Consider the following 278,456-nt stretch of genomic DNA (forward strand, 5'->3'; position numbering starts at 1 on the left):
ATAGGCAAAAAGGGGCAATTTTCGCGGGGAGCATTGAGATCAACACGGTCAAGGTGAAGGATTAGGTTAAGCGATGTTGATTATCTGGCGAGTGGTTTGGTTAGTTTTAGCTCTTCTAAGTTGTTTGATCTAATGGACTTGATTATTGTTTAAACGATATGCTTCATCTCTCTTTTATGAGGTTCACTTATTTGATAAAATATTACAACAATTTGTAATTTCTGTCTTATTTCTAGTTTGCTTTTTAGATTGCATTTACCTTCCACATTATAACTTCAATTATAATTGTGAAACTATAACACTGCTACTATAACTATATCAAATCCTATCTCGTATTATAAAAGTGAGATATTTTGTTACGTTTTAGCATATTTTGTGGCAACAAAAACGTTAATAAAAATCAAAACAAAAAGCACAAGGACATTCGAATCCTTAAGAAATTGCCGTTCATTCTTCTATCAAAACGACCGCAAGACACAAAACCATCCAGTGCGAAGTGACTGGCCGGTAGGTACCGGAACACCAGCCGGTGTATTATTTTTCATTTCCAGCCAATGTTGTTTTTGGCGTAGCCTTGCCTTTCCCGCGTCGGGTGGGGGGATGAAACCCTCCATCCTCCTAAAAGTCCCGCATGTTTTTGTTCGATCATCATCCTCCCTCGCAGGATGTGAAACGCATCCCAGGCAGGTCTCGTACCATCCTGTGTGCGTGTATGTGTTTTAAAGGAAGCACAGGAGTGAGCATACGTTAAAAGAGCGCGCCATTTTTCCCGCCAACACATGCGCAAAACGGGTATGTTTTTAGTACATCCTGATGGTTGTGGACAGAGGGGACACATGAAGTGGGTGCAGCCGGGCATAGACGGTACCGGATCACGTTTTCGTTTCAGTTGAAGGGAATTCAGCTGAAGGTAGGTTCCCCGAAGAACGGAACCACCATTCTCCGGTTGGCTGTCCGTTAGGCAAAGAGACGAAACTAAAATATTTGTTCTACATGTCGAAGGGAAAAAATAACATTTCGATATTTTTTTAGCGACCTCACTGTATCCCAATCACGTCACCACGATGTGCCGCTCGCATCCGCACGAGTTCCTCAATCGAAGCGAACATTTTTGTCCACACTGCTACACCGGGAACAACCTCGACACAGAATATTGCATCTCACTCTCCTCTCCATCTGGCGTCCACCATGCTGTATCGTACATAAAGGCGACGAGACAAAAAAGGGGATAAAGTATACCGCTCGGGGATCTCGAACTGGTCAAAGTGGGGGATAGGTTTTATCCGGACGGGCTTTTCTCTTTCTGCCCCAACCTCCGAATGAAGCCGGCTGAGTTTGTTTTTCTTCCATTTCTGTGTCGAGAAGAATGATGTTTTTGTTGTTTTTTCGCTCTGTTCCCGAGGGGAGGTTTTCACTTTTCCTCAATGGAAAGACGGCGACTCTGTACGTGATGTGTGATGCAGGACGATATATTTTTATTGCGTTTTTTTTTTATTTAGCGATGTACTTATTACGCAAAGGTAAAAAATAAAACCAAACCTACATGTGGTAGCATCCCTATGGTTTCTATTTCATCAACTCCTATCTCATCCTTATTGCTACTGCTCCCATTTGTGATTACTTTCAATGTTACGTTTCCGAACAACAACTATAGCACATATTTCAATAGATCAAATCTACAATTCCTCTTTTTAGGATGTGCATTCGTTATAAACTTACTACAAACACATTTTCATCATAAGTTTAAAGAATTATGATTCAAAATTCGACAACAACCGTTGATATTCGAAAACTGCAGTAAAACGCTTGAAAATTAGTTCAAATACACTTCAATCTCCAGGTGAAGCTTGCTTCAAAGGACCCGTTGTGCGCAAACATTCTAAATTTACTTCCTTCGGTTCGTTCAACTTCAAAGTTCAACCCTAATTCCAACTCTGAACTTTGTATTGTATACGCATTTTTATCAACAACGTCGATGCATCGGTGTGCGTGTGCGCCGTTTTCAATACGAGAAATGTCAAAAAAGGGTGTTCTTGTTTTGGAAAAAGGGACTGCACAGACAGAACTAGTGAAAAATTGAGATTCCTCTGTGCAGCCAGCCCGTGTGCGTAGTGGGGAAAATGATTGCATAAAAAAACCCATCCCGACAATAAGTCTCTGACGACCGTGGTCGGGTTTGTTAGCGGATTACGTTGGGGTTGTTCCCGTTTTTCATTCTTAATTCAATATCTCATCGGTGGGTCTACGAATAGCAATCTCGTGATGTCGTTTTCCTTCAATCCTTTAGCTCCCGGGCTGCATCCGATGCGTAAGTACAAGAGGGGTTTCAGTCACAAAATGTGATTTTCACTTTTCATTTACGTTTCATTTTGTTTGTTAGATCCACTTCTATCGGGTGGAGGCGGTTTTCTTACAGCTCAACAATTAGGAGCACCACCCACACCTGCCAATGCTGCTCTTATAGCTGGCATAAACAATAAACCTCTTGAGTTTAAAATGAAACCGGTCCAAAATGGTTCGGGTGCAGCCCCGATGGAGCTGGAGACGGTAAACGAACACGAAACGATCAAGGACAATGGAAATCCCTTGGTGGCGATGGAAAAAGCTCGCGAGGAAAGCATTAATAAGAAGATGCTAGAAGAGCTGCACAAGCAGCACCAAAATCAGTTGCAGCATGCTAACGGTGGTGAATTAGTTTTCAACCAACTACTACAGCAACACCAGTCCCCACACCACGGATTTATGATGATGCCGGGTGTCATGAACATGGTGGACGGTTCATCCCTTATAAGCATGCAACCATTTCCGATGATGGCACCAAGTGCGGAACTATCCGGTGCATTAAATGGAACCGCCAACACTGTCCCATCTGTTACCGCAAATGCCTCTGGTGCTTCTGCTACCGGTTCCACCATCGTGGAGAAACCTGCATCCGCCAAGGAAATAATCTACTGCAAAAGCTGCACCCTATTTCCACCCAACCCGAACGCACCAACACCGAAAACAATCGAACGTCCCCCCGGGTGTCGGACGGTGTTTGTCGGAGGACTTCCGACCGGCATGACTGAAGAGGTAATGAGAGAAATTTTCGAACGGTGTGGCGAAATTACCACGCTACGATTATCGAAGAAAAACTTTTGCCATATTCGGTACGTGTACGAGGCGTCCGTCGATTCCGCCATCTATCTGTCTGGCTATCGGGTGAAGATTGGCAGCAACTTCAACTACGGTGGTGGTGGCACAGAAGCAAAAGAACCACCCATCTTCGGGGTACTGCACGTAGACTACGCACAGGCCCGTGACGATCAGTACGAGTACGAGTGTAAGCAGCGAAAGTTGCAGCGCGAAAAGCGACACCGAGAGCGGCTGGAGGAGGATCGCTTTCGGTCACTTTCGCCACAACCCGTCGTGCACTACACGGAGCACGAAGCCGGTTCGGTGGCGGAACGGTTAAAGAACGACGAAACGTTCGCGAAAGCCGTACAGACGCTTGTGACCTGGCTAGAGCGGGGTGACTGCAGCAAAAAGAATGCGAACAACTTCTACTCGATGATCCAGAGCACCAACTCGCACGTACGACGGTTGTTGAACGAGAAAAGCGTGTGCGACGAGGAGCTCAAGCGGGCCCGGGAACAGTACCGGCGGCAAACAAAGGGAATGCTAGCACAGTGTAAGTACGCTGCATGGATAAAGCCATTCACTTGTACCAATGATTTTAGTCCTTTTTGTTGTGTCCAAGTGCCACCTACTAAGACCGCACATTCAATTCCGGGCATGTTGTGACCCGGACAAGTACTGCTGCTATTATGTTAGTCTACCTTTGTTATTATTACTACTTACTACTGCTGCTACTACTATAGACATTTTACATCTTTGGTTGCGTTTCGTGTGAATTGTATTGTTGTGTAGCTCAAAAACATTCATACCGTAAGTTTAAGGTGTGAAGAAGCGATTATATAGCTAGGACAAGGCAAAATGTGAATGTTTACAAGTATATCATGCTCTACAATATCTGGATCCAGAAAACATTGTTCTTCAGTACTTCGAGGAGATATTCATTCAAGCTTATAACCTTTCGGAAGATCTTATAGCGGGATGTTGCCTTGTTTTTGTCTTCAATATTAATCTCTCATGTGTCAGATTCTCACATTTTCCTATTGTACTCGTCTTTCTCGAAGTCTTATTACTTTCTCAATGTAAATCCTCCCTTACTCTCCCCGATTGTTCCCTTCCCCACTGTTGAAAGTTTCGGAACAAATTTATTCACACTACACACTCAAAATATCATCGATCACATGCACGCGACCTTCGTAGTGTTTTTCGTAGTCCTTCCATTCGATCGGATTGCTTCTAGTCAGAGGAAATCGTGCAATCAAGAAAATGTATTAAGAAATACCACCCAGTGCGTCACTACTACTGCGATTTCGAAGGTACTGTATGTTCGCTTATCAATTCCTCCTGGACTATTAGAACGCCATTTGCCCCCCATTAGGTGTCCACGAATGGGAAAGAACGTCGTCGATCATCGAATCGCGATCGGTTAGGCGTAACGCATCATTTGGTAACGCTCTAGCATACGCAACAGCTCATTTTCCTCGACCATTCACTAGAAATGTTAATTCTTTCCCCCGTTTTCCAAACTGCTTTAAATGTACCAATCACAAACATCTCTCGGGCGAACCTACCAATCCGTTACACACATGTAAACGTAAAACATCTCGTTCTCGTTCGAAACCAAAGGTATGTAATGCTCGGCAAACCCTACTCCAAAGGATGTACAGTAAAAAGGCTCGAAAGATGGTCAGTTTTGGTGATATATCGTCTGTTTGTGTTGACTCGGCTCGGTTTGGTTATGTATGTACATTGACTATTTTGAGCCAGGATCCATTTTTTCCACCCAAACCTTTTGGAAGTACGATCTTATGTTATATGCTTTCTACTAAAATATCTCACAAAACGTGTGTACAGCATTCCTCGTCTAGCTGGAAGTTTGGGATTTTGTTATAGTGACGATAAATTTTCGACGCCTGTTTCCTTCATCTGTTGTTGTCCTTTCGAAACTTTTCAATGTCAATATTTAGCGATAAATAGTAATAGTTTTATGGTGTTTTCTTTTTTTTTTGTTTTTTTTGTATGGGCTAGTATCTATTATTTTTAGTTATAGTTTTACAGGCTAAAATTACGCGTTAACACATAACTTTTAGAAACTTAACATTTCCTCTTGCTTCGAAAATTTTCATCCTGGGATATTAAATGATTCATTCATTCATCTTCAATTTGGAAAGCCGTTATAAGATCCTGCGTTATAAACTTAAATTCTATATCTGAATAAGATCAGTTTAAGGCTTCTTAAACAGAGAAATCATTTAAAATATTGGAAGCAAGAGTTTATGTAAAGTGTTCTAGAAGCGATCTGTTTGGCGGGAAAGTTCCATTTACACTCGGATCTTTTGGGTTCTATTCACTATTTCCTCTTTATATCATAGCACTCGTCCGCAAATCTCAAAACTTTTCCTTGTAATTTTATTAGGGTTTTTGAAATTATTTCTGTTTTAACTCTATCGCAGTACGGTTTGAATCTGTTGGCCGGTAGTTACATGTAAATAGGATAGGATTTCTTTGGTGTACCCTTTACTTGACTGTGCTTCTTCCATATCATACTTATGCTCTTACTTCACGTACTGCTCGTAATTTATTAAATCATGAATAAAAAAAAACATCAATTATAACAAAGACACGCACCGCGGCGAATGTACATCACAAAGCTGAATTTTACTTACCAAATTCTCCATTTCACACCCGTATTTCGCCACCAAAGCCCACTGCGATGCGTTTGATTTGGTGTTGTATGTAGTGTATGTACGCGCGTGCTGCTAAACAAAATGTCACCATATCCCAACGATAGATGGCGCAATGGTGCACTCATCCCCTACCGTAACTACAGGGCTAGCAACCTATGTATGTGCATTGGTGGTCTGAAACAAAATGCATAACCCGAATCGACTTTGTTCGCCCCATCGCCAACGAAACTACTCTGTTGTTTACCTTTTCTTACCTTTAAATCTCTGTATACCTTTCTGCCACAAGACAAAAATATCTCTATCATTGTTATTACTATTATTATTTTCCACTTCACTTCGATTCAGTCAGTCAGATTGAAAAAGTTTTCAATGCGGCCAGTCACAAGAAGGTTTGGGATCATTTTACTAAAGCCCAAAGAAAAAACATCGATGCGTGGAAGAAGCAGTCACTGGTATGTATTGAACGCTAGTATTTCGTTTCACTGGGTTTCTTCTTTCCTTTGCTCTCTAGAGTATCCATACTTTTTAGTTTTTTTTTTGTTTTCTCTCTCGTTCATTCTAATGTGTTGTTGCGTTTTACTAATGTTTCGTTTGAAGACTTTGTACATATAATAAGCACATTAATATTTTGTATTGGTAATTTCTTTTGTTTCTAGTGTTTGCTCGTGTGTTACTAACGCTTTATACTTTGGGTTTGTCATATGTGTCCATTGTTTTGCATGTGTACTTTCGTCGTGACATACATTAGCTTTCATGAAATGTGCAATGTTACCCTTTTGATTTAAATCCCATTTCTTTCACATTTCAACTGAATGCTTCTGAGGAGTAAATTTGATCTGGTTGAGAGATTTTTGTAGAATTTTGTTGTTTATTCGTATGTTATGTTACGTTTGTTAAACTTAGTTATTGTGTCCATCATTAAATAGCTGTGAGTGATTGACTTGAGTCTCTGTATTGTAGAAACACGGTGAACATTTATTTCAAAATACTCCCGCTTTACCAAGAAAGTAGAAGTAGAATAGAATTTCTTTTACGGTAGACAAATACTATGCAACCGCCTGATAACATGTAGTCATGTGTGTGTGTGCGTGCGTGTTGTATCCAATATGTTGCAGAATTTGATCAAAATCATTCTAGTGCGTGCAACGTGAGTACCTTGTGCTGTGAATGTTTTGTATAGTTTGTTTGGTCATTCTACCACCGTGGCTATTTGATCAAATTCTGTCCCATGCATATCCTATAAGTCTTCGAAATGTATGGAACATCCTTCGCACCTACGGGAGTGCACAGAAATGCAAAAGTAAGATAAGTTGTTATACCAGATTTACTGAGACAACAACAAGTAAACAGATGGTAAACGATAACAGAATACTGTAGTAATACACACCATAGAAACTAAACTTCAACCATAGAGTGTGTGTTTATGGCAAGTGCTCGAAAGGAATTGGAGAGAATTGTACGCAGCAAAGTCATTGAAATTCACGTACATAAGCTTTCCATTCCAGCAGAGATTACTGCGAAGGTAAGTGCAGGCAATTCAAAGCTACACAATGAACCGGAACATTTATTCTCCCTATTTCTTAGAAGACGACACAATCAAGAGAAACTTAATAATATTTGCAAAATCAAGAATCTTTCCGTGCGCTCCGCTGATACTGTTTTTTTTCTTCAAACAAAATATGTCTATATAGGTTTTGTGTTCCGTATCCCTTTTTCGCATCATGTTATGCATACGAAATTGCGAGAATTTTCCTTTAGATTACCAAAACACAATACAAAAGAGTGGTGGATCCGAAGGGTCGATAGGAAAGCAAAACGATGCAAAAATGTCCTCGTTTCATCTGCATTGCAGTAAATGATACGAATTTTTAACCATTTTCTTTGTTGCCTATCAGTATGAAAAGTATACAAAAAAGTAAAGAAACAATATGCAGCATTGACCAGTATAATTTACAGCTAATCTAATTTATACCATTATTCTCTCTACTACTTCCTGTAAAATGCTTCTTCTCGTACCTTGGAACCGTGCGGTAACGTTTTGATGCGACATCACGAACACCGAAACAGGACATAAAGTGTGTTCAGCTGGATGATTACCCCGATGAGGATGGGATGGATATGTCCGACGACGACCATTCGGTTTCATCGTTACCATGCAAAAAGTCTCGCTGGGAGCAAGATCATAAAGTAAGCTAAAGATGTCGATATACATTTATTTATTGCACACACTGTACCTATGCTTTATCGGCAGGATCATGCTGTCGACACGGAACGCGGCACTTCCGATACGATCGACCCTCAGGCAACGCACGACAGCGAGCTAAAGATGAAAATTCTGCACATTGAGGTGCTGCAGGAAACGATCCGCAACCTGCAGACCCAGCTGCTGGAAAATAAAGCGAAAGAAACGGAAAGGCAATCCCGCATATGCGAGCTAGAGGACGAGCTAAAGGATGCAAACGTGAAGCAGCTGCTTCTAAAAACGAAAATTGCCACCACGAAGGCGGCTGCGTCCTGTGCTGCGAGCATTTCGTCATCGGGCAAGGGTGGAGACTCGGAGAGTGAAGAGTGTGTCACAGTCAGTGTTGCACCGGATACGGGCCCGTCTTTGAACGCGACTAATCCGGCCGTCGAAATGGTGTGCAAAGCAACGGCCACAACTGGAACTGGTTGTGAGATGGTGGTTGGTGAACCGGCGTCCATCGCACCGAACGAGCGGGAAGCCAAAATACTTGCCTTTGCCTCAACGTTTCTTATGATCAACCCGCTCGGTGTGCCATTGGAACAGATCTGGGCGTACGTCGGCCAGTATGTGCATGAAATGAAACCAAAGGAACTGGAAGAAACCTTCGCTCGGTATCGGGAGCTTTTCGAACGGTGCAACTTACCGGTTAGTAGTAACGATCAGTTGGGCGCGGTACAGAAACCCAGCCCAGGGATCAAGTCTAGTCCTTGTTATAGATTTATTGCCCACAAATCACCCGTCAAGTAAGTCATTCAGAAGAGTCACCCGAAGAACACTCATAATGATCGCTTTTAAAGCTCACCGATAATCGGTTTATGTTTTAACTAGATATTGTGTCGTATATTAAACCACTGTATTGCAAACAATAACTTCACTTAGTGAGGCGCAATTATGTCGACCTTCAAGGCCCCACGATACTTACGATGAATGGTTTTAAGTTCGAGTGTATTTGCTTTTAAGAAAGGATAACTCCTCTTTACGTACCTCATGTGCTTCTAACTTTGGCTCATTTCCCTTACACTAATCCAATGCTTTTCACCACAAATGGTAATGATGGGTGAAGTAGAATGAAGGTGCCATTTAGTCCCATGTTTATACTCACCAATATCAATGCTCGCTTACTACCGTTTTAATCGTACTACCAATGCTAAGCAGCTTAAAGCATTATGCAGTGTATATCCATTAGGTCCATTTTATATATCATCACACTTACAATGTCTTCCTCGTTCGAGAGCATACTTCGCACAGCATCGGGTCCGAACTAGTCCGATGGAAGAAGTGATAAAGTTTTTTGTTTGAGTTACTGGTTCTGTCTCACAAAATAAGAGATGAAAACTTTTTGAAAAACAAAAAACCTTTCAAGCGAACAATCGTACCAGTACCGATGTGAAAAGCGTATCGATACATAATACTCGGTTTCAATTGAATTTAGAAGAGAGCGGAAAAATGTACCCTTTCGCAGACGTGTATAAGTTTTCATAACTAGTGTTATTTCTAATGGTTAGATAAAAGTATACAGAGGACAACACTCAAAGAAAAACCATCCTAAATCAAGAATAGCAAAATGATAAGGATAGCATAACGTTTGGTCCTTTTTTTTAATAGCTGTGTATGTTTGTGATGTGCAATGCAAAGAATTGCATCCTGTTGTTTGTTTCTCGTGTCATTCGTGTTCGTTTAACGGTCATACTCGTTTTGTGCACTTTTCAATTAAGAATATTTATTAGCATAGTGTTGTAGAAAAAATTTAATTCTAAATTGTCCCGGCTATTTCTGTGGAGCGTCCCAAGAAAGGCAACACTTTTACCCTCATAAAACAACTGTTCTCGTAACGTATGTACAATGGCAAACATACGTAAAACTTTAGCGGTAATTCCTTGTGTGTAAGGTTCGAAAAGCAAACCCAATACTCATTTCAATCTACTACCGCAGGCTGTAAGCGTGCAGAAAAAGGCGTTGCGTTATCATTATGTCTATTATATATCCCAGTATATTCCCAGTGCTAAATTGTAACCCGTTAAAAAAAACATTGTGCACACCGTTTAATGTACAGACGGGAATGGAACAATGGAACACTTCATAACCTTGGTAGTGAATGTTTGTGAAAGCATCATTTTAAAACTAGTCCTCTTTATTGTCAATTAACGTGTTATACACTAAAAGGAAAAATCGAAACAAGCTTCGTTCGCCTAGGGACAGCTGCATCTGATGAGTGAGAATATCTATATTATTGAAACAGAAAACAAACAAACCAAAACAACAATAATTCGACGTTCGATGAATGATGTACTGATAGAGGTTGCATACTCCGATGACTGCAAGCACGTTTTTTAAAGGGTTGTCTTTTGGTAGATTCACAAAGTACTTTCTAATACTAGCTAATTGAAATGTAAACAATAGGGGCGCTAAAGAAGCGCGGTGCTATGCACCGACCGTTTAAAGCACCCGGAGCGTGAAGGAGAACATATTAAGCATTAAGGTTATGTAGTATCCTGGCAGCTCAACACATCCGTGTATGCGTTCCATTGAAATGCTCTCAATATTGTCTAAGCAAACACACATAGTCCTACCATAACTAGTCTCGGCGTAGCGCCCTTCCTGTTTTGTATCTCGATTATTCAAGAAGTTACTTAAAAGAAGCCATATTATACTGGATATATACCATTAACTCTTTTACACTATTGATCTATTGAATTACCGTTGCAAACAACACATTTATAATACGAAAGGAACGAAAAAAAAAAGCAATCTTATCGTTAACCCTCACTTCTTCAACCGCTGGGCTATAGTTCCCACGCATTCGATTGTTTACTCCTGCTCATATCGAACGGTAGTCGTTTGTATTTTCTTCCCGTTCAGTTGTGTTGTTTGGCGTGAAAAGCAAATGTTCAAATTTTCGTACAATAAAACAATAACAAAAACTCGATACGAGACCGGTTAGCGCTTTTCCTTTTTCGCTTTCTTGTCCTTGGCGAGCAGCGTGACGCCCGTGTCCCGCATCCGGATACCCTTGAGCGTGTTCTTCAGACTCTTGCGGCCGTGAATTTTTGTCCAGAACTGATGCATCGCGTCTGCCACCAGATCCTTTTCCTCCTCCTCAATCGAGTTCGCGTTGTCCATGCGCAGCTGGCGCCTCATACGTTCCCGCTCGAGTTCCTTCTCCTTCAGCTTGATCTCCTTGATCTTAGCCTCGAGCAACCGCTGGCGACGCATCTCACGCTCCAACATTCCGGACAGTGCCGGTTTGTCGTTGGCCGAACTGAACGTCAGGTTGTCGGAGATCTCCGTCAGATAGATGGCCCCGTTGTCCGTCCCGTTCGCGATCAGCTTACCCGCCTTGTGGACCCGCACAGACCAGAGCGGTGCGTCGGACAACTTCAGACGCAGTACCGGCCCATCCAACCGATGTATCACATCCCATGCATCCATCACGCCGTCCATCCGGCAGATAAACACCAACGAGCAACGGGTCGGGCTCCATATACCGCACGTCAACTGAACCGCGTACTCCTTCGTCCACACGATCGGGTTATCCTTACAATCTTCCGTCCAGATCTTCGTCTGCCAGTCACCGACACTGATGTAGTTCTTGATGAACAGTGGATTTCGTTCCACCGAGTAGATCGGTCCCGTATGTGCGTAGATCTTCGACTGTATCTTGTCAGCCGGCGTTTTATACTTGCGGCTGCAGCTGTAAATCATGCCATTCTCCGTCCCGACCGTGTACTTGTTCGGCATGGTCGGTTCAAACTCCACCGCGCACACACCGAAGCAGTGACGCGGGTCCTCCTCCCGACCCTTCGCTTCCTTCGGCGCTAGATTGAGAAAGTCGTACGGTTCGGCAAGATTGCGCAAGTCCCACCACAGGATACGCCCATCGGTCGAACCGGAAAGGAACTCGTTCGTTGTCTTTGAGCTCGTCCAAAGCACACGCGTCACCACGTCGTTGTGGCTCGCCTCACGCTGGGTCGTCTCCACTGGGGTCCCGGAAGCTCGTATATCCCAGATTGCCACCTGTCCGGAAAACAATCCACCGGCCATCTGGGTAGGATCCTTAAAGTTATACTCCAAACAGCGCGTCTGATAGGGCGGGTACAGCTTCTGCAGTGGACTGTTTGGATGCTCTACGGGACACAGTTTTGGGTAAGTTGCCTGTTGTTATTCTAAAGTACCTTCAAACTCCCCTTACCAATATCCCAGATGTAACAATCGGTAATGGCTCCACGGCGCTGTCCAATGTTACAGTGTGCCGAAGCGAAATGGTTTCCTTCATCCGACCAGCAAATGTACGTGCAGGAGCGCTTCTCTTCCAGATAGTCCTTGTACACGTGTACCGTTTTCGACGTAAACTGTTCGATCAGCTCGTGCTGCTCAATGTCCTCAAAATAGTTCTGGTAGATGTTGCAGGCATTGTTCTGCATAATTGCATGATCCATCGTCTGTGATCGTACAAATGAGAACGTTCGAATGAGCATTCAGTAACAATGATTTCTAAAACTTTGGTCCTAAAAGATCTAAATTAGAGAAGATCATGGAAATGATAAGAGTCGCTAATATTCCCAAACACAAAAACCCTCACTTAGCTGACGTCAAAAGCATGATCGTCCGGTGTCTTTCGCGTAACGTTGGTGATGTGTGCGATAATATGCTCATTTTTGAAATGTTCTTCGTGAAGAAAACTTCACAAAGAAATGACCACATGTCGGGTGAGTTCCATTTTTTCCCCAAAGACTTTCTTTTTCCAAAGTTCTTGCACATTTCTTTGATTGACAACTGATTTCAACTTTGTCCAGGCAACTGTTCAACACGATAATGTTGCCGTTACCCAATTTCAAGGGAACGTTCAGTTCACAGAGCATACAAGCCCTATAAAAATAGGTTTGGCACGGTTTTTGGCATGCTATCGATTTCCTGCCTTCAGAATATCATCCTTTTTCGACACTCTTCACTTTCGGCGACGGGTGGCAAAAAGGTAAAGCCTTGTTCACGAAATAAAGCGCCTCACTCAACGCAAAAGCTTTAACTTCCCCGATGGCGTATCTGTTTTAGGTGTCGACGTTTTAAAAATCGCGTGCCGGCCACAGACAGCCACCATTCTCTGAAAGCAAAAGCTTGTGATGGGTTACAGAAGCGCAACGGCATAAGAAAAAAAAACCTGAAACATCCGGACCAAGCCTGCTGCAATCAAGGTTTGCAACGAAAGAAACAAGCGGTTTTGAATGAACCGTACCCTGGTGAGACCTCGCAACTGCTGTACGTAAGCTTCGCTTTTCTCCTGCTTCCGGCGATATCGGGTCATCAGCTCCTCGTCACGGAAGCAGTCAATATCTTTGGGCCAACCGCCCTCCACATGCGTAATGCCGGTGTGCACCAACCGATTGTGTACCGTCCACACGGGCGTGTTCAGTATCCACCTCGTGCTCTGAGTGCCACGGTCAACTGGATTCTGTATCTCGTACTGCTTAGCCAGTGTCTTGTTACCGACCAGGGTTGCTTGCACTTCGTTCTCCTCCTGGAAGTTGGCCGATTGCCGGATATCCTTCCGGTCGCACATCACCATGTACCGGGTCCAGTTCTGATCCATCTGGCTGGTACTGACGTTGGTGTCCACCTTCATGTTGATGTTTTGCCTTTACTCTTCACACGACAGTTACAAAACAGATGCAAGTGCAACAGGTACTAGGTTAGATGCCTGTGCGGTTATGCGTATTGGCAAGATAAACGTTCACTTCTAATAGCAATGGGAGCGCAAGATACACACGTGCGCGTTGAAAACCACGTGCTCCGTTATTTGAACTCTCGCACTACAACGGAAACACGACCGTTACCGAACGGTTCCCGGTTCTGTCTGCTGTACCCTCGGCGGTCTCCAATCGTGGATACACTTTTTGGCGCCAAGCGTTTCCATCGTGCATGTTTGATCGATTGAGCCGTTGGTGTACGGTGCACGCCAGTAGTGACGACCGGAAGAAACGCAGCTGATATGCAACCGGTGCCCAAATTTATAATAATACCAAGGCCAGACGAAGGATTTAGTTCACGGAACATTTGATTAGTTTTTTTTGTGGGGTTTTTAGATAGTAGAGAGAACATTTATTTATGCCGGAATCGGCCGTACAGCATAAGTATTCTCCAAAGATGACGGAAACGCTTGACTCAAATGCTATTACTATGGAAACAGGGTTATGGCGTACGCGTAGTAACCGTTTGCGTGCCCTTAACGACAGGCTAACTTTCTCAATCGCAGTAAACAACCTTGACAGCTGTGGAAAATTCGTGCCTTCATCTAGACGAAAAGGCTGCAAGGCCTGAGAAATTCTGTACAGATAAATATCGTTCAATTCCAGCTGAGTCGTCTGTAAAATTATCTTCAATACATCAACCTCACCTTCCAGAAGACGAAATATTTGTCGTCCTCATCGTTACCCTCCCAAGGAAAGTGTTCTTAAAGTACCGAAATGGATATACAGTATGTCTACCAGAAGGAGCGTCGTGAGTTTGGTAAACAGTGTCTGTTTTCCGACAAGAATAAGGTGGAATTTTCCGAACCGGCCAACCATGAGCTGTTCCGGGAGTACATTCTGCGTGATCCCGTATCGATTGGTACGCAGTACAGCCGCCAAATGGCTATCAGCGAGGCAAACACGGAGAGCGCGGAGTACGAGCATCACGGTATCCTGCACTCGGAAGGTGGGTGGCCGAAGGATGTGAACTACCTCGACCCGGAGCAAACCGTCCGATACAGACGGAAGGTGGAGAAGGATGAAAACTACATCAGCCAACTGATGGCGCTGACCAAACCGATGGAGCACTGCATCTTCCAGAATAATGCGGTCAACATCTACGAGAAGTACTTCGACGATCTTGACCCCGCTCCACTGATCGAGCGTAGCAGCTCGCGTACGCTGAACGTCTACCGTGATCCGAGCATCTACAAGCAACCTGTAACGCATCTGTCCTGGTCACCTGACGGTGGCACCAAGATTGCCGTATCACACTGTAACATGAACTTTGGCGAGGTGCTCGGTAAGGCGGTCTGCTCGTACATTTGGGAGGTTGAGAATCCGAATGCTCCGTTGCTCCGCTTTAAACCCATCAGCTCGATGATCTGTCTCGAGTACAACCAGAAGGACCCGACGACACTGGTTTGCGGCATGTACAATGGGCAAGTAGCGGCCTGGGACACACGGAACGAGCAAGAGCCGGTCATGATCAGTGAGCGGGAGCATTCACACCGTGCCCCGGTCAATTCGGCCCTGTGGATTAACTCGAAAAGTGGTACCGAGTTTTTTTCCGGTTCGTCCGACAGCCAGGTGATGTGGTGGGATACACGTAAGCTTTCGCAACCGATCGATAAGCTGCTGATGGATCCGATTAAGGCGGACGAGCAGGATCTGTCGCGTTCGTACGGTGTTAGCTGTCTCGAGTACGAAACTTCCATACCGACGCGCTTCATGTGTGGCACAGAGCAGGGCATGCTGTTTTCCTGCAATCGCAAGGGGAAATCGCCCCAGGAGAAGATTGTGTTCCGGGTAAGCGTTTCCGGTAGGACTTTGTTCAGTTACTGTCTTTCATTCAGCTGTAATTTTCCGTTCCATTCCAGATGCAATGCCACACAGGACCAATCTACGCGTTGACCCGCAATCCGGCGTTCGTGAAGAACTTCCTTACCATCGGTGATTGGATCGCGCGAATTTGGTCGGAGGACTGCCGGGAAAGTTCAATCGTCTGGACGAAGAATCACGACGTAATGCTCACGGATGGCGCCTGGAGTCCTACGCGCTACTCGCTGTTCTTCGTTAGCCGCGTGGACGGTGTGCTAGATGCGTGGGACCTTCTGCAGCAGCACAGCGAACCGACGCTTAGCATCAAGGTGTGCGACGAAAGCCTAAAGTGTCTGAGGGCACACGAATCGGGCCGGTTGGTCGGTACGGGTAGTGTGAAGGGTGCTACGTTTCTGATTGAAATGTCCGAAAACATGACATCGATACGGAACGATAAGCCACTGCTAACGGCGGTAAGTAAACTAGCCTTTTGATAGTATTTTTTCGTTAATATCGTACGACTTCGTTCCCCTCCCGGTCACAGATGCTTGAGCGTGAAAACCGTCGCGAAAAGATACTGGAGGCGAAGTCACGCGAGATGAAGCTAAAGGTCCGTACCTTGAACCGCCAGGACGAGCATACGGAGGACAAACCAAAACTATTCCAGTGTCGATGTAAGATGTCTCTAATGTCGCCTTGGGTATCTTTCTACAAGACCAACCCTTGTTTTCGTATTTTCAGCCGCTTGCGAAGCTGCCGAGCAGGAATACCTGCAGATGCTGGAAAAGGAACGGAAATCGCGCCATCCAGAAGAGTACGAAGAAGGTAACATTGTTTTTTAGCGACCTCTTTCAATTCCGTTTGTACAAAGTTCCGATTCTTCAAAATCTGCTTCAATTTTAGAGTATGATCCAAAGAAAGTTCGGAAGCCCTACAAACCGGAGAACTACGAGTCGGACGGTGAACACGAGTAGGAAACATAAAACAGTAGAGACGAAACGGGCGTTGCCGTTTTACTGAAGTGAAAAACATTTCTATAGGATGGATCAAATCCATGTTTATTTTGTACAGCTTTTAACACCGCCCAATACCCAAATTTCCAACATTTTACTCAATCATCTTTCTTCTTCCCGTATTGGACGCAACAAATCGACAAATCTCAAGTAATCAATACTATCAACGTATGTAGAAACACAACTAAAGAAAGAGCCTATCTCTCAATCAGCTTCTAGGTGTTTATTGCACTAAGGTTAATGGTGAGCTTCAAGTCTATTCAAGGTTAACGCGGATAGGACTAAACGATAGTACGATAACTTCCGGAAAACCACGACTCAGTATACCTTTAACTTTTCTTCCACTTCGGCCGGATCGGCAATGGTACAATCAACGATAGAAAACAGATTCTGAAATCGTACCGCCGAACGTCTCTTTACTACCAGCCGAACAGCACATCGATCCAGCAGAAACTTCCACTTGAGCAGCGTTTTCTGTTCGACACTTTGGCGCTTAAATGTAGCCACATCACAGTTCAGTACGGATTCAGCCACCCGGCTAACCATCCGACAACCGGTCAACGTTCCAGTGTGGTCCGTAATGTCGACGGTAATGTCGAAAAACGATTCTCGAGCAGCACCTGATGTATGCCCTGGACAGTCGTATTTGGGACAAGCTATATCCTGTCCGCGTATAAGCGTGCGGCAGAGCACACAACGTTCGCTTACGATCCGGGAAGGGCCGTCCAGATCGAGTCGAGTTATCATGGCGTAGCAGAGGACGGTAAATTGATCCTGCTCCTGAACGCAGTCACCTTCCGTCCGATCGTGTATCTGTTGCACGGTCATAACCGTGTTAATGGTGGAAGCTAAAACAATAAAACCGATATGTCAGCGTACAGTGGACTGTTCATGCAACAAATTACTGAGTACTCAACGATCAACAGCACCAGATGATAGCGAGCAGACAACATCAATGTCCTGCTTAGGAATGGTCTGCGCATGATTCAGTAGATTGTTCAACTGTGGCAGACTGGGATCCTGCGTGATGATCGTCTTCCTGTCCACCGCCAGGCAGATGGTTTTGTAGTAATCACTAAACTCCACCCTAGCGTCCACTATGAGTAGTACTGTCTGCAGAGGTGTCCACCGCTCGGACCATCTTATGTAGCTATCGGACCAGAACTTCATCAGCACACCGGAATGACTACAGTCCATCAGTACTACCTCGCGGAACGATTTAATCTGGTTAGTTCGCGCCACTCGAATATCCCTTTTCGCACGTAACGCCCGTACAACCACGAGCACGTTGAACGTTTCTCCATTGCATCCGGAACCGCCTGCTACTATGTCTGCCAGCGGTATAGTGGTCCCGGGCTGCACTAGCGGCACCTTAAGCAGAGCTTTAAATCGTTGCAGCTCCTGCGTGCCCTCGTGGCGTGTTATTTGTGCAACCTGCGTCTGATCGTTTATCGTCAGGCAGTACGGTGATGTGACGGTCGGTGAGTACTGTTCTGATCTTCTAAACATTGTGGAAGAAACCTGCGGCCGATTCACATTAACCACATCTCCAACCTCAAACGAGTTATCGTAGTGTGTGATTGTATCTGATTTTCCCCAAACGGTGCAGTTGATCGTGTCACGTTCAGAATCGCGAAGCGTTAGCGTTATTACACCACGTGCCGTTCCGATGCTGGTATCGTTCGATTCAGCCTCGAAGTTACCACGGCTCTTTGCGTGGCTGCTGAAAAAACGTGGTTCGCTCTTAGCTATCACCCCAGCGACCAGGATAAAGAGACGCGTCTCATCGTTGATTTGCGCGATTGTTTTAACGGTCGAAATTTCGGACGACGTCATCTCGTTTGCTGAACCAAACCGGTACTGTGGCTATGTATCGGAACTAGCTTTGCAAATGTTAATAGCTTGCTTTGATGGATAGTAAAATACGAAAATGTATAGAGTGTGTCAATGTCCATCACAACCTAGACACAATTCCCATATCTCTTTGTAGAAAACAAAGCACACATGGATAGTATTTTTAACGGACGAATTTAATCTCCATACAGTGATGGATAAAATTAGTGTACACTTGGGAAGATGCACTCTTCCAACAATTGGTAACCAAAGAAATTATATGTTTAAATGCTTTTTACCGATTTGTCTCAACCGTATTTCCAGATCGAACATGAGTTTATCGTAAATTATCTATGAAACTACAGTGCAGAAATTTGCATGTCCCAAAAACAGATGTTTTGTGGATTTCAAAATTGCCTGCTAGCCGGACGGTACAGCATGAGGACATTTTTAATCATCGCCTCGAAAAAAAACATCGCAAGCTGGTGATATTGCTGTCAAAATGCACAGTGACAGCAGTTTGTTTTGGTTTGATTTCGCATGCCTGAACAGCGCCATTGCTTGTGTGTCGAAAGTCACGTAATCCACTTTTGGGATGCATTTTTTACCTTCGACTCGTCTGGCTAGGCGGTGCATTGGAGTGAGTGAGTCAGAGCTCAAATGCAATCACCTGCGAAGGGTAAACAATCCCCCTCCCTGGAGTCGCCTTTCATCGCACAACGTCACCTCTGCTGCAGACACATTAGCTTTTTTTCAACGTGGTAGCATCATTTGAACGTGAGCATCTGAACAGACAATCTGCTGTGTGCGGTGTGTTGACCCCGTTGACCCTGTGACTTCTAAAGGAGGAGAGTAAAAATTTGAGGATTGGCCAAAGGGCTATTAAGGAACGTGTGAAGTAAAGCACAGTGTATAGTGAATCGGGGTGTTGCTGATGTTACCATGGCAGCAGTACAAGTGGAATCGCAGCTCCCATTAGCGAACGACACGAAGATCGTAAAGGCAAAACCAGTCCGCAAGGTTTTTAAGGGCGCATCGCGTGTTATCAATAAAATACCCGCCACCTTGCTAAACGATGCTGAACTTAACGAGGCCATCGCGGCCCTTCCCACGAACTACAATTTCGAGGTGCACAAAACCATCTGGCGTGTGCGGGAAACAAAGGCCAAACGTGTTGCACTGCAGATGCCAGAGGGTCTGCTGATGTTCTCGCTCGTGATCAGCGACATCATCGAACGCTTCACCGAAGCGGACACCGTCATCATGGGGGACGTCACGTACGGGGCCTGCTGTGTTGATGATTTTACCGCAAAAGCCCTAGGGGCGGATCTGCTCGTGCACTACGGGCACAGTTGTCTCATTCCGATTGATCAGACAACGGGCATCAAGGTGCTGTACGTATTCGTGGACATCAAGATCGACACACTGCACTTTGTTGAGAGCGTCAAGCTGAACTTCCCCCGCGAACGTAAGCTTGCCTTCGTCAGTACGATCCAGTTCGTGGCCACGCTGCACGCATCCGCTAAGGAGCTACGAGAGGAAGGATACGATGTACTAATACCGCAATCGAAACCACTCAGTCCGGGTGAAATTTTGGGCTGTACCGCACCACGACTGGCCAATGGGGTCGATCCGGATGGAACATCGCGCACCCTTATATACCTTGGCGATGGACGCTTCCATTTGGAGGCCGCCATGATCGCAAACCCGGCACTCGAAGCGTACAAGTACGATCCGTATGAGAAAAAGTTCACCCGAGAGCTGTACGACCACGAAACGATGCGTCGCAACCGGAAGCAAGCGATCGATAACGCTCGCGATGCACAGCGTTTCGGACTCATATTGGGGACACTAGGACGGCAAGGTTCAACGAAGGTGCTAGAACATCTTGAGGGTCGCCTGAAGCACCACGGGCGTGAAGCAATAATCATACTGCTGTCGGAGATCTTCCCCACGAAGCTTGCCCGCATGGAACACATCGATGCATTTGTTCAGGTAACGTATACGTCGTACTAGGTTAACCATCCATATCTTTGCGATGCCTATCGAACTTGAGATGGCAGATTTCAGTGCGAAAGATGTACGTGCTTCGATAGGCTTAGTAGCAAAGGTATTGAACATACGATCTGTCTCGGCAATTTAGATGGAAAGCTTTCGATTACTTATGATTTTTACACTCACAGAAGTGCTGATTCAATTCTTTGTTTTAATGTAACAAACTCTTAATTATTTGTTTTGTTATTTTCAGGTTGCCTGCCCCCGACTTTCCATCGACTGGGGTACTGCCTTCCCAAAACCGTTACTTACCCCCTACGAACTTTCCGTTGTGCTGGGAGACGCCGAATGGAACATACCGGAGTGTACTGCAGCAAGTGAAGAGAAACCGAAACCCGTACCCAACCTAGAGGTTGCCTATCCGATGGACTTCTATGCTAATGCGAGTCTCGGCCAGTGGACACCCAACTTCAAAAAGCTTGATATCTGCGAAAACTCAAACGGTGGATGCTGTGGTCGATGCAAGGAGGAAAAGGACAAGGTAGACGCGAAGGAAACATCCGCACGGATCGCTGCACAAGAGGAATAGTTCGATGGATTTAGGCTGCTTGTGCACGTGTTAAAACATTAATATGCACTAGGTAAACGAAAACTGCCACCTTCAAAATATTACGAAACAAATGTATCGTATACTCGCGTAGTTTGTAAGAATGTGTAAATATATGACTTACCATATTTAACGAATTTGTGTAACGATTGTAGCATGGATTGAGATGCGTTGCGGTTCAAATGAATTGTACGGATTAAGAATATCTGTTTTTAAAAAAGAAAAGCCATGTTTTGTTCACATAATAATGCTGAATATCTGCGATGGCTTCCAACATAAAGGAAACATGTAGGTTACAAGCCACATAATGTACGGCTACAACCACGCATTCCCGAGAAAATTATGAGCTAATTTTCCCCAATCCAGACCTAATTGTGCACTTTAGAAACCACCTGAAACACCGTGTTTTGTAATGTTCTTGTACAAAACATTGTGTACGATTTATTAAACATTATCATTTTTGTCGAACGTCACAATAAATGACCAGTTGGAATGGGTGCACAATCCCACAGTGCTCGTCGTACGCATTCCAATCAATTCATTTTTGGTGAACAGACGTACGTGTAATTACGCACCGCGCTCAAATTAACAATTATCACAATTATCCAAGTTTTTTATGTTAATAGTGAAGTGAAGCACTCGACATGGGTAAAAAGAAGCAGCAGAAAATAAGTAAGTGTATACCGCTAGTGGTTGTTCTAGAATGTAAAGAGCTGGAAAAATAAAGTGATTTGCGTTGCTTATATGGTGCATCGGGAAAGATTGCATCATCCCCATTTCGTACAATCCCATGTTCTGGATTGTACGAAAAGCGCAATGCATAAATCGTTTTTTACTGTTTTTTATTTTATTATTTCATCATAAACCTTTTTCTGATCTACTTATATGTACAATTGTTTGAAAAAGGATGAATTTTGTATTCAGTGCAAATTTCAGGCAGTGAAATGCATATGCTGCTTCAAAACTGGCAACAGTGCGCTTGCATGAGTCATGGTTACGCTTTTTCTTCCATTTCTGCATGTAAGATCGCATATAGCTACGTACGGATAGAGCTATTTTCAAAGGGGCTTAAAGCGAATACTATGTTTACTTCTGAAGCGATATGTGACTGTCTAGAATTTTGTACGACCTTGTGAATAAACTTCGGAAACTCATTACAAATGTACTGGTATGAAAAATATTGACTGCAAGAGAAATTTTCGAAATGGTTTTTCAAGCAGCCCTCAACTCATCAAACTTATCACAATACGTTGGCAATCTCCTGTAATTAAATACATTGTTATGGTGCACTGTTTATTATTTATATATCAAGATGTATAACCCAAAACAAAAACATCTTTTCCTCTGCATAGTACTTGGAGCCATCGGTCAGCCACAGGAACAATCGGCGGCTCAAAATGAGCAGCAGCAACAACCGCATAGCTCGCAACAGCAGCAAAGAGCTCAACAAGTAGCTCAGCAGCAACATCCGCAAGGTTCACAACAACAGCAAGGACCTCAGCAACATCCGCAAGGTTCACAGCAGCATCAAGCAGCTCACCAACATCCGCAAGGTTCGCAACAACAGCAAGGACCTCAGCAACGTCAGCAAGGTGCGAAGCAACAAAAAGGGCCACGGCAGCAGCAACATCCGCAAGGTTCGCAACAACAGCAAGGACCTCAGCAACATCCGCAAGGTTCACAGCAGCAAAAAGAACCTCAGCAACATCCGCAAGGTTCGCAACAACAGCAAGGACCTCAGCAACATCAGCAAGGTGCGAAGCAACAAAAAGGGCCACGGCAGCAGCAACATCCGCAAGGTTCGCAACAACAGCAAGGACCTCAGCAACATCCGCAAGGTTCACAGCAGCAAAAAGAACCTCAGCAACATCCGCAAGGTTCGCAACAACAGCAAGGACCTCAGCAACATCAGCAAGGTGCGAAGCAAAAAAAATGGCCACAGCAGCAGCAACATCCGCAAGGTTCACAGCAGCAAACAGGACCTCAGCATCATCCGCAAGGTTCACAGCAGCAAAAAGAACCTCAGCAACATCCGCAAGGTTCGCAACAACAGCAAGGACCTCAGCAACATCAGCAAGGTGCGAAGCAACAAAAATGGCCACAACAGCAGCAACATCCGCAAGGTTCACAGCAGCAAACAGGACCTCAGCATCATCCGCAAGGTTCACAGCAGCAAAAAGAACCTCAGCAACATCCGCAAGGTTCGCAACAACAGCAAGGACCTCAGCAACATCAGCAAGGTGCGAAGCAACAAAAATGGCCACAGCAGCAGCAACATCCGCAAGGTTCACAGCAGCAAACAGGACCTCAGCAACATCCGCAGGGTGCTAAGCCACAAAAACAAAAACATCAAGATCCTCAAAGTCGCCAAGCGCAAGAAAATGTTTGGTCGCAGCAGACAAAACATCCAGCACCAACTGTACCAGAACAGACCCAGTTCCAAAAATCAGACGATAAAAAACCTTCTATTGCTGGTGGTAGTGCGCCCCACCGTGACGCATCTGTCTCCTCTTTGAAATCCAGCGGTTCCGGTGATGGAACCCTTCAGCCCATCGAGGAAAACTTGACCCAAATGCGCATCTCGAAAGAAAAGATTCGCCGAACAGACTTGCGACCGGTATTGGTGCGCAGAGGAGCACAAGGTACTCGCGGTAAAAAGGTTACGGTAGAGGCCAATTTCTTCCGGCTGCTGCTCGACAAGCTGAAGGGTGTGGCGTACCACTATGATGTGGCGATCGAACCAGATCGGCCGAAAAAGTTCCTCCGTGCGGTGTTCGCCCAGTTCTGTCGAGAAAACTATCCCGGCGTATTGATGGCGTATGACGGACAGAAGAGTGCCTACACGACCCGCAAGATAACCGAGAAGAAGGCCAAGCTAATGTACCAACCGGACGATGGTGGCAGAGCGAAAGAGTACACCGTGCAGGTGAAGGAGGCCGCCCAGCTCGATCTGGCTGTGCTTAAAACGTAAGGCAGATTCGTTTGGTTTCGATTTTGAATATGAATGAATAATCGATTTTCTTTTCTTTCGTTCCCTACCACAGGTATATGAATTCCAATGATGCCTCGTTTGCCAAACCGATGAGCGCTATCCAGTGTCTGGATGTGGTGTTGCGTTGCGCCTATGAGACAAATCCCAACTTTGTAAGGGTAAGTGAAAAAAATGCATTAAGGATAATAATATCAAGGCACATATATGTTAATCAGTATCCATTAACTGTAAAATAAAAGAATCATAGAAAAAAACAAGTGCGATATTTACCTCCAGTTAGAGTGTCAGTGGCACTTATTGAATTTAATCCCAAACCCTATGGTCATTGAACGCTCATGAACGTTAATTGCTCTTAATTTCTTGCGCAGTTCAAAAGATGTGTGTACATGGTTCCACGCAACAGCATCGACATCGGTAAGGGGCATGAGCTTTGGTACGGTCTGTTCCAGTCGGCCGTGCTCGGTTCACGGCCATACATCAACTTGGACGTATCGCACAAAGCGTTCCCGTGCGCGGCCCCTGTGCTGAAAGTGATCCGCGACTTTAACCGTGGCAACCTGGATCAACTCAGCGGGTGGGTGGTGAACGATCTGCAATCCTTCCTGAAGGGTATGGATGTGATCTACAAAAATCCAACGGGCGTTACGAAACGTATGCGATGCAATGGATTGCGGGATCCTGCCAACCAGCAGATGTTCAAAATGGATGACGGAACGCGTCTCTCGGTGGCGGACTATTTCCTCAAACATCTGAAATACCGGCTGAATTATCCAAATCTTCCCGTCCTCCATGTGGGTAGTACCGTGCGTTCGATTTACGTACCGGCTGAGCTTTGCGATATACCAGGTGGACAGGCGTTGACGAAAAACCACCCGGAGGAATGTACGCGCGATATCATTCGGTACGCCGCAACCAACACGCAGACACGGAAGCAAAAGATTGTTGATCTTGCAACACAGATTCAGTACAACAAATGTCCGACATTGGTGGATTTTGGCATCGCAGTCGGCAACGAGTTTGAGAAGGTACCGGCCCGCATAATCGATGCCCCACCGATCGAGTACGCGAGAAACGAAAAGATCGCTCCGCGGTCTGGTGTCTGGCGGGCTGAGGGTAAGAACTTCCTGCAACCCAGCACGGAACTGAGCCGCAAGCCGCTGCGATGGCGTGTACTGAATCTCGATGGGTATACAAATGAGACCACGGTGAAGAAGTTTGGAGAAATGTTACAACAGCAGGCCATGCGGTGCAACGTACAGATGGAACCGTTCGATATGGGCAGTACGTACGTGTTGGTGCGCAACCCCAACAATGCTCTCCGTGACATCGGTACACTGCTAGAAGGCATCAAGAAGGATAATCCTACGATCACGATTGTAATACTACCGAGCCGTGGCGATGCGTACGCAAAGGTTAAACAGAAGGCAGAGCTAGCCAGCGAGCGTATCGGGTTGCTGACGCAGTGCATTAAGAGTATGACGGTAGCAAAGAAGGGTAACGACATGAGCACCCTCAACAACATAATGCTAAAGGTAAGCTACTAGTTCGCGACCTAATGGTGGTTCATGTATATTTTATGCATGCTATGTATTCCGTTTTGCTTTCCAGATAAACGCCAAAACGAATGGTGCAAATCACTGCGTTTCGCAGGTCGCCGTACCGCCGTTGGGGCGCGGAAAAGTTATGTACATCGGTGCGGACGTCACACATCCACTCAGCGACGATGTACCGAGTGTGGTTGGTGTGACAGCCCTGTACGATTTGATCGGTTTCCGGTACAATTGCAGCGTACGGCTGCAGGGTGCGCGTGATGAAATGATACGCGATCTGGAGAACATCGTACACCGGCAGCTGCTGCTGTACCAGCAGTACAATGGTGACCTGCCGGAGCGTATCATGTACTACCGCGACGGTGTGTCGGATGGGCAGTTTTCGGAAATTCTCACCATCGAATTACAGGCACTGCATGCGGCTATATCGCGCGCCAAACCCGGCTACAAACCTGCGGTGACATTCATTGTTGTGCAGAAGCGCCATCACACACGATTCTTCCCGCACGGTAACTGTCCGTCGGATGGCAAGAACTGCAATGTACCGCCCGGTACAGTCGTGGACAGCGAGATCACCTTGCCAGATCGGTACGAATTCTATCTCGTAAGCCACGCGGCTGTACAGGGCGTTGCCAAACCGACCAAGTACGTTGTGCTGTACGATGATTCAAATTGCTCTCCGGACCACCTGCAAGCGTTGACATACAATCTGTGTCATCTGTTTGCGCGTTGTAACCGGTCCGTTTCCTATCCTGCACCAACCTATTATGCCCATCTGGCGGCTTATCGGGGTCGAGTGTACATTAAGGAGTAAGTATACTTGCCAGGTGGGATTGTACTGAGCGTTGATTAATCTATTTTTATTCTTTTCAGTCGTCGTATCAATATGAACGATCTGGAAAAAGCTTATCGGGACATTCAAATTATTTCCTCCGTCACCGACAACAATCCCATGTTCTTCGTTTAAGACGATGTCTCACTACTGATTTAAATTTAATGCTATATTATAATTGATATACAGCAGCTCCTCGCTTTACGCTAATGTAAGGGACCGAACGCTTTAGCGTATATCGAATTACCTTAGAAAAATCGTTTATACTTCATGTGGAAGAGAAATGACATGTATAAGGGGTCACAGAAAATGTCGCAATAAAATTGCGTGGAGCTAAGAGGAATTCGCATGTTAATCATAATTTTGATAAAAATAACAAGTAAACTTTCCATTTGTTCTATTTTTTCATTGTGTATCCAAGATTCTAAAACTGCCGTTTGCAGAATTCCTTTGATTATCTTTTAGCTGTCATTTTTCCAAAACATCGGGTATTGCGAAATCACGTAGAGCGAGTATGGCGTAAAGCGGGGAGCTGCTGTAATTATAGGAATTTACATATATGTTTTTCATTTAGAATTTTCACTCCGTTAACACAATAGCGCATTTCATTACACTCTGTATTGTTTCCGTAATGGGCAAAATGATGTTGTGATAAAAGTGATTTTATATTAAACTTCATATGTTACTATATATAACCGTATAAACAGATCAGCAAAAAAAAAACAAAAAAATGTGTAAAAAAAACAAGTTGATCATTGATTAATTATATTGTTAGGCTTCGCTTCGCCTACGGAGCGTGTCTAATGCAGAAAACGAAAGGTATGGTTGTCTTGTCATTTGCGATTATCAGATATCCGAAGGACTCAGTAAGAATTACGGATCTTTTTGGTGGGTAAATAATTAAACGGCTCTGCAAAATGTCTGGGCGGAAAGAACCGCCAGAACCGCTAAGCGCAAAAAGCTCAATTTTGAATGTGTAATGTGGAGAAAAGTATTGGGTCCCTTAATACGACATATAAACGATGTTTTAGAGGAAAATCATGCGAAAGCGGAAGAGTTGTATGCACCCTGGAAGGGAATTACAGGGTTTCACAGTGGATATGATACTCCGAGCACAACACAATGAATTGCGCGAACGAATATGCCAATTCCGCAGAGCGTTTTACTTAGGCGGGCGGGTCCAAGAGTTCGACCCGCCACTGGTTGTTATGTATATAATACAAGGCAATACCATTTCGGGTGTAACATAGGCTGCACTAAGGAAGCAAACATTAATCATTTTTCATTCATTTTAATAATTGTAAAATAAGACGTTAAATGTTGGAACCCCTAACGGTTAATTACATGTGTGTGCAGATATTAAAAGCAATACCGTTAAATATTAAGCTGAACTAAACAAACAACTGAAGTAACAACGAAAGCTTAGGTGAATACACATGGTATTATTTACTTCGTCAATCTTTTACATTGAATCGTTGGAGCATATGTAGGACACAGCGGTGTATGTTTTGATGTTTCTCATATAAAAATATCCTGCTAAAAGTGTGACCCCGTTTTTCTTCCTAGATATCTTAAGCGTAAATCATACCAGTGTACTTGGTTAAATAACCGTTTCGTTTGTAAAAGTTCTCGGCCCATTCACCAGTGAATATTTCGACGAGCCACACTCCTTCTTCACATTCATCTGCGCACCGGATTTGCCGAACAGTTCCTTGAAGGTTTCACGAAACTGGCGCGACATACCGCAATAGATGGCAAAATTAATCGGATAGCTCACTATCAGGAAAAAGTTGGCGAACAATATAAATAGATTTGCTACGTAGTAATCTAGAAACTCGAACAGCAGCGATGAAATAATATGCAGTGCCGTGATAACGCCCAATGGTATTTCTACCACCAGGAACACGGTCACCACGACGATTAACATCAGCGTGGTGCAGTTTGAGTCGCGCACACGTTTGCTTTCACGCTTTTTGTTATCCTTGAACAGACGTTCCCTTTTCTGTTGCGCTTGCTTCATCGCCCGAAACAGTAACACGTTGAGTGCGACCAGACTGGCGCAGGGTATCAGGTGCACGAATAGTATTCGGAAGGAAAAGTAAAAAGTATAGTAAAAGTCTTCGCTGGTGTATTCGTGTATCCATTGGGCCGTTTCGACGTGACACACGTTCGCTGGCTGTCCATTCCACTCTATCGTTACGAGGGTATATGACCTGGAATAGGAAAACCATGATTTCAGCTTCAGTCTCAACAGTTAGTAGATAGGTACAAAGAGTCGACACTTAGTAGATGCAGAGAGAGAGAGAATGAGAGATGGAAACGAAGCAGCTAAATAGTGGATGATCTAACGGATACAGAGATGCAAAAACACTATACACTTTAAAGAAAACAGTACATACTTATCAAAAAATCTACTGCTTTGATGTAACAATGCGGCAACACATATGTACGCGATGCATTTCTTCACTTTGGCAATGGTACACCAAGTTCGGGCTGCAGGTGCATGACAAACGTAAATGTATCTGTAGCAAAAGAGAATGTTTTGGCGGGCAAAACGTTACCATTTGGTACATTGTTTCTGTGTATTAAGCGGACTTTTGCGAAAGTTACCTTTGTACCGCCAACGCTAATGTAAGCCATACCGATGCTGTGTGACACATGGCGGGAAGGATCTGTAACCATTTAGCAAAAAGAAAACAATACAGTTAGTGCCCAGTTCTTTTTTTTATGCAAATTATGGCGCCCTCTACGGTCAAACAGTCGAAGCTGTCACATTCGAATTCGACCGTTAAATATATTCAACAATCACGTTAGCATGGTTAATAGAGTAAGCAGGTCGAACAATGCACAAAGTATCCGGCATCTCTTTTCATCCGTTCAATCGGTACAGTGTGTAACATTGAATTAAACCAGTATTTTGAACATTGGATGATGGACCTGAACTTTGGGTTTTACATTATAAACATGATTAATCGAGAATGACTAGAATGGCGTAGATCGGATATGGATCCCTCGTTGTTGGATTGGATCTCCTTATATCAGTATGGACGAGAAGAGAAGTGAGACTTCCTTCTGCTACATGCCACGTACCACATCAATCACCTTCTTGCTTTTATGAAACTCAATTAAAATTGTCTTAAGCAAGCTCAACGAGCAGTGACTTTAGGTCAGCATGCTTATGAGCTAGCTTTCCAAAAGCTCGCGGAGTTAATGCTTATATTTTTTGGCGTAATAAACTCCACAATTTTGGATTACGATAAGATTCTCCTTATTACGAGTAATATTTAACACGTTATTTATTAATTTTCGTTGATGCAATCATGCTTATCTGGGGGATAGCAATATATTGCAGAAAATCGAGACCACGCGTCCGGTCGTACTATGAGTATCGTGTAAGCACATTTTATGGCCATATTGGTACTGCAAAATTATCCCGCTGAAAGCAACCATCGCATCGTAGATAAGGGAGTTCCAGCTGAAGTACACCCACTTTTCCATCCGATCAATAAATAATAGTCAGCTGCAATAAAAGAAAAACCCCATTCAACCTGCAGTAGGAAGTTCATTGCAACATAAACACCTCATTAAGCGTGTGATCCTGCTGCCTGCCAACCTTATGCTGGTTATGGCCGGTATAAATTCGCTAGTTTAAAACTATCTTCCACGGGTGCTCGGGTTACAAATGTTGTGTTATGAAGGGCTACAATTTAGACTGCATAAGTACGTACCTCATTCAGCGCATTCCACACATAACAGGCCAGTACGGGCGAGAGTGGTTTGTAGTGATTCCCGAACGTGTACATGTACATTAATCCCGGGGCGGGGAAAAGCAGCGTAAACATGTCGCACACAGCCATCGCTGCAAAACAAGGATCAAAAGGATCGTTTTGAGAACGGTTGTCGGCCTGTCGGGTAAAGTATTTTCTTAGCAAGTTTATCAAGATACGAAATTGGATTGTTGTTTAAATTTACATAGATAAACCCCCGGCCGCCGCCAATCAACGACAACTCATGGTTGATAAATCTTGTCCGAATAGATTTTTTGCAAATTCTGTTGTCCTTTTTTTTTTGGGCCACGCGAATGAGTCGACCGCCATTACAGCGGATATCGCATTAATGCGAATGGGGGAGAATTTTAAAAGCAATCCAGATAATGGAAGGCGGAAGTTTCACGACACAATCTGAGGAAAACCAAAAACAAAGCTTGTCAACTTTTTCGTTTAGCGGATGTGTCCCCGGCATCGTTCATCGTCCGGTTTCACCGTTCGTTCGGTCGTCCAGTCCGGTTGAAATGTGTGCCACCTTCAAGGATAATGGTTACCCTTGGTCAGCTAGTTGGACTTACCCATGAGTATAAAATTCGTCGGCGAAGCCATGGTGCGCTTCTTGAGGATGATGATAATCAACGAATTTGCGGCTAGCGTGACGAGCAACAGCACCGGGATGCAGTATCCGTACAGCGGCAGGCTGTAGTTAAGGATGGTTTCACACGACACATTCAAGTACGAGGTGTTGCCCTCGAACGCGGCACAATTGTAGTAACTGTACGCAGTGTCGTTGCCGTACTCATTCACCTGGGTGTCGTAGACCGAACTGGCGTTGCTCGGTGCGGCATCATAGGTGGAGGTGGTGATGGTGGTGGTGGTCGCTTGCAAGCGCAGAGTTTCGTTGAAATAGTAATAATCCCGAACCACATCCTGGGTGTTTAGTGGAATGATCGAAGGTCGCCCATTGCCAGGCTCGATCATGCTCGACACGTACTGATCATCGCGCATTAGCTGTAACGAACTGTGATCAGATAGTTTATCCATGGCCGTTTGGCGAGCAGTCTGTAAATAGGGAAAGCAAAACATCGTATTCAGTTTGATCGCGCACTTGTTACATTTACAGTACGGAGCCATCCGTTGACCGGTCGGCGGTCCGATTCTACCATGCGCGTGTGAAATGGTAATTAAATTTATAAATAGCGATTTGATGGATCATCATCCGGGGGGTGACGTGTAATTTATTTGGGGGACCACTCACCCACCCAACACCCAGATTGCTCCTTTTTCCAGCCGCCATGCATCTCCTGCACGATAGCATTAAAGTTCGACAAATGTCATGATGATAGCGAAATCCTTATCTTTTTTTTTTACAAAACGGCCACAATTTGCTTCCCGTTTTTTCGCGCATGTTCACCGGTAATTGCTTACATGAATCAATTATAAGCTCAAATTTAAACCACACACACACACGCACACCGGAGATGTCTTCCCCGCGGGGGAGGCATCGTTGAACAAGCATCTCCAAGCAAGGCAAGGAAGATTACCAATTATGTTCTTAAGCGGGTAGACGGCAGGACAGGAGCTGTCTCTTTAAGCACATCTCTGTTTGCTGTGCGGTGTCCTAATGCAACAAGTACATAAAGGGTACGAGCATCTTCCAACGTGAACCCGCGACACGATAGAGATCTGCTATTGCTACCAGCACTTCAACATTCCCTTGAAGTTATTCAAAAAGTTGTGCACTTTAGTTGCGTTAATGCCCTCATGTACCTGATTTCCATTAATGTTCACTGCATCTCCAACTCGTAGCATTAAGTCGCGGAGACAGTCTTTAATAAACGCTGCAGCTTATGTTGATTGGCGTTGATTTAGGCAGTGGGAAACATTTGTACCAACAAGCATATGGCTTCGTTCACGGTTTCGTTTGCTAATAGTTCTGAACCATTTTTCCCCCTGCTAATCAACTAACCAGGTGAGTGTGCACTATCGTATGCAGGTACGCATTCATTTCTCTTGCAGCACACATTCGGACATTCGGACGCTTTGATGCAACTGTGCAAATGTTCAACTACTTCTCGTTGGAGGCGGGGGCGGCGCTGGGTGGGGGGAGCACTTGTTGGACACTGGACAATTAAGAATTGCGGTAGTAGCACAGTGCACAACGCACTTTCGAATTCCGAGCTTTTGTACTGACAGAAAAAAAACCAGACCAGATCACAATTTAATATGCACCATCGTTGCATCCCTTGGGACTCAGAGGGTATGTTAAGAAGGAAGGGGTTCCCGTTGAACAACGTGTTGGTCAAACCGTTAGCACTCGAACACTGTCACCAGCGTACTGAGGATACGATTTGTCTCGGTTTCGGTTCCACGAGTACCGAGAGCATCGGTCGTTCCCTATCGGTTCGAAGCAGGACCGTTTTCGGCGTGTTCTTTCTCTAGCATGCACACAACTGGCCCCACTGGCCCCGGCATCGGGGTGGAGGGGGTGGATGGGGGTTTCAGTTCGATTGTTGGAGCGCAGATGCGCAGATGAGTGCCAATTTCACGCAGCGATGCTAGTCGAGAGCGCGTTGTGGGAACTCACTACATGGGACAACTTACACCAGGGAACTGCAATGGACCCATCCACCCCCACCATGGAGCGTACGGAAACAAAAACATACACTACAGAATCGCTTCCATCGCTAGCAAAACAGTGCTCGGGCAGCCCGAACGAAGAACAAGAGTTTAAAGGGATCTGTTAATGATTGAATATCAGACATGCTCAACTGTCCGGCTTTGAAAACCCCGAAGCTTTGTTCTTACAACAAAAAAAAAACGGAAACGGGAACCGACCACTACAGGCGACAGCACAAACCCACGCTTGGTGAGCGTTATCATTCGCCCAACTTTCTGGCATTATGTATCCTTGCGGTTTGTGGGGAACCACCGCCAAGTAATCCGATGCTAATCTGCCAAAGCTCACGCTGACCATGGCGTCATTTCTGTATACATATTAGCCACAATATGTACATCGCCCGCCCTCGGTGTCATTGCGTCCCGGCTCGTAAACAATTTGGGATGGAAATAAATTTCCATCCCACGGTTATGAATATCTCAGACGACGCGGGGCTGGACCGGTGGCTGACGGTTTGTTTCCTTCCCGCGGGGCACGCAAGATGCCAAACTTGCGCAAGGCGACGCACGGGACGCGAGATTGGAATATCGAAATAGTAAATGATTCGGGACTGTTAACTGCCCAATTTTGTGAAGCAATAAGATTACATCAAATTATGATAGATGATGCCGATAGACACATGCCCGGCGCAAAGGGCGACGAGCAACAATATGCCCGCGTGCCGCGTGCTGATTTCAGTATCGGATAACTATAGGCGCTGGGTGGCGTGCGTATATATTAAATCATTTATTGCCGCTATCGGGCTGGCTGTGGGTCACTATCGAGCGATTATGAGCTATACTTCTTTGATTAGTAAATGATGGTCCATCGTGGAGTGTAGTTATTGCGCCAAAAACCGCACAGTAAAACATATTTTGCGTACAATTCGGAGCTATAGTTCAGTGAAACTTAATGAAAGAGATCTCAAATTTTTATACCTAATGTTTGTTGTACATATCGGGCGATTGCTCCACAAGCATGGCCAGACAATGTGCTCGTACAGCAAGCATGGCACCACCGTATAGCGAAAGCGTGTCTCTCTCTCTCGATAAGCGTCCTTCTGTCGTCGATACGCTTTGGACTGGCGCCGTATCATTTATCCTTGCATGCGACATGATGAAATTTTTATGATAGGGTCATTGCATAATATTTCAAATTGGATGTCCCCCTGCACGCACTTCGGGTATCATTGCGCTCAACTATGTTGATGCTGGACAATGATTAGGGCGTAATGTAAATTAATATTTCTTATCCAAAGCGTCCCATCTATCCATTTTGCAATGCGATATTCAAGCCCAGCAAAGGATGTTATTTATACAAACAAAAAACATTATTCCATTAGTGATGTTTGGTACAATTCGAAATACTACGGTTGTGCAGTTGTGTACGTGCTCCTCCGACTCAGTTCCATTTCGGTGCTGTCCTGTGCCGGGTTCGTGCCCGTACATCCAAGGCCAAACAGAAGTGGAATAGGTATTGTAAGATAAATGGGGTAGCTGAACCAGTACAGGACGCTACCAGACACTACACGTAACTGTTAAGAGTACCTCTAGAGGCATCCGGAGCGCTTTAGCGAAGGAGTTTAGCCATTCATCCTACCTCAAGTACTGGCGGTAAGCTACAGGACATCACCGGACAACCGGGAAACTACAAGACGCTGAAATAAATTATAAAAAAGGCACACAACCAAGTGATAGATCTTCTTTGTCCTTTATCGGCCTTATGTTTTTGAGAAAGCGGCACAACTTTGTTGAACATCTAGCTGTTTATAAATAAGGTGATCTACTTGTTGGCTCGTCTGACGGAACAATTAACAATTTTACAATACGAACAAATCGAATTGTTTTATAAAGTCTTTACTGCAGCCTTTGGGGTTTCTTTTTTGTACAATTCACCAGAACATTACTACTACAATTATCTTGAAGTTTTCGTTTTATTTTCACGAAGTTTAGCGCTTATAAAGTTACGCTACGCACTGTAATCGATGAACGTATGGAAAGACATGGGATGGTTGGAACATCAGTAAATCTGCTGTTTATTCTCTCGTTCGCTGTGTGATACTAATAGTAAATAGTAGACGAGCTACTGTCACGATACCTGATAACATCCGAGACAGGAACAGGTATATGCAATGACTACGTGTATATAGCTAGTAACAGAAATTAATAAACAGATAATTTTTTTTAAGAAACCGAAGGAGATTTCATTGCAAAGACATCCACAATGTTAGTAATCTTCTGTGGATGTTCTTTGGATTTTATGAACAGAAGGCCGTTGGAGCATTCATAACAAATTCAAACCAAAATGGCTGGAAAGTTTGTAACGCATGTAAGGAAAAATGCACTAACGGATATATGCTATTTATAGTATAAATTATTTTTGAAGAAATTATAAATATATGTACAATTAACTCCGTTCATCATTTAATCAATACTACTCATTTCCTCATATCATATAAAGATAATATGTTTCATTAAGTTAGATACCATTAATTTCCGTTTGAATAGGATACTTCAAACAATTTGGCACTGATATAACGGATGAATTAAATTAATTTTTAAACTCAAAACAATACCTCCAAGTGGAGCTTATTGCCTATGTTTATAAATTTTAAATACCAACACAAATTATCAAAAAAATACGCTCATTCTTTAGGGGAAACTTATAAAACGATTGGTTTCGTCAAATGTCACACGATTTGGCCAACCCTCGCGGTCACACAAACAAAGCTCCGCAGTTTGAATGTGCTTCAACCCTTGAAGCTCACGGATCGAAGAAGGCGAATCGGGTGTTGGGAGTGGGGGCTAGCAAACAGTGCTGCTTTGCTGATCGCGAACGATCGGGCGCGAATTTGTGCGCACCCAAGGCTTTCTGGTGATGAAGCTACACTCGCACCGCTTAGTAATCGTTGATCGATGGAACTGGGACAACGCAACGCTGTTTTGAAAACAAATCATTCGCTTCATTTACGCGACAAACGATGGAACGCTGGGGCTGGTGCCGTGTCTCGTTTTGTGCATTGTTGCTGAGATGGAGTCGTGCTTGCGCGGCGTAAGCGTGCGTGTGCTGTAGAGTGGCTGTTGAAACGTGGTTGGCCTTGAGTCGGCGGCGACGTGCGCCCGCGCGTTCGATTTTTTTTTTGTACCGCGTTCTCGAAAGCTTTCACGTCATACCCGCCGCCAGATGATCGTGCTGTTAGTGTGATATTCATCAATTAAATTGATGTTTTAGCTTTAATCATTCCAAAGATGAAACCAACAGTTTGCATGAAGTTGAACTTCCGAGTCGTCTAGAAGACGTCCAACATTGCTGCCGAAGAAACCGCATCGCACTGTGGGTTGTGGGTAACGTTGTGCCGCGAAATTGTTGATAAGATAACGAAGATTTCTGGGCCGGTATGGGCATAAAAAAGCAGCTACCTATTAGCTATGGGACCGTACAAGCAGCAACAAATGGCAAGGTGATACCGAGAGATATGAGGTGCACGCGTTATCTACGGTGATACGATGTTACGATCGAACTTGGTGGTGCCGCGGACGTAAAATACGACATTACTCCCAGCGGCCTAACGCTGGCCACATGTAAGTAGTGCAACACCTGTGCTCCCATTTTACCGCCCAAAACGATTGCGACTCCCGTGTGCCAAACAAAAGTGAAACCGAGCTGTATCAAGTGAGGCCGAAACGCTTAGGTGGTGAGTTTGAAGGAAGTAAATTGAAAAAGTTTTCCGATATGATTCATGGCCCGAAAGTGTGGTACGCCGCTAGTTACTGATTGCCAACGCCACCAACCGACACCCATCTCGGTGTGCTTGTAATTATCTTGATTTGGGCGTGCCGTTGTATGTTTTCATCTCTATCGCAGTGATAACGCAGTGCCAAAACCAGTGACAATGAGGCTTTACCGGGAACGGAAATGTTTTTCCCACTTAGCGTCGATAATTGCGGCAGCCGCCGTACTGCAAGCGCTTACTTTCGGTGTAGTATGTGCAGATGATGCCAACAATGCGGTAAGTAGGAGAGATCCTTTCGATTCCTTTGCACTTTTGGTCCCTTTTGGTCCAACAGCGCGATTTATTTGAAATCCTCTTATTCTTGTGAAATATTCGCTATGTTAGATTAGTGACACATGCTTACACCACAACGTAAAACCGCTTATCGCAAAGTAAATTAGCCCAGTGTAGTTCATATTGATACGGCGCAAAAAAGAATCGATATCACACCCCGATGGTGTATGCACACCGCCTCTTAAGGCTGCAGAGATACTACTCACAACCACTAGTTGTATCGAAGCTTTCAGCGGCTTGTTAAAAGTTCGCAGCTTAATGCAGGCGCAAGCAAGTAGTCACCATTCGGTTCGTTATCGGATCGACGAACACTTACGAATCCCGCTGATGAAATCCCTTATCGGAAAGATAACGAAATCGACGGGCAGATTTCGATTTGAGAGCTTAGGTGAATTTACGTTTCTGGGAATGGGTTTTTTTTAAGCGAGCGCAAAAATTCAACCACATGCTGTAATAAACTTAACAAACATACGATTCATCGGTCTTTTTTCAAGAATTTGACCAACAAAGATCCCTTCCGTTGTTCTGTTGTTCGGGCAGATAGCCCGTGTTTTTTGGTTTACGTTCGACGTGGTAAATAATGGATGATGTTAATCGTCAGAATAGTTATACGGAACATAAGCGTAATTGTGTGACCGTTGCAGCAATTATTACTTCTAGCTAATTTTAAGGTGTGAGTCAATGGATCGCGTGGAATGATTCAGCCAACAGTTGATTCAGAGCACACTCAAGGTACTCAGTGGGTTGATATTGAATTTATGGTCTGATTGGAATAATGCGCTAAAGGTTGACAATCAAGAAGGCCAGGAAAAAAAAAACAAAAACTTCATTTCCTCTTCCGTCGTGAGGTAATTTTCTTTCCACTCGAGAATGCAATCCACGCACGTGAGTAAGCGATCCTGATTCAGTAGTGTATCCAGCGTTGGTAGGGAATAGCTTTAGGGTTAACAAAAGTTAACTACAGTAGAACGTCGATTGCACGTGCAATAATTGAAGGGGAAATTGACAGGTTAACAATTCAAAAATTAATTGTTTATTAACAGAACATTTTCCAATGAGTTTAGAAAGACGACCTCTTTATGGGAAGCACTCATGTTACTCCAGGGCTAACTGGTTAAACGGTTAAAAATTCAAAACTATTCTACTAGCTGTCATTTTTGTTCACTCACGGATAATCCGCCCGCCGGTTAATCAGGTCCTGGGTAATCGACGTTCTAGTGTAATCATATATAAGCAGTACTTAATGAAAGCAAAGAAACTCTCCTATTAGACACGTATGCACGTATTATTTATATAATGTTGTTGTCCAATTACCCTCATTCTATCCCTTTTCTCGAATTTCCGCCCATATTACAGACGACAGTAGACAGCACTGTGAAAAATGTGTCGACAACTACAACTACGACTACGGTAGCTCCCATCATTGATACATTCAAACTATGCGAGAACTGCAACTGCAACAAAGATACTGGCCTGTTTGATTGCAGCAGCAAAAACATTGGCCCAAAATCGTTCACCCAAGAGGGCTGGGCATCGTTGAACGCGAGCGGCTTGAACACCAAAACGGTGCTGCTTGTGTCGGCCGGCTTGAAGGAGGTAACAGCGTTCCCGCCGATGAATGTTACCGTGCTGGATCTGAGCCACAACGAGATAGCGACGATTGAAATATCGTGCTTTAAAAATCTAACGCAGCTGGAGGTCCTCGATCTGTCCCACAATCGGCTCAAAACTAAGGACCTTATTCCGGAAATTTTCATTGGACATTATTCGCCGAGCATATATGAACCGTTGAAGCAGCTGCGTGTTTTGCGCCTCGGCGCTAATGAGTTGCACTCGCTGAATCAGGACCTGTTCCAGCATTTGCCAGCGCTGGAAGAGCTCAGCCTGGAGCTGAACGCGTTCAAGGTTATCGATCAGCAGTCGGAAACTGCTATCGCTAGTGTTGATCGTCTTGTCAGCCTGGATCTCAGCTATATGGAGCTGGAGGAGATTCCAAAGTATCTCTTCCACACACCGACAGGGCTGCAGTATCTCAACCTGACCGGCAATCTGTTGAAAACCATTCCGCCAGCGTTGTCCTACGCTAAGGGCCTTAAGTGGCTCAGTTTAGACGAGAATCCAATCGACTCGATTGTGTTGGGCAGGTAAGAACACCACCAACTTCACCGTCCATAATCCGCAAGCTAACGCATGTTTCTTCTCCGTTATTTTCCAGCGAGTTCCCGACCTTAAAGAAGCTTACGTTCCTCAGCCTGTCGTACATGACCGAGCTGAAGGTGATTGGGCGCAGTGCTTTCAGTGGGTTGGAATCGTTGGAGGAGATACACATTACGAATAATCCACACCTGAGCTATCTGCACGGGCACGCGTTCGTGCGCAACGACACGGATAACCCGGAACGGTTCGATTGGCCACCGGTCAAGCGCTTTTATCTGCACAACAATAACATATCCTACCTCGACGCGCAGCTGCTAGTACAGTGGGACGCCATGGAGGTGATCGACATTCGCGTTAATCCGTGGGCTTGCGATTGTTCTAACCGGTGGGTACTGCTCTCACTGCTGCCCATCATCGAACGAACCACACCAGCGATCCTCAACAACATCGAGTGAGTTCACAGTCGCGGTTGCGCTGCGTAAGCTATAAGCTGCCTTGTCACTACGAACTTCCAATCCTTTCTTTGCTTCACAGCTGCAACAGTCCAGCACAGATGGCCGGTTTGTCGATGGTGGATCTATCGCACAAAAACACGCACATGCGATGTGCGGACACTAACGGTAACAATCCGTCCAACGACGGAGCCCTGTTGATGGGACTGCTGATCGGTGTACTGCTGGCGATTCCCTTCACTGCAGCAGTGTGGTGCGTGTACAAACGGGGCTGCTTTGGGCTGTTCGGACGCGGTAACTCGGCCGCCTATTCACGTGCATTCTACAGCCGCACCACACTCAACGAGGAGTTCTAGTGCGGACGAACCAGGGGAGAGAGGAAAGAGACGGAACATACTGCGCCATAACACTTTTTGTATTTGTATCCATGTACTTCTTCCGTATTGTTACTTACCGCCGTACTGTAATTAAAACACTGCTGCCAGCAGTGTTGTGTCATGAGCTTCCGAGCAAGCAGAACTGTTCAGCTCACCGAAGTGAGCAGGTGTGAGCAGGTGCTCGCTTGCTCACTTCGGTGAGCTAGGCCCAGTAGCTCATGACAAAACACTAGTCGCCGTATAAAATACTAGCATCGAGTGAGTGTGTTGAGTAGTGTTAGCGAATATTAGCATTACCTCCTCGGGGTCCGAACTTATGAAGGTGAAACGTTGTGAAAATGTACATTAGGGAAACCATCGGTTGTGGATTAGGGATGTATACTCATCCATACGCATTGAACAGTACTTAGTAGTAATATGTTTCTTTTACACATCACAATAAACAAAATAAGTTACCCACGTTTGTTTGTTTCTTGTGTTTGTTTGTTTTTTTTTTTCAAGTCCTTTCTGCGTTCCCCCATTTAGGGGTGAAGTTGGTTTTATTGTACATTTTTTATAATTCGAGAAGCAGTTTTCCCTTCTCTATGTAACAAAAAACGCCTATCCTACCTTAACATAGTGTTTTATGCTTTCAAATTCTCCAATTGATCCTCTATGTACATCATTAGTTTGCCTTGCTAATTAACTTAACTACACGAGCTTACCTAAGACTTGCATATAAACGGTTGCGAGAACGTGTCCGTGTCCCGTTTGGAAACTGGTACGCTTTTTTTCTTCTATTATTACATCTTTCCAAGCCACGCGACTGCTGTGGGCCGCGTGTCAGCAAGTATGTGCGTTAGTATCTAGGTGCGTATGTGAATGCTGGAAGTCATTTTAAATGGTATTGTATTTTTGTTTCCTCTTCTCTTTCACGTGTTTTGCTTTCAAAAACTGTCGGGCTGATGATCCTTCAATATGTTTAATCCTGCATTTACTGGTTGCTGTCTATGTTCACCTAATCCTAGTAATATACTCCATATGCTCCTAGTGCGAGTAATATACTCAATTATTTCCTTCCTGATCAAGGGGATTTTTTTTTTCTTTTGTTGCTGCTTCCGCTTTCGCACACGCACTCAGGTGGTGGCCTTACATGCATACACACACACACATGGGAGGACGACACGGTGTAAAATAAGGAAAACAAAATAATTCGTCGAGATATACTTATTTCTAAACCCCGCGCCTGGCTGCAACACACATGGCGGACGAACGATTTTTGGCTTCTCTCAAAATAATAAATTATAAAACTGGCTAACCGTGCGCGCTATTACATTTACATCCTTTTGGTTTTTCCTGTAGTTTCCAGCATGCCTGCTCCATAAAACGGAAAGACGGAAGGAATTCTCGAGGTGTGTGTTTGGGAGCAATTTCACAGGGCAACGCGAAAAGTTGCAAAAAAAAACTGATCGACGAAACAGGGAACTGGGCGAACAGTTTCCTTCCTGTTTTTCAATTTTCCTCTTGCACCTTCACTAACATACCCGTGCACACACACACACACCCACACCCACACACTTGCTTATTCATTCCAGCCTAATTTCGACTACTTTACGGGCTAAAAACAACCCACCCACCTCCAGCACACAAAGGAAATATAGGATCAAGGGTCTCTTGGAACTCAAGAATGCGGTCTTAAAAATGGCGAAGAAAAGCTTTACAGCAGTAAAAAAAAATAATAATGGTAGTACGCGGTGGCACTATTGTTTGTTTAGCTTTCGTTTAGCTAAGGAACTGTGTTTTGTTGATATACTTTCATTCGTTTATGATTTACATTAGGATGCGCCGTCTGCCACCTCGTTTCCTTCGTTTCGTTTTTTTTTCTCCCTGCAACACCCAGTTGTTATACGGTTTTTGGGGTTATTTTATCCATTCCATGCAAAATAAGTTAAAGCAAGTTACGCGCGGCTCATGAATTCCTTGCTTTAGTGACTCAGGTGACTAAAACTAATACCAGAGAGTTGATTCGTACATTAGTGTCATGTGAGGCCGGTGCAGCCTATGACAACAGGACCTGTGTTTACGTCTACATTTTGCTTGTTCTTGATGTCTCTTCTAGATTGGCTTTTTAGCGTGCTTAGTTAGCTAAGTTAGCTTACTAAAAGTGGTGTATAAATAAACAATGTACTAAGCCCTTCCCCCCCCCCCCCCCCCCCCCCTTCTCTCCCACCTTCTGTCCATCCCTTACACCGTCCCTCTTCGTTCATCATTCGAACTCACTTTGCCCGTTATACTTCTATGTAGAAACTATCATTCAAATCAATTGAATCAACTGAAACTTATTACGAAGGAACTTCATTTTGAAAAATGCATCAATTCAACGTGTCAATTTGTACCATCGGAACCATCATTTTAGAGCATTCAGAAGATGAAAATAATGGTCACCACTACTGTTCAATTCTTTCTTTCTTTCTTCCTGTTGCCCCCGATCATCGTATCAGTCCAATAGTTCTCAGCTGTTCTCTGCTGCTACTCGTTTTACATCAAACCCATCCCCTATTGCTGGATGGTCTGAATTTTCGAATCTTTGAAATACATCACTACGGAGCCTCAAATTTCCACTGTTGACATTGATCTTTTACATTTTGCAAATTTTACCATCAGATACACCTATTTACATTTCTCATCGGCCATCGTAAGCATTATTATCTTACCTATGTGTATGCTCTGTTTTGTAAAGTGTGTGTGTGTTTCGTTTAATATAACTTAAACCATAACCTATATCTTACATTTTAACCTTACACGCATTACCATCGTCCGGAACCGTGTGCCTACAGCGGTACATTACTGCTGTCCAAATGTTGTGTTTTGTATATAATATAATATTCTTTGATACTTAAGCAATAAATATGCGCTAGTTTTGTAGTTGTTATATGAACTTGGCTGTAAGTATATTTCTTCATGTATGCGAAAAAATCAGGTAATCAAGACTCACGAATATAACTAAAGATTGTCTATTATAGTTGGCGTATTGATGTATGTGTGAGTGTGTGTCTGTGTGTGTATGTGTGTCTGTGCACTGTCTGATTGAATTGTAAGGTGATGATTTCAAAACGTGGATTGGAGAGGGAGAAAGTATGTAAATAAAACTTTAGACACATGTTGCCAAGGGTTGGAACAGTTGGAACAAAATTGAAACTTCGTTAAAATCTCATTTGCGATCATTCAAATGTTTCCCTTTGTCTATTACGTCTGTGCAACCACGAATAATAACTATATCTATGCGTACCAACTAAAAAATTAAATCTATCATTCTAAATAGCTGCTCTTTAGTACATTTTGCAAAAAGATTTCGAAACTATTTTAAGTGGAAAATAAATTCACCGTGTTATCTATTGTTTAAGATAAGACAAAAACAAAAGATTGAGAGTTTGCAAAAGCGGATGGGTGAATAAAAACAAAAAAAAGGAAAAAAGAGTTTTACAACCATCGTTTATTGATGGCAAGCGACAATCCAATCCCTTTCTATCTGAAATTGGCTGCAATTTCCAAAGTACTAGTTCAAAACATTCATAGGAACCGCGATGTGTGGTATATCAAGGAATCCAAGGTTGACCTGCACGGAGTTTCCGGATTGATGGGGAAACAAGGGGTAACAAGGGGGAACAAGAACACAACAAAAAGCGTATGGTGATTTGGAATTACCCACTGGCCCACTGCGCGAATGCGTGGATCGTGTCTGTACCGACACATTCTACGAAGAGGCGTTTGCGCGTAAGTTGTCAATGGTTTCGAAGTTGGCATTTGCGTTACCATTGGGGTATAAGGACACGGGACGCATCGACTTGACGCATTGAGCACAGAATACTTATCCGGGTTATAGTCGATAACTAAGTGTACGCCAACGCGGGACAATATTCACGAAGGAACGATGGTTTTTTTTTCAAAGGGAGGTAATCTCCCACCCCTAATGTGGCGGTACAGAAGAATCACTAAGGTTTACCCTGGGAAAGATGGGATGATAAGGGTAGTAGATGTAAAAACTAAGGAGGGACAGTATCGAAGAGCGATTATGCGTATATGTGTCTTGCCTGGGGCAATCTAAAGGGAAAAATCAGGAAATGGGTTGTTTCACGGGGGGCGGTATGTTGATAGGTTAAGGGTTATTCTAACGACAGAGAGGTCAACTCTTGGAAACCCCGTTTTTAAACGAACTATGGATTAAGAAGCGAATGGTGAATTGGAATTAAATAAAGGAGTCTATGTTGAACTATCACCGAGGAAAGTCTAACTAACACATTTTATCGGCTCTTGGCATACACGGTTGGTTATTAGGTGGTATTGGTATTTGTTTCCTTCGACGCAACTACTAACGGCTTTTGTTTCTGTTCTTCTCTTCGCCCGCATTCAATACCGCATGACTTCATCTATAGGGTTTAATTTGGCTATGAGACAATTGCTTCACATCGTTATCGTAATGACTGCATTCCAGCCGAGTGATGTGTGATGCTTCCCTTCTACGCTTAAACTATACAGCTTGATACATGTGGGGCGTGAGATGACATCACTAATGAACACCGACACGAGCTTCCAAACAAATCGTGTATCTGTACCACAACCTCCGTAGTAGGCAATTTTAGAAAGGCGCGAACTTAACGGTCCCACTGCCACCCGTGATGCTCTTTCGAAAGCGCTCACCAGCATCCATCGGAACACCGTTGCGCTATTGTCTAATCCATTGTTAACCGGTGATACTTGTTTGCAAAGCGTTATTTGTTTGACTGCTACAAAACATTTGTTGGCACCATTTCATGCCATTTAGTCGGAAGAAACGGCTGCATTGATGCAAATGCATTTTCCATTACGCATACCTACCATCATCTATACATTCGGTTTTCGCGCTCGATCTTTATCGTTCTAGGATGGTTAGCATATGAACATATTGATTTGTAGACCACGTGGACGCTGTTGTAAATATGATCAAAAACAAAACAAAACAAAAGCTTTAGAATGTTGTTCGAAAACACAAATCAGATTCAACAAACATACAACTTACCCGAGCAATTAGCCACTTGGAGACTTTGCTCACCGTTGTGGCGAGTGCGGCGACCGAATATCAGGCTTGGGTCCATTAGTCTGCATTAGCCGACTGTCCGTTTCTTCGATTGAATAATGATCATCGTCATCGTCTTCGAATCCGTCGTCGTTCGCCCGTAATGGTTCTGTCACATCGTCCAATAATGCTAAAAAATTAAATGACTAAATGAAATAATCGTTGTGAAAATTCACGTACCACCAACACCTTACCATGTCCAGGCTGGAGGGAATTATCAATGGCATCTTGAGAGTAAAAGAAGGATACCACCTTGAAATGATCATTCGCATCCGGAAGCAGCATTTTGATAATTTCGATAAAGGAAGGCCGTGCGGATGCCCGGTGTTGCCAACAAATTCTCATCAGCTCATAGAGCTTATCCGGACAGTTCTCAGGGCGTTCCATCACGCCACCATCTATGACGTATCGCAATACTTGATCATTGGTTAATCCCTGTTGAGAGAGCAAAATGACGGAAACAATTGGCTTGGTTGTTACAGAGTGATCAATGTATATTGTTGTCATACCTGGTACGGCTGAGAAGCAAGTGTCGCCATCTCCCACAGCACAACGCCATAGCTGAAAACGTCGCTGCAACTCGAGAACATGCCATCTTTCAGACTCTCTGGAGCCATCCATCGCACTGGTAGAAATCCCTTCGTACCTTTTCTATAATAGTCAGTTTCGTATATGTCTCGGGTCATACCGAAATCACCTATTTTTACTGTCAGATCCTCGGCCACCATACAGTTCCGGGCAGCCAAATCACGATGGACGAATTTTTTGGCCGATAGGTACGCCATACCGTCCGCAATTTCTATGGCCATTTGATAAATTTCCTTCAGTGTTGGAGGCTGCGGTGACGATTCCTCACCATTTTCATAGTCCGGTCGATGGCGTCGGAGGTAGCTCTTTAGATCACCGTTTGCCATCAGCTCCATGATCACGAGGGTCGGCTGTCCAACCGACACAACACCATAGAGCCGAACAACGTGATGCGTATGGAATTCCTTCATAATCGTTGCCTCTATTAGAAAACTGTCACGCTCTCGCTCGGTGGCATTCTCCGTGACGGTCTTTATAGCGCACGGTACGTTCGTATCGTTCTCTAGCTTCGTCATGATACCCTTGTACACCATACCGAACGAACCTTGGCCGAGTTCTTCCAACTGGATTATGTGTTCACGCGGTACTTCCCATTCGTCTACCTTATAGGTAACTCCAGCATAGTCAGGATTAACCTGCGCAAAGAGTCGCATGTTCGACATTTGCTTATATTTGTTAATCGCGCAGAAGATTGCAACTGCTATCACCGTTGCAGCCAACGCTACTACTATTGCAACAGTTATCCACATGCCTACGCTGGGCGAGTCTGAATCGCGCTTTTCCAGGGACAGATATTTAGGTGGAGAATACGGCCCATTGCCAGCGGTTGTTGTGGCCATAATACGTACGCTATAGTTGCCTGCGTCTAGCTTCGTCAGCAGTGCATATCCGCTCGAATTGAATACCGCCATCGTAACGCAGCGCACGGTGGGCTGCACTGAATCCAGATCCGTTCGATGATACTTAATCGAGTACGATACCACTACTCCGTTGGGTTTTGAAGGACCCTGCCACCGAACACGGATCACCCGCTGCGTGTGATTAGACTGATCGTCCAGTTCAATCGATTCGATCGGTATGTCATCCGCGTCTTGTTTAGTCGGTGTACGATACATAGACATCACTTGTGAGCCACAAGGGTCTGCCAAATCTTTCACCAAAACTCCGGGCAGCTTCGGAGCTGGTTCTCGGCAAGCATGCACGCTGAAGGAGTAAAGCGCAAAATGTTTGAAATAAGACAGGGGGAACCTTATGCGTGTTAGATTGGTTGTTTCCCCGATGGTGCGATAGTACTCTTCGTTGGGTTCTTGTTCGGTCACATAATTTGAAGCTATCTTCGGTGCGTTCTCTGTATGCGCTGGAAAAATGATCGAGCTGTTAACTGCCGCAAAATTTCCTCCGGGGCCACTGTTTTCTCGACGTTTTCTCCCAGCTTTTTCGTTTCTGTAAACGCGACAAAAGTATGTTGTTATATGTTTCACATCATTTGCCACGAAAAAAAAACAAACACTCACTTGATGTAAACGTAATTATGCAACCAGTCTTCGAACCCTATGGCCATTTCCACCTCGTTTATATCTATTTTCAGACCGCCATCTGAATCCGATATGCCCGATGCTGAACAGAATGCTGCACACTCTTCCTTCGAGCATTGGTTTTGCGTTTCTTTAGCCGGGGAAATCGTTGTAGCGATTGATGTACTTTCTACCGGAATGTTTGGCTTTGAATCGGGTTTTTCTATTTCTTGAGAAATGAAAAGTAAAAACAATATTAAGATCGGCATGTGTAGCACATTGTACTGTACTACTGTACAGTAGAAACGTACCATCGTGACAGTAATTCCGTTGATTGATCATGTCATTTTTCTCGTCGTTTAAAGTGACGCCAATTTTGTAGGATGACAATTTACCCAACATTTTGAGCGGCTCTAGCCATGTGACAACCTAATATTGAGCATAAACATACAGTTTCAGTAATCGTTTTCTTTAAAGGAATGAAGTTTCGTTACTAGTTTACTTACCAACGTATCATTCTCTATGTAGATGTGCAGGTCTCGTATGATCCTTGGAGTGCCTGGTGACGTTTGAAAGTATGTAATATCAGTTTGTCCCCCTAAGTTCTCCGAAGACAATGTGTACGTTTTAACATAATATGCGTACTGCGTAAAAGCAGTAAGCCGTGTAAGAATGTGAGTACCGTACTCCCTTTCCTGCATGTTAGGTACGTCGTCGACACGCCAGCCTTGAGAGTTGCAGGCATCGCGCCCATCGTAAAACGTCACATTTCCGTGCGGTGCTTCAATGTAGTACACGACGTACCCGAGCAGTTGCCGCATGTCCGGCAGATCTTTAAACGCATCCCACTGTATAATGACTGTGTCCGTCGTAATTTTGACCGGTCTTGTGCCAAGCTTCTTAATTTCACAAGCCACACGCACACCGTTCGTTTTGTTCAACTGTTCCTCATTTTCAATGCTCACACCATCCCCGAAATGGCTTTTCAGCGAAGTAATTTTCTTAACGCATAGCATTGGATTGTCATTGAAACGAACATTACCATGTTTGATAGTAACATTTTGATTCCATAGCTCCTGCAGGTTCTGGTTGTCGATCACACTCAACGATAAGCTGCAAGGTAAGGCGAACGGGAATTAGTTATCTACTGATTTCCTCATTATACGGCCGTATCGCCGTTAGCCCTGTGAACTTACTTTGCATTTAGCACGGTGCCATGGATAATTTTCAGGTTTCGAAAGAATCCTAACGACATCAGGGCGTACGAGCGAACAATGAGGAGATAGCCGTAGATTTCCTCGATCGAGTAAAGCACTTTTTCCAGTTCGCGAACAACATTTTCTAAAGTTGAAACAAAAAGGAAGAAAGAAAGTGTTGGTATGATCATTCGGCCCCTCACTAGTTATTCTTCAGCTACAAATCGTACGAAAGTTTCACTTACCTCCACCAAGTTGCCGCAACCGAATAGAAAGCGATCCTTGTATGATCATGCACCCGCGCAGTGGTTGCATTTGCGAGATGCTCTCAATTACCATTCCCTTGCATTCAGTGCGACATGAACCCTTACATGGAACGCAGGTCGGCCGTTGCGTACCTGGGACGGTCGCCAAGGTGTGCCCTACGGGACAACCGAGCCGACATTCACCCTGAGCAGGCACATACGGATAATCACCGGTAATATCTGATTCCCGTTGAAGTGGCTTATACAATTTGTAACATTCGTCCTCCGTCAAGCACCGACTTTCGCTAAACAGGAACATATTATCGGGACATTTGTCTACGCAGTGGGTGCGATTGTTTTGAATGTAATAGTACTTCCGGCATACCATGCAGTGCATTTTGTTTTCACTGCTGCACTGGCCAAGACAGTATGTACTACAGCATTCACCTGTTTTTGTGCACGACTTCGGACAACTTGCAGGACATTCTAGGAGGAAAGGAAATAATTATATAAATCAATCGATTGTGCTTTGCTGCTATAAGGACACGACCAGAACATACTTTGTTGGCAGTGATTGGTTGACCAGCAGAGATGGCTTGGTTTTTCGTTGTGTGTCAGCCGATTTACCTCGCGCGTCGGACACTGTATCGTGTGCGTCATTCCACTCGGAAGAGCAACGGTAACATTGCTTGGACAGGTAGTACATTCATTTGCATCTTGATTGGCCTAAAAGTAGAAAAGGATGTGTTTTTTTTTATAAAATACGCAAAACAAAAAAAAAGTACGTTTAAAAAACGTACTTAATCGGTAATCGGTAGTATCGGTAATACCTGTCCTAACCTAAAGTGTACCATAGAGGTCGAGTTTGAAACATTTGGTTCGCAATGTAAAACTCCGATATGATAGGGATGATATGAGTCATGCGTTAAAACATCTGAAACTTTCTTTTTGCATTAATTCTTCACCCATTGAATGAACTGTCCAGAAACGCTAATAGACTGGTTTTACTTTTAGCCGAAGTTGTTTCACATTCCAGAGCACGACCAGACACTTTCTATCCCTAATATCTCTCTAATGCTTTTCCCTATCTCTTTCGTTCTTTCTGTTTCCTTTTCGTTTCTTTCCCTTTCGACGCTTCTCGCTCGCTCCCTTTTGCTATGCTGTTCGTAATCTTGTTCGTGTGTTGAATTTTACGCGTCTCCTCTAGTCTTTACTCTTGAGAGAATATTCACTTTTGCTCAAGTCTATTTCATTTTACTACATAATTTCTGCTCTGTGACGCACATGGCAATGAAGAGCCCAGACTAACGGATGAATGAATTCCAACTGTTGCGCTCGTTTCCAACATTCCTTTCCCACGTGCCCATTTGAAAGTTTTCTTTATGATTTGTTTCGCTTGCTTTGCTTATCATTACTTTGATTTGGATGCAATTCATTATCTTTTCTACACTAAACAGTTTTTTTTTTACTTTCAACTTCATAATTTTCTGTTCGTGTTTAATTTCCATGTTCATACTATAAGTCCTTGAACAATTCTATTGCAGTCTACCTACAATACAATGTTGTACCTACACAAAACGTCGCTTATGGATAAAACAAACGCTTTTCTTAGATTTCAATTTCGGCATTTCACACAACACCATTCATCTGACGATTGGTGAGCAACCTTGTGACCGTATCACCATACCAAACGATGCCGTAGTGTGACGATTACTGTTTTTCCCTCTGTCACTGATGCCCATCAATACATACTCGACGCGCATACCGCTTACATCACGGCGCAAACAAATGATTGATTGTTGGCAGCGGAATGAGCCGAATACCAATTACCAACAACAGAAAACCGCGTGACTTCATACGACACGAACCTAGTAATGATCACGGCATGGCACATCCCAAACAACACACTGTCCACATTGCAATCGTACCGTACATTGATGGTGCACGTTTAACAGCATCGTTTGCGAACATTATATATTGGATGATGAGGTTTTTCGCTACTTTATTTAATCGTTAGAACCATTAACAGGTCAATTTCAACACCCGAAAGAGAATAAAATTTACGATGAATGTTACAAATTATCGAAATAGTTCTACCATCAAATTCGGAACGAAGATAAACAAAAGTTGGGAGACCTTTTACATGTTGATCTTGATTTTTTTGCTCGAAACTACAGACTCTGTTCATCGCAAATAAACTGATTTTTCTGATTACTCTGAGCAGGGCATAGGTATCAACAATATCTGTTTTATTATTTCCGTGGGAAATGCATTAAACATCACCTAATTGAATTTTGCTACTAACCTTTATCCAGCTCTCTCCCTCTGGCGCTATCGCCTTCCAATCAATTGTATCTGCATGGCATAAGTTAGGATTTTTCTCAATACGTACACCACCTCGTTGAATGTCGATCAGCGAAGTGAGGCCCAACTCCTAAAACGATGAGGATAAACATATTTACAATTACAAAATTAGTTAAAACACCTCTAATCAGCAGTGTACAATGTACGTAAGATCTAATGTCTTGGGGTAAGTTCTTCAATGAGTGGCTGCAATGATCTCAAGGGCTATAAGGCTGAGCCGTGCCAGATGCCAGATCACTACTTACATTGATTTGCATTAATTCGTAAACTACCAGCGCATAGTTGTTGGCAAGTTCGCTTCCTCGGATGACGGTCAGATTGGGAAATAGCTGGCCCAAAGTTTGCAGCCCATTAACGCGAAACAATAGCAGATATCCGGTGATTTCCGTCAGCGTTGGGAAGGTGTAATTGTCGTAGCTGTCGTTGGTATACTTGTCAATCAGCATAATCTGCACGAAGCCCTCCACCACTCGACAGTCACGTAATCGTTCCAAATGTTGTGGTGAATTGCGCACATCGACGCTCGAACATACTGCAGAGAGAGGGCGAAAGAAAGAGAGAGTGAAATGCCCGAATTTTTCGTGTATGATAAAAATGTTTACAAATACTGCAAAATTGATAACAAACCCAATTCCGTGATCAAACGGACATACAGATAATTGCCAATCAGGCCTATCGATCTAAGTACGAAAGTGTGTTTGTTTGTTATGTGGTGCGCTTCCCGCAATAGACCTACCTTTTCCAGGACTCGTTATGATGGCATCCTCGCTCGGTGCCGATGAGCCCGTCCGTTGTGTTACCTGCGTAGAATCCACTCCTTGGGCGGCCACAACGATTATGCTTATGGTGATAATGTAGAAGAACAAGAGCGCCTTTCCGATGGATGACATTCTTTTCCAGCGCCATCGCTTCCACAGGCTGGTTCGACTGTGTCGTCTAACGCCCCACAGGTACTCGTTCGCAAAGCATTGCACAATGCTCCATCGACTATTAGTTTCTACGTAGCAACTCTGCCTATCCTTATGACTATGCTTAACGCTATTGTTAACCCTATCACTATTGCTCGGGCTGTCACCGGCACCGGTCGTGCTAACAGCAGCCGCATTTAGGCAGCTATGATGCGAAATAGTGTATCTCTGCATGGGAAGATAACACGAGCAAAGCAACCTCAGCGATAGCCACCGATACTTTAGCTCACACTTCAAAAAGCTCCAAAGAATATTACTTCCCAAGTCACATCTCTCGTAGAGTTCCTCTGTGGCACCGTACGTGCCCATCAGTTCCCCATCGCTCATCATGGTCGATCCCGTAAATTCTGCTACTCCGCTAGGTATATAGTGACTAATTATTCCATCGCTGCCGTGTTTCATATGTGTGTGAAACGCATGTCGTACTTCCCTGCCAGCTGCTGCCCTTCGGCTTCATGAAGGATGTTGCCCCTTGCGGTAAACTACAGTCACTGCCACTGGATGGCTTCACACTTTTACACCGTTTCACTGCTGCCCGTGTTGCATCCAACACCGGCGGTATGACATTTCGACGTTGCGTTCGCTTTCTCGTACGTACAGTCGGTTCAGCACGGAACGTAACGGATTGACACATTTTCTAACATTTGCACTTGGAACACACTCCCGGACAGTGTCCTGGTACGATTCATGCAAAAAAAAGGTTATTCTTTCATATGTTGCTACCAACCAGTAGTAATTATGCTGTTTTTCACTGGTTCACTTTTTCATGGAAACAAATTCCGGTCATTTCATCGTGCCTTTCCGATATCTTCTGTGCACGGATATGCACTCACTGTTGGACTATTTGTTTTTCACGCACACTATCACCAGCAATGTCTGTCCGGAAACGGAAATTGCACGATACCGAGGATGCAAAAACGTTCCGGATGATGAAGAATCCAAAAAACCAACCTTCCACAGCTTAGGAAACTGATGGAACTCGGTGAAATCTACAATAGAAAAGAAAAGAAACACAAAAAGGTTCGATTAATAACAGACACAGAACATACATTTAGAGCAACTAAATTGTACCACTTTTCAAGAACAAATAATGTTAAGAGATCGTGGATGTAATAATATTAAAGCGCTATGCACACTTAGTATCATAATGTACATAACAAGGTCGATCTTCTTACTATTTCTAAGCCCTCGTCGATATGTAGTGTAATACATTTCTTTACGATATTAGACATATCAACGAAGTACAGCCAAACAAGGGCCATTACATGTCGGGTCGGGGGATAACAGCTGGTTATTCGTTACATATTTGTTTCATTTCGCCGTAAGAAGGTAAAATAGACACTTCTCTGCATCATTACTCATACTGCAATACGAATGGCATATACATGTACGCAATAAACACATTCAGCCGGTTGGGGCAGATGATAACCGTCCAAGAAGGCACACGCGCGCCTGTGTCATACTAAAATACTACGTCGTCTGGCAGCCCGATACAATCTTCTGCATGCGACACAAATCCCACAAAAGGTTGACAATTGATACATGCAAGAATAGTTACAATTTTCTCATCCGGTTTGCGCTGGGTGGGAAACGGCCACTCTCAAATACTCGTCGGATAAATACGCGACGCCACTTTTTCTCTCTCTCTCTCTCTCTCACCGTCGAATGAGGGAAAACCCGACGACGACGGTCAAAGCGGATCGATAAGCGCGTCGTAGTAGTAGCGTAGTCGCTTACGGTACTTTTCCGCACCCTTCACCGCGGTGTGGTTTTGTTGCTCATCATCAAAACAACCCTTCGTCCGTCTGTTATTGTCGTGGTGCGGCGAGTAGCAGCATCGTGCACTGCGCGCTGCAGCTGCTATCGATCGAAATGTGTATCTCAGCGCTCAGGAATGCATGCGTGGGCACACACACACACTCACACACTGTGCTGCGCTGGAGCAAAATGCAATTGTTGACCTCATTTTGCAGTGAAAACTGGCAATCGAACCGCTTTTCGTCACAAACCGAAAGGATTCGGATTTTCCTAATTGCTTCACACTATTCATTCAATAAAAGCAAAGCATCGATCGTGACTAGCTAAACTATGGACGAGGTTTCCATTAATTAAATTATCACTTGTAGTTGAACACATAAACCGTATTATGTATTCTTCCGTTAATTAATGAAGAATACATCGGAACGAATACAATACGAAGCAAGACATTTGTTCCATAAATTTAACTACATAATTAAATGTTGTTCATTTCGTTTCGTGCAACTAGAAAAACCGCAGATAACGCCATTATTTCTTCCTTCCCTTTGCCACCATTTACTGTTTGCTTTTCTTCGACCATCCGTGGCGGTTTCGAGATAGTTGAACGGAAAAATTCTAATGCCCTCCCCGCTTTCCACCTTCCCCTCAGAGGTATCGTAAATGCGTGCTGCGGTGGAAAAAAAATGGGACCATTATTTCCACACCTCAGTGCACAATATTGCTACAATTTGATTAACACCAGTATGAAACAACACCGAAGAATACCCTTTCGCTGTTCATCCTCAAGCGTGGTTTTAGTCTTGAAATAGTTGTGCTTACTTGTTAAACGCGATGCCCGCTTAACGGTGTTTGGCCTGCTGCAGAGGAATGTCGAGTCTAGCACACCGTACACATATCGAGCCCATCCTACAGCTCTCGCAGCGCCCAACTCATTTTACTACTACTACCTCCCATGTCTCTTCCGTTGGGTTTGAGTCTTGGAGAGGTGTATTAGTAAGTAAAACTACAAATCTACACTAAAATCCCGGCGTTATGCCAGCATCGTGACGGATAGGTTGGGACGAGATACATAACATCACGAACGCTAAATCATCGATCACGAGATCGGTGGAACGACATGAATATTTATCATCTTATTTTTCTTGTGCCAGAAACCAATGCCAAGCCAAAGGCATGGATTCACTCTAATGCTGACAAAAACACCAAAAGAAAAATGCAAACAGTAGGTTTTTTAAAAAAATCTCGCAGTATCTGTGCGACGACCGCACTATCCATTACGCCGACTATGTCATCAGAATAACACCGGACAGCCAATGAATGGGGAAAAGGGTCCCCATTCATCCGGTGACAGTTAATGAACGCGTCAAGTTTTCAGGACCATGACACACTGTACACTTGAGTTTCAATTTGTTCTATTCGTTCCAAATTTGTATATGACACGGAACAGACTGATTAAGAGTGGAGCGATAATGTTAGAATTTGCATTAAAAAAAAATACATCCATGTCAATTAGACAGTTTATACAACAGCAGCGCAACGAAAAGTCTCGTCGGAATAAAACAAATATAAAACATCAGCAGAGCGGACTAAAGCGGACGAAGGTGAAGTGGCACAGTCGGTCTGCGGCTGCATGCATCGCAGACAGATATGTGACCTGTTTAGATCACCATCAAGGGTTTGGGCGACCATCGGCGCATTTCACGCAAAAACAAAAAGAACACGCAACGTCTCGACGACGTGTGCTCTTGCGCGCTTAAACAACGGAGAGACGCGGTGGGTGGGTCGTTTTCCCCGTACAGAATTACGGGTCTGGGACTGACAGTCCTGTAAAATTTGCAGTAAACATAAACAAATACTTCACATTCCAGGGAGTAGCTGTTCTCTTTTACTATCTGCCTCTCTATCTCGCACGCTTTCGCTCACTCTCTCTCTCTCACACCCCCCGTTCTGTTTCTCACACCCCTCCGTACTGCCGGGAGAGTGAGCAGGAGCGCGAGCTGCACGCATGAACGCGAAACAAATACATATGCTTGCTGTCTGTCGCTCCTTTTCTACTGGGTCTGGCTTCTCATCCCTGCATCAGCACCGCAGCGAAGTCGGCTCAATTTACGCAGCGGTTGCATTTTCTGTCCCGGCACGTTTTGTTTTTCTATTTTTGCCGGGTATCGCTCACTTTGTTTGTACAAACTGCAGTTCGTGTTTTTTTTTTTGTACCGACAGCAGCGATAATGCATTCCTTCATTTTTCGTTGTAGTGCTCTTTTAAATTTCCTCCTTACGGGCCCGTGCTGTTGGTGGTGTGTGTGTGGCGAGACTTTATTATGCTACGGGTTTTCCACCCATTGATCCCGTGCTTTTAGGTTTTATTTTGCGGCCACCTGATGAAAAAATCCAAACCATACACAACCCCATCGGGGCTGGTTTGTTGTTTCGATTTGCAAATTATTTTCTATGAATTACACCAATTCATGTGAATTTAATTTAGAATTTACAAAAATTGTCTGTAATTAAAATCAAATCGCACCAATCCTCGGGGTCCAACGGGGCACATCAACTCCAATGGTCGGAAAAACTAACTCCAGCTCTACTGGGTTAAATAAATCAATGGGTGTACGTTTCATTTAAATCACATTAATTTCTAAGAGCAGTATAGTTTTAGGAACTTTTTTTAGGAAAAACTCCATAAGACCGCGTTACCATACGATTAAGTAATTCTTGTTGAAGGATGAAAATAAGAAATAATCTTCGACGCAACTACTCCAAACTCTGCTCAAGATCACCTCGAATGAACTTTCGTCGAATGAACTTCATGATAACAATGGTCGAATACCACGGTCACGTGCTGAGACGTGCGGTACAGCTACACTCGCAAGGATGTGGATCGAATCTCGTCTATGGCGACCATCCGGGTGCATCCAGGACTTGAGAACCTAAATCTGGTTTAGTAATTATAAGAGCATTTCCATCGTAAAGTATTGCACCAGCGAGCCCACACCGGTCTAATGGCAATAAATGTAGTTTATACATTTCAATATAATGTAAAGAAGCGTAAACGCGGACAGGATCAACAACCCGCCATAGCAGCTATGATTTATGTGCTTTAAAGCAAACTGTGTACCGCTTTTGTTCAGCGGGACGAGGAAGAAAAAGGGCCAATTGTGGCTGATACCTTTAACAAACTCGTCTACAAACGTACCGTACGGCACAGACACAGCACACGCACACGGCCCACTCGCGTATCCCTCCCCTATCCACCGGAACACGGCATCCGAATTCTTTCCTAGCACAAAAATGCTATGTTTACGTGCGTATACATATATATATGTATATGTGTGTGTGTGTAAATGTTTCAGCGCGAGGGGAAGAATCGAATCAGCGTAGGGGTAGGGGAGAGAAGAACTAAAAGGGCAAAAAAGGTCTGTGTGGCGCACACGCTATACACTGGGCGCGGAATGGATGTGGCGTTCATTCCGTCCGTTCGTTCGCTGCGAGAAACGAAACTCTGAGCCGGCGTCAATCGACCGTACACACCGGTGTCAACGACCTCGCACTGTACACACGGCCACACACACACACACATACATATACACACGGCTCCTTGTCCATACGCTCTTCTTCGTGCAGCAGGGAACGCACCGAACGGCACGAAACCCTGGGCGGGTTACAATTCCAATAACAGCGCGAGAGCGTTTATGCTGCTACTGAGCGAGCAGCAAACGCGGTGCGCGAGAACAAAACACCCCCCCGGAGAGCGCAACAAATGCATGAAACAACGTTGTGAAAGTAAGCCAGCATTACATTTCGGAAGATGTTCGGCATTGCGCTTCGACTGCCGAAAGGCATCGCACCTCGCAGTTTTGTTGCGATTGTTTCACTAAAAACATTTGTCGAATTTGGTTTGCGAACAGGACCCGGAATGGTACCCACTGTTCCAAATCAGGGTAGGCGACGACGAAAATTCACTCCTAATTACGCTCCCACACTGCACCCTCATCAAGGGGTATTGTTTGTGCGAAACTTCCTTTGCGCTGTTTGCATTTCGATGCAATATTTTTCGCTCACCACCCATCGGGTTTCTCTTTCACTCCATTCCCGCTGTCTCGCTTTAAATGTTAGTTTACCCCTGCGCAACCCGCATCACAGCGCATCGGCATAAAACTTACCTCAATAATAATTCGATTTTCAATTGGAACACGCACATTCGGCGGCTGCTGCTGCTACTGTATCGTGTGCCACTGATATTTCTATTTTTGTTTCACCACGGGATAGTAAACGAGCGTGATCGGAATCAAATGCACTGGCCAGCCCCGGCGTCAGGGCGCGCCGCCTTTCGACGAATTAATTGACGGCTTGTTTATCCACTTGAAACCCGAAAACCCTTCTGGCAATGGTGTGCCGCAACCTTGTGTCTCACATGGGCACTACAGTGATAAAGGCTTCCACAAAAGCAGCGGTGTTGTCATCAATTTCCGAACGCATCCACACCACGCACACTCTTCTTTCCACCGGTCGTCGGTCTTACAGTGTGGGTAACAAAAATGACACTGCACGTGGTACAACTGCCAAAAAAAAAAAACACTGTAACGATTTTTTCAAACACACTGTAGAACAATATTCACACCTTATTCATTTTTAGCAGTATCCATTAATAAAAAAAAACACCACCCGCACCGTGCACTCGTGCAATTGTTATTCACTATATTTCTTATGATTCACACTCCGGCATCACTATTCACTTTAACACGGTATTATGGTTTATGTTTTGTCTCCTCCATATGAACTGATTTCACTGTTTCGTTCGCAAACTTTTAACTTCATTCTGAAAATAAAATCATAGTAATATCGCATAAGTTAACTGTCGTACATCCAAGCTATTCAAAACTTGGAAAATGTGTGTGTGTGTGTGTTTTAATATTAATATTTTAATATATTGGATTACGTTTACAAAAGCTATAAGCCTTCAAACTGTCTGGCTGCCCGGGTTAACAGGGTTAAGTGTAAAGTTGGCATGATTCGATGTAGTGCCATGTGGTCATTTTGAAGATGAAAACTGTTTGTATAATACGAAGAGTTTTTAAGTAGCATTTCATTCCGTTCATTCACTCAAACTACAAAAGTTCATTTCGAGACGATTGGGCCATGACACAATGCACCTTCCGACAATTACAATAGCCAATCCTTCTGGATCCTCCAGAGCATCCAGGTCCTTCCGCCAATTACATACGCCGCTGAGTAAGCAATAAATTGTTAACTTCAATAAATTTATAGCTCAATAATGGCCTTTCCTAGCACTTTCATTATTGTTTTTTTTAACAAAATCCCCACAGGTGTCACAGAGCTGAGCACCTTCTGGTCGTTCAATATCAGGCCAAACTGTCTTCTATAATTCGACCTTACTGAACAGCTAAAAAAACACGAGTTCCAACAAACAAATGCATTAAAGGTTATTGTTTAATATAACATCTCGTTAACGGGCGTACACGTGATGAAAAAGACACATTATTTGAAATGAACAGGAGCAATTGAAACCCAACCGAACAGTGTGTACTGGCCCCCGATCGCTTCCTGCGCTCATTAGCCGTCAATGGACGAATGGGTTTGCTCTATTCTTCCCTTCGACGCACCATTCATACTAATCAAGCAGCTACATCAATAGTGAAAGGAGTTTCCAGTGTTGGAGAGTTGCGCTAAATCGACGTTAAAATGCTTGATGCTTTTAACAGCTAATTCCTCACAACGACACACCATATCAGAACATCTACACTTTGCCCTGTGCCATAACGCCACGATATTGCACGGAATGGACATTGCCGATTGTGTTGTATTGCGCGAATGTTCGTCATGCGCGGTAATAATTGGCGTTGATAATTGATAATTCCCAACGCAAAAAAACAATATGCCACGCATAGCTCCAGTGTCATATCCTTCTACTACCCTGAACCCAGCGGGTGTTAGGAATTTCCGTCGGGCGCTAGTGTGTGGCCCAAACCGACTCCTGCCTGCATGTGCAATCTTTATTACACAATGATACGATTATTATCGCTAAGACTGCGGCGCCAGGCGCCTGTGCGCGAGGTTGTTTTGCTGTTTAGCTTCATGTGGACTATGACGTCATTGTATGTGTTCCCATAATTTAACGTACATCTCCCTCCTGCCACCCTCCATTGTGAGCCAGGGCTCCAATTTGTACGTCCAACAAACAACAGGAAAAGAATGCGGGAGATTGGTGTAGTGGATGTGTGTTGAGCTGAATGAAGAAATAGAAAACATTGATAAATAAAGAGGGACAGAGAGAAAGAGGGAGAGAGCGAGCGAGCGAGAGAGAGAGAGGCAATTTAGGTCGATGTAGACAAGCAAAAAAAGAAAGCACACAGCGACATGACTCTGTCCGGTACTACAAAAATACTCTCATTGTCGGACAAATATCATCTGGCATTTCCTGTAAACTCACAACGATCACCCTGGGCGCCATTTCAATGTCCAATCCCGCACAACATTTCCAACGGTACACGTCATGCTACAACGATTAGCGTGCGTGTCTGTATGCCCGTGTTGCTGTATTACCATTCGAGACACATACCACCAAAACTCTGCCAACCTCCTCTCCTTGCCACCGGCACCCGGTTGTTTTTTTTTTTCAAGCAGCTCCACCCGGAACCAGCCAGTCAGTGCCGCCAGTCGCTGCTTCTGCGTCACGCTAAAGTCAGAAGATTGCGCCACGGTCAACAAAACACCATACGTCACCTGCACGTCAAGCCGCCTGTGCTGCTTGCGCAAAAGCAACAACAGCAACAAACAAACAACACTTCATATATTTGAACGAAGGAATTGCGAAAACATGATTAGCAGAAGAAGACAGCATGGAAGTTGGATCTCGGGCTCCTTCCGCACCCTATACCAACGGCCAACCGTGTCCGTTGGTGCGATTTAGCCACTGTCACGCATCATATTATCACACATCGGCAAACCACCATCAACCAATGCAATGCATTATCAACCCACCCCATCCCATCCCCCATCCCCGACTCCCGACCTAGATATGTTGCGATAGTTGCTCCCTGGTCCGGTTCCACATTGCGGAAACATCCACTGCTCCTTCTGGTCTCCCCGGTCCGTTACGTTCTTTTTTTTTCGGTGCGGTGGTTTCAGTTGCGTAAACCCTCTCTTTCCCCCTTCCCATTACCCTTCTTCCCCTACCTTCCCTATTAGAGCGCGGCATCAAAAATATAACAACGGCACCCTTTTGTAACACTTCCGGTTAAGGTGGCGCAAGCGCCATTCTTGATCGAGAGCTGACACACTACGATCCGCTATCATAACGCAACCCCGCCACATGACATAAGAATGATCATGCGTAGTGCCGCAGGCCGCAGGGTCGAGCTTACGGGCGGCTGAGCTTCAGGGCTTTACGGAGCTTTACCGCCACCGCTCCGCCCTTCCGGACTGGTGACAAAGTGATATCAAAACAATGCTTTATCTATACTCGTATGACGGTAACACACACCTACGTTAGCGATCACACGGATGTCCACGGAGTGGTCACTATTCTGCCGTTAAAGAAAAGGCAAATTACAAAGCACACTCTCGCCACACAACAAAAAACGCCAATGGCCTACTCCACTATCTTCACCTTGCCAGCAACCCTTACCATAAGGGTTGCTTTTCTCGCTGTGTTCGCTCTTATCGGTATGGGAGCCTATTTTACCAACACAAAATAAAACAACAACAGCAATACCGACATCTAATGCTTGCTTCGGGCGGTCGGGAAAAACGGTTACATTGGCTTCGATTTACACAGCGGGCGGGCCAGCTGATAAGAAAATTGAGTCCCAAGTATGTCGGTGCGCGGTTTTTCAGTTTTGCTTCCAATCATACCACACAGCACGACGAATGTTGTGACCGATTGTTTTGCGAGACGCTACAAACGGGGACCGATTAATCATGCCGTGAGTGTGTAAAATGGTTTGCTGAAATTGCCCCGTTGCGAGCAGAACAGGATCAATGGACGATGTTCGTTAGAGAATTTATCGCAAATATCAAACATTATTTTAATGTGAAAATTGAAGACAAACAGCAATATGGCCGCAGATCAATTTTATTCAGGTGAGGGGTATGTATTATTAATTGGACACCGACAGAGATCTTAATGGTAGTTACAAACATTTAGGTTTGTGATAACGAACGTAGTACAAACTCAACTGATGTTGAATGGCTTTGCATCTCGTCGGCTATGCCTCGACACTATGGGATTAGATCCTCTGGTTGAGAATAATCCCTAAAACATTCCTACCCTTCGCATCAGAGCGCCATTTAGGTAGGTAGGCGATTTACCATTAACTGTTTGTGCTTATTATCGTTCGTTATTTATCGGTTTATTGATTTAAAATTTGTGCTAGCTATTACTGAAACCTAAAGCTTCGAGAGAATTTCTATTTTATCAAACAAACCAACCCCATTGCACACATTAATCTGTTATAAAGACAAGTAATGTTATAGCAAACCTTAATTCTTCAGATGATCACCTCTGTTTAGTACACCTTGCGTTCTGATGTAAGCTATTGATTTAACTGGAGATGGGAAATTTAATTCTTTTCAAGGATTTAAATCCGAGTGAAAGAGTTAGAATGAAGATTTAACTCCTAAACTCACTCTTCAAGATTTCAATTAGTTAAAGTTAAAGAGTTAAAGGTCGCCATGAAGAATCGAATCGCGAGTTAACTCCAATCGAGATAGCGAGATAGCTCGCTGATATTGACAATATCCAATCGATAAGTAAAGCTTCCTCAAGCATTAGAAGAACAAAACACGGAGATAGAAAAACAAAAGATACCAAATTGGACATCCTCTGGGGCGGACCGGAAAATACTTCCGTTACGGCAATATGTCACGTCCCTAGCAGGCTGGAAACAAATTGCACCACCCGGAAACGCACGGCACGGCACACTTGCAACATTAGTTCGCCGTCACTGCCAACTTGACCAGCGAACGTGACGCTGTCCTTACAGCTGGTTTATCTTGCAGTTCCAAAAACCAAACACTACTCCCACAGTTTTCGAGATAAAACTGTTTTGTGGGGATGAGTTCATGCTATTGAAAATAGCTTATCGGGCGTTTTCGTCGACAAATAATCAGCATTCCAATATTACTAATGTGTATATACGACGGTTTTTGCATGTTTATCTTTTCCATTTGGAGGTTATAAAATTAGCCAGACGAAAACAGAGTGAGAGAGAGAGAGAGAGAGATGGTGTAAGGGTGGAAGGGGGAAGAAAAAGAAAAAGACAAAAACACACTGTTCACTTCTATTGCGTATTTATAAAAATAGTTCGCCGCTGTGTGCCAAACACGTCTCGAACGTTCAAAATGACCGAGTGCCCTTTTCATTTTTGTTACTGATGCTGCCGGAACTGCGATTGTGCTCATCTCGTGTGAAAGCAAACCAAACTATCTATGGGAAGTTCGTGCTTCATCTTATCAATTGCTCTACCAGACGGATGTAGCATCTAATCTAACATCCCCTCCTGTTGAGTATTATTTTGTGCTAGAACTATGCCGCCATTTAAGATACGCCAAGTGAAAACATTTCACTTGGAGTTAAACCTCCCTCACAACACAACCAGCAGCGTATAGGAAGACTCCTTAATGATTTGTTTTGCTTTGCGCGCCCAAAACATTGGACACCGCACACACCACGCCACCATCGTGTGCGTACAGTTCACGCTTTCCGTTGCTACACCACACCACTACACGCACAGGCACACTACGCATCGCACAAAACCGTTGCTTTTCACACAACCGGATCCAGCTTCGGGTTGCTGCGACGTATTACAAACCACACCACAAATGCACTGTTGTTTTCATCTGCTGCGAATAAATATTTCCGTTCCGGAGCCGCGATTGATTTCGGTTGATAATTATTCTCTGCATCAACCTGTCCAGACAGCTTTTTTCGCTCGCTGTATTTTGCCACATTGACGCCGTTGCACACATCCTTTGCTGTGTGTTTCACAAGGCCACAATACTATATCGAGCGTTGGCGTCATAGATCTAAAACGTACTACGAAAATTCTACGCCCAACCGCACGACGGTCCTCGCACCGTAGTAGACGGAATTTCTGTACAGCCATTCATGATCCCGCTCAACATGGAGAAAGAGAGCGAGAGGCTGACAAAACATGAGAGAAAGAGAGAGAGCATGAGAGGGAGAGAGAACAGTGAAATTTTACACACACACACACACACGCACGCACGCACGCATACACCCAAAAACACTCACACTTGGGCGACTCATTTAACCAACACACATGCGCGGGTGACACCAACGATCGGAGCCACGGTTCCATTGATAAAAATACTCATCGTAACGTATACCCGTGTACACTACACTCTCACCTTTATGCACACCGTTCGGACGAAAACAACAGTAGCACACAACCGTCATCTTTGCTTCCATCCCTGCCTAGCACAGTATGCCTTTTCTTTATCTCCACCGAATCCGGAAATCGGAGTTTTGTGCTCATCAGCTCAAAAAAACAGTTTCAGGTGCATAACCAGAAAAAAACCATCGCAAAAAAACACTCTGAGATTTCGCGCAATGCCAACTATAATCAAAACAACGAAACAATTAAAAAAATACGGCCACCCAAGTGATCGAAATTAGAATTCCGAAGCTGCCGAAAGGAAAACAACACAATAACGGCAGTAATGCGTACACACAGCCCCAGAAGTACGTTGAAGAACCAAAAAAAAAGCAAGACTTCACAAACACACGGACGTGCACGCACAAACGAAAGACGCAGCGGAGTCCATCTTTTTTTCTTCTCTTTTCCCCTCCTGTGCAACGCCTGTGCCCGTGTCTTTATAATCGAAGACACACGGCCCTGCACGCACACTATGATTTACACAATCCGCTTATTTGTTCCGCCTGTTTTGCGTCGTTGATAAAAGAAAAATGACGATACGCATTTTTTGCCTAACCTTGCCGTGCGTATGTATTGCGGCGATATTATGAGCATTATACATGTGTATGGCCACACTATACACATCATCACTATATTAGCCTCCAACAGTAGCTAATTTACTCCGCCGAAAAGTATTCCGTGTACACACACGCGCGCACACACATGCACACACATGCATAGCGAAGCAGAGACACGTTGCTTGTCTAACACGCATTTTGCAGGCATTGAAGGACTCTACACACAAGCACACACACACACGCATACGGTGAGGGTTTTTTTTGTCGATTCATCGTGAGTGCTGTCTGCTGCTCATCTTCCACACACGCTCCTGTCTTTTTTTTTTTGTACGCCGTTTTACAAATGTACGATGTGCGACACCAAATGACCGGCAGCGAACCGGAGGTTTGTCACACAACCCTGCACGGAAAATTCCTCCCGTTTGCTGCAATTACTTCTCGTGCCGATGGTGCTTTCCAGCACGGGAAATCTTCGACCATCAGAAACACTTTTACGCCTTCACGCCACAAACACGACTGACTGCGATGGCGACGGACTGACGACGACGTGGAATTGACGTCGATCTGGCGAGATGATGCTGCTTGCCTGTCTGCTTGCTCTGGAATGGTGTATCCTGCTAGCGGGTTGTCTACCTTGCGATATTCACACACCATTTCTACAGGCTTGTGAAAAACAAACACAAATACAACGGATTCTGAGTATTTCTGCACGGTGAATAAGCACAATACGCCGTTTGCAATTTTCACCGTTTGCTTACAATTCTCACTCACTCACTGCACAGGGGAGCACCAACCTCGAATTTCACGAGTAGGATTTATTTGCCAAAAAAAGGCGATGCTTGGACACACGAATTGGTCAGCAGCGGCCTTTCCGTAAGCCTGTACGCACCGTACCGTGCTGGTCGAGCAGCCTTCACTATCGTTTCGGCAGACAATTGACTTCGCTAGCGATTTTCAACTGTCGGCTCCGTATTATGACGAAATCGGCCACATCCCGTTGTTCATTATGACTGAAGCGAACTCTCCCATAGTTCCGTGATAAAATTGAGCGTAACTGAATTCCTAAATATATGGTGGTAAAAGTAAACCACCATAAATAAAAGTAAAGTAAAAGTAAAGTAACAGGAAGTTGTTCAAAATTAACCCCAAATATTTACGACTACCAGCTAGCACATTGCAATAATAAATATCGAAATGATTATTGTTCATATTATGATCAGCTAAAATCCCATTGTCCATTATGGCGTAACGGTTAAATTTTCAAGTCATGAGGTATAAACATATGATAATATTATTGGAATTTTGTTGAATTTTTTTCTTTTTTTTCGTATTCATTGCAATAAATTGAAAAGATGTCCATGCACTTAAAACATTTATATTAAAGTTTGATCAAAAATGTTTATTATTATCTTAGCAAAAGAGCACAATGTCTACAATACCGCGACACAAAACAACGGAACGGAAAGCATTCTTGAACTGCTTATCATTGCCCATTCGAGGTCAAAATCAATTAAACCATCAATCAACAATACGTTCGATTACCGTTTTCCGTTCGGGACGCAAACTTTTGTGTTAATTCAATTGACCATTGAAACTCTCCCTAATTGAAAATATTTTGAACAATTGCATCGCATTGGCTCACAGCTAAAGGAAGGCAGGCGACAAAGAACTCTCATGCAACTCATCAACATGTCCTATTTCATCTAGCGGTGTTTCGTGTTTAAACTGGCAACAGAAATAAGTTTTACCAAACATTTATGCTCAAATACAGCCCGTTTTTTAATACCATGAAGCCCTACAACAGGCTGTTAGCGAAGCACAGTTGTAGAGCTTTCCGATATGTCAAAAGAATGCACGAAAAACAAAGTTCGGGGAACCGGAGAACGAGCATCAAACAATGCCAACAACAGCACATAATACGCTTTGCACTAACAATTCCTACGAAAGGAGTCACTGGGCGTGCATGACACAGGAAGCGAGAGTGAGTCAAGCATCAAACAAACAGGTTTGAGGAATGAAGAATGAATGTCTGGGCGCGAGTTGCGTACGGAAAAGATGCGTACGGATGCAGCAAGTTGTGTGTCGCTAGCGTAAACAGGCCGCGTAGCAAGTGGGGTCCAGTGCGTGCGAAGTTCGGGTTAGCTTTGCGCAGTGGCGATATCGTAACCAATGAGGTACAACCGAGGTGCGATTATTGCTAGTTGAAAACTAATACCAATACCCCGCCTTGGGGACGTGAAATACCGTCCGCTATGGCAATTTTTGCAAGCTTCGAAAGAGGCGCCTAATCCATTCACAGCAGAGATAAAATAGAAGCGTGGAGTTCAGGTTCTGGCCCAAGAGTCACACATCCCGACCGTGAACTAGGCTTGACTCTGGCACGGTAGGAAGGACCTCTCCTGAGTTGCAGTGACATGCGACGACTAATCAATAAGACCTCACACTCGTAAAGTGAAGCCCCCTGAGTAAATTAACCAATCGGAACCGCCTACTTGTGACGAATTTAATAAGAGTAAAGGTGAGAGCGGCCAACATATTTCATCGTAATTGAATTACCAATTCGACTGCCTGCTTGACGAACGTCAGACGAAAACAACATTCCGATGCGTGGCAAAGAGCACGTTCCAATTGTCTTAACTAATATAATAGACGTGAGACGACTGTCTTTCATCAGGAACCTGAAAAGAACGACATTGACGAGAACTAGCGCAAAGTTCAATAACTTCCAGTTTAGCGAGCGAGGAGGTAATTGTATTTCAGTACGTTTCAATGCTACGATAAAACGTAGCAAAGTTGGATGCCGCAACTTTTTAAACACGTCTTCCGCATGCAAGTAGAACGTCGATTACCCGAATCGATTTCCACGGATTGTTTTGGCCCTTCAGCTTTGTACGTGCAAAAATTGAAGATGAAGATGACAGATCAACGTATGTATTTTAATACTAGAAGTTGATGTTTATTTTGAATATGGAACATTTACCAGGGAGTGTTAACCAGATAAACTCTGTACCGAAAATGCTCCCGATCCTTTTGGGCTATCTGGTAAAGAATTCAACATTGTTATACTACCTGACATTGTTTAATTCACAGATAATACGCCCAACGTGTACTGCTGATCTCTTAAATCTTGGTAATATGCAGACAATCATTTCATTTGACTTGGTAAGTTAGTTTGTTATTAGATAAAATCGGGATGTGCGCGGACGCACTTCCCGGCTACCAAAAATTGCGCATACGAGTTATCCACATGAGGGATAATCGCAGGGGTCAACCCAACCGAAGTGCAATGGAAGAGCCTCGCCCTGGGGGAACCGCCTTCGTGATCACGGTAACCCCTATGCCAGGTAAGTATGCTTTGGCCACGTCTCGCCGGCCCACCCCATTGCACGGCCACATGCTCCGCTAGCGATGCTTTGCGTCAGCAAACAATAGAGCTTCATTCAACCCATCGCTTCCCATAACGAATGTCCTACGAAGGGGTTTTACTTTTCATTAATAGCATGTCGGTTTTAACGTTGCAGACTAATCCTGGAAATAGCGCATATATTGAGGATGCCGAATAACATAAATCATTTCTTAGCCTACATATCGATACTGAAGCCGGCACGCACTGGGAAGGCAACTTCAGTACCGATTTTTTCCTGCAACATAAGACGGTTGTTCCAAGGAAGAAAAAAAAACACTTGTATTACGCTTTCCGAGTGGTGGATGCAGAAGAAGTGATTAAAAACTGATAAATCATTCATGCAGAGCTGAATGAATTCCGCGTTCTCAAAAGCTTCTTGGCTGTAGCTTCTTGGTAATCTCGCTGTCAACAAACGGGGCTTGTTTTGGTTGTCAAGAATAGGGTTACATCCACGCACTTTTTCCTCTGTTGCATAGAACCCTACAACAGTTCTCTCAACCGCACCCTCGATTTTCTTGTTCAATTTATCCGTTCCATCTCATATGAAAGGATTTTATGCTGGGAATGTCAATCTCATCTTGTACCAGGCAGCGACGGTACGATACTGAATTTACCTAGCAAACATTGAAACAATTTGAGTGTCCATCTCATCAAAGTAAACGGCATTTCCAGAAATTAGTGTACCGTCCAGTAATAAAATACAACCCCCTTCTTAGGACATTCATTACGGGAAGCGATGGGTTGAATGAAGCTCTATTGTTTGCTGACGCAAAGCATCGCTAGCGGAGCATGTAGCCGTGCAATGGGGTGGGCCGGCGAGACGTGGCCAAAGCATACTTACCTGGCATAGGGGTTACCGTGATCACGAAGGCGGTTCCCCCAGGGCGAGGCTCTTCCATTGCACTTCGGTTGGGTTGACCCCTGCGATTATCCCTCATGTGGATAACTCGTATGCGCAATTTTTGGTAGCCGGGAAGTGCGTCCGCGCACATCCCGATTTTAAAGTTACAATCATCCTACTCAGACGCTTCATCCGCACATTAATTACAGCAGAGGAGGAAGAACGGCTTTTGATACCTTCAATCGATGATATCGCGGACTTTTTGTCAATTTAATCAGAAGCTGTTGTTAGGCAGTTACATTACACAAACACTGTTAGGGAAAAGTAATATTTTTTTTTCTTTCATACGGTTGTAATGTTTAATGAGTACACATGAGTTTGTTAACAACGTTGATTGATAATTTCTTTCAAACCATACTGTGCATCCACAGAAACGCAGATTTCTATGCATTTAGCGGGATGTGAATAGATATTTAATATCTTAATTACGTTGAATAAAATATAATACAGTAAATTTTAGCGTGACCCTGCGTGAAACGTGGATCATAACGTTGCCAAACACTCTGCTTATACAATTCTCGTGGGCAAGCCCTCTCTTGTCAGCTAGGTGAACGTGTACCATGCGATCCAGATATCTTCGATCGAGCATCGATTTATATCCTACATTACTTTTTCATTCAACTTCCCAAATATTCTACACATGGGGTACCTGCCGCATAATATGCCCTCTTGTTAATCATAAGTAAGCCCATATACTGGTATATTTGCTGCTTTGCTTACTTACTCGTCCTGTCGCCGATACTCCGAGAGCCACGCGTTTTGCTTAATTACATTGAATTCGTTTACATCTTCCTTATGCGCAATATGGAGCGGTCTGTTATATGCCGGAGACGAAGTTAATACAGGTTTATCCCTCCAAATTGGCGTCACTACCATCTATTTCTCCATGCTCTTTAGTGTGCCTTGTCCATCAAACATCACCATTGTTTAACGTTTTATCATGTTTGATCCCTTAACAGCAGCAATCGAACGCATAATGGAACAACAATAGAAACAATCTACAGCTCATTTCTTATGGCATAGCTACTATCAATCATTTTACGCACTTCCGCATGCGTCCTACAATCGCTTTACTTTCGATTTGCCGTTCTATAATGATACGTTTAGCAATAATATTTCGATTCCAGCATTTCCATTTTACAATCACACACAGCTTGTTGTGCAGCTTTTTCAACTGTTTCTTTATATTCATTTAATTGTCTAAAATTCTCGATATTAACATCTTTTCTCTACCAACGTCGCCTCAACATCGGCAGAAGAAAAACAAAACTAGAACGTATTAACAAATAGCCAAGCAGCGTGTAGCATCACTCATGCTATGACAGCCACACAAGCTAGATTCCCTTAATGTTATAGGTGTGTCGTTAAAATGAATTGGCATACATGTATACATACATACGCTTTCAATACACATTTAAGCACATACAGATTTTTTGTGTATTACGTCAATATATATCGAAGTCTATGGGATGTGCAAAATATAACGAATGTAATCATTTATTCTTTTTCTATATTGTGGAATAAAAATAAGGTGAAATTGAGAAGCAGAACATACGAATAACGGTGCCAAATATCAATATTTGAAGCACTACCGGGCGTTGCAGGATGTTGATAGACAATTTTTGGACCAAAAAGCAAGTCAAAAGTAGTAGTCATGAACGATCCTGATGATGTATTTTGTTCGTCCTTACTTACAAACGAAAAAAAGACAGCTGTAGGAGCAATTTTAATTTCAAATTGAATTATTAAAAATTCATCCAAAATCAATGAGAAAACCCTTGGATATACATTTCGTAACACGCACATGCTCAACTAAAACATTGTTCGGCTGATACATAAAGAAATACTTACATATAGATATATTTACGAACATATTATTCCTGTGTTATTTTTGCTGCTACTGTTGAAACTGTTGATTTTGTGGTTGATGTTGAAACTGCTGGTGTTGCTGCTGCTGCTGTAACATGGTTGCCGCATCTATACTATTGGAAGCAGTCGCTGTATAGGTCTCTAGTTCCAAATCTGTTTCCGTTGCGCTGCCAGCTCCACTGTCCGTGTTACAGCTTGTGCTGTATGATGATGCTGTCGTCATGGGCAGTTTTCCTTGGCAGTTCATCTCGTATCCGGCACTGTTCATAGAAACCACAGTGGGCGAGGTCACGTCCGTCATCATTTCGGGTGCTGAAGCCGATGACATCGAGGCAACGGATTGTGAGGAGGACTGATTTGAGATCATTTGCTGAGTTTGATTCGGGTGCGGGCCGGTGGATGCAGCAAGACCAGACGATACTTTCATGTCCTCCTTTTGCTGCTTCAGAAACTTTTCCAGCTCAAGAAAGTGGCGCAATTTAAGCTCCTCGTGCTCTATATGCTGGCGTTGCAGCAGTAGCTGTAGTTGTTGCCGGGCGCTCGGTAATAACTGCAGCCCGCATAGATGCGTCTGGATGGCGGTCAAATTTTGCCCGATATCTGAATTGTTGAAAATTGGCTCGGGAGGAAGTTGTGGCTGTTGCGGTTGCGGGGCCACAAGTGATTGAGGATGTTGAGAACCGACAGCATAATTGGAGCTATCCATCAATGTCGTTTGCACGCCATCTAAGAAATAAACATAATGAATAAATCATAAGCTGAAAATGATAACACTTAATACTCTTACTGTTTGCATTTGCCGGTATTGGAGCCTGTGCGTTCATTTGCATTTGTGTCTGTGGCTGTTGCTGTATAGTTATCGATTGTGAAGGATACTGCTGCTGCTGCTGCTGCTGTACAATCTGCATTGTCGATGTTGCGCTAGCTAAAGACGATACAACATGAGATGGTTTTAAAGCAGGAGCTGCTTGTTGCATGCTTCCTTGCAAAACCATGTTGCCGGAGTTCAGCGCAGATGATTCTACATTTGGAGTTTTCGGAAGTACTTGATTCAATTTGGCTTCCAGATCGTTTGTGGTTGGAACTTCACATACAGCCGCAGCCGTCGGTTGAATTTGCTGGTGCTGCTGGTATTGCATTGGGAAAGTTTGGCATGATTTTTCATCCGTTGGTGACGAAAAAGCTGTGTTTGTCTGAACATCGTCCGGCATCGTTACAAATGGTTTTAGCTGTATATTAACTGCTGGTGAATGTGGCTCAGCAGCACGTGGCATTTCCTGCACAGGTTGAATGTGGAAGCGCGAAACTTTCCGAATTAATGGTTTCGGTTCATTGGGAACCCTCATCTCTCCGCTTGCATCAACGCATGGGCTCGAAACTAATGAATGGATTTGTAGCTAAAATGGAATGAAACGAACCCAAGTTAAAGCGTTTGCAAATGCATTCTTTTGTTATGCACATTGCTTACCGGCATGTTTGATTGCTGATCTGGGGCACCTGCAGCGACTGCTTGAGGTGAATCCGTTCCAACTGTCAGCTGTGTCAATTTCAACTGAAGGCCGGTAACACTACTAGAACGAAATCAAAGAATCAAAATATAATGTTTGTTTTCTTTAGGCTGCACATTCCTTCACTTCTTCAATTTACCTATCGATCCGATCCACACTACCCTGACTGGAAAGTTGCTTTTCTCGATCAACAGCAAAGCTGTCAATGCAGACCGATTCCTTCAAACTGCTCGGTTCTAACGAATCTGGAACCATAGCAATAGTTGTGTTGCATAACTCCGCCGATGTACGTCGTGATACGTACTGCTGCGTTTGATCGAGTGATCCGACGATAGATAAATCTTGCACTGCGCCGGTTTGCTGTAGGGCAGGTTGTGCTATAAATTCGCCAGCAACGACAGCCGCGTAGCTTGTCCCTTCGACGATATATTCTTGAGCTTTACCAACAGTACCACCACCTGTGACGGCAGCTTCGTGCATTTCGCTCAAAGATGCGCCGTTCGCATCCGAGGTACTAAATTCCTGTGACTGATAAAACACTACTTGCTGCGGTTGTTGCAATTGCTGCGAGAGTCCCGGTTCGGTAGGATACGGAGCCGGATGCGGGGAAACCATCGCGGACAATGCTGTAGCGCTAGCCTGCGATGAAAGGCTCGCTGAGCCGCTTGATTTATTCGTGTTCACGTGAACGTGGGTTATGTTTTCTAAGCCTATTTTTAGCTGCTCCAACGTTTCCGGCATTCGGTTACTGTTAGCCATCGCTTCACGCGTACCCTGATCGACAGAGAGCTGTGCAGACATTAAACCAATCTGTTCTACTGGCCTCATTTGCTGATTCTGTTGTATTTGTTGTTGTTGTTGTTGTTGTTGTTGCTGTTGTTGTTGCTGCTGCTGCTGCTGCTGCTGCTGTTGGATTACTTGTGGTTGCTGCATATTGCTATATGCTGTTGCATATTGCTGTTGTAGTTGCTGATGGTATTGCTGCTGTTGTTGGTACTGCAGCTGTTGAAGCTGTTGCTGATCGCATTCTATCAGATTGGCTTCACCTACCATCAAATTAGTTCCTTGTTGCTGAGGGTACTGTAACTGTTGCTGCTGGAGGATGGTCTGTTGAATATTTATTTGTTGATATTGCTGCTGTTGCATCTGATATTGCACCTGTTGTAGTTGTTGCTGTTGTTGCTGCAGGACCGCAGATGCCTCGAAATTATTCGCTATCTGTTGTGCATATGCCTGTTGTTGATGGTTTGCCATGTCCAGTGATTGTTGTTGAAGGTACATTTCATGTTGCTGCTGCTGCTGAAAGCCATCGCCCAGGGCATTTAGAAAGTTTGGATCCACAGATTCCATGGTCTGCGTGAGTTGAGATGACGTAGTTTGTGTAGTATATTCCATCGAACCAGACTGAAACGGCGCATTGTCTGTGGATTGCTGCTGAACAAGGGATTCTGCTGAAGGGTCCACCATTTCTATCATACATTCAGTTTGAGTTTCGATTCCAGTATTAGGAAGAATAGGTTTAGGTGAATCTACCACGCTCAATATGTCCGTTTGCTGTTCACTAATGACTGCTGCATTGGACAAAATTACGGGAGTAACGGAAAAACGCGAAAGTTTGCGTTCTTTTAGTTGGGGAGTAACCGTTGGTGTTTTACTCGCTTCGTTGGTTGGCGATTCGACCTTACTTTCATCGGCTGGAAGCACTGTTTCGTCACCAACTTGCATCAATTCATTTGTCTTACTATTTTCGACATTATTTACATTAGACAATGAAGACTGATTAATATTTTGACTAGAAGATTCCGTCGCTGAAAGGTTAGTGATGGCTGTAGAAGGTAAAGCATCGACAGCTGGATTGCTGATCACATTCTCTTGTGCTCCTTCCAGCTGATTGGTCACCGTTGCATTAATTTCAGTTTCCTCAGATGATAACAATCCTTCGGTTGGAACCATTGATGCCGTCAATTGACGTTCTCCAGATGATGATGATGCGACTGCACTCATATTGTCCTGTTCGCCGAGGCTCAAACGAGGCTGCAGAATGCTTAAGTTGCTTCCCGAAGTTATTGTGTTTTCTGGTGTGTTCTCGTGCGATGTATAATCTGTACTAACAGTACTTGCTTTACGCGAATTTTCATCGCAACTGCTATTATTATCGTTTACACTTTCGTCAGTTATCATGCAGACGGTAGTAACAGCCGTTTGCTGGTTATCGTCGCTGTTACCCAGTATCCCATTGTTAAGTTCTTGGTCCTGCATCGGCGGCAGCAGGGCAGTGGTACCCTCCGTACAGTTTTCGTCGCTGGACTGTGCTTTATCGAGAGAAGTTACTTCATCATTCGTTTGCGATGTAGCTAAAGATGTGATCAGTTGTTGTTGGGACAGCGGCGATGATGATGTCGAAGATGTGGTGGTACTTGATATCCCTGTTCCAAGCGCTTGTCGATCGATGATGGTTGGATCAAAAATGTGCGTAAAATTTGCTGCGGTAGTCGATGTTTCATCGCGCTACATGTTCAAGGATGATACACATGATTCAAGAAATAAAAGAAAACGGGTAAGTGAATGTTTACATATGTTTTTTCTACAGTCAAACAACACTTTTCAACACAGGATGTATCAAACACAGTTATTCATTATACTTATTATAAAGGAATAATAATAAAAAGATTCTTTCACAAAACACTGTGAAAGATAAAGAAATATAGAACTCTTCAAATTAACATTGGGGAAGTCGTGCAACGAAAGTATTTGGACGGAGTTATCAAAAACTTCAATTAAAAATTGCTACGCTACAAAAATATGTATATTCTTGTACATACAGATAACGATTATATACAACAGTGCTTTTATTTTTTGCAGAATGACTTAAGGACAATAATTAACGGGGACCGTAAGATCAACCTTACACATCTTTAGCGAACGTATGGAACATACGAATCTACTGCCATTACAAAAAAAACAAATAAATGAACGGTAAGCGAAAAACAAGCAAAAAAAACTTTAAACACACGAATAACAAAAGCTTAATAAACTTCAAATTGAAGCAGAACGGCCCGAACGAAGCGCTTAGTAAATGATGCAAGAAATCAAACAAATGGATGTATTGAAATGATAACCAAGTTCATCATGCAACATGTTTTCCTTTGATGTTTACAATCGCCAATTCGTTAGTTTACATCCACGAGGCAAAAAACAGACGGTATGCAAGCTAGACGTACTAGGCGGAAAACGGGAGCATGTAAACAAACTTAAAAAAAAACACAGAAAGGAGCAAAAACGAGCAGTAAGAAATGGGAAAAAATTGGTATTCTGCACTTACAGATCTATGTCTCTGATGTGTTTTAAAATTCGAACGCTGACGTGTTAGAGACGCATGGCGCACCTGGGTAGTTGTAGGTGGTTGTTGTTTGTTGATAAAACCGTTGTGGAAAATTACAATATTGTTTATTGAAATACATTAAGGAGTATGAATTGACAATGTGAGCGGAGCAACGATGTAATTTATTATATTTTGGTGTATGGTTCACAGGACATTTGACGAGTGATATGAAGAAAGGTAAAAGGGGGTTGTAGAAATAGAAAATATTAACACAGGATGAAAGATAACATGTATGCTTGCTAGCATATATAGAATAACAACTGTAATTAAAATTTACTAATCTTTGGGTTCTGGTAATTTCTAGCACAAATATTCGTTTTCTTGCGTTTTTTATCAATGCACAAAAAACTGCTCATGTTCTAAAACTTTTACAGAGATTATGGACAATATGTCTGAAAAAAATGATTTAATGACAATTTTTCGCCAATTCGTACTGCAATTCCTTTTCTTGTGCGGTTGTTAGAAAATGGATGTATCGTAACAAACAATTTGAGTGCTACCTATTCCACATTACAAATGTATCCTCTTCTGTTTGACTCTATGACGTTTTAGTGATTTAGGTACAAATTGGTTAACAGAAAACGGCAATAAAAAGAATAGTTCATGCATAGCGATATGAAAGCATAGAGATTTTGTTAATCCAGATAATATTTAAGTTTGTTACGTGTTACCAAACCGCATACTGTATCCGTTCATTTCAAAACTTGGCTGTTTTTATTATTTTACTATTTGTATCGCTGTATTATTTTAGCATAAGTGTATCGCGCATTAAAGCACTCGCTAAGTGGGAAATAATAAATTATGTCGATTGATTTCGAATGAGAGAAAACCAAATCAAAATATAAAGACGCACAAGTTAATTAAGGATGTGTTTTCGTATTCACACGAATGGTGTGTGACTTTATGAGAACCAATGGTCAACAATCCCTAAACACACATATACACGCTAATAGATCGATAGGTAACCAATGTGATGAATAGAAAGTAGATAAGCAGGAAATCAATGATAACGTTTCATACCTTTTCCATTGAGCGGCGATAGCATTGTGATGCAATCGGTAGTTGGTTTGGATTCTCTTTTAATTGTCGTTGAATATCGCGAACCATTTCGATGAATATCGTTGTCTGTGATTCGCTTAGTAGATCTTGTTTGACCTGTTAGTGGATAGTGAATAAATATACATATATATCGTGTCGAGATGATTGCATTGTTTTCTCCTCCCGCAGAATACTTACTAGATCTTGGGCCACCTCGACCGGGTTAACATTGCTTGGGTCAAACTTAAACTTAATTGTTTTTGGTCGGTTTTCCATTTCACATTCGATAATATTGTTTTCGTAACCGAGTACGTGCAGTTTTGGATTGCGCTCGGTCGAACGATGGTTGCGACGCTTCTTCATTTCGTTTGTCAATCGTTTCGGTAGTGCAGCCTGTATGGCAGGAGCGGAACTCGAATCTTGCACACCAGTCGAAGTGGACATGCCTCCAACAGTGGGTGTTCCAGATGGTGCTATCATATTAGAACCTTGTTGTCCACCCATAACGGCGCTACCATTATAGTTTGTCGATGCTACAGTTTGATGCAGTGTACCGTCTTGTGAAGTATGGGTCATTTGATGCTGCAAGTTCTGTTGTTGAATTATTGGCTGTTGCATAAATTGCTGCTGTTCCTGTTGTTGGTACTGTAATTGCTGTTGCAGTAGTGAATTATTTTCATTTGATGAAACTGGAACAGAATTTGCGACTACCAATGAACCATCAAGTTCTTGTGGAGCAGTTCCTTGGGAATGAGGTTGAGAAATCGTTTGCTGTGCGACTGCTATACCCGATGAAGGCTGTTGCACCATCAGAGCGTTCTGCACTGGATTCGTCTGAGTCATTTGTGTCTGCTGAGATTGTGACTGCTGTTGATTCAGTACAGATGGCGATTGCTGCTTGACAAAATGTGGTTGCGACAATGCAGGTTGCTGAGAGGCAACTACTTGTTGATGCACTAAAATCGTGGTAGAGGAGCTCGGTTGTGGTGGTGGTTGGGAAATTCCAATTTGATTTGGCATAGAGTGGTGTAACTGCACCGACGTGTCGCATAGTTGTTGCGGCATGTAGATATTTGCATTGGCCTGTATTTGCTGTGGCTGGTTATTCGTAGGATTATTTGTAGGTGGTTGAGATTGTTGTTGTATGTAAACAGTTTGCGTTTGCATCTGCTGAAGATGCTGGTGTGGCTGTTGCTGCGGTTGTTGCGCCGTTTGTTGCTGTATTTGGTGTTGTGGTTGTTGTGGCGACTGATGGTGTTGCTGTAATTTTAACTGCTGCTGTTGTTGCTGTATTTGCTGTTGCTGTTGATGCTGTATTTGCTGCATATGCTGTTGTTGTTGTTGCTGTATTTGCTGTTGCTGGTGTTGTATCTGTTGTTGTTGTTGCTGTATTTGCTGATGCTGTTGCTGCTGTATTTGCTGCTGCTGTTGTATGTTCTGGGTTGGTTGACTATGAATTGGGATAATTCCCTGGAGCTGCTGCTCTAGTGTCGAAATCTGTTCTTGCAGTTCGGCCTGTTGTTGTTGTTGCTGCATCATAGCAACGTTTTGTTGATGCAGTTGCATTAATTGTTGCACCAACTGTTGTTGTGTGCCCATTTGTGGTATATACTGCAAATTTGTTCCTGACTGACCCTGTTGCGTCGCTTGCTGCTGTTGTAGCTGAAGCATAAATTGTTGCTGCTGCTGCGGATCGACAAACACTTGCTGTTGTAAGTAGTTCGATTGTTGCGTTACAGCCATATTAGACTGCGTCGGTTGAGTTGATACCATCTGATTAAGGAACTGTTGGTGCTGTTGCTGCTGCTGAATAACCTGTGCCATTGGCTGCTGTAATGGAATTGATTGGCCTATAACAAACTGACCCCCAACTGATTGTTGCTGGAAGGTTTGCTGCAGCTGCTCATTGCCCACTGGGGCAGAAATCTGCTGCTGATACATTATTTGCTGTGTTTGTGAAGCTGGAAGCGACGAGGGTTGATAATATCCTTGGGCTTGAGCTTGGGGCAGCTGCTGTTGCGGTAGTTGCACAGGCATTGGTTGTGTCATTTGTGGTACTTGAAGTTCGGTCACTTGGAGATCATTTTCCAACTGCTGCTGTAGTTGCTGTTGCTGATACAATTGTTGCGCAATCATTACTTGCTTTTGAAGAGCTTCTTTGTCTTTTTCTACTTGCTGCTGTCGCGCTCTCTCCTCTCGTTCTTTTAACAATGTTTGAATCTGAACTTTGAGAATCTTTGCCACCGTCTTAGAATCGTCCTCCATCAGTATACCAGACTTGTACATTTCGTTTGCAATCTCTTCAGCATCATCAACGCGAATGTCGAAGTCAAATTGAATGGCTTCATTCTCTTTGTGTTTGTTAACACGCTTCTTTGGATCCATGATACGCAATCGAAACTCCATGCGCACATTCTCTGGGTTTGTTAAGAACAAATCCTTCGATATGGGTTCCAACCTGATACCGATGTCTTCACAGAAAAATTCACAGTTCAGCAGCTCCTTACACGTTGGTCTTCCTTCCTTTTTATCATGTATGCATCGTTCGATGATCTCACGCACCTCTGGATTTTCCACCTTTTCCAGACTTTGTGGTTTCACACCGGATGTTACCTTTTTATAAATCTGTGCCGGTGTATTACACTCATTGTACGGATACTCTGACGTAGCCATCTCCAACATGCACATGCCGAAAGCGTACACGTCCACTGCCTCGTCATAATGTTCCTCGTACATTTCGGGTGCCATAAACTCCGGCGTACCAATAACCGACTTTGCGAAGCTGCGGTTTTTCAGTGTGGCTAATCCTAGATCACCTATCTTGACACTCCCTGTCGTTCCGGTTATAAATATATTATCACATTTCAGATCACGATGGATGATAGGCGGCGTGCGTGAATGTAAGAAATGCAAACCCTTTAGAATCTGCCGACACCAAGATTTCAGCACTTTGGGATTAATTTTTTTAAATCGACGCAAATACCTGCAATATAAAAACATTCAGACACAATTATACATGATTTAATCGAGGATTTTTTGTCCTAATATCAATAGGACGCCCAATACATACGATTTCAAAGTACCGGAAAGCATCAGCTCGGTAACGAGTACAATATTTTTCTTCTTGTTTCCAGCCGTTGGTGCCGCTTCCCAGTAGTTGTAAAATCTCACAATGTTTGGATGTTGAAGTTTTTTAAGCATCTCAGCCTCCTCGCGAAATCTCGCTCGCTCAACCCGATTCACTTTCTTCTCCTAAAATTTAAAGCACATTATTTTAACTTTGCAATCAACATTGTACCTTTTTTTAAGCTTATACGTACCAGCAACTCGCACCATGCAACAGCTACACCGGTTTGAGTATCTAACCCACGATAGACAGTTTTGAACGATCCTCGACCAACCTCCTTATCGTATTTTAGAAACCGGCCACAAGGTGATATGCCGATAGCTTCATCCTCGTCATCTTCTTTCTTTTGCTGTTTCCGTTGTTCCTCAAATTTCTCTAGATCGAAGATTGGACCATACTGCACCAGCTTTTCTTCAGAAGGCTTAAACTGCAGAGCTAAGTTTTCTGCTTCTCGACTTAAAATTTCAATATTATCGTCCAGATTACGTGGATACTCCGTCTCGATAGTTTCGTTTTCGATAAAGTTTTTCGAATATATCACTGACATGGCTGTGTTTTCAAGACTTTTACGCACAAACCGAAGTATGGTTCGACATTGTGAACTGTCCGACTCGCGCGAACCACCCGCAGGATGAATATTTTCCGGGTCCGTCTGACGTATCTGCACACCTGCTTCGGCAACATCATTTTCATGAGCTCCCTCTTTTTCATCTTCTGCCACTCCGTTCTCGTCCAGATGGTGGTTGGATAGTTGCTGTTCACCATATATACCAGAATCTTTTGTTGCTGCTTTTGAGCGACGTGTCACTTTTGCTTCCGTGGTCGAATTTTCTTCATGGCATATGGGTTCTTTTTCTTCCTGCTCGGGAAGCATTTTCGTCGATCCAGTTGGGTGATGATCCTCGACAGCATCATCACCCAAAGGAGTTGTTGCATCTTCCATATTTTCGTTGGGCTCAACGGGAACCGTTGTGTTGGATTCTACCATCGACTCGGCAGCCTCATTATCTTCTTTATCAGTACCCACGGAGGACAGCTTTGAGATCATCCCGTGACTTCGGACTGTGTTGTGTTTCTTTGGTGACGTTTCACTGATGGCCAAAGCTCCTCCTGCTCCTCCTTCGTCCTTTCGATTTCCCGCTTTGCGACTGGTTGGCGTTGTATCGCGCGTTTGTTGATGTTGTTTAACAGGGGTTCGCTGCTGTTGTTGCCTTCTTTCATCCATCTTGTCATCGTTTTTAAGTTGTGAATGGATTTTTTTGTCACCAGGGGATACTCGACGAAAATGATTGCCTGCACCTACACCGGCACCACCTGATGCTGTCGCTACACTAGAACTAGGATTGTTTGCTGAACCGCCGCCGGTTGATATTGTACCAGTAGCAGCAGTATTTACAGTGGTGTTTGTGCAATTCAATGAATTATTGCTGCTACCGCTACCACTGCTATGTTCGAATACTCTTGAGATTAAACCCCCCGTGTTGGATGCCGTTGAATTTGTACTAGAAGTACTAGATCGAATTGTATGAAGATGATGATGGCGTTGCTGTCTTAAAGTACTGCAATTGTTGTGGTTGTAGGTAGTGATATTGTTGTTCGTACTTGTAGTGTTATAAGTGCTGCTGCTGCTAGTACTGCTGGAGCTTCCAGTGCAATTTGTTGTATTATTACCAGTAGATACGCAGGAAGCGTTTCCTGTGGTACTGCCACTGCTATTATTGTTTATACTGTTCAAGCTCGTTGAAGACGTCGATTGACTAGTAGAACGTAATCTTCTTACACGATGGTTGCTGAATTGTTGCTGGTTTCCCGAAGAAACTCTCGAGTTTTGTTGTGTTTCTTGACTGTTTCCTACAGGTGTATTTGCCTGGACCGAATTGCTGGAATAAAAAAGAGAACGTAATAAAATACTTTAATAATGAAACAGTTGAAAAATAGAAACACCACCAAACTTTCTTTACATTCTACAACAAACCACAAGATACAACTACCTTAAACATGACCATCCACTCAAATGCACCTTAACAATCAATTCCCAGATAGGTTGAAATATTGCAAACATTGTTGATAGTAACACTAATATCCCTAAGACTGTGGCCAACGATCTACTGTCAGCGATGGAATGCAACGATTAACAATGTAATACACCCAAACTATTTTTACGGGTAGCGACATCACAGCATCGTAATGCTCGATTAGTTCAAACGTTAATATAAGAAAAATAATTATTCTGAAACAAAAAAAATACACGGATCCATTCTTGGATGAGACAAACACCTCTGTACGACACGTTGTTTAACTAACACCATCGCACACTGTAGGCATTTACTTCAAGCACAACACAAAAGCAAACGTAAAAATTTTGAAAGTGTACCAATCCTTTCACTTTTAGTGAACGTAAATTATTTGCCTATCTTTATGATTAGTTTGTATACTTAGTTTCAACAAATAAGGTAAGGCTAATAATCGGCTAATCTTTCAAATGTGTTAACAACTCAATTAGTCGTCGTATTACGGTACTAAATTTAACATTCAAAAGCGTAACGAAGTTTAAAATAAAAATATCACTAATGGACTACACAATTCGATACATACCTTCTGCCAAAACATGCTCTTTTCGTGGCTCCCATTTGTAAGGCATTATTGCAACATGGTTCTGTCCAATGTTCACAAACTGTTATTACAACACGCTGTCTTGATCGTGCCTCCGGGTTTTAACGGTGCTTTTCACTTTATCCGAAATCTGTGCTTTGATGTTTTCGCTCTTTTCAAGAACTAGCGACGTAGATAAGATGATGTTTGAAAGGCTAATCTCGAGTTAGTGGTTCGTTTCGGTTTTTACTTCATTTCTGTACTTAGTCTAGAGTTTTTGGAGAGTAGAATTTGCCGTTTCTTTAATTCCTTATCGTTTGATCTGTTGAATCAACTCGTTTTTGTTGTATATCTTTGTGTTTCTAGTTTCTATTGCGGTTACCATATCAAGGACAAAGGAATATTGTGGGTACTACCAGCTTGCTTCTGAAATAGTCTATCGGTACCTTAATAGCGTTCAAAGCAATATTCAATGTTCATTGCTGCTGGATCGAGAAAACCGTTACTGCAGTGTTTATCCGTCTGCAAAGAAAAACGAAAACAAATAAACAAGCAATAAGTTGTTTGCGCAGTAAGGTAATTGCTAAATAAACGATTGAATCAGTTATAACTGGAGTAAATGATTAATCAATTAGTGAACAATATTTTATCGTATTGCGAATGAGTTCCAAACCCATAATAATAGCTGCTAAGCCTTGTTCGATGTGAGTAAGTTTACATCCTATGAACTAATAATCCTTAAGCTATTGAACAAAATTTGTTTATTAATTGACTGTTAACAACGCCATTTACGAAACGATTGCAAATGATAATGGGTTTATCAGATCGTTGAGACGTACGCTATCTTTGTAGGACAACAATTGTTCGACTGCCACCCATAGAATTTTGTGAGTGCAAAAAAGGTTCCACGTTCGAAAGTGAAAACGGAAACAAGGAGATGGTGTCGTTTCGTATAATCAAGGTGCATGAGGTGCGAGAGATCGGCGAGCACTGTCCACGAGATCACGATACACGATCTTTTCGATCCTGCATCCTGTGCAACAGCGACATCTGGACATCCTTTCCGGACACTTGATATGAGACACAGGTGTAGTTGGACGAGTGCTCTCAACGAGTATTCTACATTCTCTACAACTATACATGCCTGACCCGCGCGCATCGTTACGTTCACCTTATCGAAGACATTTAATACGCAGTAAAGTACGCTGCAGACAATATGGTTGCCATGACCGCCAAACATTAGTGCGAGAGATGAGGGCGCGTTTGTTATGGTGTGTATCGACGTCAGAGCGCCGAAGCGAGTGCTTTGGCGCATACGCTGCACGAATCTGCCGGGCCAAATTGAACGAATAGCAACGAGTAGGAAGGTTGTTGTTGTAATTGGTATCATAGCGCTTTGAAGCCGGCTGGTATGAGCATACCTCTTGGTAGGGCGCTATGTTGCAGGCTGGCCATGACACGAAGCCGAGTAAATATAAAAAGGCAAAGATGAGTTAACTTTAAGCAGCTGAAGCTATAGGGTTTGCCGTCATTGATCCACACTCGGATGAAGCAGTGCAATAGTAAAGTTGGTAAGGCGCGACTGTTACTAGCACTTTTGGTAAGGGTTGTAGGAATCTCGATCGAATCGGGAGCCCTGTGTATTGCGATATTTCAATGCGTGAATAGGGCCATATACTAAAATCAAAAGATCTCCGCCAAAAGCTGCACACACCAAAGGACGGATTCCAAAATATATAGAACAATATTGGAAGTCTGACACTCCACAAAAAAAAATCCCCGAAAAAATCTGTTTATAATCAGCTACAACTTAATGTCTTTTTCAAGAGATGGTTGATGGTAGCACTATTCGCAATGTTGGAGTGCTAAAAGTATAGTGCAGTGCACACAGCCTCAAATATCGTTAACAAAGCGTATCGAAAACATATCCCACACACTCATATTTCATTCTTCCCCATTTGACAAGCGACGACGCAAGATTTTCCGGATGTGCTTGACTGCGGCCACATCAACGTGTCTGTACATGGATCATATTTATAAGCAATGCAGCAGAGTACTGCAAAAGAAAAAAGCGTCCTACAATGAAAAAGCGATAACACTTGGAACCGGAAATTAAAACTGAAAAAACCTGTGGAAATCTGATACAACAATAAAAGACTTCTACAACATTCAGTCGCGGAACCAGTTAAAATTTTACCAGTTAAAATCGTTAAGGTAGTTTTTGTCTTGGGTAGATGAGTTTCGAACTACAACCTTCGGTGCATATGGCCACAAGCCAAAGCACGGAACCAAAACATATCAACTCAGAAAGATTATCAAACTGAAGATTGCATTTAAGTGTTTGACTCATCAACAAGACTGTTGTTGTTGTTGGAGACGATAGAGACTTTGATCGTCAGCATGGTGCATTTTTATGCATCAATATTACTGCATTGTGGTGAAATAGACACAAGATTACCATCGAATAGAGTTATAACGACTAAGAGGTAGAAGAATGATTTTGGTAAGATAATGTTTTGATATACGTTCCCAACGGGGACGTGGACTATGCAGAAACTTTATGCTGCTGATCCTTTATGGAGCTTCAGCCGATTCTTGGTAATACGACTTAGTAATCCTTTTCCACACGATAGTGCCCAGTGGCAGTGTTTGCTTCACTCAGGACAATCTTCTTGGTATTGTCAATAATAGTGAGATAGAGCTTTCAACGTCACTATCCCCGAACACGTCATTATTACTCGTTTTGCTACCTGCAAATTTCTACGGGAGAAGGCGTAGTTGTTTTTCTTTCGTGAATTTTTTCATTCGTTTTCGCTAGATCTCTTCCACACTGCTGAAATGGTACGGTTTTCACTACGTTATTTCGACATTCGCTACACACTCCACAGCGACAAACTATCTCCATGAACTGTGGCTGCTACGTCACTCAACTGAAAACTGAAACCTGTGAAACTATGCAGCACTTTTGAGGAAATATTCTGCACCAAAGTTAGCAAAATGTATCATTCCATTTTAATAAAAATACAAAAGATAGCTACCATATGACAGCTGCTGTCAACGAAGCAGGCGCTCACGGTGCCAAAAGGAGCAATAAAATCTAAATGTCAGAACAAAAACGCGAAAGAAAAAAACGAAATAGCTCAGCCGCACCGCAATCGTCCCGATTGACTTTAGAGAATTTTCTTACGACGAATTCATTTGCGCACACACAGCACACTCGTACACACACAGCCACAGACGCATACATTGGGCTGCACCACCTACCACTACTGCTCACACACGCGAACATTATTTGCTTCATCTTCTTCTGCGACACGACGATTTGCTTGACGAGGCGACGGCCAAGAATCTCTTTGCTTGCGCCGCTGAATAGCAAAAAGAAGTCAACAGTAGGGAAAGACGATTAAAGATGATTTCATCACTTTCAAAACGATTTTTTTTTTCACATTTGCAAACAGCACATAACAGCCAACAACAACGATACGGTCAGCCCAGCGACAGTGGGTCACAATTCGCGGTCAGGGTGGGGCACGGAGCAGAGAGAAGAACGAATCCAGCAGATATCGATCTAGAATCTATGCGCTCCTTCTTTTCGACAACATTTCTTTCTTTGCGCCCCGTGTTTGTATGACGTTTGCACTACGTAGCAGTGGCGACCGCAGCATTGTATGGCGAAAAGGGGGAACCAAAAAGGAAATCATAAAGAAAGCATTGAGACGGCACACAATTTTTTCACTAGATTTGGCACGCACCTTACTGCTCTTATCACACCGTGTACGACTATGTATTGCAGATGGGAAGCAACTACGCCCATTCAATACACCCGACACATAGTTTGGTTTTGTTTCCACTTTTCCGAACTTTCAGCAAGATGGCTCATAGTTTTTTTAGTTCAACGACACGGGGAAACCGGCTCGAACGAGAAGGTTTTTGAGTATCGTAGCTTTTGCGTCCGAACGGCACGAACTTTTCATTACAATTACGTACAGCTTCGATTATCCGTGCTTGTGGCACGGATATGCCAACAACGGCTTTTGACAGTTTTGTCTATTTTTGTTTTCTACATTCAATTGTGTGTGTTTAAATTTAGATTTTTGTAAAAAATGGGAATAACTTTACAAAATTACGGATTGTTCTGCTGCTATGTATGCTATATTTAATGTTTAAACCACATGGTATAACGAAGAAGGGTGCATTCGCATAAATATAGGATTTGCAGTACATTCCGTTAGAATGCTTGGAGAAAGAGAGAGTCGACAAAATCTCTAACTTTTGGAAGGAAGGACTACGGTAAAATCTCAAGTTACCACTAGTATTATAAATGCATTATACTAGAGTCGTAAAGTAGCTTAGCAAAGAAAAGACGAATCAGGATAATTCAGATGATTTAAGCATAAAATACATGCTGCATAAGTCGAGTATCAAAAAATTATATTTAAATGCAATTTGACTGTAGTTCGCTTACAATTGAACAGGTTGTGGTGGCTTATATAGTCCGAAGACCCGGCTAAATTATTGTACCAAAGAGAGGGAGCTTATTCATGGCATTCGTACTCTGTGAACCGGCGAATCAGCTAAGAACAATGGAACGAATCATTTTTCATTTGCTTTGGACAATGAGGCTCACGAGGTAGAGTTGCTTGGCTGTCGAAAAGTCCACCATTATTTTACGGTGCATTTACCGTCGAACGTCCGCAAGATAGTTTCAATACAAAACTCGATATCATGCTCGTTGCGACACGGTGCAATAGTATACAGCAATAAACGTAATGTCTTTTCCTCCCGGTAGATTGGGTGTGTTAGAACGCCGAAGAAACAGTTCTGAAGGTGAAGACAAAGATTAATCTAGTTGGTGAAACAATGAACACAGCAAAATCGAAAACTCACCCGCAAAATGTTATCCAACCCACAGAAGTTATGATTTTGAGACGCTAAACGGAGGGTTTTGATAAAAGTATCCCAATCATGGCGTGTGATGGAAGTCGCAAACAGCTTTAACCAATTTTGCCTCCAGGAGATGGGATGCACATGCGCGGAGGTATTGAGTTGTTTAATTATATTAGCATTACAGTAGGGAAAACTGCCAACACTGCATGATTTTGTTTCTGGTGAGTTTTTTAACTTTTCTAACGCACGATTAAGTTTTTTGCGCGATATTTGAAACTGTTTTATTGGTTTTCCTGTCGGCCTCGTGCCAGGCATTGTGGTTTTTAATTTGATTGTTTTTGTTATGACTGTGTTTTGACAGCTACAGGGTGACTGTGAAATGCACAGTGGAATGTTTCATAACTTTCAATGCGGACGCATAATTTTTTCAATTACCATTTTAATTTCTTTTTACGAATGAACGCCCGCACATCTAAACTAAAGCAGTAAAAGGCACATAAACTTAACGCTGTTGGTATAAATCGTTCTGCTTTTGGGTGAAAGAGCGGTGCACTCGATGGTTCTTCATGTTGAAAGATATGTTGTTAAATAGTGATATCTTTTAAATTATTGTTCAAGGAACATTTGTTTCCCAAGATTTGATGAAAAAGTTTTGGCGCATCGGTCATCACATGGCAGCTAGTATGAGACATATATTAACATTAGGACTCTGTTCTACCACATTTGCTAGCAACAGTGTGTGCAGCATCTTATCACGTAAAGCAAACATTGAATTGAGGAGAGCGAGTGGTAGATAAACAATTAAAACAAACTTATCGCTGCATCTTCATCCTTGTTGTGCTTTGGTAGCTTCCCTAGAATGTTACAAGTCAAGTTGAATGCATCCAACATGTATGCACGAGTAACGCAACAAAGCCCGTATTTTTAAGAAACGTGCAGCGACAGATCAGTGGTTGATTAACGTTACTGCCAGCCATTGCTACGAATCCACGTTGTGATTCCGAGGAAAATTGAATCTTCTCCATCTCAAGTGAAATGGAAGTGCGACGAATTGCAAACGAATCTAGCTTTTTAGTGCATTCGTTCAACAGATCTAACATAGTTGCCTGTGCCTTGGATAGGAAGAAGTCGCTATCGACTCCGATCATACCATCACAAAATGAAAACTTTTTGTGTGTTCCAAAATTGGGTCATAATGGATTACGACAAAAGCTTCCGGAGATGGGACTAGATTTGTCTTTCGACGATATCGCCATCCATACGGAAGTGCAACGTGCAACAACATATCAAACGATTACAAAAAGTGTATCGCAATCTACGCTAACGATTCCTGAAAACTACAGTTTCACTTCAGTGCAAATCCAAGTGTACAAGCGTCGGTGGTTCCTACTAGTTCTATGCGTTCTAAGCATAGCAATATCATACGTCCAATGGATACAATACAGTATAGTGGCAAATATAATGGCGAAATACTACAACATATCACCGGCATGGATCGACTGGACATCAATGATCTTCATGGTGATCTACATACTGGCTGTGTTTCCTGTGTCATATATTATGGATGTTAAAAATATGCGGCAGTCAGCCGTGATTGGAGCAGTTGGCACAGCACTAGGAGCATGGATAAAAGTATTTTCCGCAGATCCATCGCAGTTTAAAATAGTCATCATTGGGCAAATTGTTTCGGCAATCGCACAGGTATTTTTACTTAGCATTCCATCGCGCTTGTCGGCTACCTGGTTTTCTCCACAAGAAGCTTCTTCCGTATGTGCTTTCGGTGTGTTTGGTGGCCAGCTAGGAATCGCAATTGGGTTTTTTCTCACACCTATGATTATCGTTAATCATGACGACTTTGGGGCTATAGGTGTTGATTTGCAAGTGTTTCTAATGGGAGTTGCTGGCGTTTCTACCATGATAGCATGCATGGTAATAGCAGTTTTTAAGTCAGAGCCCCCGTTTGCACCGAGCCACGTGCAGGCCTTGCAGAGAACAATGAAGCCCCGTAGAAAAGACTACTGGCCATCGGTAGGACGATTATTGAAGGACGACAATTACCTGATACTGGTAATCGCTTATGGCATCAACGTGGGCTTATTCAATGCATTCTCCACGTTGCTCAATCAAATCGTGCTGAACTACTTTCCTGACAGTGCTTCTGATGCTGGACGAATTGGTTTGGCGTTGATAGTACTAGGACTAATCGGTTCGATGGTGTTTGGTTATTTACTTGACACAAGCCATAAGTATAAAGCAACTGCCGTGTGGGTAAGTTTACACAATTGCCTTTGCACGGGGCCTACCATTGCTTTCGTTTCGTGTTTTCACAGGTCTGTCGGCTTTCGGCTGTTACACTGGTAATCTTCGCACTTGCTTTAGAAAGTCGTTCTAAAAAATTGTTAGCAGTAGCTTCCGTATTTCTCGGGTAAGCGTGTTGTTTGTTTTTAGATACTCACCTGTCGGAAAAGTGCAGTATTTGCTTTGTTTTCCCAGTTTTTTCATGACAGGCTTTCAGCCAATCGGATATGAGTTTGCAGCTGAGCTGACTTTTCCTGAACCTGATGGTCCGGTGATGGGAATATTAAACATTTCTACACAAATTTTTGGCATTGTCATTACATTGATGATATCCGGAATCCAAAACATTTTGGGTGACTTTGTGGGAAATATAGTGAGTATTTCTTGTTTGTGATATAGAATGCAACTAATTTATGCACATATTTCTCCCCGATTAGGTTTTTGCAGCATTCCTTATACTGGACGGCAATATCATCAGTTTGATACGGTCGGATCTACGACGCTACAATACTCACTTAGAAATAGAAAGCGAGGCTGCAAGAGAATTCGCGGAGGATGCTAGCGTTCGCTACGGGGACATCTCAAACTATGAAGATTCGGGATTGAAATTGAAAATAGACACTGATAGTTAATTGGAAAATAAAAACACTCTACATGTACTATGGGTTGTAAGTCATCGAAGTAAGCATAATGCCTTAAATCCAGCTGTTCGGTTCGAAGCTAGCAATAAAAATACAAAACTGGATAGTTGTTGTGAGCGACTTAGATACGCCATTCTAATATCACAAATGTAAATCATTCTTACGTGTGTTGTCTTGAACGATTAACGACCCTTTCAAAAAAAAAATAACAGGGTGGTGGTGATTCGTCTGACTCTTTGACAGGGTTTGTCAGCGGCAAACGTCTTATGCCAAAATCCATTGTTTCCATCAAAGTGTCCTGAGGACCGAAAAAAATAATAAGAAAATTTCTTGTGGTTTGCATTGGACAGCATCTGGGTTTTTCAGTTTTCACTCGGAAACATAGAAAATGCTGCCTGTACGTTCGGTTGCCAACCTGGCCGTCCGCAATGGTAACGTATAAAGGAATTCATATTACAGCGATACAATGTTACAATTCAACGACATTCTGTTCTTATTCTGCTCTATTACATAACCCTGTGGCTGCTACCTGGTGCACGATGTATGTGATCTGATCTGTAATGCGATTTATTGATTCCGTCTGCAAACAGCGGCGTTCCTGTCTCGCGGGTATCATGGACCCAGCAACTTCCGCGTGTACACAATGAACGATATGCCCGTCCCAGAGGGTGACTTCTTCGAAGAGCACCGACGCAAGAACCGAGTGTACAATACCATGCTTGCTGCCGGCATTGTTATTTTTGGCATCACCCTGACTGTGGTAAATGCGTATATTTAATAGCGCATCGCAGTGCAAGATAGCTCACTGTTCCATGTTCCATTTCAGGCCAAACAGAGCGGATTGATCTACCTTAACTACAGCCCGCCGAAAAGCCTAGATTAAACGTGCGGCAGGAAGATGTCGTCACACAGTGGACGTATTAGATGTTCTGTGGAAATAAATCAATATAAATGAAATAACCGCAATCTCGTGTGTATTGTTTGCATATTGTGCAATTGAATGGAGTGTTTATGATGAAAAAAAAACATCATATTTCCATAGGACTTGCTTTGGGTGGGCGATCTCAACTTGAGGGCGTTTGACAGCTCGAATACGTCACGATTGTTGGTGAATGACGTTATGCTGCTGAACATCGCGAATTGTATCAATACAAATAGCAGTAGTTGCCGAAGTCAGAGTCTAGTTAATATCATATAATTTTTGGGTGCATGGACGATCATTAGGAACGTGTTTTCGAAAGCGAAGCATCTAGCATGGCGGCAGGAATAAAGTACATCTTCCAGAAGGAGCTGTTTGATGCGCTTGATGAGCGAATTTTGTCCGTATGCAATGTTAGCAAATTGCACAAGAGAAAAAAGACGTCGTACTTGTGTATTATTTCTACGATCAAACCGAGTGTGGTGGTCAGCGTTTGCCAGATAAAGCAGTATGATAAAGGGGTGTACAAGAAAAAACGATCTTGGTCACTGGAGGAGATCAAGTGCATCGACGGGCGTAACGAAGCGGCAGACACCCATGATTTCGACATGATTGTAGATAAACCATTCCGATGGTTTGCCGCTAATCTACACGAGCGTCAAAATTTCATTTCCGTTTTGTGGAAACAAATCCACAAGCATTGCACCGTAGGAGAGCGCGCCGTGTTTAAAAATGTCCCCAAGCAGTGGCTTTCGGATAAGTCGCCTGAAAAACAAGTGGATGATAAGTACTCCAATCGTGGCAATGCTGACCAAGGCGATGATGAAGAAGAATTGGAAGGGTTTGAAAACGAGGACTTCCATGCCCTCACGGATAAGGAAGAGGCGCATCTGAGTAAACTCATTACGGAGTGCGACTATGCGATGAGCAATGCAGAGCTGTTCATGGAAGACTTGAGCCACAATCTATTACAGCTGGACGGTGCGAACATTCAAAGCGTTCTGGCGTCAGAAAAACAAGTCCAAATGCTGATGGAACGAATCGAGGAAGCCATCAAAGAAGCTGAAAAGGTGGAAAAACGGCTCGACGATTACGATGAGATCCTCTGCCACGTACGGGACACGATGGAAAAGATGGGCGAGAAGAATCAAATGATTGAGATTGCAAATACCAACAATGTGCGACTGTTGCAAGAATTAGAGAAGGTAGTCACGCAGCTAGATTTGCCGCACGTTCATCAGCTTGCTCTCACCGATACGGATCTGACACCGAAAGGTTTGCCAGCAGCTATTGCAGCAGGCAAGGCACTGCAACTGGCGATGAACAGCGACATCGATCCTGCCCTTCTGCGGCTAACCGCGGTTCAGGATCAGCGCAAGCGGTTTGAGAAGTGGAAAGCAAAGTTCTCACAAACCATTAGCCGCCACTTGAACAATCTGTTCATCCATCTCGGCAATCTGGGCGATTCACAAACTTCGTTGTCCAGCGAGCTATCTCTACCGAAGCACACGAACGTACACAAGGAGCTGTCTGCCTTCATGGAGCTTATGCACTGGATGAAAGCTATGGATCGAAAGGCATACGATGCGCTTATCAAGGTTTACACTGCTTCCTTAAGCAAGGTTTACGACCGGGACATTCATCTGTTTTTTGAGAATGCTAAACAAGCGCTCACACTTAAGCAATTCCATTCTAGGGAGGATATCAACAACAGCTCGATGAGCAACAAACTAAAGCTTGGCCAACAATCCAACAAACAACCCGCGCAACCATACGGTATTTTAGGTGTCAACAAAGAAATATGGTCTCCTGGAGCTGAACCGTCCGAACGGCAAAGGTTTGATTCGATTTTGGAAAAAGTGCTAGCCGAACTGGAACCGGTGGCATTGAACGAACAACACTTCTGCATTGCTTTCTTCCAACTGGACGTGATCAGTCCGACGGGAAAGAATACGCAAACGACGCTCGACGCGGCTAGCAACGAAGCGACGAACCAAAAAGATGAGCGTGACACAGCACTGAACATTCCGCAACGAAGACTCGATCGTCAAATCAACGAGGAAGTGCGCCGTATGATGGGAGAACTGTTTGCAAACCTCGAGTCAGAGATAAATAACTTTATACTAAGTTTTGAGAAGCTGGATAACTAGTAAGTAACAAGTGAAGACAATGCTAAATCAGTCAAATTGTAAATTTTTCACTCCATTTTCTTTCAGCTATTCCCTGTACGTTCTGGTGCGCCTTACCCAACATGTAATGTCCGCCCAAGACGCACAATCGTTCCTGAGCATGACATTCGCTTCGGCGCTGATACACGTGAAGCGCAACTTTGATAAGTTCATGCAGATACAGCTGCAATCGATTGAGGAAGCTAAGCTTCCAAAGCGATCAAAGTGTGGTCTGTTGCCGTTTGTAGAAAATTTTGAAGAATTTGCGGCAACGTGTGAAAATGTGTTCAAGAAAGCCGAGCGTCGCAACGATCTGGACAAATGGTACCTTAAGTTGGTCGAAGTGATCTTTGAGCGCATTCCTGTGCATGCAGCGGAACACTCAAAAACACCACATCAAGTGGTGAAAATGGAAAACTATCATCGAATGCACTCTTCACTATCGCAGCTGAAAATTCCGGTGCTGGAACCGTTGCGCAAAGAAGCCAAGACACGGTACAATGATGCCCAGAAAGCATACGTTACGAAATATTTTGGTCGACCACTAGAAAGATTGAACGTATGTACTTCCTTCGTGAGAAGTGATTGCCCCATAAGCTCAAATGTTCGTATCTCTTTTCAGCAATTTTTCGAAGGAATACAAGTGCGGGTGCAACAGGGAGTGAAGGATACGGAAATTAGCTACCAAATGGCATACTCAAAGCAAGAGCTGCGCAAAGTTATTAGCCTTTATCCAGCTCGCGAAGTGAAAAAAGGACTCGAGCAACTGTACAAGAAGGTGGAAAAGCATCTTTGTGAGGAGGAAAACCTGCTGCAGGTGGTCTGGCGTGCAATGCAGCAAGAGTTCATCAACCAGTACAACTCATTGGAGCAATGGATTCAGCGCTGTTACGCCGGCTCAATGATAACGCTGGAATTCACGATCAACGATCTTTTGGATTTCTTTTCTGAGATCGCTCAATCCCATTAACTCTAAATAACAGTATCTGTATCGTTGTGTAAAAGTATTTACCTTTAATAAACTGGTCCATCGTCTAGATTGTCGTCCTCGTCGTTATATGCCTCGCCATTATCGAAATAGTTATTTCCATAATCATTGTCGTCGTCCATCTCCTCGTCGATCATTTCCTCCTCCTGATCCTCGCCATCTTTTTCATCTTCAGAATCACTTTTCTCCTTCTTAACCACATCGGCATTGTCGCCGGATGATTCTTTCTGCTCAAGTGCTTTGAGCTTAGCATCAATATCATCCGCGCTACGCATTCGCTTCTCCTTCGTTGGTCCGGACGCCACCTTCGACCGTTTGAAACTAGGTTTCAGCTCGGCAGGCATTAATTTCCACAGAAAATCTCCTTCCCGTTTTGTTTTTGGATCGTTCTCTATAACATTCTGAAGCGAAATAACCGAGGAAGCTTGATAAATATTAAAATTCCAAAGGATGAATATCACTATTTGACTTACAATGACTTTATCACAATAGCGCTGGACAGTTATTTTAGAACTTTTCTTCGTTGTGTAGTACGTTGATTCTCGCAAATACGAGATGAAATCTTCTTTCCATAGGATTTTATAGCTTCGATCAGCGTTCGACTGGAATTTACGTAGGATTTTAAAGGTTTTAATTATGTTCCAACACTTCTTACCTTCGCTTACCTCCAACGGTACAGGTTTCGACAGCAGTGGAGGATATAACGGCGGTGGAGCTGCCGATGTAACGGCCTGAATTTCTTTACTCGTGACCCCTAACGATTGCAATTGCTCTTGAGTTAATGTACCGCTGGTTTTACCACGACCACGACCAGCCATACCTAAGGAATAAGTACATATTAGTACTCTCAACTTTTAGCTAGTTACTTCAAGACTTACCTGTTGTATGTTGAACCTGTTGTTTTTAAACCCGGAATAAGACGATTTATCGTACGTGAACCTTATTGATCCTTAATAATTGGCACCGTTTTTAATGCCGAAATGCCTACTTGAGTAAGTTATCCTACATGTGGCTATATGACCCGCTCGAAATACCGGCAAGCAAAGGATGTTTCGAAACAAACAAAAAAACATGCTGCACATCGTAAACATTTCTTTGACATTTGTATTTAGAGGCGCTCGGGGCAAAAAGCGCCCTGCTAGTTCTGATGGTAATTTTTACATGATAAAAATCGCCTACACCATTGCTCTATTGTAACATTTCCAAAATCTGAAAAAGAAAATCACGTGGGCTCAAATAATAGTCAAGTAAACCATTCACAATTCGATACTCGCTCCCTATTCTTCTACATATGGCAAGCCGAGATATTTTAAGCATAGAATACCTATTGGTTCGATACATTTTATCAATCAGGATTATCAATTTTTTGCACCTATGTTTTGAGATCATAGTCTTACATACTTTTTATAAAGTGATGACTATAATTAGCAAATACTTTTTGCAGTTTGCAAATATTTTGTGTGGTTGGCAATCGACCACCGTGCGATCAGCTGACAATTATGCAAGTTTCTTTTGAATGAAAAAAAAACATAACAACATAAACACTGTGCAAAACCAAACTTTGAGCATTCTTCGGTTGCAAATATCGTTCGCGTGTAATAGTGGTTATCTCTCGCAAAAACAGCATATCAAACAGGGTCAGGATTCTTCAACTGCCGTGACCTATTTTTAAGAATCTATAAACCTTTTAAAACGAGTGGAGCGAAGAAACCGAACCTGGAATGAGGCGTGTCTGGAAGCTATTGTTCGGACGATATCTATTGGTAACAAATACGGTTAGTTCCGGTGTGTTGATGTTGGCCGGCGATGTGGCAGCACAAGAAATTGAAAGCAGACTGGAGAACAAACAAAAGTCCAACTCGCAGGGGTACGATTTGCAGCGGATGTGTAAGTAACTAACGTATGCCTTGTTGAGACCATAGAGTAATGATTTGTCCTTTCCCGATGCAGTCAATATGACATTGGTTGGACTGTCCCAAGGTCCATTGCATCATTATCTGTACAAATGGATGGATGTATTACTTCCCGGTGCTGCGGTACGGACGGTGTTCAAAAAAATCGCTATCGACCAATTTGCGATATCTCCCATCTTCATCGTTACGTACCTCTATAGTGCCGGTTTACTGGAAGGTTCAACCGTGACTGAATGTACCACCGAATTGCAGCAGAAGTACTGGACTATCTATACAGCAGACTGGCTCGTGTGGCCTCCGACGCAATTCATAAACTTCTACTTAATCAGTCCAAAATACCGTGTGCTGTATATTAATGCTATTACCATGTTGTATAATGTGTTTCTTTGCTACATCAAGCATAACGACGATCTCGTTACGCAGCTAACCGGGAAAGCACGCAAAAAAGAGGAACCTTCGGATGCCTCTTCGTGATACTGACAATTGAATCTTCAGCTCCAAAATCTAACCAACAACCACACTCCGAAATTTATGGTTAGCGAAAGTTTCACTTTTGTGTTGTATTTTAACGGACTTCGATTACTATACTTCGTTGGTTCGCGATAGTGTACTTAATACTTTCTGTTGTATGTTGAAACATTTGTTATTCTATAAGCACCCGCTAGTCCCCCATCGTTTGTTGAATAGTTTCTAGATAATTACTGATTTGTCGTTTAAAGATGGAAGCTGCTGGATAATATATTATTATTGCTTTACCAGGTTTGTGCCCGACCAAACCGAAATCTATACGTAGCTGAATATGAGGTGTAATCCGCTTTTATATATTTTAGACGTCTAATTCTGTACAATATCCGAAGCAGATAGCTGCTTACAGCACGTAACTATGGCAGAATAAACCTAAAGTCTTCAACTCGTCAATTTCACTACAATCCATCGTGATTTGAGCAAAACGGTGCTGCTTTTCAGAAGCTTCACAACCAACGCTTGATAAACGAAAACGAATTGTACACCAGAGTCTGGCAGATTTAGTTGCGAAACGTTAACCTGTTAACCAGGTGATGTGTTTGTTCATTCGATCACCTTAGCACCGTACGAATCCCATTGCGCTATCGAGGTCATGTTAACGAAACCCCAACGCCACCTTTGTCGCGGATTGGCAAGATCGCACGGGTTCACAAATATTTCCCGACTGTCGAGGTTCATGTCGAGGCAACGATTATTTTTACCTTGCTTGAGCATTTGCGACTCGGCATCGTACCGCCACAGTTGGTTACCCTGTCCACCATGACAGTGGTAAAGTAGGATTTTTGCATTCGGTACGCTCTCCGACACGTCCCAGCATAGCTCGCCGAACTTGATGCGCAAATCCCGATGCCAGGACAGCTGGAAATACTGATTAGGTTGTGGTAGTACCTTATCTTTAGCGCATGAGTAAAGGCCTATCGTTTGCTTTTCGCCATGATTCAGCGTATCAACGCAAAGCCCCGGACTGGCCACACTCTGTATGGCACCGTTCGCAAAATCTGGTGGCTCGATTGGTGGGTACTTTTCGACCAGATCGAACGCCACATGTGTCATGAACCATTTGAATGGTTTACACTGCAGCTTCTCACGGATCGCCAACTGCCGTGAGATGTCTCCCACGTCCGTGTTTTCATACTTCTTCCGATCGCGCATGTACAGATATTCCTTGTACTCGTCCATCCACACTTCGGCCACACGTTTGTAGTTGCGCGTCAGGAAGTCTTTCTTGCGCGGGTTACCAAACGGTGCGTACCCACGGTAGATATGACCAACGCGCGAACATGGTGCGTCGTACATCTTGCCACCGCATTGCCACACCTTGAAGCTTAGCTCGTACTGCTCGCCGCCCCAAATGTCCAAACCTTCGTCGTAGCCTCCAATTTCCCAGAAAAATTTAGCACTGATCGCGAACAGTCCTCCCGCCATTACCGGACTTTCGAACGGTTCGGTGGGATTTTGCAAATCCTTAGGCAGCAGAGGCAGCCGTTTATAGAAAAACTTCCAATCGAAGGCACCGCGGGCACCTTCGTCCTGTGCCCGATACTCGAACGTGTCCCAATCGATAACGTCGATGAACGGGCATACGCAGGTACGATAATCGACGGCAATCGGTTCCAGCAGCGGAGGCAACCAGTTCACGTTCGCTTCTGTGTGCGAATCCAGGAAGATGAGCACATCGGCTGTGGCAATTTTGGCACCAGCCAACCGGGCAGTTATCAACCCCGACCGTTCCGGTAATCTGACGATCTTCACTTTAGGCATATTCTCCGAGACGTAATCATCTAGCTGCTTCTTGAGAAAATCCTTCGTGCTACAGTCATCCACAAGGATGATTTCGGCAATGAGTTCCGGAGGTGACCGAAGCAACACACTCGACGCGGTCCGTAGCAGTGTGCTCCAGTGTTCATTGTAGAACGGTACGACAACACTTACGGTCGGAAGTTCATCCAGGTATTGTTTCTTGCGGCACCCGCGATGGCGTATGTCGGGTAGCGATCGATTCAGTGAAATTTTATCGCTCAGCACTGCGTTGAATCCATTCTTCTTGAACAGCTTATCTTTCAGCTCGGCCTCGCTTTTGTCCAAATGACCAGCCTTGCCTTGCTCTCCGATTCCGCTCCGTTTGGCTTCCTCATGGATAAGATCGTAGTTATGCCAGTCGATCCGCTTGTGATTCACATTCTTCGGTGGTTCATTGAAAAACGATCCTTCCTTTGCGTGCGGCACTTTCTGCACGAGTGCCTCCGGACCAAACACACCGTTCAGGGGTGTTTTGGCATCTTCACTGAACGACCGGATGATTAGCGTGAGAAACAACAACACTCCACCGGAAACAAACGCGTACTTCACCAGGGTACGGACGTTTCTCCTCATCACCAGACTTGCACCTGGAAGCATAAGAATACACGATAGATATATCCATCGATAGCCATCGAAGCGAATGCCAGCTACGCACCCTATTTGTGCTGCCCCGAAATCACTGTCAATGATACCGTCTTCCCGATGTGATGAGCTGGCAAAGATAATACTGATATGCTGTAGCGTGCTCAAACACTTTGCACAAGAAATAGAACGCTTTCAGCAAGCGATAGGATTCGGGAAAAGCACAAATCAATTCTCTGACAACACTTCACTACGGTGCATTCTGTGCACAATCTCCTGCCGTTCTGATGTACTTTCACGATGCCTTTCACTCAACCAAACAACCATCGGGGTACGATAAAAACAAACCCGAAAAAGAAACTTCAAACCGGTATAACGGGACTTGTTCTCATCATACGCATCTCATCAGTATTCTCTGATATATAATTTGTTCTCTTTTTTTGCAGGAATATCAACCAGTTTCCACAACCGATCGCCAAACCGACTGAATTCTAGTCGTAAAACACCCACCTTGGTACTAGATCATGTTGTTTACTTCGTAGCTGATTGCAACAAGTGGTTTGCGTCATAAGTTTGGATTATTTTTTTTACTAGCTCCAACTTCATTTGACATTCCGGCAAATTGTTTCATTTGCAGAGCGGATAGGTGTGTCGGAAAGATATGTTCCGCGGAACCGTTAACCGTAGTGGGGAGGGGTTTATGCAAATGAGCACTGGATGAATTTAATCAAATTAGAAATATTAACCATAAGCATATGGCCACTGTCCAAAACTATTTCGTGACAAAACTGCTAAGAAGGCAAGTGGCCTTAAGCAAGGGGCGTTGAAACATAGCCATTCAATTTTAATGCTATATGTATATGTAGCTATTCCTCGAAGCAAGAACTGTCCATAACTCGAAACCTCGTTTTTGCAACGTTCGAAAGAATTTTTACCTCTTATGTTTGAAAGGACAATGGAACTGTTGATGAACTCCTACAGCGAATTAGACTCGCCGGATACGGGTGAACTGCTGTTCATACCATTGGAATGTATAAGCCATTAAGGTCGTGCAAGCGTGGCAGGTTCAAATTGAGGTAGAATGGTGGCGATGGTCCGTCTGTCAGAAAGGATATTGGATTGGTCGGCTGGAGGCGCTCGACCGTAAGGGATATAGAGGACACCTGCAGCAAGTCAAAAAGCGATTGTACAGCCGCGGATAAGTAAAAACATCATTGGATTCTCAACGCTGCTTCTCGTCGTCGTGTTGGTTTTATTTTGATGATGTGTAAAATGTGTAACAATATAATTGAAATACTTTAATCCATAAGATTGCTTAACAAATATCCATCCGTCGATGCGCCAGCAAATCGCTTACATTTTTTTTGTAACCGTGGCCCCCCTTGAACATGGGGCTCGGTAGAAATCACCGTTGTCGATGGTTACAATCCTGCAGCGTCTGGTACTGATTTACGCCTCGTCTAAACCTTTACTACTGGAACTTATCTGCATACCCTTATTGATGCTACATTTTTGTCAAAACATTAAGTATACCGTACTTCACACAAATACTCTTTCAAAACATTCAACTGCCATTTGTCGCATATAAAGCACGACCGGCATTTGTGGCATTTTATCTAAATGTGCATATCCAGCAGAATGTCATTTGTCATGGCAGTTAACATTAATACGTTTCGAATAGTACAATCAGTTATCGAAAAGAGGACATGAACAGGTTTAGCAAAAGCTTTCGTAGCATTGTAAAGTTATACAAAATAGTATACATTATAGGCTACCATTGTCTTACAGCGTTACAACGTAGAGAAGTACGAAACATTACCAAACAAAAAAAATCGAAAACGGCTCGCTTTACAGGGATATGAGAAATTACCTGTACATAAAGCACAAATATAAATACATATAAAAGAAACAATCACTTATTAAACAAAAAAAGCCCGCTATTAGATGCTGATGAGGGTTAAACAAACAGCAGAGTTGAAGCAGAAGCTGCGTTACATACAGCAATCTCACACATTTTGTCAAGCGAATTCTTAGGTAGTTCAGTAGCGGGTATGGTTGCGACTTCGAGGTATCTGGAAGCAGATAAAACCAAAGAAGCATAGTTAGTATCGATCGGGTTCCGGGTTAGCCCTGTTACCCAGCAAACAGGTATACGTACGTTTTGGATTTGTACTTTTCCTGAATAGCTTGCTGTTGCATCGTCGCCGCATCGATATGCGTTTTATTTAAGTCCAATACAATATCTTTCATTTCCAGCAACGTGTATCCCGTGTTGTTCTCTAGCATCTTCGACCACATCGGTAAATCGAGTGCGTGTCTTGCTAGTGCCAATGCTCCAGCAGCTATTTTTGACGGCCTATACGTCAGATATGGGTCTGCTTCCAATAGCGACAGCTCACAAAGATACTGCAGATTGTATAAAAAAGGAATTTGATAAATCGCCGTGTCTTTAGTCAGCAGCAAGCTTCTTTATATTTACCATCGCTAAGTATTTGACCTTATCCGGCACGTCATTCATTACGCAGTAGCTGTTAATAAACACCAATGATGTAGGCACGGTCAAGTCAAACGATAGCACCTTCAGCATTAGTTGCTCCATGCGCAACACTTGCGTCTTGGTGTACGTGTCGTCTGTGATGTAAACGAACTCGCTCACATCCGGTGGGTAGATTTCCTCGTATTTGCTGCAATTAGAAAGAACGATCGTGCATTAATGAATGCAAACAGTACGACATCTCCACTGTCTATCCGGTCTATGCTTACGCTGCGATGAACATAGCAGCTGTACCGACCAGCTGCAGCTTGGCGCGCACTACCGACATGAAGCTAAGAAACCGATCAATGTATGAGACGGCCAGTGCGAGCGTTTCTCCTTGCAGTTTATATTCGTCCGAAACTTCCACCAACCAGTCGACAAGGATCGTGCGCATTGAGTAGGTTATGTCCGTCTGTTTCAACATATAGCCCGGCTTTGGGCGATTTCGCTTTTCAGCCTCTTTCAGGTACACAAGAATGTCTTCCTGATACTCTTCGACCTCAAAGAAACGCTCGCGATCGTTCCTTGGGACGGGACCTTGGTCAACGACGATCAGGCTAGTCGATTTGTCCACGGACATGGGGGAATAGGTTTCCGCCACCGACATGGGCGTTTCGAGCAATTCCACGTGTTTCAACTCCTGCAAAGGAGCGCTAAAGAATACCAGCAATCAAATCTTGTGTTCTAATTTCCATAACAATGTCACTTACCGTTTCTCGTGCAACGTATCAACTTTCTTGGGAATGCACATTTCGGGCAAATTTTCCTTAGTTTCGTCATATATCTCAAACCCTTTAAATGCTTCCACTGGTGCGGATGGTTTTTTTTGGGCCTTAGACTGTAAACTATGCTTCGCTTCTACCGCATTCTCGTCTCCTGCCTTGCCCGGCTTTGGCAAAGGGCCGGCACGTTGATTTTTAAGCTTTGCATCCTTCCCCTAGGCGCATATCGATACCATAGGTTAATTTCATCAACATCCGGGAACATACGCAACCTCAGCCTTAAACTTACCGTCTTTTCCACATTCTTTCCGACGTTATTTTGTACATTATCCAGCACGCTAAACATAGTACGTTGCTGCTGTTGCTGATTGCCAATGGATGGTAAAAGCACATTTTTCCCAGCTGCCGCCGGAACGACATTAGTCGAACCAAGGATTACATTTTTCTTACCGCCTGCTAGGGCCTGAAGCACCCGATTCTCCTTTTCCATATCCTCATGAACACGGAACGCCGCCATTTATTACAAAGTGTTCGTATCCCTTTTTCTCGTTAGTTTATGCGCGAAAACTTGGTGCTTCCTTGCCTTTAGTGCAGCAGGTAAATGGTTGATAAGTGTGCGCGTCAAAGGCTGCTTCGTTCTGAAGCGCAGGGTAGGCTTTGTTATATGTAGGTGTATGAGTGTATGTGTGTGTGTCTTAAGCAACTTTTTACGCACTTTTTCTCATGGGATATTCCGCTTGTGGATTAAATTATACTATTAGTAGGCAGTGAAACTGTACATGCCGTGTGCATTCATTAGGTAAAATCTTAGCCAAGCCTAATGAAACAATGACGAAAAAGCGTTAATTTGTGCGTGTGGGCATGCGGTATGATGCGGCGCTTGGCTTGGATAATGCGCGTCTTTTAGCGATGTGCGCTTTATTAATGGATGGTTTTAATTCATCCAATTATGTACGCAAACTACACACAATACCACGCAGAGATACAAATCACTTTTGGCGCAACATTAAGACGCGAATTAGATGAACGGACACACAAATCAAACAAGTACTACGGACGAGCGCTATCGCGAACCGAGCGCTTCCTTTTTCAAACAGGGAAGAAAATGGAGGCAAACGAAACAGCTGTCGGCAACGGTTTTCGGTCGAACCCCATGGAAGGGTCAGCAGCCCACAGTCGACTACTGTGACGTCACATTGCAGCATAGTGGTCGATGGCGGGAAGAGTTTCATTAAATTAGAAATTGTAGTTTCTATTTTAATCTGCTATTTTCAATTTAAAATATTATTCAGTATTGAATTAAAATCACCACTGTTGTATTTTAATAGTTCAACGTACCAAACATTCAACCGTGCAACAGTAAAACAGAAACGGCGGAAAAGTTTCAAGATAAAATTAAAATAATATTTAAAAACGCGGCGCTGGCATCAAACCCTGTTGTGTTATTTTTACACACCTCTAGCAAAAGGCCTAATGTGTAAAAGAAATTGTTTGAAGAAAATCAGATGGGAAAATAGTCTTTAAACTTCACCATTCGTGTCCCAGAGTCGTTATTAGTGCGTGGTCGCTGTCACGAGCTTTTTTCATGACAGCGAATGGGTGCGCGCGTGTGTGTGAGTGTGTGGGAAGGTTTAGGGTTTTCTTAAGAATTTCTTGCAATCACGACTATCGCAGTTTAGGATTGACTATTCCTATCGCGTGAAGTCATTTTAATGCTCTTGTGATCGTTTCGGGATACAGTTTTTGGTTTCGTATGTTTAAGTTATTTGAACGGCATAAGTATCTGAGTCATCGGCGCTCCTGCAGCAGATCTTAAGTACTTTGCAAAACTCGCACCTCCGATGGAAGCATTCTTGTTGCAGTGAAACAATAAACAGTTTGAGCAACCTTCATTTTTGAGGTAAGATATGATTTTATGTAAACTTTCCTTATTTGGTGTATGCACGAATGGTTCTAGGCCAAAATAATGGGTGGAATAATGTTCGAAAAAAAAAACTATGCTTCCGAGCAAACGTTGTTCCTGGCAAACCTCTTGTCCTCTGCGAGTATGCGTGAATATGTGCCTGCTAATCGGTTTATTTCACGGCACCTATCGCTATCTCGGCACAGTTGCTGTGGAACCGAATCTGTATCTATCCCGCGGTGGTATTATGTGGATTGAATCAAGATTTGTGATCATGTGATTGTTCGTGCGTAAAGATAAATGACCACCACTGTGTGGATCCGGAACCGTGTCGCTTATCACCCGCACACGAAAGAACAATGTTATATATAATCGATTCTCTGTTGCCGTAGCTGACCTCATACCGAACACCATTTAATCGGCTGTTTTGGATATCTGAAAATCAACATAGCATTACATCTGTGCTTTTCTTACTTAACAGATTATCATCGTTCTTCGTTGAGCAAGGTGCAATCGTGTGACCAAGTCTCGCCCCGAAGTGTAAACATTCCATCGTCGACCCGAACCAGAGGCCGTAGGGCAATTGATTGACCCGCACACATGGCGTAACGCACATACCGCAGTCGTCCATGTCATCAGTCTTTAATTCAATTCTAGCCTGAACACACAGGAAAGCTGGACAACTTACTCTTGCGTAACGATAACCGAAAATTAAAGGGATTCCGAGACGCGCAACACACTACACTGGCGGTCAATTTCAAGTGTACGTTGACCAATCGAAATCGGCCGTAATCAACAGCATCGAATGCAAGAATCTCGACTCGGGATGCAGTGTTTCGGTACCGGTTGTTCATTGCCTTTGCTGAGATTGTCACTGTCGTGGTATGCGTCATCGTGTGTTATCAGAAACCCCGCGTTCCCTGGAAAGTTTACGATAGTCTCAGCTGCTCAGTAGCAGCTAAATCAGTGATTGTACGAATGTGGCCAAGTTAAATGCTTTGTTGGATCCAGTGACTAACTGACTGCTGAAAGATAGGCCATCCTGCGCACGTCACTCATACGAACGGTTCATACCGTAGCCAAAAACAACTTATTTTCGCGAGTTCTTGAAGACAAGTAAGAGCGGATCATTGTGCAAACTGTGCCGTGCCGTGCGTTTACCTGTGTGCGCATGTAAACAGTGGCGGTGTTTATAACGAACGAGACGGCACAGAACAAACCAATCATGAAACAATGTCGCCAACGATGATAACCATCATACACTGTTTGGCTATCGGTATCCTGATATTTTGGTGCGGAATATGGATCATTCATCTGACGGCCATCATTTACGGGAAGGTAAAACTCCACAAGAAAGCTTCCCAGCATCCACGAGAGACGCCATATCCGTCGGTTTCGATTCTGAAACCACTAATGGGAGTCGATCCCAATTTGCAGAGTAATTTGGAAACGTTTTTCCTCATGGATTATCCGGTGTATGAGCTGCTGTTCTGCGTCGAATCCCAGGACGATCCTGCGATCGAGGTAGTAAATCGGTTACGTGATAAGTATCCCAGCATTGAGGCGGAGCTGCTCGTGGGTGGCTCAAACGTGGGAGTGAATCCAAAGATAAATAATCTCTACCCGGGATATGTGCAGGCTCGGTACGAGCTAATAATGATTTCCGACGCGGGCATTCGCATGAAGAGCGACACACTCACCGACATGGTAAACCATATGACGGAGAAGGTGGGCCTGGTGCATCAAATGCCATTCGTGTGCGACCGGGAAGGTTTTGCTGCCGCCTTTGAGAAGATCTACTTCGGCACGGTGCAGTCGAGGATTTACCTGTGCGCCGATCTGCTCGGTATTAACTGTCACACGGGTATGTCGTGCTTAATGCGGAAGGATGTGCTAGACCAGCTGGGCGGTGTGCAAGCGTTCGGATGCTACCTGGCAGAAGATTTCTTTCTTGCCAAAGCGTTTCACGACCATAACTGGAAGCTAACGATCAGCAGCCAACCAGCGTGGCAGAACTCGGGAATATGTGATATTAGCAGCTTTCAGGCACGGCTCACTCGATGGGCCAAACTAAGGGTGGCCATGGTACCGACGACCATTTTGCTGGAACCGATGTCCGAGTGCATCATCGTAGGTTTGTTCGCGTGCGGTGCCGTCAAAGTACTCTTCCGATGGAATCCACTCGTATTTTTCCTCATTCATACGCTCGTGTGGTTCCTGTCCGATTGGGTTCTGCTGTCGATAATCCAGAATGGGGCGTTACCCTTCAACAAGTTCACCTTCTTCGTTGGGTGGGCTTTTCGTGAGGTCAGTGGCCCTTACCTGTTCTTCAACGCCTTGTGGAATCCGGCGATTAGATGGCGAACTCGCGTGTATAAGCTCGCCTGGGGCGGTGTTGCGTACGAACTTACATCTCAAATTAAATCGTAACTTCAGCTTGCGTACCGTGTAGCAATGGCAGCAAAATTACCGATTTCTCAGGATCCGTCGCATCTGTCGCTTCATTCGAACAAAATTCCGCTGGGAGTAAATCTTGCAAAGATGTTTTTTTGTTCAATTTTTCAAGCAAAGCACATATGCCCACAGATATTACGATCATCCCAAAACGATAGCAAATGGATGAATTGTCTCGTTGTATTTCCTAATTACGTTTTGTTTAGTTTGATATGCTTTTTCCATCCCATTTTCCCTAGCGTTAGTTGGCTTATTTAAGTGCGAACATCAACTCGGTTTGCAAAACAAAATAGTTATTGGGCACGCAAATCGAACTATTGTTAAAGGCTCGGGTGTCTATTTAGTGAAGAAATCCCCTAAATTTTACGTCTCAATTTGGCGTTATTCGCTGCTCCAGATACACGTTCCCACGAACATCATAAGACCTTCAACGTGTCGAGAATTTTTCTTTGTAAAACTGTTTAATGTACATAATATTTATAAACCTTGCGATGACTATTAATTAAGCTAGAACCCACTTTGGATAAAAGAGAAAAAAAAACAAAAACAAGAAGGATGGATGTAACAATGAAAAATAAACAGTGAAACGTGTGAATGCAATCGATTTTGTAATCCATGTGTAATGTGTGTGAAAGAAAGTTGCGGCAGTTTAGATCGGGGAACTAGAATTGTTCGTTACCAAAGGGCATATTAGGGTTGCCCTGCGCTTAGCAATAACGTCTATATTAATAATTAAGAAAGAAATAGTATCGCCTTTGAACGTGGCTTGCATTACTGCATCGAAATAACGTCATATGGAAATGTAGAATTACGAAATCCAGAAATGATCTTGAACCGACTAGTTCCGTGGTAGTAGTAGCTTTATAAACACACCTTTTTTTGTTGTCTCTCATCCAAATCTAGCGGATTCGATCATTTCAGGGTTCACGAATGTGAGTAAAGATAAGAAAAATGGATTTAGAGGAAATTAACACGAGTCTACTGCAAAGTATTGATAACGATTGCTTGAAGAGAGTACGTACAGCATAAAACGATTTGAATCATAGTCAAGGGAAAGTCACATTCTCTGTGGGAAGAAGCTTGTTTGAAATCAAACGGCAAGTTTCTTATCAGCCACATGACGAAATTTGTTTGGGTTGAATTCGTGTCAATCTTCGGCATAGATTAGGAATTCAGTGTGAAAGAAAAAAAGTAACCTTTTTCCGGAATGTATGTAAGTATAATCCGACGTCTTGCTACCTAATCCAATGCAGTCCTTATCATTCAAACAAAGATTATTTATTTACATATTGTAAATGCTGCTAATGAAGACACTGACGTATATTTGGTGTACAGATGAATAGAAATGGATGATAAATCTAGAAATTCATGAAGTACAATTAACTAAACTCTTTATTAATACGGCTGAATCTTGTCGTCACAAAATGTTGCCCGTTGAACATGTAGAAAAAATAATCAATAATACACGTTGTGTTGAAATGTTTGATAGCAGAGATATTTTTAAACAAATTTTGGGGGTCGGGAATTATATTACCATTCAAAGTTGAACATTTGTAAAACATGCACCAGTTTATCAAACTTGTCGCTAGTCAGATTTTAAAAAATTCTCAACACAATCCAGCAATGCATTAGTATTGAACCATGTATGCAAAACGGTTCACCACCAGCAGTGGACGGATAATCCGTGCTGTTGAATGGTCCGGGAATTTCTTGGAATGAAAAACCACGGATAAGCGAAGACTTATTATTTTCTTCTCCGTGAAAGCAACAACACGTCGAAATAAGCGGAGAGAAGCATATACGAGGGACGGAAGGAAAATAGGATCCCAAAGCACACCAGGAGCCGCAACAATAACGCAAAAATTACTGTACGCATTTAATGCGAGTGTGTGTCGTCATCAGCCATCAGTTCGCTGGATGTGTTTTCAAAGCAACCGTGCCAAATGGGTAGAAGTTTGTAGATAATGAAACAAGTAAGATGGTTTACAGTTCAAAATCGATGCAGTGAAAATCTTTGTCCTACTGGCAGTGTGCGTGTGTGTCGTTCTGGAGCACGACAATAAATAGAAACAATTGGAGTACATATTGTTTAAATGATGTGTTGTGTACCGTCGGACGGAATGTGCTGCTCGACGCTGCCGGAAACTAAACATCTGTTTTAGCCATCTTGTAATCGGGGGTTGCGATACGCATAAGGTGTAATATGCAAAGTGAGCACACTGAAGTCGGAGACTGTCTGTTGCTGCGATTTTGTTGCAATTGTTGCTCCTTCCGCTGCATCTAGGCGAAATTTGCCGAGCTTCGGCGGTTGTTTGGGTGCGTGGATTATGTGCCTGTGAGAAAGGGGGTTGCACACCGCGGTTTTGAAGCTGCTGACGACGAGTTGGCCATTTATTTATAGAATCGCCCCGTTCATTCGCGTGCAGCGTTCTTCGGTTGGAGTATTCATAATTTATGCTTATGCGCGCGTGTACTACAAGTCAACCTTTCCATCTATACGCCATCCGTGAGCCATCGGCTTTCATGTAACGAGAGCGAGAGAGAGCAAAACAAAAAAAAAAAACACATCCATATCGTGCAAGATTGCGAACAGCATTTCCTGAGAAATTCCAGCGTGAAAGCAACACATGATGCAACAAAGCTAATGTTGCACTATGAAAGGTACACATATTGGTTTTCCTGGAACTTTCCAAACACAAAACCTGCGGAGGATTATCCACGGAATGGTACGTAGATTTGCTGTCTCGCCGCGTTCTTACCTTCTTGCTGGATCGTGAACCATGAGCGAAACACAAGGCGTCTCCATCATCTCATCGATACCGTAGGAAATACACAGTGAATGCACAAGCTGTTTGGGGAAACGTTTCTACTCGATTTCCGTGCTTCGATTGTACACATGTAGTGCATATGTGCTTTTCAGTGTTGGTCACCGTGCGCGAGTTCATGTGAAGTTGTGCGTTACGAGAATGGGAAACATCCCTGAAGTGCAACAATTGCAAGTAAGTTAGAAAGAAAAGCGTGCAATATAATTGGGATGAAAAAGGTGTAACCGAGGTGAAGAATTGATCGGAGCTTGCTGAAACGAAGGTTACTCGCAGCAAATGGCAACGTGTGGAAAAAACCATCGCGAAGTTCGCGTATCCCAGTGAAACCGTATGGTGGAAAGAGTGCAATATTACAGTAATCGATCTAGTCATCCTTTTGTGTTGTGGAAAATTGATTTTAAGCAGAAGATCAATAGAAGGAAAAGAAATCATATTGATCGTTTTACAGTTTTCCTGCGGCGTCGACTACATTGCTGTACTCAGTGAAAAGTGAAGTTTATAAAAATTATTATCGCTCGATAGAGGGCCTTGATCTTCTAGAACCCGCGCTGGTTCTTACTTCTGGTAGGGCTGATAATCTCAGCAGAAAAGAAGCGCAAATGTGTAATTCACTAGTGCGCGACTCTCGGTGTTGGCGGAGTTGGGGGAAGAGATCAGTAATGTAATTTCCGTGTGTAACAAAGAATAATGTGCCATATTAGTTTGTATTTATTAAATTTAAATAATCGCAGAAACTGCCGGCATTTTCCACTGCATGTGCGTTGCATTCGGTTGTAAGTAAAGCAAGAAAAAGCGGTAGTCTTGAAGAATTCTTCTGCACAGTAAACATAAGTTCTATATCAGCAAATCACCGGCCATCATCGAAAAGGAAGAAGCTATAGCACGAGGAACACGAAACCCGCGGGGCATTGTGCAATTATTTATGTACAGTGGCCACCAGGACGGATTCCGCTGTGGTGGGGGTGTGATACAGCAGCCCGGTAGAGAACCGAACCGAAACGGAAGCGACGTCACGCGAACGCTTGGTTTGATGTGCACAGAATGCCCAACACAAACGAAAGCTCACATTCCGGCACGACTACGACGGCGGCGGCGGCAGCAGCAGCGGCGGCAGCGAACGCCGGTGACGATCTCGGCAGCACGGACGAGGTGAAAGTGTTCAAGGACGAGGGCGACCGGGAGGATGAGAAGGCTTCGTCAGAGAACCTGCTGGAGGAGAAGTTTAACCTGATCGATCTGACCGAAAGTGCGGAAAACCTGGTAAAGAACTCGTCCGCCCGGCAGGACCTTAGCCCCACGTATGTGCCCGCCAGCCGCTCCGAACCGACCCCGAACAGTAGTGGGGCGAGTGGTGGTGGTGGTGGGGGTGGAAGCGGAAGCGCAGGTACCAGCAGTGCCGGGAAGCTCAACTCACCCGACCATTCGCCCGGTTTCAGCGGGATGGGTTATCTGCCACCGTACCAGTACTCGAGCGGGACGGCCAGCGCACTCCAGGCGGCCGGTTCGATGGGCAAAGGTGCGCTCGGGTTGTCGCAGTTCTTCTGCAACGAGGATGTGCTTTCCAATCCACCGCCCGCACACTGTGGCATCTTGCCGTACCAGCTCGATTCGAAAGCGATCGGTCTGTCCGCGAGACAGTCGCTCTATTCGTTCTCCACCAGCCAGTACCCGTACCCGTCGATTCTCTCCTCCAACATGTTACCGGTCCCACCGTCATGGCATACACCCTCCATGTACTCCACCGCGCCCAGCTTCCGCAATACGTACCCCTCCTCGTTACAGATCTACACCACGCTGGCCAGCGATCTGTACTCGCGCTACCAATCCTCCCAGTCGCTGCTTAACTCGGTCCACTCGCACAACGTGCTCAACCAGAGTCTGCAGCAGGTGAAGCAGGAATCGGGCGTGAGCTTACTGGGGGCGGGTGGAAACGGTATCGGGCCAGAGCTTGGGATCGGGCACAACTACAGCGTACGGCAACATGTGCTCAGCCCGGGCAGTAAATCGGCGGTAGTGGATCTACCGCAGGAGTTGACGAATCGCTTCGGCCGAGCACAGAGTGTCGGTAGCACTGGGAGTGGAGGTGGTGGTGGTGGTGGTGGTGGTGGAGGCGGTGGTAGTGGCATTGGCAGTGGGGCAAGCAGTGGCGGCAGCAGCGGTAGTGGAACGGCCAGCGGAGGGTCGAAGAAGAAGTGCGCCTCCGAGCGATCGCACCAGCAACAGCAAGCGCAACAACAGAACCAGCAGCAGCAACAACCAAACCGGCCCCATATCAAGAAGCCCCTGAATGCATTCATGTTATACATGAAGGAGATGCGCGCGAAGGTGGTGGCCGAATGCACGCTGAAGGAGTCGGCCGCCATCAACCAAATCCTCGGCCGCAAGTGGCACTCCTTGTCACGGGACGAACAGAGCGTGTACTACGACAAGGCGCGCCAGGAGCGGCAACTACACATGGAAATGTATCCTGGCTGGACGGCCCGGGATAACTATGGCTATGGGTCGAAAAAGAAGCGGAAAGCGAAAAAGAAGGACCAGCTCGGCAGTGAACCTCCCAGCAGGTAAGGCATTTCCCTTTTTTTCTTGAAATTCGAATGAATTTATTACTTTCTCAACAACAACAACACCAACAACGACACCGACGATCGTGGAATGTTGATCGATTTCGGGTGTAGGTTTGGATCCGCATAGGCAAGAGAGCAAAACCAAAAAAAAAAAGTTGAACCAAAACAAACATTCTAATAACAGCGTTTATTTTCGGGGCGGAGAGTCACGACATGTGTTTCTGCCATGCAGCGGCATGGTTTTGCTTTGCTAAAATAATGAACCGATGTAGCGATGACTGCGCTCGACACATAACAGCTACATCATACGATCGTTGCAAACAGCGTGTATTGCACGCTTGTTTTCTCCGCCGCCCAAGGATGGAAACATGAAAGGAGCTAGCTTTAAACACGTTTCAGTGCCAGTGGGGCATGTGTAGCAAAAACGATGCCTAGTGTACGATAATTGATGGCAGTTGTGTCCAGGTTGAAACGGGCAACTCGGACCCGAACGCGATCTCGTCGTTTCGATGTCATTGTTTTACATTATACAGCGCAATGTTTGTGGAGTCGTTCTTTGTGGCATCAATCAGCCTAATTTTGTTTTGCGTTCCTTGCACGGCAGGTCATTATTTACATGAAATTTTTGTTTGATTTTTGTTTTCGTCACGCGCGACGGTTTGCTTACTATTTCGATATGAAATATGAATCTACACTGGTGGAAATAAAAATAAATTCCGGTTACAGTTTTGATCTAATCGAGTAATTATTCAATTTAATAATGCTAATAATAAATTATTTCTGGGTAAGCATACTAGAGGAATCGAAGTAAGTGATAAATTACATTGCCCGATGGCAGGACATAATCGAATCCAACATCCAACGACATAATCGAAACTCATTTGTTTGAATAGGGTTGGAGGTAGTCTTTTCTAAGGAATGATCACTATCACTTATTAAGCAAGAAACAGATAGTGATGAGAGTAACAAACTCCGAAGTAACAAACTAGCGAAGTATTTGCACGTTTTTAACATTAACATTTAATTTGAACTCGCTGATAATGCTCTTTTTCAAACATTAAAGGCTGCCCAGAACTAAATAGTATGGAAATTGCTATTGCTGTGCAGTAGGTCTTCAGTTTTCCAATGGCAATAGATCGGTCTAAAAAAAACACTTTCCTGTCTTTATATTTATTTCCACCAGTTAAAGCGCGGTGCTAGGGCAGGAACATTTTCTGTAGTTTAATAAGTAAGTGGCAAAACTTTGGTATCATTTTGTAAATAAATATAAACACACCGGAAGCAACATACCGCATTCTTAGAACAATAAATACGCCGGTACCGTAAATAGACGAAGGTGATGAAGTGATCATTCCACTGTCTGTCTCTTTCCAATAAACCCAAACATAACCTACTGATCATCAGACGTTCGTTACGATCAGTAATGTTGTACGTGTTGTGGGATCAATTATTTCTATCTAACTGTAAGACAATTCAACCTACATGCGAGAATTATCGAAACTGTAAATGAAACCAAGACACCGTCAAACGATTCACTTTATTGCAGGCGTAAAAAAATTTGTATACGTAATGAGGAATCTGACAACTACGATGGATCGCGTATGTCGGACGAGTACATGGGAAGCTACGGGACGGTAGTGTAATAAAACACCTCTAATGCATCTCCTGTCCCGACCGACACCGCCGCCCTTCTGTGTGCCGCCACGTGGATAAGACCTTGCTAGAAGATCAGGCCGCTCTCCGGTCCTTCCTTCTAGCCCACCGGCCCCTCGCCTCCCCAGGGAAGCAGCAGCGGCACGATGAGAAACGCGAAACCTTACCCAATAAGACTTCAAACGACACCGTGTATATGTGTAGGAAATAGAAGCATAAGCGAAGAAGAGGAAACCAAAAAAAAAAACAACCAACCGTTGGGAGAGCGCAGTGCGTGGCCAGCCTAAGCGAACGATAGTGCGATATCTCTGTTTAGCATTTATGTGAAAAACTCGGAAAATGTTTTACTTTTAGATCAGCCAAAAAGGGGGGGGGGGGGGGGGAAACGGGAGACATCCTGCCGTTTCCCCTCCCGCTGCAACTCTCGGGAGGGTTGTAGCGGAACGAATTTCTTGCGTTTAAATTGTCTGTGTTCTATTACATTGCATAATGTGCTGTAGGTGGTAGGAATACTTGGCCAAAGATAATGTAAGCGGGAATGAGAATGAGCACACAATGTAATTGTTGAACCTAATTTCAGTGCAATCCTAACGTATGACGAATGCACACCGATACACCTTTACGCCGAACGCGAACAATTCAGGCTGGTGTTGTGCGCCAGATACTGTTAATTTCTGTTCTAAGAAATTAAAGCAAATGTAACATATATTTTGAAACCGTACTTAAACCCGGCCCCAAGCTCACGACAAAGGTAGGAACATTGCAAGAATTAAACGTTGAAAGGGCATTCTTTAAGTTCACCAAACACATGTCGATGCAGATGCAGCGGCAGGCTCAAGGAACACGAAATGATCGAACACCGCGACACAGTCGAGTTAATAACCGAGTACAGGGATGCCATCGCTGGCACAAAACAGGAGGATACCAGGATGCTTCACAAAACCAGAAACGAAAGGCGACGCTGCTCGCTATTGGTTGATTGGTTTGGTAATATTTCGCGCAACAAACGTGGTTTTGTGGCTTGTTTTCTGCTTTATGTTGAGCATCACGTGGAATCACGTGTTGTTTGTCGGTTGGGAACCAGTGAATAAACGAGCTATAGTCAATCGGTAAGTCAATATCATCTGCTGAGCAAATTGGTTGCATTCTGTGTGGAGTCACTTTTTACAATCAACTAAAGATGATTCCAAATCAGAGGTTAGAGATCCTTGAATATACATATATATACATATATATATATACATATTATATATAAAGATATACATTGTAGGTATTTTTAGCAGATAAGAGACAGAAAAAAGGGTTTTTAATTTCGGTTTTTTGTTTGGCAATGTCTATAAGGTTCCCAAAGGTTAGCAAGAGTGACGTTGATATTGAACTGGCAGGCAGAAAAGAAGCGATTAAGTTGTGAAATAATTCTTCAACTTCATTCATGCGGATTTTAGTAAGTTTTCCTTACAAATGCAGAGTTGCAAATGTGTAGCTGAGCTTAGTTTATCGTCAAATCATTCTCGCTATTATTCCGTTTATGTCGCACATCCACTGTTGTTCTTGCATTGGTTTACGGAGCTTACGTTTGCGAAACTAGTCCGGTCGCATAATTGCAAAATTGTATTTCAGAAGAAGTGGAAACAAAACCCCTCGCCGTAACGTTTATCGTTATCACCTGTCAATTTGGAACGTAAACATCTCAACCGGAACTACGTTAATTTGCGCTAGAGCTGGATTTTCAACGCCCCATGGCGCTATCATAAGTTGAAGCTGATAAGCGGGCAGGGTATAAAACATCGTGCCCAGTTCGGCGGGGCCTCCAGCGGCAGGGCGAACAATATTCGAGTGTTGCACCTTCGCACAATGGTAGCGGCAGAAGAATGGATCGGTACCGGAACAAGGCTAATTAAAAACTTCCGCGAAACCGAACCGGAGTTCCCTTCGGTAATCATCATCCTCTTTTTTTTTACAATATCCATCCCTCCATTCATCGCGCGAGTTAGCGGGACAGTTCTGCCTGGTCCATCTCGTGATGCTCGTGCCCTGGTGTCGTGCGCCATTTTGCGCCCTTAATTTCTGTGGCTATGCCCTGCTGCTGCTGTGCTAGACGAGCGTAATTGAACCTTCGGTTTGTTCTACGGTATATCGCAGGGTGTAGGATCTCTCGGCCGTATCCTTCTTATCCGAAGGTGGGTGGCGAAAGTAAGAATGTAATTGTGTGTGTGTGTGTGCGTTAGAGTTCGTCCCGTGTTGCAGTCATCATTAGAGGATTCGCTAATAATCGGGTTCGCGCTCCGTTGGCACGGCGTATAACAACGGCGCTCCCGGTGGTCGTGGTTTTTCGTGAGGGATAGATGAACTCAACCGAGGTTCTGGCTGAGCTAGGGGTTTTAACTAGGGGGAAAATAAAATCTCCTTCCTTTGAGCCACGTTCGCCGTCGTGTACGCACCACCACGCTGTCAACGTACCGCGGGTAACGTCGCAGCATCATCGAACCCCGGCACGGAAAGATGCTGTATTTACTCTGTAGTAAACGCAGAAAGGGCGTCACAGTAATGGTGCACGGGGACGACCATGCATCATGTGTTTCGAATAAATAATTTTAATCTTCTAAATGAGAATCGTGTAAAGGGGATACGGTTAGATTCTGGCCAAACTAATGCCCAACGCAGAGGCAATAAGAAGTGGTTTAGAATCTGGCAAAATTGTTGCAGCTAATTGAGAATATTCCAGCGATAAGATACGTTTGTTTAACGGAAACAAATTCTTCGAATTCTAACAAGTTCAAGACTACTCCAAAATGGATTAACATACGTTGAACGCAATCGAACGCGAGTTTAGGAAGCAAAATACATTTTGTTGCAATAGACACGCACAAACAAACCCTACGCCACGATTCATTTCATCGTGGTCTCGGTAAGGGTTGAGAGTACCATTGCCATTTTCCCTTCGCCTGCTCGGTAGCAGCTAACGGCAGCAGAGAAAAAAGGGATTAATGCATATTGTGTGCACCGCGTCTTGCAGCCTGAACAATGCCGGTAGAATGCCGAACCGAAATGACACAACTCCACTGCATGTGTGGAGCGTACTATCATCGTGATGAATTTACTTGTGAAATGCGCTCATTCATCGTTTTGGAATGAAGTGCGGCCCGTGCCAAGGTTCGGCGACTCGTTTGGTGCACCCTATTCCACTTGTGTGCCATAGTACGGTCCGCACCCGCGGGGATGGGTTTAATCTTTAAATGATTTCTAGGACGACCGGAGGGATGTTTGGGTGTACCGTTGGGTATCAGCATCCGTACATCCGTCGTGCGGAATGCCGGAGAGGAAGAGTGAGTGTGAGAGAGCGAGAAGGCAAAGGGATAAAGGGCCAAAGCGTATTTACAACAGAAAGGCAAACAAAAGCGGCAACTTTTAACAACAACAATAACAATAACCACAGCACACGGACCCCTGCATTGCACACCTTCCATATAAAGCCACAGTGAAACCAGCGCAACAGCAAGGCAGAGCGAAAGGGAGGTTTTCTTTTTTGGGGGTGGAAAAAACAAGGATGTAAATATAATTGTAAACAATACACTGCCACCATCCGTTGCGTCACAGGACCCCGGCGTGATCAAGCATCTCGCAGGAACGCTCAGGTCGCAGGAACTTTTCTCATCCATTCGGCACCACGAAGGTGAAAACCCACGATAGACGACGGTAGGCCTCACATACACCCGAACGGCTCGGGAGGGGGAAAAAAAAGCGCACCCATTGTTGACGTTTTGCCAACGGACGGCTGTTCATGTAAACAGCATATGGCTTACGCGCAGCAAAACATCATCGTTGATATGGTTCAGCTGGTGGTGTAGACGAAGTTTCACGCGATTTGCTCCCGGCCTCTCCCGTGCTCGCTGGCGGAAAGAAAATGAAGTGCTTGCGCTTGTAAAAGCGAAGAGTACAAGGCGAATAAACACTCAGAAGTGGGTTCGTGCGTGCACACCCTTTCGGTACATTAGTTGATGTTGAAGATCTATTCTCTCGCTGAAAGGATGAGGATTTGGCATTTCATAAAATGATACGATTTTTTGGCTGCTCGGTTCACCGTCAGTGGCAGTGGGATGGAATGAGAAAGGTGGCAGTGAAATGTATGTAGCACTTGGTTGCATGGCGGCAGTCTCTCTCTCTCTCTATCGCTGAGGATTTATGCAGATTCTGATAATGTGAAATTGAGGCCAAATCGATACACTTGGCCGAAATGCGTTCATTAAGAGAGTGTTACACTCTGGCAGCCTGGAAAGAATATGAATTTGTAGCATTTAAAGACTTTTTCTTGATCAGCACAATAACCTCAAGAAGGTATTGGTCTGCCATTTCGGGCTTTCTTTGACATCATTTACCCATAGCGAGATAGTCAGTCATACCTACGGGAGATTGGTGCGGAAGGGATTTTGTACCGGTCGTGTCGTGTGAAGACGAGCGCCGCTACCAATAAACCACCGAGCTGCCCCAAGAATGTTCTGTTTAACACAACTGTAATGTATGATACAAATGTAATACTGATGTGTACTCCAACCTCCATCCATTGCTCCATCAGAGTGGAGTCTGCGAGTGGACTTTGTAGACAAAAAATTGTTTTGAATAAAACAAATCAGATTTTAGAAAGCAAAAGTGGACATTCAAAAGTTTAAGCAAACCAATTCTAGTCTACGAGGTCCACCATCTTTGATAAAGCTGGTTTTGAGGATATTCACAGCTGAAGTTTTGAGACTTCATGCGACGACACTGGTCCACTTTTCGACCTGTAACTTTTGGACCAGAGTGTCTTTGGGGGGAATTTCGGACAATGTCTACGCCAACGTTTACAGTAGCGGATCCAAGAATTTTTTTAAAGCGAAAAAGTTGCACAGAGTGTACTACTCCATTGAAGCAACTATTACTAACAACGCTAGCGATGGTAACATTCGTCGTCCCCGAAACGTCCAGGAAATTAGAATTTGAAGTCGTAAGGCTATGCGGAACAATGTTAATCTACCGTGCTGGCTGAAAGCGTTCTGTTTGTACGACAAAAAGTGAACTTATCCTTATTGTACACTCAGTTTGGAAGCATAATTTCGTAGCTCTCCGTTCAACTTATGGCAACTAAAATTTCGATACGAAGTTTTTAAAAAACTTACCAAACGGACAAACGTTCAATTATGACGTTTGGGTGAAAAATCCACACAGTTTGCCGTAGTACGCAGCCTCCCGATTTCCGTCCTCTGCCGCACACTTGCCCTTGTGTGTCGATAGCGTCGGTCCGCATTGAACCGAAACCGTGTGTGGAACATCAAACGCAACAACGGAAGAAAAATCTCACCACTCGAATAAAACGGGCAGGGCATCCATTGCCGGCGATTAGAATATGTTGACCATGCCCGAACTAAAAGCATCATCCTAGCCGATGGGGGGCATCCGAACAGTGCGCGCGAAAGGAAAAAGTGAAAGTTAAATAAACAAATATCACTGTGTGGCGTGTGTGTGTGTGCTTCCTTTAGATGTATAAATAACCGTAACAAAACAAAAACAAAAAGATTAATGTTTTGTTGTGATGTACGCCGATTATCATTTTCCTCCTTGGGGTGGAACGATAGCAGTGGGTGGGTGTGGGGTCGCGTGTGTGGAAAACAGACGCAAGCGGGAAAGTGATGTACATACACGATGTTCCTGGCGGCTTTCTTTAGAAATTTTCACGCAACGAAAGTGAAATAGAAATTCAATTGTTTCCTAATATGTTTGAACCGAGCTACGTACAGGCTTGGGGTAGGTATGATGATAATTAACTGCTTTCGAGGTGTATTATCCTTTGGCACACTCTAGCATTCGCTACGGCAGCACGTAAACAGCAGTATCGTGTAAGCCACCACTTACAACATTCGTGTACAAATCTATGTTTACATTCTCGAATTTACATGGAGACTACGATGGAAAAGATTCTCCCTCCTGTCGCTACGAGCACAGCAAAGAAAAGATAAATAATACACGCAACAAAAAGGAATTGACAACGATAACAGTACACGAATACACGGGGGAGGGTGTATGCAAATTAAAACCTCCGAAAGTCTGCGAGCATAACGTCGTAACCGCACCCTTCAAACAGATGATGCGAGATGAATGGAGCTAAAACTTTCCCTTCGGGGTTTGTAATGGGAATTATCGGCCATACATTTTCCTGGAAGATATTTTTTGCCGTTTCCTTGAACTGCTCCATCTCTCTCTCTCTGTCCAAACAGAACATTTTCAAGTGTGATTTGGGCAAATATGGCCTGCTTGGCGGATGAAGCAATTTTAATAACAACCCTTCGGAAAGCTGTCGCGGGAAAAGGCAATGCAATGCAACGTGTTTGGTCTGCGGAAACATTCCCCGATCCGTACGATTGAATGTGATTAGAAAAGTACGTCAACGGACGGATATTATCCCCTCGCCGGAAGGCGATTCAGATTTTACTGTCCAAGTTCGATTGTGGTGTGTGTGTGTGTAATGTTAAATATTTCAATCTAATCCGAACATTGCGAAGGGTGAGCTTGGAAAATGTATTCGCCCCGCAACGGAATTCTGAGATAGTTTCGAGTGAAAGAATCTGAACATCATCGGACAAATAAAACGTTAGCATGTTTGGTTTCAAAATCTGCGCATGATTACGTTTGTAACACGTACGGCATAGCAGCGTGGCCTTCCTTCGGTGCAATGCAGCATTACCGTGTGCCCATGCAGGGACAGGATTTCACAATTTCTAATAGTTTCGTGTGTTTCCCCTTTTCTTTTTTTTGTTGGTACAATGAATTCTAATGTTATGCAAGTTCCGCCCTCGCGCTCTCTTTGCGCCTTCTGCCAGCAGCGCGCCAAAAGGTTTGTAAAACCTACGCAAGAATGCCAAGCATCCTCTTCAGGTCAACCAGAAGAAAGCAGAATTGCAAACCATGGGTTGGGATAGGCTTTTGAGTTCCGCTTTTAACCTATAACCTGGGAGTCGATAGAGAGAGAAACAGAGAGAGGGAGACAGAATGGTGGGTCTTAGTTATGCACAAAAGAAGACCTGGAAAGAGGATGTAGTATGGCGCTATCGTCGTTCTTAGGTCGGTTTCAATGCTTCGAAGCTGTTGTTGTTGTTGTATGCTGCAGCACAAAGGAAGAATGCATCGCGCAAGGATTTTTGCGAACATGTCATGGCCCCATTATTCGCCGAGGGTGCGGTTGTGCACGTGCATTTATAATGTCACTTGACACAGATAATTCGCTACTTTTGTAAGTTTGTTGAATTCACTTCGGTTGCTACAGTTAGAGAACCCCCCGTGCGTTTATGCGGAGAACTGGAAGATTGTACACGGCTAAAAACTCTCTATCGATTGTCGCGATATTAAGCGCTAACACTAGAACGTCGCTCTTTTAGGTTCAACGAATAGTGCATAGGGCATCGCAATGATTAAAACCACATGTCCGGGGTGTGGGTTCAAATCTCGAGTAGATTTGGGAATTTTATTAGAACCATTCGACTATAGGTTTTCCATTTACCAGAGACTCAGCCGATCGGATAACTTAAATAAAATCACTGCTTCTCCAAGCAAGGTTGCGATGAGATTCGATCCACGGTAGTCAGTGTACTAGACCAAACATAGAAGCCCGAGACCATGGAAGAGCTGTCAATATAGGGCTACTAATTTCAATCTGTTACTTCCCTCATTTTGCGCCACACTCAAAAGTAATCGAGAATTCAAATCTTTACGTGTCATATATGCGCCCATAGCGCACGACATTCTGCCACATTTCTCGAACGCACGCCTACAGGCGAGCAGTGAGAAATTTTTAATAACCTTTTTGAAATATGTTTTAACATTCAATTTAAATCATGCTGTGATTTGTTGCTGCGCACCAACAAAAAAAAAAGAAAAGGTTTTCCGGTGCACACGACTACTCCTTATTACCGGTTTCAGTAACGACTGTCAAAACCGGATGCCGAACACAAACAGGATTTCGCCCGTTGGTGATCCCTTCGCAACAATAATAGGTTTTTACGGCACGCTTTTAATGGTCACGTGCCGCCAGTGTGAAGGTGTATGGAAATTTTACAAGCGCACACAAAATGATCATTCTACGCAAGGAAACAGTGGGCCTTTTTGGCTGAAGCATTTTCCAAACGCCGAGCATTAACAATACGGAGGAAAAAATAGAAGAGCATGCTTAAAAGACCATTCCAATTCCAATGTCTAGTGCAGGAAAATCAATGAACTGAGACGTTTTTTAAGAGGGTTTGTGGTGCGGTGAGATTTTATTCCAGCATTAAGTTGGACCAATCGAAACCATTGTGGGGTTAGTATATATTTTTTTTTTATCTTGCTTTCTCTCTCTCTCTCTCTCTCCACTCGTTATGTTTTCCGGGGGTATAATGATTATGCTATCATTACCATCGCCACAACGACCTGCAACCGGGAGCTCATCGATTCCATCGATTAAGCATGTAGCACGACAAACGCAAGCGTCCCCCCCAGGAGAGGAACGAAATTTTAAAATACTTCATCCCATCGTTCCCTTTTGGCTTTTCCAAGCTGAAGCAAGGATATTCGTATGTTCGATGTCGATATACCGAGGGTTAGTAGGATTCCATTTTACAATTTAAGGTGGTGGTTGATGCTGCTGCTGCTGCTGCCGGTGTACTAACGCTACCGTACTCGTAGGAGAAATTTACGCTTCACCGGCAATTTGCTAAACATGAGCGAAACGTGTGGCGCGTCGAGAGGGGCAAATGAAATGGGATGGTGCGCAGTATAGAGCTAGCAAACCTTAAAAAAGTCCCATCTCGCTCGTGTATTCGTCCCGGCGCACCGGGACGTTGATGAATGCAATTCTGCAAGGCGTGCCACGGTGCGACGCTTGCGGGTTTGCTGACGGGCTGACAACTTGGCTGCAGCCAACCGACACACCTGTTATTTACTTGCCTGTGGTGTGTGGCCTCCGGAAGGCTCTCGCATGTTCTCAGCACGAGCGAATGTGTGTTAGTGTCCACACCGCACAAGGCCCCTTAATACGTGCTACGCGCGATAGAATAAAGAGGGACGTGGAAAAGACGCAAAGAAAGCAGGGTAGTTTTTGAATCCACTTTCAATTCGTGCTGACTTTTCGACCCGGTTCCCGTGCGCATCTCAGCATGCAATCAAAAATGTGCTTTCACAGCCAAACAGAGCGTCCTTACAACGCGCCAAAACCCTTTGCCATGTGCCGCTGTGTGTAATCGTGTGTTTCCTTGTACGTTCGTCATGTGGGCGGAATGCTCGGCGAGCCTTTTGCTTTGTACGCGCCGAGAAAATCTCGCTCGGCTAGACGATCGATTACGAATTCAGGCCTTGTTTTAAGTGCGGTGGCTTGTGAGTTCCTTTCGAACTGGAAATAAAAATGGCACCGCAATAGTTTACCGTTTTCATTACCGGGGAAAAGATGGTGGGGATTTTAGTGTTTCTTTTATGAAAATGTTTATAAAAATATGACAGTGCTCACGTGGAATATTACTTTGTTGCCGTACATCAGACAACTCCTTCGACTGCTACACTAAGGACAGTGTGCGATCTCTGATCTCACACGGTGCATCATATACAGATCGTACCATTAAAGCTAGAACAAAATTGGTATTGTTTCCTTAATTTCCAATAAATTTCCTGTCATCGTACGTAGGAACTTTTGGTTATACTGAAAAATTAAAAATTCGTTAACGTTAAGACCAAAAATCCAGTTTTCAGACCGGAAACAAAAGGTGATGCTTGCACCGAAGTTCCATTTCCAACAGGATTAGGGCAATAACGAACGATGACAGGAAACATTGTGTAGCTTTCAAAATTCAAATTTTGATACTGTTACTCTTTTCGGCCTGTCTCATGCACGAGGGGGAAATATTGCAATCAAATAGACACTCTATTCCCCCCTTTAAAATTTTTTGTACGGTGTAAACTCTTCTATGAATCAAGTTTTAGTGTTAGAAGTATTACTATTTATTATCCAGATAAAATTATCACACTGCCGTAATCAAAAATAAATACTCATACGTTGCTGGATTTCGGAAATGTTTAAATATATCCTACAAGTACAACTTCAGAAGATACAAAATTTATTTATATTGCTTAAATTTCTTGTATCTTTTTTTATAAAAAAAGATTTTTTTTTATTTTACTTATAAAAAAACGATTAGGTCGTATTGCTTAGTTACATTTCTTGTTACAATTCCTTGAGATTTGTTTAAATGCTTACTCTTAAATGCTTCATTGAAACGTACTTATAACACCGTCAGAGTATCCGCAAAGAATCGAACAGCGTTTTCATTGAATGGTTGAAGAATTCAATGGTTTAAAATGAATCTTTTTTGCACCGACGACTGATGACTGGTTGTCGGAATAAACAGCGAAACCTACGGGACGCTGCTTGGGCAAGATTGAGATTGCAGCCAGATTGCAAACGCACCGCAGCAGGGCGTCGAAGGAACGCGAAACAATGCACACAATGTGGGAATAGGGATAATAATTCCGGACATAACGAATGTATTAAATTTAATTATCCTTTCAACGGAACTCCTACCAGGAGTGGCTCCTGCTTACGCTCACCGGTTCCGGTGAGCAATTGTCTGCGCGATGGTTTCGACAAGTGGGCCTGCTGTTATGCACGGTGCATGCCCATTCCTGCCAGCCGCCCTGCCGTACTATTGTCACCAGGTTTGTTGGGTAGATAATGTGTAATCATTTTTGTGGTACGATGTTTCAAGGACGTAAGAAAATTGTCATCCGGCAATGCGGGGGTTTCTGGTTTTGTATGCAACAGCTATCCCGGCTGGGTTGATATTAGTGATTTGTCTACCATTCCCCTGCCAAGCAAATCTTTTCCATCATCAAGTGGAAAACAATAAGCTTCACTTCACTTTCTGTCCGGTCAGCAGGTTTTCTTGTTCATTTTGCAACGCTGAAAAGGAAAAGCGCTGGACCACGTCCTGGTAGCATATTTCTCCGAGAATGTGCACAAATCAATCGCTCTTTTTTCTCGTTAGTCGTACCGTGTGTCTGGTACGGATTGTGCACGGAATGGAGTGGATGTTCCAGCGGACTCGAACCGAGTCCCAACGTTTGCCCATGTTTGTCGTTCAGCTTTGTAATTTGTTCCATTTGCACGGCATCACTCGGAGAGCCGGGCATCGTAACGGGCACAGTTTACCCGAGCAGCATCCGGCAGACGAGTAGCGCCCAGTGCACGGGCGGTGGAGCGAATCAACGCGCAATCGCTCGTACCAGCTTCCTCGACATGGTCGACACGCTGTCGGTGTTCGTACCACCCTATGGAAGCGTGCTGATCAAGAAGCAAGTTTTTAATGAGTATTTACCCATAGCATCAAATCTTGGTACCGAACGGTGAGCTGTAGCGCCTTTTTGCAGCGATTCCCAGTCCGCTATCCCGGCGTACGAATCAACTGCGAAAGTAGAAGCCTGTTTGCGTAACATATTTTCCACCGACTGGCACCGGAACCGATGGTGCGTTGTAGCTGACAAACACTTGGACGACGAATTCTTCTTGGGCGTCCCATACTGGCCTACGATTCGCCGCCAATCACCGCGTGATAGCAGCGAAACATTTTGCACCTTTCATACATAAAATTGCGACTATAATCAGAATAGATAGTAGAATGATTTGACGTAAAAACGGCCCATCGAAAGCGACAAACCTTATTCGTAACCAAAGCAAAACAAAAAATACGCACGCCGAGATGGCCGAATCAGTCGGAGTGAGAAAATCATTATAAATTGTAGCGCCCACGACTAACCGATAACGCGAGCGAGCAACGGAAGTGAAGTTTTGCTTTGTGCCAAAAAGGAAAGGGGCTAACAACTGTTTCAGGCTGGAGCAATGTAATCTGTTCGTAGCTAGTCAAGAAGTAACACGTAAAGTAGGGTTAAAACGCGCACGGGGCCGAAGAAAAAAAAACAATGTATAGCAATGAGTGTTTTACGTTGCGTGTCTGCGTCGGCAAAGAAGAATTCAATTCGAAACATTTGTGATCAATTACGAGAGTGTTTGTCATTGGATTTTGAACTCTTTTGTGTTCCTTATGGTGTTTCGGTTTTGTTCGGTTTCAATGGAAATCGTTACACACGCACTAGCTGACACCACTCATAGCGAATCTTCCGTGTATTTAGGTTTCCCAAACATCCCCCCCCCCCTTCCTACCCATCCCTCCACCTTCACTCCCCACCCACTTTCGAGGCAGAAAGAAGAGAAAGAGACTTGATTATAGAAATACAGGGAAAAAAAATCATTGATAGCCATTTGAACTTGCGACACATCTTACAAGGCGGCGGCAAATATTGCAATGACGAATTATTTTAGATTAATTTACTAGAAAACAAATGGTTATATGAAACAAAAACAAAAACAAACTAAACACATGTAAAGTACGAACGGTGTAACAAGATTTGGCACGGAGAGTACACGTTCGATGCTAGTCTAACAGTTGAGAATTGGTCTTATTGTACCGTACTTTAGAGCAATTTCAATTGAAATCTCAAACCCGTAAAACAGACGAGCTGTCACTTATTTCGTAGACAAATGTACCGAACGGTGTACAGGCGAAAGGTTATGAAGCTGAAAATAAAAAAAAAACACAGCAAAAGAAAACGGCAAAGTTAGGCATGATCCCTACGAAAGAACACCACTAAGTCACTAACTCGAATAAGAGCATTTAGAGGACGCCAAAAATGTATATGCCAAAGCAGCCAAACAGCAAAGTTTAGGGAGAATTTGGGGATGGTGCAAAAACAATGGGAAAAAAACGATCGAATTTATCACAAAGTAATTATTTAAAATAATGACTTTTTTTAGACATTTTGTAAACAATCCTTTTTTAGAGCTTAAAAAAACAACAACCAAATTGCTGCGTAAGGTTAGCGACCGCGTTTGCCGCCATAAAAACAAGGTGTATCTAGCGGATAGCGAGAAAGAGAGGAAGAAAAATTGTAAAATTCAGCGAGCACGAAGAGCTGTGCGGTGAATGTAGGGAATAAAAAAAAGTGGGACAAATAAATCCACACAACCATAAACATCGGACATCAATGGAAACGTAACACCGCATTGAAAAGTTAAGTGAACGCAACATGTAAATACCCTGTCAAAACGATCGTGGCATGTCTGTATTACATGTCCGCTGCCCGCAGAAGCATAGTAAACAAACCTGTACACAATACACACACTCCCAAAAAAAAAGGTGGAAAACTTAACGGAAAACAGATACAACCGGTAAAAGGTGAGAGAGTTCGTATGGAAAAATAGAACCGCACAAAGGCGATAGAACGAACAGAACATAACCTTTTTCTATAGTTCGGTGTCTAACGCAAGGACAATGAATGAAACCAAAAATACGAGAAAGTTTGTGCGTGTGTGTTGGAGAAGTTAAAATCCCACAGAGCATGGCGCGAGCAAAGAGTGTGTGCGTGTGGAAAATTAAGGAAAAAAAAAAGAATATTTGTGAACATACAAAGAGCTATATATACAACAGAAGAATACAAGAAAACAGGATTTAAGCAAAACCGAATGGTAGGAGCAGACAAGAGCATAGTTTGCAAATGAAGTAAATGAACAAAACAAACCAAATGAAAAAGAAAACGAACAAAAAAAGAGAAAAATTGAAGGATTGTAAAACCACATAGAAGAAAACACAGTACATGTTATTGTAATCATTTAACAAGCGATTAATGTTGTGTGATTTATTATAAAAAAATTGAGAAAATAACAACGAATGGTTTGAAGATTACTTGATTACTTTTCCTTTATGGTGCGGTCGAACGTGGTAAGTATTTTAGTAAGTATGGAATCGATGTTACTAGCCTGTATTTTATTTATTCTGCTTTCAGCTGTGTAAAGCAAGGTTACGTTTGTTGGGTGTGCAGTTTATCGGAATCGCTTATATGTGCTTGCGTGCACACTTTTCTTAATCGGGCAAACCAAAAAGATAAACGAGGCGATTGATAGTGCAACAAAACAGCACTATCTGGAAATGTGTGCACTGTTTCGTGAATGTCATTTCAGACCAGACGGTGTACACAACGGTGGTTTGAAGAGTTGAGATGTTGAGAAATCAAATATTTTGATGGCGGATTATGAAAAATGCGAAGTATAAGTACAGTAAAGGCTCTCTAACCTGCAAGCTGAAGGGACCGCTATCTTAGAGAGACTAACATGAGCTTTGGGAAACAAACACAATGAGGTGGTATACCATTTATGTGTGGCAAAAGTCTTCAACCATGCTCTGTAAACGCAGCCATTGCGAGCTGCCATTGACAAACACCAAAACACGGCTTCTTTAGAGAGACATTGGTGTACAAAAATCATGTGCAGCTTAAGGAAAGTGGTGTTTGGGAGACTTTACAGCTTTGAGAGCCATAAAATGTATTGAAATTGAACGGACCGTCAAAAATGTGCATCTTAGAGAGACTTGCTATCTTTCAGAGATACAACCTAAGGGAGGCTTGACTGAATTTAATTTTATTGAACTTAAATTTTGCTCTGCTTTCCTTCCTTTTTTTGTCGTTGAAATTTATGATGGTACATCTCAAACTGTGCACGCATTACATTCAGTCTAGTTGTTGGTGTTTCACTTTGATGCAGTAATCCAGTGTACTCGTGGGTCACTGCGTTGATTGAGTCAGTTTTCCACCAGTTGTCCTGCGAACATCCGATGAATTTTGTGGCGTAAGCATTTAAAAATAGTTTCTGTAAGTAAGTCGAGTAAGGACAAGTTCTGTGAGCTATACCCGTGGAATCATCTATAAATGATATTTATACCGTAAAACAACATTTGATGGAGGCGCCCGGTATTTAACGATGTTGCGAGAAGGAGCGCATAGCTTTACACGTGCACAAACGTTTGGCTGTTCCGTAATGGAATGGAAATGTTTGAAATTTTCAACCGGGACACGAACTGATTATTTTATCCAGCGTTAAAAAAATTGAGCTAAATTTCAAACAACAACATTTAGTCAAGCTAGTCTAGTGCGTATTGTTTATGCAAAAATAGCGCGCAAATCAGCATATTATTCTGTTGTATTGTTTTCGAATCCACACACACACGGCCACTGATGAAGCGTAGCACGCGACCGTTATTTGCATTCTTTTCGAGTTTTTGTTTTATTATTTTCCATCCAAATGCCTTTGCCTCCCCTGTCGACGAGTGACGCCCATGCCGCCACCGGGATAATGGTGCACATTTCCTGGCACATTCTTCCGGCATTGTGGCGCATAAATAGCGGGCGGACGGTGGATATGTCTTATGTTGAATTACATAATTTGTTGTGAATTATTATGAGCATTATCACATCGCTTTCCCCGTAGGCATTTTGTTCATTTCCGCCTATTTTTCCGTTTTTTTTTTGTTCAACAGAGACACAGAAGTGCCAGAACAGAAGTGTTTTGTCATCAAACAAGGATAATCGGTTGCAAGCTGGCAGGGATGGGGGCGTATGCATTCGAAGCGCTCAAAGCAAATAGAAGGGAAAACGACGGAGAAGAAAACAACCACCGTCCATTGTTTAGCGCTAACCCAAAGATATTGCCCGACGTGTGCGTGAGTGAGTGATATCCCCCGGTTTGGGGATTTGCGACCGGAAGGCGGAACCGTTACTTGTTTCATTTGGGCACGGTTTTTGGTGCCGGTGCGGTATGCTATTGTTTTGCTTCGTTTTGTTGCCTCAGTTGCCGCTGCACAGTGTGTCAAAGTTTGTGGCTGGTGCTAGAAATGCGCCACAACCGACAGCGCCGCTGGCAAAAACAAGAACACAGCAGGAAACAAATTGTGCAGTCACATTCGCTGGAGAAGACGCAGGCAAGTGACAAAACAGCACTGGTTCGCAATTAATGAGCGGCACCTCCAGGATTATACAGAGGCAACCTCTCAACGAAGAAAAAAAAAGCAGAGAGGGCAGAAACAAAAGACTCTGGCCACATTCATTCGCAATCTCGCTGCAGCGGAGGGTGCTAAACAATGAATGAGTGATTAAAAAATTTGCACCTCCACCGGGGTAAGGGGGGGGAGGGTGGCAAACGTGGTGGTCCGATCTGTCATCATGACACTCACGCCACCAGGCGCCACCGTAAACCAACATGGAGCGGGCACGTGGGCACGGGCAGTAGCCACCCTTTTGGGGGTCCCCCGGCACCAGGAAGCATGGAGCATGCGAGTGTTAACACAATTAGTCACAACAATCTTACCTGATGGTTTCATCGCTAAAGCCCACCTGGAGAGTTGCTTCCATTGCTTCATTGCATGTGGTGCATCGCCGCGCAGGGGCGGAGTTGTGAACGAGCGGATGTAAACAATTTTCACATAAAGGCACACACGGCGCACATCGGTAAGTATATTATGGACGATAAATATATCGTTCGCTCAGTAAGCTACACTGAAGAACTCATGTGCCTAGTATTCAAGGAATTCAGTTAGCTCTCTCAAATGTATTATCAAATGGCCCTGCCTCTTCAATTCCTATTGGCGCAAAATATTTCTTTTGTTGAGTTAATTAGTTGCAATAAAAAACTATCTATCTCTATATAGCTTAATTATCAACCATATTCACTCACTGCTACAAAACATTAAACCACTCGCTACCTACAGTGTGGAACGGTCCGATTCAAATCGATAATCACCCCCCGCCGGTTTTGACTCCTTCCACCACACTCGGACATTTCGGAGACGGAGTGAATTATTACATGATTAATGTTGTAAATATTTGGATAAGAAATGTTCATCTCTGCCACTCGGTGCCCCGTGCAACGCTGGCTGGAGGGTAGCCGTGGATTATGACCATGCCCATCGACAGCAAAAGTGGAAAAGACCTGCTTCATTGTTTCTTCCATTCGCGCACCCCCCCGTCCCCACCTCCTCCCTTTCGTCACCGTAACCAAACGGAATTTTGAGCGGAAATATCATTCGGTAGGTGTTTGGCATCGCATACTTCCACGAACAGGATATCTACACATCGGGTTCAAATTTATCGAACCTTCGCCTTTCCGCGCCGACTGGTCGGATGTAAAACAACTAATTAGTCAGCATTGGAGACTGACACGACGGCTGGGAAAGGGGGGGAGGGGGGTATTTTATTCACAATTTCGATTCATTCCAAAACCAGCAAGACTAACGACTTCGGCTCGGCTCGCCATCCCGGCACTAACAACTGCTTGTCAATCATTGCAAACGTCTGGAATTGGAACTTCCGTTTCTCGATCGACAAGGAAATAACACAATTTCCACACTACAATAGCCGTGGGTAAAGTATAACACATTTCATATTTAAATGTGCTACGATTAAGTGTTTAATACAAACTGTTTAGTTACATTATTCAGGTTACTTGGAGGTGAAATACGATGTTTGTTCCTTCTATATTTCTAAATTATTCGGATTCTGCAAGGGTAAATAATAAATTTTACCAACAAAATTATCCTCCAACACACTTGCAGCAAAGCAGTAAAAACGAAAAGGGAAGTCATCAAGTCATTCGCGATCGATCCACAATCCGCATTCTCGAAAATCGAAACTACCCCCAGTGCGCTGGGCTGCATCTTTCGCAAACCCTTCCCTGATGCAATTGCACTTGCACTCCCCGCATCCCTTCCTTCCTCCCCCTCTCCCGGCCCTTTTCCCATCGTCTTACTAATGCTCAAACCAGCATCTGACACATCGCGCGGTTTACTTTGCGCTTCTACTCTCTCCCTCTCTCTATCTCTTTCTCGCTCATTCGTTCGCCGCACTTTGTCGTAAATGATGGCTGGGCTGGGGCTGGGCGAATCGGAACCAGCAGCAGAAATTGTTGCCTTTTTCCAATTTACTATTATTGATTAAAATCTTGCAAGCGCAACAATCTACAAAACGAACCGAACCGAACCAAACAGAAACCGAGATGAACTCGCACTGTGTGTATGTAGCCGAACGAATATAGCCGGAATCGAGATGAAAATTGAACGTCGGGGCACCGTGGGCCAGAGGACGATTGTACGGCTGCGAATGAACCGGGTACTGGGTTTTTGCCATCAACTACTCACCCTCACCCGGTTGTTTTCCGCTTTGCCTTTGCCTGCCCCGATCGCGCCCCAGATAGGGCCAGGGTTTTGCGAGCAGTGCCGTGGTAGCAGGAGGGTGCAGACGGTGACGCGAAAAAACCCTAGTAGAAAGGGGGCGAACGGTGATAGTGCTGGGTGGGTGAGAGGGTGGGCAGGTTGGTTATGCTATAGCATGCCGTGCTCCATCGACGGTGCCCGGCCTCGGGGGTTGTTGGATGAGTTTGATATGGTATGCTCTGGTTCTGGCAAGTGGCAGTATGCCCGGTCCCGGCCTTTCCCTCCCCGGTACACTTTATCCCACGCGCGAGCTCAACCTCCTCTCCCGCCACTGCTACAGATGGTAGGATGAATGAAAAGCTTGTACATGCATTACAATGGAACAAAAATCTGACTAATGTACATGACACAGAGCCGGGGGTGGGGCTGGAAGCGGACCCGTGGCGGTGGGTTGTTGTGGAAAATTGTGAAAAAGAACAGTCTTAATATTGAGAGGAAAAACGGAAATCTCGACGTACGTTCCTGTGTACCCCAACAACCATTACACACACACACACACACATACTAACAAAACACAAGAAGGTTTCACCCGACGCGTTCGTACCCGTTGCGCGTATTTCGAAAAGTTCTATAGCCATGTCATATTATACTGTTGTGCATAAAAGTTAGCTCGGCTCTTCAAACGGTGGGGGCGTGGGGGGGGGGGGGGTTTGGTGTACAATCTTTTCATAACTCACCTCACGCTTACACTGCCCAACCCGGCCGACCACCCTTCATCGCATTACGCGGGATTCTGGAAAGGATATAGAACGGCGCAGAGTATCAGCGGGCTGCAGTAGTTCGGGCGCTCAGCTGCTGTTCGGCTTTCCATTGCAAAACACGCGAAACTAACGAGCGAACGAATGAGTGAACTTTCGCGAAGAACTTCCCCTCCCACCCCCCGGAACCTAATCCCTTCCTTCATGATCCTCCACCTCCAGCGAGAAGCTGGCTGTTGCTGGTGCTGCAGCAATTGCAAAAATAACTTCTTCTGTTTCCTTCCCCGTAAGTAGTGCAATCGAATGAAAGGGAGTGTGTGAAAGGGATGGGAAACTCACTAAGGGAAGGAAAAGTGCTGAGTGCTTACGTGTAGAAGAAATGGGGGGGAGGGGGTGGAGGGGGGCGAGTACTAACGGGGCGCGATCGAATACAACCATCCATCCATCCATAAAGAACATAATTGCACAAGTGCAAGAGTGTTGCATTTTTCTCTCTCTCTTTCTCTTTCTCTTTCTCGCTCTCTCTCTCTCTCTTTCATTCATCACACATTCTTCCGTAGCAGGAACGCAAGGAAAAGCATCCTTCAACAAACTCCCACCCCTGCCCAAACAGGAGAGAGTGCTGAGTGGAGTAGCATTGCAACGGTGTAACACCTTCGATTGAGTTGACTAATGGAGGGAAGGAAACACATGCACTTCTGTAACGATGGCCAACGTCACTGACACGGATTGCATCAAATCGCGACTGGATCTAGTCCACCGTATTATCTTTTTCGCTTATCGAGCTGGGATAGTACACTCTGGAGGATGGAGGAATAAAGGTGAGGGTTGGAATTTTATTTAAAGCCTACTGCGATTGTATGGCAAAAACAAGGAAGACAGATGTTTATTCTGGAGGTTTGTGGCAATAAACAATAATTTATTGACCAACATTGGGAACTTCTTCGGCTACACCGCTAGACGCATGGAGACGCATCTCTGACGGCAACTTGGCTAGTTGGCGGACATTATAAAGAGCACGCATTTTAGAAGCTGAAACAAAATTGGTATTAGGTTCTTAATTGTCAATAAATTTCCTGTCATCGTACGTAGAAACTTACTTTGGTTATTATGAAAAGTGCAAAATTGGCAACGTTTAGACCAGAACTTTGAAAGTTTGAGGATTTGAGTTCCTCCGGTACTGTTACTCCGTTCGGTCTGTACCAATGGAACGGAGTGTCTCATAAACTTCAAATGAAGTTCACGATAAGGTAGACATGCCAGCGTATTGTCTAAGCTCGAAACCCCAATATTTACTCAAACTTGCAGAGTGTACTACCCTGGAAATCCCTTTAAATTCCGTAAGCCACCAGATGAGTTCTGAACAAATCAGATAATTACAATTTAATTTCCACTTCAAATTGTCCCACTTTCTGTGTTGTCTTTTAAGCAGTAAATCTCAATAATAAATCATGTTTAAGCATAACCATGCAGGATCGGAAGGAAACACCCGACCCAGGAGCGAAAGAAAGAACAATCCCCCATTTTGCTACGCTTCACCGGGGTCGAAAATGTTGGTTTCGAACGAACTTCCCAGCGCCACCGTGTCAGCGGCAAAACAAAAAAATCCACTCCAGGTAACACACTGCCTGCGCAACGACGGTGCAGCGAAATAGAAGTAAACAGACGAGTTCCTACTCTGAAAACCGGGCAAAAGGCTTGTAATAAGAAAAGCAAGCTAAATACGCTTCGGCGCATGTAATAATCGATATTGGAAAGGCGGCAGCAACAACAAAAAAGTGCTTTGCGTGTAATAAAATTGGCAAAATAGCGTTTGTGCTGCGGAGAAGCGACGTGGCGAGAGCGATCGCCGAAGAGGCTGCAACGGGTAAGGAATGGCTGTTGCTAACAAGGAACGGGAACGCGCAAGCCGTCGAAGACCGCGTTTCCGTCGCCGACGTGTCGTGCACCAGTGTTTTGCGGCCAGGTATGTGTGCTAAACGAATAAAGTCGGAGACTATGCGGCGGTTAAGAAAGAACGTGAGTTCGCGCGGGAAGAAAGGAGCCGTATGCCTTAGACGGGAACGTTGCGCCACCATCAAAGAAACCTTGAGGTCGTGGGTCGTCGAAGCGCCCGTAGACGGCGAGAAAGGAAATAAATAAATGAGCAGACCATAAATGATTTCGCTCGATGGTTCACACGCGCGAGTCCAGAAGTATTGATGAAGGTGCAACAGAGACTGTGACAACAACAAAAAATGTCGCAGGAGTTACTATTGCATCATTATGGAAGATATAAAAAAAAATGTGATTTGTTATAAAAATTACAATTAATTACACCATCCAAAACCAGGCCCTCGTTCGTTTCTTCCCCAAAAACAAGCGAAAGGATTCCATTTTGTCTGGCAAGCAATTAAATGATTCAATTAGGTCTGCCAATTTTATGACGAATTGAGCCATCGCAATCGTTCGATCCGATAAAGCCGATTCGAAATTTTCCCTTTCCCCCTTCCACCCCGTGCCCGCGTTTCCGATACCCTGAACACCGAACAATGACATCGGGCACTGAAAAGAAATTCCGGAAAACCTTTGGCAAAAGGCGGAGAAGCAACTGTTAACAAAAAAAAAAGAGCTAGCCACATGACCGAAACTGTCATTCAAACAGAGTTGAAGAAAAGCAACTGCAAGAGGGTGGAAAAAACACTCCCCCCTCCCCCTCCCGAACTTTCTGTCAGCGACTGGCGAACGCTTTTCTCGCATTCCGATTCCACAGTGTGGTCCCTGGGAAGCATGAAAGACTTTTCCTCGCCCGTTCTTGTCCCAAGACTTGGGATTTTTCGAACGAATAGCTGAGACAAAAAAGGACGGGAGCGGCACCGGGCAGAAAAAGAATCGGGCGTGGAAGGATGTAAAACAGAAAATCAGCATTGATATGATTGAAAAGAAAATCTTCATTGAACATCGAGTTCCGTCGTCGTCGTCGTCGTCGCCTGTTGTCGATGACGGAATCGTGGGACGGATCCGATAAGCCGAAGCGGGTTGTGTGCCGCCCTGGATTGCGGACCTGCGGAATGAATGGTCGCTCGTCGAATGATTGCGGCACGGACGAATGCGTGGCGGGAATTTCAGCAAAAAAGAAAAAAAAGGGGACGAAAAAATCGGAGTCGAGAGTTGATAGAATGTAAAAATAATTGGAATAGGGTTGTTGAGTACGGCGAAGGCAAAATACTAAGGAACAAGTGATTGTGAAATCAGCGTGCAATGAGGTAGGAGAAAGAGGACACAAAACTCGGGCTCGGTATCGTTGCCGTAGCTGTATGCAAAATGGTGAACAAAAATGGCCCCCCGAAATACGGAGGTACCGAGGTGGGGCGTCTACGGACGACTTGCTCCTGGCTGGTTCGATTGGAAAATGGAAAATCGCGAGTTGGATTCAGGAACAAACTGAATTCTGTCGATTCTGCTATCGATGGGGGAGAGAGAGAGCTACGACCACCGCACGACAAACTCGTACAGGATAATAATGTAGTACATGTAAGTCAGCAGTGTCGGTGTGCCGTTTTTCGTACGGGGTATATTGTGCTGTAGCATTAATTTCCTACTGCGCCCGTGTTCTCACGGTAAATTATGACGACAACCGGAAGAGGAACGGGTCGACCTGTTAGCGGAATATGGAACACAGTACAGACGCAGAATTGCCGAAGAGATCAATTAAGCGAATCGTGCGGGAGCCCCCGGACCGCCGGCGCTACGCAGAAGAGCAACTGGCTGCTGATGTTTGCTGGCTTTTGCTGACTCGAACCCGCAAACTACTTCACTCAACAATCCCCGTGTTCTGGGTCGAATTCGATTCGTTGCGTTTCCCGGTTGGCTGGCAGGCTGTACTGTGGCACTTGCACATGCATACCCGGGAATGCCACAACACTTCACCGTCTATCGGAAACCCAGGACGTCGGAAGGTAATGAGGCAACAACTTACATGGTGGCGCACGATGCTGATGAAAAGTCGAAATGCGCTGGTGGAGGTAAACATATGTGCATTTGTATGCATCTGAAGCATTGCTATTAAACCTGTTCAGTTCGATGAGTTTTTTTGGTGGGAGAAAGTCCGGGCAAACGGACGAATATGGAACATATATCAGAGTAAACATGTAGTACTGGGGAGTTAAATGTTTAAGTAATTCTTACTAGAATTTCCCTACTAGTAATTTTGATATTTTTCTGTTAAATATTCATCCTTTCTAATGCCTACTTTTCAAAGTGTGGTTTTACGCAATCAAAGCACCACTGCAGCAAGCTACATGTAATCAATCGAATTTCTAAAGAAACGTGCAGAAAACCATCGGACTGAATTGGGGGAAAAACACTATTAAAGCAAGTAATACGTAGAAAAGCATACAAACACAACTCTATTATGCATTACACAATTTAGCATTGATTCGAAGGCACCAAGGACGCATTTCCGGTTCCTTCCATCCTTTCATCATTTGCCACAAAAGGTAAACTATCGTCTACATAATGTTGCAGTTGCTTGTGCTCGATGTTAGGATCTCAACCAGTACGCCTAAAGCGTGCCACCTCTGTAGTGCAAACGTGCGTGTGCCAGTACGTGTGCCACACCAACACACAAGCACCTTTGTGAGCTGACGGTGGCCATCGAAAGATTGAAAATTCATTTACATCGTGCCAATTCTTCAAAGCAAATTGGTTGAAAAAGAGGGGAGTTGCAAAAGAAAGGAGTAGCGAGAGAGGGAAGAAAACATTATTCATTACGGAATTTGCAGTTGAAGGTAATGAATCTTTACGGCATTGTTCATAAATACTTAACTTCCAAATGCAAAGTGGCTGTGTGGCTTGAAGAAGGCATTGTGCCTTTTGTGCGCGATCGCTGCGAATGTGTGGGAAATGTGATGATTATTAGCAAATGTTCATCTACATTTAATATTGCAATCCTTATTGGAAATTATACATTGTATAGTTTGTGAAATTGTCACTATTGTTGGGATTATTATTCGCAGCGCAGAAAAATGTTGGGAGTGGAACCTCGTACTCTTGCGTGAATTCAACCTTTATTACGTTTTTACATATATACATCTGTCTTCTCCGCCTGACATTTCGGGGGGTAGGAAACTAAACTATTGCAGAGGGTTAATACATTGCTATTTCTAACACTCCTCCTCAATGTATAGCCCTCAAATCTCCTCCGGTCAATCATAACATCGCCTTGTTCAACTAAGTCCCGCTGTAGCCACCAACTTTTTAAAGTAATTCGTCAGTCCGATGCTGTAAATCCCTTCTTCCTTTCGAATTTCCAGTCCAAGGAAGAATTTTTGCATCACCGAGATTCACGATGTCAAAGTGTTCCTTTAGTTGTTCATATACACGCGTTATTTCGATCTTACTTTGGCATCCAACAAGAAAATCATCTACATAGACTATAAGATACACTGGCTTGCCATTTCTCTTTGCTACAAACAAACATGGGTCAGCTTCACTCACTTTGAAACCTATGCTCACCAGTGCTTCCGTTAGCTTACGGTTCCAACATCGAGCTGATTGTTTAAGGCCGTATATGCTCCTTTGGAGATGACACACCAGCTCCTCCTTTCCCGACGCTTCGTAGCCTGGAGGTTGGCGCATGTAGATTTCTTCGTCTACATCTCCATAGAGATATGCTGTACGCACGTCCAAATGCTGCAATACTAAATTCTTGCTTCCAGCTAACGCCAATAGTGTTCGAAGGGTAGTATGTTTGGTAACTGGAGCGAACACATCCTCATAATCCTCACCGTACAGTTGTGAGTAACCCTGCGCTACAATTCGTGCCTTGTAACGGACGATTTCATTCTTTTCGTTCCGTTTTACTTTAAATACCCATTTACTGCCGATGACTCGTTTATTTTCGGGAAGAGGTACTAACTTCCATGTACTATTTTGTTCATGCGATCGCATCTCGCTATCCATCGCATCCTTCCATGACGCATGGTCCGCACATGTTGTTGCTTCTTTGTAGGTCGTTGGTTCTTCAGTTGAATGTCTGGCGACTCCTACAACATAATCTTCCAATTTGTTGGGAAGTTTACCCAAATTTAGACGTTGAGACCGTCTTCTGCCTTCTTCTGGATAATCTTGCTGATTATTTTCCGCTTCTTGAAATGTTACAAGATCTTCGATTTCTATACCATCTGTTGTGTCGAAAAAATCGTTTTCTTCACTAGAGTTGTCTTTATCGAGATCGAAGGCATCCGGAACTTCGTTTATTATTGGCTCTTTTTCTCGATTACGTGATGGGAAAACCCATTCTATTTCTTCTTCCGAATTGCTTCGCGGTGGTAACTCCTTTTTAGGTGGGACATTAAATTTCATCTTCGCCTGAGATGATCCTTTGTACCTTGTCTTCTCCTGAGACAATCCGTCACCCATTTCCAAGAACTTTGCGTCACGACTTATCGTAACCTTGTCTGTTGCTGTGTCGACAAAACGATATCCTTTGTGTTCCTCCGAGTAACCAATAAAAGTTAGTTTTCGAGATTTACTATCAAACTTACCTCGTTTGATATCCGGAATATGTACATATGCCGAGCAACCATACACCTTTAAGTGCCCCAAATCCGGTTTCCGTCCGAACCACTTTTCGTATGGGGTTGTACTTACAGATCGTGTAGGCAGTCTGTTTTGCAAATATGCAGCAGTAAGTACCGCTTCGCCCCAATAGCGTTTGTCTAAACCTGCATCCAGCAACATCGTAGTAGCCATCTCTTGTAGTGAACGATTCTTCCTTTCCGCTACGCCATTTTGTTGCGGTGAATAAGCAGTTGTATACTGCGCCTTGATTCCTTGGTCGGTGAAAAAACTACGGAGCTCGTCGTTCACGTACTCTCCTCCTCCATCCGATCGTACAATTCGTGGTTTCCGGTTGAAAAGGTTTTCAACGAAACGAACATATTCCTTCACTCTGCCAGTTGCATCTGACTTTTTCTCGAGCAAGTAAACAATTGTATAACGACTAAAATCATCGATCATTGTCATTATATATCTCTTTCCGCCCGGCGTAGTAGGTCTTATTGGGCCACACAGATCAGTATGTATTAGATCCAGTATTTGCATCGATTTCATTTCTGATACCTTTGGGAATGGTATACGCGATAACTTCCCCTCAAGACATTGCTCACAGCTTTGATGAATTCCACAATCTTTGATGTTCATCCCAACTGCTAAGTCTTCCTTCAGAATTTTCGATATAACATCTGTATTGCGGTGGCCAAATCGACGGTGCCATTGGTGTTGGCAATCACTGTTATATGACTTATGTTCAGCTTTATTCGATGTTTCCACCACCATTGGTTTGTATAAACTACCAGAACGCTGTCCAGCAACTAACACATTGCCCGCCGCATCACGAATATCGCAGCCATCCACCCGGAAAACTGCAGTGTACCCTTTCGATGTTAACTTATGTACGGAGATCAAACCACTAGTTAACGCTGGGACGTACAATACATTTTCCAATTTTACACGCACTAATTTTCCATTTGCATTCATGCAGTTCACAAATCCGTGTCCTTGACCCATTGCTTCAACGATCTTACCATCGGCCAAACATACATTCGGTCCGATACTTTCTGTGAGTGTTTCAAAAAAACTTTTGTCGCTTGTCATGTGGCAACTTGCACCACTGTCGATAATCCACGACTTGCCTGGGTTTGAACCAACCATGAAACACACGCTATTACATTCCGCTTGTTTCGCATTTTGTTTTGGTTTTTCCTTTTGTCCGTCGAACTTCGTGCGACAATTGCGTTTCATGTGTCCTAGCTTACCACATCGATAACACGCCATTTTGTTTCCGACCGTATTGTGCTTAACCACACTTTTCATCGCGTTGACGTCACTACCGCATTGTTCTTTTCCTGATCGATCCTTTCTTCGCTCACTTTCGTCGAGCAACTTTGATTTAACTAGTTCTACCGTTAAATCCGAATCCGGACGACCTTCCAACGCCGTCACTAGCCCACCGTATGAGTCTGGCAAGCTCCTATTGATGAATGCAACACGCAACTCTTCCGGGATCAGCAGTCCCGCCGTTGTTAGCTTATCGAGCAAAATTTCGAGTTCCATTAGATGTTGCTGCATATCACCACCCTCGACCAGTTTCATATCACATATTTTCCGTAGTATCGACGCTCGTGACGTTGCTGTTGTTTTCTCATGAAACGATTGTAACTTATTCCAAAAATCTTTCGCTGATAGTACGCTTTTCACTAAATTAACCTGGTTGTCCTCAATACAGAGGCCCATAGTGGCACGTGCCTTGCGATCGTCATTGGTCCATTTATCCGTTACAGTCTCCGGCTTCGGATCAGCTATCACGTACCATAACTCATCCCGAATAAGAAGCATCTCCATCCGAAATTTCCATGTCGAATAGTTCGTATTATTCAGCTTCGCAAAAGAGAGTTTGCTTGGCTCCGCCATTTTGTCTTTAACACGACCGACGCTTGTTACCGTGCACCGAAAACACCGAGTACGAAAAATATTCTTTTTCCACTACACCACTTTAGCAAAATAGCTAGGAACCTTTTTAATATCACTTTTCTTGCACGTTGACTGGGCCCATAACCTGTTGGGATTATTATTCGCAGCGCAGAAAAATGTTGGGAGTGGAACCTCGTACTCTTGCGTGAATTCAACCTTTATTACGTTTTTACATATATACATCTGTCTTCTCCGCCTGACATTTCGGGGGGTAGGAAACTAAACTATTGCAGAGGGTTAATACATTGCTATTTCTAACAACTATATCATGGCTATATCACACATTCCAGTCCAGTTGACAGCATTCAGGCAGGATATTTTTACATCATCCGACCTATCTACACCGATCGTTCACATGTGTTTAATTGTGTGCGATTACTTTTTTCTTAAACCATCTATTGTCATGGTTTCGATACCGTGTTAGGAAATAAGAGCTGGCTAAGATAGCTGTAATGGCGAAGATCAGATGGGGATTAGTGTTAAATCCTTTGGTGGATATTGGAAAGCATGGCATTGCCATCGGCAACAGGGATTTTAACGAATGATAACATACGAGGGATTTATTTCTGCTGTAGCGCACTACACACAGCGCACTTACCCGGTATAAGCTCTCTAAAAACCTTATTTCTTCCAACAACATCTACGCAAGTCCAAACACTCCCAAAATGCCGTGATTTGGTTTTTGTTTACAACACAATTCACATTGGTTTTTATTGGTTTGTAATACATTTTATACAATTGGCCGCGGTACACATTCACTGTACATTAGAAGCGGTGTAGCGATGTTTGTTTGCTTCCCGCAAACGATTCTCTCGCTCTCCTCCCCGTTCAATATTTGTAATAGTTCACATTGATGCTAAACATTTTCCGGTACGTGTGTTTTTATTTGTGTATTTCCACACCAAAATACTACTACATTTATCTACCAATTACTAAAAAGGTTATGTGTTACCAACGATTACGGGGTGTTTCGTATCACTCGTTGTCGAGGATACACAATACGCACAGCATGTTAACATTTTGTGTTAGTACTTCGGTCAAGTTTGGTTTCAAAATTTGGTTTTTGTGTTCGGCAAAACGGTCGACACACAGCACATCGACATCAGGATGAACAATGAGATATTAAATTAGCTAATTTATCGCCTATACAGAGATACATACGAAACCGGAAGTGTGGCGCTCGGGAGTCCGATTGCACACTATTGTACACACAAATGAAGTTCGGTGCTTATATGGCCACTGTCACATTTATATTGATATACGATGATTTTTCTTACACTGGGTTCCGAATCATTTCTTTTGATTTCCACTTACATATTATATCAACTATCATTCTTCCATGCAGACACAGATGGCAAGCCGAATGGCAAACTACACAACGTGGTAACAGTGTTGAGTTCCGGTTTGTGTATGTAATAATGCTGACAACTCACACCGCCATATGGCCGTGGACAGCGAATTCGTGCGTTTACTTCTCAAGTTCCTTTTTTTTTTGGTATTCAGCTGAAATATTCCGTTTCCGTTCGGAATCGTTACTACATTACCGTTATCATACCTTCTAAACACGTGGAAAAGGTAACTAAGAGAAAAATCAAATCAATGCCAAATTTACGCGCTTCGTAACTCTAAAAACAAATTCCCTTCATTGACCAATTTTCTAAAAACAACTGCTCTTGGGCCCGAAAAATTCATTTTATAAGAATGAATGATGATGATTCGTCTATCCTACACCAAATAACCAAGCGTGTTTTCGAATGCCCCTTTTTTCAATGGAAATTAGACTAGGATAACAATGGCGGAGCTAAACGTATAGCTGTGTGTGTGTGTGTGTATCTGTTAAGGCAAATATGCTTTCATCCTTTTGCACGTTCTTCACAGTTTCTATACATCATCGGAAGGATCAGATGATCATGTGTTGGTTTTGTTACGAATTCCACGCTATTCTTCCCTTACTACAGATGACGTACATGCAAAAGCTTACTTGTAACTTATTGTTAATATTATAACTTTAAAAAATATAACTAAATATATAATAAAAAAATGGCTTCGAATCATCGTTCGTTTGGCATGGCGTTTTGCATCATGCACCATTTGTGTGTGTGTGCGCGCGCGCGCAATTCATTGGTTTACTTTTCGCTCTTCGACTTATTGTTTTTTGTGCATTGTTTCAGGCAGTGCTACCCTCTCTTTACACGTTCCACTACGAAGTACTATGCACTTGTATGTGTGTTAGTAGATGGTTTTAAAAGAAGGGGGATTAAGGACATATTAGTACGATGTTCAACATTTAACAAATTACACAGCTTGCAAATCTTTAGTTCAGCTTTCACAACTATCTTCAGTCATTGGTATCGGAAAAACAAATATTTTAGGAAAGGAAATGTTTCCACCACCAAAACACACCATTGAGTGAACTGAATAAAAAAAAAGGTTAAATGTGAAATTTTAAATTACTACTAAATACAATAATAAAAAAAGGGATGAAACTGCCCCCCCCGGTAAAACCGAAATGGTCGCATCGAACCGATCTTAGTTTGTGAGTTCCTCAAGCAGTTCCTCAGTGCTGCGATTGGCACCACGGAATTCTTCCATGTAGTTTGGTGGTACGGTCCATTCCAGCAGCTCCTGTACGTTTAGCTTCAACCGTTCCAGTGGATCAAATGACTTGTCGTCGCAAACCTTGCGGCCAGCGCACTTCAGCGAATCGATTAGAACGTTATCGATCAGTCGCTTATCGAAGCCCAGCTCCTTCAGCCGATCCTCGCTGGAAATTTTCTTCAGCAGAATTGCCACCAGAAACCGCATGCGCGAAATGGTCATCGGTGGATCAATGCCGTTTGTCTCCGTCGGTCGATACTGTGGAGAGAATGGTTCAGTTGAAATACAATTCATGCAATACACATGCTAATTTCCATACCATGGGGTCCATCATATTGTCGAGATTCTTCAATGCTGCCGGATCTTTGTAGCATGCTGTTACGTGCAGCTGATAGTCCATCTTGGTTTTGAAAAATTCCTTACACTTTTTACAAAGGTACGATTTGTCCTGCTGGTGAATAGAGAGCATATGCTTCTTCAAATGCGGTAGCTGCGAGAAGCTCGACACACACAGCGGACACTCGAACGGTTTTTCGCCCGTATGTTTGCGGATGTGCAACTTTAGCACGCTTGAGTGAGCGAACGCCTGCCAGCAAACCTGCAACGCGTGGATCGAACCGAAAAGCAGAAAGATATTTTAGCAAAAGATTGTCATCAGACGATCGCCATTACAAGCTCCCCCAATTACCTGGCACCGATAAGGACGCTCGCCACTGTGAATGCGCTGATGAACGATCAGTTGTGATCGTTGCGAGAAAACCGAACCACATACGGCACAACCGTGCGGGCGGACCTTCAGATGCGTACGCATGTGTTGCGGCAAATGTCCCTTGAACATTTTGTTGCAGATGTTACAGTGGAACGCTTTCAGATTCGCATGGTAGCAGAGCAGATGCTTCTTCAGCGCATCCGGCCGATAGAATCCCCGGCCGCAAATATGGCACGTGTAGTCGCGTATGTCCATGTGACTTTTAAGGTGCATCTTCAGGTTGGCCGCACAGGAGAAAGCGGCCGTGCACTGGTCACACTTGTGCTTCTTCACACCATTGTGTGTGGCAAGATGTTGCGTTAGCTGCAATGAAAGATTTGAAGGAAATGGAAAGAAAAGTGAACGTGGGTACTCTCTCGATACACAATGTTAAAAAATCGAAACAAAATATATAATTCAAGCCCTCCCCTTGCCTCGGTTATACACACGCTACCCTTGGGCGTAGAATAAATAATAAACCAAAAATGAAGGGGCATACAGAAAGTTGTACCAGCTTGTCGGAGAACATGTTTGTTGCTGACAGATCTGCGTGGTACACCCTCGAGGAAAATTTTCTACCGAATGAAAGTACACCAGCTTTGTTGAGCTGCTTTTTACCGTGCCGAAATTCATTTCACGATCCTGGCCTCAAACTGCTGTCCGGGGAGCAAGCGTACGTGAATTGCTTGTTTATAGAATAACGCAAGCAATAGGTTAATGTAATACCCTCCGCATTGTTCCCTTAATTATGTAATGAATTTGATTCTCTGGGGTGGGGTGTTATTACTGAAATGCGAATAGGGCTCATGAAATAAGGTCACAAACTATTGAGCAGACATAAATGATTTAAGTGACGAAATTTCCATCCATCCAATGGGAATCTATTACAAAGAGCAATGGTTCATCAGTTAATGTTTGACTTAGTACGTAACAGTCAGTGCTTCGGGCTTCATGTGCAGTGTTTTGCATCGGAAATTTCAACAATGAATTCCAGGAAGGAACTTTATTGATTTCAACTGGACCATCCAATCGTTCACTCGAGTGCTGCTCTATCTGTGTGGCATAAGCGTACTGTCACATCAGACTTGGTGTAGTAGAATCGCCCAATTATGGGCAATACTTCTAACCGGGAAAACTTACAACATCCCTTCTTCCTGACCCGTGTACGCTGGAATATGAAATCAAGGATACCAGGATCAGTGCATCGCCACACATTTGCTGCTGCTTCCTGCTGCTGCCCTCGAAACAAATCATCCCTCTTGGAAGTGACTAGCCTTTCAACGCCAGAAGCGGCAGCAAAATCAGAGGCTTTACACAAACCATCGTACATTCTGGAAAATTATGTCTGTTCCTGACACTCTCGTTTCCACTCCACCCCGCCCATCTACCTCTACCACAAACTCCCTCCGCTGGGTGGCGTATTGCTTTCGTTTAAACGTTGGCACAAGCCTAATCTTGCGTGTGAGGGTTATGAATGTTCTAAATTGCTTTTCCCTGTTCTATCACACGAACGATTTGTTTTCGCAATCCTTTTACCAGCTCAACCTGTCGTGTATAAATCATTTGATTTTACATAAAATTGTAACTTAAATTGAACTACTATATAACTTGGGAACAAAATATTCTAAAGTCATATTTTACCAACTGGTTCTATTGCCGTGACTGAATAGAAGATATTCGCTAAGCTAATTCCATCCAGGATAAGAGTGTGGGCAAGACGCGTCTTCTGTAATCAAAAAGACGTTAAATTGATTACTTACACAAACATTGCTGCGCTTGTCCTTGTTTGCTGGTGTTCTTTTGCGTCACAGGCTTCCCATATATATATATACACACAAAATGCCGGAGAAGGCTCCAGCCAAGACTCCATCTTCCATTTTTGTTCTTGTTCGTGTTCAAAGACAAATCTGGTAGCACCAGACACAGCAGCACATCCCCATTGCACCATTGAGGAAGAAAGACCCAAGAAAAATGATGTTTTTTTTCCTCACACATCCGTTAGCGGACTAAACGGTGACATACTTTTTCCTGGGCCCGACGACGTAATTCTGTTAGATCTTTCGGGAGAAACCCAGCGCTCAATAATTGTGCATTGGCTTCGTTTGTTTAGTTGACTCTTCGCTTACTCTGCCATGTACAAGGTACACAAAATGCGAAGTGCCTGCAGAAACCTGCTACGACATACGCTGGGGGTTGGAAGAAACATTTTCTGCCTTTCTTTCATCTTATCGATAAAAAGAAGCGGAAAAACATTCTCGAATCAAAAGAGCCGAGCTTTTCCCACCGGAATCCGGCATGTAAAGCAAACCGCGGCCGCTATTACCAAAGACCACAAAGAGGTTGCGGAATGTTGAATTGATTGACAACTGTGCCTGATTGAACACAGGAAGCGTGCGTGTGTTGAACAGGAATTTAAACGTGGGTGGCAGCAGAGCGTTTTGTGAACGAATTATTTCATCAAATTATAGCTCTGGAGAATGAGAATTTTTCAATAAACTAATACCAAGGACCTTCCCAATAGTCTGATGATATGATATTTCTACTCACCTGTCCACCACGTGCGAAGGTTTTCGGGCATATCGAGCAGCTGTATGGTTTTTCCCCCGTGTGGATGCGCATATGCAACCGTAACCGCTCCTTGATCGGGAACGATTTACCGCAAAGATCGCACGTATACTGTTCGTCCGTGCCGTGCTGGGAAGCGATGTGGTTCTTCAGACATCCCGCCTGCCGGAAGCGGTTCTTGCAGTGCGGACACGGGTACGGCCGTTCGTCATTATGTATTCGCAAATGTTTGCGCAAATCGTTCGTACCCATAAACTCCTTTTGGCAAACTTCGCACTGATACAGCTTCCGTTCCTGACGTTTTCGACCACGCTTGGACGTGGATGATGAACCACCGGCGGAGGATAAAGTTGCATCCGTGCCACTGCCCGACTCTCCACCATCTCCTTCCTCACCGGCGGTCTCATTGTTGACCAGCTTCTTCACCACCGACTTGTCATCCTCGTCCTCACAGTCCGCCGATGTTTCGTCGTAGTTGATCGGTTTTTCCACGATAAACAAAGGAAGATCGCTCAAAGCCATCTCCTCATCACCGCTTGCCGCTAGCTTTGCAGCAGTTGCGATCCTTCCCTTGCCGGGGCTGTTGTTGTTATTGTTGTTGCCTTCATCTGGAGTCGCGATCTTTGGCGAATGCTTACCTACGTACCGAGACATTCGGGCTTGACGTGTAGATTTCTTCATCATGTCACGTTTATTGTTTCGCCAGTTGAGACTAGGGACCAGTAGTCGTTGGATCGATGTTTACAACAGCGCCCAAAAAAACGGCTGTGCTGTCGACGTTAGCGTCGCTGAGTTCCGTTCTCCCGGGGGGGAAAGCGAAAGTGTGCTTTTATCAATGCGTTTTTAAGCTGGGCCTCAATACACGTAAAAAGTTCGGAACTCGTTTTGACGGGGTTTGTGTTTCGTTAGTAGTACAACAAGTGTATATTCAAGCAACAACCACCTAACCTACAAACACACCACCGTCGTAATCGTGTTAGTGGAAAGAGTTTTCAGCTCGCTGATAAGAGAGCTGTCGCATATCACCATCACCACACACCATTAGCACTGTTAGTTTAAGAAAAGCACCTAAAACATTACCACCACCACCGTTAGGAAAGAAAGAGATCACATAATGTCGTTATCGCACTAACACATCGTGTATAACTCAGCGGCGAATTCGATCGGTTCCTGCCGTTCCACGCACCATCAGTTATTCGGAGGCTAGAACACACCAAAGATACCGTACACTGGTGGTCGTCGCATGCACACGCCAGTGTACACGGTGCCCTTCCGAATATTTAACCAATGCTTCTACCATCCTAGGGTGGACATGAAGAACCGACCGCTTTGCCACTTCCCTCCTATCAACCTTTCAAATTTGTGCCTGATCTTCTTTGCACGCTGTTAATGCTATACGCTTCCGAAAACGATCCTCGATGGATGTAAGTCTTCGCTCACATCAGTTGCTCACTGTCTAAAGCCCGCGCTTCAGAGGCCTGATCGTCGCTATTGGTGCCGTTGAACGATTTAAGGCCAGTATTATGCATGCACCACATTTCAAGAACTGTAGCTCCGTGTTGTCGCCCTTCTTGCCCCGTACTTCACCAACAAAATCAGATCGTAACGAATGAACTGTGACGGGGTTTGAACCATCAGTTGACCTCCTGTCCTGTGTGTATGTGCCACGTTCGTTCTGGCCGTGGCGACGCTGTAGAAGGTGAACGTTTAAGAAATGGATGATTTATGTCCTGTAGAACCTCGCCACGAATACGATTTAGCAGTAGTAGCTTACTTCCACAGGGTCGTGGTCGTTTTTGTTGCTGAAAGGAGCTGCGGAAAGGGATTATGATATTTGTGGGTGAGTGATGTGTTGAAGAATAATGTCCTACGTACCAATACGAAGAGAAAACACGCATAGGTTGTTCTCTACATACACACATTTACCTTTTAGAGTACGGAAGAAGCGTCCGATCCGCACATTCTCGTAAGGCAGCAACAGGATACACACGGTTCTTTTCCAGCAGACCGATCACATTTTATCAAGCCGATCGAATATAACAGCTGACCCAGATAAACTGTATAAACATTCTCGCTAGCTGCGTAGCTACCGCCATATTAATAAAGCCTCAATTGCCATAAAATATCACGTCCCACATCGTTACGGGTTTGTGCCATCATAGTCACACCGTCACACAGCGGAATCGCGCGACACTTTTTGTTTCCTTTAACCCCGTTGGTTATCTGGACATCAACAAGGGTTCGTGTTCTATGAATGAACCGTAGCAACGACGGGGATTTCAACTGCAATATGACCCCTCGCGATTAGAATTCCTACACGACGTGCTGCTTTACAAACACATTAAAACATAAACACACATGGCACACAACAGGCAAACGTATGCGGGTCTTTCGCTTGTCCCTAAAAATCACACGAGTCAAGTCTATGGAAGAAAAACTTCAACTCGCTTTCAAGCTGGAAACCCAAAATGTGGTCCCTACCGTAAAATGTGCAATTTTGGTGAACGAATGACGTTCATAAAGACACACAAAACCTTTACTTTAAGAAGTACAATAACAGCAAATATATGGTTGTATATTTTACAAATCAGATTTTACTCCATAAAATTATCATTTTTTAATCAGCAAATGTATACAACTTTCACATATAATTTTGGATTTGCCTTTTGTTGCGATCGTACATCACTAACGATGATTGATAGAACAGTTGATCAATGCACAATTTGTATGATGCAGCTTCAATTTACACACCACCACCACAAGCAAAAGCAGCGATATCCTTTCTGTGTTCTGTCCATTCTTATGTTTCATTTCACACACCACGTTGTGTAAATGTTTCTGGCGTGCTGTTTGCTATGCGCGTGATCCGTGATTCTACTTCAGTCTCTACTTTTATCACCTTTTCTTCCATTTCTTTAGATGCGCGTGCCCATCTGTGTCGCACATGTTTTTTTTTGTTGTTGTTTGTGTTTCACTTTTGGTTTAGTTCTTCCTTAGTTGGGGATGGATGATTCACAGTGTATGCGGAAGCTTACAAATCTTGTCTGAAATCTCTCCACCAACTCAACAAACGATGGCGTTGAAATCTTTCGCTTGAAGTTATTCAATAAAATAATCTTATTCCGCCACGATATTGCATACCCGATTGAACAGAGAAACGGAATAAAGCCATTCAAATGTACACACGGCACATGTGTCGAGTGTGCAATATGATCGCGAGCGTCAGCGCGCGCAGAAGAGATTTGTGTTGTTTCACTGTTTTCCCTACGACGTTCGACTTTCTACGCCGCGCTGATGAGATGTAGCATGTGGAAGCACTGCCTTCTGACTGATGTCAGCAAAAAGGAAACAGTGCCAGTACAGAGACCACCCCGTTCTCAACAGTGTGCGTGTGTTTCGGTTGGGATCATGCTGAAAACTCCCGCCGTACACGATGGAATTGAAAACCGAAGCTTCAAGGGAGGTCAGTAGTTTGTGTTAGCGCAGGCACCACCATCCATCGAGCGACGGCGTAACGATACGGGGACCCCAGGAAACGCATCATCTCATCAACCAACCAAACGATGGCAAACGCGGTTGTTGCCGCGCCTGGTAAAGATATTCTTAGCTCGCCGAGAGCGGAGTGTGATTGAAGTTGAGGGCACCGTGCGCGCGTCTGAACGCAGAAACAAGGGCAATAAAAATTGCTCCGAAAAGTTGTGCACACGCCGACGCGGAGGGCGAGGGTTGGTTGCTGATGCTACCACACCAATCCCCCAACCAACTTCACCAATAAGCGTCAACCTGGAGAGGAAAACATACATCCATATGCAATGCTTGAATGATTAAAAACAAAACCAACTCCCGCGATCGTCCCGCGATCATTGCTCCCGTTCTTGTCGTAGTTGTGCTTTTCGGTACAAAAAGGTCATTATGATTGATTCAACGATATACCACGCGATGTCGGGTAAACGTTCTTCAAGCAAATATTTAAATGTGATTTCCTTTCCCGCTGAAATTGGACAATATTTTCTCCATTCTAGACATTCATTTATTAACGTTTATACTGTGATCAATTCGATCGATACTCGAATCTCTTCACAGTTGTCGAAGATCTCGATCGCTACGCGATTTCTTTATAAAGCGACTGATCGTACCACTAATAATGATTCACCAGAGCGGACCTCGCCGTTACAACATGGCTATAAATAGTAAAGAATTTAACACGAAATGATAAGACTCTAATGCACGTATGTTTCGTGTATGAATGATTCACAATTAAAATCATTGCATGTTGCACTAACAGTACTTATATACAGGGAATAAATGTATGATCATTCCCAAAACAGCATTTCCATTTCCAGAAGGCTTGCGCGCGCATGTTCGTAACCTCTGTAACCTGTATAAAAGGGGTTTCACGGTAAAATATAGTTCAACCCCCTCGAATGCAATATCTACACCTCGTTGAAGTCTTTCGTCGCCATCGCTATCGCATCGCTTCGAACCAAACAGCCAGAACAGATAAACACACCAGCGTAGAGCAACACGCGCGGCGTTGCTCTGTGTTGGTTTTGCGTAAATAAAGTCTTATCAAAAAACGGTGTTACCCAGGCTTTCTACCATTTTCCTATCCCGCAACTTCTTTCCCCTCAAGATGAGTTCAGCGTGACGCACAAGAATGGAACCCATTTTTAAGAAACTTTAATGTCGGACTCTCCGACGAACCCTTCCATAACTTCACATTTGCATGAACGCCCGCTGCTAGCGATCATGTTGTTGTTTTTTTTATAGAGGCTTTGAGCTCGGCATCTTCACTGTATCACGTTTGAACAAGATCATCTCCAACCCACCTAATCTTCTGCCCAGGTTCGTGTCATTCCTCCAACAAGACCAATATCTAGAAACTTCCCTAACCGGCAATAGTTGTCGATTTTCTAATAACCTGAACTGTGAAAAACTCGCACACAGATTGAAATTGTCCAAACTGTCAAGGAATTCAGCTTGAAAAAATGTTAACATTGTATCCCGTTGGTGCGATCGAAATGGTGGATGGAATAGGGAAATGGAGAAAACGCACACGTGCACACACACACACACACACACACACAATTAGTGATAGCGTCTAACTAGAGTACTTACCTATGCTGATCTTTCCAGAGGATCACAAAATTGTACAAATATCCAACGCGTCTATCGTTGTAGCTACAGTTCCCGTGTGAAAACAACGCCCGTACTGCACCTAATCGTAATAAAACACCGCCAACAGGAAACCCCATCCGATCGATTTAACCGTGTGCGAACGAATGAGCGGCACGGAATCAGAATTGTCCTATCGCACACCAAACCACTCTTGGCGCGCTCAAGTGTGTGAGCGAGAACTGCCGCCGATCGGACGACACAGCTTAGAGGGGCAACATGGGGCAAGAGAACGTGCGCGACGGTACAGGCTTAACTCTGCGCTGTATACTCTGAATTCTGGATGTCGGTAGTGTTCGCGCATCTTGCTGCTCACTAATGCCGGGTACAAAGGGACGGGTGCATACAAGCCGCGGCTTTCCGAGCGACTGTTCTCGCGTGTATTTGTTATTTCAATCTTCTAACGCACATTCGATTGGCTCTTCGTAGTGCGAGACACTTAGTCATACTGGTGCTATATTTTGGTGCAATCCATACGTATGGGTTTCGGCGCACTTGCGGATAATGTAAGCCATATCATGCAGTGTTCGTTATGATTTAACTGCCCGTTCCCTCTCCCTCTCTCTCCCTTGTCGATGTCGATAAGCCCGCTCACTTTTCTTTTAGCTTAACCGCTATCGCATCGGGCAGATAACACGTGTACGACCTTGCGGGTACCATCCGCAGCACGGTGAAAGAAGCCCACGTCTCCCGAACAAGAGACCCCACAAAACTGACGGGCTAGTGTTGCGTTTGACTGCATGAGAGTGTAAGCTCCCGACACAACGCTCGCTTACCATATGTGTACCATGCACAGCGTGTACGGCATGGGGCTGTTGTTGGTTATTTTGATAAGCAAACGCGATCACACCAACACGTGCACTCACTGTACGAATGCAGCACGCGAAAAAGACGCGTCTTGACTCGACATGGGGACGGACGGACCCGCTGTTCATTCGTGTGCGTGACATATTGGGTGGACGATTTTATGTTTAATTAAGTGACAGCAATAGATAAATTAATAAAACGGTTCTTCCTTTCGGCGGCCCCCGCGTGGTACCCTTCCTGCCGGAATGTTACGATCGGTGACTCCGGCATGAACTAACCACACACGCATACACCCGAACAGAAATTCTACGTGTACCATGGTGGTGATGATTTGCGGAGCAACAGAACAATACGAATTTGAAACGATATTCATGTGAAGCTCATTACATTCGTCGGGTTTTTAAATGCCGTCGTTTAAATATTTTTTGAAAGCATTTTCACAGAACTACCCGTCTGCGATTTCAGTAGATAATAACTGTGTTGATAGCGTTAGCAACATGTGTATGAAATCTGGTTCAGGATTCGGTCACGTAGCGTGTGTTGTAGCACAACCAAGTCTCTGCTAGCATTCAGACAGCGAACTTCATGCGTTTATTGGTTGGAGCATACTTATCATATTTGTGTTAATGTTTAATTGAAAGTTAATATTATCTAACAATTAAGCTTTAATGCAGCATAAATTATTTAATTAACAGAACAATTTCAGAAAAAAACACGTGGAAAGTTAATAACAATTTTTTTAGGGAGAACCTTAGCTACAATTGTTTATTTATACTCACGCACTGGAATTAATGATACAGAATAAAATCAACTTCGCTTACGCAAAGATACGCATTTTGGGGTTTACAAAATTTACAGTTTACAGCATGGAGAAACAATAAACGATAAGCGTTTCTTTCAATCATCTCATCGCAATGATTAAAAACACTCTCTTATCGCAATCGTCGGTCTTAATAATCTTCTTGTCCGGCACTCTGCACCTGGGTTGTACCTGAGGGTAGAATTATCCTCATATCAGCCCCAAATAAACAGAAATTTGCAACAGGCTGTGCATTTCCTGGGCAACTTTACTCAATTCCGGAGAGTGCAGTACGTCACGAAAATCCGCTCTCCGGATGTTCCGGAGATCATCTACGGTGAGAGTTTGTTGCCCGCTTGTGTCCGCTCTTCGAGCAAGCAGCAAAGATGGCATCCCATTTTCCTAGTCCCATGTTCCACCCCCAATAAAATGGCCCTCTTGCGTTTCGGTTCCGATCGAGGCCCATTTTGTACAACACAAAACCCAAAAGGAGGAAATCGCGCATTGAAGTCTTTTTCTTAGACTTTAGTTACTCGGTACTTCCTTCTGCTGATAAGAAAGCAACACCCAAACGGTGGTGGGAAACATGCGCGATAGGTACAGAACGGAGATAATGGATGAAATTAAGCAACAACAAAAAAAACTCCTCAAAGTTTTGATACTGATAAGATTTTCAAGGTTCTCCATCTGCAGTCGGTGCAGCCCCTGCTGTCCCAAAAACAGAAAGAAAGGAATGATGTCTTTCTGTCGTAATTTGCAATACTGAAATATATTCTCTCCCAGTGCACGATACGGCTGAATTTTCATTTTCTATGTTTGCTTACGCAATGATCTATTTTAAGATTACTCCTATTGAAGCTGCACTCATTTCATTACCATCAGTATAGAAACACATGTAGCGAAGGGCTGAGGAAATCGACTTGACCGCTTAGCGACTAGCTCCAGCCATCCTACATCGCACTTCATATAAATCCTGGATCATGTTTTTTTTTCTTCTTAATTACTCTCCGCGCCCTTGGAGGAACTATTTCAGTGTTCGAGATTTTTTCCACGCTAGTGGCCACATTACTTTTGACCTGCCGAAAAAACAATATTAAATAAACAACTCGTGTGCATACGTACCGTGTCGCTGCGGTCATCGTTGGGATCGAGCGATAAAACGAAAGTTTCTTTCTTTTGCTAGTACGAATCACTTTACAAATCGCATGCACAACATACCCAAAACGGGTACGGCATCACCCCATACAAACAAACTTCCTACTTACGGATTATCTTCCTAGTTTGCGCACCACTTTTCTACCACTCTGGGGCGTTCCATTTTTAGGTAAAATGGTTACACTTTCCGCTGGAACTAGCGTCAATGAGGTAACTGAAACCTTTTCGATACTTTTCCGATGGAACTTATGGACTTGCGAATAAATTTCAGCCGTATTTTACGTTCGCCCGTTTGACAGTTCACACACACAGTGAAGTTTGTTTTGTTTACGTTTTGCGCAAGCGCGGCCGTGCTGCCAGTTTGCCCTGTTTTCACCGCACTGTGTTTTTCTCATTTTTGAATATTTTTACAACCATATACATACGTTGTAATTTTACATATAATTGTAAAGCGAGTTCTATTCTATGCGCTGTACTATGAATATAACTCCAACTACCCTTTCAAACGCCATAAACACGAACGAAATCTATCAACAGTGTGCTGTTCGCATTCCAGGTAGGATACCAACTGTCTCGAGCGTTCCAAAACGTGTACATCGCTTTCACGCCCAAATCCTTCCATGGTTTCCCATCGAACTGATGGAAATCGAAATGTCCACCAACGCCTACCCCCAGACCCAGATAGAATTCCTTATCGAACGGAGCCATTCGGGTTCCGCTCAGTCGCCATAGGTTAGCGATTTGGGGTTTGGTAGATTGAATGTCCTTGTGTAGGCCTTCTCCAGGATCAATCTTGCAGTAAACTTCTCCATCCACTTCCATCCACACTCCCTCCGGTGTCCACTTTAAGCCATAGTCATGATAATCGGCATTCCATTGCACGCTTCTGGTCAACGTGCACATCTTCGAACAGCGTAACGGTTCACGATCGCTCACTATAAGCCCGCCAGACAGTTGGTTGCGCAGACGAGGTCCACCGGGCACGAAAGCAATGCGCATCAGCCCAGAAGCATAACCATCTCGTCCGTAAAAGTCTGTGGCTGGGATGAGGTACATTTCTGTAATCGATTAATGTAGTGTTATAAGCGTGAGGACCTTTACAAGTCACTTGCGAGCGTTTACTTACGGGGGAATATCCAATTGCCTTGTGGTAGCTTTGCCCGGATCAACACTCTCCCATACATAAATCGAAAGCTGTTAATGGTGGTAATTTGCGCAGTAAGTATGGGCGGTATCATATCAAAATCTATCTTAGTGTCACGTATACAGTCTCGCGAACTACGGTGACCCGTACACTCATCGGCGAACCGGAACTGCTTAGTTGTAGCACCGGGTCCAAACTTTTCCTCAAACAGAGTTGGTCGGATAGCTAGTTTGCCGTTCTGCAGCTTTATGTTGTCCTTAAAATCGGCGTAAACGACAAACTCATTGTCTGGATCGGACGCGAAGCGATTCTCGATACGCCATTTCTGCGCATCTATCGTGTGTCCGTCAAAATCGTCTTCAAACAATAACTGCCCATCGCACGCGGTTCGTCCATTCACAGTGGTGTAGCCCTTGTCACAACCTTTAGCCATGCGATCCTCAAAATCATCAGTTTGCGTTGCGGTTGATCTCACTTCTTTAGTCCGCCGTTCATTCGGAGTCAGTACATACGGGTACGACATCTCGGTCGTAGCGGAACGTAAGACAATACCGGAACCGGATGTAGGTGCCGGGGTTGCTGCTGGGCGCAAGTCTTGCACGGTAAACGATCCGGAATTTGTACGATACGTTTGCCCGTTACGTACGATCACTGCGCGGTAGAATATGGTATCGCCAGGAACGAGTTTAGCCTCACGATCGATGAATAGGTAACGGCCATTTTTAATTTTTGTTATCGTTTGCGCCCATCGTCCCACATCGTAGTACTGCGTAAACTGTTGATTCAGTTTCCCGTGAAATGTAAACGAACTAATGCCTGGATCTGCATTAATCCACACGATCAACCCTTGTGGATCGAAAATTTCAAATCGTGGCTTCGGCGGTTGATAGCGGACACTTTTGCGCGGATCGGAGTTGGAAAAAGGCAGAACAAAAATCAAACCACAAACTATCCGTAAAACGTTCATCCTCAATCTTGTAGATGTAGCAATTCACTAAACTTACACACCGAACCAACAAACACCAAACCCGTTGCTACACCTTATCCAGCTAATGGGATTTCCGTTAATTCGTTGCACCTTTCAATCGGATCGTGGGAAGCGTGGGAAGCCATGTGCGCGAGATACACAATGAGTGAGCGATCTAGATCGAAGATGCACACTGCTGCGCTGAGTAAAGTGTACACCTACGTCAGCTACGTCATCATTGTACGTCACCAAATTATCCACACTAAGGATATGTATAATCAACATAATCAGCTTTATATTTACTTAATTAAATATCTCCGGATATTTGAGAACCTTCATCGGTTTCTTTCTCATCATTCCCTGTTGCTTCTTTAGTGATAGATTCGGTGTTTGTTTCTGTCTCACGTTCAAACAATATAATCAATTCCGTGTGTGGAGTGTGAGGAAACAAATCCACTGCGATGGCTTTCTTCGCAATAAATGGGTCTCCGCGCAGTTGTTTTGAGCAGGGGCGCATTAAGTCGACCCAATTTTTGATGGCGCTTTGCGGAGAGCACGATACGTACACCAGCTTATCTAGTCCCCGGGCGTTTCTCAGCTGCGTAATCGAGCGGATATCTACAATAGGGAAGACAAGCTGTTTAATATTTACGCATTTTGTAACCAATTGCCAACACTACTACGTACGCAGTCCAGCTCTCGGTGGGTCAACGATAGCTATCAAAGATTCCTGCTGCTCCGGAATAATGTTTGCTTGCCGGATCAATGACGTAATTAAGTCATCCGCGTTTCCAGCGAAAAATTTACAATTCTCCACACCGTTCTTTTGGGCATTGTATTCCGCGTCTTTGATAGCTTGTTCAACGATGTCGACACCAAGGACCTGTTTACAGTGCCGAGCGAAACATAACCCGATTGTACCAGTTCCGCAACAAATATCCAACAGACTTGTGTTTTGGTCTGGTGCAGCAACATCGATAGCGCACTGATAAAGCAGCTCTGCTGCAGGGGTGTTGATTTGAAAAAATGCTCCCGGACTGATGCGGAATGTGAGTCCCAAAATTTTCTCCTCAATATGTGTTTCTCCATACAAGTGCTCGATTGGATTGGTGTATTGACCTTGTTGGCGTTTTTGAATCACTTCGAAATGGATCGAACAGATGCCAGCCTTTTTGCCCATTTCCGATGTCAAGCATTCGACAATAGCCGTTTTCAGCCCCTTTTGCTCGTCTTCGGACAGTGATTGGAGATGTACACCGACGATTACCATCACCTGACCAGTGGCATGGGACATTCGTACAGTCATTTGCCGAAAGTAGCCCTGATACGTCTCGGCGCTGTAAACATCAAATGGTGAATTCTGCACAAACTCTTCAAACAATGCCACGGCTTGTTTCATACAGTTCGGGATGTGCTTGAGTTGTGCTATCGATTCAACCTCTAGGAATCCGTTAGAGTAGCTACCCACACGGAATCCCACGCGTTTTACACCTTGTGCATCCTTGCCGATAGAAAACTCGCACTTATTTCGATACTCGTCCTGCATAGGAGATGGCCGAATCGGTTCAAATGCGCAAGGAAGGCCACCGTGCTCTTGGCGTTGCTTTTCTACAAAAACCCGTAGCGTGGGAATGGTAGACCAGAGCTCTTTGCCAAATTTTTGCAGTACGTTTTCCATTTCCGATTGTTTCTGCTTCAGCTGCTGCTCGTACGATAGGTATGCAAGCGACGTTGCTGAAGCTTCCACCGTGCGGCGCTTAATGTTCATTGGCTCTCCCTCGGCTGCAGATGCTTCCTTACGCCTGCGGACTAAGGGATCTGGAGCGGGTTTTGCTTCGAAAGCTGATAACTCTTTGCCCTTCCATTTGTAGCCATCCAGTGCTTTTATTGCCGCTTCACGATCCGCTTGATTACGAAAGCAAATGAAAATGAATGGACTGCCGGGTTTCATTATTTTGATTTTATTCGTAGACAGTTTCATCTTCACGTTTAGCAACTTTTTCAATTCCTGAAAAGGATGAATGCGTGAAAATGAAATGCATGAAAGGATGTTATAAGATGCACCATCTACTTACGCCAATGCCATAGTATTTGGGAAGCCCTCGCAGTTCGATTTTGAATAACTCCGAAGTGAAGCCGGTGGCATCGAGGTACGCATATTCTTCGCCCTTTATTTCACATTTTTCATCTTTTTTTTCAACTGCCTCTTCTGCCGTGGACTCCTCTACTACAGCAGAAACGTTGTCCTCCTCCATATCTTTGAACGCGACTTTTCTGTACGGTATTTGTGCGTTTTCGTGAATATTACTGCCGGCACCGACAGCACGTGTGTTGTAAACAAACAAAACTGTCAATTATCTGCGGTACACTCTATATACCTTGGTAAAAAAATTGTCAGCATCAGCCGATGACGTTTGTGCAAGAATTCGAGTTCAGTGCATCGTGCGAGTGCAGGTGTGTGCGTGTGGTCATTCGTCGGAGCGGCGCCACGTCAGTGCTAAAAAACATAAATTTGTTCCCTTTTTCGCGAATGTAAGTGCTCCGGTGAGTTGTAAGTAAAAATTCTGCTAGTATTTCGATCCGTATTCTATTTGCCACTATTTGCGGCGTGTATTTCCGTCCATGTAAGCCCGTCAGCCCGTTTGCAACTGCGTCCGTAGGAGTTCAACACACCCATTCTCATTGCACACGCCAGCGTCTCGCTTGGACCACGGCTACGTGCATCACGCATATAGCGGGCAGAGGCTTAAAGTGCTTCCTTTCTCATTCGAGCTTCCATTGATCATCTTTTCGTCCATCAGTGCGGTCGAGTCGGCGCTCGAGACACAGTGGTGTTCCGCGGTTCGGTCATATGCGAGGCTAACAGTATTTTCGCTTTTATCCTTTCATTGTCTCTACGCCGCGTATAGTTTTTCCGTGCCCAGTTTTTCCTACCAAACGGCAGTCGCATTTTCCTGCATTTAGAAGCCGCAACGAGCCAACGATGAGACTACTATCGGCATTCGCGCTGGTGCTTGCTTTCGCCACCGTGGCGCTTGCAGAGGAAGAGGTCAAAACCGAAGATGGTGTGTTGGTTCTGACTAAGGATAACTTCGATTCCGTCATCGCCAACAACGAATTCGTGCTCGTGGAATTCTGTAAGTATCTGTAAATGTTTCTGTTCAGCCTTTTGCACAACCATATGGAACCCGTTTCCAAGCGGCAGCGTGAAATTCCACCATTGTGAATACGAAGCACGGTCATCATTAGGTTGGTAGGATGCTCAAATCGGTTTAGTTAGTGCTAGGGTTAGGTAAAAGCGGAAAATTGTTCCGGGAATAGAGTAGGAAAAAGGGGACAAAAAGTAGTGCTTTCTATGGATTTGTTTATTGCCCGCACAGTCTAATGCGTACGTGTACACGGTCAATGAGCACACAATGAAATCCGCCAGTCAGCCAGTTTTTTTTACATGGGCGCTGTTGCGTTACGTTCTTCCTGCTGGAGTATCTTATCTGTGATTCTTAAACCATTCGGCTACTCTTTCCCACCGGCAAACGCGTATGCTGGGGAAACAGAGCGAGTGCCACCAGCCAGTTATGTAGGAAGCGTTCGCGCGCCTGCTCGCTTGTTGGTAGAACCGAGACGACCAGCGGTCATGGTTTAAAGTTGCCCTGTTGGAATCTTTGTATACGTGGAAGATATTGGTACTTCTCTCGTTCCATCTTATGGCTCGCGATACGCACAACGAGCAGCTTTACTATGTTTGGTTTGGTGAGCAAACTTGTTTCCAACTGGTTTCCTGAAAGTGCCGGCCGGCAAGGAAACGAAATCATTTGCATAATTTCGACATTGGTGTGGGGAAAACTCACGGTTCCAACCTGACAGGCTTCTACGATTAGCTATCCAAAAGTGTGTGAAATAATGTTCCAATTTTTTACACTCAACATGGCAGTAAACAACATTCAATTGAACTTCTTGCAGTAGGCCAAACCGCGAAGAAGTATTTTATGCACATACCGATCCACAAACACATCTGCACAGAATTGCATCATTGCGCATTACGTGTACCTGCCGCCAGAACAACAGTGCTTGGCAAATTCGCTTACGTGTTCGATGATTAAAGAATAAGATTGCAGGGGGCCACGTCGATAGGAGGATGCTTTCTATATGTTCCTTATCAACCACAGACCAAGGTGTACTTCATGTGTAGATTGCTATACCCTTTTTTGTGGTCTATATCTGTGCAAATACACAGCACACAGCCGAAAGCTGTCAAGGCAGAAGAAAAAAGCATGTTGGTTCAGATTTTTACCATGTTTACACAAATGTTTCCGTAGGAGGGTCTGTTTTCAGTTGTGTGGCGAGCATGTTTTCCATCTCAAGGTATCTTATTGTTTTTTTTCCTTTTTGGTTCGAGTAGAAGAATTTTAAGCCTGTTTTTTTTTTAGAAAAAAATCGACGTGTTCGTAACTCTAAACATGCGGCACTATAACGATTGTTTCTAGCATACGGAGCGTGAATTTCTTCAACTTTTTCCCGGCGGGGCCTTGTACAACGGCTTGTACACTTTTCTGTTTAATTTACTTCCCCATTTCAAATGGAGGTCTTTACTTTTTTTTATCAATTTAGTCTGCTGTTATCAACATTTTTAGCGCGCTGAAGCAATTTCGTTGCGATGTGTTGTACATGAGTTCCTATCAGTTACAAGCATCAGAGTTCGAAACGATAAAGTTTGTCGAGCTTTGAAGTTTTGGTAAAGAATTTTGGTGCAATTCACGAACCGGACATGATGGAATTAAACCTTCAATAGGAAATATTAAATTGCCAATTGATTTTTCCGACAAAAAAGAAGGAATAAAAACACACAGAAAAAGTAACTAAATGTTTCTTGAACCGCAAGCTACTTGACCGGTTTTTTGAACAAGCTGTCCAGCAACCGTGACGTGTCGGTTAGTGACGGGTTGGAGATACCAACACATAGTCCCCATGACACTGCTCTGTGCACGTGTGAGTGCTAAACCCATCGCGCGCATTGCCTCAACGCTTTCGCGGTACGCATATTCTTTTCTTTCTTGATTCTGTGTGTGTGTTCGAAGACGAAAGCATACGGATTTTATAATTGGTTGCCCAGCCGCGAAGAACACGGGGAGTCGCTCGCAGTCGTTTATGTTTACGGTCAGTGACCTCCGGTCCGGTACCGGTTATGCGGTAACCCACATGAAGAAGAAGAGCTGACAAGTGTTCGATAATCGCCCCCACTATAGATTTCGTGAAAAGTAGGCTGCCTACTAAGGTGAATCTGTATGATCTGTTCGTGCACTACTAGTGCGTAATTCGATCGTTGCACCTTTCAACGACTCTGTCTAAACGACGACAGATTTGTTGCTGCTTGTTTTTCTACGCAGCAAGTACGGTCAAGTTCAGGGGCGCGACGCTTGTTTGTTACGCTATACGTTATTCGACCAGATGTAATGGTTTCTTCGGAAATGTTGTCATTGCAAGAAACGAGCATTTTCCGTTTTATACAAATCCAAGAAAGGGAAACATTGCAAAAAAAAAAACACATTGGAACAACTATGGAATGGATTTGTACCATCCCACTATTCCCCGAGTCAATGCAAAATATGCATACGAATGACACAATTGACGTCATTTGGTCAAATTGTCGTAATGATTGTCTTTGGGCGTTGATTGTAATTCGTTATAATTTACATATACTTACACCATACTGCAAATGTTTCCTTTCGATAAAATATTACCATAATTTATTTGCTCATCCGTGAAAAAATAGCGCTTCCACCCTCATGGAATTTCTATTTTTACGCTGTTTGAAATAGTGAGAAAACCGCAACACAAAGAATCTAATTCTGTACGATGAATACTTTATGTGTAACATCCATTTTCAGACGCTCCTTGGTGTGGACATTGCAAGGCTCTGGCTCCGGAATATGCTAAGGCCGCTAAGGTGCTGGCGGACAAGGAATCCCCCATCAAGCTTGCCAAGGTTGACGCCACCGTCGAACCAGAACTGGCCGAAAAGTATGGCATTCGTGGATACCCGACGCTGAAATTCTTCCGCAGTGGATCCCACGTCGACTACACTGGTGGACGCGAACAGGACACGATTGTGTCGTGGTTGGAGAAGAAGACTGGTCCCGCTGCCAAGGAGCTTGAAACGGTCGAGGCTGCAGAGGAATTCCTGAAGGAAAACAATGTAGCTGTGGTTGGATTCTTCAAGGATCGCGAATCGAAGGAAGCCAAGGCATTCATGTCGACGGCCGTCGCCGTTGATGACTATCCGTTCGGTGTGACGAGCAGCGAGGAAGTGTACGCCAAATACGAAGCCAAGTGTGGCTCGGTGGTTCTGTTCAAGCATTTCGATGAAGGAAAGGCCGTGTTCGAAGGCGAAGCTACCGAGGAGGCATTGAAGAAATTCGTCACCGCCCAGGCACTGCCCCTGATTGTTGACTTCAGCCACGAAACTGCCCAAAAGATCTTTGGCGGGGAGATCAAGAGCCATCTGTTGTTCTTTATCTCGAAGGAAGCCGGACACTTGAAGGAATACGTCGAACCGGCCAAGGAAGTAGCTAAGAAGTTCCGGGAACAGATTCTGTTCGTGACGATCGACGCTGACCAGGAGGATCATACGCGCATCCTGGAGTTCTTTGGCATGAAGAAGGATGAGGTTCCTTCGCTACGCATCATCCGCCTGGAGGAAGACATGGCCAAGTACAAACCCGAAACGAATGATCTGTCCGCCGATAAGATCCTTGAGTTCGTGAAGTCGTTCCTGGATGGCAAGGTGAAGCAGCATCTGCTGTCTCAGGATCTGCCAGAGGATTGGGATAAGGAGCCGGTTAAGGTGCTGGTGGCCACCAAGTTCGATGAGGTTGTTTTCGATAAGACCAAGGATGTGCTGGTTGAATTTTACGCTCCGTGGTGCGGACACTGCAAACAGCTCGTTCCGATCTACGACAAGCTTGGAGAGAAGTACAAGGACAGCGACAGCGTAGTCATCGCCAAGATCGATGCCACTGCCAACGAGCTCGAACATACCAAGATCTCGTCGTTCCCGACCATCTATCTGTACCGAAAGGGTGACAACGAGAAGGTGGAGTTCAAGGGCGAACGCACGCTGGAAGGTTTCGTTAAGTTCCTGGATGGTGGAAAGGATGAGGTTTGTTTGCATGAAACTGGTTCTATTGCGATGCCTTTTGATATTAATTGTAACATTCATTTCTTTCTAATACAGCAGCCAGAGGAAGAGGAGAAGGAAGACACACCGACAAAGGACGAGCTATAAGCGAAGAAAGAGAGTGGGCCTTGAATAGCACGAATACCACCAGTGTCTGCCCGCAAATGTTAATCTACACGCTGAAAAAAAACACACACACACACAAACACACAAAAGTAAATGCATTAATACCGTAATAAGCTACACAAATATTCTAAGTCCAAAATCACACCATCGACAAAATGGCAACCATGTTTCCGTGTAACGTAATTCGTCATACCGCATATGTACGTGAGTGAAACCTCCAATTGCAGATTCAACAGAAGAGAAAGCGTGTGCATAATAGTAATGTAAAACTTCGCAAAGAGACTGTAATATACTATATTTTATGATGAAACCTGTAAGACGTTAGACGAAGCGATATAGATAAATTACATAAATTCCAACATCCAAACATGTGCGCGCGATTCAAGATCTCTACCTTCTTTACAATAGTTCGTTTTGTGCATCCACTCGTTAAAACAGACCTTCCTTCCTTACGGATATCGTTTCTTCCTTAGTTTGCACCGCTTAACGCAAGACAGACTCCACGGGAAATCGTAGCAAATGGAAGTAGTCTAGAGAGATAGAGGCCATTGACAGCAGGAGAACAGAGCTACCCTAGGCCAACAAACAAGCGAAAAGAATATGAAAAGTGGTGTATGAATTCCAATTTGTGCAACAAAATTCCGATGCTGTGCAGGGAAACAGATAGTAGAAAAAGAAGTATACAAAACAATTGCATTTCATAAGATCCTTCGTTAAGAGCACGCCGGGAAATGAATGTTATATTAACATTAGGAGCCCCAAATCTCCATCGATTCTTCGCGATGGCAGAAAAAGGGTAGATGAAATCTTCCTTGCACGTAAGAAAACGGCAGAATCCACAGTTCACACCCATACACAAACGACAAAACATGTAACACTCGAGGCATTAAAATGAAAACTTAACAAAACTCACATGAAGCGGGTCTTTTCCTTTTGCCTATTTGCAAACATCGTTTCCTACTTACAAATTGGTCTAACATTCCTTCGGAAAAGTATTCACCATGACTTCGTGTTGCTACCCTCGAAACATCTTCCACATTTAAATACATTTGTTTGATTTGCGAGAGTCGGGCGGGATGTATTGCTATTACAACGCATAGTAATAATAATGAAATAGCTGTTAGAGCTCATCAATAACTTTCGTTTGTTAGGATAAATACAGCCGACGCTTTGTAAAACGGGATTAAACCGGTGGTAAGTTGGAAATAAAGTAATAAGTTCCGGACTATAAGGCGATGTTTTTGGTTCCGCAACCATCTTCATTGGTCTTTTGACAAATCTTGCTTGCTATCTAACTAAATTGACGAAGGTAATGTAATGAAAAATGTTGAAGAATTTCACAATCAACGTCCGCATTCCGGTTCCACTTCGTTGTTAGGTATCGAATTTGACCTGGATGTACAGAAGAAAGAATGATATTGCGAATACTTTTTGACTACGGCCCAATTACCCATGGACTCCAAGCGTAAAATATTTACAAGAATGTAAAGAAATGCAATTTCATATAAGAACACCAACGGAATTTAACGTGATTTGGCGCGGCAGAAGAATATTGACGTTTCTCATGCACCCCGATTTGACGTTTCCAGCTAGCTCAACTAATTGCATAGACCGCGGGCTAAGTTTCAGTGCCTCGCTCTGTGGAGAATAAACCTCTCTTTCTCTCTGTCTCTCTCGCACGCGTGCAAACTGCGAGACGTCAAAGTCTCCATACAAATGCAAACCAACAACATCGCTCTCACGCATTCATTTCATGGAAATCGTCGAAAGAAACACAAACTAGCTCGTGCAGCTCCCGTGTGCAGTTCGTTTTGGCGAAAAAGATCTCGTGTTCGTGAAAACCATGCACGGTTCGTGAAGTTTTGAATTCCCACCAGTGTTTGCTAATTGAATTTGTGCGTGAAGAAGAAAACGATGGTCATTTGTGTGTGTGGGAAAGAAAGTTACAATGTAAACACGCATCGCACGCTCGCGCCCTGTGAAGTGAAATTCTGAAGTAAGTGCATCCACACTGTATATTGGGACCATTATGCATTGAAGTAATGGAGGAACATCAGTGTGCAACTGTGTCCAACTATTGTGCTGTAGTAGCAGAAATAAAACGGCAACCATCCGGAATTGTATTTATCTAAACGTTCAGCTCGTTTCACGTCCATTTTGTACTCCAGCTAACTGTGAAGCGGAAAGGGTCGTGTTCGTGTTTAGGTTGTGTGTTGCGGTTTCGCAAGTAAATTGTGCGGCTGGAAAATGGACCGCGCTGCTCGGGAATTATTCCCAGCAGTCGCATCGACGTGGAGAATTGGAAAATGCGCCTCGTTGTCGTATGCTGGTGGTAAAATTTGTGCATTCGCTCGTCCTCTTTCGGTGGTGGTCTTTCTGTTTGGGGAAAACTGAAATTATATTTATTGCAATGTATACTCGATTGGAAATGGTGCAGCGACGTAGTAGTGGTGTTTATAAATATCCACGCAATTGCGTGTTTTGTTTTGATTATGTTATGAAATGAAGGATCGATCGATTTTTCTACCTGGTGGCTGGTTTTCTTTGCATAGTGTAGATTATGCATCACTCTTAGCATAAAGCAACTGTACATGTTGCCGAATAGAAACAATTTCTTGCGGTTAGCAAACGTTTTTACTCCCTTCCGTTTTAGATTAGTTCCGACGAACTTTCACTCTAGCTCTTTGTGCATGACGTTGACGCCATCCCGGCGAGATATTTAACAACATGGTCATGTCGTCAGCAGCAAGCATTGGTAGTGGGTTTTTTTTTTCTCTCCCCCAGGGGATTTTTATCCCGAACACGAACGATGGCTACTAGTACTGAGGGGTGATTTCACTACGCTAGTGGCCAGTGGGCGATTGAATCGCTTGCTAAAACGGGGAATAACTAACGCACCCTCGCTCAAACGCTTTTCACACTTGATACTACTGATTGGTGTTATTCGTTTTAAATTAACCACATTCAGCATCCCGTGTGCGATCGTTCATTCCCGGTCAGCATGAACTTCCCGGACGAGAATGGAATCGAATTCGATGAACAGGCAATACCATTGCACCAAGCGGCGAAAACGACGGAGGACCATCAACATCATCGTCTTCGACAGTGGTTACCTACCGACACATTCGTTTTATCAGACACTACAACGACAGCAAAAACAACAACGACGACAACCACGAAGGTGCCAACAACATATTGGGAATCGCTTTCCAAGCCTTCGCAATACGACGCATCGACACCCATGCGGTGTTCCTCTTCGAAGTCTACCTTCCCGTCTCCAGAGGCGCTTTCACCAGGGACGACGAACGGTTGCATAGCAACACCACCGTCGGCACTGCCCACCGAGACATTCTTCACGGTTGTATCGCTCGAGGGCACAAGCCCAAAGACCGCACCGAGGAGCTACCTATTCGATTTGAACGCAGTTACAAACCAAAGCGCCAACGGCGCCGGCCATCCATCGTTCTACGATCAACAGTCGTTTGAAAAGTGCCCACTGTTCGAGGAAGCACCTGCCGCGGCGGCACTCGCAACAAGGTCGTCTGCGCTGCCCGTTACCAGGGGAGCGGTTGCTAGCGAAAGGAAGCGATCCGTTGCTACCGATCCGATCGCGATGCGCGATAATCTGCTGTACCGGCTGCAGCGAATACTGGCAAAACAGCGCAAGCCGATGCTCAACATGTTGCTTCCACTGTGCCTACTGATCGGGATCATGCTGCTGATCTACGCGTTTCGCGACACCGCCAAGGGTGTGCTGTTCTGGATCGAAACGCAAAACACGTGGATCATATTCGTCATCTTTCTGTGCATGTTCACCATCGTCAGCTTCCCGGTGACAGTCGGCTATCTGGTGCTGATCATTGCCAGCGGGTACCTGTTCGGGTTCATTCGCGGTCTGCTGACCGTGCTGATCGGGGCAAATCTCGGTGTGGCCATCGCACACAATACCATCAAATCGCTCCAAAGCAAACTGCCCGTGCACAAGTGAGTATTTTTCATACTGTTTCATTTAGCAAAACCTGTTTACGGACCTTTTTTTAGTGTTTCGTGAATTAATACTGCACACACATCGCACCCAAACAGATCATAACAGTTTGCGCAAATGTTTTACATACTCGGCTATAGTAGGCCTAACATATAAGCTGCGCTTGAAGCGTTTAAATAACTAATCGATAAGATGTTACGTACACTGAAGATGATGTTGATCGCGTTCAAGGATCGCCTTTAAATAGTACACGATAATGTTCGCTTTATGAGTCATTTGGACTACTTTGGATATGGAATTATCTTCCACAGATCGAACAGCGTCAATCATTCGTTTCAAAGTGTCATTCAGGTCCATACGATTTAAGATCATCCAACACTAGTTTGATGGTTTCCAACAAGTTAGCGCATTGTGACTGATAACCTGAGCAATCTTGATCTTCATTGTAAATTTGAATACTAGACAAAATGCCCACGGGAACGAAAACCATAAATTAGCATTTGATTAACACTTCTCAATTTAGAGCATGGGATGACAATAGTTGTTATCATATATTGGGCTGGATGCAAAGGCATGCGCCCGAAATTGCCGTTCGCTTATTTCAATCATTTTTAGCATATTTGCTAGTCAAGAGATTTTATTACTACGTCCAACCTTGTCTTGTTATCGAAAGCGCAATAGCACGTTTACATCAGATTAATGCGTCACAAATTTCGTTTCGTTAAACTGTGACCAACTCTCTGTCGCAGCAATAATTGTTTGCGGTTAAGCATGCAAGGGCACGGGATATGTTTAGCCCAGCACAAGTTAACAAGACAGTTTGGTATGAATTTTCAGCAGTATAGTAAACCAAAACATGTGTTCAACTCACGTGATCTACATGTGTTTGTTGGACATTTACAGCTATTTATAGAAAACCCGACCCAGTGTGTCCTCCTACAATATGGTAGCACGCAATATTTTGGAACGTGGCACACATTTGGGGTGTATGTTAAAAATGTTCACTAACTACACTAGGATGCAGCAAAATACAAAATAATTGTAATAATTAATTCAGTACAAGGTACACTACTGTTGGTCGGTCACAACAGGTATAAACATGACATGTGATTGTTTTACCTCAAAAAAGGCAACAAGTTGTTGCTTCGTTCCAGTATCCCGCAAGATCTGGCAAATGATCAACGTCCAAGTGTAACGCATAATGCATACCGCAATGATTATGTTTTCGCGGCATGTCACACGTCGGATGTGCATGGACAGGCAGGTCCATCCCCCCAATGCTTGCGAAAAGAATCGGCCAGCCGACTGTTAAAGTAGTAGCGATCGTTGGGATGGCCAATTTCATTGCATTTTACCTTGGCCGGTTGCCAAATTAGGGCACACCGTTCGGTTTTATGTGGCACCCGGGTACCGTGTTCAGAATGGGAATTATCGTTCTTCGTTAGCGCCGTTTCGCACGGCACTGATGGAAAGCTTGGATTTCTCCGTACACTTTGCTAGAATGCATATATATAACAACCAAATGTTCTTCAGGCAGACGCAGTAAGGCGTCAATATCTGATGCTGATGTTCAGCAAGACAGCTAAAACCGTGCGACTCTTTCTACGTATGTCAGCTTCGCGATTTCAAATTCCCCCGCAGCTCCAACAGTTTAAAGGTTGTAGTTGCTTCGAGGCAAACCACTTCACATTACATGTCCCAAGACGCCTGACGCTGAGACGCATTTTTTCCCCAGCAATGATGAATCAAATCCACAGAGGCTAAGGGCATGATTGCAACTTTTGTCACGTGTGTGTCTGCATAGTATGGTTTGTTGTGTAATTAATGTTGTATCGACGTGTGTAACTTTAAAACTTCAGCCGTTCGATTGTATTTCAATCCTTAACAAATGTTAAATGTATTCGATGTGCGTTAACTTGGAACATTGCGCATTTTGTTGACAGACTTCTCAGTTGCAACTCCGGGTTTTCTGGCATTTATTTATAACTTTTTTACGTGTTCAAGACACGCTTTTGAGGCGTGTTTATTCCAACACAGATAGTGATGTGTACGGATTAGTTATAACGGGAAATAACGCCGCTTGTTTACATCATGATCAAACAATTTAAGCATCGTTCGGCGAAAGTTGAGTTGCCTTTCACGTCAACTTCTCTTCGATATGGGAGTGAGGAATCATGTGTAGAAATTTATATGAATTGTACATCAAAAATGGGTTTAAGGTACTTCTCAACTAATGAATGTTATTTTTTGGTTTATTTTGTGCTAACCATGTGTGTTGTTTTATTCCTTTTCTGATACTTTTAATGTTCCCATTGCTTGCATACAATTAAAAATAAATCCTTATATTGTACGTGGCCGAGTACAACGCGTGAAACGTGAGCCGGTTCCAATTGAACTGGTTGACACATGGCCTCAATTGTTTCTATGTCTATGAACAAAAAACGCCACTATCTCTTTTTTCCATGTATTATTCGTGTCCGGTGGACAGGAAAATTATCGGATGTTGAACTATATTTGTTTGTTTGCCAACCGGCTTTATACGTTTGCTTTCTTTCTTTGTAGGCTCATCAAAAACGAAACGGGTCGTGCCATTTTGCGAGTTATATCCGGACCAAGGGCCTTCAAAATCGTGCTGTTCGCTCGCCTAACACCGATACCGTTCGGTCTGCAAAACACCATATTCGGCGTAAGTTGACTTCCTAGTGCTTCCTATGCGAATAGGCGTTGCTTGAAACGCATCCTCGGAAGAACGTGCTATCTTTCAAAGGCTAAACTTCACGTGCTGTCTGTGAAGTGTTTAACTATGTATTACCCACGCGCTTGCGGTGGAACTAGGGTAGAAGCAGTTGAAAACAAGTCTACTGGTAGTAGAGATATGTAAATGGCAGTATATAAATTGTTGCTCACACTAAATTCAATCACAAAGTTGTTGAAAAGCAACCTTAACACAACACGAACATACGCTTGTGAAATAGATTTCTCTTCTTCAAACGAATGCTTTATTTCCCGTCTTACAATGACGTCAGTTATGCTCGCCACAAGTCTACTAGCGTGTGATAAAACGAAGTAAAAAACAGACACAAAATAATCCACGCACAAACGGCTTGAAAACAAGTGGCCTGTTTTCTTTCCACACGTCAGCGCACGAACGAATCGTGGCGCAATCGTTTGTTTGCCTCGTACCGTCTCTTGTCCATGATGGCCATATGTTTTAGCTAGAACGATACTTGACACTCGTACCGCATACTGGTATTGTACAACTACCAAGAACTTTGTTCTCGTGTAATGGATAATTTCGGTTACTTTCATTGATGAGAAACGAGTGACCGAAACGTGATCGTCGTCTCGTTTGTTGCCGTAAGGACAAAAAAAGAGCAATTAAGCCACTTTATGACATCACGTTCATTTGATTATTACTTGCAGTGTTTGGTGTATGAAATTGTATTCAACCGTCTAACCTATCTACTGTCGATCTTGTTACCAAACAGATAAGCTCCGTAAACACGCGGAGCTACCATGCCGGGACGGTAATAGGACTGCTCCCAGCGCAAACCATCAATGTGTATCTTGGCTCGAAGTTGCGCTCAATTCACGAGGTACTAAACGATCACAATGCAGCGCTGGGTCTGGCAGGATACGGTGTATTTGTAGTGGAGGTAAGTTGGAAAACACAAGCATTTTAACAACACCATCTACCCGTAAATGTTTCTAATGTGATCTCGTTGCTCGTGTGTGTTTGGCAGGTTATTGTTGGCGCCGCTCTTATGATTTGGGTAGTACAGAAGGCCCGGATGGAACTGTCAGCAGCGCTTCTTGCAACGGCCTCCGATTCAAATTCGGACGAAAAGATATTGATCGAAATTGAGGCATAGTTGTTGCTGTGGCATAGCGGCCAGCTTCGACTCGAGCTTTGTTCGAGTCCTCCACGCTAGGCTAGTGAAATAAGTCAATCAGTTGTTACTATTTGTATTGTTCTAGATGATATTAATATTTATTGGTCTGTCAAAGGTTAGAATTTAAGATGTGCGAGAGTGCGAACCGTGGTATGCAGTATAGGAAACCGTAGGAGACAGGAAACTGGTAATGAAGATGAAAAATCTGCTTATACGTTGAACATGTTCATAAAGGAAGAAATAACGCTCTTACAGTAACAGTATCTCAATCCCTCAGTCCACGTCAATCCACGAGCAGACTGTGCCCACATTCTCGACTGTCATAAAGCCGTCCATAAGCAAGCAACGCTATGTTGAACTATTTTTATGCATTTTGTTTTTTCCGTTCCGGATAATAGTAAGCGGCATAATTTTTCATAGAATATTGAAAGATTGTGTTGGGAAAAGAAGATCATTGAAGAAAACAAGGGAAGATTAGTATAATGACAGATTTAGCTTCTCGTCATTTGCATTTGCCCGTGCTAGTGTAGGAGCAGTGTCTCAATGTCAGGTGCTATTGCAAAGGCACATCTAAAACTGCACATGTGTATTTTAAGCCTGTTTTGGCTCCAACGAAAATATTAGCCTATAGGTTTGCAAGGTGTTTATACGTACTTTACCATTTAAACCAAACAATTGAGATGTAATACACAACACACCAACGTTGGCTTGCTCTGGTGTAAATACGGAAGGGAACACTTTCCATCTCCCGATTCCCGGTTCATTCCAAATTCAAATGATTCACGCTCGAGTGGTTTGAGCTTACTTTTTCTTTTGTTCTTTAAAACATGTGATAGAAATAAGTTCTCGGTGGAAATGTGTAGCATGCGTGATTGAACAACAATTACTGAATGTATCTGATGTGAATGTACGAAAGTTTATAACTTAAAACGTGTGGTACGTTTATGAAGACACGAGAGAATTTCCGGAGCACACAAAGTAAATATAGATTTAATTTAAAGCCAGTAAGCGACACATAAATTGTAGCAAAAAGAGAGCTATATTTCGTTTGGTTTGTCCGAAAACTGAGATTCTGTAGAATTTATTCTTTTCCTTCACTACGGTGTCATCGTCGTCACATCACAGATAAGATCAGGAATGTCATGTTCCATAAAGGGGTGGCATAAAGTTACTTAACACTAGAAATACTTGCACTATTGAACGTTTAGCGTAGGCGTCGAAAACCCGAGTCAAATCTCACAAATCACAGCAGAACACAGTTGAGGAGAAGTCGTCATCACACACGTCTAACGTCTAGAGCCTCGCTTCCGTTTCTTCATGTGCTGATCGCAGCAGTAATCGATCACTGCTAGCGCATAGTCAGCATCGGTTCGATTAACACACATCGGTGGCTTAATGCGCAGTACCTATTGGTTGGGGAAAGATGAAAAGTTCGCGTTAGCAACTATTCCTCGTTCAGGTTAAGCACTCGTGAAAACCCGTGTTATGAAACCGGACTCAAACGTAAGCGGATTGCTAGGGATATCCCGGGAAAGTGTAGTTGGTTAGCTAAAGAAGAAGGGAGAGGTTTGTTAGTAACCATGCACACACAACAAACTGGTTGAAAACGTGTCAAACCTAGTGCTAGAAATTATAGCCTACTTAATACCGTTTCGATTCTGCCAACATAGGTTCACCCGCGACAAACAGATGCCGGTTCTTCATCAACTATCGATTTGTTTCATCGGAGATCAGTTTTTCATTACATCTTGTGTGTGTGTACAGATGGAAGTGATCGTTACATGAGAATCGAACGAAATGAAATATTCGTGAGCAGTGTAATATTACTTTGCAGTTTATTATTGACTTCTTCAACAAGTTCTTTGATGCTTAGTTCTTCCTACTCCCATCTAAAGTACAGCAAAATTTTGCGTATCGAAAGGGAAAGTTGTTAACAATGTTATTGTGATTTTTTTGAATGTTTGCTCAGCGCAATATCAAGCACTTGCAAGGCAAAATCGACGTCAGCTTTGGTTATGCACATCGGAGGCTTAATTCTAAGGACCTGTTGAAGGGAAAGGGAATAACACGAGAAGATTCGTTTAATTAGCTTTCAAGGCACCGTTCATTCGATTGGTCGCTTACTGTTAAAACACAAAATCAATGTTCAGTTTAGGAAGGGTGAACTGAAGGCGGAAAACTAAGGCAGGGTGTAAATAACGTTTGCGTAATGGAACGGGAAGCTACTCACGTTTGCATTCAGACCGCCGCGCCCGAACAAGACGCCCATGTCTTTGCACATCTCCCAGATATCGACGAAATGCGGTGCGCTCAAATGCTGTCGCGTCTCCTTATCGGCAACCAGCTCCACACCAATCATCAATCCCTGTGCAGAGGCAAAGAAGCGCAACGGATAGGTTAGTGATTCATGTGGCCGATTGTGTCTCTATATATCGACGCCCCATTCTCGCTTGGGGATAGATCTGATACAGTTCGTTCAAAGTCGTCAACATGAAAGCAGTTCCCGTAACTGGTGTCATTGTGATTTGGCAATTGTTCTCCATTCACACTACGCACAGCACCAAAGTTTGGTTACCACAAGTAGATTTTGCGGATAGTTCGAACTGGGTACCGGCGAGAGTTCCTTCCCCACAACAAACGATCGTATTTCCCAGCAAACTGAATGCCTTGGTTAGTCTGCCAGCGGGCATTATGACGGTATCGTCACTTGTTCTCCCGCAGCAAGGTGGATTACTCTTTCCGGAGCATTCATTTTCGCTGAATGTAGTGTCCCAAGATCCTTCGTCGCTTTCCGTTGCTGTGTTCAAAGCTCCCGGTCGTACACCGTACTATTCCGGCAACAATTGGGCAACGTACGATGAGCAACGATTGGCGCGACAAGCACCGAACGCAGCCGTACCACACGCGGAGCGTGTACCGTGCCAGTACGAGACGGTTGTGTTCGAGACGGGTAAGAGCATGCCGAAACCAATAGACATGCAGTACCACGAGTCAATCGAAGTGGGAAACGTGCGGTTTGGCGACACGTTCGAAGGATTGGACAATTTCCACAACTTCCTATCGTCCGAGCTGGGACAGTTGCTGTTTTACAACGCGGAGGACACGCTCATACGGCAGGGTAAATGTGCCAGCGCAGAAAAATGTCCCTGCCAGGAAGAGCGGCAGATGGATGCAATCTGCTCGAACGAACGTTGCGCCGTACCGCACTGTCTTTCGCCGATCCAACCGTCCGGACACTGTTGCCCGATTTGTGGCAGTGTGTTGCGTGTGAATATTGCTCAGTTCCCGGGCGTGTTTAACTTGCAATCGTTCACGGACAAGCTTCGGCGGAAGATTGCCTCGTCGGACGTGGACGTTGCGGATGTGGAGTATCATATTGGAATCGATCGATCGATGGGAGCGAACGTAGTGCAGCTAATCGTCGTGGATAAGGGGGAGTATGGTGAAAGAAGTGTCCAGATGATGAACAGCCTGCGGCCGTTCTTCGAGAAACAATTTGCATCCGGTAGGTGGACGCTTTTAGGTTACATCGGACGGACATTAACGAACTTCAAATCCCACTGCTTACAGGATTCCATATAACGCATGCCGGACAACCACACACACCGCTGGAGGGAGGCCAGGTGTTCACGTTTGTGCTGCTAAGCCTTATCGCCGTGTCGGCATTCTTTACCGTGCTCTATGTGTACTACTACGACAATCTGCTTGTTCCACGGCTTAGAGCAGCGGTTCGCAACCGTCAGTTCTTCACGACTCCCTTCGTGTTTGCCCGTTTTCACCCGAACAGTGATACGGACGGACTGTCGGTGGACGTCAATTTCCCAAGCGATGGACAACTGCCCGAAGAAGAATGTGAGCAATCGTCGGCAACCGTGGCTGCAGTTGAGGATCGGCACGCCTCCTCCTTTAATAATCCTATGTATGAAAAGCCAACGCCGAAAGCGGATCCCGCTGCGGAAGCGTTCGACGATGTGGAGCTGTGTGTGAAGTGATTCTTACCTTGCCGCGTACATCCCCAATAACATCGTGCCTGTCGCGTAGCTTTTCTAGCCCCTTCAGCAAGTAGGTGCCCACCTCAAGCGAGTTCTTTTGCATTTCCTCCTCGTCGATAACCTGGCGTGCGAAAGAAATACCGGTGTGTTATATCTCGTGCCCAATAAAGTGCATCTTCCCAGCTCACTCACATCAAGAACTGCAATTCCTACGGCACACGCGAGCGGGTTGCCACCGAAGGTGTTGAAGTGTAAGGCCTGGGAAAGGACGTCCGCGATTTTGCGCGACGTAACGACCGCACCGATCGGGAACCCATTTCCGATGCCCTTTGCCATCGTCACTATGTCCGGCACGATGTCATGCCCTTCGAAGCCCCAATAGTGTTCTCCGGTGCGACCGAAACCGGATTGCACCTCGTCCGAAATGAACAGCCCACCGTTGGCCCGGACGAGCTCCGCGGCACGCTTTATGTATCCCTTCGTGTACTGCACGGTGCCACCGACGCCCTGAATCGACTCGGCAAACATTGCGGCCACCTTGCCGCGCGGTAGCGAGTATTTAAATATTTGCTCCAGCTGCTCGTAGTACTTGTCCGAGGCTTTACACTCATTCGGCTGGCAGTCGCAGCTGCGTGTGGTTTGGACTGGCGAGTCTCGGCACTGCTGACCGCCCCAGATGCCGGTGTACGGATCGGGATTCATCGCGTGCAGGATACCACTGTTAAGACCGGGAAGCGGATACCGCCAGGTAGAGTGCGCCGTCAGACCCATCGTGTATGGGGACGCACCGTGGTATGCGTTTCTGAAGCTAATGATGTCGTGGTTGCCCGTGTACAGACGCGCCATCATCATGGCCAAATCGTTGGCCTCCGAGCCGGAGTTGACGAAGTACACGTTCTTTAGATCGCCGGGCAATTTGGCCACCAGCTTTTCCGCGTACTCGTGCAGTTTCGGGTGCATGTAAATGTTGGTCGTATGCCAGAGCGTACGCAGCTGTTCTTCCAGTGCGGCATTTACCTTCCTGAAAAATTGAACCAACCGTTTTAATGTTGGTCTTTACACGTTTACAAACGCCTTACTTACGGATGGCAGTGGCCGACGGAAACGGTGACGATGCCACCGAACATGTCCAGGTAGCTTTTCTCCTGATCGAACAGCTGCGCCCCACGGCCTTTGTGTATCAGCAACGGTTTCTTGTAGTAGGAGGTCACATTTGGCGTTAGATACTGTTTGCGAAGCTTCACGACCTCGTCGTAACTTTGACCTTTGTACGCCGGCAAGTCATGGTGCGGCTGATGTTGCTGCTTGAGCGATTCTGGGCGTTGCGCATTTGGTTGCGTTGTGAGCATGCGGCAGTGCGTTTGTTCGCGAAGAGCTGCAGGAGATGAAATTTTAAATTAACGATGCTGAAAACATTGATTGGTCTAATGTTTGATGTCTAGGATTGAGTGTATTCTTCAGCTATTGATTGTCTATTTGCCGCACAAATGTAGAGATGTACGTGTTGTCAAGTATACAGTGAAGTAGAATTATTGCATCATTGGCATGCGAACGACGTATGACCGGGAAATGTAAATGCCTATGCAGTCACTTACCGGGTGCATCGTGGTGTCTAAAGAGCTTTCGGCTGTGAGCTCTCCGAATTAAAAAACGATGACTTGTTAAATTGATTGAATTAATCCCAAACCATGACTGCCTTCAAATTCCCCCTCATCGGCCGTTTTTTTTTATTTTGGGGTCTTTAAGGGAAGGCCAAATGGCACCCAAACTTCCGCCGGAGAGGTGATCGTGTGAAGGTCAAGTTTATTTACATTTTTATTTGCGCTTCAGTGCTGCCATTTAATCCTCTCTATTCCCTAACTCTAGAGTGAAGCCATTTGTGCGTTGTGCAGGAATGGAAGTTAAACCGGTTCAGCGAAAAATTGAGCGAGCAAGGTTTGTCGAGCAAGTTTTGTGCTGCCGGGCCCAAGCAAAGCCATAGCGGAAATCTCGCTTCTCTTCGCCCTGGGGGGCATGGGTTGATTACTTAGGGTGTGGGAATCGGAAATCGGGAGCATACAAAGATGAGTGTTTTCTTTGTTTGTGTGCGTGTTTTTTTTTTTTGCTTCACCGTTTTGTCGCAACCCCCTTTTTCAAACGATTCTTCAGAATTGTAGACCAGTTTGCGACGCTTTATCAACCGGCCTGCACGCGAATACGATCGAGGCTAAAAATAGCAACAATCCAACGGTACAATACGCCATCCATGCAGCATATTATTCTTGCTTAACCAATGAAGTAACATTACAATTGCTGCGTGCGCGGGACTATTTGTAGCTGGCGGAGCTTTAACTGTTGAACGGGGTACCAGCATCATTCGTGTCGTTTGTAACCGATGGCTGCTGAAGAGACTTGTAACGTTTTTTTTTTTCCTGCAACCTTGTTAACGCACACTTCCCGTCCTCCGAGGGGAAAAAAATACTTCTTTCCGATGAAGTTTTCTTGTGGTTTACTTCCCGGCGCATGATCGCGCAAACGTTCACCATCGGGTCTGCATGCATGTTTCATTCATGGACACTTAAGGAAGTTTGACCTCGAACCTCGAAGGTTTCTTCGGAAGAGATTGTGTCGTGACACCACTAACGTATCACTGACTGCTTTTTACGCATACGTACATGATGATCTTCACCTACGTGCTGTCGGCCATGTGTCTGAACACGGAGAAAAACACGTGTGAAGATGCGAATTTACGCATAAACCCGTTACCCTTATTACAAAGCACATCGTGCTGGTCAGCACACAAAGCGTTTGTTTTCTAGCACGGAGGCAAAACTGAATCTTAATCATCCGATCACGCTCACACTTACTAACCTGATAAGGCTCGCCGGTTCATCAGGAGCATCTTGAAGTACTCGCGCTTTTTAAAACGCTTACGAAATTACTCAACCGAACTCAACGAACTACAAAAACACCACACCTCCCGTGAAATTGAGATCGATTGCTATCAAAGATCACAGCACGCAAGCGACAGTACTGGACTTTGCCCACATTGAGCGTTAACGCCGTGACGACGTAGTTTGGCTTTATTAAAATTTATTCCTGCCACAAATGCTTTGAGTATTCCGCCGCGACGAACTGTAGCGCTTGGCGAGTAACGGAAGACTGGTGGGATTGGATGAAAATGAATGAATATTTCCTACCAGCCCACAACCAACCAAGCGTGTTCCTCAGGTTTGGATGCGATCGTAGTTGTGCGCGCTCGTGCTTTCCTTGTGCGTCTTCGTGGATGTTAATGTGTACGCATTTCTGTACGGTGTGCGGCGCGAATTTTACTTTCAAAATGAAATAAAAATACAGTCAAAGGTGTGCTTACAGAACGATAGTGATCGACAGGCGTGCAACTTTGTATATATTTAATTCTTGTTCTTAGTTTGATGAAAGAAACAAATGCAAGCGATGGTATCAATGCTGCTAATCGGTATCAAAATTTGAATTTTAGATAAAGACTTAATATAATAGGCTAAAATAATTGCACGGTTATAGTAGCGTTTTTTGAAGCTTAGCTATATTCAACTAAATTATTACATGTTCACTCAACATGATCATTGAAAATCGTCCTACCACTTTCATCTAGATAACCATAAACAAACGGATAAGGTTGTTTTACTCACTGTGCGACCGATCTAGGTACAAATCTCGACTGTACTACTTCGTTCAGCCAGTCATTTGGGTGATCGACAGACATTTCAATAAGCTGATGTAGACAGTTCAAAAACGAATCTTTTTAAGAAGGTTGAGTTAATCTATTATCATTATAAAGCGCCACCGAATTGATTCGATCATATCAGCTGAAGGGAAACACGTGCTCAAGAGCCATGCAAAAAAACGACCAATCCACATTGTTTCAAATCTCATTGTGCTAAAAATTTAAACCATTTCTACACGTGTAAACAGGCCGTAAGGAGCAACTGATTTTGATGTCCGCCAACCGCCGCACGCAATCGAATCGTAGCGTTCGGCAACACTGCCGTCACTGACGGAAGGGATGAAACGTCATGACTATGTTTATAAACGAGAGCGACGTCGGAAAATAATTTTCGTTCCAGTTTCGTCTCACGGCTCAGCGATTGCATCTCGGGATACGTAAAAGAAAACATCTTCGTTTGCTTCTGCAAACCGTGTAATGTGCGCTGAACGTGCGACAATCGTGCAACGGAAGTCGATTTCCGTCCGTGCGTAGCCAGCAAAACACATCCATCTCGAGGGAGTTTGGTGCACACCATCAGAGAAATACCATTTGCAATAGGGTGATTTAGACAAAAACTAAACAAAGTGAAAGTGAAAAACAAAGCCAAAACAAAGTGAGTGTTGTGGTTTGGGCGTTGGGAAAGAAGCAGTGTAAGCTAAATGTAGTAATGTATATGCTGCTATACGCTAATAGGAAATATTTAAGGATACGTTCGTTTACGGTGTCTGTACATTTGTCAATCCTGCAACCAAGCGGCTAGGATTTGCGTCTGCTGATTGTTCAAACTCGAAGTGCGGGTGATGATAAACAATGTTTCATCGATGTTGTTTCAATAGTGTGCTGTAGAATGAACTGAATGTCCTGTTCGGAAAGGATCCATTTGGCAGTCGCCCTTTGACGCTTGTTGACAATGATGCTGTTTGGCAGCTGCTGTAGATAGATAGACGGCCAACGAGTAGTATTTATCTAAAACAAACATATAGACACCGCTCCTTGAGCCGGTGAGCACAATGATGAATTTGCTGTAATTACTGAAATAAGCCAAAAAATAGGTTACACAATGAGCGGACGCCGCAAATAATAGCATAGCTGAAGTGTCAGGCACCGCAATGTAAACATGCGGATCGTGCATGCTGCAGATTTTCCACGAGCGAACTGTCAGTTGTGAATTGTCAAATTCGCATGAGAGCGACAGGGAGGGACGACACCGCAGAAGGCAGGTGAAAGAGGACACAGAGAACACACGGAAACGGGTGGTGTGAGCGAAAACGAGAAAAACTGAAAAGTCTATCCAAAAACGCAGGGACTAAAGAGCAATCGGCAGAGGCTTCCGCAGAAAAATGAATGTTTTGTGAAGAAAAGGATTGTCCTACGGTCGTTTTGTGTCGCGCGTTCAAGTGTGCCGTGTGAACATTGGTCGGGAAACGTTCGCCAAATGCTACTGCCCGCACAAAAGGATACAGTAATGCTTGGCAAATAGTGGGCTACAAGGATTCTCTGTCTGTCTGTTGTTGTTGCTGTTGTCTCATTGCGCCCTCTCCTGCAGACGGCGATGGTTCCTTGGCAAAAATTTATAGCATTTGTTTAACTTGCAACGTTTGGTTCCATTGCCAGGCGGCCGCATTTGCTAGAGAACATATCCGGGCCCACTGGTATTACTGGGCGAACCAAACTACGGCAAAATATCCGTCATGTGAAAACAACATCACCAACAGCAGTAGCAAGGGCTATAGAAAGCACCAACATTCGACGGAATCCACACTTGCCAACAGCAGCTACCCAAACGGACTATCAGTGAAATCAATGTAAGGAATGTGGATAAATGATTCATGTTTAGCAGACACCGTGGACAATCGCACTAGAACCGAAGATTAAACAAAAAGTGTAAACAGATTAAGGCGAAGTTCATTCGGGGATGTTGAAGGACGATCCGTAAAGTCTGATGGGTGTATTTCGTCCATTATTACGCATAGTTAGAATCGGTGAAACAGCAAACATCTTTTAATGGGCCAAAACGCACCGAATGTGAAAGTTTGTTTTTGTATCGAAGGTTTATTTTGTAGCACATGTGTGTTCAGTGGCGTAGGTAGGTTAGCAAAACGACACCGCGGCCTTGTCTTTGAGCGCGGATGAGACACAGGTGCAGGCAAAACAAACCGAGGGAATACTGGACGGTGCTTCTAAATGCATGCTGCTCGTTTTACTATTTTCCATTTTAAGCAAACACAATCGACCTTGTTTCCTTTTGCAGATTTCTTATGTAAGCAGCTCGATGTAGAATACGCGAAAGCGGGGTTCATACTGTACATTCTGTATCCAAAGAGATTGCGATTCCCTCAATCGGTATCTGGGTGAATGCATCAACAAGCGGTAACGATTGGTGGTGGCAATAAGCACAATGCAAAAACTAGAAACAACAGCATGCCAAGAAGCCGATGTAAGTATACGCGCCGTGCCGAAAGTTAACACAGAGTGTGTAGTCAGAATTGTACTGTGAATTACCGGTTTCGGCTTTCCTTTTTGTCGTTCCAGTTTATGCTAAATGATGCTTACTGCAAGCTAAGAAAATCTCCTACCCGGCAATCCTCTCTGCTGATCGATCCTCCGCCACACTATCCGAATCTTCCCAGTCCCTTACTTAATGACAGCACGCCGCTGTTCAACACATCGTCCTCCGGCAACAGCCCTAATCCCGCATCACCATCAACTACCTACACGTCACTTAGCGCTGGCCATCACTCCACTTCACCGCCGGCCACTTTACTGGCCTCCCCTTCGCCAGCGTCCTCCCCCACAACGACGGCGGCGGCGACGACAACGGCTGCGATCACGACGGCAACAACCGGCAGTTCCACTTCCGCCCCATTTAACCATCATCACGTGGAAAAGCGACTGGCATCCGATGCGTCCTGCTACGGGAGCCCTTCGAAGAAAACCAAACTCTCTGGCGCATCGTCAGCAGCAACGTCGTCGTCGTCGCTGTTCTCGTCTGCATCGTCTGCATCGTCTTGTCACGTCTTCGCACCATCGCCATCATCGTCTTCCGTCCTTTATCGTCAGCATCACCATCATCACCATAACAGTGGGGGAGATGCGGGAAGTGGAGGAAGCAACGCCAGTGGTAACGGTGGTACCATGCCTAGCTCGGTACTGCAGCAAACGCAGAGGCTTGTCGATAGTCATACGTGCTTCTCTCCAGCATCCGGCGGCACGACCGGGCACGGGGCTGCCAGTGAAAGTTTAAACATACATGACAAGCTCAGGGAGTTGTTTCTGGAGCTACTGGTGGAGGACTCTAGCGAAAGCGACAGACTTAGCTTAAGGAATACATCGTTTCTGCTGGAAAAGCTAATACTACGCGAACAGCTGAACACGCTAATAGTGAATCTATACCCGGGCAACAAAGGATATTCGCTAGCATTTCGAATAGGATCGCAAGAGGATGGAGGTCGAAATGTATGTACTTTACGTTTATCCTGTCCCATTTCATACCCGTCTCGTTTAAAACTCGTTTGTTTTTCGTAGAAGTCCCAAACGATTTTCCCAACAAATCTAAGCAACTATTGAAAACGACGACTTATGTTTTGTCCCCGATTTCATTTTAGGTTTCGAAGAGTGGTTCATCGGCAAATCTGACAGCCTTTTCGTCGATGGGCACGGGAGTTGGGCCACCGTCCGCTTCCGGCAATGATTCCCTGACGTTAAACGCTAGTAGTGATCTCAATAGTGAAAAGCTGCAGGAAACCATACAATGGCCATACGAGGAAGAAGATTTGCTAGACTCTATCGATCGAGAGGAGCTGCCGTTGGTGTTAGTGGACATACTGGAGAGTAAGTGTCCTGCGTTGTTCTACTGCGGTTGCGTGGTTGCTGAGGTGCGTGACTATCGGCAATCGTTTCCTATTTTTACCTGTGATACTTTCCACGTGTTACTGAAACCCACCAATCAGGTGAGTCAAATCCTGGCCGTAGTTGCACTTAGGAAGTTTACTGACGTCCTCTTTCTTATTTTAGACCTTGTTGGCCGACGTGAATATCCTAACGGCGGAAGGCGAGTGGAGTGCTGAGGATAAGCTGGTGCTCGAAAGTCAGCTTGTTCTGGCGACGGCGGAACCACTTTGCCTCGATCCGAATCCGGCGGTCGGGACGATGTCTATCAATCAGTATCATCGAAGGCAACTGCTCAATACCGCCCCTATTCGCCGGCAGGCAAAGAAGTTTTCCCAGATCGCAGTCAACCGGAAAAGGAAAACTGACCAATTCACACACAACTACGGGATGGAGCTGAGTGATTTTCTTAACAAATTCCGGTCACGCCCACCGCGCCAACAGAGCGTACGACGTGGTGTGGTCAGTTTCACTCTACCCAAGAAGCCGTCCGAGGTGGTGCCAACGGTCAACTTGCCCAATTTGGAACTACCCGAGCTGGCGATACCGTCGGAGGTAAATGTGGAAAAGTACGCTCGCAAGTATGAAGCGCCTAAGGAGAGCCGTGACTGCATACCGCAACTGATCGAAGAGTACATTCTTGAGACGGACCGCGTTGTAAATCGGGGTGATACACGCGTGTACCATATTAAGCTTTCTATCTTTCAACGGCCGTCGAATTCGGAATACCTTGGCGAGTTGTATGTTGATCGAGACTATCGTGAGAATGAGCGGAACGGTGAGGCTTGTCAATTTTCACTCGGTACGCGAGCACACGCCCATCGTTACATTCAACAGTTTACGGAAATTTTCACCGAGGAGGGAAGAAAATCGGTCAAAATAACGCATCTGGTTCCGGGACAGGTTCCCAAAGTGCTGCACACCGCAGGTATGCGCGAACAGAACGTTCAGCAACAACAATTGCAACAGCAGCAATTGCAGCAGCAACAACAACAACAGCAACAGTTGCAGCAGCAACAACAGCAACAACAGCAGCAGCAGCAGCAGCAGCAACAGCAGCAGCAGCAGCAACAGCAGCAGCAACAACAGCAGCAGCAACAACAGCAGCAGCATCAGCAACAACAGCAACAACAACAGCAGCAGCAGCAGCAACAATTGCAGCAACAGCATCATCAACAGCAAATACAGCAACAAATATCTCAGATACAACAACGACTACAATCTCATCCAACCCAAGCGTTGATCACACGGTTGCAAGCAACTAATCCGGCCTTGGCATCACAAATTGCGACGGCAACGGGTGTTAACGGTAACATCACACTGAACGCAACGAACCCAAACACACTCCCGGGCAATCAATCACAGCAGCCACAACCATCGCTGACTACCGCGCAGTCGACCGTACACCAGAGTTTGTCCCATCAGCAGCTCATATCGACTACGACCTCGGGTCCGAACATTATAAGTATTGGACCGGCGGCTTCTTCGACGACGCAGCCACAGCAGTCTCCCGTCCAGCAGTCGGCGCAAACCCAGATTCACATTCAACCACAACATCTGATAGCATGTTCTGGCCACCAACAGCAACTGTTTAACACAAACCCCTGTGATACAAACAACGCATCGACCAGCATCGTAGGTACTGCCGCCGGTACGACATCGAGCAACGTGGCAACTTCACAAGGCACGACCATAACGCTGCAAACCCAACCATCGTCCCAGCAACAACAGCAGCAGCAGATCCAACAAAGTCAACCGCCCCAGCAGACATTGAGCTTGAGCAATGGATCACTGTTGCTCGTGCAACCTTCTGGGCAGATATCGAACCTAACAATGACTACTAATGCTGCAGGACAGCAGCAACTATTAGCAACGGCTGCCGGAACGGGAACTGTTGGTAACACCGTCGGGAATGCGGTAAGCGGTGCACAAAGTTTTACCTTTGCCTCGGGTGGGCAAACGGCCACCATTATAAATCAAACCGGTGCTCGAACCCTTGGTAATACTGTCCCACTGCTCGTGCGGCTCGACAACACGAAGATGTCGCGGGATGCTGCGGGTAATTTAATATCAACCATTTCGCAACAAGCTACTCCCTCTGGACAAGTACAACTGCAAGCACAACAACAAAATGTGGTACAAATCCAGCAACAGCAGCAGCAGCAGCAACAACAGCAGCAGCAGCAGCAGCCGCAACAAGCCCAGCAATTGCAGAATGCTGCTGGATCGATTCATACGACCAATCCGGAAATAAAGGCAATCGCTATAAGCATTATGAACTCAGCCAACCAGTTTACGAACCGTCAACAGCAGCAACAGCAGCAACAATCGACCGCGAAGTCAAGCAGCAATGCCGCTATTCTTAGTCTCCTTAACAGTGCACCTGCTGCGATGACCAATTCACCGGTATTGAGTAGCAGTCTCACACTGCCCGCTGGTAAAACGGTGACTGAGCTGCAACAGCAGCAGCAGAACCAGCAGCAACAGCATCAACAACACACAATCCACCATCTTCAAACGGCAGGGGGAGGTACGGCGGCTACGATAAGTGGAAGCGCTGCAGCAGCACTGTTCAATAGTGTCGGGGGGCGTAAGATAAATATTCAACAAGCGCAGGCCAACCAAAACCGCATTCTTAACCATGCTAATCTAATCACCGTCAGCGGTGGTACCGGTACCAACAATCATCAAACGCAGATCATCAATATCCAGGCGAGTGATTTGCAGCAGCAGCAACATCAATCTGGCCAGCAGTCAACTCAATCGGTAGCTCAACAACAGCAGCAGCAGCAGCAGCAACAACAGTCGCAACAGGCAGGAAATATTCGGGTTACGATGTCCGCTCTTGCTACCCAACTGGCATCACCCCCCGCAATCCTAACCACTTCGAACCTGCCCCAGAGTTTTAATGTCGCTGCTGCAGTTGGTGCTACTTCGGGTGGCAATGTTGCTGGCACGACCGTTTCAACAGCGAATACTGGCACGTTTAGTGGTGGCACTGGAATTTCCACTGCTGGGAGTAAACTTATCATAAACAACGCCAATCAGCGTGTGCTGAACATCAATGCCAATCCGGGAACGGCCACATCAACGGCGGCCGTTGTTGCTGCTGCCTTCGGTGGGGCGATACGGCGTGTTAGCGCAACGGGCAATCCTGGAGCTGCCGAGGGGATTCAGATGCAAATTCAGGGACTCACTGCCTCGCAGAGCTCAACGAACCTAGCTGGAACGGGTGGAAACGTTAGCAACCTGGCCGGTATCACGTCGGACAGTGGGTTGCGTCGCACCGTTGTACCAGATCAGCTACAGATACAGAGCATTGCTTCGCCCGGTAGTGATCACTCCAACACATCATCAGTTTCTCTGACCAGCAATGGTGGTGGGGGTGGCGGCACCACAGGAACAGTAAACGGTGCTAACGCAAACAACATCATCTTTAACAACATGTCCGGTTTGACGGCATTGCTCGCCAACAGTGCCACTTCTGGTGTGGGCCAACCCACACTAGCTACCAGTATCAGTGGTAGTGGCGATGGTACGATGCAGAACACGGTATCTGTGGTCGGAGCTACGACCGTCGTTGGTCTGGGCGGGATGTCAAACAGCGCAAATAGTAGCACCAACATCACCAGTACCAACGCCACCAGCAACGCTACCGTGTGTGGCAATAATAACGCAAACTCAGCATTAATCGAAAGACTGACTTCATCTAGTAGCTTAAATATAACTAATAATAGTAACCTGCCGGCAGCGAGTCCCGGATTGCAGTTTACCATACCTTCGCCAAAAACGCCTCAGCAGCAATCTCAAGCGCATATGCAGATACAATCACCTGCTGGATCGATATCGCCTCTCTCTAGTCCTCCGCCCCAGGTCACCATCCATCCGCAGCAGCATCCAACCCAGCAACCGCAGCACAGCCAACTGCAGGCGCAAGTTGGACAGCAGCAGCAACAATCTACGACGGTCAATTTGCAAGGACTGAACTTTGCCAGCCTACACGGTGCAATGACTTCCATTCCCGGATTGCAGAACGTGCAGGTATGAGAGAAAACTCCGATTTCGATTCCGATGAATCATGCTTGTTTGTTTTTTTTTGTTGCACCCCAGGTACAAATTCCAGGCCTTGCGCAGCCGATTTCGCTATCGCTTTCATCAACACCATCCGGTGGAGCAACGGGCGTGTTAAATAACACCGCTGCAAATAGCGCAGGCCAAACAACCAGCTTACTAGTATCAGTCCCAGTGACCAACACAACGCAGGTTGTGAATACCATTAACGCCAGTGGCACTAGCAACATACTCTCTGGTAACTCACAGACGACACAAACAGTTGTCCTTACGAATCCACAGACGAGTGGTTCTAGTTTGCTCTCTCTTCCAATTGGTAATATAGTTCAAAGCGAAAGCGTCGCCTGTCTCGTGTCCTTCAGCTAACTTCGATTTTAAATGGTTTCAGCTCAAATCGTAACATCCGGCATGAAAGGACTCGGCCAGCAGGGTATACGAACCGGCACACCGTTAACCGTTAATACCGGTCAGGCTGGACAGATTCAACTGCTTAACTTTAGCCAGCGTCCCCGCACAGGACAGTTGCCCGTAGTGAGCTGCTCCGGCACAACGCCGATAACGGCCAAGCAGCTGGCAGCGCGTGTCGCTCAACATCGGCAACAAATGGCTACAGCAGGTGGATCGACATTAAAAATAGCAACACCTATTACTGGTGAGTAATCTTCCTAATGGATCGAAAATTCTGTGTTACACTTTGTTAATTAATTAATTTGGTTTTCTTGTAGCATCCCATAATGCGGCACAGCTGAGCAATAACTTGAACGTGACCTCCAACACCACGGCAAACCAGCTAATTATGAGTACGAAACAGCTGCAGCTCAAACTGCAGCAACAACAGCACGTGCAGCAACAGCAACAGCAGACTCAGCAGATAATCGCAGCAACTAGCAACCAACAGCAGCCCGGTACGACCCAAATACACATTCAGCAGCAATCACAGCAAGCGCCACAATTGCTGCAACAGCAACAGCAGCAGCAACAGGCCCAATCCCAGGCTACGCAGCAAATCAACATTATTAACAATACGGTGATGACACCACTGTCGCTGTCTAGCCCGGTTTCAGTGACAAGCACCGTAGTGGCCCAGCCTACAGGAGGGCATCAAAACATAAACGCAATTACAGCAGCAGCCGCAAGCGGAAAGCACCGACGAAGATCGGCTGCCGAAATGAATAAGTAGTAGAAGAACACGATTAATAGATCTGAACTCGTAGTAGGACTGACATACAGCCGTAATCCGCAGTAGGAATCGGTAAGCGCTATTATAGTTACACCTTAAATCGCCTACGATTACTATCTATTTTACCGCACCGCGCAGTAGTGGAACCACGTGCATGGTTTGCACGTTGTCACTGTTGTCGGATTTAGAAGCGAGCGAGAAGTAATAACGAACGCATAAACGGTTCCGTGCTACTATCTATGGCTACAACGCACTGCTCTGCTGTAGAGGTGTTAGGGCGAATAGTTTTTGGGAAAAGGGAATTTACATATTGGTTACCGTAAAAGGGATGCTGAAACGTTCGTGTGACACTTTGTTACGGTACCTGCAGTAAAGTTAGTAGACGGTGCAGCGTAAATACTGCACAACACACGGTGCAAAGATGGCCAAAACACTTCCCCAAACAGCGAGATACGGCACATCCTTTTACTCTAATGTACCTTTCTTTTTATTTGTATAAAGAAGTTTTAGTTAAAACACTTACTCCCGTTACTAATAAGGGTGTGTGGAGGACGTTACCTGCCCTCAAGTTTAGTTTTATTTTCATTTCCGAAGTCGTCATTTGAGTTTTCCTCTGCTATCTCCGTGTCCAACTCAAATAATTATTTATTTGCGCCAAACCTTTCGGACATGTGCTCTGTTTGAAGCTCTAATTCGTAATGTATGTTTCTTTTTTACTTTCTGAAATCGTGTTTTATCCCCCTTTGAATGATGGTTTAAGTGTGTAACTTTCGTACAAAGTTAGTTAAAATCGTCTTATTGAATGCTTCCTTCCCACAACACAGGCCGCTTGTATCTTGTTGTTGCCAATTTTTGCTGTTGTGTGTTTGATGTTTAGTGGACGCAATAATATGGTGGAATTGGAACCGATTTAGCTCAGCATTGTTTTTCTTTAGCTTCCAACAAACGTCAAGAGTTGGGCCAACAAAAGGTGCCCTCAACTAGTCGGAACAGACTTTGGTAAAAACGATAAGTAAACGATAAGACGAGCAGGGGACATAAGTTGAACGACACAACTAAAACTTACCTTTTGCCCCCGCTACAGTAAAGCCGTAGTCGGTGTTCATCATCATTCAGCAGAACGCTTACAGCAATGGTGATTTGGTGGTGTCATTACTGCATACCAGGTGTAACATGATGGGAAATGTTTGGGAATGGCGTAGCTCTCGAGAAACGTACGTACAGAATGCAGAATTCAGCGAAAGAAAATGATACAGAGTATGGAAGCGAACGGTATGCATTGTGGATAATAGTTTGTTGATATTACATGTACCGAATGCTACGGGTGAATGAAGTAATATAGAGCAGCAAAAAAAAAAAAACAAAACGATAGAAATTTTGTCGGAAACCCCGGAAAAGGAACATACAATTCTATATATATATACATATTAATATATATTTAAATAGCAAATAAAATTGCGCTGTTAGAAAGAATAATATAACGCGAAGGAAAAAAGCAGGAAATCGCTAAGGAGAGCAGTTAGATAGACCACGGAGACTAAAGGAATGTTACACAAGAGAAATCTTTCAAATTTTAAGTTTCTAAATGTTGCCTGTAAAACAAAAATTTGCAAACGCAAACACGTTGCGAAATGCTACTCATTTTCCAACTATCCGACACGTTCTAAAAACGCTTTGCGGTGCAGAAAAGACGCGGTGATGATGTGTATATTTGACCGTGAGACAGAATTCTAAAAGCAGTACCGAATATCCAGGCCTTCCAATCTGTATCAGTTGGCGGTTTTTGTTGAAGCTTTCAAATTACGTTCGAATTCGATTGCATCATAAAACGCAGGAGACCGACCAGCAGTGTAATGTGTTCAACATATCTAAGTGTAGGTGCGAGGACAAACCGCGGATCGATGTTTTTAATTTGAAGTCAGATTTTGCTTTTGCTCAAGCGCAATGATTACGGTAGAGAGATGCAGTAAATCGTTTCGAAAGTCATGACTGAACAGGAAAGCAGCTGATTTACTTTTGGGTGTAAATAAATTTTTGTATTATTTAATAAAATCTGTTTTTTTTTTCGGTTCTTCTCCCATATCCATTTACTTTTATTTCACGCGAAGGATTAATTTTTAGATAAGCTGCTTGTGTGTGTTTTTGTTGCATTTGATTGCCTTACTCTATTTTGATGTACGCGTGTTATTCGATATTCTTGAATGGGAGTGTAGATCGTGGAGCGAAGATCAGGATGCAGATCATAAAAGCATGACAACACAACAGTTAGTGCGCGTTCTAATGGATTGGTTAGTGGAGAGAATAGAAGGTAGTAATTTTTTAAGGGATACCAGCGCTGAGGCACTATCTAGACGACAGATATGTTAGTGATGCAAACTGAATGTCCTTAAGAGAGGGAGGCTTATGTGAGTGAGTAGAGAGAAACAAAAACTGAGATACGTTCCTGGTGTACAAAATGAACCCAACATGGTGTCATGTGTCATCTTACCGGTGTAGCTATGAATGATCTTGCAGATGGTTTTGTTCCTGATCTGTTCTGGGCAATGGGAACCCGGCGGAAACGATCGGCCCCGCTGTAATGTAGGATAGCATTTATGAAAAAGGAACAGCAGCGAAAAAAGGTTAGAAACGATGGAAGAAGCAGCTACATGGGCCAGGGTGCTTGCGATTCGACGGCATTCGGTTGTAGTGTTGATAAATGGCTAATAATGGTGGAACTCTCATCTTCATGTAGGCACTTATTCTACTCATCCGTCGGCAACGCCGATGTTGTACGTATTTCTGTTACAAAAAGGAATAATGAACTGAAACCTAATGGCATTGTGCTACACTTATGAACCGAAACCGATCGTTTCTGTTTTTATTAATCCGTCCGTTTATTCGTCATCGTTTGGATCATCCTTTTCACAGACCGTTCGCGTTTGATTGCACTTTCGGTACAACGTTTGAGCGTCGCGCTGTCGAACGGATCGCCACCGGATTGGTTGAAGAAACTCATTTTCCCATCGCTCACCGTTACGGTTAATGTTGTGCTGGCGAGTTTTTCCTCTTCTGCGGTCGGATCGGCTATTAAACGGCTAGAAGAAAAAATGGGTACGTTAGTGCCGCCACGTGCTGTGGACTCTTACTCCTTGGACACACTCACTCAGTTACCATCACGAACGACGTCGTAACGGGCACACAGTGCACGGATAATGCGGAAAACTTAAGTCGATCCGTTTCGGTTTCCTCCGTATCGCTGTTGTATCGAATGGTGGGAAGTTTTACTGCACGCGGGACACAGAATCAACATTAACATATTGCTCCTTGACGGCTGGTGTACGTGAAAACGTTACCTGTATGTAATGCTGCTACCAGTGCGATGATTGCCGCATCAAACACACAGCCATCGTGATCCAAACAGACCAAATCACAATACAGGGCCCACACAAGCTTCCCTGGCGCGATGCAAAGATCGAGCAGATTAATGCAACGTGCGTTACTTATCGCGTCGGCCAACGATCGGCTGTAAACTTGCGCATCGTCCGACGGTGGTCCCGGGCGGTAGGATGGTGAGCACACAGGTGAGAATTCAACGTTCGGAACAAGATACCCTTGCCGCGGTTCCAGTGCCTTCGGTGCGGCTAGTTCGGCTTTAATTCCACACACTACTGTCGTGTTGCCAACCTTTACAATTGCTGACCCATCGGCACTTTTAATCACACCGAAGCTGATCGCCAGCGGACGTAGCTCTTCCAATTCTCGTCCATCCGGCCGAATGTTGCTATCCAAGTAATCCTTGTAATATTTCATCGGATGAAGCAATCTGTGGGAAATCAATGCATGGTAATTAACGCAGGCGATTGGAGAAGATGGAAAAGAACCATACTTAAATGTTTTGAGATCCATTATTTAAATACCGGAGCAGCGGATCGGCTAATGTTTACAAGTTGGGTGTGTTGTTGTGCGCGTAAATTGAGGTTATGTGTGATTATGTCAGACTGCACATAAACATCAAGTTTTGTGCTAAAACGGGGAACTGCTGTACTAAATACAGTTGTTCGAAATCCCAATCGCACTGTGTATCGGATTTCAAGGCTAGTGGGGACAGAGTGTAAATTTAAATTGAAAAACGAAATTTCGCGATGGTACAGCACAGTATCCTTCTTATTGACCCGATTGCCTCTCATTGCCTCGGTCAACGGTGAGTATTCTGCGCTGAACTTTATACACAGAAGCCTTCAACAGCCAGGCTAGCGTCCCAGCGAATCCGTGCTGCTGGATGGATGGATGGCACGGCACAGCAAAAGGGCGCAAAGTTTTCCTCTAAAGTTAGTTAATTTAATGGGTTCTGTTATCGTTAAAAAAACGACTTGTTCTATGAAATATTTTTCGATATGTTTTCAGTTCATTTGTTTGGTGATTTATTTGCCTTTATTTCAATACACTGCACGCGTGGACGTGATTCGATCAAAGTGAGCATTAAGAATTATCTCCCTGTGCCTAGAATTAAACGCCATTCGCAACGTTTCCCTCCAGAACGATTGCTGCATCGGCGGGCAGAACGATTTCGTCTCTTCCCACGACCATTCTGAAAATAGAAACCATCGGTGTGTAATGCACATGGAATGAATAGCCGCGGGGCCGCTCCCAGTAACTTACCCATCGATGTAGTTTGTCTGCATCGAGGAGGTAATCACCTCGAACGCGGATGGCAATCCTTCGTAAACGGACGACAGTTTAATGGTTTGCGTTGTTTTGTTAAAGTTCAGCACGACCACAATGGTGCTCACGCCTTCCAGGTGCCGCCTGATCACGATTATGTTATCCCCTACAAGCTGCATCTCCATCCCTCCTTCGCGCAGTGTGCGTTGCTTGCGCAGTCGGACGAGCGCTTTGAATATTTTCACATGCGAGCGTGGAGCCGCTTTCTGGGCTTTGTAGTTGAGCGTTTTGTAGTTCGATGCAACCGGAAGCCACGTGGTGCGACTCGTGGAGAAACCCGCACTAACGGAATCGTCCCACTGGAACGGTGTTCGGACCGGATCGCGGCTATACATCATATAGTCTTTCGGGTTAGAATTGCAGGCCGCCGGATCAATAGTATCCTTCCACGAGATGAACACGTCCTCCATCGCTAGCTCGTCCCCGTTGAACGTGACAGCAATGCCCGGTAGCACGTTTAAGGCAATCTGATAAAGGTCTGCACGCGCGACGCCTAGCCGAGACGCCACCCGTTTGTTATCGTGATTTCCGAGCTGAAAGCGGCAAAAGAAAATGGTAATTCTTCATGAGGATTTTGAATGTTTTGCAAAAAAAGACCCCCATATACGTACCACCCAGTTGGAGAACCGATTTGAGGGCACCACATCGAGCCATCGTTTGATGTTGGCATAAAATTGTGCTCCCGTCGTATCCTTGAACGTGTTGCTGAGGACCTCAAAATTGAACGGAACGTGCGCTCCTTCCGACCGCTCATCACCAAACAGCCGAATGATGTTCATCAAGGGCGTGTAGGCCTCTGCCATCAGCACTATATCTTCGGACTGTTTCTCCGCTTTGTAGTCATCGACGACCTTCCGCCACTGGTATACCATGTCGAAAGTTTCGTTCAGGTTTTGCGTATGCGTATGGACCAAGTACACCGGATTGTCCGGGTCATCGGTGTCGCCGCTCTTTTCCTCATCCGGATAAACGTTATTGGTAGGGGTGGACTCGAAGAGGTACGGTACGGCATCGATACGGAATCCGTGCACACCTTTATCTAGCCAGAATGTAATAACATCCTTCATTTCCTGTACCAGTGCCGGATTCCGATAGTTTAGGTCGGGCTGCTTCACCAAGAACTGATGCAGATAGTACTCCTTCCGGACGTCATTCCACTCCCAGGCTGGTCCACGGAATACGCTCACCCAGTTCGACGGTGGCACACGCGTCCCGTTGGCCAACGTTTTCCCCGGATGCCAAACGTAGTAATCACTGTACGTTGGGTCCTTCTGGGCGGACTTTATGAACCATTCACTCTCGTCGCTGCTGTGATTGGGAACGAAGTCCAGGATCAGCTTAAGACCTTCCGCATTGCAGGTGGTCGCCAGTGCCTCCAAATCGGCAATCGTACCAAACTCCGAGTGTACATCGCGAAAATCGGATATGTCGTAGCCAAAGTCGGCCATCGGTGATTTAAAGATCGGCGACAGCCATACCGCATCGATACCCAGCTCGTGTCGCAGGTACGGCACCTTTTCCATGATGCCGCGCAAATCTCCCACGCCGTCACCATCGCTGTCTTTGAACGATCGTGGATAGATCTGATAGAAGTTGGCATGCTGCCACCAGTGCTCGTCAGCCACCAGCGGGGACGGTACGAGAGCAACCACCCCAATAATTACTGCGAACCACATGCTGACGAACGCTGTCTTGCTTCAAACACCGTAATTGACATCGGTGCGCTTGGTGGCGACCAGTTTTATAGGCTTTTCTATTTCCTACATCCGAGCCCACTCGTCAACCGGTAGTTGATCTTGTTGTTGATGATGGTGATGAGTATTTGCTATTTGATGCACAAACGGAACAATGCCTGTTTTGCCGGTGGCGGGCACGCGAAACAAACCGTATACCCACCAAATGGGATGACTTGAAAGATGTTTACTGATTGATAAGAAAGTTCAATGGTGTTTTTCCTGACACTCACGAGGCGACAAATTAACCATCACGGTGGGGTTTACTATCGTTTTTTTTTTGTGTGCCTGTGTGTTGTTATGCGCGTTTACTGTCCGCAGCCTACTAATGCAGCACCGCGTGCGATCAGATTCTGTTTGGTTTCATCGAATTGGTCATACAGTGGTGGACGGGCAACAGTAACAGCAAACAGTAATGCAACACACTTTAAACTATTAAACAAACCTATTGAAGCTGCATGGCAAATAAATGCCTCATTTGTGCTTGAAAAACATAAAAGCTCCCGGACCCGGTAATGGATAACAAAACTGTTCGTTCGGTCTAATTTGTAACATGGTGCACAGAATTGAGTATCTGCAATTGAATTGTTACGTAAGATTTTCCTCAAGTGATGGACGTTAGAACTCATGACACACTTCAAACTCAATTGAGGGTCTGTAGTCTAAAAAAATGCTCACTCGCTATATGGGACTGGGCTACTAATAGCGTGTGGAACTGAAATTTTTTCAAATGCTCTTAGCAACTCTCACCCGCTAAACGAATCCGAGACTTTAATACCTCCACATCATACAATCATACAACACGTAGATTTAGGTGCGATACAGAAGGTTTTTATTTTTTCCTGCCAACTTGCAAATGTTACAGAGCTTACATGGACGTCTTAAACATATGAACAACCATCAGTAGTACGATAGCACCGCCCAATACTGTGAAGCTTTGCGCCAATCTCGCCATACCATTGCTTAACACAACTGCTTCATGAGCTTGCAGTTGAATACTCTTTGCGATAACGGTTTCGCTGTAAAGAAAGCACAAAAACGTGTTAGTCTCCAGATCGTTTCTCACTTTCTGCCAGCTTTCTCATACCCCGGTTTATGATTTGATGATACACCCACCACACGATACACCAGTTCGTTGGGCAAACTGCTGTCCAGCTTTGTGGCGTCCACCGTTTCGACGGTGGTGCCAATATTCGTCAGTACTACGTATGTACGCTTATCGTTGGGGAATGAGCGCAATATGGCGAAAACGTTAGTGCCAAGCACCAGCGATTTGTACGAACCCCAGATCAGTGTTTTGGTGCCGCGTAAATTCATCAGCTCTTTGAACACCTTCAAATGGCTGTTTTGGGCGGTATCTTGCTGTACCTGCACGTTTACCAACGGGTAATCTAGCGCTAGTGGAAGCCATGGCTTTACGGAGGCATTTGTAAAGCCGGCATTGGCAGTGGAATCCCACTGGAACGGCGTCCTAGCCGGGTCGCGTGTTCCTTCCTGGTACGTTTGCTCAGTCAGCTGGCACGCAGCGGGATCTTGCGTATCTGCCCAGGATATATCTACGTCGTGCATGCCAATTTCTTCTCCCTGGTAGGTGACCGATATACCGGGAAGGGTCAGCTCGATCATGGCCATTATGTCAACCATGTGATCTCCACCCATGCGCGACGAAACACGCCGTTTGTCGTGATTTCCGAGCTGGAAGATAGGAAAGGATGCATCACTGTTGGGTTCTGTTGGACACTAAATGGATGGACTTACCACCCAGTTGGGCGTATGGTTGGGTGGAATGATATCAATCCACGAGTCCACCACCGTCTTGAAATCGGATGCCTTCGAATTGCTGTCCAGACGCATGATCAGCTGAAAGTTGAAAGGCATCTGCGATCCTTGCCGATTGTTACTGTCGTTAAAGTACGTTTTTACGACATCCAGCGACGACCAGGCCTCCGTCATGAGCACTTTAGTGGTAGTATTATGCTCCTGCTTATACTGATCCAGTAACTCGCGCCATTGATACACCATGTCGACGGTTTCCGGTTGGTCGAGCGTGTATATATGGCGCAGGTAGTTTTGACTTAACGGATCGTTTGACTGACCGCTAGTGGGTTCGTCCGGGAAGCCGACCGTCTCGAAAAGCCACGGAACGGCATCGACCCGGAACCCATCCACTCCCTGGTCCAACCAAAAGCGTAGCACATTCTTCATAGCCTGCACCACCGCGGGATTACGGTAGTTCAGATCCGGTTGCTTCGTATGAAACTGATGAAGGTAAAATTGCTTGCGATCGTTATTCCACTCCCAGGCCGACCCGTACCATGCTGCGACCTTTTAATGAATAAACGATTAAGAACCTCCAGAAGCACACGCACACAGTGCAGAAGTATTCTCCATACCCAGTTATTCGGTGGATCGCGTTCCGTACCCGGTTTGGGGTCCTGCCAGACGTAAAAATCCTCATATCCAGGTTCACGCTGTACGCTCTTCTTGAACCACTCGTGCTCATCACTTGAATGATTCGGCACAAAGTCAAGGATGACGCGCAGTTGGAGTTTTTTCGCTTCTGCTACGAGCTGCTTGAAATCGTCCATCGTGCCGAAGCTTGGATGAATGTCGATGAAGTTGGAAATGTCGTACCCAAAGTCGGCCATAGGCGAGGGATATATTGGCGACAGCCAGAAACCCGTCACGCCCAGCGATTTCAGATATTCGAGCCGGCTCTTGATGCCGTTCAGGTCACCGATTCCATCGCCATTGCTGTCTTGGAACGATCGTGGATAGATCTGGTAGAAGCTTGCCGTTTCCCACCAATCTTTCTGGGCGGAAACTACTCCCACTCCCACCGCCAAAAGGGCCACCCAGCAGTAAAGTCCCATCACTGGTGGGCGTAGCTGCTAGCGCCTGGACAACGATGCAGAAGCACTTTTGCTCACCACAGTACACCAAACTGTCGTTAGCGTTTGACATCATCAGTTGCATTTATACCTTCAACTGGAACAGGCAACCCGTTATCAAGCAGATCTCGTAATCTCGTAAAGTGCCCATTACGGTTTTGTATTTGCAAAACCCTCGACGATATACCCTCGTGGCACAGTATCGGGGCAGTTAGTTCATGATCGTACACCTTAGTGCTTACGGTCCGCTTACGAATGCTAGCACATGTTGCGAGTTCTATGGGCAAACGACTCCATTTTATGCCCCTGTCGAAGGGAATATATGCCACTTTTCAAAATTTTAACTGATAAGTTCCGTGAAACTCAAACAACGCAATCACACACTGTGCTTTATGTGTGTGCGGATGAATCATTCGAACGAATTGTACTTTCAGCAAGATGATTCTATTGATAACCCAATCGCTTTCTTTTGTACGTGAGATGAATGCTGGCAAACGATCGTATCTCTCGCTTCAGTCAGTCGCTGCACTTCACTGTGGTGAGATGTGGTTAATCAAATTTGCTCTTACGGCAATGATTGCTTTGTTAGCGCTGGTGTTAGGTTTCACATCCTCAACAGCAGGCAGTGTACCCAACGAATCGAAGAATAATAACGATTGGTGGAAATCGGGCATCTTCTATCAAATCTATCCGCGTTCGTTTTTGGACAGCAATGGAGATGGTGTGGGTGATTTGCGTGGCATCGCGTCACGGTTGGAGTATTTGAAAGAGATCAACATTACCGGATTTTGGCTGTCACCGATATTTAAATCCCCAATGGCCGACTTCGGGTACGACATCTCGGACTACTACGAGATACAGCCCGAGTATGGAACGTTGCTGGACTTCATCGATTTGAGATCGAAGGCCAACGAACTCGGCATGGAAGTTATTCTCGATTTCGTTCCCAACCATACGAGTGACGAGCATGAGTGGTTTAAGAAATCGGAACAGCGCGTGCCGGGCTTTGAGGATTTCTACGTATGGCATGCCGGGCGACCGAATCCACAAAACGCCACGGCACAACCGACCGTACCATGCAACTGGGTTAGTTTCTTCCGGGGCAGTGCGTGGCAGTGGAGCGAGGTGCGCAAAGAGTATTACTTGCATCAGTTCTCCGTGAAGCAACCCGATCTCAACTACAGAAATCCCGCCGTTGTGGAGGCTATGAAGAACGTAATGCGATACTGGCTGGGACTGGGTGTAGCAGGCTATCGTATCGATGCAGTACCGACTTTGTTTGAGGTTGCACCCGACGCTGACGGGAACTACCCAGATGAGCCAATCAGCGGCAACACGGACGACCCAAATGACCCCGGTTATCTGGTACACATTTACACGCAGGATCAAAACGAAACGCTCGACATGGTTTACCAGTGGCGTGCGGTGATGCAAGAGTTTCAAAAGGATGCTGGCGTTCGCGAGCGCATTATAATGGCCGAGACATATTCTCCGATCGAGATCGTGATGAAGTATTACGGCAATGGTACCGTGCCCGGTGCCCAAATACCGTTTAATTTTCATTTCATTACCGACCTGAACAAAGATTCAACGGCGGAGGATTTTCTGCGCACCATCCAATATTGGCTTGATCACATGCCGTCGATGGAGAGCTTTGTTCCAAACTGGGTGGTAAACGCTATCTGTGTAGAATTGGGTGTACATTAACAAACAATTAATTCTAGGCTGATCTACTTTCTAGTTGGGCAATCACGACCAGCACCGTGTAGCCACCAGGTTCGGGGAGGATATGGTAGATGCGATGAATATGATTATGCTTTCCTTGCCGGGTGTTGCTGTCACCTACAACGTACGTATCAATCGACGATAGATCAAAAGCCGCAAATGTCGCTATTTTCCTTCCCTATCGTTTAGGGCGAAGAGATTGGAATGGACGACGTGTGGATATCGTACAATGATACGGTAGATCCAGCAGCTTGTAATGCGGGTCCGGACCGCTATCAATACACTACGCGCGATCCCGAACGAACACCTTTCCAGTGGGATTCTACCAAAAATGCAGGATTTTCGACAGCGGACCATACGTGGCTACCCGTTTCACCGAACTACACAGAAGTGAACGTCGAAAAACAGCTGACAGCAGAAAGAAGCCATTTGCGAGTTTATCGTCAACTTGTGGGCATGAAAATCGGTGCTGATTACGTTCGAAATGACCTAGGAATATTTGTGCAACAGAACGTTCTTATTATTTTGAGACATTTTAACATTGGCACTTCATTAGCCTCTATTTACACAATTGCAAACATTGGAAATCAGCAAGCTACCATCAATCTGCAAACCTATGAACCGTCCCTTTCGGTAGGCTTATTAGCTATCGTGTGTTCGACATCCAACCATACCGAGAAAGATTTAGTTCCAATGGATCTTGTAGTGGTTGAACCGAAAGAATCATTCGTGCTAGTGTCTCGCAACTTTCAGCCGGAAGTGCTACAGGTATAATGTGGCATTTGCAAAGCATTACAGCTAAATATAGTTACCATTTCGCTATTTTCGGAATTTAACTAAATGCGATTTATGTTTCATTAATAAAAAAAAACCTCCGGCGATTATTTATTCGTGTTTTGCATCACAATTCATAGTACTGATAATAAAGCAAGAAACGACACGATGTGTGCAGCCTTTTCTCATTAAACGCCGAATAAATAAAAGGGCAAATAACGTAAAAAAGAAACTAATGATTTAACATCCCAAAACTGCCCTTCGGCTGGCAGTCTGTGGCGCCTGTGTCTTCTTGGTAGTGTGTTAAGCCAATCATTTCGATACTGACTTGCCTGGACCTTTCGAATGAGAAAGTAAGTAAGATGCATGAAAAACAAAATTAAATCAAAACAATAATAAACGACGATGGAAGAAAACGGTTTATGGAATACCAATAAATAGCTTGTACGTGTTAAAAAATGCTTTTTGATAGCAGGCCATCAGAGACAATTGGTGGTGAGTATTAAAAAAAAAACAATAAAAAGAACCAACGACTGACCGCATTTGCTTCTGAGTTCAAGAAAAATTTTTAAACCACGACTTACCGCAACCTTTAAGGCTCTTGGATTTCGTTGGCTTTTTCCGTAGATCGAGCCCACCCGCCATATCGCGGCAGCCGTCCGTAGCCATGGCTTCGTCGGATTCTACCGATTGAGTCTTTATCGTTTTCTTGAGGTTCGAAATCTAGAAAAGAGATCACAATTACAGGAACATTCGCTACTTTGCCATACTGTCTGCCTGGTACACACCTCTTGTTCGATCGCTTCCTTGTGCTTGATACGCTTCTGCTTCTCGGTGTTGGCTCGATTGATTTGTGTCTCTAGACAAAGCAAAATGGTTTCGCACGAATCGCTCCACTCTTGCAACGTGGAGGCAATTTCCTTTATGTCGCCCTTGCGAATATCCCGACCGATGGCGTAATCCACCTCCAGCTGTTTGTTCTTCTGGTCAAGCTTACCGTGTATAACGTCAGCGTAAATGGCTTCGATGATCAAGTCCTCCAGCACACGCACATTCTTAATGTCCAGCTCATCGAGCAGCTCATTGTATGGAATGCATTTGCTTTTGATCGCCAACGACACCACCGTCAGGTGCTGCAGCTTCTTTTGCATTGCCGGTGTAAGCGGAATCAGTTTGGCCTGGTTCTCAAGATACTGACGATACGTTCCATAAGCGAACAGGTTCAGTGTGTTATAGTAGTTTGCATTCGGACCATTCTTTAGCTGTAAAACCCCCAAAAGAGTATGTAATTATTGTTCTTAAACATTCTTTTTCCGAGAACGTTTCACACTGCTTACCTCGTCGATGTTTGGCATCGCCAACAGCTCTCCAAATACGTGAACTCCCGGTGCTTCCAGGACCTGTTTGATCAACTCGATGCAAGCTGCCCCTTTGGCTCCTTTTGCGAGTAAAACGTATTGTTCTATTGGATTGTGCGCCGAGTACTGCTGGCGTGCCGACGAGTCCGTTTCAAAATTCGATAATTCTGGGGCCATTATGCTTGATAAATGATTTTCCGTGCCAATCTCCTTTTCTATTTGTTTTTTCTCGCGAGAAAACTTTTTGGAAACAAAGTTTGACATTTGCACGCTGCAAAAGAGGCACTCGTTTATGTTAGCCAGTTCAGAACTGAAAGCAACAAGCTTGGCGCAAATTTTGATAATATCTTTTAAATTAAAAACATATGAATATTTAAAAAAGGCCTTATTTGTGATGTTTCTAACAATACGGCAATAGAAAAAACAACATTTCTATGCATGATAACACCGCAATCGTATTGTTATCCACGAATTGTACCGAGACCATCTCAACGTGAATAAACCTGGCGTACGAACGGAGTTGTCAAGTTTGTCAAAAGAGGATGCAATAAACAAGCAAGTGCCGCATCAAAACAAGGTCTCGGCAGTAAATTTGATCATTTAGATCGAAATTACCAATTGTAAGCTTCTATTTAACGGTTGTGGAATGGCCAAATAATCGTCGTTTAAGCCACCGCTTTCCAAGCAAATAAAATTCATAACCGAAGTGCTTCTAGTTTTGTAGGAGGAACATTGCAAAAGAGAACACCATAACCTCAAGATTGAAAGGACGCGCACATTTCGTCTGAACGAAAATGTCTGGGATACTGTTCGAAGATATTTTCAACGTTAAAGACATGGATCCCGAGGGGAAAAAGTTTGACCGAGTCAGTCGACTGCACTGTGAATCAGAATCATTCAAAATGGACCTTATACTGGACATCAACTCTTGGATTTATCCATTTGAATTGGGAGACAAATTTCGGCTGGTTCTAGCGACCACACTGCACGAAGACGGCACGGCTGGTAGGTTTGTAAATGTGAACGGATCGATAGAACAGTCTTACCTATGTTTTTCCCCCGTACAGCAAGCATGGAGTACAATGCAGCGGAAATAGAGGGATCGCGTGCCGACAGTTTCGAATATGTAATGTTCGGGAAAGTGTACAGGATCGAGGGGGATGACTCACAGACGGAATCCTCCAACAGGTTGTCCGCCTACGTTTCGTTCGGAGGTCTATTGATGCGGTTACAAGGAGATGCCAACAATTTGCATGGTTTCGAGATCGATCAGTACATGTTTCTGCTGATGAAGAAGCTCGCGTTTTAGGTTGCATTCGTGCCTATTGGTTCCGTATGATTGTGTCGAATAAATTGTACATTCTTCTACCTTTGACGTGTAATGAGGACCCATCAGTGGCGTAAAACCTTCGACAACCGAACCCATAAGTAAATGTTAAGCGCTACACTTGTTAACATGAGCAGAGCGACCAGTAGCGAAGAAATTACACTGTGAAAGCAATTAGAAGCGGATACATTACACCATGTAGGAAAAGCAATAGCTGCTCCCTTACCACAGCCAAGAAACACTTCGAATTTCGTGACTTTCAGCAGAATCCATCGGTAAATATGTGACAGCTTTTTCGATTGCAAGGCATACTATGAATCAGTTTTTATAACAATTTCATGAGTATCTCAACTAAAGAAGCGATCGTCTGCCGCTGTATGAAACATGTACCTTGTTACCATTTAAATATTAGAAGAAAGATAGATCTTTTATTTTAAATACCATCGTTAAAACGCATTACAAAAAGTGAATGAATAAATTAGCACACTGCGGAGATTAATTCCAGATCCATATAGTCAGTGTAGTACTACCACGAGGTAGACATGTGTCAGGCCAGGCTGTTTATGCCGATCAGATCCATCAGTTTTGTATAATTTGGAGCATATAGTCCCCGATTCTCCTTCGCTGCTGGCACGTATTTGTGTATGGGTGGTATTGCATTACAGGTAGCATCAATCCGGGCTTGTCTTGAGTATAACTCAATCGTCGCTTAACTTTTTCAAACCATCTTTAATGGAATGTTTAATTTTTGATCCCGTCTCCTTGATTGCATCGGAAGCGTCTTCGTCGACTTGAATAACTCCATAATAAATGGCAACGGCAATGGCGATCGCAAAAAGAATACAGCTGGAACAAAAAAAAAAAAAAACACGGAAACGAAGCGAATTAATATAAAGTTGAACGAGTTAACGATCAAAGAGGTAATGTTGGATGACGCATGTCGACTATCGTTGCACTTCTATAGCTACTTTCCGCCTGTTTCTTTGTTCTCTAGTGCTAGTGCTGCTCTGTATGTGTGCCTCGGCATCGTGGGAAATAATACCAGAAGCATCTAGTACCGTGTGTTGGGATGTAACATTATGCGATTCTCCTGTGCTACACCTCTCATCGTGTAATTGTAACTGGTTACAGATGCGCAATCTATTACACAGTTACATCGGCGTGTAACGAAGTTTTCTCTTTACAAAGTTTTGCGCGATCGTAAAAAGCAGCAACCTTGGTATGGCACAAATGTTTCGGTAAGCGTAAAATGTGTTTCAGGGTTCAGGCTCCGGTCACGTCTTGTTATGACAACAAGAAGATTATAATCATACAAAAAAACGGAGAAAACGGGCCGGAAGCATACTTCAAGGGCACGGCATGGGAAAAGTAATGTTTTTGCGTGCACTATTAGTTTGACTCTCTATGGGCTTGTTTCATCCTGCTTGCTTCCGTTCTAGAGAATGAGTCAACCTCCATGGCTTAGCAGCTGTAAAACGACTCGCAATGTCGAACTGTGTATTGGTAATATATTTGCAATAGACCATAGTTTCGTCCACTTCACACACGTTATTTGGAACGAACTGTAAATATTTTTATAATTACCAAACAATGATTGTTCCGCAATGACACATTTTCGATCCGAGTATTCGTACTACTTCGCACACTTTTCAAGCAAACGCCACAGGAAAACGTCTTTCGATCTCGCTGAACAACTCGCTATTGAGTTCAATGTTTATGCGACCACGATCGCAGCTCATTCGTAAACGCGTGTACAACTACATAGACAGGTGTTCACTACTATATATATACACACACACGCTTTCCAACAGCTTCGCACTGCACGCCGTTGACATACCTTTTTAATCCAATATACAACGAAGGAGGGGATGAAACCACCCGACGCTGGAAACACATTTTCATTTGTTGCGTGTTGCTTCAGCTTTTCCCCATGCGCAGTGGAGAAAAGAGTCATGTTACGACAAAAAAATGATACGTTTTTCAGTCTACTTTTGATTCTAAAAAAATCTTTTAGCCCAACTCGTTTGTGAGCGCGATAACACTATGAACTCCGAGATGAAAAAAAAAAAAACACATTAATTGCCTGTGCCACATTTTTGGTTATTTGGAATGTTAGCACGTGTAGCAGGTTTAGGAGAGAAATTAGGATATTTTCAACGTGCCGACCACTGCTTGGCCCATTAACACGCACCCAAAAACGACGATATTTTTCGAATTCCCACGATAAATGCTAAAAAGGTCTATCCTTGATGAGTATTTTTTGTCTCAAAACGGCTAACGAAATAGGTCCTTAACCAGCGCTCCATTGAACGTAAGTAACCTTGATGAATGAACTACAGCTGAACTATGCTCTTTATTACAAGGCTAAGGCCGGCCCTCTATCTGGCATAAAAAGTAAAACAGTCAAAGGTACGCTTCATGCCGCAAAAACGCCAAGACACGAGGTCATGCGGTTCCAGAGCCACAGAAGACGTAAGCCGGGTCAGTTATGCAGCATTGCATAGAATAGTTGTTTTTTTCAATATGTTTAATACATCAATACGGTCAGGCCGTCTGCAGTAAAATTAAGAAAAAACAAAACAAATATAAAACCTTTCAAAACGAAATATGTTCAAACAAAATGCATAGTAATGATTCAGTTGTTGTCTATTGTCAAACAGATTAGTGAGACGCGCTTACGACACGTTTTACGTGCATCTATCGTGTAAAAGCAGTTAGCACAGTTTTATATTCTAGGACTTACCATAAATGTTGCACGATGAGAATTCGCCAATTGCATGAATGTTTCCTGAGCATATTTCTTTTGCATATAGTCTATTTCTGCTACTTCTGGTAAGCTATGTAGTTATGGTTGGATTCTGTAGGCCTGGCTAATATATCAGTGATGTGCCGGTAGACGAATAATGCACTGCTTTGTACGACTTTCGTTGTTTAAATTTATATGCCATTCTGTATAGTGGTGAATGAAACATATTGTTTTGAGATTCGTAAATGTGATGTAAACATTTTCTTAAATAATTGGCAGGCATGGTTAAAAAGGCAGAGAACTAACTGCACTCGTCCTTAGTGCTGTCCCCAATGGTGTCGTGGACAAAGTACGATACCGCCGTGCGCTGTATCGTCGACGTTTAGTTGTCCGAAGTAAATTCCCAATGCCATCGTTACTGCCATCAATATGACTGTCAGAAGCGAAATAAAGAAGCTCATGGCTCAGTTTTAGCATCTGTAGAAAAAGAGAGATAGATAAAATGGAATGATTTATTTCATCATAATTACAATACGGTTGAAAGGGATGAAAACATTAAAAAGAATCGGAAAGGCATTAAAATATTAAAACTAATTAAATATCTTATTAACGAATATCGCATTTGTATACGAGCACCGATCACCGATTTAACATTTCTGTTTACAGTGCCTAAATCTTCCAGCTAGGGACAACAGCTTGGTGCCCCTGTTAAATAAAAGAAGAAGAACAACTCCTCTCTCATTTATCGCGTAGTAGTTCTGGTCTTCCAGCCGGTTACACATCACAATAGTGATATACCCATAGACTAATCCCATGGTCGCAAGGGTCGTCTAGCTTTGGAAAAGAGTAAAATGATATCCTGTAATGCATGTTTCTTTAACGTTGCACTGGTCATTCGTGCAACACAGAAACAGCATCTGGAATAGTAAACAAGAACTTTTTTTTTGTACCAAGTAAAGATGACATCAACGTTTCCAACATAGGAAACAGGTGGTACGGGGGGATTACCCATCGATACCAACTGTCAATACTCCATTGGAATTGTAATGTCTCGTCGAATGGAAATATCTATTTGCTCTAAATGATTCTACTTTCCAATATGTATATACCTTCCATAATCTTTCGCACTTCTTCTTGCATTAACGCCATGTAATAGACAGCAAAGCCAGTACTAATGGCGATAAAAATTAAGCTGCAAAAAAACGGAAGCGAAAAGAATTGATGAGTGGCGAGAAGGATTAATTAAATATGAAATAACTACAGTACGATGATTGTTGCACAGTGACACATTTTCGATCCACACAATTTGCACACTTTTCACGCAAATGACGCAGAAAACGTCAGTCAAGAAATGCCGCACAACTCACGTTTATGCGATCGCAGCTCTTTGGCAAACGAGCGCACAACTACATAGACAATAGTTCACTACTACATAACTATGCTTTCAACGCAACATAACTAAAGGGGGGGATGATTCCACCCCACGTTGCAAACACATTTCTAGTTGCATGAGCATTTCAACCTACATTTGTTGTTAACAAAAGATAATTATATTCATGATTTATGAAATAATTGTACGGTTATATCTCTTGATGCTGTACATCTTTCGCATTCCCATGATAAATGCTGTACTACACAAATATTGTTCTGTATTTGTACCAAACATTCAAAAAAATGGGTTCTTTACCCGCATTCTAATAAAAAGAAAAAGCCTTAACGAGCTACGAACTGCAAGGCTTCTGTTTGTCCTAACAATAACTTGCATTGTATTGACTATTTTCGAATGGAATAGTGAGTCACGCTGGCACATGTATCGTTCGCATCACACCGTATGTAGCTTATTCGTTATAAAATTAAAACAGTTCAAAATTCTGGGACTTACCAGTAACTCTCCAATTGGTTGAATGTTTCCTGAGCACATAGCACTACAGAAAGTCTGTTTCCGCTACTTCTGGTAAGCTGTGTAATTATGGCTGCAGTTTAGTAGCCTGAGTAGACGATTAAAGCACTGTTTTGTATGACTAACTTTCGTTTAAATTTATGTGTCGTTGTGTATATTAGCACGTTAAAATATTGTATCGAGATTCATAAATATTATGTAAATATTTTCGGTTGAATTTAGCTTCATATAAATAGGCAATAAACTAGTTGAACTTCTCCTTAATGCTATCCTTAATGGAGTCGCCAGTTTTGTGGACAAAGTCCGACACGTTCGGGGCTGTATCGTCGACGTTCAGCAACCCGAAGTAAATTCCCAATGCGACCGCTACGGCCACCAATATGAAGACCGTCAGAAGCGAAATGAACACGCTCATGGCGCATTGGCAGCAGCTGAAACGAAAAGGGAGACGGACAAAATTATATTACAAAATCATTCATCATTACAAAATGACATTCATCGTAAATAGCCTTGAAGCTCATTGGAGCCACTGTAGCCACGAACAACAGTACTGCGCTTTAAAGCAGCGACTTTACACACGATTTGGTATCATTGATAGTAATGATTACAGAAGAATTATGTACGAGCCCTTGTCAGCCCTCGTATTACCACGTACAACATTTAGTTTAATGAATCATTATTACGTGATAAGCGATGCTGCGCAACAAATGAGCAAAGCAGTAACTGTTTGCCACACACTTTACTTACCAACAGACACATGTTCCAGCAATGCACTTGCACATTTTGTGAAGGAATGAGATTGGGGTGCGGTTTGGATAGAAATACGAAGATTTATCGTACACTAATCGTGTTGTAACGTTCTGGAACTTGAGCAGCTCTGTTCTGTTTGGCCAATTGCGAATGAAAAGTAAACAACAATGCAAAAGAGTTTGACAGCTGAACTTCCCAGCTGTCAAAGCAGAGTCTCTGCTAGCTGATGGGATACGGAGGTTTATGTTTAGTTAATACAAGAACCCCGTTGGGGCGCAAGGTAACATATCAGACGTTAGAATATGATGTTGGAGTGTGTGTTTCGACTGACCAGTAGCAGTATGTGTGCAGTTGTCCAAATATATATGGATACCGGTCAATTTCTGCTAGCTCCATCGCATGCTGGCGAAGGTGTCGAAATAAACAAAAAAAAAAAAAAACAAATTTGTTTAATAAATGGAATACTTCATTAAAAATATTTTGCATTGCCAATATTCAAACGTTTCCCAAGGTCATTGATTGCAGGTAATATTAAAACACCACTTATGTATTACATATCAAAATAAAGCTCTCGTTTCGCCCTTTCCAAAAAGCCTACTTTCACTTCAGTTCGCCCACTGGAACTGGGTGAAATTGGGGCTGGAAAAATAATTTGAATGAAATTCGCCTTCGCACTCGATTCGCGTGCCCGCCGTTATCATCATCACGAGCAAGGTATTGCCCCGACAGCGACGGGAAGTCTTGAATCACCGCCAAGCATTGCGCGACAAGCGCGCCAGACGCAGGAATGGGAGAATCAACAGCGAGACGAACCACGCCGGCAATTACACATGCGCACGAGCTACATTTGGCCCAGAGCTGAGCGATGTTGATCTTGAACGGCCGCCCGATTCTTTGCGAGCATTTGGAGGCGTTCCGAATGTAAGAGAATCCCAAATTCTTACGGGAACCGATGCTACATTGTGTCTTCACCGTAAGCAAAGCATGAAGGATCAAAGAACAGGTGCTCTGTGGGAACGAACGGACGGACGGGGAGTTTTCTACGACGCAATAAGATCGTCTAGAGTGAATTGGCGAAACATTTCTTTTCGTCAATTTTGATTGGCTTTGATTATGTCAAGAAGATGGGTCCATCTTCTATTGTCCCGATCTCCTAACTGCCAATGCCACCCATTGCCCCAGCCGCCCATCTTCAACGACCGACTCCGTCATCGCGCTCAACGCTTTTGTTTGTGTTCAAACTTCACACTACGATCGCTCCAACACTAACATACCTTACGTGCACAGTCTTAATTGGGCCGACGGACACAAGAGCGCACAGCTGGCACCACCCGAGATAACCTTCTCCGCACTTATCTCGAGGAAATTTTGCAAATCATCTTATTTTTCTATCCCATTTTCGTGACGTCCAATTGTGCAATAACGACCATACGATCACTCCGTATCCTGCAGGAGTCTATCGTTTGCTTTATGTCAATCTCATCATTAAGCACCGTTTAAACAACTTCCAGAAATAAATTTGCTATTCCTTCACGCCCTTGAATTATCAGTGAAAGATGATACATTTGGGAGAACTCATTGTTTATGTACATGATTTGTGTTGCTGATAACATGACGTACTCTTCTGTTATCTTGGCGCTATTATTTTGACCAGAAGCGTGAAATGCACAGGCATCAAAAAGCTCTTTTGAGGTCATCACACCATACGACTTGAGAGAGTTGAAGGCCATCAAGGATGAGATTTGCAAGGGCAAGAAGTTTATTCCGTTAGCATGCAATGGTTGAGGCTTATCGTGTAGAATCAAATAATCTCATCAGCTCATTTGGAGCTCCATTTTAACAACTTCAATCGATTAAGAACACGGGAGATGTAAATTGTGTTAAGAAGTATCCCTTCAGGACTTCGTTTTTTTATTGGCTTATTTTATTATCTTATTGCTACCGGCTGTGTTAGCAGGCAACACCCAGCACAACACGTTTCACTTGTTATCAGTATAAGTATAAACTAACATCACTTGTACAATCGCATCGTAGATCGATTCATGTAATCTATCCGTGTTCCAATTTCTGAACGTAATAACGATAACGCTTTATAAAACCGTTATCAGCCGTGAGAGGAGCAATCAACAGGATCTCTCACCCCCCGGGCCGAGAATGCATCGTATACATTGTGCCATCGCATCTGTTCCCAAATGCTTCAGCAGAAAATGCCACCGCCTTCGTTCTGGATGACGTACTCCCGGACGTACTGCGTCTGGTCCTTGCTCAAACCCAACAGCTCGGCCTCCTCTTCGAACTGCTTCAGTCCAGACACTCCGATAAGGTATCCGTTCAGACGTGCGGCCACGTGCGACGTGTACAGCAACTCCGCTGTCAGTCCGATGCCCTTGGCCAGATCGGTGTGACCCTGCAGGCGGTACTTTTGGTGGTAGCTGTTCGAGAAAAGGAGGAACAGAATCGTCAAACATAAATATCTTGTGCGGGTACTGAAGGTAAAGCTGAGAGCGTTGCAATCGGAACGGGGTAGCTTTCTTCTAACGCATGCCAAACGAAAGCCCTTCCGCCGTAGTATTGGTGATTTCGCTCTATGCATGTCGAACGCAGTTTGTTTAATGTTGGTGCCGTTTCCCGCACCGTTGCCATAGAAACCGCGCTGACAGTGAACTTGTGCGGCTCAAGTGTATGGCCTTGAAAGTTGAACGGTCTTGCGTAGCACACTGATGATACTCACTTTTCGGCTGGATAGAAGGTTCCTGCCCGGGCAATTTCGGTGATGATCTGCTCCGGGGCCCGCTTGATCTGCTCGTGCGTTCGGCTTTCTTCCGCTATCTGCCGTTGCTCCTCGGTGTGGTAGAGAATCAGCGACATGTACTGGCGCTTCATGCGCGTTGTCAAACCGTACTCGTGATTGTTCCAAAACAAATCCAGCAGATCGTTGTAGCTGATCTTCTCCGGATCGTAGTCAATCTCGATCACCTCCGTGTGGTCTCCCCTGTTCCGTGGGAACAAACATTGTACACTCACATTAACACCACCGATGGATCGCGAATTCGAAAGTGATGTAGTGCAGATTGTACTTACATTTTCTTATACGCTGGAGACTCGGTGGTACCTCCGGCATAGCCGACGCGTGTACGCAGAACGCCTTTGGTGGCCCCGAACAGAGAGTCACAGCCCCAAAAGCAACCCATTCCGAAGGTAGCTTTCTCAAACGGAGTGTCTAGCTGGTGCAGTGGTTGTTGGGGAATGTTCTCCAGCCGCTCGGCCTGATTGTTGACGTGTTCCTGCAGGAGATCAGATTTGGGTTGATCGGGGTTAGTGACAATGGAGTCGAATACCAGAGCTCAAGTCGATTCAACTTACCGTAGCTACCATGTTGAGCTGTTATGGCAAAGAAGATTTGCTAGTGCTGAAATGTGTGCCAAACGGTCGTACGATCGCTCGGTACAAGCAGTGAGATGTTTTTGATGCCCTCGACTCTCGCGAGGGAGATTTATATATGGCCCGCTCAGTTGTGTGTGCAAACCGGTCCGTTTGCATTACACACACAACGTACTGCTCAGTATCGTGATAAGGTCGTCTGTATCACTACACAATCCTGTGTTAAATAGTAGCGTGAATGTATTGCTTCAGAAAGTATGCGTGCCAGTTCTATGCTGTTCTCACTTGCATAAAGTTCGCACATGAAATGTGATTGTTAATCATTTCATTGCAGTTAAATTGTCATCGCCGTTTAGTTTATTCGTTTGGCTTTAATCTGAAATGGATTGGCAAGTTGCTGAGCATAGACGAAAAGGTATGTATTCTCCACACACACACTGCTCCTCTATTATTGTTCGCACAAGTATTTGCAGTACGTTGTGTGTGTACTGCAAGCGGACCGGTTTGCACACACAACGGAGCGGGCCATATATAAATCTCCCTCGCGAGAGTCGAGGGCATCAAAAACATCTCACTGCTTGTACCGAGCGATCGTACGACCGTTTGGCACACATTTCAGCACTAGCAAATCTTCTTTGCCATAACAGCTCAACATGGTAGCTACGGTAAGTTGAATCGACTTGAGCTCTGGTATTCGACTCCATTGTCACTAACCCCGATCAACCCAAATCTGATCTCCTGCAGGAACACGTCAACAATCAGGCCGAGCGGCTGGAGAACATTCCCCAACAACCACTGCACCAGCTAGACACTCCGTTTGAGAAAGCTACCTTCGGAATGGGTTGCTTTTGGGGCTGTGACTCTCTGTTCGGGGCCACCAAAGGCGTTCTGCGTACACGCGTCGGCTATGCCGGAGGTACCACCGAGTCTCCAGCGTATAAGAAAATGTAAGTACAATCTGCACTACATCACTTTCGAATTCGCGATCCATCGGTGGTGTTAATGTGAGTGTACAATGTTTGTTCCCACGGAACAGGGGAGACCACACGGAGGTGATCGAGATTGACTACGATCCGGAGAAGATCAGCTACAACGATCTGCTGGATTTGTTTTGGAACAATCACGAGTACGGTTTGACAACGCGCATGAAGCGCCAGTACATGTCGCTGATTCTCTACCACACCGAGGAGCAACGGCAGATAGCGGAAGAAAGCCGAACGCACGAGCAGATCAAGCGGGCCCCGGAGCAGATCATCACCGAAATTGCCCGGGCAGGAACCTTCTATCCAGCCGAAAAGTGAGTATCATCAGTGTGCTACGCAAGACCGTTCAACTTTCAAGGCCATACACTTGAGCCGCACAAGTTCACTGTCAGCGCGGTTTCTATGGCAACGGTGCGGGAAACGGCACCAACATTAAACAAACTGCGTTCGACATGCATAGAGCGAAATCACCAATACTACGGCGGAAGGGCTTTCGTTTGGCATGCGTTAGAAGAAAGCTACCCCGTTCCGATTGCAATGCTCTCAGCTTTACCTTCAGTACCAGCACAAGATATTTATGTTTGACGATTCTGTTCCTCCTTTTCTCGAACAGCTACCACCAAAAGTACCGCCTGCAGGGTCACACCGATCTGGCCAAGGGCATCGGACTGACAGCGGAGTTGCTGCACACGTCGCACGTGGCCGCACGTCTTAACGGATACCTTATCGGAGTGTCTGGACTGAAGCAGTTCGAAGAGGAGGCCGAGCTGCTGGGTTTGAGCAAGGACCAGACGCAGTACGTCCGGGAGTACGTCATCCAGAACGAAGGCGGTGGCATTTTCTGCTGAAGCATTTGGGAACAGATGCGATGGCACAATGTATACGATGCATTCTCGGCCCGGGGGGTGAGAGATCCTGTTGATTGCTCCTCTCACGGCTGATAACGGTTTTATAAAGCGTTATCGTTATTACGTTCAGAAATTGGAACACGGATAGATTAGATGAATCGATCTACGATGCGATTGTACAAGTGATATTAGTTTATACTTATACTGATAACAAGTGAAACGTGTTGTGCTGGGTGTTGCCTGCTAACACAGTCCGTAGCAATAAGATAATAAAATAAGCCAATAAAATAACGAAGTCCTGAAGGGATACTTCTTAACACAATTTACATCTCCCGTGTTCTTGATCGATTGAAGTTGTTAAAATGGAGCTCCAAATGAGCTGATGAGATTATTTGATTCTGTACGACAAGCCTTAACCATTGATTGCTAACGGAATAAACTTCACGCCCTTGCAAATCTCATCCTTGATGGCCTTCAACTCTCTCAAGTCGTATGGTGTGATGACCCCAAAAGAGCTTTTTGATGCCTGTGCATTTCACGCTTCTGGTCAAAATAATAGCGCCAAGATAACAGAAGAGTACGTCATGTTATCAGCAACACAAATCATGTACATAAACAATGAGTTCTCCCAAATGTATCATCTTTCACTGATAATTCAAGGGCGTGAAGGAATAGCAAATTTATTTCTGGAAGTTGTTTAAACGGTGCTTAATGATGAGATTGACATAAAGCAAACGATAGACTCCTGCAGGATACGGAGTGATCGTATGGTCGTTATTGCACAATTGGACGTCACGAAAATGGGATAGAAAAATAAGATGATTTGCAAAATTTCCTCGAGATAAGTGCGGAGAAGGTTATCTCGGGTGGTGCCAGCTGTGCGCTCTTGTGTCCGTCGGCCCAATTAAGACTGTGCACGTAAGGTATGTTAGTGTTGGAGCGATCGTAGTGTAAAGTTTGAACGTGTGCACCACACAAACGAAAGCGTTGAGCGCGATGACGGAGTCGGTCGTTGAAAATGGGCGGCTGGGGGCAATGGGTGGCATTGGCAGTTAGGAGATCGGGAGAATAGAAGATGGACCCATCTTCTTGAGATAATCAAAGCCAATCAAAATTGACGAAAAGAAATGTTTCGCCAATTCACTCTAGACGATCTTATTGCGTCGTAGAAAACTCCCCGTCCGTCCGTTCGTTCCCACAGGGCACCTGTTCTTTGATCCTTCATGCTTTGCTTACGGGGAAGACACAATGTAGCATCGGTTCCTGTAAGAATTTGGGATTCTCTTACATTCGAAACGCCTCCAAATGCTCGCAAAGAATCGGGCGGCCGTTCAAGATCAACATCGCTCAGCTCTGGGCCAAATGTAGCTCGTGCGCATGTGTAATTGCCGGCGTGGTTCGTCTCGCTGTTGATTCTCCCATCCCTGCGTCTGGCGCGCTTGTCGCGCAATGCTTGGCGGTGATTCAAGACTTCCCGTCGCTGTCGGGGCAATACCTTGCTCGTGATGATGATAACGGCGGGCACGCGAATCGAGTGCGAAGGCGAATTTCATTCAAATTATTTTTCCAGCCCCAATTTCACCCAGTTCCAGTGGGCGGACTGAAGTGAAAGTAGGCTTTTTGGAAAGGGCGAAACGAGAGCTTTATTTTGATATAATTTTTGGAACGATGTTTAGTTTGCGCCATTTATTTTATTTTCTTCAGTCTTTTTACAATCAAAGCATCAAATCAATCGAGATGCGATTTGTGTGAAGATATTAATATAATTTGAATTTTTATCTAAAGTGCATGCTATTCAAGTCTCAGAAATTACATTAATATTGCCTGTAAGACTGTATGGTGGTTTGATGGCAATATTTGTCTAATTATATTTTTTATATATAATGGTTTTAAAAATACACTGTGCTCTAAGCGTTCGGTCAATGACCTAATCCTATCAGCATGAGGAGCAAGACATGTGTAGCGTAATATTATGCGCAGCGCGTATTGTTGATACTCATCATCATAGTATCAGCTGGCCCTAAGGAATTTCAAACGCACTAAACATCTGAATATTAACAACGACAACTTCGAACGTAATGCAAATTTATAAACAATTGCGCATTTATGTGTATTCCGACACCTGTGCCAACACGTGACGGAACTTAGCATAAACTAGCCGGCTGTTTCATAAACACAACTACTCACACACAACCACTAGTGGAATGTGTACAAGCTTGGTACGTAATGGATGTTCACCACCACAAGCTCGTTGCTTTTCATCGATACACGCACACCAGTGCACATATGCTTCTAACGTCTGAAACAACTTCCCTTGCGCCCTTTTTGGGTGGTTGTACGTGCTAAACATAACGTGTGTTACTTTTACCTGTTCGCTGCGCAGCTTTGGTGATTTGATTCTGTTCAGTACGCGCAACAATTATTCAGGTTCTTCCGAATGCTATTTGTGGGACTCGAATTTAATCCTGCTAAGTCGCAGAATGAAGTCCAATAAATACATCTGGATTTTAATCTCCTTCGGATTGTCTGTTACGTAGAAGCCAGGCACTCCGGCCTTCTCAAGGGTGGATTGTTGATCTTTGACTTTCTGATCTAGATGTAGCACTAGCTTCATATCGGTTTCTTTCATATTTTTCCCATGCTTAATTTTCATCAGCGCAATAATGTGCTCCAGTTCTTCGGGATCCTGTATTTTAGTCTCCCATTGTTTCACCTCCACTGAAATAAAGAGCAACAGATGATTCTCCGAAGCACCTTTGCTGTCTTCGAGTTAACCTACGCTGATGGTCATTCTCCACTTTCTCTCGCACTTGCATCAAATGAGCCTCGGTTACATGCTGAATCTCCATTAATCCTTTAACGATTTCAAAGATTGTGTCGTTTAGCAAGGAATTTGCCAGACCGACTAACAGGTCGTAAGATATTCTCATCTGGTATTGTCTAGCAAAGGAATAGCAAGGTCAGTCATTGCATTGTTGAGGTTGAACATTTTATAGAATACACTTACTCAGGCAAATCATTGTGCATTTTCTTCAGATGCTCCAGCAAGAAATAAAGCTTTCTTTGGAGATATTCCTGATTGCTAAAGGGATCTACCAGGTTGTCGGTTGCTGGTTCCGAGTTTGTTTCTACGACTGTTGAATCTTCCATCCTTTTGCTGTTTTCAGTGTTAATAAACAACAACAATTCAAACCAGCTGTGTTGACACTTTAAGATCACAGTGGAGAAATTAATGGTCAAATTTTTTTTTAAATCGACCCAATTAACAAAAAAAATGTCCAAAATTTACCAGCGACAAACGAACAAATGTTCGTAAAGGGCGCAGTTCAATGTTCATGATGCAGTTCAAAATAAAGAGGCTCACTATGTAATTCATCATAACAGGCAAATAACGTTCGGATGGTCCTTGTTATTGGCTGGGCGTCGTTAAAATAATTTACTTTTCATCTGTTTTCCAGAATACCTTACAGTGGGTAAGGACTATTTATATCGTAATTCATATCGCATACCACATACAGAGACTGACCTTGAGACACCTACAGAACAAATTAAATGCGCTCCTTGTTTATCCTCTCAGCTTTCCCGTACCTGTTATGCGATGGGTAGAAGATAGGCTGTCTAAACTCTGTACATCTTGATGTACTGTCTATAACGACCTATCCCAGGGTATAATTCTTTGGCAATGGGTACACGAGACGTTTTTCGTTTTCTTTTTGTTGTGAATATTATACAGGTGCCAGAATTCTAAAATGTACCTCGTACTGGGTTTCTCCTGAAATGGATATGAACTTCGTTGGGTGTACCGAGGTTATTTTCGAAAGAAACTCGATCGTTTTGTTCAGTACATAAAATCAGGCAAACGAGCACGGTCGGTCCCGGGATAACATGGAACTGGTAGAGTGGATAAGTGCAATCGTTGTAACAATAGTGATTAAAATTTCTTGGACGTTACGACAAACAATGGTATCCTTGTATGAGGAACAGCCTGAAAATGAGGATCCATCGTATTCCATCGCACGAGAAATGGCAGAACACGAAATTGGACATTTAGAACAGTCGCAGGAAAGTGAAACAGAAAATGGTCCTCGTGCTGTGTTTGTAACGTCAACTCCAGTGTTGGTGAGTGGTTCTACCAACATGCATGCCGCTACGATGGAATCGAGTAACTGCTCTGCAATCTTCGAATTGGATCCAGTGGAATTTCAAAAATCTACGAGCAAAGCCAGAAAAGGCTATGAAATAGACCACGATTTACTTAGGCAGTTCGATCATATATATATTCCAAAGGAGCCCGTTCAGTTATCGCCAGAAACGATGAAGAAATATCAACATATCTATAGTAAACAGCCGAACAACCAGAGGAAACAGTTGCGGATTTAAATAAACAACCACACCATGCAAAAAAAGCAATGCAATAAATTTAAAAAAATGTTATGACATGACAGTATTTAATAAACAAATGTTCCTCTTTATTTTAAAGTGTAGTTTTACTGAGTGAACTCAATATTAAATTTTTAAATTAAAGTTCATAAAAAGCAGCGTCTAATATTCCGCGATGAATCAAATGTTGCATCGTAAAAGTTACTTGGGTTATTGTATGCTACCACAGTACGGCACAGTGTGAAGACCCTTCTTCAAGGGGGCAGCACGCGGTACTTTGGCAAATCGCAGAGAGAATCTCTCAACATTATTGCCATACGAAATTGTCACTTGGGTGAGTTCGGTTGATGTGAGCAAGAGGGTTGTTTTCGTGAAGGGATTTTTGTTTGAATTGAAATTGCAATAGCAAAGGTTTATTCGTGATAAACGTGAGCCAGAAAAATCATGTATACGGTATCGAAAGGGCCTAGTAAATTGGTGGCAAAAACTAGACGAGGTAAGCGCTAGCGGGATGAAACCGTGCGCGAGTTCAGCTCGCAATGTTGTGCAATATAGCACTGGTGCCGAAAAAAAGCAACGGAAACAGGATTCTAATAGATGAAAGGCGTATTTTGATGGCGCTTTCTTTATTTGTGACCGCAGGAATACCACAAAACTACGAAAAATACGAATTGTTTCGCGATCTGGGCCGGAAGGAATGTGATATTACGAGTGAATTCAGGTGAGTGAACGGTTCGCAAAAGTTTACATAACAACCCTCCCCTAACCACCGGCGGGCAATGTGGAACGGCTGATGGAAGGAAGAACGGCAGCGGGACACAAATGCATTGGAACCCAAGAACTGTCTGCTGATGTATGTTCTGTCGGTGTGGCCCGAGCAGGAATTATGTAATGTGACGGAAACAGCCTACTGATTTTTTTTTCCTCCCGATTTGTGTCTATGCATTGCAGTGCTCAGAAAGTGTTTCAGAACTGAAATGTTTTTTTTTCGAACAGTTCAAGGTGCTAATTCAATTCACATGTTCACTGAACCAGCGTACCGTATCGGTTATTTACTGGTGCAGGTGAAACTTGCGCTACACGTGGTTTCCATGCTTGATACTGGTTCACTTTTTTTTTGTTCGAAAGTAGCTGGAACGGATGCCGGTGCAATCGGTTTCACGGTGCAATGAAAACAAGAATGTGTGCAAGGCTGAGAAATGTTCAACATCCCCTGCCAAGTTGTACCCAGCAGCCGACTGGCTGTCACGTGGTTGCGAGCTAAGAAGAGCGTTAGTTTTTACATAACGTTTCCGCGGCAAAGCAGCGGCGAAGCATGGAAGATGATTGACAGGAGTATTTTTACGTCTACGGCGCTAGTGTCCCGGAATGGGTGTATTCCGTGTTTTCTAGAAATATATCTTTGCTCGTCGGCTTCGGCCATAGCATGCGCTGGAAATCAATCAACCGTTTCCTGCTTGCGGTTGCTAAGGGCAACATCTTAAGAGGTTGTTTATGATGTGCAAAGCATAAGCAAGCGATAAGGAGCTTGATGGGGCAAAATGTAATGAAATCTTCCATAGATTTGTTTGACAAGGCTTCCCGAAGGTGGCCTCTTTTTGAAGAGTCATGTAAGAGAGCGTACGGACCATTACAATTATCACGATCGAGATTTGCCCCGCTTTCCCTTGCGGTTGCGTGATGATCGTCGTGTGTGAGGGTCAAAGTTGTATTGGATTGCACCCAAGGTATTTTCACATCCTTAAACAAAGTACATGTAAACAACATGTAGTTCGCTGGCTGTATTGAGATGGCGTACCGCATAGACAATGGCGCAACAAATAAAGACCGCTTGTTTCACGTGTTTTTGTAAAACCCTAAAAGGGGCTTACCCTATTGAGTGGTGTAGTTCTGACTTCCTGCAGATTCTCCGCTATCAAATGTGACGCTTTAAGTAAATATAAAATTAAAATGCATACCTTCGCCGCTTATCTTGGTGTCTTATCGTTCAGATTCACATGGCTGGGCATTCGGTACCTCGTTGGGCGTTGGGATCGCGAGACCCTGATTTCGGGATGAACAAATAGCATTGTGTTATCGCCGTGACAGTTGATGCTCCAAGACCTTTAATGTAAATCAGAGACACACAAACAGGGACGAAAAAAAAAAGAGTCAATATAAAGAGAAGCTTTTCACGTAGCAATATGGGCTCCGGGTTCGGGGTTCATGCATAAAAGCAACAGCTTTTACCCCAAGACAAACAAATTCCCTTAAATTCCACACTTTCTCTGCCTTCAAGATGAACATGATCTGCTGCACGAAGGGTATACGGTTTGCGAAATAAATATTTAATGTTACTTTGTGCGAGTACGGGTCTGGACAAACACTGAATGCAATGCTATTTGTCTTAACATGTCTGTTTTCTTTTCCGTTGCAGTGTGCCTCGACCTGTGTTTCAAGCGTCCACAAAATCTGCTGCAGTGCAATATCTGAAGGCACAGCAGCAACAGCAGCAGCAATCGTACGAACAGAATGTTAGCCCACAGCATGAGGAGCTCATCAAATACATCAATGATTGTACGTATGCAATAATACGATGCCAGCCAACCAACCAATCCATGCACGAACACCGCTCAGATAGCCCTAGCTAGACACTGCATCGTCATCGTTGCTCAACATTGCAGTTCCGGGGTGTATGTACTAACGTATAGCATTCAATGGGCCTGCAGTGTTTCAAAGCCGGATGATGTTGTTGGAAATGATCACACACACTCAGATCACAGTATCTGTTCTTGTAACCATAGCATCTGAAGGATCTCCCATCAGGAGACAAACAATTTTAAACCGCTTTTTGGCAACAGGAAAATAGTCTGAGACTTGCCTAACTTCTCCTGCAGGTGATCTTGCAATGAGTTTTGGGTTGATGGTTGGTAGGCGGGCGCTTACAGTACCAAAGTGTGTTGGAGCAGCAATGAAAATTATTATATTAATTCAACAACTCTTTACTTTCAGCGTGGAATATGGTCGTAGCCTCTAATCCTTACGATGTACCTGGTTCACCTGACAGTACGGGTAAGAGTACCACTGGAGCAACGTTTGCTTCATTTTGCCGCTACTGACAATTTTACGCCTCTTTTAGGATCGAACTGCTCGCTATCTTCCAACAGCAGTACGTCCTCCGTCTCGTCAACATCAAGCACATCGACAGTGTATTATAATGAACCACCCAACCCGCTGCTAGTCGACTTTAAGCCATTCGACCTCGAGACCTGGTGGGGGAAAAGAATATTCAACAACATTACAAAAAGTCTGTGAATTTACCTCCACTGCTTACCCTAATCCGTTGTATTTTAAGCGTTTAAACCAATACCTAATTAGTGATCAGAGACTGTCCCGTGGCGCAAAGTTGTTGAACCGTTGGCTTTAAAGAGACGTTTTTTGCGAGATAAGTAAGTGCACGCAGTGGAGGGGCATAGGCTACAGGAGGTTGCTAGTGGATGGGTAGCAAAATATCGGCGAGGGGAAAAACAACTACTGGAATCATTGTTCATCTCCTGTACTTCACGGTAGATACCTTTCCGTTAGTCTTTGTTATGTGTTCTTTTTGGCAATATGTGTTTTTTTTTGTCGAAACCCCCAGTCTAGATCTTACTGCGTAGTTCCTATTCAGAGAAGTGTATTCAAACGTTTTGTCATGCATCATGATCATTTATTAGGGTATAGCGAATACGAAATGTTGCAAGCAGTTCAGCTAATTGGCTTTGCGAAAGCGGTAACTATTGTAAACAATTAGTCAGCAGGGCTCACTGGAGCATGTTTCGGCAAGCTTCTTCATTCAGTTGGTTTTATTTGGAGTGAACAAGCGCTGTCCTAATGTGCTCTGTGGAAAGACGCAAAATTTATCGCACTGTGCGAAAATGCCGATTAATCTATATTTCCTCTCGAAACTCAAACTATTCTCAGTTATCCAAGTATGATTTTAGAGTTTAGTTAAAGATTTGTATATTTTTTTTGTATTTACCCCAATTTGAGAGATTTTATTGTGAAATTCTTGCGGTCCCACATAATTGGAAGTGCTTTAAATGAGAAAAAAAACTAAAATCAACCCGTTAGGTTAACGAGGGTGTATGATAATCATTATTCCGGATAGTCTGATATGGGTAACTGAGAAAAGTTGGTAAAGAGAAAACCAATATGCTGCAGGAATTGCTGGCCGATAAGCGGTTGTGTTGAATTTTGAACAGGTGGGATAGTTGCAATAGATTAAAACAAATGTGGCGCAATGCATATACAACGCATATACAAGCAATTGTGTTCGTTAAGCCAGCTGCGGAAAGTATGAAAATATAGAATCACCATATTTGATATAACAATCCTGAACAGTTTGTGATAAGAAAGAAAGTACGAAGTTTTGGGATGTTTTTGGTAACTGAATGAACAGAATCAGAAGGAAATAGCCAAATATTGTTTGTAATTGAACATTAACATAAGATAACAACCGTTTCATGTTAAGCGTATCTTGTGATTTCACCTTAGAATATTTACATTATCTTCGTTAAGAATGTTAACTAATCTTCTCTTTCATTGAAGTTAAAAACTCACTTATTTTTATTGCAAAAAATCAGCTAAAGTTAAGAAATCACATATTATAGACAACTAAGCTTCCTCGAGTAATTGACCCATTCGTTCGAGCTCTTCCACTGTTCCCTTGAGAATGCTATGGGCTTCGTCTTCCGTTCGAATAACTGCACGATCGGCTAGTATTCCAAGCTGAAGTTTGCCACCGTACGTGAGAAGCGTAATTCCAACGGCGGTGGTACCAAGGTTTGGAATAAAAAAGCTGAGGTTTTTCAGCTCCTTGCCCTGAATTCGTGGCAACTGCTGCGGTCCCGGTAGGTTCGAGATCGCCAGCGTGCTGTGTGCGCTTTTGAGAATCTTTCTCAGTATGGTCTCCGGAAAGAGGCATGTCATTTTTGACATGATCCAATAGTTAATCTATCGAAGAGCAGGACAAGAGTTTGCATTATGCCCCTTAATAGGAGGTAGTTGTTAAGGTGTACTTACCAAATAGTCCGAGGAAGAACGTAATACGTCAGAATAACTTTTAACCGCTAGAATGCGTTTGGTAAGTGCGTAGTGCCTGCTAGAATCGTTCATCTGTATGCCGGGGCATATAGGCAGGGTCTGAAGTGCTACCGAAAAACGGTTATGTAGCCTCAAGTGAGGCGCTGTAAATAGAGCACACAGAATTGAAGATCGGCATGTGCATATTGTGAACAAACGAATGTTGTACATACTTTCTTTTTCGATTCTTGCCGGTAGCACAACTGTAAGGTTTTTCGGTGGCTTACTAGTTTGGCTAGTAAAATAAGTTTCCAAACTGGACGACAGTGCAGTGAGGAAGACGTCGGAGAATCTCGTGCCGGGGATAAGCCGTTTGGTGCGCTTTATAATCTCGACCAAGTTGGTGTCACTGTTGTGGTCTTCCTGTATCCAACTTACGACCTTTTCGTTGGCCATCGTGACCGCATGTATGCAATTGTTATCTGCCTGGCGTCGGGAAACGTCGTGGAAGAACGCTGGAGCGGTGTAAATTGTCCAGAGAATTCGGACAAATTTGTCCCTCTGTGCTGTGAGGTCTGCCGATGTGGGAAGGCTTTTCCAAACACGCTGGAGGAATGTTTCGCCCACCGTTAGGCGATGCTGATTGGCGGCATTCTGCTGTTTCAGGATGTAGTTGATGTTCATGACCTTCAGCTTAGACAGATGCTTCCAGCGTGATGGTACCTCCTTATCGACAATCGCTTCCAACAGCAGGCGCATCAGGGCTACCCCGTCACCTAGCGAATGATGAACGCGAAACAGGATCTAATTGGAAAGGGAGTAGAGTAGAACAAAATCAAATGTTAGAAAGCGTTCGTTGAGTGTTCACAGTTTGGGGCCAGTTAGCATACGTACGGGATATTTAAGCACCTGTCGTGCCTCATCAAACAAGGGTTGCTTGCCAACCAGCACTTCCCACGACGAGGTATGGTCCGCCGGTAGGTGTCGATTGTTAACTTTGCTCAGTAAACTTCGCAGCTGGTGTTCCTCAACGAAGCGTTGACCGTCGGCAAGCGGAATGGTATCCATGTAGCGAATGTAGTCCTCAACGGTAAGCTCCGATTGATCGGACCAAAAGTAGTAGCCGAGCGCGACGTTACGCTTCCAGAACATTTTCGGATATGGCTGATAGTTACGCATAAGCCGCGAGGATATTCGTTTGCGCAGTGTCAGCAAAATGACAGCACTGATCGAGCTGTCGGTGGACGTAAAAGATTCCTCCACGTTCGCCATAATGTTTATCATGCCCCGTGAGTTTTGATCCTCTATTGCCCAAACCACATCTGCACCGTCCAGCAAACCTTTGAAATGTTTCCCATGACGATGTTGCAATACTGTCTGTATTACAAAGCGGTACATTTGGAACGTGAGTAGAATTGTGACCAGAATCGGCGATATCACTAGGAACTCGAGAAAGGTAAGGAAGGTATAAACCACGCGACGTAAGTCGTCGTTGTTGGTAATTTTCACATGACTGTGCTCCTCCTTCCATCGCGCTAGTTTGTGCCGCAGGAACAGAAATAACACTACACCCGAGAGTAGTCCGAATTGCGCGGGCGATAGGAGCAGATCGAGTCGATCTTCTTGCTGCAAAAGCGGCACGGTATTCGTGATTTGCACCGGACCGAATCGTCCATGGTGGGTAAAGTTGCGTGCGACGACTTCCCAAATGGAAACACCCTGGGTTGAGGCCCAGTCGAAGAAGGTGGTCGCCTCGTCTGCCATCGGTGTGCCGGTGGCAGCAAGTTATCAACGTGCCGAACAAGACTAGATTCACACTTCACCCAAATAGCGATGATACGCGACTGAATGCCACAAGAATCACTAAGTAAAGGTCAGTTGCGGTAGCTCCGGTTCCGACAATCAGCTGTTGATTGAAACAATTCGAGGCGCTCACGGCACCATACTACGGGGTAGGATGTAGTGTGTAAGGATGTTTATTTCTTGGCACAGTACGGCAATAGGACGGTTGTTATCAGGTGACCCGCCGCGGACGAAGTAAATGGAATGAAATGTTGCTGGCGGGTTTTTATAGCTTCTCTACCGTAGGACCGTTCCATTACACCGGGCGCAGGCTTCAACGCAGGCTGTGGACGAAGCTTAGAAAATTGTATATTAAATTATTGATGTTGCGACTACATGTCCCCGGTTCCCGGCTATTGCGACTGCAATTCGGACGCTTTGTGGTATGTTTTTCCTTGATGTGCATAACCGAGAACGTGTGCCGTGGACGGGAGGACCAAAGCGTTGCGGCCTACGGTAGGAATCCTTATCAATTCTGCGACGATGGCGACGAAAAAAGACAACAAGTAAAACCATTGCAGGCTATGATCCGCTAGAATATGCTACTAACAGTATTTGTGCGCGAGAGACAGAGCGATAAAGAGGGGGATAGAGAGCGAAAAGGAAGGCGGAAAAAGTTCGAGCATTAAGAAAAGATTACTTAAGACGATGTATAATACACATATTATATATTAAAAGTCGTGAAATGGTATAAAAAATGTTGCCGACTTGTTGCATATAGATAAGCTCCGAGAATCAATTATTTCACTGACTTGTTGACCCGAGGATGAACTTGTAGATTACTGGGGCGTTTAGATTTTGGGCCGAAACAGCAGATTTTTTTGACAGCAGTTTAATGAAACGTTTCATGTCATTGAAACAACATAATTGCAATTAAAGCTTGAAAAGCCTTTTGAAATTAGAACGTCGAAAACGTTGTGCCGAGCAACGCCATTTTAATCCTGTTGTCAAGAGCGACCAGGCGGCCGCTTTATTGGAACAGTGCAGTGCTATTACGCATCGCACCTGGTTACGGTGGTATTTTAGTGTACTTTTAGATCCAAATTTTCGAAGTAAGCTTTGACGATGAAACATCGCACATTCTTGGGTGGTGGTGGTGGTCATATATTCGCACCAGAAAACGGGGGAAATGGCGGAAGAAACGTGGACACATATGAAACACGTGCAGCACTGTGTGTGCGGGCAGTGTCGCACGAGGTTTGCCGTGAAAGCGTTGTTTATTTTCCGTTAACGCAGCGTACATCCCAAAACGTTGCTTGCATGGGTCGATCTTTATCGAGTCCGTGGACGAAATGCGTACCACAACCAAGCCTTCGTGCTGCGAAGGAAAGGAAAGCAGAAGAATAAAACAAAACAAATAAATCGCCTTTCCCGTTGGGTCCTACTGATTACGTTGCTCGGTTAAACATTTTCGCTGCACGTTTTCTTTCAGACACCTCAGACCTCACACCACCACAGCATGGGTGGGGTCCCCGGGGTTGGAAGGGTGGGAATTTATTTTCGCCCACAATTACTATACGATCGGTCAACGGAAAATGCGTGCGGTCGGTTTTTTTTTTGGGGGAGGGAGGCGGGAAAAACTGCGCCATGCGGTTTCCCGCACTCCCTGCCGTGTGTACATAAACTACACCCGGTGCGTGTACGCACACGGTAGCAGACGGAGTCTGAGGCGCTAAATACGCGCGTCCATCGTCCGCTAGATCGTTAAATAAATCGTACATCCCTCGGACTTTACGTACAGTTTGTGCCCCACTGTCCGGCTGCCCCCATCCGTCCTTAGCTCCGAAGCTTGTGCATATTTTCATCTTCGCTCGCGTTCATCTTCCTCGCATCCCGGCTTCTAGCGGGTTGATTTTTCCCGTGCTCGCGAAGCGACTCTGTTGGCTTACGATCGTGCTAGACGATCATATTTGTTGGTGTAGTGGGTTTTGAAACGATCGAGCTCGACTGGAAGCTGTGTTGTTTTTGTTATTCTTAATTTTTTATTATACACAATAGATGCTGCTGGGGGAGATTGGGGGGAGATTGGAAGGGGTGGGTACAAGGGGGCGCTGACGTGAGATGCTGAGCAGGTACATCCGTGTGCAAGCAAAGCGCAACCAATGGCAATCATTTCCTTAACTGGTTAATTTTAACATTTTCCTAAATATAGTCAGTTGTTGAGGATTAAATTGATTAAACTTAGCCTGATTAATATTTAAAATATTGCACACAAAAAAGTCAGCAATGTAAAACAGTTTAAATAGTGTTGCGCGAGTGTACATCACTGTGCATCACGGATAGAGTTTCCTGGGTGCATTTTACGCGCGTTCCATATCAGCTCGCCCCACCATGCCCACGGTGAGTGAGGTGATGAGAGCGAAATACGATCGAGTAAAATCATTTGTTTATAATCAATTTTTCCGTTTTGTTTACAACGGTGAAATGCGTTGTCGAAGTCCAGCCCACGGGTCTGCACGACCATTAGGACCTTCGCTTCTCACGTGCAGCACACCTCCAGGAGCAGCCGTGTGGCATTAAGATTACCCCGGAATCCACTCCACGCGCTTCACCCTCTGTGTTGGGAGCTCGGTATTAACTCAGTGAGCGTTGGGCGGACCCAACAACGTGTGCGGTTCGTGTGTGCGTGGTGAAGAATGGTGTGAAATATTTTTATAAATCGTGGCTAATATTAGTGTAGCCGTGCCCGTCTACGCTGTCCCGTGCGTATGGCTTCCAGTGCGAGAAAGTGGAGAAAATGGACAAAAACTGTCTTGCACGGTTCAATTCATTATTTACAATATGCTAGCTGATGTAGAACGAACGTGTAGCCAATGGCTTAAGGGAGACTCGGGGAAGGGCAATAGTAATAATGTTCCTCGCGCGTTTAAAAAAAAAATGATTCGAACCATTTGTCTAACACGCGTCCCTGATTCATGGTAGCGATTATTTAATCATTTGTGGATTTTATTTCTATTTATATTAACAGTAGTAAATATAATCTCATCGTTTACGCGGTAACTTATGTCGTGATTCGAGCAGCATTAAACGCTTGTATGCTATGCGAGAGCGTATTTTTGGTAGATTGTACGATTGAAAATCTGTTTGACCTTAGTTTTCCCTATCTAATAGCTATCTTTGTAACGCTTTGCGTAGCTCTTTTTGATAATATGACGCTGACGAGTGCATTAATTCGTGCTGAGCATCTTTTGCCGCTTAACCCAGCACAAAATGTTCACCCAAGCGAAGGCACATGAACCCACGTAAACCACGCGGAACTTTGGTGGCACGAGGACAAAGTTGAGCGTTTGGGCCGGTATCCAAAACAGGCAGGATCGTGCAAACGTCGGCACAAACTTTTGACGGCACTCTTCGGTGATGGATGATTGTTGTTCCATTAGGGACATTCCTGCAAAGGAAGAAGGGCAGTATTAAAAACACTGCATGGGTGTATTTGAAGGAGAGAAATGTGATACAAACCGGTAAAGAATATCACTAGCAGCGGAGGAGTTAGCACAAACTGATCCAGCAGCAATTTTTTCACTATAATACGTTTGGCAGTGCCGGGGAAGGTTTTATCTAACCATTTGTACCTGCAAAGGGATTCGGAAATATGAAAGCAAACACACGATCGTTTGCAGCATTAATACGTGTTTTTTGGGCAACATGTTTCGTTTCTCCCCCGTTGGAGTCCTTCAAATAGCAGCACCAGACAAACCATTAACAGGACATGTTCAATTTCAACATTAAATTACCTTCGGCGAGCAAACGGTACCCGCAAACATCCTTGATCCTCGTTCGTGCAGGAAATGATTGGCAAGCAATGGCGAATAATGAATGGCGCGATTTGATGGTGGAAAGTCAAATTCTTACTTTTGTTCTGCACCACGCGGGCGGAACGGGGAAAAAAGGCATGCAGCGTTGAGCGATGTCGGGAAAATAAAAGGATATGTGAAAATGAAAAAAGAAAAAACCATAAATCGAGTTCACATTGGAATGAAAACAGGTGGTGAGAAAAGAAATTATTGATTAAAAAGTGCAGTTTTGTTTACGCGTTCCATGTAGCTTTGGAAGTTGCATTAGTTGAGTGGCGTTGGCGATCGGAAGCATACTCACCAGTTGTAAAGTATTGGGGAATATATGAACGTTCCCATGACAGCGTATCGTGCTAGCGTTGGTCGATCAATATCTTGTGGCGGGTCGGTCTACAAGTATACAAAATAGCCAACTGTTGAGGTAAAGGTTCGTACCGTCTACTGCATTAATACGCACCAAGAACTTTCGCGTAATTGTTTGTTGCGAAAATTCTGCACCGACGTACAGCGTCCCATACACGAGTCCATTTCCCGCCAAAGGATGCTTCGTGAAGAAGCGACCGAAAGCTTTCAGCAGTGTTGCCATGGCAGCCAGCTATTAATGCAGGTCCCGTACGGGCCGAGTGATGCGGCCTGCCAGCTGTAGCTGCGCTTACGCTGGTGAAGAAAATCGATGAAACGACCATTAAGTACGTGGTGTTGCTTATCAGATGAATTTAGTTTCTATATCTTACGTTCAGATGTTCTACCCCCGAGCTCTCGATCACGGTTTTGGGGCAGAAAATCCCTGTGGCAAACACAACAACTTCGGTCGTATTTTCTATCACCTTACTGGCAGGAGGGACCTCGTGGACGCTCTGTAGAAGTATCACGAGTTTAGTTTGGCTACCGTTCCCTTCGAGTGCCCTGGAAGGATGGTTTTTGGTAGAAAATTGTCGAATTAGACGACTGGACGATGATAGCACCAAGAGTTTGAATATTTCACCAGTGAATATATTAGAACCGGACCGCACCGATTGACCGAGCTAATGTTAAAAGGGCGCTGGTAAATCAATGCTCATGGTTTGCGGGCAACTTCACACAAGCACCTACTCCTCGTGGGATGCCGTTCATGCGCAATACGCACCGTGAGCATGTTTTCGGATATTTCTAACACAATGTCAACGTGGCGTTTGACGTTTCCCTCCCCACAAACCGTTTGCGATGACTGTGACGCATTACGTAAAGCGTCTGCTTACCTTTTTTGAAGCGCGTCTGTTGGTTTCTGATGCTCGGAATTTGAATGGCACCGACCAGCTAGTTGTGGTGTCGGTTGTAAGACTGGCACCCGCGATACAGCGCGTGCTGTTGGGCACGAGAAATAAAAGAAACCAGCACGGTACGGTAGAGTAATCACCGCCAATTGATACTAATAAACTCACCACGATCGTTTTAAATTGAAATCGACCGAATGTTGTATCGGGCGGTATGGAGACGGATGGTCCCGGACGATGGAGATGGAGGGCCGGGGGTTTCGATTCGACACCCCTTCCCAAGCGGGGTTTTAATTGGAAACGCATTCGTTGGGTGTTATTTTTGCGAATCAATTCAATAATACAATTTTGTTGAGAGTTATCAGCCAGAAAAGGTTCGAACTTAGACAAATATATAGATTTTCGTGATCTCAAGATTTGCCACACATGCGCTTGAAAATGAAAACCGAAACGATGATTTGAAAGAACCGACGAGTGGTGCTCTGTTTTAGCTACAAAGTGCTTGATCGTGGACATCTTTTTGCAACATAGCGCATGTGTTGGTTGTGCATGCGTTCACTTTGACCCATTCGCCGCAGTTCGTAGTTAAGAACATTGGTGCGGATCGATTGCTCAACCGCTCCCCCCGTTCTTTCGCGTTCTGCGTAACTCGTTGATTGAGCTCCACAACGTTGCAGTTACGCGCTTGGTGTGTTGCGTTTGACATATAGTGGCAGTGCAGTTAACGACATTAACAAGCGCCCCGGCCCACGCATCGCGACGACGTACGAGACTGCTGTTTGTTGTTTTCGGCATGCGGTGGGGTTGTCATGGCTGGTGAGCGGAGTGTTTTGCAGCACTTGGACCCACCGCACAACGATTGGTGCAGTAGCTGCAGCACCCCGCCCAAACAGCGATGGCGCCAGATCGCCAGATGATCGTCGTTCGATGACATTCGATGGAACTGGTCGCTTGCATGAGGGCGTGTACGGAGAGAACCGTTGTGCGTAAACACGTGGCTAATTGCCAGTGTAGCATGTGATGGGTGGCCACACACGAGAGCTTCTAGGGAGAAAGCAAAAGTTGACTAAGAGAGATCTTATTTTACCAGTTTAATAGCGGATATTACAAGCAAAGATAGATTGCCAGGTAAGGAGTTCGCTTTTCATTGCTATTCCTAGAATTCTAAGGTGTCCCTCCTCTTACTTACCATACAACACAGCTCCAGCTGAGATTTGAACCCACACTGGAGATGCTGCAAAGTTCGAGTACAACTCACTATGCTAAGAGATCGAGTTTACTTAGCATCTCAAATACTCGATGACTATCTTCGATGACGTCTGCCTGTTTAGGATGAAATTTTCGCTCAGTTCTCGGTGGCAGTCGGCAGCGGCTCAATGACATCATTGAGTGCGACACAGTGGTTAGCTGCACTACACACTCCCCACTGGGTATGGTAGTTGTGCGGTAGTCTCTTTGAACCTTGTGTCACGTACACCGTCACCGAGGATAAAAGACGGACCGAGCGGTGATCGTCGTCATCATCGTTCACTTCCAGGCGCTTCGGGCTAGCCGAAAACGGGCACCTGGACGCACATGATCGCATGGTGCGCGCACGAGTGTTGAATTCACCCCCCCACCTGTATGGTGTTGGGTAAATAAAATAAATGGACGATTGATATGTTTTCATTTCCAACAGCGCTCACGGAGCGTACGAAAAACAAACAGATATATAGATGACTAAATACCGCAAGAAGCCGTAGCTGGTCCATCAATTCCATTTGGCATTGAAGCTGAAGAGCTTTCGAAACCGAAGAGGTTACCAGCACGCGGGAAACAGTGTTTTCTGCATGCGATTGGGTGTGTGCGTTTTTTTTATTCTCTGCTGTTGTTTTTGCAGGGTCAGCTCCAGAATCGTTGCAAGGAATGATTAGTGATATTCACCACCAGCCAGCATGTATGTAGATGCTTACAAACGAGAGCGTTTTTTTTTTCAACGCTGCTAGTATGGCGGCGGTAGTTGGTGGGTGTAGATGCAGATGGATGGAGGAGTAGCCAACAAACGGTGATTATGAGAAACGTCCGGGAGTCCGTGGTGAGGCGAAACCTCAGAAGGTCCATAATTTCCCATATCCGATCTGTTGGGCCGTTTGGGAGGAGTAAACCGATTGGTGTTCGATCGTTCGAATGCTCCGTTCGCGATCGGCTGGGAGAGTCGATGGAAACAGTTCGGCCAGATGACGGTGCGGGGTATCGGGTAGTTGGAGCGGCAGGAGCACTATTAGGTGGAGCACAGCCAAGCGCAGCATTACCATACTAATCAACCATCTCGGGGCAGCATCGGTTTGTGGTTTTGTTGGTAGAATAGGGAAAAATCTTACTGCTGCGGTTGTGGAGGCAATCTTAAAGAAAAGTACTTCCGGTCGCCACCGGTCCGTAGTAGAACCGTGATTAAAGTCGAAATCCTGACTCATCGACTTACCTCTTGCACCCAGGGGAACCCAGCCCGAGGGACCTGGGGAAAGGGAAAAATAAACACACACCGTCATCGTGTTTCGAAGATAGTTTGCTACACCGTGGTGTTGTACCCATTGAAAACAATTTAAGCGTAATTGAAATTCACACACAATGGCTGTAAGTGCATAATTATAATTTATTCACGAAACGAGAAGACGACAGACGCAACACGCCTTCGAAGCGGAGGCGCACAGCACAACAAAAAAAAAATGGCGCAAAATGCACCCCGTGGATGCTGCAAAACTATGTATTTCTTTCTTAGCGTACGGCTTTGGAGCCTGGAAACGATCGCGCGGAGGGTTGGGACCGTGGCAATAATATGTTGCAAAACGGGCTGCGTCATCGGGCTGACGGAGCAGTCTCTGCCGTAAGAAACCGGGGCACGGATGCACGGAACTGCATCGCATTTTCATTGTGGTCCTTTTTGTCCTTGGCTGTCCACCGGGGTACAATGGGTCACCGGTCCCTGCATCTCGTCAGTAAGTGGAGTAGCGAGAGCACGACAGAGACAGAACTTCGGCGATCGTTCGATTCTGCGCAACACCGCTGCACCGCTCTGGTCGATGCAGGGTCGTGATTTGCGCAATGCCTTCCGCCCAGGAAGCGAGTCAGTATTCGCTTTCCGGTATGGCTTCCCTTTTGATTTTATGCTCGGTCCGCGCCATTTTGGGTACCGTCGCACAATGGTCGGCCGACACAGCACGATGGGCAGTGCCGAGATGCACTTGCATTCGCTCGGGTTAGGTTGATAATTGGCATGCATAACGATTGGCTTCAATGACGCGTTGGTCGCGCGAGTCACTGCGACCGCTCGCTGCATCAAGCGGCGAACCGGGGCCCCTCTGTTCGTCGGGTTTATGCATGCGGTGCGTGTCGCTTGCGTGTGTGCAAAATTTGCACAAAAAGGAAGTCAATTATCGATTACGGCCCGCTGCTAGCGAATCATTCGTACTATGATGCAACGGGCATCCGCACGCATCGCCATTAGAACTTCCAGTTTCCCATGGCGCCAGGTCCGATCCGATGATAAAAGCGATGATGGGCAAACGAGCTCATTGAACTTATCGGTTTGACACTTCTTGATGCAGTTTCGTTGTAAGCCGCTCGACCTCGAAAGAGCAACCAATTTCCTTGTCAAGGTATGCGCCGTATATAGATAATTGTCTCAAATTAAACCGATAACAGCAGGACGGAGCGCTGTGGAGAGGCTGGCCAAAGTGGTAGAAATTGTGTTTCCACGGCATACGCGCATCGCTTTACGGTCGGTCATCATCTCAGACGACCGATGGCAACGATGCACCGAACGCAAACGAGTGCGAAGAAACGCGTTAAGTAACAGACCGACGGAACCTGTGCGACTGTGCGCAGGCGACGGCAGGGGCAGGAGCTGGGCACCAGAAAATTATCCTAAGACCAAAACGGCAAAACGGTATCAATGGCAAACGCAGCAAGTGGTAGCCAAACAAAACAGCAGAAGCTGACGTCTCCGTGTCTTGGCATGCCGGACAGGGTGTAGGGTTCGATTCTTTCTGCTGCGGTTCCTGGCCTGGGTCATGTTGCACACGCACCTAGTGTGGAAGGGTACTCTCCGGTCGTCTACGCCCCGACGCGATGATGAAGAACAACCGGACGAAACAAAAACAAAAAAAACCTCCCCGAGAGAGAGCATAAAAATTATTACGCTCGATTAGACATCATTCACTTAATTATCCAACCGGAGTGCTGAGTCCCGGGTGTCGAGCATCGCCCCGTCCCGCGGGCAGCGGCACCCGTTTCTGGGGCTGGCAGGGAAAGCTTACACAGATGATCGTTCTCAACTCGGTCGACCGTTCGAGATCGTCGTGCAGAGCGAAACCGTGGCCACGACGTTACTGAGGTGAGCGCTCGGCAAACCCGATGTCCATTCTGTGCGCGTCCCATCGCATGCTCTCATCGCCAGCGCCATGGTAAAAGCGGTGATCTGCAATGTGATGGCGAAGAATGGCGTTGTTGTTAGGGGTTCTTCTACTTCCCTGCGTGGCTGTTTTCTCTGCATCCCAACAGCGCAACACGATTGCAGCTGTATGCCTACGCCACGATCATGTGCGAGGCTCCGCGTGGCCAAACCGCTTCGGTTCCATCCATCAGTGTTGGAGCTGTTTTCACCATGTGCTAATTGACCCAACTCAACTCTTCTAACGAGCCCTACAACCGGATCACTGGCGACGTGCAGAGGACGGGTGGTGGGGAAGAAGTAGACGGAGGGGCAACACGCTGACCGCACACTCGTTAACGGGCCGCCCTTCCAGTGCCGTACTTACCTTACCATTTCGGCCTGTCGGCCATTCCTTATTCCTCGTCATCGGATCAAGTTTCGCTATCGCCGGAGGTGTTTTTATTCACCTCACTTTGGATGATTCGCTTTCGCCCGATCTCGAACCATTCACCCGCTACCTTCACCGCCTCCCACCAACACCATGCCCAGTTCGGAGGAAAGGGAACGAATTCTTGGTGGGAATTCAAGTTCTGAGGTTCGCTCCACCCGGAGTTCCTTGCGAGTGTGTGTTTTTGGTTATCGTCTCTCTGTGTCTCTCTCTCTCTCTACCGAAAGGATAATTTACGACCACGCAAAACGCACAAAAAAGGGTGTTTTGAAATATTTTCGGAACTCCACTGTTCCGTTTTCTGCGTTGCTTTCGTACGGAGCTGACAGCGTGCACTACGTCACCCCGGTGCAATTCTGCAATTCGCGTGCAGCGGAGGTTTTTCGCGTCGCTCGGGCGTTCGAATTTTAGATCAAACGCTCGTGTCTCAAACGGTTAGGCCGTAGCCTATACATACATACAGTGCCGAGGGTTTCCTCCTCCGTGCGTCATCTTCGTCTCCTCCCAGTTCTCTATCCTCAAGAGCCTTCAGCACTTCAGCGGCCACCTATGCGGCGACGTGTTTCCGAGTGTTGGAAAGATTGTTTTACATTGCGTCGGCTTGCATTCGGCTTCTGCTCTGGGACCCGCGTATATAGGAACACTTTCCATCGATTCCACCACAACGGCCCAGGGCAGAATGGGTCGGGGCCCGGCTGTGTAACGGGGTAAATATTTGTTTTGTTTTTTCTTGTGATTTTCTTTTTTCCCCCACGCCCAACACTCAGGTGTGTGCTTGATCCGACTTTTAGGAGTATCCTTGGCAGTGCCCTGGAGTGGCTCTAGCCACTTGAGCCTGACTCTAGCCTGAAATGGGCTGCAACCATTGCCGCCATACGGAGTGTGCGCACACGGTGGGAATGTGCAGTGCTCGTGTGCGTGATTAGGCAAATGGGTCGAGATGGATCATCGACGAGTGTCGGTAAGGTTGTGTGCTTTACGACGCAAGGCCTCTTAAGCTGCCTTCGGCCGCCTCGAGACGATACAGTTCGGTCTTAGCGGTGCGACAAAATGCAGCAGCAGCTCCTAAAACGCTGTACGCACGGACCCGTAATCGGGCGAAACGCACCACTCACGCGGTTTCGAGCTCGGCTTAAAATGCAATGTATGTAAAATGTTAAGTATCGAACCGTACCCCGCGAACTGCTGCCATATGTTCGGCATTGGCAAAGGCGTCCGCAGCGTCCTCTCGAAACCGTTCTCGATACAACTCCTTTCCGAGCGCGCTCGGTTTAATCTTGGCTGGAGCGCAACGTTTCGTGGGCGAATGAAAATGGCGGGGGAAAGCGGGAATGCTGGTGTCGCATGGCAAGTCTGGGGCAAAAAAAAGCGGTACCGCGGGTCGCGCAGTAAGGGAACGGCGCGCGTTTGAGTTTGCAACCCCAGTTTTAGCGCGATGGCGGCATCGATGGAGTTGATTTAAGAGAGCGCACCCATAATGTATCAATAAAATGAAGTGAACCATTTGTAAACGATTATTTATGCATCGAGCACATACGTCGGTTGGGCGCTGAAGGGTGTGATGGATGACGGAGCGGAGCCACCTAACCTTGTCTTCGATACAGCTGCACATCTGTGGGGTGCATGTGTTTGTTTTGCATTTTCTTTGCCGTGAACGTAACACGATGCAACACTTTTCTGCACCGGAGTCGGAGACTTATCGCACCATGCGCACATAGCATGGCACCTATGACATGAGGAGCGATCTTGCAACCCCTCGCACACCTTCCCTACCCCCTGTGGATGTGGAATGTGATCAAGTGCTACCTGTTTGACCAAAAGTATTCATCTTCTGCAGTCGATCGTGGCGGATGCACGAGAATTGCACTTTGAAACTAATCGCACTCGTGGCAAAGCCCTTGTTTCTATTCTTACAGAAACTATTTTTTAATTCAAGAAACAGTGTTTAAGGTGTATTTATCTAAAAGTGCATCCAAAAGTGTACACATTTTAGTGGTTGTTTGTAGGAGTTCTCGGGAAAGTAGAGACAAGAGCTCAAATGAATCGTCAATTGCAGAAATCCTATTGTGCACCGACTAGGTCGTGAAGCACCTCGTGTTTATATTAAAGGTCAAGAATTTACAATATCTTCTCTTTTGTGGACAGATATCAGAGCTTGAAGTAAGTGTAAGAATGTCTAAGTAGATTGCTCTTGTTGCGAGCATCAACTCCCACGCCATATTTTCGAAGAAGTTCCTTCTGAGCTTTCGATTTTAAAGTGATCTCAAGGTATGAACCGTCTGAAGGTGTGCTTCGTCTTGGAATGGTATTCCACACGACGAAAATGGTGATCTTGCTGGTCTAAACTTTAGTGACTAACGATAAATGTATTGCCAAAGACTGACAATTCTTTCAATGACACTCAAAAATGTTCAACAGCCTTTTTTAGAGCAAACAGGAGAAAGAAAACAGGCTTCATTAATGTGAGAACAACAAGCATGGGTGGTCGATCATCATGGCAACAAAAAGACATAAACTATCCTTCTTAATCGACGATACCGTTTGTATCAGTTCAGGAATGCTTAAAAAATGCGTTAAGCGCTGTCTAAGGATGCACGAAGGAACCATCGTTATGAGAACGGATTGTCGATCCTCGTGATCGCGATGTGATAATGAGCATAATGCTTTTCGCAGTAAATGTCTCATGCATCGGCTACATCACTTCTTTTCCTACAGTGCGGGTGCCTTGCGCGGGAAGAATCCTCGTGGACTAACAGCAATACCCTATCCAATCAGCATTCGAATCCGAGACGGATATGCCTAAATTGATCGCCCATTCGGTTCGGTGGGAGGAATGAACAGAGAGCTACAGCAGTGTTACACATGCCTGCGATCGCGTCCCATCGACTGACCGATCGATCACCTTCCCATCGGCTATTACCGAAGTTTTTTTTTATGTATATTCTTCCCTGCCACAACCACCCGATGGGGGTTTGGTTGGGGCGAGGTAAGCGGCACAAGACCGGGGCTCATCCGTTCGTGAGCATGCTTGGAACATAACAAACGATATGATTATTATTATCATCATCCTGCATGGAAAATCATAGAGAGAAACATTTTGCGGGTGCGCTGGAATGGGGAGGGCGCGCGCGAAAAAATCAAAAGCAAGACTCGAGAAACTCGAATGGCAATAAACTCTGTGGCCGGAGTCCGTGGTTCTCGCACACTCCCCGGGTAGGAAATCCAGCATTTCCAGCGAGTGATCGAAACGTCGAAACGGACAGGCAAAACAAACGATAACACGTCAAAAACGATAATCGAACGTACAATGGGTTCGCATAGCAGATCGGTACAGAAAGGAAATGGAAGCACATAATTTAGAAGCAACATGGCGCACGGCCGACACGGCCCGGGCATCTCGCAACGGGTGGCTGTGGCATGGGCGCAGGACCATCATTATGCTGAACGGTGCGATCTTCCGAGCTGCGCAAAATAAGGCGTTAAAACTGTGGCTCGTTCGGTTGTTGCCGATGCCGTTGTGTCAATGACTCATCGTCGTTAGGCAGGGCGCGGTTTTTAGATGGTGAAGCGTGTGTGAATAGCACGAGGGTTTTCTCTTCAGCTGATAAGGGCAGATAAACTAATTGAAGCTCGATCGGGATTGTGTGTCGGGATGCGGTGAGGATCACCGCAAGGCGCTAGCCATTTTGACATTCTTTTGGCTTTGCCATTTTTCAAGCTTGGAGGACCAATTAAGAATCTATGTTTGGTTCTCTCGATTGCGGAGTTCGCGTTACTTAAAGTTCCACACAATACCATATTTAAAAGACTGTGTGATGATTCAGAATGGAAATGCTAGTAATATCAGCAATTGACGCCAGCTACGCTGTGTGACATTTTGGGCGCCCGCGATATTTTCGCGGTCACATGTTTCTGCATCGATTTATCACTTTTGATGCTACGTTTATAGCCATTTGTTCGTCGTTTTTACTTTGCTAAATGCTGGTATTAATTAGCGCATCTGTTTCAAAGCCGGTCTTATAAGCAAACAAAAACACACGATCACACCACTTCAAGCATGACGAGTCGTATGCGGATGCTAACAGAACAGCTCGATCGATCGGTCGGTGGAAAAACAGCGCAGCATAAGATCCGCAACCAAATCGGTGTTAATCTCATTAGAAGAATGGAAATTCTTCTACTACTATTCGATGCCTTTCTGTTCTTCTACATGTCCGCTTGTGTGTCTCCAACGCTCGTGTCGCTGTAATTCTTTGCCCTGCGCGCGAGCGAATGATAAACATGCTTTTATCACGCATCGGTTCGGCCATTCGCATCCTTTTTCGGGGGAAGGTGTAGCCTGAGAACTCGCGACCCCCCATCCGATGCGCCCCGTTTCGGTTTTCACGGCAGAGGAGCAACAAAGAGAGCAAACACGCCATAAACATAAAATGCCATCCAGGCACACACTCGCACGCACGCAGGTCGTGAATGTTTGGAGAGCAAAATATCTGTCTTGCCCAGAAGCTTTGCCAAGAAGAGGGTCGATCTGCGAAACGATCCGAATCCGGTTTGGTGGTCGTTTTTCTTCGACTCGTTACGTATTTTATAGGGGTTGGTGATTTGTACGAGTTCTTTTTTTTGTTTTGCATTTACTGCTGCTCCCTCTGCTTCATTCTCACATTCACTCTGCTTACTTCCGGTTTTGGATGGATGGATGGCAAGAGTCATTCCATGGTATGCGCGTTATGCTAATTTAAACTCATGTCAACTATGGGTGTCTCTATTTTAAGGAGTTGGAGTTCTTTTACGTTCGGTCTTTTTTTTCTTTTCGGTTGCAGCGAATCATTTGAGGAGAGCAAAATTCGTCCGCACCTTGCAAAAAAAAAGGGGGTTGGTGCGCGAAACCATATTCGCGGCGTGAGTGACATCTCGGCAAGGGCATGTAGACATGGAAGATCAGCGAAAGTCTCTAAAACATTGACTAGCTTAACCGTAAGCCACTGGGGCCAGTTCAACCAATATGGCCAACTGTGAATGTTAGCAACGTGTAGTGGCGTGTTAAAAATTGAACCCGCCGTAGTGTACATTCCGGTATGTAAAAAAGGATTGTTAGTGAAACGAAACGCATGACGCAAACGACGCTGCTCAGCTATTTGTCAATAGCGCTCTGGGTCAGGCGGTAAATCACACCGTTTGAAGCAACTTCACGACAGCCGGGTCTTGGGAGACCCTCTCCGGTGGACCGGTGGGTCGCACACAGCGCTCGCACACGGTACGGACACACCAGCTTAGGAAGGTTTAATGTGTCACCTTTAAGTCCGTAATAATGGAGCTGATTAGAATAAATTAGACATTCTGCTAAAGCTTTCCCTCCTCCGATTGCGCGGCAACGACACGTTTCCGTCCAGGCGTGTGGTAGTGTACGCGAGCCTTAAGACGGGTGTGTCTCGCGATGCTATTCGCGAACATGTCTTATGCGGTGCTCTGAACGGTGCGTTAGCATGGGTGGATGGGGGGTTACACTGAGACGACATACCCGGGAGTGGATGCAGCGAGAAGAGGAACAATGGATTGGAATCAGTGCCAAATATGTACCCACATTGGCGTTTGTTGGACGAAAATAGGTCGGAACTGGGCAATTCTTAACGTAAAGTACTAACTGAGACTTGGTTTTGATGGACGATGCTAACGCACCATAGCGAACTTTAAAGTATAACAGTTTTATAACAGTATAAGAATTACAACTCCGAACTGCTTTGTACTCCGTAGTCGATTGGTTTGATTCTGAAAGTCGTTTGGTTCGTAAAATGTGTAAATGACTTCTATTCGGGCTTTAAAACACCTCCCGGATATGTTGACCTGCCGAAAAAGTCGGGATAAAATAACGATCGACAGTAAACCAGCGTCTGTGGAGGCCTGTTTTGCGAGGCGAAAGACAAATCCGTTTCCACTAAACGACTGGTCCTTGTAAAATTATCTTTCGCTCGTCGGGACCTTGAGTCCCTTGGCATGAGCTCACCGGCACCGGCATGGATTCGTTGGGGGCAGCACTATCCAGACCTCATGCTCTGGGTGGCACCGGAGACTCCGGGAGACCTGTTTTCAATTTTTCGTTACCGTCGCGCACACAATGGAACACCGGGTCGGGTGGGCTGGTGGGTGGGTTCTGTGGAAAGCAAAACGGGAGGCCACAAAATACGACACCCAAACGCGCGACACGACACAGATCCCGCAGCAGCAGCAGCAGCAGCAGCAACAGCAGTTGAATCATGCGTCTGCACGGGCCAGGTGGTGGTGGGCCACGGTTTTTACGATCGCTGTGTGCGAGCACGGGGGCCGCGGGGCGGCCCGGTGGGGGCGGGCGAGACGGTGCGGTTGGGTTCTGGCTGGTAAAACCAAGCAGCGCGATAAGAACAAGAACGCGTTCGCACAAGAAACAGTAATAAATTTATATCTCGTTTATGCTGAGGTTCGTTCGCTCTTGTCTTGTCGTTTCCCATTTTTTCCCAATGCCTCCCCCCCCCCCCCCCCTCGCTCCTCACCAACCAACATCGCTGTGTGTTAGAGGCTTTCTTTCCACGTTCGCCTCATCTGTAGCCGACTTTACCGTAGCGTGTTTTCCTGCATCTCATTCCACCCGGTAACAACTCTTTTCCATACCCAATTATGTTACGACGTGTGAGACGGGGAAAAATGTCGGAATCTTGCAAATGCGAAGAATTCACTAACGAAAATTCCACCATCTCTATTGGGCGTTTTTCGAGCACGGCTCACGGCAATTCTAATAATAGTTTTTTGGATGAAATCGTACCACATTTCAACGCGCCCCTCTAGGAGGATAGCAAACGGATGCAAATCATTGCTGCTCATCGTCGAGGTGCGCGGTTTTTAAAAATCATTTGGTTTCTGGTCCCCCGGTCACCTCATCCGGGGATCCCGATTGATTTTTACTCCTTTCTTTTTTTTTTTGTTCGTGTTACTCGAAGATATTTGGGTGTTGTATATACAAAAACATGCCAAACAAACGATATACGATTGCATATCGCGATGCTCGATAGATGGGTGCCTTATTCGGTTCCACTCGGTTCTCGAGTTTTGGTTGCGTCTTCTTCGGGGGTCGGTTCAACCGTGCGTTGCCTAACAGCGAACGGCGAACGGTGCTCAAGTGAGGATGCGAAGCGCACGGGTAGACGGCGAGAAGATCCGCGCAGGAGGATGAAAATGGAGAAAAAAAGGCTTCAAATATCCAAGGTCAATTGCTCCCCTTATAATGGGCGTTTGACTTTGATGGCGTCCAGCGCGTTCGCGTCATTCGTGTGTGCCTGGGGTCTCCAGTTTCGTCAGCGACCCGAAAATCTTCAGCATCCCACCGCCTTCGGTCGAGGGTGTTGAACCAACGGCACAGCGTGACGTATGGAGAAAGTTGGGCAGAAGTTCCAGCGGAGCGTGCATCAATTTTTGGATTTGGTTTAACTGTTCGCCCTGCATCACTTGCGTCAAATGCGTCTGTGTCGTTCCTTCCCTGCGATGCAACGGCGATGTGGATGAGGTGCGCACGAGCAACAGGAGGGAGGTGCCGTGTGACTGACGGGATTCAAATTGCTCATAATCATTTCGTTGATGGGTTCTGGTTAGGGGTGCGCTTAATCCATCGATAACAAAACATGCCACACCAACAGGGGAAGGTTAATTTTCGCTTTGGTAATCACGGTTCTTAGTGTACTTTGAGGGTACTGTTCCAGATGAGGCAGGTTCCTCAGTAGACAAACAACAGCGAGTGGTTTGATCCGGAACGGAATGGGAAGAGCTTGAGTAGTTTTTTTTTTACGAACAAATGGACGAAAGTGTGATCAAGAATGCCAATTTCCAGAGGATTTTTAGAGTTGGCCCGGTTTAGATAGCGTTGAAACCATGCCAATAATACTATTTTATTTTTCAACTTGAAGGCTACCACTAGTGGCACCAATCAACTTTTTTGTATCCGATCTCTGCTCTTCTGTACAGTCGGTTGACAATTACCGCACGGTTATTGCTTTCCTTCAAACCTCAAATCACCGTTGCTTCGGTTGAAACGAGAACGAAATGATGAGGTTACCGAGCGTACCAAGATCTCCTCGATATCTGAACTCCCAATACTCGACCTCCCATCAACAGGGACCAAAGTCAAATAATGTTTGATTGTTAATGACTACAGCGTCTGTGCCTAGTCGAGCGTTGCCTTGTGTGTGTGTGTGTTTTATTTAAACTCATTTTGTTTTCTTCCCGTGCCTTTTGTTCGAATGTAGCTGCTCGGGCAAAGGGTTGATCGGTCTTGTAGGAGGCTAGCTGGATTCGAAACGTCCAAATTCACCGTCGTTCAGCTAGTTCCACTCGCAACGCTGTGCCGCGGTCGATGATGGTCGTGTAAACAGTCTTATGAATCTGAGTGTTTTATTTTCTCCCCCTCCCCCTCCCCCTCAACGGCTCCCCCGGGCGGGGTGCTGTGGATGCGGAAGGGGTTGCCCGTGGACAGGGCACCCGGGCTAGAACCCATCCACAACCGTTCTTATCTGTGTACGATCTTCAGGATCTCGCATCGCCCATTGCTGGCGAAGCGCGTCCGGCCACAGCTTCCCGCGCCCAGCGCCCACTCGAGCTTGTTGTGCTGGCATGATGAGGCTCTTGTGGTTAGGCTAAACATAATTTTTAAGAATGAGGTTTCAACTTTTCTCTGCCTCATTTTCCTGCACGGTCACGGCTACGGCGCTGGGCTCCGGGTATTTCGTACCCACTCGAGGATCATCGTCTCGGCCCGGGCGAACGACTGCAAACGTTTGTTTAATGATCAATTTTGGTCGAAGATTTGTCTACGTCTCTGCTCCTTTGCTGGTTACCTTTTTTTTAATAGATTTCGTTCGTGTTCTTTCCTACATTAATTTGACCCGTTTTTGGGATAAATTATGTTTCCTTCAGGTTACACTCGCTTAGAAGCATTCGGTGCGTGCGTGTGTCTTAACTAGCTTAAGGATGAAGATTGAGTGGAAACTGCCTATTAGGAATGCAGGAAAATGCCAAAGAGCAAAGTTTACGAGGTTTGGTTTGAGCACTCCGGTAAGCTTAGAGTATGGTCACGAGTATGGTATGTAGAACTTTTGACAACTGCACGCTGCAACGTACATCCGAAACAGGAACAATTACACCGACCACACACGCCCACAGCGGTGTTTTGTCCACCTTCACATTAGCACATGGTCGAGGGGATGATACCATTTGTCATACATGAGCAATGAAGGCACCCGTTTCTTTGGACGGTTGTAAACCGGGAACCGAAATTCTGCACCCCGGACATGCGTCTGCAGTCATGTTCATTGTGCTACGGTACAGAGAAATTGGTCGAATCAGCTATTTTGTGCAGCACTTGGAGACAATTGGTCAGACAGTCTTAAAACTTCTCCCCCAATGCACAGCGAAAGTTCGGTCTGTTCTTGTGACACCATCATCCATAGTGCTGCTTCCTTGTTTAGTTGCGTTTTCTTTTGTCTGGAAGACAACTTGGGCTTGGGACGACACTGTTGGGGAGGATGAACTGTTCTACCGACCACTGCACTTTGCCGAGTGACGTCCTGCTGGGACCGCTCCCAGGTACTAGCTTCAGGGATGTCGAGGGATTCTAGTTATTTCCTACTTCCGGCCGTATGCTAATGGACAAGTTTATTACCAGTCGGTGAAGGGTGCTTTGTCGTTTGTGGGCGTTGCATTTTAATAGTTTCGGGTTTTTCGAGGAAGTATTTAGTTTGAAATTAAACCATGGATTACCACTTTGGAACATTCTGAGGTATGGAGATTTGGAGTTGGCCGGTAGTTTAGAGCGATACATAAGCTAAAATAGGTATTTACTCCACTGTTATCCTCTGTTTTCAAGCTGGACGCGATGTTATCCAAAACTTAAAACCTCAACTGAACTTTGTTGGCCAATCGAATCGATTCCAAAATGCGTTGAAAAGTGCGTGCAAATGAGCAGGAATACTACATCGTACATCCAAGAAGCGTCTCCACAATGACCCGAACATCTTGCACTAGGAAGACTCAGCCCAAAACGGGAATTCTACACCCGCCCTGGTGCAAACCTTATTGGGGACGTACTGTAGATGACCGCTTTGCACAATTCCACCAAAACCGAAACGCACGAGCTCATTAGAAGGAGCCAAACGAAGAACGAAACAGGATCACTGACACTTGGCATGAATATCCGCGGGCAAGGGCAACGTTGCGGCGAATCTGGGAGAAAAGATACCAAAGTAGGACAGTCATGGGGCGTGCAGAGGCTCGATGCGTGATGCCATTTCCGTTCGGATTGCGGAATTGATGATTTCGGTTCGACGGTTCCGCGACGTCCGTTTTGCGCGATCCATCTTTGGGTGGTCGTTCTTCCTTTAGCGGGAGTCCTCGGGCCCCCGGCGGCGGAGAAGGCTGCATTACGGCGAGCGTGAGGTAACCGCGATCCTCCAATCTGACGCTGTCTGACACTGATTGACAGATTTTGATTTAGTATTGCCTAAACAATGCGATGCTTACCCTCTGCTTGTTTCGTACCGTAGCTAAATTTACTTGGAACTTGCTCGTTTGTTACCGATCGAGTCGGGCTTGCATGGTTCGATCATGCTCTTTAGTCGCGTTGTGTGATCCGAGCATCGGCGATGTTATTTCCATATAGATATTACACTTTAATGAATCAAGCGACCGCACGCTGACTCATTAGCTTGGTGCAGTAGTTGAGTGCAAGAAAATTAATTACTCTCATGTGTGGAAATTACTCCAGACAGCCACAGATAGGAAACATTGTGGCAAGAAGGCACCAAACCTCGGATCTCCGTCGCGGGAAAACGAAGACAGTTTGCGGAGAAAAACGCTGGTCTGTGTGTTGGCTGTCAGTTCCCGTTTTAATTCTGCATGTTTGCACCTCAGCGCAAGTGCTGCTTTATGTAGCGCTGGCATCGACCTGTTGCAGCGGCTTCTAGTGGGACGTGGATGAAATCTGCGGGAGCCGCCGTGCAGCTATCTTGAGCGATCGCTGGTCGGCTGGCGTCGATGCTATTCATGGAAGGTGTTAAACCATCGGTCACGGTTTGGCGCGCGAAGGCAGCAGGGATTGATGGGATCCGCCAAGTGGCAGGACTCGCGCGCTGCGATATCCAAGGGTACGTTGTACGTACGTGTCTGCTGGCCGCTGCACAAATGATCTCATTCGTCTGGATGTGTTTCTGGACGATGTGGCGGGACGAACGAGGGGCGGCACCATTCGCTTCAATTTCAATTTCCTGCCCATCGGTTCCGGATACGGATAGTGTTCTCAAAGGCAGGCTGGTGGTAAAGGCAACGATTGTTTCCGATGTCGTTGCGCTGAAGATGATTCATTGTGACTTTCCACTCGGTGCCGGATTCGGTGCGCGATCTTACAGCGACCGGGCGATCGGGAAAACCGGAATGGCGAATGGCAAGCTAATCACTTTCTTGTCGCCTTCTCCCGGTTTGCTCCCAGCGCGGTTATTCGCTGGCAAGACGCGGCCCGGTTGGAGAACGTATTAAGAAGCCTTCAAATGCACGGAAACCGTGACGAACGAGCCGTGTAGCCATCATCGTACCACGACCAAGAGACTTTACGTTGTTGTGTGGCATGTTCCGCCCCCCTCCCCCTTCTAGGCTTATTGAATGCGTCCTGGTTACGGTGGAGGTGGAGTCTTCCCAAGCTACCACCATCGCCGTTTGCCGGTACGATCACTTAGCAAGGTGACGAAAAGGTGCTTTTAATTGATTGGTATTTTAGTGCTCTGCCTTCGCGGTGTGTAAAATGGTTGGGCATTTGTGGAAACTTGTCTGTCGTGCCCGATGGGCTTGGGCGCATCGGGCGTACGGGAACATCGATACAGCTGTCGACGATAATGATGCCGGTGGCTGGGAGCGATGCAGGTCGCTGGAAACTAGAATTCACCGTGACGCAAGTGTAAAAGCTTAACGATGCACTGGCATGCAGTTGTACGACGAGTTGGGCCAAGTGTTTTGTAGCGCTGATTTCCCGACACTTAACGGAAATGGGGTTCTCGTGGTACGTTTGACCAGAATTGGATAAGCACAGCACCAGTTAGTGTCCAAACATGTAGCAACAATTGATAAACATATGCTTTAGTTTTTCCGAACGCCGAAGAGATAAAACTGGTCGCCACAGCATGGTCGTGCTTTCTTACGTCGCTGCGTTTTCGGTTCCCTCCGACGTGCTGACATTTCAATCAAAACATGTCCACAATCCGGCACATCGAACATGCGGTCGAAAAATCCAGATAATGGTTTAATAACGCGTGAAAAGTGTCGCGAACCGCTCGGTAAACACCAGGAACTGCTCCCCGTTTTTCCGCCGGCATCGGCGACTGGCGCACGGTTGGCGCTGTTTTAATCTTTGCGTCGGACACCGCTTTAATAACAAAGATGTCACTCAATTTTAGCCGGAGCCTGCCAAGTCAAGATGGAAGATTGAGCAGCTTGTGTTGATGTGTTGCGGTTGTTTTGTAGCTTGATGATGTTGTGGTTTTCTGCTGGACTTCGGATCGATTCTTTGTGCCGGGGTGATGTTTTCCCTTTTTTTTCGCAAGATCCGGTATTGAAACGGATTACGGGCAGGCGTTGGTTACGGTGTTGCAAGGAGATCCTGGGGCTGGTCCTGCGACATTAGGGACCGGGCTAAGTTGTGTTGTGGGGTTTCTGTGGTTTAATTGAGATTGTTATCGATTCTCGAAAATCGGAATCTTTTCTCTTTTCGTTCACTATCTCGACAGCCTGGAGGGAGGTTACTTTCATGGTGGATAAGCCAGCGGATTCGATGTTTGTCTCCTGTGTCAGTGTTTATCCTACATTTTACCTTTCCGACATGGCGTATTTCTATGGGCGCTGGTACAACTTTTTTTGCTAATCGAACTCCAATCGAGTGCATATCTCAACAATGCTACATCTTGTCCCCATCCCCCGTATGTTGTCCTCCCGCGTCGCAGATCCCTCTGGATGATGTGTACATCTTTCGCTGGCGGATATCGGACTACTGTTTCGGAGGAGCGCAGCAGAAAAAATAAAGATGGAACCATTTCGACCAGGCACGCTTTTACGTGGTTTGTATTTTTCGTGTGCGCATTTTTTTCGTGTGTGCGAGGCTAGTTTTCGATGAGCGTTTCTGGTAGGCGCGTATGGCGCGTCTTCCCCATGCAGTGCCCCGGTTTGTGCCGCAACATCTTTCCACCGATTGCCAATTTTTGGTTACTGTGCTGCTGCTGCTGAGAATTCTTCATTGTGAGACACCAGAATGTAATGCTGGATATGTTCGGTTCCGTTCGCATCGCCGTTTGCAAGTTGCAAACTGGTTCGATTTGGTCGTCGATCGTCTCCGTTCGTGGCCCGTTGCGTTCCTGCGTTGTGTTTCGGACTGTTCCTGCACACGCTCGTGATAATAACGATTGTATGTTTTTGTGCACGAGGGAGAGTCGCGTACTCTTTGCTGCCGTTTATTTTGGTGTTGTTATTTCGCTTTTTACCAGCCATCGTTGTCATCATTAAATTACTTAACGGCGACAGGGTTATATTTCGTTTTGCCCTATTTACACACACACACACACCGGGTTTGGCTGGACTGGTCATGGTGGTTTGCAGTATCTTTCACCCGGGGGTGTTTTTTTTTTTGTTTCGGTCGACCAAATTTGGCACCAGCCTCCGGAACCGTGGTAGGAAAGGAAATGAACGAGAGAAAATGTTGGCCTACACAACAACAAAAAACAAAAAAGCACACAAAAACAACACAACATAAACTTTTGGAGAATGAAAATGGAATGGCAAGGAACACAGGAAGCGTTGTTCCAGGAATTCAGGCCGAATATGTATCAGTTCAGGGTTTATGTAGATGGAACTGCAGTTAAGTTAAATGCTTCATCCGCGCAAAATATGTTCATGGTCGTCGTCTACTTCGATGTTCATTCTTATTTATGTCTATTTTCTTGGTGATTTGAAGTTGCATTTGTGCACCAATAACACCGAGCGAATAAAGCTATAATTTACAGACATTGGAAAGGAATCAAGAATTTCGTGAAGTATTCCCGAAGGAATCCTTCAAGATGACAAAGCTTCAATCGTCACAATTCCAAGTTTGTTGTCGCTTTTGTTAGCGCGATCCGATGACTGGCCATTTCTTGCGACGAACTGCGAGGCAGACTACTAAAATACTGCCGTCCGGACGAACCTCCACGAGTTCCGTCGCTGCGCTGCGCTCGCGAAGTCATCCAGACGAACGGAAAAGCTGATCCAGTAACAATATTTTAAAATTGTGGGGATAATTAAATTGAATGAATTTAAATAGCCCCAACAACAATGTAATGATACACAACCCGTCCAGGTAGTGTGGTTCGCTGCAGTGAAGCATTGTTGCGTTCTGCAGAACCACGCCAGCGACATACGGATGCGATCGTGGAACCAAGGCAGAAGGAAAACAAATTGATTTCTACCGCTATTAGAGTAATTATGCCATGATTTTCATATTTCTCTCATTTGATGCTGGTTTTTTTGGAAGGTGCGAGAGTGTGAAACAGTACATTTGATGAACGAAAGAATTGAACGGGTGGGATGAAGCTTAAGAAAACCGAAGGAATTAATTCCTGAAGGTGGGCAAGTTCGTTGACTCTCACGTTGAATTCGTGCACTGGAAGTGAGCGATGTTTACTTTATTAAAGCAGTTGGTTACGAACACTTCTCAAGCCCAGCATTTGGTTGGAGTTTGGCGGGAGTTTTTGACAAATGCTGATAGCTGTAAAGCAATAGTTCGAACAATATTCTCACCACCAGCACCTTCGTTCGCAGCAGGAAGTATCGGTTTCCACAGTCGGCAATATGTGTTGGTGTTTATGGTTGCGTACATTACTTCTTTTTTCTTCCCTCCCATTTCCCGGTGTGCTGTGTGCAGCATGTAAAGTAACTATCATTAAGGCTTTGAAAAACATGTCTCGCGGGCGTTCCAACTGTGGTTGACGACCAAACGCAGGACGACGTATGTTTGTTCACCGATGCAGCCCTTTCATGCGGTGCGTATAAATAGGTGCACATTATGCATCAATTGCTCGTATGCAAAAGAAGGTGAGGTGTGTGTTTGGTACTGTTTGGCTGGCGTGCAGCAACAATAAGCAGTGACACGAAGGCGACGATGCATAATCGAAATTCCTTCGGCGCGTTTTGTTTTGCCCGACCTGTTCATAATTCTCGCCCAAATCGCACCAAGACTCGGGCGGTTTGGACAGCGGGCGTCCCGTTCCCGGGCAGTTGGTAAGGATAACTATGGCACCGATTGTTTGATGTGTGCGCATGAATTTTAAACGACTAAACCGATGGCGGTGTACCTAGGTGGCTGGCGAGTGAGCTGCAAAGTGAGAGATGTGTTTCACCATTTTTATTTTGTCCGCTCCGCTTCCATCCCGACGCGCCGCGATCCGACCGGGATCGTTTATCAGCCATCACTCCCCCGGCTTGTGGAAGTCTCATCTGTCATTCGATCGTTCAATCTCCTCCCCACCGGCGGAAGGGCTCCGGCCTACAGTTCATCCGGCCTAACGATGGCTCCTTTATCACGGAGGTTTCATCTTTCGCCTTTGCCTCGATTACTTCCATCAATTTAAATTTTATGAATAATTTCTTTTCTTTTTGTTCTCGCGTCGTGCAAAAGCCGTTTCTCCGTTTCCACGATCTTCACGACCTTCTTCACGGCGGCTCTCATGCTCCTGCTGATTTCCACCACCGCGCACCGTAAGCATCCACACCGCGGGCGTTTCCCGCGGTCCTGGCCTCGTTTGCTTTCCATGAAGGATGCAAAGTGGCTGCGCTGCTGGATCGTTTCCCCGGTACGGGGGGGTGGTTTTGTGAACTATTTTCTTGGACGATCATGATCAAGTGGGAAGCATTTTGTTCGTGTTTCGCTTTGTACTTCCTCACAGTGGTTACTTTGATCGCTATCGGTCGTCTCTAAGCATGAATGTTGCGCCGGCTCAACAGCGGACTTTGTTCTCGGCAGGCAGACACTTGAAGCGCACACATCCGTGCATAGCAGCATAGATCATTGCTTTGTTTTATTGCATGCGCTAAATGCATCAACATGATTTGTGTGTTGGCCAATGGTGGAATCGCTCCATTCTGGTCAAACGAGCCGTTTCGATTACATTCCTGGAGCGAGAGAAGAAACGTTCCAAGATGCACTCGATTTCATAACTAAATTTAGAAAGGTTATTATGTTACGGGATTGATGGAACGATCAAGACCAACGGGAACTTGTTACGAATACGCAATTTTCACAGCCTTCATTGTATGTTTTATTCCGGGTGTCTAAAAAGGATAGTTTGTAGTGACAGGACCTGGTGACAAAACATCCTCCGTAACGAGCCGGTAACGACAAAATGGGCCGCCATATAACCATGAGAAAAAGGCCCTGCTCGAGGTTGCAAAACAAAGGCCAACAAACCTTGTGACAAAACCTTTTGCACCAACAAAAACACACCATTCCGTACCCAATGATGAAACGTTCGGGCAAAGCCTTTTTCGTCAGGATGAACGGTGTGTGATTTTCTACGAAACTAATGTGCTGACCTCATGGGAGCAACACCGTCCGTGGGACGACAAACATCATCTTTCTCGCAACAATGCAATGCACCGGCCGGGGGTTGGCAAAACAGTGCGAAAAAGCTGGTGCTCAAAAATTAAGCAATTTCGCCCTTACATTTGCGGGGTGAAACATGGGAAGGCTGAGAGCGATTGATGCCTGACCGTTTGAGCCCGTTGGGAAATCGATCGGGACAATGGACGCACTGGAACAGAATTACGTGTCAATCTTTCTCCGGTCTACAATCGGGCCCAGTCTATCCCTACTGCCGTGAGCTATGGTCCGGGCGAATCACTGTATTACACTGCAGGTTGAAGGTATATGTGAGGTACTGCTGTTGGTAACCAAAAAAACAACTATTGAACGTTGCAAGTCCTCCTGACAAAATCGGAAGTAGAGTTGTATAAATTTTAGCTGAAATATTGTACTATTTCTATAAAGTTTACATTCGGTACCGTACCAACCAGGAACAATAAAAAAAAAGGAAACATCCGGTGGTAAACCATTTTTTTTTTGGCATTCAATGGCTCTTGCACACGATTGACCTATACTGCACGGTGTGCCTAGGTGTTTGGTTTCCCAATTCCGGGACGGGTCCCGGGTGTTTTTTTTTTTTCTCAAGGACTTTCCATCGTCAGTCAGTGTGGTCCTAACCGGCTCAGGTACGCCCCGGTCGTTTGGTTGAAATTTAAAGGCAAATATTTACAGCCGCTTTCCTTTTCTTCGATGCGCTGCAACAACACGTCCGTCTGGTTTGTGCCCAAAAGCGTCCACGTCGCTGGAACTATTTCAGCTAGGAAAGGATATTGTCCTGCATACCTGTCCAAAACCTCGGGACTTCGGGATCAGATAATTGCAACATCATTATCGATCGTCGGGGAAAGATCGCCGCCAGCTTATCCCAGGCAGGACGCCATGTAACCGCCGCATGTTGTCCACAAACCTCCCGGTAGGGGTGTTTTTGTGGACAATGCAGCGCTAGGTTAGTGCATTCTGGTTCTCTTGTGTGTGTGTGTTTTTTTTTTTGGTGCGAGCAGAGTTCAGGACCTTTATCCAATAGACACCGTTGTCCAACGAGGACGAAAACATTTCCCTAAAATCAATTCCGGCCGGGGGATCGGGAATCAGCACGAAACCATTGCCGCACTGAAGCAATGTATCAGAACACCACTTTTGGTGCGATTCCCGCCGACCCAGGGCTCAGCGTGAATTTCTGGTTCGTGTTGTCCCTGTCCCGTACACGCATTCCGGTCTATTTATGTTCGGGTTAGTGTTTGCCGTTCGACTGGCATCCCACCCGATGGCCGTGGGTTGTTGCGTGTTAGCAAAATATGTTTTCTCACTATTCGCGATATTGGACAACGAGCGTTTTAAGGGTGTCCTCGCAGGATACCCGCATCCGTACTCAAAGGTAACGCTCGCCACACTGGAGGGAACGTCCAAATTTGGATAACAACCGGTCCGGTGTTGTAGCAGCGGTGTTCGGGATGTAGGTTTACGTTATACGATTGCTTTCCATGGTGCAGCGAGCGTCCGAGACCCGGTGTTGCGGTTGGTGGTGAGGAATAAAATAATATTTAATGGAAAAACGGCCCCAAAACCAGCAGCAGGGCACAGTTAACAGTCAGATTTAACACTGACTTTCCCCGTCCCCGTTGTGCCCCGTTTTGGCGCAGCGCACGGAAACAACGGAACGAGCGTGAGCATGAACTCATATGGGATGGGAAATCATAAAGAAAAGGATTGTGCAAGTTTTATTATACGTGGAAGCAAAATATGTAAACAAATCACTGTGGAATGGCATCAGCATGGGTTGGGAAGAACGCGCGGGAATGCCAGCGAGACAGCGAGTGAGAGACCTCTCGGTTAGGTAAGGAACAGAAAGAGGGGGTGGAAGCGAGTTCATCTTCCCCCGTTAACCGTCCCAACCCAAAGAGTTGCTGTGCCGTCCGCCGCCGAAGAAGCTCCTCGCACGCGTATAGAATGTCGACCAGAATATGGCAGCCATCCCGTAAATAAGGAATGCGTTATAAAGAAGCAGAGGATTCACTCGTAAGGAACACAAACAACAAAAAAACGCCAGGAAAGGGATCCATCGCCGTGGCATTTCAGCGAAACGAGCGGATTGAAAAACATACGCGCGTCAAATTTCAAGATTTACTGTTAAAAGCCGAAAAAGATTCTGCCACATGCACGGCACACGGGGGCCGGGTCAGTAACGTCCTTGCGCTGCAGAGGATTGGTGCCGAAGTTTTATGCGCCATGCTCCGGAGGCTTTACATTTGGACACTCGTTTGTGGCCAAAGCACTAATGTCCCAATCTACCCAATCAGTGACACAAAAACTGACCTCGGAAAATGGGCAAAACAATCATAACGCTGAGGCTCATTAGATGGAGGACTGGACGTACTGCTGAACGTACATTATCCACCGGTTCGTTACCACTGATTATCGTTCGGATGGTGATATCATATTGAGACATCGATACAAAGCGTGATAAATTTAATATTTTTCGAACGCAACAACATGTTCCATTTGCGGAAGGGGTAGCGCAACATATTCCCGTCCTACATTACGATCATATTTAACGATCCGTTTTTGCGATGATGGTTCCCAACTTTTTGGGCTGGATCGTAAATCAATGATCAGTTTTGCAGGGGTGCAAAACAAAAAATTCTATGGAAAAACGATTTATGCAAACCCCCCCTCAACCTCCCCCCCCACCACTGGATACGTTTGATTGAACAATAAAGTTTTCCATTATGTAAGGTTTTTTTATTTATCTGCTGTCCGTCTTGTTCTGCGTTGCGTTGTGTTACTGCTGCGATGTCCATTCTTCACGGCCAAGGCTGTTTGAGTGGCAGTTAATTGATTCGGAAATACAATTAAAATCTTCGTTTCAAAAATACTGTCGTGAGCTGATCGTTTGCGGGTGAAGGCACAGACACTGGTGAAGGAGAGTGAGCAAGAAGAACGCCCAAAAATTGAGGGATTCTTTTTTGTGGTGGTTGTTGGAAACGATCGTAAACCAACGGAGCGCAGGAATCCAGTCGTCAGGGTTCGTGTTTTGTTTTTCTTCGTGTGGTGTTTTTTTTTTTTTGGGAGTTTCGTAGGAATCACCAGCGCCACCAGAATTACTGTCGTTTCGAACGCGTCGGGCGGTGGTCGGTGGTGGACGGTCGTATCGACGACCAGACAGGATCCGGCACCGGGTCCCTGGCGGCCCGACCAGGGCCAGGGCCAACCATCACGCACTGGAGCCACCGCGATCGTCTTATGTTAACGAGGGAATGAATATTTGTTTAGATTATTGCATTTTTTCGCCCTCTCTCGCATTCGTCTGCTCCTTCGCAGGCCCGGGTCCGGAGAGGGTGCCTCGAGCCTTTTCGTTATGTGCGGAGTGTTGGGCATACGCGTTTTTGTTGGTGTGTCTTTCGCTTCTTCCTGTGCCTCGCTGTGGATTACTTCGGTCGTTTGGCAACGTGTCATGTCTTGGAGATGGGTTATTCGGATTTCCTTTTGTTTGTCCCCTTTTCTCAACCGTTCCGCGGAGGATTTCCTTTCTCAGCTACGAATGAGACAGGAGCTGAGGCGCCTGGTTGGTGAACCGCCAGACCTTGCATGTCCTGTCCGTCCGCAGAAAGGGGGAAACGGAACGGGGCATCGAGATCGGCCCGAAGTTCTTTGCGTGGTGTGGCTTAACACTCGCATTTTTGGCACGCCAACCCAGATTCGACACGATCCATCTGCGCGACGGAGATCAAGTGCGATAATCACGAGCGCTTCCCGAGCGATACGCACCCGGGTATGATGTTGGTGGCGACGATCGTGGTTGTGGTGCTATAAAATTCTTCCATATTCGCTGGTGGAGCGGATAGAGCGCGATTATGTGTTATGTGTTATTTAACAATTTATGACCCGCAATTATAGCAAAACATACACTCCGTAACGAGCTAGAGAGAGCACGACCAAAACAGGGATAAATGTTTTGTGGTTTTTATTATCGTTTTTCTTCTAGAGGGAGGGGGGGGGGGGGGGTGAGTCTTTTGTTAAAGGGAAAGGTTCACTTTGGATCGGGCAATTGGTCAAAACAAAAACTCGTGTAGTTTGTGCAAGAATGTTCGCACAAAACCCAATTGTACATTTGTCGATCAAAAGGTGGTAAATAATAATGCAAATTATAGTTGCACCATAGGTGGGCCTCCCCAGCGCGTTATGGAGTACCCATCCGACCGCATCCATTTATCAACGGTGCGGCGATCCGTTTAGAGACAGGTGCGCACCGGTAATGAACAGCTTAATGGTGGGCAATGGGCGCTGCAGTAGCTGCCACGGATGGTTAGTGAAAATCATTACCGCAAGACCACCGTCTTACCTATCGATCGTGTTAAACGCCCCCAAAAAACCGATTGTCGCCTCATTTCCCACCGTTTAAGTCGTTTGTACAGTCGTGTGACGTTCGTTTGGCCAGGTTGGCCGGGGGTGTTGAGCTTCAGGAAAGCGACGAACGAAGAGACACCGCGAATCCATCTAGGCACGATGGAGTCTCTGGATGGTGGTGCTGTTTGTGTGCAAACAGCCATTAAAAAAAAAATAAGCGGAGAAGTATGGCCCCAACGCGATCGCTGGTCTGAAACGGCAAACAGCATTCTCGCACGGAGAGCATCCCCGCGCTGCACCCCCGATTACCCGATCGGATCGATCGTGTCAATACCTGATTGTGCGTTCGAACAAAAAACACACACACCAACACCAAGCGGCGTGTCCACGGGGTCCAGCGGATTCGATGTCCGGCGTACGCACCACTCGTCATTCGTCCCGAAGTAGCGACTGCGGTGGAGGTTCTTCCGTGGGGTTTTTTTTTGTCGTTGCTCCACGCACTCTGTGCGCGAATACTGCTGTCGTTGGTGCTCCGTTGGAAGCTGTACGTGTGGGCCCATGATGGGCCAGCCACACAGACATACAGAGCGCACGCTCTCGGACACCGTTCGATCGGTTCGGACCGGGCCCGGCTTCTTCGGTCCGATCGTTAAAATCTCATCCTCATCGACCCTTATCGACTCTTCTCACCTTTCCAGCGGTGGTTTGGAGCGTTCCGTGGCGAACAAGGGGACCGGACGGATGCTGATCGTTTTTCCTTACCTTGTTGCGTGTTTTTTGTTGTTGTTGCTGTTGTTGTTATTATCTCTGTGTGTCTTGTCTTTTGTTTCCCTTCCGTTTTTTCTTTCTTTTTTTGTCTCGTTGCTGGTCGGAGGCTCCTTCGAGCTGCTCTTATATTCTTGTTGCTAATTCGATGGTTCGTTTTTTTTTTATTTTTGGAGGTTTCGACGCCGTTTCGCTCGTTTCGTCGAGAACACTTTCCGTGTGCTCCGTGTTGTGGGGCTCGCCTGTGCGCGGGTTACCTTCCTGCGGGTTTCGAGTGTGCGCTTGTGGGGTGAGTGTATTCACGTTCCGAAAATGGGGGGGTAGCAAAACCCAGGCGAAACGATCGCCGGATGGTGAGGATCAATCGCCTTGCCTGGCTCCTGCTGATGTTGCTGATGGCAACAAACAAGCGGTCAAATTATGCTCCGTTGTGCTTCTGGTAGTGTTATGATTGCATATGAGGTTACGTTAGGGAAAGCATTAACAACCAACGCGACCCAAACGATGCTTATTTAGGTGGCAAATAAGTTGTTGGCTTAGAGGGAAGTGTTCTTTTTGATATATTTAATTGAGATTCCGCAATAAAATGGACCATAATCACTATTTCGATATACATTTTGCATCATCTTAAACAAGAAACCGCGATGGCTGGTAGGAGGATTTGTTTCGTGCGAACACGTAACTCCGATTATTCTATTTTCGCCTCACCCTTAACCTGTCTCGACTTGGCTCCTACATTTCCTTCTGCTCGTATATTTCCCTTTCAAAGCTCATCAGACGTCGTGCTTCCCTTGTCCGCTGCCTCCACCCACACCCCCACCGCCCCCTTTCGCACCCTCCACCCTGAGCAGAAACCGCGTAAAATCTACCATCGCGTTCGCTTTTGGCATTCAATTCGACGTACGCTTTACTACAAACACACACACACACTTAGCGCACTTTCCGGCTTCTTTACTCTTCCCGTTTTCGGTAGGTTTGGTGGAGTTTGCCCCTTGTGCCAAGCGATGCCAAGATGAACTTAACAAGAAACGAATTAGTGGGGATAAAGAGGAGCGAGAAAATAAGAGAAAAAAAACACCACTAACAGCAGCAGCAGCAGGAGCCGGGGTTCGAAAAGCAAAATCACTAAATGTGAAAAGAAAACTCCGCGAGAGTGAACGAGTAGAATCGGAAAAGGAAAAGGGGAGTGAAAAAAAAACCTCCGTGTGGCGAACGACCGCGAATGGTAAACGGAAAAGAAAAGAAGCAACAAAAAAACAAAAAAAACACACGGCTGGCTGTCTAATAAGAATATGATTACAGGCAGAGCTCGCTGTTTTGCTCTCAAGAACGCACAAGAATCCCGTGGCCCGTGTGTTCGAAGGAAGAAGAACCCTTTCCGCGGATCGCGGAAGGGAAGCGGGTCTCTGCCTGGAGACCTCGGGCAGAGACGCGATCCCCACGATCACCGAGTGCGCTAGAATGAGTTCGAGTGGTTTTACTAACGAAAGAGAGAGAGAGAGAGAGAGAGAGAGAGAGAGAGAGAGAGAGAGAGAGAGAGAGAGAGAGAGATGAAGAAACTGGGAGAAGAAAAGCTCCCAAAAGGGAAAAGGTGATGTGTGCTTTTTTCCTCGCTTGCTTTTGCTTCTGTGCTCTCGATTACGAATGCTGCTGGTATTGGTGGTCAGTTTTCCGTTTTTCCCCACCCGTTGATGGTTAGGGGAGGAAAAAACAAAAGATTGTCAGGCTCGTTAGCCGAGTTAGCCAGTACGCGAGGTTGCGCTCCACCCAGGCTCCCCGGCGGTTCGCTGGTGTCGATGGTCGGGAACGTCCTGATACGCGACCCATACTTCGACTCCCGACTTGGGGCCCCTTTTGCGTAACAACAAGGGCCCTGCCACGACCACATACACCGTACGCTCCCAGGGACGGGCCGGGAAAAGTTGCTCGCTTGTTCTCACCTTTTACCCGAACGAATTCCTTCGCCTCCGATCGGCACGGTTCTCGATGGCTCGGTCTGGGCCGGGTTCTTCGACAGTGAAGGTGTGCATGCACGGTAAGATTGGTACGTACGTATTGTTATTCTCATGTTTCTTCGCTGTATCATTTCTGTGTGCTGCGTTCTGGTGCTTCTACTCACTTCTTACCCGTGCCCTAATGGCTGGCGGCCCAGCACACTGCCGGGTGTGTGTGTGTGTGCCTTCATGGGCGCAAACATGAGCGAAGATGTGAGGGATTTGGGGGAAAAAAGAAGCCAAGAAATCGAACAAACGAGGCGTCGAACGCTTGCTAAGGGTTTCGTTAGGGAAACGACCCATAAAGGTGAGAAAGAAGAGACGGTAACATGGTTGCAAAACAAAAACCAAAGAAACAAGACGACGAACCGGCACCGTGGAAAATCATACTCAAAAGAAGGTTTTGCAAAAAAAAAAAACATGCGGGGCGAAAAGAAAGAAAGAACGAAAAGGGATAGGCAAAGTGGTGCCAATTCGCACTAAAAGAAAAAAATAAAAGGGAACGTAGACGACGAACGGATGAAAACCCGGGGCTCTAAATCCGACAACCTTTTGAAGAATTAACTATGTGTTGATGTCCTTATTATAGGGGGTGTTTGTGTGTGCCCATTTCGGGCCAATTTTTCGGTCGGCCAAATGGTCGTGGAGGGGCTCGTGCTAACCTGTTTCTGGAGGATGAAGGATTAAGCGGTGATCGACACCCCCGGGGGTGGGGAATGTTTTTATTTGTGCAGGACGTTTCGGCTAATCGCATTATGGTTTCGGCCCAATAATATACTGAGCTCGCGTCCTATTGCTAGGAGAGCGAAAAAAAGAAAAACACTCAAATCGTATTGATGTGAAAGAAGTTCGGAGATGCAATTTTGCAAGATTTACGCTGGTTCCTGTAATTCGTTTGTTACGAGGGCACTTTTTATGAGGGAAAGCTCCTGGCACACATACGAGGGCAAGCCAATAACCAAAGGCGGACCTCCTTACAAATCCCATCCCTCGGCCCACAGGCAGGCTATGAAGCAGGGAACATTTTGGGTTTGGCACATGTGGGTGAAATTTCATATCTCATAAACCTCGCATGATTCTAAAAACCCCGTGTCCCGTGGCCGGGATTACGAGGGGCCACAACAAAAGCGGCATTCGCAAGCAATTTTGCACAAATTAAGAGCATAAAAATTGATCACCCATTTAACTGCGCAGAATTACCTCTGGCAGCAGCACATTAAGGCACACTATAGCCCCCGATGGGAACTGAAACTCATCATTCCCCCCACCCACCCCCCTCGGATGTGGCTCGCTTCTCCCTCGTCACAACTTTTCTCTGGGATCGAAATAAGTGATAAACAGTTTTATGAAATTTCGTTTCATTAGGAGCTGAACGTCGAGATTCAATCGTTCGTGACAGAGTGGCGTCACAGTGAGTAGGTGAAAAAAAAGTGAATAGATACAATCATAGCGAACACGCCGGACACGTCGGAGGCGAAACTTGAGAACCTGCAGAAACGCCAAGCCGGCCCCGAAACAAAGCCAAGACGAGGCAGCACACCGGAAAAAAAAATGGAAATTCTCGAAACGAAATGCTGATTCAACTGGTCTCCTCATTTAGCCGGGAGCAGGGAGCTTGGGAATTGATTATAAATCTTTCTTCCCCGGGCCCTGCTGTGGAAGCACCCGAAAGCACAGACACAGGTCCAATATCAGCATTGACCATCAGCAGCCATTTGCTCCGGAGCCGGTGAGTTTTTGGGCTTCGGGGCTGATCTAGATTCTAGGGCCGGCCTTTTTTTCCCCCCGACTTCAGATAGTTCCACGGATGTTGCAGTCACCCAACGCCCGGTTTCGGTGGATGGGGTAAAATTTTTACGATCCCTGGCCAATTTGGGATAAAACCAAACTACTGTTTTTCGCCCTCACCGGGGAGGGCACGAGGATCGTGCGTGCTTCCGTTGCGTACGTGTGCCACTGCAATGGGAAAGGCACCCCAAAAAAACACCCACACCGGTCCCCGGGACGTGCTCAAAGTCAAAGGTCGGTTTCGGTGTCATCAGGACACGAGTCATTAGAGAAAGGGCTTCCACATACACACGCGCACAACAGGTACGCAGGAGAGGCGAACGCAATGGGAGCGCGGGATGTGCAGGAGATGAAATAGAGGATGAAATGGGAGATGGCTTCTCCCAGGGCCTTCCGAACTACCGAGGGAAGGGGGAGGGGGGGGAGGAGGTTTGCCTATCGAGCATCGGAACGCTCTCCAACGACCAAGTGCCCGTGCATGTGTGTATAATTTAATTAATGCTGATGGACACAATTAAATTTTACGGCCACCAAGCGCACTATCTCCATTTCTTTTACCCCGTAGGGTGGCCGTAGTGTTTTTCGGACCGTGCTCTGTCGCACTAGCCCCGTGTACGTTGCGCGAGTGCTCCATCTTCCCCTCCCCCCCTCGCTCCCCCCTTAGGGCGCTGGTGTGCGCTAGCCCCAGGTTGTAGTGTTCTCGTCGTTATTTCGATAAGATTTTCTGGTACGAGGTTTTTACGATGGGGACCCCACAGCCGTTGATATTTGCTGCCTTTCGGTACAATTTCGTTTAGTGACTCACTACAAATTTTTGCTCTCGAGTGTTCTTCATCATACCCGGGACCGGGGTTTGCTGCTGTCACGGCCACGGAACCCCCTCCTCCCCCCCCCCCCCCCCCCTCCCCAGTTTGTGCACCGCTTGGCAGGTTAATTTCATGCGTTTTCTCGTTCGTTTGGAGCATAATTTATGTGCACCTCCGTACGCCATAAGCTGTACCTTCTCCGTTTGCCGCAACACTGAATGCATTAATAAACATACGCACACACACACAGCTACAAACAGACCAATGAGCCAACGGCATGTGCCATCCGAGTTGATCTTCCCGATTCGAATTTAGCTTTCAGCGGTGTTGATGGTCGGCGTGTGTCTTTTAGGCGCCTTTTAACCAGTTCAAAACCACGCATCATGTATTATCTTTGGCACATGGCAGCAAGAACCCCATCGTGGTCTGCCTGGTGGTGGATGATGGTGGAAAGGGTTTCCGGTTCGAAGCGGTCGCGCAGCAAACGAGAGATTCTTTCCTAATCGCTTCCTTTTAGCAAAACGGAACGAACCGGCGTAAGAGTCCAGCAGTGTCCAGCACGTTTCGCCCGGCATGTCCCCGATCCGATCGGACGAACTGTCGGATTAAGATGGTCGTAAAGTGCAGGCATCCGATCCGATGGAAACGTGTCCTGGGGGGGTGGGTTGGCGTGGTGACTGTTGGGCAAGAGCAAAACCTTGTTCGATGCGAAATCGTGATCCGTTGCACTCGCCAGTCCTGAGTGTTGTGGACGCACTCGTCATCTTTACCCACAAACCGCCCTCCCCACACCCCCGGAGGGAAAACGGTTCAACGAGCTTCGCGAGCAACTATGCACCATTACACACGATGTCTTTCCACCCCAAGAAGAACAGCGAAGTGTCTGGCCACGATGGATGGCGCTACGTGACGCAATGCGCAGTGCGGAATGCTAGCGCTCCAGGTGGCAATGACTGCGAGCTTTTCCCCGGAAACACTCGGGCGGGTTTCGGGAAGCCCATCTCACGTGCATCATTTAGAAATGGTTTGCATAAAATGGTTCGACCTGGGCGAAGAGCATGCACGGTCGCACCGCCCCCCTTTTATGGCAATGGGTGGTGCGTGCGGGAACCCAAAGACCGAAACAATGCACTGCTGCTGCGCTTTGCCGCGTCTTGGGGTATGTTGGTTGCCGTTTTGCAACGGGGCCAGTTGCGGTTCTTGTAAGTAATGAGTTAAACGATACCATTTCCTCAGCTTCCATCACATTCCACGGGATGCCGGGATGGGGTCTCTCGCTCTCTGTCTCGGTATCGCTGCGTTACATGCCCTCACGCAACGGCCAGAAAAAGCGCGCTCCGAGATGCCCCGTTTGCAACCCTTACCGTGCACGATTGAAAGGGATGTCAGTAAGCTTTTAACGAGCAGGAAAATAATTTAATTAATCAAGAACGCAGATGATTTCGGCCGCCATATTGAATGTTTCCGAGGATCGCAAGCAAGGATTTAAGCTTCCAACTTTGCTGAAATTGTACCCATTTTTGTACATCTTCCTATTTGCAGCAGTCAAGGGTTCGGTCAAGCGCTACTTTCCATAAGTGTTGCACTCATCCTCTTCCTGCGCTCATTGCGACCGGATGCAAGGGGAACGAGCGCATGCGAATGTGCTCGACTTAGGGCCACGATCACCCCATTCAAACCGGTAGGCAGGGCTCGGGCAAAGCCGTCAGCTACTCATCGATGTAATATTCTTTAACTCGCGAAAAATTGCTCGCCTTGCGTGCAGTCTTCGTAACATAATTACATCTCTCGCCGCGATGCCCTCGTGCGTGTTTTGGTTCAATGTTCGCCGTCCGTGGCAGTGAACATGAATGGGCCATTATGGTGCGATCGCGCCAGGGGAATATTGCTGGAGCACCGCAAACCACATGCACATGTTTCACGCCCGCCTGATGTCTTTTGATGGTTTATTATTTTTAGTGCGGATATGGGGCTTGTTCGTTGAATTGTTGCATTCAACAACCTTCGCTGTGTTTGGTGACACACGCTTCCTTGTTGCAGCGCCTGGTTAAAAATTCTAACGGCAACCAAATGTGCGCCACCAGTGCACGGGATGGTACGTTTTCACGCTGCAATGTTAGTTTGCCTAGTCGTAAATTTTGTTGCCGCGAAGATCTTCCCTTCTCGAGCAAGCGAGCGATCGTTCTCGCTGCAGAATGCGCTCCCGATATCTGGCCGATGGTTGGGTGGAACTGTGTGTCTAGGTTGAATAATTTCACGCCAATTCACGTTGCCTTCCTTGTTGCCACACTTTCTTGCAGCGACAGGCTCGACCGGGCCACTAGGGAATCGTGAGGATGGCGTGGGATCCGCTGAGCCGGAGGAACGCTAAGTGTACGAAATTAGCATAGGATGTGTTGGGTGCATCGTGGGATTTTTCCTCATTTTTTTTTCCTCCCCCTCCCAAGTGCATTTATTGACCATACCAAGAGGGGGAGGGGGAGGGGGTGGGGGTGGGGTGTTGAACGTAAGACGGCTGCGGATGGAAAATAGTGGCCAGTGTGTCACGTTTTTAGCAAACCACGCGAATACGCGACCGCAAACAGGCGCGGGTATGTGGGCGAGAACAAATCGATTCACAAATTTTGCGTGTACGTTGTGCGCACAAAACAGTTAATTTGTTTTAGAGTACGGAAAATGGTAAACAAATGGTACGAGTTTCCCATCGTGAAGGGGGGGGTAGGTAACCTTTCACAATAATTATCGCTGCACATTAGTGAACCGCGTCGGTGGCGCTGGGAGGGCCGCGACATTGCGATTCGTTCGATTGGATGCGAATAAAGTAAGGTAAAGTATGGTATTGCTGGTAGTGCACGTGCCATTTGCGAAACTAAATTCAAGAGTAAAAATAGGAACACATCGTAAAGATTGGCTAAAGTCAGTCAGGAAAGATGCATACTGTTTTGTTGTACTACAACAACCCTATAAGAAACGGGGTCCAACGGGGTGAGTGTTTTTTTTTTTTTTGTACACAAACTCTCATCCAGATGGTAACTTTAGGTCTTGGCTAATTTCCTGGGAGCGCAAAAGCTTGAGTTGGCGATTTAGTATTTCATTCGCGTCCCAAGCGCAAGGTCCTGCGAATCGATGTGTAACGACGTGCTTGACGGTTCGCTGCTTGAATATTCTCACACATTTCATGGCCGCCATTCGTGGTACGGCGAGGTGGAGCGGTCCCCGCCGCGAGTGCAGGGATGTTTTTTTGTTTTGCTTCTTGCGGCGTTGAAGTGTTGAATCATAAAAAAAGGTTCTCCAGCCTTCGTGTAATATTTACTTGCGCTTTACCGTCCGCCCGTTCGCAAGGCAGGTATGTTTTAATGCTGTCTGGTGGATGGCGAGTGTATTATGTGGTTGTCTTGCAGCGGACACACAACGCCCGTGGAGATCCTTGTGTTTCCGCAAATTAGCAGAACGCAAATGCCACCAGAAGGACGTTTGTCCATTCTTCCCCGCCACTGTGCGGCTGCACATGCAGCATGAAGAAAAGCATTTGTAAATGAGCGCATTTTTCGATTCACAAAACTCGCCAAAAGCGGACGTTGCTCGCGTCGTAGCACGCGGGGCAGGACAGGGTTAGAAGACAACAACCCAAAAACCACACGCGTGTTCGCTCAACACGAACCTGCCAGATGAACGTACGGCGTATCGTACACGCGCGTGGTAATAAAATCCCATCAAACGAAGAACAAAACACAACGGCAGGCGACGTAACCGTGTGTTGTTGCGGAAAGCTTAAGCTTGCGGATAGATTGGCCCAACCCATGCCGGGCGTCCAGTAGCGACCATTAAAACAGCACTGCTGGCTGGCCGAATGCTGAGCGGAAAGAGTGGGAAATGTTCTCGTTCTCTAATCACGTCCCGTGAGCTCGGACGAACCGTGAATCGGGGGGGCCCGGATGGGGTCGAATAGAACGCGGACGGTTTCATACTCGTAGGAATCGATCTTATTGCCCGGTCGTAACCCTTCCTCCCCCAAAAACAAAAGGAACGATCGGAGAACTGCTAGTGCTGCTTTGCGCTTTAAATTTTTATGCTGCACGATTCGCTTCCAGGAGGCGTGAGCTGATCGTGGTAGGCGAAACACGTCGCCATAGTAATGAACTCGGGGTACTCTCTACCGGGGAGACTCATCGGGCGGTTTTCTCACCATCGCCAGCAGAGGGTGTATCGATTGGGATTGATTAGCCCAAGCTGGAAATTATGGGTAATGTGCCACAATCACTGGCAAAGAAGCAAAAAAACACACACAAAATTCTTACGTGAACCATTAAATCGAGAACAACTCCATTCAACCGATGTTTGCTAATCGAAAATAAGCTGTGAAGTTTATGGTCGGCTGCTACTTGTAAAGGCGCGAAGTAATGCTGGCATTGTCATTTATAGCACATTTGGATGCGCGTTCGAATTGAACTGCACAATGTCATTAAGTCATTGATGATGGAACGTTTCGAAAAAACGCAAAATACTTTTAACATATTTTATTAAATGCTTCGCATGTCTTTTTTTCCCACAACTCGTAACAATTTAAAACCGGATGACGGTTTATCGGCAAACATATAATGGTAGCATTATGATGGGATCTACTGGTTGATAATAAGCTATGGAAAAGAAAGAACGTGATGAATCTACTCACTTGCGAGGGATGGAATGCACAGCATTCGACGTCCTGCTGTAGCGTCCGTTGGGGACCTGTTCGTCTGGCTGAAACCACCGGTATTGCAACCGTACAAGGGTTGAATGGAGACTAACAATGCGCAAAATAATATCCCAACAATAGGAAAACGGTCGCACCGTACCGATGCACAGGACCGCCCGAAACGTCCGGAAAGGAACGCTTCTAATGGGACTAAAATGGAAGATATTCTCGTTTGCCATAACCGTACACGTTGATCGCATCGAAATGTGCCGGCACTGGGACGAAAAACGATGAGTGCGGATGAAATAAAACGGCCTGAAACGAAAGCGGATCCACCATAAAATGGTTTTACAGCGGACAATAATATTAAAATTCCATTAAATTTCAAACAATTTTTACGACTCATTCAGGATGTGAGATCTCCGCTCCAGGTTGTCGCTTGTCGGGCCAGGCCCGGCATGCTCTGGTGGCGCTTTGGCGATGTGCTGTGGGTGTTGTGAGTTGATTTGCCACGAAGATCTGACGGGTGGGCGTTAGGTGATCAGGTGTTGTGGGGACGGCCACCGGGTCCACTTCCTGGGTCCTCGTCCAGGATTGTTTCACACGCGCAAATGTGGCAGAAATTATAATTTCGACGTCGACCCCTTTTCCGGTGAGACCACCCGGGTCGGGAAAGTATGAAAGCCCTCTGCTGCTGCTGAAAGCTCTCCGAACTACTCTAACAACTTTCGACACAGGTCCCCCCCCCCTCCCCCGCTGGGAGGGCAGAGTTCGCACATTTGCCGTGAAACCGCATGATCATGTCCCGGAGCTTTGGAATGAAAATTCAATTGAAATAGATGGGATTGTTTAATTACAGCTCCCTAAATGGACCCTTCCCCTAAATGAGAACACGACCCTTTTCGCAACAAAATGACCATTTTCGACAATAAACTAACAACGGTGCTTGGATACCTGACATCGACATACCCAGACATCCATTTAACTACAAGAACGGGGGGGAAAGAGCGTGTGCACATCACGCATGAAATATGGGCGCCATAAAATAATCATCAAAATTATTTAAATGTCCGACCATGGTTCTTGCCGGAGAGTTCTAGGTACGGTCGGGACATCAATTAAAGCTGCTCATTTAAATGAGTAACATTGTAACGTTGAGCATTACACCTTTACTCCAAAAAGGCCTGATGTCCTGCTGGCCGTGTGGATCTGTAAGTAAGCTGCAAATAAACTTAACTACCTTCCGTTCTGCTTATTTCCCCCCTAGTTTTCGGACGATCCGGACACCCAGCGCAAGGAAAATTATAGCATGTGGAATTTAATTTTTCCAAATGTGTATGTTTTAAATTCTTTATTTACATTGTTGGTTTTTCTCTTCTTTTGTAACACGCTCCGTGCAAGGATGCGCCTACCATCGCCTACTTCGTATCGCAACATAACTTACAATAATTAGTCTACCTAGCGTTGCAAGATGTGCGTTCCCATTTGACATCTTCTCCTTCCTAAAGGAAAAGGCACTGTTTCGGGAATTTTCTACATTGCCATCTCACTTTGTTTCCATTTTGATTGCTTGCTTGTTAACCATTTTCTTCCTGTTTTATGTTCATCACTGCGGACTGCGGGACTCCGTTATAACGTTCTCTACTACCAACTACTACGGGGGCGGTTTGCACTAACTTCTATTGGCCATACTGGCGATTATTATTAAATTAGCTTATTGTACCATATTACAAACCGCTATTCGTTCTCTCTCTCTCTCTCTCCAGTTCGTATGTGTATGTGTATGCTTTTGTTCGATGCTTCTTAACACTAGAAAAACAATAAAATATATTCAAATGTTTAGAGTCCTTCAGTTGCTTGCTCAGCAATACGCTTACAGTAGGATTTACGTACTTTATGCAATTACGGTAGTAGCAAACACACAGCTGTTTGATTGGTTTCCACAAGCCCAAAGACGGGGTTGCGGTTGGCCAGCTAGGCTTGTCGTGTCCAACCGCAACGCCGTCGGCTTGTCAATCTTGCGCCGCGAAACAGAGGTTAGGAAGTTCGGAGGCACTCTCCTTGCTTTTTTATTTGCATCTAATCGCCTAATTTCCCACACAGGGGCGGGAAGAATTGGAAGAACATTGTTGTCAACAAAACGGTTGATAAGACATTAATCGCTTTGTTTTCGTTTACTTTTAAAAAGCTTTCAGCTCCCTTCGTTTGGGAATACATACTTTACTTTTGCTTCACGTCACTTTATACATTTTAACGAGTTTGCTAACGACGGGATGGGAAGGGAGTTTTGGGGGGATGAAGGGGGAGAGGGGGGGGAGGGGAGGGAGGTTTGATTACAAATTAAGAAGGCTAGGATTGTTCTCGCGTGTAAATTTGATCTCTACATTGTTCTTTAGGATGTGTTTTTGTAGCATTTGCTTTGTGTCCGATCATAATAGTTAAGTTCGAACCCAACGGCTCGCTTCACTTGCGATTGGCACAACTATTCTCTTCGCGTACTCTCGTCGCAAGTGAAGCATACCTCACAAAAGACAAGCTAGTAACGCAAACTCGGAACGGGAGCGAGCGGAAAAGTGCAAATGGAAGGCAAAAATTGGAGTAACGCTGAAGGAGCGCAAAATCCAGTAACGCACCACCGTATCAGATGGCGGCCGAACATTTTTTTTTTGCGCCAAACTGTTTGCGCTATCCATTTGCGCGCTTCGGTTGGTGGGGAGAGAACCGGGAACGGGAGGGATCGGTTTCGGGAGGCTTTCCCGTATGTGTTTTTTGTTTTTTTTTTTGGTTGGAAATTTTAACCCATTTCTTCGCATGATTTGGCTTCGTCGTCTTGTGCGTTCTCGTGGAAGTTGATATTCAAATATTTGATCATCTCTCCGCCATGCGTGCTTTGATATAAGTGTGTGTGTGTGTCTGTTTGGGAGTGTTTCTTAAGCATTCCTGTTTCCTACGAGATGAAGACTTGCCTTTCCGCCTATTTTTTCTTGTTGTTAAGTAGCTGCCTCTGGGGGAAGGTTTTGCCTTTCGTCTGCCTCAAAACCTGCGTTTCATTAAAGTGAACTTTTTTTTTCCTTCCCCATTTTCTCACTCTCCTTTTCATCATCGTGCTGTGTTTCGCTGTGTTTTATCCGCTAGTACACGCGTACCCATCTAAAGGCTCGTAAAGTGGATGATATGAGCGGTTTGTTGTACGTTCGGTTGGCTCATCTTCATCGGTTGCATGAGTTCGGTTTTGTTTAAATATGTTTTATTTGTTAACAAGTAGATAAAATAAAACCGAATCCGCTCTACTCCTTCCTTGCTTTGCCCAGAAGACAACGGAACCAGGCACCCAACTAGGCAGCAAACGCTCGTTTGTCTTGTTTCTAAACTCATTCGGTTGGGTTTTGTGTTTTTTTTTATCTATCTGATTGGACCTGTTTGCATTTTCTAAACAATGTACTTGTGTACGTGCGTGCGACTGTGTGTGTGTGTGCGTTAGAAGAGAAGAAAGAAAAATGGTGAAAAACGAAACGATAAAAAGCCTGGTAAGGGTGGGTTTTCCTTATCTATCGTAAATGCGAAGATGTTACGACTAGGAAAGTAACAGACAGACACACAAGAAGCACCAATGCATTTTTGTTGTTGTGTGTGTGTGTGTCTGTGTGCATATATATTTTCTTCTCTCTTGTTGTGTTGCGTTGATTTGTTTCGCGTTCTGTCCATGCGCATTTTTCATTTGTTTTTACCTTCTGTCTGTTTTCTATCATCTTCATCGTTTGACTAAAAATCAAATTCGTCGTTTTCCTTTCCTTAATGCTTCGTTATTAACGTTTTTCGGGGGGTAGTGCGATTAAGACACGATCGGCTCTTTCCCACCTGTGTGTTTTTTTTTAAATTCTGTCTGCTGCTGTTGTTTTGATTTCGCGTCCCAGCGCGCAACTAATGAGACCAGGTAATCATTATAACATTAATAAATAATCCTCATAATAGAGTTTGGCACTTCGTTAACTGATTTTCTTCACTCCTTGTGCCCGGGGACCAATGCTTGCTCGTTTGTTTTTTTTTCAGCACCGGTGGAATGCAATCGCCGAATTTCACACGCCCGTGTTTGGTCTTATCTTGGTTTATGTGCATCGTTCGAATCGTGTGCTCAGTGGTTAAGTTCTTGGGGGTTGTTCTGGGCGGGCGGGTCCGGTGACGCTATGGGCTGTTAGTTGCTGCTTGAAAGTGTCATTCATTAGCAGCTTATAAACCGCACACATGCTCATGGAAATGGCCAAAGGTTTGTGCTTGGGAAGAAGTCTACAAGGCAGAGCAATGCTACAATCGATCAGAATTTCTCACCAGAAACATCGAAGAAATCCAAGCGCTGGTGGAAGAATGTGCACCGGAACAGAAGAAGTACCCATTGGAAGCCGAATATTGTTCCTTACATTAAACGATCCTTCACATGACAGGTTTCTTTAAATCGGGGAAGTATGTTATGCGAACGACGTCGTTATGTCGGGAAGCAGTAGAAGCTTAGCCAATTGGTCCTTGCGGAAGCCCTCAGAATGAACAGTACCCAGCGAGGTGGAGCAGTATTACAGTTTTCAATTTCTTCTTAGCACATCGTGCACGAAAACAGAGTTCGACCAGAGCTTAACACTTCACCAGGGTGTAAGTTGATACCAGCCCTGATGCTCTTCTGGAAACTCCTGAGACATTGCACCAGACAACGCTGATGCTTCCTTAATGCCGACGTCGCTGCATTTAATGTGATTTGTGTTTCGAAATCGTGGATAAGTCCGACTGGAGAAATCAGTGGACAAACCATTAAGCTAGTTCATATTTCAACGTCTCCCGAAGGATGACATTACCAGTGCAAAGCCTATACTTATTTGGTGCTTAGATGGGTAAGTATTTCGTGGAACGCTACAGCACAAAATATGACTAGCACTGGAGCGGTGGCCCAACGTGTCAAACGTGTCGAATGAATGTTTGCCCCAGAAACGCATCTTCGGTGGGTTTCGTGCTGGCGTAACAGCACAGTTCGTTTTGCTCGACCTGAGACGTTGTTGTACGAAATATCAACGCTGACAACACGTGAACAACGGAGTTGCACTTGTTTCCATCACCTTCAGCGAGCTCAGGACACGCGATTCCATCCGTTTGCTCAACTGATTGGCACTCTTGGTCACCTCTTCGTCATATACACACACACACGCGCACACACTGTTCAGTAACGCTCTTCAACTTCAACGCGAGATCTACATGCATTCGTCCATCTTCATAGTGGGGGGAGGACGCGGAGCAAAGGGGGGGGAAACGGTGGCGTGTGGCAAGGCCATCTGACTTTTGTGAAGGAGCGAACCAAAAAAAACAGACTCAGACATTGGAAGAAGGGACTCCCGGCCACTCCTCTCCTGCAACACCTGCAGTTAGAGCTTTATGTAATGTTGACCGTTTCTATTCGCACATTAAAAATGCTCGCACTGTAGAAACAACGTTCGGACATTCGGGGCGATAATTCGCGGATGACTTTTGGGTCGGGTATTAACGGTGGTACCCTGATTTGAAAGGCTAACATTCGAAATCGGAAGAAGACGAGGGGGGGGGGAAGGCTCCCAAACGCTCTAAATTCAGCGAGCGAGTTGATAAAATCGACGACAAACTGCGGGCCCAACGAATAGTTGAACAGTTGAAAAACAAAGCCACAAGCGTGCCACGAAGCGGAAGCTACGGTATGGGAATGTAATTGTGTGTGTGTGTGTGTGGTTGTCAGTTGCACCCCCCCCCCCCCAGAAAAAAAGCCCAAAATTCCAAAAGCGCACACGTTACACACGCAACTTCAGGTTGTATATCCCACGTATACGGCCAGCGATCGATTGACTTGTGATCGACAGCAAACAAGTGTACAGTGTGTCCGCAGGCATCTCTCGGGGGCTCTTTGTTTTATGTGTGTGTGTTTTTTTTGGCGTTCAGCTTTTTGTTGCTTGTTTCGTTCTATACTGGTTGTCGTAACGCTGTTTTCGTCTCCTGACCAACTGCCTCACGCACTCGGTGAACGGGACGGTTAGTGGGCGCCCGGACATCTTCATCGGGTTCCATTCATTTATTCCACTCATGTACTACTGATTCTTTAGTGTAAAGATAATGGAAACCACCCCCGAACACACTTGTGTTTTGTCGCTTCCTTCGTGCCGGTTGGCTGGTTTTTTTTGTTTGGTGCTGTTGGGAAGCGGCCATGTTGGGTTTAGAAAATGACTGAGCGGTTAAAATTCCAACAGTCCCAATCGCGCGTCCTCTACAACGGATGCCGTGCCGTGTGGCTCCACGCTGCATACAAGTGGCAGTGTGTGCTGTGTTTACTTTTTGATTGATTAGAAATAATTACGATCACGTCACCCCGTGTCATCACCCCTATGTCGCACCCCGAATGCCACCCTCCCACCCCACCGAACGACCGCACGCTCCAATCCAATCACCTTGAGCCTGCTCGTGGCACGGCACTGCTGCTGCTGCTGATTTTGTCGCCAGCCTATACACGACAGCCCCACAAGCGACGGTTATCGCCATTATCGCTGCCCAACCGACCACCTAAACACATCGTCGCCTATCGCACCCGGGAATCGAAAACCGTCCGTTTTCGCTGTTTTTGCTGCACTGAGTACCCGTGCGCATTTTCCGACCATCCCTTGGTACCCTCCCATCCTCGGGGCCACCGGTCGGCGCTTAGACCGCCCGATCTAGTCCTAAGCAGGCGTACGGTTCGATTCAATGACGGTTATTGATTGAATTTAGTGGTTTTTTTTTCTTCGTCCAGCTCTTGCTCGATTCAATTTGATAACAAAAAAAAAAGTACAAGCCGCTGACAGTTTCCAGTGTCGCGACGGCCCGAAATGTGCTCGTTAACATAGTTCGCGTTCGTTCGCAGTTGCTGCAGCCGATCGAATCGAAAGCGCACGTTACAACGGGTTCCAATTTATTTGTTTAAAATTGAACCTTTACCTGATTATGTTAACCCTGCTTAAGGGGTTAGTTTTCCCCTATCGGTACATTCCTTATCGCCCAGCTTAGCTTCGGATGGAAAAACGGCAGCGTGCATTTCAAAAGCTGCGGGGATAATAATTGTGCCGTGACGAGCACAACTCGTCGCGTTGTTTTAAAGCAAACTATCGAATGCAACTGCATGTTGCCAGCGGCACATGTTGTTTCCGTTCGCATGTGTGCAGGTCTTCGGTCGACGCGACGCGTAAATGCATGAAACATTCAAACGTAAAATATTGATTTTTGAAACAAATTATGTTTGCTCTACAGTTTTTCCCCGGTTTTCCCTTGTGCAGTGTTCCAGTGCAGTGCCGTATCGCTATGCCCAAGGAAGCCAAAGCAAATGAGCGTATGCGCGCGTATTTGTCGTTAAGGTATTTTAGGCTCGATTGCGGGCAGCTAAATATGTTTTCACTTTTTACCTCACTCTCACTCTGCTTTTGTTTCACAGCTTCACTCAATGATTCGTCCAAATAAAACCCAAAAACAAAGCAGGCAGAGCTGACACACATTCGATGCCACATGCGTGTATGCTAACGAATAGTACACTTTACACATCTGAAAACAACAGGCGCGGAAAAAAAAGAACTGAAAAAACAAACCTGTCGACGCAAGGTACACATCCCGAAACCGCTGCTTCCATCAAACATTCCCGCGGTACGGTAACGCAACTATTCATTAAACGCTGAAACAACACCAAACTCCAGCGCATATGTGTGTGCACAAGGGCCGCTGTGGAACGCTGCCGCTAGTGTTTACTTAGATTGTCTTGGAAAAAAGTATTTGGTTCCATTATCTTTTCCTTCACACCTGTCCTTACGGCGGGGGTTCGCGCCCAGCTCGCGTATTTAGATTTCTGTGATCGGGTGAATGGCAATTCTCTGTCATCGCTGTTTACTCCCGATATATTATTGTCAATAAAGACCGATCGTTTAATGTGCATGACCATTTTGGGTGAGGGTCGGTTATGGGTGGTATATCCGCAAAATATCGCTTTTGAAGGGGACGCACTTAAGGCGGGAGATATACATTCGAAAGCTCCGCCAGAAAACACACTGCTTCATATATCCGAGAGGTTGTGCATTCTTTCGAAAGTATTATACGCACATTGCAGAGTAAGAAAAAGATCCTGAAAAGCTCTCTGGAGTACATTGGAGAACTGTAATTTACAGTGCCTCCTATTGGCCAAAAACCATCAGAATCCAAAACTTCCCAAAAATCTTTCAAGAAGATATTTAAATCTTGCACATGTTTTGAATATCTTGGAAAAAGATATTGAATTTGTCAATTAATAATAATATGGCAAATGATTTTAGTTTGCAAAATGCGGGTTTTGTCAAAAATTTTCAGGAAAAAGCTCTCAACAAGTACTTTCAAATCATATTACTTTGTTAGTTCATGATGGAACTTTCAACTCAGTGTGGTGATCTTCCAGGAATTGTCAGTGCCGAATTGCCAGCTGTTTGGTTTGAGGAAAGAGGAAGATATGCGAAGGCGATGAAGTTACTTACTTTCAGCCTTAACTTGGTTATTTTTGAAATCCTTGGACTTTTATTAGATATCTTCAAGAAGAATCTTCGAGGCAATGGCGTTTAAAGAAATATTCGTTTTTTTTTGTATATCTTTCCTTGAAAAGCCTTTCTTGTACAATGAAAATGTTTCACTTCTTCTTTTACTTCTTCTTCTACTTCATCATCGTCACAAAAACCTCAGGTGATCTGGGCCTGCTTCCAATTCTGGCTTTGACTTCATTTACCCGTAACCGGATAGCCAGGTTCTCTGCGTGCGGAGGATCGGTTCGGATGGGATTTTGTACCGGTCCTGTCGTGTGTTGACCGGTGCCGCCACCAATACACCACCGGCCCGGCCCGACAATGACAATGTTAAAGTCAAAGCATAAGCACAAATAAAGTGTCTTTAACATGCAATATCAAGCAATATCTCTTGTGTCGCTCTGAGGTCTGTGATCCACACATACGCCCGTCAATATTTGCGCCTCATAAACTCTGATGGACTCGATCGAGGGTGATGATTTTTTTTTAACGAAAACAAAAAAAAATTGCTGAGTTATTCCACCCACCCCGCACACGCACTAAACATGGAATGCATGCGTGCAACACGTCCGCGTGTTGCGCGTGCAGCCGAAGGAGAAGAAATGTTTTTGCGCCTCATTTGGTGCAAATTTCTCCAGCCGTTCCGTGTGCGACCGTTACGCGAACGAAAATTGAGGCGGTGAAAAACATTAAGACGGACCCAGTGTGCTCCAGAGAAACTGGGTCTGGAGCGCTGCTCCATACGCGGAGGAGGTGCGTGGCCTTTGAGGTGCAAAAATCGGCAATTGTTGTTGCCACTCCTCGGCAGCAGCATTTATTACGTGAGCGTAACGGTCAATTGGAGCCGGTGATGTGGCTGGTGGTGCCGGAATGAGCAGTTTTAATTGGCTACACACACCGCAAACACACGCGCACCAATGCGGTGAGATCGGTGCGAGTCGGCGTGGGTGCCACCGCAGTGTCAATACCGTGCAGTGAATTCTTTTTGCCTTGCTAACCAGACGTTGGCTGGGAGTTGTTGAGAACGAACCAAACATGCTAACGCCACTGACGCTTGTGCTGGGAGACTTGGGTGGCAGGAGTGGCAGATGCGTAACGGGAACACGTTCACGATCAGGATAATGATCGCAGTGGTGATCTTTCGATATTTCCCTACACGGCCCGTTCTTGGCAAGGCAGCAGAGCGTGGGGTTTTCAATTAACTTTTCAAACCCTCCGAAACCTAGTCCAGCGCAGCCAAATCTTACCCGTTCGTCGGGCGTAATTAATTGTAATGTTTCTTTTTATTAGCAAACGACTGGGTTTTCCTCGCGCCACGGTGGAGTTCTTTCTCCTGTATACACCTTGGGCAACAACAATAACAACAAAAACCCCCGGTAATAGTTGTGTTGCAAAGTTTTCAGCAGCTTCACGGTGAGTTGAGTTTTTCGGTGCGTGAATCTTCAATATTAACCCGTTTGCGCTGTGGCCGGCCCTCCCGATGCCCCCGTTTTACCGCGCCATCCAAACCCCGTAGGTCAAGGGTGCTCATTTCGCAACTCTTTCACGCTCGCTTATCGCGCTACCGAGGAAAAGCGCTACCGGCAACTGGGGTTCACCTGTTCGACAGATGGAATGGTACGAGCATGGAAACAACAACAAAAAAAAGCTGCACACGGGCAACACATGAGCACATAGCAGGCCCCAGAAGTCCGGAGTTATGGCATTCCCGCTCCGCCAGCGCACCTCCCCCCCGTTACCGGCTCGTCGATGCTGTACGGCGCTTGTTTGCGAGCAGTGTGTGAGCATTTAATTAATATATTTTCCACGAGACGGATCCCAAACGCTTTGCGGACGGACGGAACCGTAGGTGGGCACTTTAGACGCCAAGCCACCGAGCCAGCGCAGCGCAGCGAAGGATGGCGGCAAAACCGTGCTACTTTGCGGCGTATGAGCGAACGGGACCCCCCCCCCATTTGTGGGCCTAGCTGAGCCTTAAAAGAAGTAATTAGCTACCGGCGTTACCCGGGTCCGGGGTGTTTACAGACGCGCAAAAATACGAATCGTGTATGGAACGCCATGTTCCAACCACCATCGGTACTTTCAGTAAATTTCTTCCCCTGCCATCTGTGTGTGTGTGTGTTGTGCTGTGTGGGACTCTGCGTAGAAGGGTATCGAAAATTCAAAAAATGTAATAATTGCGCACATAGTAATTATGATAATAAATGAATGTTATTATTATTCCTTGCCTCCCATTGGGATCTCCGCCTTCTCTTGCGGATGTACTCGGTTTGTGTGTGTGTGTATGTGGTGTGGTTCCGTTTCCTTCATGCCAACCTCGTTTACTAACCGAGGATGTGCGTTTGCTACTGTGTGTTATAGGGCGGTCGGGCTAGCATTCCTTTTTTTTTTCGTGTGCTTCTCAACCCCCTCTCTAAACGCATCTCTTCACACTGGTGCGGCGCTCTTAACGGTGCATGCGGCTGGTTGGAAACATTGCACCACCACGCAACCTTTTTCTCCACCATTCAGCTCAGCATCAGCACTCCAAGGCCGGAACCCTGCCAGTGCCACAGTGTGTTGCATCCGTGGACGGCGGCAACGGGGCAAAATAACAGCAACAAAAAAAATGGAAAACATCACTACCCATCAGGCAAAACAAAACTCCCCGTATCGGTTTTATAGTTGAGCAATTAATTATGCTATAATTAGTACTTACTAACAGAGCCTGTGTCGTACAATGTGTTTCCCTTCATAACTCTTGTCATCCCTTTTACACCACCGCTTAACGGTCCGTGGGTTGTTTTTCGCATGCCTTCCTGGAGAGCCGTCTCGGGTATGCTAGGGTTGGCCCCCCCGTAGCAGAGTTAACCCCCCCGTAAATGGTGAGCTTTGCGTTAAGGAACTTTGTATTCGGAGGAACGTCGCTTTAGTTTGAACGAGTAAGGATCGCTTTTGGCACAATTCTTGTCAATGTTAAATTTTTGATGTGAACGAAGGTTAAAATCTTATGTCAGATGCTCTTGCAAAAGCTCTCCTCAAAACGGGTTTTTCTCATAGGTAAATATTGGTAGAATGTGTCTTGGTTTTCAGTGGGTGGATCGTCTTTAGCCATCGTAAGGAATTCGTCAACCAAAGACACTTCAGTTCTGTTCGATCGAGTAATGAACGCTTTTGTGGTAAATTTTGGTCAAAGTCAAAATTTTTGAAAGCATTTCCGGTTTTTGTGAGTGATCGGATATTCAAGGCACCAGCACATGCACTTGAATAACTCACGCGCCCAGGCTCGACTCTTGGACGAACCCTGCTCGAGTGGAAGTCGGGTTTTGTGGGTGAAATTGCGGGGATCGTCTTTAGTCATCGTTAGACTTCCCGTTGCCTGTCGCTCTCGCAGCCGGACCGTAAGTTTGATGGCTGAAAACCGATACCATCCGCCGCGGTGGAC

At 44.9% G+C, this 278,456-nt stretch overlaps 36 protein-coding genes and 3 non-coding genes across 39 annotated transcripts; 20 read left to right on the forward strand and 19 right to left on the reverse strand.

Moving 5' to 3' along the window:
• The first annotated feature begins 2,262 nt into the window (after window positions 1–2,262).
• Window positions 2,263–8,793, forward strand: LOC128719770 (ecto-NOX disulfide-thiol exchanger 2). The gene is made up of 5 exons (XM_053813400.1): window positions 2,263–2,308; window positions 2,381–3,670; window positions 6,147–6,253; window positions 7,869–7,988; window positions 8,053–8,793. The coding sequence occupies exons 1-5, from the start codon at window positions 2,263–2,265 to the stop codon at window positions 8,791–8,793; spliced, it is 2,304 nt and encodes a 767-aa protein (XP_053669375.1).
• A 2,190-nt stretch (window positions 8,794–10,983) lies between these two features.
• LOC128708677 (dynein intermediate chain 3, ciliary-like) lies at window positions 10,984–13,663 on the reverse strand. Its single transcript, XM_053803657.1, has 3 exons — window positions 13,277–13,663; window positions 12,236–12,485; window positions 10,984–12,170 (listed from the first exon to the last, which is right to left on the reverse strand). The coding sequence occupies exons 1-3, from the start codon at window positions 13,661–13,663 to the stop codon at window positions 10,984–10,986; spliced, it is 1,824 nt and encodes a 607-aa protein (XP_053659632.1).
• An 841-nt stretch (window positions 13,664–14,504) lies between these two features.
• Window positions 14,505–16,564, forward strand: LOC128719944 (dynein intermediate chain 3, ciliary). Its single transcript, XM_053813587.1, has 5 exons — window positions 14,505–15,578; window positions 15,650–16,063; window positions 16,135–16,264; window positions 16,332–16,415; window positions 16,494–16,564. The coding sequence occupies exons 1-5, from the start codon at window positions 14,505–14,507 to the stop codon at window positions 16,562–16,564; spliced, it is 1,773 nt and encodes a 590-aa protein (XP_053669562.1).
• A 357-nt stretch (window positions 16,565–16,921) lies between these two features.
• LOC128708388 (protein hold'em) lies at window positions 16,922–18,439 on the reverse strand. The gene is made up of 2 exons (XM_053803365.1): window positions 17,521–18,439; window positions 16,922–17,451 (listed from the first exon to the last, which is right to left on the reverse strand). Exons 1-2 carry the CDS (start codon window positions 18,437–18,439, stop codon window positions 16,922–16,924), a joined length of 1,449 nt encoding a protein of 482 aa, XP_053659340.1.
• A 939-nt stretch (window positions 18,440–19,378) lies between these two features.
• Window positions 19,379–21,020, forward strand: LOC128707469 (2-(3-amino-3-carboxypropyl)histidine synthase subunit 1). Its single transcript, XM_053802421.1, has 2 exons — window positions 19,379–20,431; window positions 20,685–21,020. The coding sequence occupies exons 1-2, from the start codon at window positions 19,379–19,381 to the stop codon at window positions 21,018–21,020; spliced, it is 1,389 nt and encodes a 462-aa protein (XP_053658396.1).
• A 662-nt stretch (window positions 21,021–21,682) lies between these two features.
• Window positions 21,683–26,547, forward strand: LOC128707932 (protein argonaute-2-like). The gene is made up of 8 exons (XM_053802889.1): window positions 21,683–21,710; window positions 22,391–22,630; window positions 22,676–23,278; window positions 23,465–24,005; window positions 24,083–24,188; window positions 24,399–25,562; window positions 25,639–26,390; window positions 26,454–26,547. The coding sequence occupies exons 1-8, from the start codon at window positions 21,683–21,685 to the stop codon at window positions 26,545–26,547; spliced, it is 3,528 nt and encodes a 1,175-aa protein (XP_053658864.1).
• Window positions 26,548–28,012: 1,465 nt separating this feature from the next.
• Window positions 28,013–52,184, reverse strand: LOC128710192 (insulin-like receptor). The gene is made up of 18 exons (XM_053805236.1): window positions 51,626–52,184; window positions 51,135–51,421; window positions 50,831–50,959; window positions 49,086–49,251; window positions 48,526–49,011; window positions 48,281–48,425; window positions 47,591–48,197; window positions 47,396–47,513; window positions 47,085–47,313; window positions 45,492–47,013; window positions 45,177–45,417; window positions 44,959–45,112; window positions 44,863–44,872; window positions 30,758–31,241; window positions 30,141–30,271; window positions 29,023–29,084; window positions 28,812–28,934; window positions 28,013–28,625 (listed from the first exon to the last, which is right to left on the reverse strand). The coding sequence occupies exons 1-18, from the start codon at window positions 52,182–52,184 to the stop codon at window positions 28,013–28,015; spliced, it is 6,066 nt and encodes a 2,021-aa protein (XP_053661211.1).
• On the forward strand, window positions 36,731–39,869 carry LOC128710193 (leucine-rich repeat neuronal protein 3-like). The gene is made up of 4 exons (XM_053805237.1): window positions 36,731–36,847; window positions 38,261–39,048; window positions 39,120–39,512; window positions 39,596–39,869. The coding sequence occupies exons 1-4, from the start codon at window positions 36,731–36,733 to the stop codon at window positions 39,867–39,869; spliced, it is 1,572 nt and encodes a 523-aa protein (XP_053661212.1).
• A 14,548-nt stretch (window positions 52,185–66,732) lies between the features above and the next one.
• On the forward strand, window positions 66,733–66,873 carry LOC128710520 (U4 spliceosomal RNA). Its single transcript, XR_008409897.1, has one exon. It is a non-coding gene; the product is annotated as a U4 spliceosomal RNA (small nuclear RNA).
• Window positions 66,874–67,780: 907 nt separating this feature from the next.
• Window positions 67,781–67,944, reverse strand: LOC128710528 (U1 spliceosomal RNA). The gene has a single exon (XR_008409904.1). It is a non-coding gene; the product is annotated as a U1 spliceosomal RNA (small nuclear RNA).
• An 887-nt stretch (window positions 67,945–68,831) lies between these two features.
• LOC128710530 (U1 spliceosomal RNA) lies at window positions 68,832–68,995 on the forward strand. Its single transcript, XR_008409906.1, has one exon. It is a non-coding gene; the product is annotated as a U1 spliceosomal RNA (small nuclear RNA).
• Window positions 68,996–70,796: 1,801 nt separating this feature from the next.
• On the reverse strand, window positions 70,797–82,453 carry LOC128718949 (uncharacterized). Its single transcript, XM_053812566.1, has 11 exons — window positions 82,419–82,453; window positions 80,017–81,703; window positions 79,767–79,948; window positions 76,895–79,679; window positions 76,679–76,813; window positions 75,599–75,661; window positions 73,222–74,784; window positions 72,416–73,164; window positions 72,237–72,336; window positions 71,556–72,165; window positions 70,797–71,494 (listed from the first exon to the last, which is right to left on the reverse strand). Exons 1-11 carry the CDS (start codon window positions 82,451–82,453, stop codon window positions 70,797–70,799), a joined length of 8,607 nt encoding a protein of 2,868 aa, XP_053668541.1.
• A 5,884-nt stretch (window positions 82,454–88,337) lies between these two features.
• LOC128708899 (feline leukemia virus subgroup C receptor-related protein 2-like) lies at window positions 88,338–90,232 on the forward strand. Its single transcript, XM_053803879.1, has 4 exons — window positions 88,338–89,570; window positions 89,633–89,727; window positions 89,796–89,973; window positions 90,038–90,232. Exons 1-4 carry the CDS (start codon window positions 88,338–88,340, stop codon window positions 90,230–90,232), a joined length of 1,701 nt encoding a protein of 566 aa, XP_053659854.1.
• Window positions 90,233–90,629: 397 nt separating this feature from the next.
• LOC128708057 (uncharacterized) lies at window positions 90,630–91,124 on the forward strand. Its single transcript, XM_053803015.1, has 3 exons — window positions 90,630–90,672; window positions 90,832–91,001; window positions 91,068–91,124. Exons 1-3 carry the CDS (start codon window positions 90,630–90,632, stop codon window positions 91,122–91,124), a joined length of 270 nt encoding a protein of 89 aa, XP_053658990.1.
• Window positions 91,125–91,495: 371 nt separating this feature from the next.
• Window positions 91,496–94,298, forward strand: LOC128707187 (exocyst complex component 1). The gene is made up of 3 exons (XM_053802135.1): window positions 91,496–93,309; window positions 93,377–93,887; window positions 93,951–94,298. Exons 1-3 carry the CDS (start codon window positions 91,496–91,498, stop codon window positions 94,296–94,298), a joined length of 2,673 nt encoding a protein of 890 aa, XP_053658110.1.
• Window positions 94,299–94,342: 44 nt separating this feature from the next.
• Window positions 94,343–95,134, reverse strand: LOC128708009 (DNA-directed RNA polymerase III subunit RPC7-like). The gene is made up of 3 exons (XM_053802964.1): window positions 94,982–95,134; window positions 94,790–94,918; window positions 94,343–94,717 (listed from the first exon to the last, which is right to left on the reverse strand). The coding sequence occupies exons 1-3, from the start codon at window positions 95,132–95,134 to the stop codon at window positions 94,343–94,345; spliced, it is 657 nt and encodes a 218-aa protein (XP_053658939.1).
• Window positions 95,135–96,037: 903 nt separating this feature from the next.
• Window positions 96,038–96,703, forward strand: LOC128707849 (mpv17-like protein 2). The gene is made up of 2 exons (XM_053802808.1): window positions 96,038–96,203; window positions 96,267–96,703. The coding sequence occupies exons 1-2, from the start codon at window positions 96,038–96,040 to the stop codon at window positions 96,701–96,703; spliced, it is 603 nt and encodes a 200-aa protein (XP_053658783.1).
• A 594-nt stretch (window positions 96,704–97,297) lies between these two features.
• On the reverse strand, window positions 97,298–99,127 carry LOC128708421 (N-acetylgalactosaminyltransferase 6). Its single transcript, XM_053803399.1, has one exon. It carries the CDS (start codon window positions 99,125–99,127, stop codon window positions 97,298–97,300), a length of 1,830 nt encoding a protein of 609 aa, XP_053659374.1.
• A 1,966-nt stretch (window positions 99,128–101,093) lies between these two features.
• LOC128708422 (G2/mitotic-specific cyclin-A) lies at window positions 101,094–102,911 on the reverse strand. The gene is made up of 6 exons (XM_053803400.1): window positions 102,684–102,911; window positions 102,383–102,609; window positions 101,900–102,325; window positions 101,616–101,820; window positions 101,295–101,542; window positions 101,094–101,208 (listed from the first exon to the last, which is right to left on the reverse strand). The coding sequence occupies exons 1-6, from the start codon at window positions 102,909–102,911 to the stop codon at window positions 101,094–101,096; spliced, it is 1,449 nt and encodes a 482-aa protein (XP_053659375.1).
• Window positions 102,912–105,530: 2,619 nt separating this feature from the next.
• Window positions 105,531–106,727, forward strand: LOC128708423 (ceramide glucosyltransferase). The gene has a single exon (XM_053803401.1). It carries the CDS (start codon window positions 105,531–105,533, stop codon window positions 106,725–106,727), a length of 1,197 nt encoding a protein of 398 aa, XP_053659376.1.
• Window positions 106,728–110,617: 3,890 nt separating this feature from the next.
• LOC128718941 (protein pangolin, isoforms A/H/I/S-like) lies at window positions 110,618–172,260 on the forward strand. The gene is made up of 4 exons (XM_053812559.1): window positions 110,618–112,137; window positions 170,951–171,074; window positions 171,877–172,044; window positions 172,132–172,260. The coding sequence occupies exons 1-4, from the start codon at window positions 110,618–110,620 to the stop codon at window positions 172,258–172,260; spliced, it is 1,941 nt and encodes a 646-aa protein (XP_053668534.1).
• On the reverse strand, window positions 143,675–147,740 carry LOC128718943 (zinc finger protein 436). Its single transcript, XM_053812561.1, has 4 exons — window positions 147,039–147,740; window positions 144,432–144,815; window positions 144,063–144,341; window positions 143,675–144,001 (listed from the first exon to the last, which is right to left on the reverse strand). Exons 1-4 carry the CDS (start codon window positions 147,738–147,740, stop codon window positions 143,675–143,677), a joined length of 1,692 nt encoding a protein of 563 aa, XP_053668536.1.
• On the reverse strand, window positions 157,411–159,358 carry LOC128718942 (tRNA (uracil-5-)-methyltransferase homolog A). The gene is made up of 3 exons (XM_053812560.1): window positions 159,179–159,358; window positions 157,791–159,111; window positions 157,411–157,721 (listed from the first exon to the last, which is right to left on the reverse strand). The coding sequence occupies exons 1-3, from the start codon at window positions 159,356–159,358 to the stop codon at window positions 157,411–157,413; spliced, it is 1,812 nt and encodes a 603-aa protein (XP_053668535.1).
• Window positions 160,087–164,385, forward strand: LOC128718944 (protein disulfide-isomerase). The gene is made up of 3 exons (XM_053812562.1): window positions 160,087–160,240; window positions 162,989–164,259; window positions 164,335–164,385. The coding sequence occupies exons 1-3, from the start codon at window positions 160,087–160,089 to the stop codon at window positions 164,383–164,385; spliced, it is 1,476 nt and encodes a 491-aa protein (XP_053668537.1).
• Window positions 172,261–173,567: 1,307 nt separating the features above from the next.
• LOC128719248 (alanine--glyoxylate aminotransferase 2, mitochondrial) lies at window positions 173,568–179,154 on the reverse strand. The gene is made up of 7 exons (XM_053812871.1): window positions 179,124–179,154; window positions 179,035–179,040; window positions 177,357–177,648; window positions 176,466–177,294; window positions 176,281–176,394; window positions 174,512–174,646; window positions 173,568–173,687 (listed from the first exon to the last, which is right to left on the reverse strand). Exons 1-7 carry the CDS (start codon window positions 179,152–179,154, stop codon window positions 173,568–173,570), a joined length of 1,527 nt encoding a protein of 508 aa, XP_053668846.1.
• Window positions 174,772–176,273, forward strand: LOC128719249 (protein amnionless). The gene is made up of 2 exons (XM_053812872.1): window positions 174,772–175,786; window positions 175,852–176,273. The coding sequence occupies exons 1-2, from the start codon at window positions 174,772–174,774 to the stop codon at window positions 176,271–176,273; spliced, it is 1,437 nt and encodes a 478-aa protein (XP_053668847.1).
• Window positions 179,155–182,398: 3,244 nt separating the features above from the next.
• Window positions 182,399–189,139, forward strand: LOC128718953 (uncharacterized). Its single transcript, XM_053812571.1, has 8 exons — window positions 182,399–182,437; window positions 182,533–183,456; window positions 183,606–183,950; window positions 184,015–184,833; window positions 184,900–187,929; window positions 187,999–188,275; window positions 188,348–188,611; window positions 188,685–189,139. The coding sequence occupies exons 1-8, from the start codon at window positions 182,399–182,401 to the stop codon at window positions 189,137–189,139; spliced, it is 6,153 nt and encodes a 2,050-aa protein (XP_053668546.1).
• Window positions 189,140–192,002: 2,863 nt separating this feature from the next.
• LOC128718787 (exosome complex component RRP43-like) lies at window positions 192,003–193,027 on the reverse strand. Its single transcript, XM_053812404.1, has 4 exons — window positions 193,008–193,027; window positions 192,475–192,944; window positions 192,285–192,405; window positions 192,003–192,216 (listed from the first exon to the last, which is right to left on the reverse strand). The coding sequence occupies exons 1-4, from the start codon at window positions 193,025–193,027 to the stop codon at window positions 192,003–192,005; spliced, it is 825 nt and encodes a 274-aa protein (XP_053668379.1).
• A 600-nt stretch (window positions 193,028–193,627) lies between these two features.
• LOC128719775 (probable maltase) lies at window positions 193,628–195,519 on the reverse strand. The gene is made up of 3 exons (XM_053813406.1): window positions 194,455–195,519; window positions 193,781–194,376; window positions 193,628–193,709 (listed from the first exon to the last, which is right to left on the reverse strand). The coding sequence occupies exons 1-3, from the start codon at window positions 195,517–195,519 to the stop codon at window positions 193,628–193,630; spliced, it is 1,743 nt and encodes a 580-aa protein (XP_053669381.1).
• A 925-nt stretch (window positions 195,520–196,444) lies between these two features.
• On the reverse strand, window positions 196,445–198,449 carry LOC128718789 (maltase A3-like). The gene is made up of 4 exons (XM_053812405.1): window positions 197,970–198,449; window positions 197,335–197,901; window positions 196,664–197,271; window positions 196,445–196,595 (listed from the first exon to the last, which is right to left on the reverse strand). The coding sequence occupies exons 1-4, from the start codon at window positions 198,447–198,449 to the stop codon at window positions 196,445–196,447; spliced, it is 1,806 nt and encodes a 601-aa protein (XP_053668380.1).
• Window positions 198,450–199,040: 591 nt separating this feature from the next.
• LOC128709703 (maltase A1-like) lies at window positions 199,041–200,966 on the forward strand. Its single transcript, XM_053804713.1, has 3 exons — window positions 199,041–200,138; window positions 200,209–200,316; window positions 200,382–200,966. Exons 1-3 carry the CDS (start codon window positions 199,041–199,043, stop codon window positions 200,964–200,966), a joined length of 1,791 nt encoding a protein of 596 aa, XP_053660688.1.
• Window positions 200,967–201,189: 223 nt separating this feature from the next.
• Window positions 201,190–202,501, reverse strand: LOC128719841 (COP9 signalosome complex subunit 7). The gene is made up of 4 exons (XM_053813480.1): window positions 202,304–202,501; window positions 201,755–202,228; window positions 201,551–201,689; window positions 201,190–201,304 (listed from the first exon to the last, which is right to left on the reverse strand). The coding sequence occupies exons 1-4, from the start codon at window positions 202,499–202,501 to the stop codon at window positions 201,279–201,281; spliced, it is 837 nt and encodes a 278-aa protein (XP_053669455.1). The 3' UTR covers window positions 201,190–201,278.
• Window positions 202,502–203,118: 617 nt separating this feature from the next.
• LOC128706683 (DNA-directed RNA polymerases I, II, and III subunit RPABC3) lies at window positions 203,119–203,633 on the forward strand. The gene is made up of 2 exons (XM_053801623.1): window positions 203,119–203,333; window positions 203,396–203,633. Exons 1-2 carry the CDS (start codon window positions 203,119–203,121, stop codon window positions 203,631–203,633), a joined length of 453 nt encoding a protein of 150 aa, XP_053657598.1.
• Window positions 203,634–211,244: 7,611 nt separating this feature from the next.
• On the reverse strand, window positions 211,245–212,422 carry LOC128710203 (peptide methionine sulfoxide reductase-like). Its single transcript, XM_053805246.1, has 4 exons — window positions 212,411–212,422; window positions 212,129–212,331; window positions 211,779–212,039; window positions 211,245–211,479 (listed from the first exon to the last, which is right to left on the reverse strand). Exons 1-4 carry the CDS (start codon window positions 212,420–212,422, stop codon window positions 211,245–211,247), a joined length of 711 nt encoding a protein of 236 aa, XP_053661221.1.
• A 659-nt stretch (window positions 212,423–213,081) lies between these two features.
• Window positions 213,082–214,259, forward strand: LOC128709882 (peptide methionine sulfoxide reductase-like). The gene is made up of 4 exons (XM_053804918.1): window positions 213,082–213,093; window positions 213,173–213,375; window positions 213,465–213,725; window positions 214,025–214,259. Exons 1-4 carry the CDS (start codon window positions 213,082–213,084, stop codon window positions 214,257–214,259), a joined length of 711 nt encoding a protein of 236 aa, XP_053660893.1.
• Window positions 214,260–216,699: 2,440 nt separating this feature from the next.
• On the reverse strand, window positions 216,700–217,409 carry LOC128707383 (gonadal protein gdl). Its single transcript, XM_053802336.1, has 3 exons — window positions 217,267–217,409; window positions 217,039–217,199; window positions 216,700–216,977 (listed from the first exon to the last, which is right to left on the reverse strand). The coding sequence occupies exons 1-3, from the start codon at window positions 217,407–217,409 to the stop codon at window positions 216,700–216,702; spliced, it is 582 nt and encodes a 193-aa protein (XP_053658311.1).
• Window positions 217,410–219,083: 1,674 nt separating this feature from the next.
• LOC128707071 (MAPK regulated corepressor interacting protein 2) lies at window positions 219,084–221,945 on the forward strand. The gene is made up of 5 exons (XM_053802017.1): window positions 219,084–219,135; window positions 219,282–219,360; window positions 221,056–221,195; window positions 221,631–221,690; window positions 221,758–221,945. The coding sequence occupies exons 1-5, from the start codon at window positions 219,084–219,086 to the stop codon at window positions 221,931–221,933; spliced, it is 507 nt and encodes a 168-aa protein (XP_053657992.1). The 3' UTR covers window positions 221,934–221,945.
• Window positions 221,946–223,274: 1,329 nt separating this feature from the next.
• Window positions 223,275–225,446, reverse strand: LOC128708096 (uncharacterized). Its single transcript, XM_053803054.1, has 4 exons — window positions 224,577–225,446; window positions 223,916–224,486; window positions 223,683–223,846; window positions 223,275–223,613 (listed from the first exon to the last, which is right to left on the reverse strand). The coding sequence occupies exons 1-4, from the start codon at window positions 225,444–225,446 to the stop codon at window positions 223,275–223,277; spliced, it is 1,944 nt and encodes a 647-aa protein (XP_053659029.1).
• A 3,245-nt stretch (window positions 225,447–228,691) lies between these two features.
• Window positions 228,692–229,904, reverse strand: LOC128706910 (mpv17-like protein). The gene is made up of 4 exons (XM_053801853.1): window positions 229,776–229,904; window positions 229,620–229,708; window positions 228,984–229,096; window positions 228,692–228,912 (listed from the first exon to the last, which is right to left on the reverse strand). Exons 1-4 carry the CDS (start codon window positions 229,902–229,904, stop codon window positions 228,692–228,694), a joined length of 552 nt encoding a protein of 183 aa, XP_053657828.1.
• Between the last annotated feature and the right edge of the window lie 48,552 nt (window positions 229,905–278,456).

Source organism: Anopheles marshallii, chromosome 2 (assembly GCF_943734725.1).
Source record: "Anopheles marshallii chromosome 2, idAnoMarsDA_429_01, whole genome shotgun sequence".
NCBI lineage: Eukaryota > Metazoa > Arthropoda > Insecta > Diptera > Culicidae > Anopheles > Anopheles marshallii.

Excerpts from the sequence above, each read along its gene's own strand:
- LOC128707383 (XM_053802336.1), bottom strand. The coding sequence starts at position 217,409 with ATGGAAGATTCAACAGTCGTAGAAACAAACTCGGAACCAGCAACCGAC. Across the intron at positions 217,200-217,266 it reads ATGCACAATGATTTGCCTGA|ACAATACCAGATGAGAATAT; the intron begins GTAAGTGTATTC and ends TTCCTTTGCTAG. Across the intron at positions 216,978-217,038 it reads AGTGGAGAATGACCATCAGC|TGGAGGTGAAACAATGGGAG; the intron begins GTAGGTTAACTC and ends TCTTTATTTCAG.
- LOC128707187 (XM_053802135.1), top strand. The coding sequence starts at position 91,496 with ATGGCGGCAGGAATAAAGTACATCTTCCAGAAGGAGCTGTTTGATGCG. Across the intron at positions 93,310-93,376 it reads TTTGAGAAGCTGGATAACTA|CTATTCCCTGTACGTTCTGG; the intron begins GTAAGTAACAAG and ends ATTTTCTTTCAG. Across the intron at positions 93,888-93,950 it reads GACCACTAGAAAGATTGAAC|CAATTTTTCGAAGGAATACA; the intron begins GTATGTACTTCC and ends ATCTCTTTTCAG.
- LOC128708096 (XM_053803054.1), bottom strand. The coding sequence starts at position 225,446 with ATGGCAGACGAGGCGACCACCTTCTTCGACTGGGCCTCAACCCAGGGT. Across the intron at positions 224,487-224,576 it reads GACAGGTGCTTAAATATCCC|ATCCTGTTTCGCGTTCATCA; the intron begins GTACGTATGCTA and ends CTTTCCAATTAG. Across the intron at positions 223,614-223,682 it reads GTTCTTCCTCGGACTATTTG|ATTAACTATTGGATCATGTC; the intron begins GTAAGTACACCT and ends GCTCTTCGATAG.
- LOC128708009 (XM_053802964.1), bottom strand. The coding sequence starts at position 95,134 with ATGGCTGGTCGTGGTCGTGGTAAAACCAGCGGTACATTAACTCAAGAG. Across the intron at positions 94,919-94,981 it reads CGAAACCTGTACCGTTGGAG|TCGAACGCTGATCGAAGCTA; the intron begins GTAAGCGAAGGT and ends CGTAAATTCCAG. Across the intron at positions 94,718-94,789 it reads GCTATTGTGATAAAGTCATT|AATGTTATAGAGAACGATCC; the intron begins GTAAGTCAAATA and ends ATTTCGCTTCAG.
- LOC128719248 (XM_053812871.1), bottom strand. The coding sequence starts at position 179,154 with ATGCTCCTGATGAACCGGCGAGCCTTATCAG. Across the intron at positions 176,395-176,465 it reads TAGGAATTGCAGTTCTTGAT|GTTATCGACGAGGAGGAAAT; the intron begins GTGAGTGAGCTG and ends TTCGCACGCCAG. Across the intron at positions 174,647-176,280 it reads TTGGGGATGTACGCGGCAAG|GGATTGATGATTGGTGTGGA; the intron begins GTAAGAATCACT and ends GCCTCTGCACAG.
- LOC128718787 (XM_053812404.1), bottom strand. The coding sequence starts at position 193,027 with ATGGATCTCAAAACATTTAA. Across the intron at positions 192,945-193,007 it reads ATGGATCTCAAAACATTTAA|ATTGCTTCATCCGATGAAAT; the intron begins GTATGGTTCTTT and ends GATTTCCCACAG. Across the intron at positions 192,217-192,284 it reads TCGTTCGTGATGGTAACTGA|CCGTTTAATAGCCGATCCGA; the intron begins GTGAGTGTGTCC and ends TTTTTCTTCTAG.
- LOC128718789 (XM_053812405.1), bottom strand. The coding sequence starts at position 198,449 with ATGGGACTTTACTGCTGGGTGGCCCTTTTGGCGGTGGGAGTGGGAGTA. Across the intron at positions 197,902-197,969 it reads GCGATCCACCGAATAACTGG|GTCGCAGCATGGTACGGGTC; the intron begins GTATGGAGAATA and ends ATTCATTAAAAG. Across the intron at positions 197,272-197,334 it reads ACCATACGCCCAACTGGGTG|CTCGGAAATCACGACAAACG; the intron begins GTAAGTCCATCC and ends CCTATCTTCCAG.
- LOC128719249 (XM_053812872.1), top strand. The coding sequence starts at position 174,772 with ATGAAAGCAGTTCCCGTAACTGGTGTCATTGTGATTTGGCAATTGTTC. Across the intron at positions 175,787-175,851 it reads CGAGAAACAATTTGCATCCG|GATTCCATATAACGCATGCC; the intron begins GTAGGTGGACGC and ends CACTGCTTACAG.
- LOC128710203 (XM_053805246.1), bottom strand. Across the intron at positions 212,040-212,128 it reads TCTCCAGCGTATAAGAAAAT|GGGAGACCACACGGAGGTGA; the intron begins GTAAGTACAATC and ends CCCACGGAACAG. Across the intron at positions 211,480-211,778 it reads ACCTTCTATCCAGCCGAAAA|CTACCACCAAAAGTACCGCC; the intron begins GTGAGTATCATC and ends TTTCTCGAACAG.
- LOC128719775 (XM_053813406.1), bottom strand. The coding sequence starts at position 195,519 with ATGTGGTTCGCAGTAATTATTGGGGTGGTTGCTCTCGTACCGTCCCCG. Across the intron at positions 194,377-194,454 it reads ATCGGTTCTCCAACTGGGTG|CTCGGAAATCACGATAACAA; the intron begins GTACGTATATGG and ends TGCCGCTTTCAG. Across the intron at positions 193,710-193,780 it reads CAGACAAACTACATCGATGG|AATGGTCGTGGGAAGAGACG; the intron begins GTAAGTTACTGG and ends TTCTATTTTCAG.
- LOC128708423 (XM_053803401.1), top strand. The coding sequence starts at position 105,531 with ATGTCGCCAACGATGATAACCATCATACACTGTTTGGCTATCGGTATC.
- LOC128718941 (XM_053812559.1), top strand. The coding sequence starts at position 110,618 with ATGCCCAACACAAACGAAAGCTCACATTCCGGCACGACTACGACGGCG. Across the intron at positions 171,075-171,876 it reads TGCAAAACACCATATTCGGC|ATAAGCTCCGTAAACACGCG; the intron begins GTAAGTTGACTT and ends GTTACCAAACAG. Across the intron at positions 172,045-172,131 it reads ACGGTGTATTTGTAGTGGAG|GTTATTGTTGGCGCCGCTCT; the intron begins GTAAGTTGGAAA and ends TGTGTTTGGCAG.
- LOC128719944 (XM_053813587.1), top strand. The coding sequence starts at position 14,505 with ATGGATATACAGTATGTCTACCAGAAGGAGCGTCGTGAGTTTGGTAAA. Across the intron at positions 16,064-16,134 it reads ATAAGCCACTGCTAACGGCG|ATGCTTGAGCGTGAAAACCG; the intron begins GTAAGTAAACTA and ends TCCCGGTCACAG. Across the intron at positions 16,265-16,331 it reads AAAACTATTCCAGTGTCGAT|CCGCTTGCGAAGCTGCCGAG; the intron begins GTAAGATGTCTC and ends TCGTATTTTCAG.
- LOC128718944 (XM_053812562.1), top strand. The coding sequence starts at position 160,087 with ATGAGACTACTATCGGCATTCGCGCTGGTGCTTGCTTTCGCCACCGTG. Across the intron at positions 160,241-162,988 it reads ATTCGTGCTCGTGGAATTCT|ACGCTCCTTGGTGTGGACAT; the intron begins GTAAGTATCTGT and ends ATCCATTTTCAG. Across the intron at positions 164,260-164,334 it reads TGGATGGTGGAAAGGATGAG|CAGCCAGAGGAAGAGGAGAA; the intron begins GTTTGTTTGCAT and ends TTTCTAATACAG.
- LOC128719841 (XM_053813480.1), bottom strand. The coding sequence starts at position 202,501 with ATGGCCCCAGAATTATCGAATTTTGAAACGGACTCGTCGGCACGCCAG. Across the intron at positions 202,229-202,303 it reads CGATGCCAAACATCGACGAG|CTAAAGAATGGTCCGAATGC; the intron begins GTAAGCAGTGTG and ends GGGGTTTTACAG. Across the intron at positions 201,690-201,754 it reads AGGAAGCGATCGAACAAGAG|ATTTCGAACCTCAAGAAAAC; the intron begins GTGTGTACCAGG and ends TCTCTTTTCTAG.
- LOC128708057 (XM_053803015.1), top strand. The coding sequence starts at position 90,630 with ATGCTGCCTGTACGTTCGGTTGCCAACCTGGCCGTCCGCAATG. Across the intron at positions 90,673-90,831 it reads CAACCTGGCCGTCCGCAATG|CGGCGTTCCTGTCTCGCGGG; the intron begins GTAACGTATAAA and ends GTCTGCAAACAG. Across the intron at positions 91,002-91,067 it reads TTGGCATCACCCTGACTGTG|GCCAAACAGAGCGGATTGAT; the intron begins GTAAATGCGTAT and ends GTTCCATTTCAG.
- LOC128707469 (XM_053802421.1), top strand. The coding sequence starts at position 19,379 with ATGGCAGCAGTACAAGTGGAATCGCAGCTCCCATTAGCGAACGACACG. Across the intron at positions 20,432-20,684 it reads ACATCGATGCATTTGTTCAG|GTTGCCTGCCCCCGACTTTC; the intron begins GTAACGTATACG and ends TGTTATTTTCAG.
- LOC128707932 (XM_053802889.1), top strand. The coding sequence starts at position 21,683 with ATGGGTAAAAAGAAGCAGCAGAAAATAA. Across the intron at positions 21,711-22,390 it reads AAAGAAGCAGCAGAAAATAA|TACTTGGAGCCATCGGTCAG; the intron begins GTAAGTGTATAC and ends TCCTCTGCATAG. Across the intron at positions 26,391-26,453 it reads GGTCGAGTGTACATTAAGGA|TCGTCGTATCAATATGAACG; the intron begins GTAAGTATACTT and ends TATTCTTTTCAG.
- LOC128708899 (XM_053803879.1), top strand. The coding sequence starts at position 88,338 with ATGGAAGTGCGACGAATTGCAAACGAATCTAGCTTTTTAGTGCATTCG. Across the intron at positions 89,728-89,795 it reads GTAGCTTCCGTATTTCTCGG|TTTTTTCATGACAGGCTTTC; the intron begins GTAAGCGTGTTG and ends TTGTTTTCCCAG. Across the intron at positions 89,974-90,037 it reads GTGACTTTGTGGGAAATATA|GTTTTTGCAGCATTCCTTAT; the intron begins GTGAGTATTTCT and ends CTCCCCGATTAG.
- LOC128710193 (XM_053805237.1), top strand. The coding sequence starts at position 36,731 with ATGAGGCTTTACCGGGAACGGAAATGTTTTTCCCACTTAGCGTCGATA. Across the intron at positions 39,049-39,119 it reads GACTCGATTGTGTTGGGCAG|CGAGTTCCCGACCTTAAAGA; the intron begins GTAAGAACACCA and ends GTTATTTTCCAG. Across the intron at positions 39,513-39,595 it reads GCGATCCTCAACAACATCGA|CTGCAACAGTCCAGCACAGA; the intron begins GTGAGTTCACAG and ends TTTGCTTCACAG.
- LOC128718949 (XM_053812566.1), bottom strand. The coding sequence starts at position 82,453 with ATGGGAGCCACGAAAAGAGCATGTTTTGGCAGAAG. Across the intron at positions 79,680-79,766 it reads CTTTCCGGTACTTTGAAATC|GTATTTGCGTCGATTTAAAA; the intron begins GTATGTATTGGG and ends TTTATATTGCAG. Across the intron at positions 76,814-76,894 it reads TCGAGGTGGCCCAAGATCTA|GTCAAACAAGATCTACTAAG; the intron begins GTAAGTATTCTG and ends ATCCACTAACAG.
- LOC128708677 (XM_053803657.1), bottom strand. The coding sequence starts at position 13,663 with ATGAAGGTGGACACCAACGTCAGTACCAGCCAGATGGATCAGAACTGG. Across the intron at positions 12,486-13,276 it reads AGTTGCGAGGTCTCACCAGG|ACGATGGATCATGCAATTAT; the intron begins GTACGGTTCATT and ends GTACGATCACAG. Across the intron at positions 12,171-12,235 it reads TTGTTACATCTGGGATATTG|AGCATCCAAACAGTCCACTG; the intron begins GTAAGGGGAGTT and ends TGTGTCCCGTAG.
- LOC128706910 (XM_053801853.1), bottom strand. The coding sequence starts at position 229,904 with ATGGCAACACTGCTGAAAGCTTTCGGTCGCTTCTTCACGAAGCATCCT. Across the intron at positions 229,097-229,619 it reads TCCCCAATACTTTACAACTG|GTACAAATGGTTAGATAAAA; the intron begins GTGAGTATGCTT and ends ATCCCTTTGCAG. Across the intron at positions 228,913-228,983 it reads GCTAGTGATATTCTTTACCG|GAATGTCCCTAATGGAACAA; the intron begins GTTTGTATCACA and ends CTTCCTTTGCAG.
- LOC128710192 (XM_053805236.1), bottom strand. The coding sequence starts at position 52,184 with ATGAGCGATGGGGAACTGATGGGCACGTACGGTGCCACAGAGGAACTC. Across the intron at positions 47,314-47,395 it reads ACGGAATTACTGTCACGATG|AAATAGAAAAACCCGATTCA; the intron begins GTACGTTTCTAC and ends TCATTTCTCAAG. Across the intron at positions 45,113-45,176 it reads TTCCCTCCAGCCTGGACATG|CATTATTGGACGATGTGACA; the intron begins GTAAGGTGTTGG and ends TTAATTTTTTAG.
- LOC128708422 (XM_053803400.1), bottom strand. The coding sequence starts at position 102,911 with ATGGCGGCGTTCCGTGTTCATGAGGATATGGAAAAGGAGAATCGGGTG. Across the intron at positions 102,610-102,683 it reads GAAAGAATGTGGAAAAGACG|GGGAAGGATGCAAAGCTTAA; the intron begins GTAAGTTTAAGG and ends ATATGCGCCTAG. Across the intron at positions 101,209-101,294 it reads GAAAAGTACAAATCCAAAAC|ATACCTCGAAGTCGCAACCA; the intron begins GTACGTATACCT and ends ATCTGCTTCCAG.
- LOC128718943 (XM_053812561.1), bottom strand. The coding sequence starts at position 147,740 with ATGATGAAGAAATCTACACGTCAAGCCCGAATGTCTCGGTACGTAGGT. Across the intron at positions 144,816-147,038 it reads CCTTCGCACGTGGTGGACAG|CTAACGCAACATCTTGCCAC; the intron begins GTGAGTAGAAAT and ends CTTTCATTGCAG. Across the intron at positions 144,002-144,062 it reads ACAATATGATGGACCCCATG|TATCGACCGACGGAGACAAA; the intron begins GTATGGAAATTA and ends TTCTCTCCACAG.
- LOC128708421 (XM_053803399.1), bottom strand. The coding sequence starts at position 99,127 with ATGAGGAGAAACGTCCGTACCCTGGTGAAGTACGCGTTTGTTTCCGGT.
- LOC128719770 (XM_053813400.1), top strand. The coding sequence starts at position 2,263 with ATGTCGTTTTCCTTCAATCCTTTAGCTCCCGGGCTGCATCCGATGC. Across the intron at positions 2,309-2,380 it reads TCCCGGGCTGCATCCGATGC|ATCCACTTCTATCGGGTGGA; the intron begins GTAAGTACAAGA and ends TTTGTTTGTTAG. Across the intron at positions 6,254-7,868 it reads CGTGGAAGAAGCAGTCACTG|GACATAAAGTGTGTTCAGCT; the intron begins GTATGTATTGAA and ends ACACCGAAACAG.
- LOC128706683 (XM_053801623.1), top strand. The coding sequence starts at position 203,119 with ATGTCTGGGATACTGTTCGAAGATATTTTCAACGTTAAAGACATGGAT. Across the intron at positions 203,334-203,395 it reads GAAGACGGCACGGCTGGTAG|CATGGAGTACAATGCAGCGG; the intron begins GTTTGTAAATGT and ends CCGTACAGCAAG.
- LOC128709703 (XM_053804713.1), top strand. The coding sequence starts at position 199,041 with ATGATTGCTTTGTTAGCGCTGGTGTTAGGTTTCACATCCTCAACAGCA. Across the intron at positions 200,139-200,208 it reads GCTTTGTTCCAAACTGGGTG|TTGGGCAATCACGACCAGCA; the intron begins GTAAACGCTATC and ends TCTACTTTCTAG. Across the intron at positions 200,317-200,381 it reads GTGTTGCTGTCACCTACAAC|GGCGAAGAGATTGGAATGGA; the intron begins GTACGTATCAAT and ends CCTATCGTTTAG.
- LOC128718942 (XM_053812560.1), bottom strand. The coding sequence starts at position 159,358 with ATGGAGGAGGACAACGTTTCTGCTGTAGTAGAGGAGTCCACGGCAGAA. Across the intron at positions 159,112-159,178 it reads CCAAATACTATGGCATTGGC|GAATTGAAAAAGTTGCTAAA; the intron begins GTAAGTAGATGG and ends CATCCTTTTCAG. Across the intron at positions 157,722-157,790 it reads CCCACCGAGAGCTGGACTGC|ATATCCGCTCGATTACGCAG; the intron begins GTACGTAGTAGT and ends TCCCTATTGTAG.
- LOC128707071 (XM_053802017.1), top strand. The coding sequence starts at position 219,084 with ATGTATACGGTATCGAAAGGGCCTAGTAAATTGGTGGCAAAAACTAGA. Across the intron at positions 221,196-221,630 it reads CATCAAATACATCAATGATT|CGTGGAATATGGTCGTAGCC; the intron begins GTACGTATGCAA and ends CTTTACTTTCAG. Across the intron at positions 221,691-221,757 it reads TGGTTCACCTGACAGTACGG|GATCGAACTGCTCGCTATCT; the intron begins GTAAGAGTACCA and ends CGCCTCTTTTAG.
- LOC128708388 (XM_053803365.1), bottom strand. The coding sequence starts at position 18,439 with ATGACGTCGTCCGAAATTTCGACCGTTAAAACAATCGCGCAAATCAAC. Across the intron at positions 17,452-17,520 it reads ATCATCTGGTGCTGTTGATC|CTTCCACCATTAACACGGTT; the intron begins GTTGAGTACTCA and ends TTATTGTTTTAG.
- LOC128707849 (XM_053802808.1), top strand. The coding sequence starts at position 96,038 with ATGAGGCGTGTCTGGAAGCTATTGTTCGGACGATATCTATTGGTAACA. Across the intron at positions 96,204-96,266 it reads GTACGATTTGCAGCGGATGT|TCAATATGACATTGGTTGGA; the intron begins GTAAGTAACTAA and ends TTCCCGATGCAG.
- LOC128709882 (XM_053804918.1), top strand. Across the intron at positions 213,376-213,464 it reads TCTCCAGCGTATAAGAAAAT|GGGAGACCACACGGAGGTGA; the intron begins GTAAGTACAATC and ends CCCACGGAACAG. Across the intron at positions 213,726-214,024 it reads ACCTTCTATCCAGCCGAAAA|CTACCACCAAAAGTACCGCC; the intron begins GTGAGTATCATC and ends TTTCTCGAACAG.
- LOC128718953 (XM_053812571.1), top strand. The coding sequence starts at position 182,399 with ATGCAAAAACTAGAAACAACAGCATGCCAAGAAGCCGAT. Across the intron at positions 184,834-184,899 it reads CAGGTATGCGCGAACAGAAC|CAGCAACAACAGCAACAACA; the intron begins GTTCAGCAACAA and ends CAACAGTTGCAG. Across the intron at positions 188,612-188,684 it reads AATAGCAACACCTATTACTG|CATCCCATAATGCGGCACAG; the intron begins GTGAGTAATCTT and ends GTTTTCTTGTAG.